The sequence below is a fragment of the Python bivittatus genome, unplaced genomic scaffold (assembly GCF_059951505.1).
Source record: "Python bivittatus isolate LINGU-HERP-01145 unplaced genomic scaffold, Pbiv_v1 ctg000480_np1212, whole genome shotgun sequence".
Classification (NCBI taxonomy): Eukaryota; Metazoa; Chordata; class Lepidosauria; order Squamata; family Pythonidae; genus Python; species Python bivittatus.
Genome location: NW_028277075.1, coordinates 25,887,992 through 26,125,989, shown reverse-complemented (window position 1 = coordinate 26,125,989; position 237,998 = coordinate 25,887,992). Strand labels below are relative to the sequence as shown.

At 38.8% G+C, this 237,998-nt stretch overlaps 4 protein-coding genes across 5 annotated transcripts; all 4 read left to right on the top strand.

Moving 5' to 3' along the window:
- Positions 1 to 14,331: 14,331 nt before the first annotated feature.
- On the top strand, positions 14,332 to 73,594 carry LOC103065591 (cytosolic phospholipase A2 epsilon). 2 transcript variants are annotated; one of them, XM_088145509.1, is made up of 19 exons: positions 14,332 to 14,404; positions 17,143 to 17,279; positions 38,512 to 38,553; positions 39,897 to 39,937; positions 41,216 to 41,258; positions 42,084 to 42,150; positions 43,693 to 43,844; positions 45,382 to 45,471; positions 50,239 to 50,276; positions 50,588 to 50,723; positions 51,322 to 51,458; positions 52,370 to 52,592; positions 55,066 to 55,180; positions 57,316 to 57,453; positions 62,449 to 62,559; positions 66,544 to 66,735; positions 68,578 to 68,744; positions 71,135 to 71,315; positions 73,386 to 73,594. In XM_088145509.1, the coding sequence occupies exons 1-19, from the start codon at positions 14,332 to 14,334 to the stop codon at positions 73,592 to 73,594; spliced, it is 2,292 nt and encodes a 763-aa protein (XP_088001635.1). The 2 variants fall into 2 exon arrangements, with proteins under 2 accessions (XP_088001635.1, XP_088001634.1); XM_088145508.1 differs by having other exon boundaries at positions 38,422 to 38,553.
- Positions 73,595 to 78,243: 4,649 nt separating this feature from the next.
- Positions 78,244 to 125,899, top strand: LOC103065340 (cytosolic phospholipase A2 epsilon-like). The gene is made up of 21 exons (XM_025172117.2): positions 78,244 to 78,327; positions 79,876 to 79,965; positions 86,202 to 86,277; positions 89,251 to 89,387; positions 91,309 to 91,440; positions 93,244 to 93,284; positions 94,429 to 94,471; positions 100,877 to 100,934; positions 102,459 to 102,628; positions 102,734 to 102,820; positions 107,629 to 107,666; positions 108,773 to 108,920; positions 109,542 to 109,678; positions 111,469 to 111,691; positions 112,091 to 112,205; positions 114,402 to 114,539; positions 116,286 to 116,393; positions 121,726 to 121,917; positions 122,380 to 122,546; positions 123,952 to 124,138; positions 125,685 to 125,899. The coding sequence occupies exons 1-21, from the start codon at positions 78,244 to 78,246 to the stop codon at positions 125,897 to 125,899; spliced, it is 2,586 nt and encodes an 861-aa protein (XP_025027885.2).
- An 8,707-nt stretch (positions 125,900 to 134,606) lies between these two features.
- LOC103065832 (cytosolic phospholipase A2 epsilon-like) lies at positions 134,607 to 173,625 on the top strand. The gene is made up of 19 exons (XM_088145503.1): positions 134,607 to 134,685; positions 136,518 to 136,654; positions 137,386 to 137,514; positions 138,624 to 138,664; positions 138,995 to 139,037; positions 140,504 to 140,561; positions 142,367 to 142,524; positions 142,680 to 142,766; positions 144,199 to 144,236; positions 144,727 to 144,862; positions 148,049 to 148,185; positions 148,772 to 148,994; positions 152,904 to 153,018; positions 154,123 to 154,260; positions 155,196 to 155,303; positions 155,804 to 155,995; positions 156,703 to 156,872; positions 171,277 to 171,460; positions 172,800 to 173,625. Exons 1-19 carry the CDS (start codon positions 134,607 to 134,609, stop codon positions 173,006 to 173,008), a joined length of 2,382 nt encoding a protein of 793 aa, XP_088001629.1. The 3' UTR covers positions 173,009 to 173,625.
- A 7,336-nt stretch (positions 173,626 to 180,961) lies between these two features.
- LOC103066713 (cytosolic phospholipase A2 epsilon-like) lies at positions 180,962 to 236,915 on the top strand. The gene is made up of 22 exons (XM_088145062.1): positions 180,962 to 181,043; positions 190,038 to 190,126; positions 190,621 to 190,695; positions 197,497 to 197,650; positions 207,329 to 207,465; positions 208,629 to 208,757; positions 209,682 to 209,722; positions 211,808 to 211,850; positions 213,371 to 213,443; positions 214,285 to 214,454; positions 214,570 to 214,665; positions 218,492 to 218,529; positions 221,719 to 221,854; positions 223,434 to 223,570; positions 224,331 to 224,556; positions 225,096 to 225,210; positions 226,068 to 226,205; positions 227,634 to 227,741; positions 228,972 to 229,157; positions 229,458 to 229,624; positions 231,289 to 231,475; positions 233,141 to 236,915. Exons 1-22 carry the CDS (start codon positions 180,962 to 180,964, stop codon positions 233,419 to 233,421), a joined length of 2,808 nt encoding a protein of 935 aa, XP_088001188.1. The 3' UTR covers positions 233,422 to 236,915.
- Positions 236,916 to 237,998: the final 1,083 nt, after the last annotated feature.

Sequence of the window (237,998 nt, the reverse complement as noted above, 5' to 3'; positions counted from 1 at the left end):
TGACTGTGCGACCAACCATAATAATATAAGCACATTGAAGTCAAGAAGAAGTTTAGTAGTGAATACATAATGAGAGTGAAGAAGATCTTAAAGTCCAAACTCAGTGGAGGAAATACCATCAAGGCAATTAACACCTGGGCAATTCCAGTCATTAGATACACACCTGGAATAGTAGACTGGACTCAAGCTGAACTAGAAGCCCTGGATAGGAAGACCAGAAAAATAATGACAATGACTCATGCCCTTCATTCATGCAGCAATGTTGACAGACTTCATTTACCAAGGAACATAGGTGAGTATGGAATGTTGCAAGTACACCAGACAGTTGAAGAAGAAAAAGGGGCATTAGAAGAATATCTGAAGGACATTGAAGAAGATGCACTGAAGCTAGTATACCATGAAGACTTACTGAATACTGAAGAAACCAAACTGGCCTACAAGAATGAGCAATGAAGAATAGAAAAGAGGCATGGCAAGATGAAGTATTACATGGCCAGTACACAAAAAACCTAGCAGGCAAAGCAGATAACAACAAGACCGTGCAGTGGCTAAGAGCAGGAAAGTTGAAGAAGGAGACAGAGGGGCTAATTCTGGCTGCATAAGACCCAGCCTTAAGAATAAATACATACAAAACCAGAATTAAGAGGACAGCAACAGATAGCAAATGCCACCTCTGCAAAGGAGCTGAAGAAACAGTGGACTACCTAGTTAGCTGCTGCAAGAAGATCGCACAGACTGACTACAAACAATGGCATGACAAAGTAGCAACAATGGTACATTGGAATATCTGCAAGAAATACTATTTGTCTGCAAGCAAGAACTGGTGGGACCACAAAACAGACAAAGTAATAGAAAATGAGGAAACTAAAGTGCTTTGGGACTTTAGAATTCAAACAGACATGCACCTGCCACATAACATCCCAGACTTAACAATTGTTGGTAAGAAAGGCAAAAAAGTCTTGGGGCTGTTCTTTAGCCTTGTGTCAGACCCATAGTTAGATATTTTTCTAGTTGAAAAGCCTTTTTGTTCTGGGCCAGCCATTTAAGAATTTGATGTTAGCAAGAGTCTCTATATCAACTTGAGTACTAATATCCAGGACCCTCTGTTTGAATATGTCTTTGGCTTGGTGGCTGGCTGAGTTTAAATATGGAAGTGAAAATCCATGGAGCAAGATGGACTTGGTAAATTGATTTAGCTATGTGACAGGGAGGGACATGCCAGACTGTTCAACGAGACACTAGTTTCAAATGAGCAGTACAGTCTCAGAGGAATTAAAAAACAAGCTGATATCCTCAGAGACTTAACTGAATTTGAAATGGATGCTTACCTCAGGCAGCACACCACAGATAACCTCAAGGAGCAACTGGAACAAATCATGACCCCAAAACACACGAAAGGGCTGACAACCACCATGAAGACTACATCTGTAAGACAAGCTGAAAAAAGGAAAACAAAACTCCAAACCAAACTGCTCAAGCTAAACCCCAGAAGCAAAAAGGTACCTGAACCCAAATGGGTAGTCAACAAGTCCAGCCACCCACTATCCACTACAGAACACAGTATACTCCAGAAAGGCCTCAACTATAACATCGACAATGTTAATCAGTTAGAATTCTTTAAATGCCTTATAAGCAGCATTTAAAATCACAGGACTTGCCACAGAGACCCAAGAAAACATAAGGCAGACAATCATACCACAGGCCAGAAGAACATGTAATCAGAACTAACTCAAAGCAGAGGACAAAGCAGCCCTCAGAAACCTAAAGGAGGACCAAACCATCACCATCCTCCCAGCAGACAAAGGGTAAACCATGGTTATCATGGACCGAACACAATACATACAAAAAGCCAAATACAGTAGAACCTCGGTTTACGAACTTAATTCGTTCCGTGACTCTGGTTGCAACCCGAATTGGTCGCAACCCGAAGGAAATTTCCCCATAAGGTTCAATGTAATTACTGTTAATCTGTTCTGGCGTGGAGGACAGGGAGGTGGCTATTGCTTGGAGGGAGAGTCCCCCTCCCTACGACCACGTGTCAGGGGTGGAAAATGGCCACGGACCATGTGTCAGGGGTGGAAAAATGGCCACGGACCACGTGTCAGGGGTGGAAAAATGGCCACGGACCACGTGTCAGGGGCGTAAAATGGCCGCGGACCATGTGTCAGGGGCGTAGAATGGCCGCGGACCATGTGTCAGGGGTGTAAAATGGCCGCGGACCACATGTCAGGGGCGTAAAAATGGCTGCGGACCACATGTCAGGGATGGAAAATGGCTGCAGACCACGTGTCAGGGGCATAAAAATGGCCGCAGACCACGTGTCAGGGGCGTAAAATGGCCGCGGACCACGTGTCAGGGGTGTAAAATGGCCGCGGACCACGTGTCAGGGGCGTAAAAATGGCCGTGGACCACGTGTCAGGGGCGTAAAATGGCCGCGGACCACATGTCAGGGGCGTAAAAATGGCTGCGGACCACATGTCAGGGATGGAAAATGGCTGCAGACCACGTGTCAGGGGCATAAAAATGGCCACGGACCACATGTCAGGGGCGTAAAATGGCCGCGGACCACATGTCAGGGGCGTAAAAATGGCCGCAGACCACATGTCAGGGGTGGAAAATGGCTGCGGACCACGTGTCAGGGGCGTAAAAATGGCCGTGGACCGTGTTCGTACCCCGAGGCAGAGTTCGCAAACCGAAGCAAAATTTTGTGGCTGGAGCTGGTCGTAACCTGAAAAGTTCGTTAACAGAAGCATTTGTAACCCGAGGTTCCACTGTAATTACTGGAGGACAAAGAAGGCTAACCCTAACCCTAACCCTAACCCTAACCCAGTAAACACCAACCCAATACAGTAACTAGACAACCTGATCAAGAGAACCCTCAATGACCTAATTAAGAAAGCTCAAATCACAAAAGAACAGTGGTAGATGAAAAGCAGTGGACCTATCCTCCCACGCTTCTATGGATGCCCAAAGATATACAACCCCAACATACCTGTTTATCCAATTGTATCGGTACCAGGAACCCCAACATACAACATAGCCAAAGAACTTACAAAAAAAGCTTGGACATCTCACAAAGGGAAGCAAATATTCTATCAATTCCCCACTAAAGTGCCTCCAGAATATCAAAGATCTAAAAATAGATGAAATTACAGTTTCATTTGATGTCACACCACACTTTACATTCATAGATCCAGAAGAAGTGAAAGAATCCATGGCAACAGTACTATAAAGATGCCCAACCTAGCAAAATACACTAAGATCGAAATACCCAGAATCGTGGACCTCATCAACCTCTGCTTCACTACCTGCTTTCAGTTTGATGGACAAATATACCAACAAATCAGAGGAACACCCATGAGATCACTACTTGCAGGACTCATAGCAGAGACCATAATGCAGCATCCAGAAACTATAGCACTCCCACACATACAACCAAAAATATGGATCCAGTATATAGATGACACCTTCATCATAATAAAAAAGGAACAACTAGAGAAGACACATGAAACAATCAACAACATCTTCAAAGGAATAAAATTCACAAGGGAAGAAGAAAATAACAACATACTCCCCTTTCTGGATATCCCCATCAGCAGAGGAAACATGGAAAGTTAGAATTGCAAGTCTATTGAAAAACAACCCACACTAACCAAGTGCTCCAATACCAAAATAACAACCCAATCTCCCACAAGATGAGCTGTGTAAGAACATTATTCAGATGATACAAACACACTGCAGCAACCCAGAACACCAGAAAAAGGAAACAGACCATCTATACAACATCTTCTAACAAAATCAAGAAGTGCCTGACCACTCAACACACTACAGCACAACCCACACAAGCTTTGAAGGATACATCAAAAACATCTCAGAAACAACCAGCAGACTATTGCAACCACGCGGCATCACCGTAGCACACAAATCAATTAAAGCCAAAACATCTTAAGTAAACCAAAAGACCCAGTAGCCCAAGAAGAAAAAACATGAGTCATCTACAACATACAGTGTAAGAACAGCCACTATGTAGGACAGACAGGCAGAAGACTAGCAGAGTGCATCCATGAACACCACCTAGTAGTCAGAAGACCCAGTGAAAACTCCTTAATCTCACAACACATGGACAGACTCAACCATAGTGTCAACTAGGAAACTGTGAGTATCCTGGACCAAGCTGAATCCAAAAATGCCAGGGAGTTCCTGGATGCCAGGATCTGCGCAAGCTAGCAATCAAAGCATAATTAAAATGTAGAATAGTGATGCATAGTTGACAGGGTTAAATGTTAGAGTGGTTAACTGTAGGCCCGCTTGCTTGTTCCTGCCATAAAAGTCAGGAGAGAAGAGGAATGAAAACATCCAGAGCCAGGTGCAACCGTTATCTTGGCAGAGGCGCCAACAAGGTCAAGCAGTCATGAGACTGGGAGAAAGGCGCAAAGAATTTCAAGTGGGAAAGTTGAGTAGAAGGGGGGGAAGGGGTTAAAAGGAAAGCTTTAGGCTGGGGAAAATTAGACTCAACAATCTATAGATGCTGTATGCTGCTTCTTAATAAAGAAATATTTGATGGAACCAAATAGAGTCCAGAGGATTTACTGAACTTGGGAAATAAGTGTGCAGACTCTGACATTGGAAGCTTGGCATTCAGATAAATCAGCCATCAATAGACACATAGAGATAAACCACATTTACACACCATTCAAAAGAGACAATAAGAAAGCTAAGAAGGAAACAAAAAGACCAGAATACATCTTCTCCAGTAGCCTACAGCCAGATAAGCAGGGGTTAACAACAGACAAATAATCAAGCAGAAAACAATGCCCTAATCAAGGAACCCTTCTCAGTTATTGCCCCCGCCCTATGGAACACTCTTTCCCCAGAGGTGAGGTGGACCCCCACTCTCCCAGCCTTCTGGAAAGGGCTGAAAACCTGGCTCTGCCAACTTGTGCAGGGCGAGAGGGATATAACCAACCCTGGGATGGCTAGTGTCTTGAAGACGCTCCCTGAATCTAAGATATTTATTATTTATATAGAAAATCTTCTTGTAATGTATTTTAATTAATATTTATTCTATTTTAACTAATATTTATTTATTTTTTATTGTAAACCGCCCAGAGTCGCTCTGCAGTGAGATGGGCAGTGACAAATTTGAAATATAAAATAAATAAATAAACTACCAAGGAAAAAACCGCACCCCCAGCAACACTGGCAGAGCAAGCTACTGTATAAAAACAGGGAGCAAACCCCTCACTCACTTGCACTGCTGATGTTACTGTGAGACTAGGCTGAAGCTGCCATAACTAAAAGATGAAGCAGGCATGTAAGCAGAGAGGACAAAAAACCAGGAAGCTTATCTACAGTAAAAGATCCCTTCAGGGAGGTACATAAGAAGGGAACAAGTCATTAAGGAAACAAAGGAAAAAATGTTACCTGAACCAGACAAAGGAAGTTGAGCCTCAGCACATGGAAACCTCTCCTCAATCCCATTAACAGCTACCAGACTTGTAAATTAACAAGGCAAGAGTATCTGCCTGTCTTGCGAATCAACAATGCAAGGACTTTGGGGGATAAAAGGGGTCCTGAAGCCTGCCCACTCCTTGAGTCATCTTTGGATCCAGACTTGGCAGCTTCTGTCCCTCCAGCTAGTGCCTGGCAGCCTAGCTGAGAAGGATGGGGGTAAGCATGGATGCACGTGTGAGAAAGAGCAAATGTACATTGTAACCAGTAAAGTTTTGCTGTTACTTTAAATTCACTGGGTCTCTGTGTATTCCAAAGAAGCTGTTGTGCCTCAGTGTTGGTTGAAAGTGATGTGTGTGTGTCCCTAATTACTTCCCTCCTATTGCCCAGGGCTGTGTGTCTTGTCTGCTCTCTGGAAAACCCAGGTAGAAAGCAAGGGAGGCTTACAAGAGCCACATGCCTCAACAGGCTGTGAGCGTGTGAGTGACCATAAGCCAAACCTGGGAGCCCCTGTAACATTGCCTAGTCCGGTAATGAAACATCTGCAGATAAACAACCAAGCTCAGGGAGCACCAAGGACCCCACAGTTCAACCCTGAGCTACACATATTCTCTCTTATTGGAACTTTTTTTTTTTTTAGAAGTATATCTCAATACAAGATTTCAAAAAAAGTTCCTGCCCCCTCAGATAGCTTACAAAATCATTTTAAAATTGTGATTCATTGACAAATTTCTTTGTAAGCAAGGAGGTTAGAGATTGAGATTGTTTATTTATTTATAAATGGTGCAATACAAATGACTACACTCCAACAGGGGAAAAATACAGTAGTGGCTATACAGTGAAAAAGGACCCAACATACGGTAATTAAAATAAAGAAAACATAACAAAAAGGAGAAGAAAGAAGAATAAACTTCTATTTAATGTCAGTATGGAGTTAATTCAGGTCTTAAGCTTGTCATTATATCTAGTCTATATAGAAACATATGATCCCAACTTCTCATTTTTAGAATATAAGGATTTTCAAAAATAGGTAACTTACTCATATCCTGAATCTATTTTTGTTATGTATGTATGTATGTGACACACACACACACATATTATATTTACATTATAAAATATAAATCTACTGACAAGCCCCAAGCTCAGTAGAGCCAAAGCTCTTTAGAAAATGACGAATTCCATATTTTAGCAATATAGTTTGACATCACATTTACACCTTTAACTATTATATTTATTTCCAAAGTTTTATTAACATATGCTACAATTTGAAACCAAAATAGGAATTGAGATATATACATAATCACAAGTATTTTTGTTCTATTTGATGTATTCACAATTAGGAAAATACTTAATTCTGGTGCCTTTTGTTTTCTAATAGAAATATTTTCTGCTAGAAACAATATGTATTTCTATTTAATTTCCTTATCTTTTTCCACTACTTGGCAGAAATTACCCCTAGCATGAGGACAGAATCAGGAGGACAAACTTTTTGTAGCCATAAACTCTTCTTTTTTTATTAATTATTTTGTATTTGAGAATTACCAAGGAGATGTGGGGACAGAGTGATGTCATCAGGGGAGGTGAGCCCAGAATGGAGGGTGGCAGATCGCCATTCTCAACCGGTGTATGAATTCATTTCTTGTTTGAATGTACCTCTTCGATCTTTCTATCAAAATTTAGTGAACATTTATCATTGCTATTTGCTGTTTTGTGCAATATTTTGATCACTGGGGGAGACTTCAGAGGTTGAACAAAGAAGATGCAGGGGTGCTTTTGATTTCAGGCCAAAGGTTCACCAAACTGGTATAGAAGAAGTGGCAGGAGCTAATACAGTTCATTCACGCTTGTGTTCTCAGCGTCAACATCTGCCCCTTTGTAGCTCTGCTGTACCAGTGAAGTCTGATAAACGCCTGTGAAATCAGATCAAAGCTAAGGCAGAAACTAGGTATATGACCCTGATCCTGTTGGCCTTTCAGAAGCTTATAAAAATATGGCTCTTCCCCCAGGGCTTTAGGATCAGGATGTTAGTGGAACCTGATTTCAGTGTTTTGTCCTGCATTGATTGACAAATTGAGTATTTTACTGGTGTCTTTGTTCTTAACTAGACTGAAATACAAATAATAATACAATAAATCTAAGGGAAATAAAATTCATTTTAGTTTTGTTGTGCCACTATGACAGACTTCTGTGATGCCTGGCATCCACCTCAAAAGACAAATGTCTTCCTGGGATAAATGGGCAAGGAGGATTAATAAAAATGGTCTCTGTTTTTTCTAACAATGGTAGCAGGTTACACGGCATTCTTCTTGGAGATATTTCTGCTTGTAAAATAAAAATGCTACACCCAACATACCTTCCTTTTAAAACATTTGCAAGCTTACGAAAGCAAACCAAATGTTAATATGGTTGTGTTGAAGAGAAATCACCTAATTCAAAAGTGTGCAAGATTTGAGATGATGCAGAATATGCAAATCAACAGACCTTTCCTGTTCTGTCTGCTTCAGGAAGGTGATGTCACAGTAAAAAAAGAAAAAGAGCGACAAGTGGAAGCTCTGCTACTAAATCAGGAATCACTCAACTGAGCACTGGACGTGGGCTAGGCTAATGAAGTAAGTACCAATGACTTGTTCCTTAGCATGACTGAAGCGGACTTTTAGGAAAGCTCCAAGCAGGAGGGGGAGAGACAATATGTCAAGTTATGTTCAACCTCCATAGCTGAGCTATGGAGGCATTTTGCAGGGAGGAAGCACAGTCTTTTCTCACATACCTCTAAATCTGAAATGAGAAAACTTGTCAGCTGCATTTTAAACAATAATGCAGAAGTGAAGAGAATGTTAGGAGGTAATGGGTGTCTTTGATAGTTTCACCTCCAGAATCCCATCTTTTTGCTTAAAAATCAAAGACAAGATGTAAGCGTGAAGAATATTGTGGGGTAGCTGAATACATGGAACGATCAAACTGACAAATCACATAGGCAGATCCTGGACCTACATTTTATTTGCAAATTGTACAATTTGGTATAAAGGTTGTCATCTGTAAGCACTGTAACAATTTACATACAGATGCCATCATTTACTGTTCTAAATATTCTCTCCTTTATTAATGATGCTGTTGAATATCTTACAATGTTATAAAATTATGTTACCATACCATAACTTTTCCTCTTACTGATAGCCTGTAATATATATTATATTATATTATATTATATTATATTATATTATATATATATATATATATATATATATATATATATATATATATATTCTGCAGCATTATGTTATGATTTCTGGCTCTGGGTTTGCTTATTCAAACAATTCTGTTCTATTTTCTTCATGTGAAACTGTTATAAGTTGGCTCCCAGAATACAAAGAATACTCATAAATAAAAAGATTCAACAACGAACCAACAAAGACAAAATCAGGAGACTAAAAAAGACTGAGAGAGAAGCTAGCCAAAACAGCAGGGGAAAAATCATTTTAGCATTCCAAACCCAAACATTCTTTAAAGAAGAATTTGCTTTGCTTGAGATGTAAAGCATCCCATTGTATGTAGAAAAAAGGGAGGGGCTCGGATCATGATGCTGTGCCTGCCAATTTGCAGGTTTTTAACTCTCAAAAATGCCACTTGTGATATACCAGTTTGGTCCAAACGTGCATTCCAAACTTGAATTTGCAGCTTGCTTTGATCTTTGACCAGCACCAGCACCACCATCACCTCCTATGTTCCTAGGCATTCAGGGTACAGCCTGCTATAGTTTCTGCCCTTGCTGCCAGGAAAAATCATAAATCCTAAAAGCTTTTCCCAATGCTAATCTTCTTTAGTTATAGGCTGTGATAACCTGACATTCCCAATCAATTGATCACCCAAAATCCACAGGATTCCAACATATAAAGCTCACAATCTCCAACTTGAAAAATTATAAGATATAAATCACTTCAACTGCAGGAAGTGTAGGAATTATTAACAGGAAGCATTTCGTATTAACAGGAAGCATTTTTAGTTTATAAATGTTTCCCACTTTTTCCTGAGGTTTTAAAAGTTCTCTCCTCCTCTTTATTCATAGCCTTGGAGCAACAAATACTGTATATTTTACTGTAATATTCACCTTGCCCCATTTAAGGCAGACCTGAAAACAAGCTTCAAGACTGGGGATGTTTGTGGCAAAGGGGTTGTGGGGTTCGAAAAAATCGAGATGGGAGCCACAACCAATGTGATAGAAGTCCTGCCCCCTTTTTTTGTGTGCCTTGCACAAACAACACACATAAAAGAGACAAGGTTTTCTTTGTATGGTGGCAGCCCCCATCTTGACTGTCCTGTCAAGGCCACAACTGCAACCAATGACTGGTGGCTGTTGAGATAAAACTTCCTAAAAACAAAATAGCCTTCACTAAGAGTATAACAAGACCCGTGTGGAGTAAAAAAAAAGGAAGTCAAATTGTGATCAATTTAAATATAAAAAGACTATTAAAGGGACCATGTAAAGATGCCCACCCAAATGTATTCAGTAAGTTCACATTAATATGTGAAGGAAGTTTACTTCTGGTTCATCCTGTCTTACGAGCATAATTTAGATATAACACCCTAGATGTATTCATGCATAATTTAGATAATTAAGCATAAATAGCCCAGGCTTTTCAGTAGATTCTTTTTGATCACACAGCAATTTAGTTAATGCCCTATATAGTAGCATCTGAAGGTGGGGGGGTGTCAAAACAGGCAAGATGATGGTTGTGACAGTGGGACTGAAGCCCTGCCCCTTTTGTGGTTTGACATTGCATAACTGTACAAAGGAGTGGGCTTTGATCACACTGTCATGATTGCTATCTTCCCTGTTTTGACACCTGTCAGTTTCTTTTAAGCCGTTAATTAAGAATTAAAGGCTTGGATTTAGTAAGTCTTCAGCCAGTTGAAAGATGCTTCTTTTAATTAATTTTACATCCCATCCAGACCTGGAAGTTTATTATTTTGGATTGAGTATTACATTTGGAAGAAATCTGAGTTTTTGTTCTACAGTTATAAATGATAAACTTCTGCAATGTCTAAGAAGGAGAGAAGGAGATGGTATTATACTTGTTTACCCATTTGCATTCAGTTTTGTTTTCTGTAGTTTTAAAATTATAATTCCCAGTAAATTTGATGTTCATTCATGTAATCAGATCTATTGGCTACCAGCAATGTATGATTTAATTAGCCTCGGTCTAGAAACTGGGAGACCATGAGTTCTAGTCTTGCCTTAGGCATGAAGCCAGCTGGCTGACTTTGGGCCAGTCCCTCTCTCTCAGCCTTAGGAAGAAGGCATAGGCAAAACACTTCTGAAAATCTTGCCAAGAAAACTGCAGGAACTAATCCAGGAAGTCGCCAGGAGTCAACACCAACTTGAAGGCAATAACAATAATAACAACAAGGAGAACAAGAACAACATCCTTGCAACATTAAGTATTTTCTAACAACAATATGAGAGCCAGTTTGGTGTAGTGGTTAAGGCATCAGCCTAGAAACCGGGGACCATGAGTTCTAGTTTCGCTTTAGATACAAAGCCAGCTGGGTGACTTGGGCCAGTCACTCTCGCTCAGCCCTAGGAAGGAGGCAATGGCAAACCCCTTCTGAAAACCTGAAAAACCTTGCCAAGAAAACTTCAGGGACTTGCCCAGGCCATCGCCAGGAGTCAACACTGACTCAAATGCACAAAAACAAAACAGAACACCAATATACATAGATATGCTTCTACAAAAATTAGATTTTTGCTTCGGATAAACTTCAAATATTTCAGTAAGCATGGGGACAAAGATCTTTGGAAAGTTCAGTTACATTAACTATATTGTAGCCATCGTGAAGCATTATCTTTTATATTTACTTAGTGGGCTTAGCCTTAAGGGAGTGTGTTTCTAGCAGTGTACTAGCCCAGCTCCTTTTAAAATTCCTTATTGTTCCAATACCTTTTGTTTTTTTTATTACTGTAAATTGGTTTGTTAATTTTTCTTCTCTCTCCTCAGACATGTTAGATAATGAAATTATTTGGAAAATATCCTTTGAGATCTCTCCAAATTCTGTATTGCTGCAGTGCTGGGCCTTTCCCACCATTACCCACCCCTTCTTTACAAGAGCTGCTGCAATATATTTTTCCCTCTTCCCAATTCTTGTAGATAAATTAGATTCAATAACAGTAAAAATCAATAAGGACCACATAATAAAGCAAAATGTAAAAAAACAAACCATAGTGCAAAATAACAACATAGATACACATAAGAGCTGGAAGAGGAAAAAACGTCACCCAGCAGGTCACCCACTCCTACACTCAATACTTGGGGGGGGGGCAGATCCTTAAGGGGAGGCAGATTCACTGACTCTTGGGGAGGGGGATGTTCCTCCAAAAGGCAGCAGCATTTGACATATTACCTTTAATTTATCCCTTTAATCCCTTTACATGATAGCCTAAATAGGGTTGACTTCTGAAAACATAAAGCTGACAAAGTTCAAGAGACAAAACCCTATAAAAATAAGAAAGGAGAGAGCAGGCAGCTACAAAAGCTAAATATGTTCAGGGATAAAAGTAAAAAATTAAACATCTGAGACCTCAAGTGAGATGCATCTAGGCCCATTTCTGACAACAATGCACTATATGATATTCTTCAGAAAAATTCCATGCTGCTGAAGGAAGGGGATAAATTTTACTCAATGTGGCCTCTTATTCAGGAAGAGGGAATGAACCTAATATAGCACTGTGATCCTATCAAAACATGATACTAATCACTGATATATTAAAGGACATTCTCTTTGGTGCAGAGAAATACCCCTGCAGCAAAATAGTCAATCCTCTGCATCTGGATCATCAGCAGGCTCTGCAGATGAGACTGCTCAGTTCAGCAAGAAGAGGAGATGCCTTAGTATAAATCAAGGGAAAGTTGAATTAAGATCCCCTGCAGAGTCCATAACTACAAATCATGGGGCAGGAGGATTGCCTGTAGAATCATCTGTGCAGGTCAGCTTAAGTCCAGACACCCTTTGTGATGAAGAAAGCTACATGTCTACCCTCAAAAGGGTCCCCATATCATACCATAACAAGCTTCAGATGGAAACTTACCAATATGCTCCTCAAAGATTACAAATAACTCCTCCCTTATTATCTAGATTTCATGCAGAATCACCATGATCCACCAGCCCTGTACTCAACAATCCTAAATGAAGCTGGCGAAATGCAAGAACTGTTGATAATGCCACTTCTGCTATCAGAAAGTTAGATTCCCAAGGGCAGCTACAGATCTATTTCAGGCAAAAATACTGCACAATCAGCTTGCTCAGTTACACAATGCCATTGTAGCCTACTTTGCAGGGAATTAAAAACAGCTTGAACAGACCCTTAAACTATTCCATGTCAAATTGGAAACACCTGGAGTGGATGCTCCTTCCTGGCTTGAAGATCAGTATCTGAACCAACCACAGAGATCCATTATTCAGCCCAGGATCGTCTATATCCAGTGAGAATCAAGAGGCTTTTCTATAAGAAGGACTGTTTGTAGCAATACCTGCAGAAACAGTTTTAATCCCCTCACCCCTGATAATGAATACTATAGGTAGTCCTTGCTTAATAACCCTAACTGGGATCAGAATTTCTGTCGCTAAGTGATGCAGTCATTAGGTGAAACATTGTGTGACTGCACCACTTAGTGACAGCAGTTTTAGCAGTCCCAGGCCAGGACTGTGCCATCATTAGACCAGGACCTCATGCTTCTCCTGCCCTGCCATGCTCACCTTTGCTTCAACTGCCTTCATGTCAGCCTTCCCAGATAGACCAGATGGGAAACACAACCAGATGAGCTTATTCTACTTTATTGTAAGGCTACATTAACAGAATCTTGCAAGTCTGAAATTACATATCTCCTGCTGTCTCTTTTTACAGCCTGATAAGTTAGGGAGGATCCTTTCAGAATTTCTTTCTCTGCCCATTATGCAGCTATGGGCTCCCATCCCTTATCTGATCATTTCCTAGGCAGCATTTCTTCACCCCATCTCCCAAGGTCATTCCTGCATACCATTACACCCCACCTGCCTATCTCCCCCCATCTCAGCCCTTTTGTCCACCCTGCCCCCTGCCACCCTGCCCTCCACTACCCCTGCTGCCCTGCCACCCTGCACTCTAACACCCCTGCCATCCCCTGCTGCCCCCAGCTGACTTCCTCCTGCTGCTGCTGACAAGGTGCACCCGACCTGGCCCTTTGTGAAGCAGCTGCTGTTTGCTGTTATTCTGCAGAGGGAGAAGTCACCTTGCCAAGTGCCCAAATTTTGATCACATGACTGTGGGGACACCACAATGGCTGTAACTTCGAGAAATGGTTGTAAATACCATTTGTTCAGCACTGTCGTAACTTTGAACAGTCACTGAACGAATGGTCATTAAGTGAAGACTACCTGTATAGTAATTTGGTAGAGTGGATAGATGTAAGCAAGGTTCTCCAAAGGCTGAACTGAGAAGTGACTTAACTTGCCTTAGTGGTATGTGAGCTTATTTCAGGGAGATGGCAAGGAAGCTCTGTGAGGTGAAATGGACTTTCCGAGGATCTGGCTGGCAATTTTAGACTTGGGAAACAGCAAGCAGGAATGTTCTTCACTACACAGACCCTCACCCAAAGTATTCATTCAGGTCTCATGAACAGATGAAAAAGAAGCTCATGTAATCCTACAGCTTCCCTGACTTCGTACATCCTTCCCTTCCCTTCCCTTCCCACATCATATGGCCTCATGACCTAGATGCTGTAGGCAGAATATTTCACCTGACCACCACCAGCTCTTTCTGCCTTAAAAGCCCCTTGGGAAGCTGTAGCAGTTGACCATGTGTTGATGGGCACGGGGCAATAAATACTTCTGTTTGCTGTTATTCTGCAGATGGAGAAGGCACCTTGCAGTCTGCTGTCTGTGAAAATCATTCAAATAACAAATTTACAAAGACCTGATTTATGTGAGTATTCTGCCATTTCTACAAATTCCATTTGAGACACTGGGCATCCACTATTAATTTGACATAGATATTCACACTGAATAATGTTATATAATTCAATGTAATACAGTTGCTGTTATACTGCAAAGGCATATACAATTTCAGAATAATTTTATTTTTGCTTATTTTATTTATACATTGCATTTTCTCCTTTAAAAAGAGTCTGTTTCAAACACATTGTAGAGACTTATTAAAATGGGGGGGGGGGGAGCCATCTTCCTCAAAGTTCTACATGGTACATTTCCAAAAGTTTTTTTTTTTTTTTTTGCATTGAGAGCTTTTATCTTTAACAAGGACTGAAAGGTTAATCCACTCTCTGGAGTTTTCCTTTATTTACCTCTGAAAGATAATGTTTAGGATAAGGGAAGAGTAAGTTTAAAAATACCCTATTATTTACATGTCCCATGAAAATTCCAACTACTTATTTGCTTAGATTGTAAAAAATTATTGTCAAACTTATTTTTTTCTGACCCATGTAGTCACTCTGCAACTTTAGCTCTACTCTGTAAACTCTCTGAATGTATCAAGCTATATAAATTTAGATGATACTTCCTGTATCTATTTCAACAGACAAGTAGCACTGGGAACTTGCTGAAAAGCCCTGCCTTTCTGTGAGGCATGTCTCTTCCAGTACAGGAGTGTGTGTGTCAAGGGGGCTGTTGTTGTTGTTCAGTCGTTAAGTTGTGTCCGACTCTTCGTGACCCCATGAACCACATCGCGCCAGGCCTTCCTGTCCTTCACTGCCTCCCTGAGTTTGCTCAGTTTCATGCTCATTGCTTCAGTGATGCTATCTAACCATCTCATCCTCTGCTGTCCTCTTCTCCTTTTGCCTTCAATCTTTCCCAGCATCAGGGTCTTTTCCAAAGAGTCCTCTCTTCGCATTAGGTGACCAAAGTGGTAGTGGTCAAAAAAGGCAAAATGGTGGTTTTGATCATGCAATGGAAGCTTTGCCTCTTTTTTACATGTACCACATGCACAAAGCATGTAAATAAAAGGGGATGGGGCTTCCATTGCATAGTTGAAGCCATCATCATGTGTCAGGCCCAGCCCAAGAACAACAGGGAAACAGTCCAGCCAAGTTCAGTTCTTTTACTGCTTATACCATATAGACAGAATCTTGCCTGACTAAATCTGTACGACTCTAACCTAGTGGGTACACTTGGGAGATTCTAGCAAGTGGCGATCCTAAATCTCTTCTTCTTCCTATGCTCCTGCTCCGGACTGTGCTGCCTCTTCTCTCCCCCCAGCCCCCCACTCCTGGAATGTGCTCCCTCCTTCCTAAGAACCTACTACACTATTGCAGTCCCTCACATCACTTTCCCCTTCATAGGCACATTCCATCATGTCATGACCTTTTTGATCCCCCTCACTATGGAAACCTCTGTACCAGTATGCAGGCACAGAGCCCTGCAGAGATTTCTTCAGTTCTAAGTACAATTATAATCTGTCCAAAATCTTAAAAAGTGATTTAATTCCTTGAATGCATACAGTAGAAAAGTTGATATTTGACCAGAGGATTTGCCTCCCTTTTGCATGTGATCAACAACTCTTTCAAATCCTACTGCAACTTCTACAAGCAACCTATGTTGTTGTTATTCTTATTTATTAGATTTATTGTGATTTTTCAAATCATAGGCTAGAATTCATCAGTTAAGCCAGCAAAAACAAAACAAAACAAAAAAAGCCATGATAGTCTGTAGGAATTCTGATGCAAGAAGCAGAATAGTAGCCAAAATATTACTAGGAAAGTAACATTTTACTTGTTAATTCATTTTAAAGCACCCTATCTCAAGAGGGGTAAGTGACTGAGCAGAAGTATTTTCTGCAGGCACTGTGAAAGGGAAGAGATCAGCTAGGAATTATTTTTTATCAAGCAATTACTGGGACAACAAAACCCTTTTTTGCTTCCTCACTTTTTACACTGAGATGCCAACGAAGCAAGGTAATTCTCTATACAGTACTATATTCAGAGCAGATGCAGTAGCTATATAGTCTAAAGGTAGGGATTATATTAGCTGGGTGTCATAGAAATGTCTATAACATTTGCATTGTCTGCATTGGTACATAAAATAGACTGAAAATGTCACTCTGTTGTAGCAATGATCATTTTTGCCACTCCTAGAGCTTCTTCTACTTCTAGGGGGAGAAATTGCATAAACTTGACCTTTGGCTAGAGTGGTATGTAATAGGGGATGGTGGTGGGGAGATGATTGAGAAACTAGAATGAAATTACACATACAGTTAAATAAAGGCATTTGATGTAGCCGTTACAAACAAGGACGTCTACAGACAACAGCAACTGATGCCATGTGCATTATATCATCACACAAATGCTGTGAATTAGGCTCAATTTATGTCATTTGTATGATGGAATCATGATGCATGTGACATCTTTGGGGCTTGTAATAGAAACCTATTATTAGAGACCATGCATCAGCCAAGTTCTACGCATTCATTGAGCGGACATAGTTAAAGCCACTAAGCACTTACGTAGCTCTGTAGTTTTATGATCTAAACTTTAACATCCATTCAATCATTGTGAACTCAGAAATCAGATCTAGTTAAGAAAACTCTTGGTTTCTTTGTATTCTATAGCTATGATCTTGACAGGGATTAAAATAAACTTTCATGATTCTATGTGTTCGAAGAATCTGCATTAACCCCCTCTTTTTTTAAAAATCAAAACCAAAACCCAGCAGTTAGCCATTCTGACTGCTATGTGAGCTTGTTCCTGCCATCAGCTTCTTTTGAAACGGCTCGGACGAAGACCATTAAGCACTGTGAAGATCCAGTATGGAATGAAACTTTCTTCTACAGGATCCAGAATCATGTCAAAGTAAGGCACACCATCTTTAACATTATTCTTTGAGCTCCTGAACTACATTCAGATTCATATTTTGTAACTCTTCAGCTGTGAAAAGGCATGAATCCAAAATAGTTTTTGTGAACAGATTTTATTTATTTCATTTCCTTTTTCAGTGCCAAATTGAAAAATTACTGGGCATATATTTACAGGACATTTCTTGAATGATCAAGGAACTGCTGATGGTTGTTATAACTTTTAACATGGTTTTTAATAAATAATAGCATTGTATTTATTAATATCAGAATTAAACTGCAGTGGTGTAACAACTGGATTATGATATAATGTGTAGCATTAGTAAAGGGGAACTTAATTTTGAGATTCAGCTGTATTTTCTTTAATCAGTTAATATATCCTTATATATAGTGCAAAGTAAAAGTGAAAATATTTACAATGGCAAAGATAAATAAGGCAGAAATTAACAATCTGAGAGGTGAATCAAAGCCAATTTTTCACCCATAGGTGGGATAGTCACTTTGTTTACTTGTTTATACAATTAACAAGCTAACTCAACCCCCACAGTAACTCTAAATGTAAACCAACAAAGCACGAATAATAATAATAACAACAACAGCAGCAGCAGCAGCCTTGGGTGCAATCCCAAAACATCTGGAGTACCATTTGAAGACCATCGGCATTGACAACAGCACCATCAGTCAATTGCAAAAGGCAGCTTTACTTGGAACAGCTTATATTTTGCGACGATACCTTTAACACCATCAAACAACAACATCTGCCTATCCCAGGTGTTTAGGAAGGATTCGATAGGTGGATAAAAATGTCAAATCCAGTCTAAACATCTGGCTGACCATGCAACCAACCATAATAATACGAGTGTTATGAACCCACATCAGGGAAACAACATAGCAATTACACTACCTACAAGCATTGGTCAATAGTAGAAGTTGGGTCACAAATCTTTGTGTCACAGAATTTATTGAAGGAGCCAGCTCTTCAAGGCTTTCATAAAGGGCAGTGGCATAACTTAATGGAATGATATCTGTTTCTCAGTGACTGTAATCATTCACAAATGAGATTAATATTTAAGAATCCTCTTAAAATAGTTGAGCCATCTGGCTTGTTATAGGCAATCTTTATTTAAATGTCTGCTAAAATGCCTTTCATGACAACAGGTAGAAAAGATGGGGTGATAGGTGTAGAGTATAAGAAACAGAGCATAACAAGAAATACATTCTTGTAGAACTGAGTTAAGAAAAACATTATAATGACACCCCTTAGCAATAAAAACCAATCTAAAATAGTTGGGTTAATAATAATGGATTTGTTTTGCAATTTTGTCCAGAAGTGAAATGGACTATGCCAATACCATGGTTCTATTGTAAAAGAGCAAACTTTTTATAGTTTTATACTATTCTAGGAAGCAAGAAAAAGACTGCAAATGTTTCACTGTGATTATGAGAAAACAGAACATGGAGTATCAGAAAACTTTTTATTAATGTCTGTGTTGGCACCTGTGGCCAGCCAATAGCCAACAAGTTAAGGGATTTAAAGACAATAGGTTAACTGCTAAAGAGATTTTATTGGGTATAGATTAAGAGAGTTACAGAAGAAAGAGAAAATATACTGGACTAGATCCCTTCAGCTCATCAAGAACTGCTGAAATGACAGTGGGTGGATCTGCTGGAGGCAGCTGGTTGCTGCATAGCACCTTCCCAGGCTTTCAGGTCTGTGCCAAGGTTCAAAATGTCTGGGGTCTCTTGACAGGGGAGTTAAATAGCACAACACTTGGAAATGTTGTGATTGGAGCACAACCCAGACAGCTGACCAACTGCCAAAGACATCCTAATTAAAACATTGTCTTTAATGTACTATGCTTATCTTCCCCTCTGCAGTTGTCAGACTAGGGAATCCATTACATGAAGTTCTCTCTTTATGTTGTTACAAGCTGCAGTACAGATAAGAGTAGAAGGTGAAAGTGCTTATATGCAATCTGCAAGGTTTGTTAAGTAACTCTTTCTAAACACTGGTATGGAGGATTTTATATGTGCAAAGAGAGAAAGCGGACCACCCCACTATCCTTCCTTGCCATTTCTTCTGTGGTGACACTACAATATTACAGATTCTTTGCTGCCTTAGTACCACTGTGTCTTGGCAGGACTAGCATAAGAATACTCAGCTGGGTGAAGTCTTGCTCACCAGCCCAGCAACACACATTTTTCTAAGCTCCTGCCCTTTTAATATTATATTATTTTAAAATAGTATATTTTAGCTATTTTTTTCTTTAGATAGTTCTAGTTAAAATAAGTATATTAGGTTATTGTAGATTTTAAATTAGATTCTTACTATTAGATTATTTTAAAGATATTCTAAAATTTTTATGATGAGATGATTGTGGAGTAAAAGTGTCCGAGTCAATTTGACCAATATGGGAAAAAGAAAGAAGCGACATGGAATTAGTCCAGGCTCTCTCTCCTCTTCAACATCTGCTAAACAACTGAAGACAGAAGAACTTTTTACACGAAATAAAACTGTAAGTAAAGCAAATCTTCCTTCCACGTCCAGCAAATTTGCAGTCCTTGAATCACTTGAATGGGACTTACAGACAGAACTGGAAAAACAACAGCTGTTAGAGCTTTCATTATCTGTCAGGGAAGAGCTAAATGAAAATTTGAACTCCCTTTTGGTCTCTCACTGTATGTCTCCAGTACAATTTGCTAGTTCACCTAATAACTTCAAGGGAAATAAAAATAAGTTTAAAAATAAGATACAAAATCAGAATTTGGAGAGGCTCTCATGGGGAAATACCACAGAGTGGATGGCAAGACAATGTCTTCTTATAGCTCAAACTGTTATTTCACTATCTGAGCAACTTTCAGCTATAAAATATGATTTAGATCTGCTGAAAAAAGACTTTGAGACTTTTGCTTGTAAGTATGCAACTGGACCTGCCACATCCATTAAAACTGATGCAGAAACTCCAACAAAACAAGACATTACTGACATGCGCTCTGATAAAGGGCGAGACAATAAAGTTAAAAAATCTGACAAAAGTGTGCAATGATTAAATGACTGTACTAATAAATCCTTACTCTCTGATAAGTTAAAGAGTGGTAGTGTGATGGAATGGAATTATGAAGGCCAGGCTCAGGAATATAAACATTTTCTTAGCTCGCCAGAGGAGCATGGGAGATACAAGAGGATGAGACTGGCACCTCCCTGAGGAATTCACACTGTTGTGGCTGGATGGCTTGGGAGCTGGAGTTTGAGTCTGGGAAGATTGATGTCAGGCCTAGCCCAAGGAACTCCAAGAGACAATGCAAATTCAGTTCATTATTTATTAGCTACAACCTCTAGCAAGAATCTTCCCAGACTGAAACTCCAGCTCCCAAGCCATCCAGCCACAACAGTGTGAATTCCTCAGGGAGGTGCCAGTCTCATCCTCTTGTATCTCCCATGCTCCTCTGGCGAGCTAAGAAAATGTTTATATCTCTGAGCCTGGCCTTCATAATTCCATTCCATCACAGGTAGTCTTATGCAGACTAATGTCTCTCTGGATACAAAAGAGGAAATCCCTCGCAAGCAAAACCGTTTACTTCAGACACAGCAGGTTGCTCTCTGTATCTCCCTGAATAGCCTCAATATTGGATGCTGGGATTCTAGGAGAGCAATTAAAACTTCTCTAGGGCAACTTCTGAACTGTCACTACAGTCAGATAGACCTACATGCCATTGAATGGCTCCCTACTGTACAAAACCGAAAATGGATTTTGCTATCTTTTAACCAGACTACTATTCCGTTAATGCTATTTAAGATGAGACCATACTTAGCATCATTTCATATTTTTCCTACCAGAGCTTTTCATGATGTAAAAATTAACTCTTTATTTGGCCATGCTTCATCTTGACTGCATACTCATTCTACAACTGTAACAGGGGCTACCAAGACCTCCTTCCCACATCCGACTTTGAAAAAGCAAGGCAGTGGGAGTCAGCCACTCACACAAAATGAAGATATGTCAGACTCACCTGAAGGCGATCTTATTCATGCTTTTGGGTGTCTGCCCAAGAAGGAACAAGATAATATAATACATAAGCTAGAAAATCTTATGGAAACTTTACTGCTCACCATTGCTACAGCAGAACCACTTATTGATCTTGTGTCTCCAAATACTGACACAAATTTGCCATTTTTCAATGGACAATCAAATGGATGGAAATTGCTACCCCAAAAAATAATTTTCCCAGCCTTCATGGAAGGAATGGGGAGCCTATTGGAGAGTACCAGCCCTTGCTAACTATCGAGGAGGAAGTGTTTCCCATATCACAGGCAGATGCTGAACAATGCTCTTTGGATCTGAGACCTTCCCCACAAAATGGCCTTTTATTACATCCCTTGGAACCTACTAGTCTCCTTCCCCAAAATTCAGATCTGGATATTGTTACCGGAAGTTCTAAAATCACCCAACCGGAAGCTATCCCCCAAACTCAGGTGGTGCTACAACAGGCAACACTAGATGAAACTTCAACTTTGGCCCCATTCCAGAAGAAAAGCTCTGTATGTATGGTTAACTCACTGATAGTACCCTCAGACTCTAAATGACTCTATCCTATAGAAGGGGGCATCTCTATCCTCTCCTGGAATGTTGCAGGCTGGAAAGCAAAAATGTTAGATGTTTCATTTATGGAATATATTTCTTCTTTCGATATTCTTTTGTTCCAAGAAACATGGACTAGGGAGGCTCTATTAATACCTGGATATCTTCCCTTTACTTTAAATGCAATTCCCAGTACAAAAAAGGGTAGACCATCAGGTGGCCTGAGTACTATGATTTCTGTTAAACTCAATGTCCCAGTATTTATGCTGGAGTCTTGTTCAAATATGGCTTTAGTCCTCCTACTCAGATTTAAATTTTACTCTGTATTACTTGTCAATGTATATTTGCCCCTAGTTCATGGGCACAGGGAAATAAATAATTTGTGGGATCGGTTTAATATCTACATAAATTTGCTATCATGTCAATACCCAGACTCCATCATATTAATAGCTGGTGATTTTGTCAGGTTCAGCCCAAGAACCACAGTGAGACAATCCAGGAACAGTTCAGTTACTCTATTAGCTTACACCTATTAGACATAATCTCGCCAGAGTAACTCTAAACCCCAACGACAGCAACTATAACCCTGAATCCCTTAGGGAGGGGTCAGTCTCCTTCTCTTCACTTTCACATGCTCTGGTTGGGGGCTGAGGAGATGCTTGGAATGTCTCTCCCCCTCCCTGTAACCTTGAAGCTCCATTCCAGGATCCTCCTCGCTCATGCCTTCCATCACAGATTTCAATGCACGCATGGGCCAATCTGATGCTTCTTTGCAAACTCATTTTAATTGGCAAATGCCCCCTAAAACTGATGTGGGATATTTCTTAGCCAGACAATCTAAAGATCAAAAATGTAATATTGCAGGATTTCGTTTGGCTCAGTTTGTGGATAGTTTAGGTCTAGTTATACTTAATGGCACTGTCAGGGGTGACCTAAAAGGGGAGTTTACATTCTGGTGCCCAAACGGGGCCAGTGTGGTGGACTATATTATGATTTCCCGGAATTTTATATGCCATATAGCTTATTTTTATATTGGAACTTACCCTGATAGTGACCACTTTCCATTAATTTGTTTCTTTGATTCTAAAACAAACCTCAAATCATTAGAAGTAGCCCACTGCCCCACTGACATTACAATGAAGGGACAAGTATAAAATAAATAGTCTCAAGATTTAGCTAAAATTATGACTGGAATTTTGACATCAGAGCCACTGCTTCAGATACATACCCAAATCTGATTCATATGAACAAGTAATATCCTTGTATCAATCAATTGTTGTTCATCTTCAGGCCCCCCCTGACAAGATGTACAACAGCTAAGTATGTTTATGCACATCAAAGAACTAAATCTTGGTATGATAATGACTGCATTAAAGCTAAAAAGGCTTTCTTAACTGCAATGATCTCCTTTTGCCAGGAAAATTCTTCAATTGCTTTAAAATTACTTAAGACCTTTTGAAGACAAAGAAACGGCAAGCTATAAGAGAGAACTGGAATAATTTAATTTTATCAGCAAAGCTCAAGCATTCCACTTGGTTCTGGTATTTAATAAATCAGTCTCTTACGGATAGACATTTGGCCCTATTACACAAATATCTGCAGATAAATGGTAGGATCATTTTAATAACATCTTTAAAAGGGAATCTGCTGAAATATCAGATGTGATTCTCCCTTGTAATGACCTCCCAGATTGGCTGCCGGCATTCATAGCTGAGGTTAAAGATCTTATTGTCCAATTAAAACCAGGTAAAGCACCTGGTGGTGATTTTATCCCCCCAGAATTAATAAAGGAAAATAAAGACTGGTGTGCCCCAGTTTTGGCTACCTTATTTACACATATTAATAACACAGGATAATTTCCATCTGACTGAAATCAGGCCATCATTGTACTGATATGCAAAAATAAAGGAAATAGTCTTGACCCTACAAATTATAAGCCTATCAGTTTACTAAACACAATAAACAATCTTTATGCCAGATTTTTATACTGAAAGTTGGTGGACTGGGTACAAAATGAGAAAATTATTGCTGAAGAACAGGCTGGATTTAGAGAGGAACGTTCAACACTAGATCATTGTTTAGTTCTTCACCATTTAGCAGAAAAATATTCTACTCCCCTTCGTGGTTCTTTTTTTGCAACTTTTGTTGATTTTAAGTCAGCTTTTGATTTAATACCAAGGGAGAGACTTTGGGATAGTCTGAGACATATCATGATTGACAAAAGGCTGCTAGTTCTTATGCAGTCACTTTACTGAAATACCTCCCTGAAAATTAGATGCACCCCTTGGGGACACTTATCTAGAGCAGTCTCAACTCATAGAGGTGTAAGACAAGGTTGCATATTAGCTCCATTACTTTTCAATTTGTATCTAAATCCAATAATTCAAGCGCTTGCTGCTTCAGCCCATCATCCACCTATTTTGGCTGATTGTGCAATTCCAGCACTACTATATGCCGATGACTTAGTCATTATGTCTACCTCACAAGTGGGAATGAGAAAAGCACTTAGGGCACTAGCTTTATTTTGCACAGATCAACAACTTTCAATAAATTATCAAAAAACTAAAGTCTTAGTTTTTGCCTCACACCATCATAAGAGTCACAAATGGCAAATAAATGGGACCCCAACTGAACAGGTGCACACCTATAAATACCCTGGAGTGCAGTTCCATGCTTCCTTATCCTGGAATGCTCATTTTCTTTACTGGGCAAGCGTGGCACAGCGTACCTCATCAGCTATTGTAAGATTTTACCATTCAAAAGAAGCCCATTATATCCCAGCAGCTTGCAAGGTTTTTCAAGCTAAGGTAATACCTGATCTCCTTTATGGTTCTCAAATTTGCTCCCTTGCAAAGCTTAATATAATTGAAACTATTCAGAATAAGTTTATTAGAGCCATTTTGATGGTACCAAAAAGTGTTAAAAATGCCATCTTAAGAGTAGAATTAGGTATAGTTTCATTGGATGCCAGAGCATGGTTTCTTCTTCTTACCTTCTGGCTAAAGTTACTATTGTCTCCTATAGGTTTAGGCCCTTTAGTATTTAGGGATCATTTCAATCATCATGGCAAAAACAAGCCTTAGATAGAATTCAATTGCTGGGCTTTTCTATGCAAACTCTGTGCTTATTAGGATTTGATAATGCTAGAACTGCCCCTAAACAACGTATCTGGAATATAGATTTACAAACAAATTTAAGTAAGGTGCTGCACCCCAATATTTGTCAGTTTCTACCACAAGGGTTCATTCCAGCTTCTTATTTAACATCTATTACAATTCTGAAATTTCGCAAAGCTTTCACCCTAGCTAGAATGGACGCATTGCCCTCAGCAGTCCTTTTTGGATTTTTTAAGGGCATTTCCATGCACCTTCAATTATGTCCATGTCAATAGAAACACTAAGCCATATGCTATTATACTGCTCCTTATATAAGGATTCTATATATATATATATATATGTCTGATATTGAAGAGATTTCCTGGCAGGGAGTGTGACCATCTAATGCTACTCCTTTCGGACAAAGACCCGGAAATATCCTCCCAGGTTGCCCGGTTTTGTGCTACCATCTGTACAATATGCTCCACCATTATTTAGAGTTAAAAGTCCACAACATAGTATCTTACTTTGAAATATTTTAGCACTGTTATTTTAAATACTAGATTAAATAATATTAATTGTTTTGTTTTATATATATACATAAATATAAGATGGTTACTATTATATATTTTGATTATATCTGGCCTTAGGGGTGTAATAAACGTGTGTGTGAATACTCAGTTCACTAAAAGTTAGGTTGTAGGACATGATCAGATAAGAAGATCCTTTGGGAACCATTGTTAGTGATGGCTCACCATATGCTTCTGGAATCCCAAAAGCAGGGCTTAAAAGTAACACATTCCCAATACTTTATTTTCAGGCTCTGAAATAAATTGCCATAGAACACAGATAATTTATTTGATAATGACTAATAGCTAAGAGTTCATATCACTTAAAGATTATACTAATGTTTTCATATCAGGTTAGTAGACCTTAGGTAATAACACTATGCCCTTCATTAACCTACCTGGCTGAGATCTGTCCTACACAAATAAATAGTTAAGATTTTAAAATTAATTATAAGATAATCACCTGGGTGCAGCATAAAAATTAGGTAATATTACAAAAACATCTAAGATGAAGCTGATCACCATTTTGAATTAAGAAAAAGCATTATAATGGTACCTCTTAGCAGTAAATACCAGTTAAAAATGCTTGGAAACAATGAGAAAAGCAACAGATATGACCACAGTTTATTGATATGAATGAATGAATGAATGAATGTTATCCACAACAACAACAGATGCAGAACTTGCTTAAGCTCAGAAGTTCCTAGAGGTTCAATTTATTTGCAGGCAGACATCAGTGAGAAGTTATTCTTATGATCAAATCCCAATTGGGAGCTTTCTAGAAGTGGCCACTGTGAATTAGACTAATGGACTATATGGACCTCACATATTTTATAAGGTTTTTAAGTTATTTTTTGATGTTCTTCCTTCAGAAAGTACCAATATGTATGAGCAGGATTCTGGATTCTGTAATCCTTTTGGTATCTTCCTATGTTTTTATATTCTTAACAAACGGAAAGCAAGAGATTTTGCATTTTGCAAAGCATTCTGTTGGGTCCATTGCTTGGCAAGGTTTATATCCTTGACCTAAAATAGATACTAGATCCTAGCTTTTAGAGCCTAGTGGAGATCAAACACTGTATCTGTGAAATATTTCATCTGGCAAAAAAAAAAAAAAAAAAGAAGTTAATTAAGGATATTAACAATATTCCATAAGGTAAAGATTATAATCATGAACCGACATTTCTGTGATGTAAGTCTCATTGATCACAGTGTCTGGGTCCATACATTGCACTAAATCATGATTGTGTAAAAAACCCCAATAGCTGGCTTCACATAGGTCACTAATTCATAAACTGAATTACAAACCACAATAGCTCAGTTCATGCAACTTTTTGCCAAACTTTTGCCAAGTTTTGCCAAATCAAACTTCAGCTCAAAATAAAATCAGAATCAAAACTGAACAAAATCAGTCAAATATAATGGTTTGCCATGCTATATGATCTCAGCCAATGGGTTTTTCTTCTGACTAAATGGGTATAGAATTACAGTGCAAAAACACCAGGGCTCAGCTGTCAGGGAAAATTCACACATGCTTATTCATTGCTTGATAGTTAGTTCATAATAATTATTCAGGCTAAAGATTTACACAATTTGAAGAGAAAACAATGAAAAGAAAACAAAGATAATAACAAGATATTTAACCTCTGAAGAAAAAAGATTTTGTTGTGAGATAACCAAAACAAAAAAACCTCAGTGAAGTATTTGGGACTGTAGGTAAGTAAGTAAATAAGTTTATTGTTGTAACCACAGATCATAACGTAGGAATGCCATAAAATACAATAAAGTAACAATAAAACAATAAAATAGTGAAATTATAAAATAGAGTAATAGAAGAAGTATTAGATGTAAAAAAGTTACAACAGAATAAAGCCAAAGCTACAACTAGGAACTTAAGTACTTCTTTCTAAGTTTAAATAACAGCAGAGCAAAAATAGTAACTTGGTTGCTGACAGTTGGAAATACATCTAAATGAAGATAGTTCAATTTTTCAAGGTCGGAGCCCTTGAGTTCATCTGCCATTAATAATTTGGCATTGATCTCATTGTAAATGGGGCAGTGGAGGACATAAAGGATAACGTTCTCCACTTGACCAACATGACAAGGACAGAGGCATTGTTCGACAGGGAGCTTACCGAATCTCCCTTCAAGATATGCAGAGGGCATGGTCTGCAGGCAAAGGGATGTTAAAACCCTTCTCAGTGAAGCACTGGTTGTGATAACCAGGTACTGGAAGAGGCTTCTATGTTTTTTATAATGATGATACCAAGATGAAAATTTAGATGATTGTACTACAGTGGCATCATTATTAACATCCCTTTCAAAAAGCCAATCTCTAATATGTCCCCTATTCCAAGTTCTAAGTTCTCCCAAAGGTGGTAGGGAATACATTTGTAGAATGGATGACAAAAGTTTAGTCCATTGATTCCCAGCTGGGTAATGGAGAAAACAGAGTTTGGCAAGATGGGATTCATGAAGGCTTTCTAGTTTCTTATAGTGCCCGAACAATGCAAGATGTATTCTAATGTCAATGGAGGTAGCCCTACCTCCATCCTTAAGTAGGCAGCAGGGGTGCCCTGGGGGAGGCCCAAGATCTTCCTTATGAAGTTGTTTTGGACTACTTCCAGTTGGGCAATGACCTTCTCATCCCACCCGCAGATCTCAGCCCCATACAGCATCTGGGCTATCACCTTGCCTTGGAATATTTTAAGTGCAAGAGCCATCGATTGCCCTCCTTTAGAATAAGAAAATGTCAAATAGCACCTTCTGTACACTGGGCAGTTGCCAAGACAGTAGATAATTGTGCTTTCCATAAAAAGGACTTATGAAAGGTGATGCCCAGGTGTTTCAAAGAGGGACATCACTCAATTTGTTGGGCATTAATTGTCCATCTGTGTTTACTTTTGCTAAAAACTACTACCTTTGTTTTATTATAATTTATCTTCAGTTTTTCCTTTTCACCATAAGCAGCTAGTCTGGCCAATAATCTTCTAAGGCCAATGTCAGTACAGGAAATAAGAGCCATGTCACTAGCATACATTAACACTGAAATTTTCTGTCCACTGTGCTACGTCCTTTTCAAAACCCTGCCTTTTCTGGATGAAAGTGTGAGAAGGCAGGGAGAAGTGAGGGCCTCAAACGAACCATGTTTGCTAGGGGAGAGCACTGTGCACCATGGGGCAGCCTTGGGGGGACAGCAGGAGGGAGGATGGGCAGAAGGCACACTCGCACCAGAGTGGAGAGGGATGGCAGGAGGGAGGAAAGACTGCAGGCAAGAGGCACGTTCGCTCCAGAGTGAAGAGAAACGGCAGGGGGCGGCTGTCGGGTCAAGTGGGGATTGGAATGTGTATTGCGCTGATTGGATTCGGAAAGTGGAATGTCTGCGGTTTTGCGGTTAATTAGCAGCGCTTCGGGGCGGTAAAAAGGTGAGATTGTGAGCCAAGCCCTCGTAGGAGGGGGAGGACAGATAGGGGGTATAAAAACCTGTCAGACCTTGCTTCGGGGTTCCTCCATTGCTGCGGGAGGGACCCACCTTTGCAAACGTGCCCAATAAAAACTTCTGTCTACTGGATAACCGAACCCGTGTCTGTCGTTTTCTGACAAAATTGGCGAGCCAGCCAGGAGTCCTCGACGTGGACCGGACTGTGGAGAACCGGTGAGTAATCGGCCGTAACACCCCGTTGAGGTGTCTCCCGTTTTCCCCGGAGTCGGGTCCAGGACGGGACTCCAATCGCCAGTCAGACAGAAGTAAAGAGGAAGTCGGCCGACGAGGGGACCTCCGGGAGGTCTGGTGAGTACAGCCTACCCATAATCTCGGGGAGATTAGCGTGGTTACGAGGCGTTGGACGCCGCAAGGGGACAGAAGAGTCCGGGACCTTCTGTAAGGTGGGAAACGTAGTCAGGAAGGATGGGTAAGGCGCAGAGTAAGAGTGTAAGGCCAGGGGCCAGTGGGAAAAACGCAGTAGGGGGAATCCCCATGGATTCTCCATTAGGACAATTGTTGCAACAATGGGAGACACCCTGGTTGTGTCCATTCACCAGGGGTCTGGAAAAACCAACCATGATAACTTTGTGCACTAAAGAATGGCCAAAATATCCACTAGTGGACCCCGAATTCCCCTACCATTGGGATACTCTTGGAATCCCCAGTAATTACTGGGTGACCCAACTAAAAAACTACATTGTGGAGCATAAAATGTTAACACAGGAACCCTATGTGGAAGTCTGGTTCCATGTTCATTGGGAGGGGCCTCGACCCAAGTTAGCCAAAATTTTTGTCCAAAAAGAACAGGAGGATGAGGAGGAGGACCTCTGGCTGACTAGACCTCAATGGGGGCCGCCACCTCCTCCTCCTCCTCCTCTTCCTACTGCTCCCCCTCCGGCGCCCCCACCCTATCCCGGGCTGCGGAAAGAGCTGGACCAGCTGAACCAAGACATTCAGAACTTGCCCTTTAGTCTAAGGTCGGCCAGTGCCTTCCCCGTCCGGGAAGTCCCGAACGGAACGAACGCACAGGGGGTGACCGTCACCAGTTACGTAACAGTTCCCATCAAACCCAGTGAGTTGAGGGAATTAAAAAAAAGACCCTCCCTCGTATGCAAGAGAATGCCCATACCGCCGCCGAACAATTGGAACTTTTTCTCGGCCCAGTGGAATACTCCTGGGGGGAACTGAATTACATTTTAGCCCACCTCTATACGCCAGAAGAGAGGGGCCAGATTCGGCGAGCTGCGCTCGGGGCTTGGGAGCGAAGGAATGCAAATGTCCCAAATGCCCCGGCCGCAGATACTAAATTCCCTCTGGCAGACCCAAATTGGGATCCCAATAATGCCGCACACCGGCAGAACATGAGAGACATGAAAGAGATGATTTTGGAGGGCATCCGAACAGCAGTGCCCCAGGGGAAGAATTTGACCAAGGCTTTTGAGGTAACCCAGGGGAAGGATGAATCGCCCGGAGATTTTTGTGAGAGGATCCGAGTTGGCCTGACCAAATTCTCGGGCGTGACTCCGGACACCCCAGCCTTTGAGACCTTGTTAAAAATGCAGTTCGTCACCAAAGCATGGCCAGACATTCAGAAGAAGATACAAAAACGGGAGGGTTGGACTGAACAGGGGATAGGGGAACTCCTAAGGATTGCTCAACAGACCTATGTGGGGAGGGAGGAGGCGAAGACCAGGCAGAAAACTCAAATGATGATGGCAGCCGTTCAGGCGGCGGCCAAGAATGAGACGAAGGGGAGGGACTGAGGGAGGCGCGACCTTCTCCCCATCTGGTCCGGGGACCTTGGCCCCGGAGAGGTGGCGTCGACCCCAGAAGGGAGAGGTGGACTGGGGATAGGCAAGGTTGTTTCCGCTGCGGGCGAGTAGGACACTTTGCTCGGGACTGCCAGGTGGATCGCCCCACGGGTGAGAGGAGTTTCCCCCTGTACAACTAGGGGGTCATGGTTCCCCAACCGGGACCCACGGGGAACCCTTGGTAAACATCACGGTGGGTCCCACCGGCGAGGAACGGCAGTTCCTCGTGGATACCGGAGCCTCTCGAACATCGTTGTGCCAACCGATCCCAGGGATTGCGAAATCCCGGGGCGCGTCGGTATCGGTGATGGGGGTGGGAGGTTCTCCGGTCAAGGCAGACGTACTGGAGGGAGTGAGACTGGAGTGGAATGGGAAGGAGGTAACTGCAGATGTGTTACTGATCCCACAGGCAGGGGTGAACTTGCTGGGAAGGGATCTAATGGGTAGTCTAGGAGTGGAGTTGTGGAATGTGGAACAGGCAGAAAGGATGTGTTTGTTGCGGGAGGCGGACGTGGAGGTTGTGAACCCTGAGGTATGGGCAGGAGAAGGGGGGGCGGGTCGGTTCTGCATTGCCCCAATTAGCATCCCCTTGAAACCGGGGGTGACTGGTTTGCGGCAAGCCCAATACCCGCTGTCCCGGGATGGGAGGCGTGGGCTGAAGCCCATCATAGATGGGCTGAGGCGGCAAGGGCTGTTGGAACCGGCTATGTCCCCCTTCAACTCCCCTATCTTAGCTGTGAAGAAGAAGGACAATAGTTACAGGCTGGTGCAGGATCTGAGGAGGGTCAACGATTTGGTCTTGGCCCGGACCCCGGTAGTGCCTGACCCCTACACTTTGATGGGGAAGATCCCTCCCGGGGATCGGTGGTTCACGGTGATAGACTTGAAGGATGCTTTTTGGTCATGCCCTCTGGCAGAAGAAAGTAGGGATCTGTTCGCTTTTGAGTGGGAAGATCCGGAGACTGGGAGGAAGCAACAACTGAGATGGACGGTGCTGCCCCAGGGGTACACCGAGAGCCCCCTCTTGTTTGGACAGGCATTGGAAGAGAAACTCCAGGGGTTCCGGGCCCCTGGGGGTTCTCGGGTGCTGCAGTATGTGGATGATTTGTTGGTGTCTGGAGAGAAGGAAGTAAAGGTGAGAGAAGACTCAGTGGCTTTATTGAACTGGTTGGCTGAAGAAGGATTGAAGGTGTCAAAAGGGAAGGTCCAATTTGTGGAAAGGGAGGTCAAGTATTTAGGACATGTACTCCGGAAGGGCGAGAAGTTGATTGATCCTTCTCGGATACAGGGGATAATGCAGTTGAAGCCCCTCATACTAAAACGGAGGTGCGGCGGTTTCTGGGTCTAGTAGGATATTGCAGGCTATGGATAGATGAGTACATGAGCAAGGCTCAGTTTCTGTATGAGAAGTTGAAAGGATCATCTGACAGGGTAGAATGGACAGACAGGGACACAGAGAAGTGGGGGGAATTACGAAGGAGCCTGGTGACGGCCCCGGCTCTGGCTCTACCGAACTTGGCCCTCCCCTTTCACCTATACGTTACAGCCCATGGGGGAACTGCCATTGGAGTACTGACTCAGAGACGGGCTGGGAAATATCAACCAGTGGCCTTCCTGAGCAAAGCCCTAGAACCAGTGGTGAGGGGATGGCCGACTTGTGTGCAGGCAGTGGCTGCCGCTGCTGTGCTAGTGACAGAAGGGAAAAACCTCACTTTTGGGAGCCCCGTGATTGTCCATTCACCCCATCAGATCTTAAGTGTGCTTAGTCAGCAGGCGGCTGCTTGGATGACAGAAGGGAGGATGTTGAAATATGAGACAGTTCTCCGGATAAGTCCTGATGTGGTGGTAGGAACAGACAGGAATTTGAACCCAGCGGAGTTTCTTGCGGGGGAGCGGAAAGAATGGGAGCCGGCGGAGCACGAGTGCTCCACCCTGTTGCAGCTGCAAACAAAGACCCGGGAGGACCTGCAGGAGGTCCCGCTGGAAGAGGGTGAGGTCTGGTTCGTGGATGGGTCTAGCCGAGTAGAGCAGGGACAAAGGAAGTCAGGGTACGCGATAGTGACTGCGGAGGGAGAGACAATAGAGAAGGGGGCACTACCAGCGGACTGGTCGGCTCAGCTGTGTGAAGTGCACGCTTTGAAACGGGCACTAGAGTTGGGAAAGGGAGTGTCCCTCACCGTCTACACAGACTCGCGATACGCCTGGGGAGTAGTGCACACTTTCGGGAAAATTTGGCTGGAACGGGGTTTACTCACAACTGCTGGGAAGGAGGTGAAAGCTCGGCAACTGATAGAGGGGATGATGGAAGCTCTTCAAGAACCCGACAGGATTGCAGTGGTGCATATAATGGGACATCAGAAGGGGGACTCGATGGAGGCAAGAGGGAACCGACTTGCTGATCGAGTAGCAAAGGAGGCAGCGGAGGGTGTCCCCATTGCCATCATGATTGCAATCCCCCAGATAGAAGAACCTCCGGCTTGGACGCCGGGGAAGTTGGATGAGGTGCTGCTGGAAAGGGAAGGTTGCAGGGAGGAAGCAGGTCGTTGGGTTACAATTGAGGGGGCCCCAGTAGTGAGCCGTGCTGACATGAGGGGGATGTTGGAGAAACTGCACGAAGGGTCTCACTGGGGGGTGCAGGCTTTGATAGATACTGTAAAGCCGTGGTACTGGAGCCTGGGGATGTGGACAGAGGCGCAGGCTGTGTGCTGGAAATGCCTGATTTGTCAGAAAACCAATCGCAAAGCCATGAGGAGAAGGGAGAGGGGAGGAAGGCCCTTGGCAATATGGCCCTTTCAGCGAGTCCAGGTGGACTTTACGGAACTCCCTCCTGTGGCTGGGTTGAAGTACCTGTTGGTACTCAAAGATCACCTCACTGGCTGGGTGGAAGCGGTGCCCAGCCGGAGGGCGACTGCACAGGTAGTAGCAAAAGTTCTCCTGGAACAGATCGTCCCCCGGTATGGGATAGTAGAGAGTCTGGATTCTGACAGGGGGACCCACTTCACCCACAAGGTGCTGCAGGAGGTCATGCAAAGCCTGGGGGTTCGATGGGAACTCCACACCCCTTGGCATCCTGAATCCAGTGGGAAAGTGGAAAGAGCTAACGGGGTATTGAAGCAACATCTCACCAAACTGGGATTGGAAACAGGGCTACCTTGGACAAAGACACTTCCGGTTGCCCTGCTTCGAATGCGGACAGCCCCTCGCAAGGATGTGGGGGTCTCCCCATTCGAGCTGATGATGGGAAGACCTTTCCTGGCTCCAATGGGAGAGCCTATCCCCGAGCTAAAAGATGCCTTCCTGAGAAAGTATCTCCTGGTACTGTCACAATCTCTCTTATCTTTAAGAAAACAGGGACTCCTCGCTCAGCGGCCCCCCTTGCTGGAAGACCAACACCCCCACAAGCCAGGGGATTGGGTCCTGATAAAGACGTGGAAGGATGAGAAACTGAAGCCGTCTTGGGAGGGACCATACCAAGTTCTCCTGACAACTGAATCGGCGGTTCGAACCCGACAGGGGGGTTGGACCCACTACCATCGGGTTAAGCGAGCTCCCGACCCCCGACCGTGGACTGCCCAACCAGGAGACGGACTCAAAGTAAAACTTAAAAGGAACTGAACTAAGGCAGGGGAGGAGATGAACAACATGAAGGCTTGCATCCAGGTTATTCTATTATGTCACTGCTTAGATGCTCTACAGCACAGCTCTAACAACAATTTTTTTGTAGAATTGGCACAGACAGCTTTGAACAGCACAACTTTTTGTGTCGGGCAACTCTTGACTGTGAAGGGTGTCACCTCCACCTGTTTCTTTGGAATGCCCATCAGCTTGGAAGCATTGAAGAATGTTACTCAGATAGCGAATATTGATATCACTGGGGATGATCCCCCGTGGGGGGGGATGTTCTATCATTTTGGGTCTTCTCCCACTCCAAGACCCTGGACTAATCAAAGGCAAATAGCTCTAAATCTCTTGGGGATAACCAATGCAACTCAATGTGTATATTTCAACAATACCCAGAACCGTACCCACCCACTGCCCTCAAAAGGTCCTGCTTTCACTTGTGGAGGGATCTATAATATCCCTTACGCCTCAACCCCTCTATACCTACCTAAAGGTTTCTTTTTGTTATGTGGACATGAAGCTTACACCTATGTTCCAGCCTATAGTTCAGGGGGCCCTTGTGCCATAGGGCGCCTGACCTCTCTATATGCCCTGCCTCCAATACAAGCGCACCCATCAAAAGAAAAAGGGAGCTGCCATCTGATTGTGAGAGTGATGTGACACTCTTGTCTGAAACAGAAGCCATGGCTCTGGCCCTCTCCTTAGTAGGGGTTCCTGCACTAAGTGGAAGGGCTTACCTGGACCTAAGGAAGGTGGCCTGCCTCCTGGCTAAAAGTGTCAACCTTACATCCTCTCTCATTGCAGCCCTCACTGAAGAAGTCACTGAGATCAGGAGGGCGGTCATTCAAAATCGGATAGCTATAGACTATCTCCTATTAAGGGCAGGACAAGGCTGTGAATCTTTTCAAGGTCTTTGTTGCTTTAACCTAACCAACAATAAGAATTATGTTGAAGCAAAACTAGCCAAGTTGAAGACCTTAGCCTCTCGCATATCCGAGGATCCAGAGGGATGGAATTGGTCGTGGCTCATTAGTTGGTTACCTAACTTTGCTTGGTTAAAACAACTTTCTGTGCTAGCTATTGGCTTCATTGCCTTACTGGTCCTAGTATGTTGCTTAATGCAATGTCTCCCTGCTTGTGGGAATTACCTGTCCCAGTGTGTGAAGCCCCGGGTCCGGGACGAGGGAGCAATCCTGTTAGCCAGGTTTGAGGCCCAACAGAGGCGTGAAAAGAAAAAGGGGGGATTGTGAGAAGGCAGGGAGAAGTGAGGGCCTCAAACGAACCATGTTTGCTAGGGGAGAGCGCTGTGCACCATGGGGCAGCCTTGGGGGGACGGCAGGAGGGAGGATGGGCAGAAGGCACACTCGCACCAGAGTGGAGAGGGACGGCAGGAGGGAGGAAAGACTGCAGGCAAGAGGCACGTTCGCTCCAGAGTGAAGAGAAACGGCAGGGGGCGGCTGTCGGGTCAAGTGGGGATTGGAATGTGTATTGCGCTGATTGGATTCGGAAAGTGGAATGTCTGCGGTTTTGCGGTTAATTAGCAGCGCTTCGGGGCGGTAAAAAAGGTGAGATTGTGAGCCAAGCCCTCGTAGGAGGGGGAGGACAGATAGGGGGTATAAAACCTGTCAGACCTTGCTTCGGGGTTCCTCCATTGCTGCGGGAGGGACCCACCTTTGCAAACGTGCCCAATAAAAACTTCTGTCTACTGGATAACCGAACCCGTGTCTGTCGTTTTCTGACAAAAGGGTTTTGTTTCTTCCTCCCAATCTTCTAATTTATTCAGAAGATGTCTTGCCATAGGCCTTAGAATAAATATCTAGCAGACTAATTGGGTGATAATTGGCAGGTTCCTGCTGGTTGCCCTTTTTAAAGATTCATCCAAATATTCAGCACATGTAAAATATAAAATCTGAACTGAAATCACAAATATTTTTGTAAGAAATAATTGCAGAAAACATAAATGAAAAGTATCACAATTTACCAAGATATATGTTGACAGCTGCAAGAACAAATTTGGAAAGTGAAACTTTGCCAACAATATAAGATTGGAAGACCAAAACAGGAGAAGCATATGTTCTCCAAAACTGGAGAAGTATATATTCATAACAGAAGCCTGACTAAATTCAAGCAGAAGTGGCTCCCTTACATACAGCACATTACACAGCAAGGTAAAGTCAGATATTTGTAATATGGTTTTTAGAAAAGAGTTAAGGGATCAATAAAGAAATAGATGAAGTGACTTAAACAGATACTAGAATAACCTCCAATGTTCAGAGTTCGAAGTTTAGTATAAATATTTAGGTAATGGTTAGCAACTTGGGAAATAAATGGAAGGAAAGGGGAGAATGTAATACCAAACTTTTTTTCATAATGTTTTTACTTATGTTTTATTAGTAGTTGTTTTGTCTTCTGCTTTGCTTTTTGATTCTTTATTTTTGGGTGATTCCTATTTTAATAACTGGCCAAAGTTTGAGCAATTAAAAACATGAGAAAAAAATCCTTATTTGATAAGAGTCCCTATATCACTTTTAGCACAGAGGGTTCTAGAGTGCTTCAATGTATTGCTTTTTCATAAGGATGGTTTGTATATTCAGAATTGTGAGTAACTGAGTAATAAAATATTGGAAATGTTACAGATAGGCAGGGTAGATGAGTTCAAGTAAGCAGCCTTCCCCAATCTCCTGTCTTCAAGATTTGTTGGACTGGAGCTCCCATTATGCTGCCCAAGGATAGTAAGTGAAGTTGAACCAAAGGGAAGGATTTTATGGCATGCAAAACACATTAATAAATCATTCCAGGATAATTGCTGAGCTACTAGGCTAAACACAGGTCACCAGGCCATATATTGGACCTGCCAAAGAATTGGTAATGCAGCTATATTTGCAATCCTATATAGGCAGCAAACCTATGCAATATTGGGCGTCCCAAAAGTCGGGCTCTATGGAGCAATCAAATATGTTTTATTAATTTTTTTTTCCAAAGCAAATGTTACCATACTTAGGAATGTTCTAAGGTCAGGCGTCAAATGAGTATGGAAGTCTTTAGAAGAAAATGGCAAATCTGAACATTTAATTTAATTTATATAATAAATTGTCTATGGGCCCTGATTTTTGATACACCCTGAATATAGAGCCTTTAATATAACAGAATAAGTTGCTGTTAAATTGTAAGTATCAACCAGTATGTAAGTAGGAGGGTATAATTATATTTGTGCCTGGAGAAAATATTTGTCACATATAGGTTGTATATCATAGCTAATTTTGTTTAATTGTTGTGGGGGAAGGAGGTTTTCAGTGTGTGTCTGCATTGCTGTCACAATTAGAAATGCTGTGGCAAGCTAACTATTTTCAGTGGGAAGAAAACTTGCAAAGGAGGAGCAGAAGATTATCTCTCTTCCTCTCTACCAAATTACTATAACTATCAAGTTCATCCTGCCCCCTTGCTTTTGTTAAACAGAGATTAAGTTATGCCAGATTGAACAATGTGATAATCATGTACTTTGGTTCTCTGCCTGTGCCAGTGTAAAAGTAGAGTGGGTATGTTGGACATCAATGGAATGTCCATATAATCTGAAGGACATTTATAAAACTCTTTTTCACAGAGGCCAATGATAATTTAAATTGCTGCAGTAGGATTACAAATGATAGGTAACATCAAGGAGTAAACTTAACCCATACGCTTTTGTGTAAGATACAACTATAGCTATGCTAGCGCATTAAAGGCTGAAACCAGTCTTCCCCAATCTGGTACTTTTTGGAGGAGTGAGACTACAATTCCCAGAATGCCTAGAAAGCTTAGCCAGGAATTTATACTCCCAATACATCTGGAAGGGGCACCAGGTTTGGTAAACCATAGCTGGAATTTTGTAATGAAAATGAAATTGCCTTCTTGATATATGACCACTGAATATTACTCTTTCTCTTTTTGGTTTTGTAGTCCAGATTCAAAAGCTGCTGATTTAAGTTTCCTTCTCTTCTCAGAATATTTTGGAGCTGATGGTTCATGATGAAAACAGCTGCCTTTTGGATGGTCGCCCCTTCACTGTTCTCTTTGATGTTGCTAAACTTCAGCTTGGAGAAACAATTTGCCTCATGTTTCCATTGGATCCAAAAGTAAGGAGGCAGAACTGCTGGTCAAAGGAAGGACATGATTAACAAACAACAAAACTGCTAATATTTACTGGGGGGAGGAGTGGGAAGAGATAAGCATACATGCAATGGGAACTTTCAGCATCAATCCATCATGCCCCTCAAGCACAACAGGCTAGGAAGGGCAGGATGGCTATTCTAGGAACCTCATTGGTGTTCAGAAATGGCTACAGTTTCCAAATTCTTTATCACAAAAATAATCGAGGGAGTAAAGGTAGTGGGAAAAGTTTTTAAATTTGTATTTAATTCACATGTCCAAAGCAGACATTCAGATGAAATCATCCGTCAAGAATCTTGGAAGAAAAATGTCATCATAGTTATTTTATTAGCAAGAGAGGACTTGCTAATAAAGTTTAATGGAGTCTTAGTTTAATGGAATCGGAAATGACATTCAAACATCAGCGAGCTGTTGCACTTGTAGTTGTGCTGGTGCTGGACTCAGGACAAGTGAGAGCAAGCCTGCTAATTATGTTGCAGACGTCCTGAGATATTTAAGTTCAGTTCTAGGAGATGTGGTAGCAGGAATCAGACAGGACCTCTTGCTAAAATGGGCACACACTCACATAATGAAATGAAGGCACAACACAGTAAAAGAAATATTAAGAGGGCCACAGCTTTATTTAACTTACCGTATTTTTCCAACTGTAAAACGATACTTTTTTCTAAAATCCTTACCCTAAAAATTGAAGGGCGTCTTATTCAAGGAAGTCAGCCGAGGAGAGAACCGCACGGTTGCAAAACTGCCCATACTTTGTTTCTGCAAAGAGGCTTCCTCCTATTGCTAGCCTCCAATCACGAGTGAAATAGCTTGTCTCCCAAACAGACTTCCTCCAATCACGAGCCTTATGTAACTGACGTCAGCTGATGCTGAACAAACCAGTTAGAGAAAGGCTGTTTGCAGAGACAAGCTATCTGCAGTTTCACTCGTGTTGAATCTAATAAGTTATGCAAAAGAGCCTGGAAATAGAGCTGCAGAGAGACGGTTTGGACCTCCTCCCACTAAGTGTATTAGGTAAATGTTAACTAATTACTAAATAAAAATGTGTTCTGCACTATCTTTAAAATATTGATTTCTTAATTTTGGGTTGGAAAAGTGGGAGTCATCTTGTACATGGGAGCGTCTTATTGACGGAAAAATACGGTAACCACTGGATACCATTAATACTTAAATCTGCAGTGGGTTAGCAGGAAAAGAAAAGATGTCCTGTTACAAGTAGTAAATATATCATTGTGTATTAAGGGAACTACATTTTCTGAAGATAACTCCATATATATCATAATGAAATAATATATTTGTCCTTTTATAGATTCAAGAAAACCTGAAGGTAGAATTTAGTCTGGAGAATATGTAAGTACCTCCTAGAATTTTAAGAACCTATAACATTAAAAAAAAATGCTTCCCTGTCTGCCATGGAAAGTATGGACAGGAGTGGCTTTGTTCAGGCACAAGATATAGGAATAGAACTTGTCTGACTTTGTGTGTCTCTGTCTGACATCCTGGCATGGAGTGGGTAGCCATCCTGGGATACATACCTTCCATCTCCTCCAGGCTTCCTTTTTTCTTGCAATATTCACCCATGCTCTCTTTCTGCAATGGTGGACCTGGACCTATCATTCTGTCATCATAGGGACTAAATGAGGTTCTAGTAGTAGTAATAGTAGTAGTAGTTATCTTCAAACAAATTGGAGGGTTTTTTTTTAAATGCGTATTCTACCAGATCTGGTCTACAAAAAATCCAGGTGACCCTCTGATGGCAGTAAAAAGTGGGAGTTTTTTCACTATTCATATGTGGTAGTCTTAGCCTATTCTACTTTGCTAAGTAGCTGTTGGGTTGAAACAGTATTTCCCAACCTTAGCAGTTCCTAGATATGTAGATGTTAACTCTGAGAACTGTGGCTGGGGAATTCTGGGATATGAAGTCTACACATCTGTAAATTATTGGCATCATTCCAATTTAGTATATATGCTGCCTACACAAGGACTTAAATTATTGGGATTTCTGCAGCCTGAAGGGCCAGATTTATCTTTATCCTTTGCCTACAAGTAAACTGAATTTCTAGGAAAATCAAAACTTAAGTAACTGAATTTCTAGGACAATAAAAACTTAGGTAAGTTCTGTGCCTGGTATTGTTGCAGACAATATTTATTCATTCATTTGTATATATTAACACATTATGTCCCTTTTCTTATTATTTCTCATGGAGAAAATCTATGTGGTTGCTAGGAGTCAAAAATGACTTGATCACATAATCAATCAATTAATCTCATTATTTCAATATGAAAATAAATGTATTTGAAAATAAATTGTCAAAATGGTGTTCAGCTTGATCTTAGTCTTAGGTGTTTCATAATCTTGCCTAATTCCTACACTGCTCACCTACAGGTGATAAATCTATAATCAGTTTTAAAAGCTTCGTCATATTGGATTGTGATATGATATGGGCAAATCTCTGCCAGCTACGTTAATACAGAGTCTAGTATCATTAAATTGGTTAAATAAATAGATAGATAGATAGATAGATAGATAGATAGATAGATAGATAGATAGATAGATAGATAGCAGATTTAACTAACCAAAAACCTGCTATGACACATCAATTGTTTTTATTTTTATTTTTTTTACAGCCCTGTTCCTCATGAGAATATTGTTACTAATGGTGTATTAGTGGTAATCTCTGTTTTTATTTGTTTTCTCTTTCTTTTTAAAAACTCATATTGTTGTGGGAATATGATTATTTAAGTTGACTTTATCTTGTGTGTGTGTGGGGGGGGGGAGGGAGTTAAAACTAGTTGAGGTAGATAGTACAATGTTTCACTGTAATGAAATGAGACATAAAAGAACCTTTTTAGCCATACACAGAGATTCTTTGTCCTTGTGGTATAACTAAGCAAATAAAACAGGAATTATTCCTTTAATTATATTTTTCTGCTACATCATAAGTTTAAGGGCTTCAGAACAAGCCAGTATTACCTTCTGGGACATAAATTGGGCAGCCTAATATAAGCACTATGAAGTAAAGCCCATTACAGTATATTTAATAGAGCTTCCTCTCACGTAAGCAGGCACAGGGTAACAGTCATGAGGTCTAAAACAGCAGTCCTAAATATGTTGGGAGGCAGAGGGGAAAAGCCATGGTGGGAGCGTAAGATGATAGTATTATCAGAGGTTTTGTGCAGGAGAACTTTTTACCTTCTCATTCCCCACCCCTCCAGGGCATACAAACAAACCAAAATATATTCACAAACACACAAGTACACACACAAACTGTAGGGTGGAGTGAATTATTTGGACCATTTGGGGTTGAGATTATTGAGGTTTCCAAGTGGGGTTGCTTAGGCAATTTAATTCTAGTTTGGTTATTTATTTAGGTATTTATTTAGGTATTCCAGGCTAATTTTCATCTGTAAAAAGTTCCCAGTGATGTCTTTTTTTTTTTTTTTTCAAAGCTGTTTTGCTTTGGCTGCTAAGATTTTCTTCTTCTTCTTTTGATAGTCCCGTGAAATTTCCTGCTTGGAGGTAGAAGTGAATAAGGGAAAGACACTGAAATATGATGCAAAAGGTTATTATTAACTGATGTGATACTTGGAAGTGTATTGCTTTATATTTATTTTTAATTTAAAAGCTTGTATCTACAATATATATTGTTTTAAGAATCATTGGCCAACGGTGTAAAATTAGATGAATCACATGAATTACATAAATGCATGTTGATCACTGAGTAAAAAAAAAAACAGTGTATGATACAAATTTAGTTAATTCCAATATTTATAGACCATTGACTCCAAATAGACTCAAGGCATTTTATGTGTGTGTGTGTGTGCATTCCCCTTCCAAACTACCAAGCAAACCCTGGCAAAAAAGGATTAATCTATTATTTAATCCTCAAATACCCTACAGAAGACCTCTGCCTTGAATACCCTCTGAAACAACATAAGGGAGGGCACCAACTAGAGGTCTGAAGGCAAGTTGTTCTGTAATAGTGGGCAGTAATGCTCTTGGTCCCCAGCCTCATGGTACAGGGAAATTCTCAGCTTGCCCCTCTGGATCAAACACACTGGATACATTGGTTCTCTGTGCAGCAAGTCATTTTGCAGATCACTATAAATTATGGCACTTATTAATTTATAAATATATTGAATATATGTCATCACATGTTATATAATACATTTTTGCACATTAACATGTGAGGATAAATTATATGTATTTTGTAGGGTCTTAATACCTTTTACATGGTGCTGCTATGGAAGATGGTATGAAGATTAGCATTCAGAATGTGGCTGCTAGAATACTGACTAATGTTTTGTTTAGAGGTGCTTGAAAAAAACAGTATTTACAAATGCAGATATAAAATTAATCCAGCCTGACTATCTTAGGCAAATGCATAGGTTTCCAAATATTACAGCAGCGTTACTTCAACATGTGTCTCAATATATGTTCAGAATATCAGTATCAGATAAATATAAATATATAAAAGTAAATATTTCTTTTCAAGTGAAATAGGTGGTTTGTGAAAATGGAATCCAGCTGGAATCACATTCAAAGTCCACTATCATCTATCTGAAACTATTGCTCATCCCAAAAGATAACAAAAAAAGTGTGTACCAATGGAGCTTTTGGGAATGGAGTAAAGTTACATAAGGCAAATGGCACTGGAAGTCTACAGAGTTCTGCGTATTATGAAAAATATGGATCTCTCTCCCAGTATTACAGCTCAGGGACATTTTACAGGGTTTTGAAAAAGGGCAAGAAAAATTAATGGAAGATCATGAAATAAACAAACAAACAAATAAGATATGTATTGTATATGCACCCAGGCACACAGTTTTCCATAATATATGCCTTTAACACACACACATACACACACACACACACACATCCCTACTTCTGTATGAAGTTTTCCTGAATATTTACTGTTTCATAACAAATCTTTTGAGCCAAGTTATATGCTAGTAGATATGTAATGGTGGAGTCTGCTTTAGAAAATTGTAATATTTTGTTTTAGAAGTTATGGGTTTGCTTTACATTTTTATGGGATGCAAGTTAAATTTGGCTTCATTAATGAGGGGGTTCCCTGTGTAATTGTATCTCTCCCTCTCCACAGATGAAATTGCTTTATTTACTGTGCAAGGATCTTATGAAGAATCCCAGAAACTTCCATTGACTTCTGCTGTTCCTCTTGAATTTCATTATGTCAAGTGTAAAGAATCTGCCCTGAAAGTTGAATTACCAAAGAAATTCTGTGGCACAAGTTCTGTATGTTTTTAAGGCATATTTGTAATTCAGAAAGCAAGGCAAAGCTGCTTTCATTACATCCCCTACAACATACATTTATTCTGGAGAAAAATACTGAGGCAGGGCCCCCACTAATGACTGATACGATCTTCTAGGGTTACCCAGCCATCACTGAAGCTAGTTAAGGCCTGTCCTCATTTTATCACATTGATGGACACACTTGTGATCTGTCTCATGATACAATATTTCCGTGTGTGTGTGTGTGTGTGTGTGTGTGTATATGTATATATGAATATGTGTGTGTGTGTGTGTATATATATGGAAGATGTGAGTAGAAAACCTATTTTCTCCTCTGTCAGACATAACAAAATAATATTATGGCATTTTCTAAGATCAATAACTTCCTTGGGCTTTCCATCTCATGAAAATGAATTATTCTTAGTTGGGTGATAGTTTAATCTGCTGATGTTGCTAAATCTATTCAGTCCACCTGACTTTAGCTGGAAGTGAATTACATAATGTTGATTAGTTCTAACTAATTTGGTTGTACCTGATAAGATATGCCCACATATTGCAGTTTAATGTGATGCTTTTGTGTATATACACACATACACACAAGCCATACAACCTATAATGTGTTTTCCAATGTAAATCTGCAACCAAATTGGGAGGGGGGTCTTTGGGAGAAACTTTGGGGATGAAATTGCAAATGGAATTCAGTCTTTCAGAATATGGGGGGAGGAGGTGAATACTAATAGAGGTATAACTCACTTGCACTCTTTTCAGTTGGCAGTAGCCATTCACCCCCCTCTTAATGCTCAGGAAAAATGCACTGTTGACAGTTACCACTTCCTCTTGTTCCAACGAGCTAGAATGTAGCCTACAGTACATTCTAGCTTGTTGGAACAAGAGGGAGTAGTAGCTGTCAACAAAGAAATAGCAGCAATGAGCATCACCTGCTCTTACTATGAATATTTCTAAAATGCTGCCCTTTGTTGTTATTGTTAATTGTTAATTATATAGAGGATAGTTTTGATCCAGCTACCTGATAAATATGTTAGATGGCTATCTCATGCATCTAACAACAGACCTCGTGAGCCAACAGAAGCTTGCTTATTTATTTATTTATCATTTACATTTATTATAGCTGCCTAACTCCAATGCACTCTGGGTGACATACAACCCCCTCCATCATAAAACAGATAAAACCTTATCTCTATATATTTATAACAGTTATGCTAATCAAATAATGCAATATACTGGATTCTGGGTTCATAGATGAACTTGCCTAACATACAGTAGTTCCTGATTTTTATTTTTTTTATTTTTTTTAAATCCAGGATTTGTGAATCAGGAGCACACTCAATGGAAACAGGTTCTGTAATAACCTGAAGATGCTCTAGATGTTTTAGTAGTTGATGTTATGAGTTAATGCAACAAATTAACACTTCAATCCTGTACATGCCTACACAGGATAAAGTTCCACTGAGTTCAAGGTTGCAGGTTTTAAACAGTTAAGAGTAGTGTGTGTTGTGTGTTAATCTGATCTATCTCTTAGTGTTTTTCAGGTAGAAACACAGATAAAAAAGTTTGCCTTACTTTACCTCTGGATTCAGTCTCTGTGGAAAAAGAAGTCATTATAGCCAAGGTAAATACTGTTTCATGGTGACATACAGGGAATCTTTAAAAAGATTAAAAACTTAATTTTATATTGCAAAAATGAGGGTGGTTCAATATGTTATTGATAATTACTTTTACCTGTAATTAACAATTACAGTAATTACAAAGTAATTAACAATAACAATTGTTAATAAGTAATTACAAAGTAATTAACAATAACATATTGAACCACCCTTTTAAGCTAACAAATGTAGAGGAATAATCTTATCAATGGTACTGTACATTTTGTGATTTACAGTGATCTCAGCCAATGGCCAGAATGGCCAATGAAAAGGGATATTTGAAATAGTTCAGCAATATCTAGGGAGGGCATACCTTCGCTCCACAATGAACAATGTGAGAACTGGTAAAAGGTCTCCAGGTTTTCAGAGAAAGATCTTCTAGAGGTACTAAGAAATCTTTGACACTGAAGGCATGTGCTTGATCATGACTTCCCATGTAGCAGATTTCTCAAGTAAAGTAAGGAAAATGTTATTATACAGACATGTAAAAGAAATATTACAAACAGGCAGGATAATATTGCTGTACTTTGGCATTTGAATGTATAAAATCTGAGTTATCAAAAATTCAAAAAATATAGGAAAATATGTGAAATGTCACCCAACATGAAGAAATTATGTGGGATGATCATACAGAAACCATGTCATTGGTTCCATTCAAAAAAGCTCTTCATTTGCATATCAGAGAAGTAGAAGAAGAAACTCTCTCTATATATATGTATGTGTGTGTGTGTGTATGTGTATACACACACACACACACACACACACACACATACATTCCTTGTAGCATTTGTGATTTGCCTGTCATGGAAGTCTATTATGTAACTTTTGTGATTTGCCTGTCATGGAAGTCTATTATGAAGTTTAGATTCAATGGATCATAGAATTCTAATACTTTCCAGAGTTGGGCAAACAAAAATTTCACTTAGAGAAACTATATTTGCTTGACTTGCCTGCTTTATGGAAGTGTCCTTCCTGGTGATGCTAGTTAAAACTGAATTCTACTAGAACTCACTGTTTCATGCCCATTCCTCTTTCTATAAGTTGCATGGGATGCTCTGAAAGTCTTTATTCTCCTTGTAAATATCCACAGACTTTTGAATAATTCTATTGTACCTTGAGCCTACAGATTTAGATCTGTGAGGCTAAAGCAGTATAGCAGCCTTGAATTGATACAACTCCTATGGATACTTACAGTAGACCTTTCAGTTATGCAATACAAACTCCAGAACCTACATACTTATATAAGATGGGGTGCAAGTATAGAAGGGTGGGATTTGCTTCACGATGTCACAGCTTGTGTATTGTCATTTTTCCATCATTATGGCTTGCTGCAGAACCATATAACTGGCTTTAGAGTGGCTGTAGGTCACTGGAATATAATACAGTGGTACCTCGGGATACGAACACCTCTACTAACGAACTTTTCGGGTTACGACCAGCTCCGGCTGCAAAAATTTACCTCGATGTGCGAACTCCACCTCGGGGTACGGTCATTTTTCCGCCCCTGACACGTGGTCCGTGGCCATTTTTCTGCCCCTGACACATGGTCTGCAGCCATTTTTCCGCCGCGCCACGTGGCGCCCGGCTGTTTTTGCGCTGCGCCGCACCGCGCCGGCCTGGCCGTTTTCGCGCCGCGTCACGCCACGCCCGGCCGTTTTTGCGCTGCGCCGCGCCCGGCCGTTTTCCCGCCCCTGACGCGTGGTCCACAGATGCCAGAACGGATTAACGGTAATTACATTGAACCTTATGGGAAAATTTGCTTCGGGGTGCGACCAAATTCGGAGGGTGGAACGGATTAACCAGATTTACATTGAACCCTATGGGGAAATTTCCTTCGGGTTATGACCAACTCGGGATACGCCCAGAGTCACGGAACGGATTAAGTTCGTATCCCGAGATACCACTGTAAATTGATAATCCTGAGCTATTCTGCTGGTCACCTTTTTAATTATTATTTGCTTCATCCCATAACTGTACTGTGTACCTTACAGAGTTTACAAACAGATTGGTGTTCCCAAAGAGATTAAAGTAAAACATAGATTCCAAAGAAGTAGAGTATAATGTTATGATTTCAGTCAATAAACCACATCTAAGGTAAGCACAAACAGTTGATACTGGCAAAGATATGGATGTAAGAATCAATAATATTGAACAAGAACCAATCAAGTGTAATGGTTGAGGTGCTGAACTAGCAGTGGGTAGAACCAAGTTCTAACCCTTAGAAATGGAAACTAGCTGGGTAACCTTGGGCCAGTCATGCTGTCCCTTGTCTTAAGCTCTGTGACAAACAAAAACCTCTTGTCACCTCATGCATTGATAGTTTCACTATGTAAAGTAGCCAAGCACGGTGCAAAAACAAGCAGACCCTGGAACCCATGTAAGACAAATGCTAAGAAGAACCACCACCACTGCCAGTAATGTAGTACATAAATACATCACAGCAATGAACAAAAATAACTTCTATTCTATCAGGCAGCCTTTGACAGATTGTTTCCTTATTCTAATAGCCACTGTGAGAAATTCAGTGTTAATAGAATCACCCTTGGATTTTATCTTCCAACAAATATTTAACTTAAGCTTGAGTGGATCTGCTGGCTGTGCAGTCAGCATAGGTTTCATAATACCTGGTAGGATCCAGTGTACCAGTGCAGAACAGAGCAAGATGCTACAGATTTGATATCCTGTTCATTATGTAGACAAACCGAGGTGAAGAATCCCAACATGTCTTCTAGACAGAATATTCCATCTTGTCCAAGAAAAAGCAGTTCTGTAGTTAGTTACCTGAAAGCTACTAAGATAAGCAGCTGGTTGAAAAGCTTTTTCAAATAAAATGCACCAATGGTTTGGTGAACAGGTTCAACAAACAATGAGAGAGAGATCCTAAAGGGAAATATCTCAAGAGTTGGATTCTTGATGTTCTCTGAGCTTAGTTTTCTTCTTATAAGAGAGCACATTATTAAACTAGGTAACATCATCAGTGCTCTGACATAGGGAAGTGAGGTTTGTCAGCTGTTTATAAAAAAATAAAAATTCCCCTCTCACCTCTATGGGTGGTATGTGTCTTCCTCAATCTCGGGTCCTCTACCAGAGGCCTGGGAGTTTGAGGGTTCTGTGCAGTATCTTAGCTGTTCCTAGCACTGCACTCTTCTGGACAGAGAGCTCTGATGTTGTTCCTGGGATCTGTTGGAGCCACTCTCCCAGCTTAGGAGTCACAGCCCTAAGTGCTCCTACCACCACTGGGGCCACTTTGGCCTTTACTTTACACATCCTCTCTAGTTCTTCCTTCAGGCCCTGATACTTCTCCAGCTTCTCATACTCCTTCTCCCTGATATTGCTGTCACTTGGCACCACTACATCTATCACCATTGCTGTCTTCTGGTCTTTGTCTACTACCACGATGTTTGGTCAATTGGCCTGTACCTGCCTGTCCGTCTGGATCTGGAAGTCCCACAGGATCTTAGCCCTGTTATTCTCCACGACCTTCTGTGGAATCTCCCATCTGGACCTGGGGGGGTCTAGCCCATATACTGTGCAGATGTTCCTGTACACAATGCCAGCTACTTGGTTGTGCCGTTCAGTGTATGCTGTTCCTGCCTGCATCTTACACCCACTATGCGTTGGACTGTCTCTGAGGCCTCTTTGCACAACCTGCACCTTGGGTCTATCTAGTATAGTAGACCCCTGCTTCTATGGATGTAGTGCTTAGTGCCTGTTCTTGTGCTGCTATGATCAGTGCCTCATTGCTGTCTTTTAGTCCAGCCCTTTCCAGCCACCAATAGGAATATGTGTGTGTGTGTGTATCAATTTATCCTGCCACCCTTGTCTGGGTTTGGGCAGGTTGTACTGATAGGTGGTATTGTTTCATCTCTGATTGGCATACTGTTGTCTAGGGCTTATGGTGTTGATTAGGTGCTGGTACCTGCTTATTTGAGTGCTAGTTAGTAGATGTGTGATAAAGGCAGATGTGTGCAGAACTGTTTGCCCCTTTCTTTGACTTTTGGTTGTTCCTTTTGAATAGTTCATAAATGAGGTTCATTTCTATATGTCTGTCGGTGGCTAATTTGCCAGAGTGCCAAGCTTCTGGGAATTCTTTTGAATTCTTAGACTTAGCCTCATCCAAAATGTCTGGAACTTCCCAGTTAAAATTATGGTTGAATTTGTTAATGTGATGTGGAATTAATTAACTTTCATCATGTCTTCTGACTGCCAACTGATGTTCATGGATATGTTTTGCCAGTCTTCTACCTTTTTGTCCTACAGAGTGGTTTTTCCAGTCCATACATTGTATTTTTGAGAGCCAGTTTGGTGTACTGGTTAAGGAATCAGGCTAGAAACCAGGAGAGTGTGAATTCTAATTCCACCTTAGGCACAAAGTTAGGTGACCTTGGGCCAGTCACTCTCTCTCAGTCCTAGAAAGGAGGCAATGACAAACCATTTCTGAAAAACCTCGCCCAGAAAACTTCAGACACATTTTTTAATGAAGTTGCGTGGGTATCCCACTGTGTTGGAAAATGTTATATAAATATCGGTTTCTGCTTTCTGGAGTTTTATGGTCAAAATATGTGGGGTGTGTGTGTGTGTATGTGTGAAGGAGGGAGGAAGGGAATATGTAGGTGGGTACAGAAATTGCTGATGTTTTCCACAAAGATTTCAGACAGTAATCTCAAAAATATCTTCCAAAGAAATGATATTTAATTTGAAAACAAGTTATTAACAATTTTTTTTATTTCTAGGACAAATCAATTGACGTATGTGTAAAGGTAAAAGAGTGGTAAGAGAACATCTTAATTTACTGATTATGTGTCATCAAGTTGACTCTTAGCTACCACATAGATAGATTTTCTCCATAATGATCTGCCTCTAACCTGGACTTTCGGGTCTTGCAATGATTTCTTTGCATGATGCAATAATCTCTGCTGCCTCCACCATCATCTGATGTGTTGCAGTCCTATGGCTGGGTTAAGCTGGAAGTATGATTTTGCTTGAGATTCTTTTCCATTGTAATGGATATTATTATAGCGCATTCTTGAGTAAATCATAACAATGATACTTTATTTCTTCTCATCATGGATTACATGTAAGGCCAAAAGAACTTGATGTACGTTTAGGGTATGAACTGTGTCTGGATGAACAAGTATTTGTACAGAAACGGAAGAAAATTGTAGCAGCTGCCCTGAAAAAGGTTCTTCACATGGAAAACGATCTGCAAGATCATGAGGTATGTAAAGCATAACCACGGCAAGCAATTCAGGATGGAAAAATTAAGACTTAGTTTTCCATTAATTATCTAGACCTTTGGCAAATCTAAGCATAGATGGGAGAGTTATGCAGGCTGATTTGGAAATGGGATGAAGAGTTATGAATGAATACATTCATAACTTATATAGGTTAGATACAGAGAGATTTTTGCACCACACTGTGGAATGCAAAGTTCCCATTCTAGGGTAACATTTTTACATTCTTCTATGAAAGTTATTCTCTGATTCCCCAACCCAGCAGGAAAACCTTAAGTGGACACTTCAGGTACCATGAATAAAAATGATGTGAGAGAAACCAGCAAGATGAGATTGTTTTAAAATCATCACTTTTTTTAAAAAATATTTGTTAAGCAGCTTTTAAAAGTTCAGTGTAACAAACTAGCATCTTTATGAATAGCAGCAAATGCTTCAGTTATTATTATTTATTTAGAGAAAATAGTCTGGGAGTATTTCTCCAATTTTGATTGGTGAAGTTTCTTGGCCATTCTTATTTGTCCTTTTTATCATTGATAAAATGAAGTTTTTTTTTCATTTTATTGGGCTTTATTTGTTGAACAGGTGCCTGTGGTGGCTGTCATGGCAACAGGAGGTGGGGCCCGGGCATTTACAGCTTTGCATGGTCATTTACTTGGTCTTCAGAAACTGAATCTCTTAGACTGCCTTACGTACATTTCTAGCTCTTCTGGCTCTTCTTGGTAAGAATGATATAGGGAAGGGTTTCCTTTTGATATTTCTAACCCCACTACCTATCAAGTACTCATACTGACTGTCCTTACAGTACTCTTGCTAATAAGCATTGTCTGTTAAATGTCATTGTAAGTTGATCAGGAAATGGGACTAATGGGCAGCATTCATGTATTTAGAATTTTAAAATACAATAAAATTAAAGAAAACATCTATTTGCTTCCTGTATACAGAATGATGATACTGAAACTCTGATTCAGAAAAAAGTGGTATTGCCTGAGCATACATATGGGGCAATTCTCATTCATTAAGTTCACCAGTTGGCTTTGAGCAGGGTTCTGTTTTAACAGATTGGATGGAGGTGTGATTTAATCTTTGGAAGAAAGGGCAGGGTTCCAGGATGAAATATCCAGATATAAATATGTAAGTTGCATGACCAGACTGAAAGGCTTCCGTTCTTAGTCTGACTTTAAATTAGAATGCCTTTCCTGCCTATGTGGTTGGTGTTGTCATACATATTTAAAAATCTTTGGCAGATTAGCAAGAATTTCCCAAGGTAGCTCAAGGACACAGGGTTGAAATTACATGCTTGAAAATCATTAAGAACTTTTGGCTGGCTTGGCCATAAATCAGTATCTGCATTTCTTGGAAAGGTTAAACCAGTTGTGGTTGGTTCTGCTTATTTTCACTAGTATTAAATATTTTTTCTAAGAGTTTAAAAATATTTTGGTAGAAAAATCCTAAAATTGTATCACAACTCTTCCAAACTATCTTCTTCTTTTTTTAAATACTTTTTATTATTAGTGTGATGGTTAACTGTTTAAATATCATTAATAATACTCAGGGAGTAAATTATATTAATAATCCTTAATAATATTTAGGAAGGTGTAACTCTTGTTTTCAAGCTGTGTCTTTTTTGTAGGACCCTCTCGAATCTGTATGAAGAACCTGGCTGGTCACAGCAGGACCTTTTAGGAGCAATAGCAGAGGCTCGCAAAAACATGAGCAAATGCAAGCTGAAGTACCTTACATTAGACCACTTTAGAGAATACTGTGATACTCTGAAGCAGCGGCAAAAGGATGGCTACAAAACTTGCATTACTGATCTCTGGGGACTTTTCATTGACAAAGCATTAGGCAATGGGGTAATAGATGTTTCTGATTTCTCAATTATTGGAAGGGAGCTGATAGAAGTCTAACCGGGCAAAAAAATATAGATGTGAAAGATCTAAGCAATGCAAGCAACACCACAGTCTTATTCAGACATTCAGTTTGAATGTGCAGAGTACAAAGCAGGTATGGGTTGAAGGTGCCTGGGCTGATCCCACCCTCAAAAGTCTACATTCACGTTATGCTGCCTCTACTTCTGTCCTCTTGGCATTCAATGCAAAGATTAGGAGGAGATTCTAAGTGTGTTCAATGGAATATACATAGAATGCTCCTTGCACTCATCATGTAATAGACAACAATGGAACAGGTGAAGATGTGATATTGGGTGGTGGGCCAGGTAGTGGGCTTTTACATAGTTTATGTGCTCAGTACATCCAGACCAAATAAGATGCTTCCTTAAGATGTTATTTCTCTTGAAAGGGAACTCCAAATTCACAGCATAATGTAAAAGTATTTTGTTAGGAACTCCCTTCTATACCAAGTGCAAAATCCTTATTTCAGGTCCAAAGTCTGTATCCTGACTTCCCTTGTTATTTCATTATAGCCAATCTCACAATAGATTAAAATTACTCTGGTAAATCTCTTTTTCCCATCTTTGTGTTCACGTCAGTTTTTTTAAAAAAAACATAAGGCTGTGCATCATTATGGAAGTATAACCTGCACTGCTTTTGACCTTCTGAGTGTATTTAAGATTTCAGTCTAAAGTTCCTGTAGTAACTTTTCTCTTATATAATCGTCAGGATCACATGTTTTTTATTTCTAAAACTCATCTAACCCTTTTAACAAGTACTGTGAATATCAATATGCATTCATCGATATGCTCACTTTTTGCCATTTTACCCCTTAAAATTTTCCTAAAACTCCAGTACCACAGAAAAGGGAGCACTGTAGATTGCTTATCCCAGTTTATAATTAATATATAGAAAAGGAAACAGAACTGGGAGGGAATACAAAAATTAGCAAATACTGGTGCGGACTTTTACATAATGAAGTTATTAAGTTATACAAGGACCGTATGGAATATTTAGGGAAAGCAGTTTAAGAATGGGAGAAGCTAACTTTTTTTAAAGGATTTATATAGCCACCTAAGTTGCAAAAATGTGATTCTGGGCAGTGTATGATTAAAAACAAAAATACAATAGACATCCCTGAAAACAACCAGAAATCACAGCAACGAGACACAGTCAAGGCACAGAAACATACATTGCAGGTTGAGTTTGTCTAACATCTTGGCCTCAATGCCCAAGACAATATCTACATCTTCAAACCTTCCTAAGAGCTAAGACAGGGCTAGTTGAATCTCAGGAGGGAGGTCATTCCACAGGATAGGTATCATAATAGCAAAGGTACAACTCTCAGATCCCATCAGATGTTTTAAGTTTTAAGGAAGTGACTGGAATACATCCACTCTGTTGGAGCATGTGGGGCAGGCAGAAACAACTGGAGACAGGCAATCTGGCAAATAAAATGGCAAATAATCCCAGTGAAATGGGCAAGGAGACCTCAGGTCTTTGCCTAGAATTGAGCAAATGTGGACTTCAGTTTTTTCCAGTCTCTTTGCTGATGATATAATTGGAAGAGGACATGTCACTAGAATTCTCCAACAGTAGGGAATTTAGGATAAAAATGGGGAGTTAAAAAATATTCTCAGAAAATTTATCTCTGAAATAATCTTTAGTTATGCTTAAATGAAACTTTTTAATACTATTAGTTCTAAGTAATGGGCTAAGAGAAAAGGGTAGGTAGGTAAAAGAGCCAAGCCTATTGCTTCCTTCAGCAATATGAATATGTTGGATGAAACTGGACCTACCATGTGTCATGTGGGAATGACCTTGGAAGACAGGAGAAAGAGCTGCAGACTAGACTACTATCATGTAAAAGATATCTCTGTCCACAGAAGTTGTGTGTGTGTGGGGGGGGGGGGGGTGTGACGGTGTGGGAAGAGTTTCAGAAAGGACCCTCCCTAGTTTTCTGGAGAGTAAAAGGAGAGAAGAGGAGAAATACTTTCAGTCCTGTAAGATTCTGTTAATGTAGCCTTACAATAAAGACAGAGTTAGTACTCATAGCTGTGCTTCTTGTCTGGACTACCTCGAAGGGCTAACACCATGCTATTCACAGGTGAATATGATATTCACATGAAATTTTACCAAATAAGTTCCAGGTGGTCTGAAATTTTCCCAACAATTTGGGTAGAGTTCCCAATAAATAAAATGTCAAAGAATTTCTTAAAATGATTTTCAGATACATTTTTGGTCAGTTCTGTTCTTTTCAATGAAGCCGGATGAGATGTGAAAGGGACAGAGATGGTGCGAAAATTTATTCCAGAAATGAGTCAGATGTATGAGATGAAATTAAGGTTAGGGTTCTTCCCATTCTTTCTAGTTCTCATAGGATTAAATCTCTGACATTTTTATGATTTGTTGTTGGTTCAAGCATTTATTTTTACAGAGATGTAGCAGCACACTTTCAGAGCAGAAGCATGCCCTGAATCATGGTCAGAATCCACTGCCCATATATTTGACCCTTAACGCCAGGGACAAATATAGCCTTCAAGAATTTAAAGGTAACATTACCCATACTGATTCTAACTTGCAAATAGTAAGGGGTCTTATCAATCCACCAGGAAAGGCAGACATTAATTGTGGTGTTATTATTGGTCCAGAGCCCAAAGAAGAGCTCCCAATTCCATGGCATACATGATTTTTTAAAAAAAAAAATAGTGAAGGTTCTGTCCTGTCCCACCCTCTCCCTCTCATGAGACCTGAAGAAATGAAGATGCAGTATGTGGCTGTATCTTTGACTTGCAAAGCCTTAAAGAAGCAAAAGATCTCATTATCACTGCCTGTTAAATTGGGGGAAGAGGAGTCAGGAAAATAAAAATGGAGTCAGAAAATGAGGGGAAAAAATATAAATATTCGAGAAGTACTGTGGAATGAGAGAAACTATGGAAGGACCATCCATATATATATATTTTTTTAGTCCTTAGAGGACACCTTTTTGCAGCTTTCTCAACCCTAACATGGTTGTATGCATGTTCTCAGAACATGTGATATTCTGAATATACTCTTGATTATTTTTCTCAGTTCCTTCCAGTCACTGGATCTTGGATAGAGTAAGGGAAATAATGGATTCCCCCAACCTGAAACCACTGCCCCGCTCATTATGAGGTCAAATGTAAGAAAATAAATGAAGTTAATCAGAAAAATAGAAGTATCTAAATATCTCCCTAACTAGCAATTCTTCATGGTATCAGGGATGCTGGATCACATGATAGAGTTTCTGATTTACACCTCCTGCTGGATGATATCTGTGTCTGTAAGGGGTGAATACAAGTATCATGGTTTTGCTGTATTAGATTTTTTTTACTACAAGGGGAAGGAGAGATTACAAAGCTGTCGCATTTCCTCCTGAAAGTCTTCTGTGCACTTTGGTTTGTCTCCCGAGCTTTTCAATTTCAACAAAACTGAAAAAAGATTCTATGGGATTTTTTTTTTTTCTGAACAAATCTTGAGTCCGTAAAATTTTCTCATTTGGAGTCAAAATGAATTCTAAAAAATCCAGTTAGATTTAGCTTTAGTTAAATACTATGTGTCATGGTAGAATTTTAGTATTTTCAGAATTCATAACCCCAGTTTTGTCTGCTCCTTTGGAAACAGTATCATCACCCATCAGCAGTTTGGAGGATGGATCAACTTCTGTCCTCTCGTGAATAATATCTAAAGTTCACTAGCAGCCATTATTATGATAAACTCAGGCAGCTGAGAAGCTGTCAAACTGGAGTCACTAAAGAAGGCCCTATTTAGGTTGCCTGATGATGAGGGTGTCCCTTTTATGTTGGAAGACCTGGCATCACTGCATCTACCAGAAAATTGCTGACAAGACTTCTGAGATGCTTAGAATATCTGAATAATTGGATCTGACACTAAGGCTCTAGGGTTTTAGACATTAAGAGGCAAACTGCTGTGAGCATGAAGGAACACTTGCCATTGTCACAGCAGGAGGAAATTATTCATTTTATCATTTCCTCTCTAAGCTTCCAATTATTGTAATGATAATGGACAATCGAAATATCTGCCACCAACAAAGAAGACTTTGTGGGTGGACAGCATCTGCAAATGTAAGTCTGAACAGCACAATATGAAATATTAATTCAAGAACCAACATACATATCATAGACATTCACAAAGACCAATAGGTAGGATTGCTCTTTTGTCACCTTCATTCCCCTGAGATTTTCAGTTACTGATGACCTGTGGGATTAGAAAGGGAGGAAGAACAGTGAGAAGATAAAAAGACAGCCATAAAAGTGATACTAGGCACTTAATCATTGCTTGGTCTTTTCAGTGCTAGCTTTTGAGAAGGCCTTCAAAGCAAATACTGTATTATCATTCAATTTCTTCAAGGGAGTTGTGTGATATAAAGCAGATTTTCTCATGTGACTGTTTCTTACACCTGCCTATTCTATTCAGCATTCCATTTCCTCCCCCCCCCCTCCCGCCTACCATATATTTTGTATATTTAGCTTGGTGGAAACATGGCCTAAAAAGCAACTAATAAATATTAAATTTATATATTAATAAATAATAAATAAAATATTAAATTTAAAAGGCTAATTTAGCTAAGCTCAACTATTGCAAAATCATATACTGCAAAACCAGTGTCTAATTTGAGCCTATAACTGATACGATTTTGTTGTAGAATGGATGGAATTTACTCCCTTTGAGGTTGGATTATTAAAATATGGTGCCTACATTCGTGCTGAAAACTTTGGAAGCAAATTCTTTATGGGTCGGATGATGAAGAAGGTTCCAGAATCGCAAATCTGCTTCATGAAAGGTGCCTTTCAAGATCTTTACCTGATTTATTTGGTTTTTTAAAGATATATACAATATTTTACAAAACAGTTTTCCCAGGGCAGTTTGCAGCTTTTTAAAATAACAATTTGACTAATTAAATATTAAAACTGTATTAGTATTGCTAAACCCCTCATATGTGTCAGGGGAAAAACCACGTTAAACACGGGAGGCAGACACACCATAAAACAAGTTACTTCAAAGTTCTAAAAGTTTTATTAAATGCTAGTTCAATAAGCAAGTAAAGTTCAACCAATAACATACAAGGTATGTACTTAGATTCACATTGCAATGCGATGACCATTTTAATCGAGCCGTCAGGTAAACACTTGACCAAAATGGTACCGACCCCCGCAGATGCAATCCTTTTTATCCTTTAAAACCACAAACCACAGACATGACTCCTAGGTTTAGCAACTGATTCGTAACGTCCTTGGTGCTAATTTTACCATACCTTCCTGTTCTATTCCCATCAGCAGTTTGCTTAGTCTTGCATTTGACTTTTCCTGTCATTGCCCTACAGGTCACAAGAAGCTAACTTGGCCTTATCAAATGCAATCAAAACTAACATTAAAACATATAGAAGGCTACTAAAATTTTCCTCCCACATATGCATTCCAAGAGACAATGGCATTTCTTTTCAGAAAGCTTTACTGCTCTCCTGAAACTCCATAAAGGACAAAATAAAGGTCACTCTTTATCTTTTAGTTAGAATAAATGGACTTGTATCTGACCCTGGAAAGGGATTAAAATATTCCACATAAAAGTCAATTTATATATTAGCTTGCAAACATTTCTTCTATCCCATCACTGACAAAATAACTGAAGGGATGTATTTTTTATCCTCTCTCCTCTTTCAAGTCCTCATAAAATAAATATAATATGGGGTGGTCATTCCTCTTATTCCACCAGCTTTTCACCAGGATCCAAAGGCTGCTACGTGTTGAAAGAAAGAGATAAGCAGATCCTTACACTAAGTTTAAGGTCCTAAACTATGAGCTAGGAGATCAATTTATCTTTGCTGAAGCATATTTCATGCTTCATATTTCCACTCTACTGGATTTAAGATTTAATGTTTAGACTATACTCTAAAGCAGTGATTCTCAACTGTGGACCATATGGATCCCTGGAGAAGCTAGGATATTTCAAGGGGCCACAGGTAAAAAAATGGAACAGATGGCACAGCACATGCTGAGGGGGCCACAGAAAAGCAAAATGTATTATATTGCAAATACTGTATTGTTGACACCAGAAAACACACTATACCATGTCCATATGTGGTAATAGGACCTGGATGGGGAGACACAGAAGAAAAACAAGGTTGGAATGGGGCCACAGGTGAAAAAAGGTTGAGGAACACTGTTTTAAAGCATTTTCGACTTCTTCCAATGTTGTACCATAGATTTGATACACTGGCACTGTTGCCTGTGATTATGAACTACAACAGATCAGACTCAATACTATAGTAGCCTATTGCTTAAGACAGTTCTGTGTGGGTGCATTCCTTTTGCTCTTCTAGTACACTTTTAAGGAGAAACATGAATGAACAGAAAATTCTTTCTTGTTGAGTCTGACAGTTTCAACAAGGATAAAGGTAAGGAAAGACTGTCCTCTTGTGGCAGTTAAGGTAGAATTTAAATTAGTCACAGGCTGATTCACATAAGCAGTTTGCACCACCTCAAGTATGGGCCCCTGACTATTTCTAGGGAAGGAGAACCCAGTATCATCCTCTACTTTTATCCAACCCACAGGAAGACAACTTCCATCCATCTTTTTTTCATTTGTGGCAGCTTATGCAGTGTTGTCCTGTTCACCCACAATCGCCTGTTCAAACACCTTCACTCTAATTGGCTATTGTGCTCTGTAGCAGGAATATCTCCTCCCCTCTGGACATTGGTCACTTTCCTCCATGGCCATTTTTAAAAAATTCATCAGTGAACAGTGAAAGCTGGACTTTTTCCTCTTCTTCTTCCCCTCCTCCCCCTGCTAGGTTCACTGATGGAACAATGAAAGTCCTCTTTTTAACCAGGTGAAATTGACAAAGGTTCTGCTACTTTCCTATTCTAGCCCAAGTGATTGGAAAAGTGATAAAACTGTGGAATTTTCTCTTTTTTCCCTCTCTTACTAGTTCAGGAGAAATAAGGAAACGGGAATCCACCAATCAGGGACTATGGAAAATGGAGGCGAATATGTGTAGCTCAGCGTTGAACTGTGGAGTCCTTGGGATTCTCTGAGCTTGGTTCTTTTCTTGCAAACGTTTCATTACCCAGCTAGGTAACATCTTTAGTGCTAAAATGGGATGAGGTTTGCTCTCTATTTATCTGCTGTGGCCTGCTTTGCCAGTGCTGGTAGGGGTGGGGGTTCTGTTTTGCTCATCTGGTAGCATCATTGATTAGCATCTGTTGATTGCTTGATTGTGTGCCTGGTGGTGACCTTTGCTTATCTGGGTGATGATTGCTGGAGATGATTGCCGGAGATTGAATGCTGGTGAGGCGATCTTCTGGTCTTTTTTCTCTTTTGAATATTATGTAGATGCTGTTAATCTCTATGTGTCTGTTAATTGCTGCCTTGCCTGAATACCAGGCTTCCAAGAATTCTCTCGCATATTTGGATTTGGCTTGGTCTAAAATGCTGACAGTTTCCCAGTTAAAACTGTGGTTGAGTCTGTCCATGTGTTGTGCAATTAAGGAATTTTCATCATGTCTTCTGACTGCTAGTTGGTGCTCATGGATGCATTCTGCTAGTCTTCTGCCTGTTTGTCCTACGTAGTGTTTGTTACAGTCCTTACACTGTATGTTGTAGATGACTCCTGTTTTTTCTTCTTGGGCAACTGGGTCTTTGGGTTTATTGGAAGGGAATCCAAATCCAAATATGCGAGAGAATTCTTGGAATTCAAAAGAGAAAAAAGACCAGAAGATCGCCTCACCAACATTCAATCACCAGCAATCATCTCCAGCAATCATCACCCAGATAAGCAAAGGTCACCACCAGGCACACAATCAAGCAATCAACAGATGCTAATCAATGAACTACCAGATGAGCAAAACAGAACCCCCACCCCCACCAGCACTGGCAAGGCAGGCCACAGCAGATAGAGAGCAAACCTCATCCCATTTTAGCACTGAAGATGTTACCTAGGCGGGTAATGAAACATTTGCAAGAAAAGAACCAAGCTCAGAGAACCCCAAGGACTCCACTATGGAAAATATGGTCCGGACAGAAGATCTGGCCTGGACTGTGACCAAAAATGAAGTAAGGGGTTGAAAACCAGAAAGAGATTTCTTAAGCCAGCTTCATTTCTGTCTGGTTTATGCCAGGGAGACAAGCTGCTAAAGGCTGCATTGTGAAAGCCCAGTCTATCATAGTTACAGTCAGAAACCATTTTATACAGTATGAAAACAAATAAAAGAAGAGCATTAGTACAGTGTTACAAACATAAACTTTATAAACATGTACTACTTAAAACTCATCCAATTATTTCTTTGTAATATCCCTTATCAAAGCATATATTTCCATTATTGTTGAGTAAATCTTCTTACATTATCTGTAATTAAATCCTTCTGATCAGATAGGAAAAATGGGGAGGAGGTTGTTCCTCTATCATTAGCAAATCTTTTCCTCAAAAATAGTGTATCTTTCTTGTACCAAGGGGCAGAGCCAGGAATACTCATTGGGCTGGGGTCTAAAAAGTCAAAATAATACAATTAAAGTCTCACAACTTTTTGTACATGCATGCGCATGTAGAAAGGGGTGGGACTTCAATCACATGGTAAAGCTTTCACCTTGACCTCCCCCCAATGCCATTTGAGGGGTACTTGTCCTGTTCCCCATGCCACATTGATAGAGGCTACTTTTAGCAGAGATACAGCCAAAAATGTCCTTTAATAATGCAGATGGGAAACCATTACCATAAGCTGAAGTGAGTGGATGGTTTTTCGAGGTCAGAATTATAGTTTTCAAGCTGGAATATAAGAATTCTTTGTGCCAAATAGTATAAAAATAATGGCACATAATTCAAACCTTTTGGAAGCTCTATGCTCATGACTTTTGGTTTTATAATCTCTTTAGCTCTGAGGCAAGAAACCACAATCATTAAAATATTGTATTTACATTCTTCTCTGAGAGTGAAAGAGGTAAGTTAGGGTTAGGGATGCTAACTGAGGAAAATATTAAATTATCCAATAATTAAGACATAATACTAAGTACTTATCTTAATTAAAGGCATACCATATTCTCCAAGAATTGGACATGATTGAACAGATTAAAAAAACAACAACTTTCAGTTCACCACTGCAAGTGGATGCACAATAGCCAGGCTGTTCTTGAAATCTACCAAGAGAAAAAGGCTGAGACATTTTTATTGGCTTCCAAATTTCTTGATATTATCTGAAGCCTTTTAAATCAGAATAACATATTACTAGCATCAAATGAAGCTTATACTCTATTTTATGAAAGCTTATGTCTTAATTGATATGAATATCTTCAAGATGCTACAAACCTCTGATTCTGGCTTCTTTTCTGGAATCTGCCGTGTAAGAGTACTAGCTCAGCTCAAAATTTTCAAAGAAATATGCTGTGAACTGGTGCTGGGACGTTCCCTCTCCAAAATCTATGTTTTATTGCTGAGCACTTTCCCATCCAATTTTTAAAACTTGGATGGCTTCTTATTCAACAGTCCAAATTGTTTCAGAGAGCTCCAACAGCTGAAGTCTAAATCCTTAAAAATCATTCAAAATGGACCAGGTTGGGTGCAATTCATGCAGATGTCCAGGGGATCACCAGTTCTGAGGCTGAAGTTTGCTTAGAGAGTGAGACCCAGAAAGACTCATGGCCAGTGGGACATCTTCTTGGGAACCACAGAACTGCAGTCTTAACATTCAATTAGAATTGGTAAATGTTTGGAAAACAGACCTTTTGATATATACAGTTTAGAACTATACCTGAATATCTTACTAGATCTTCTTTTATTTTTCTTTAGGTGTGTGGAGTAATATATTTTCCTTTAGCCTATTGGATTCATGGATTGCAACTGACAGTTCAGAAGAAAGTTTTTGGCACAGATGTACCAGGGATAGAGTAAAGCAAATAGGTTAGTAAAGTACAAGTCATTTTAAATTTGATCACGGATTTTAATTATTTGGTTTATGTAATACCTTTCTAGAGTATCAATTCCAGTTATAAAATCCTGGATGGTAGATTTCCATTAAGCTAAATCAAAGCAGCTATATTATTGCAAAGAGTTAATTCTAAAATGTTATGTAAAGGACCAGTTAATCCACTGCAGCAAATTACATATGAGAACATTACTGGTCTTTGCTATGTTTTCTTTAGTTGAGCTTCAGGTGTTTAACAGTTTGGGTTTACAACTAGTCCTTTTCACAAATGCTGTAAGTTGTTGACAGATATGGGCATAATTCAGTAGATACATCTCATTCCTATTTCAGAATGTCTCTAAATGAATGAAAAAGTTAATAGGTGCACCCTATAGAGAACAACAAAAAAATAATGGTCAGCATAACAGTACACTTAAGTAGTACAAAACTGATCTCATAAATGCATACTTAGAACAGTATGTACTTAGTTCCCCAGTGCTTCTGAGAAGCCGGCCAGGATATGAGTCACCATCCTTCCCTAAATCATGTTGAGCAGGTACTGCACTGACCTGTATGTGTTAATGTACCAAGAGTTAGATAGATAACATTTATTATGGTCAGTGGCCAGATAAAACAGACATATATGAACTAAATAAAGCAAAGAAAAAAACAAACCTTTAAACCATCCACATTGCCATGAGAAATTGAAAAGGTGAATATGTGTATGAATGTACCCTGAGTAATACTTTGGACTATTAGAACTCAGAGTTATTTGGACTATTTGCTCAAAGTAATTATTAAATAAGGTATTAATGTGAGTCAGTATTTCAATTCTATATAACAGAAGATATGTGAATCAGGTATGAGGATGTCAGTCGTGTGATAGTGAGTTGTTTGTGCACATTCACAGCAGCTATATAGAACTTTGTTACATTATAGGTAATAACACTTTTCTTGTCTGATAAGAGGAAATTGACATGAAATTCCTCATGATAATTTGATGCATATAACTAGAGAGGGAAGATAAGTCTTCTTTGGATATCACTGTAGAAGGAGCAGTGCAGCAGCACGTGGAGAATAGATTCAACTGAACCATCACCACAAGGGCAGGTTCACCTAATCATGGGAGGGTTTATTGAATCTCCCATATCAAAGCATTATAGGTAGACTATTATATCTGGCTCTGAAGAAGAATCTTTGTTGGGCTGGAGAGATGAGTGAGTTGATGTGGTTGGCTGGTTTCCACATAACATGGTTAAACCGAGTTTGGACAGAATTTGGGATGAGTCCTCTTTCATTCTGGGCTTCAATGTCTAAAAGTCTTTAATAATTCTCCTTGCCTGAGTGAAATCAAGAGAATATAGGGAAACAAGGGAGAGGCCTTATGATAGATGTTTTTTATGTATTGCTTGAGTCCAAGAAGTCTCAAATTCAGGGATGGAATCAACCCAGTTGGAAAATAATGGTGTTTAAGCCAGTAATTAAAGTAATTAAAGATTAATAACCATTCCAACCTCAATCCTCAGCTGACCAGATTCTATTCTCAAAATTACATTAGACACGCATTTTGGGGCTTGGAATACTGCTCTTATAAACTTAGTTTGTACAGTTTTTATCTGTGTGTAATCTAGAAAGGGGTCTAGCTGGGAGCCACAGAACAACTGAGTCAGTGATTTTGCTGTGAATAATTTGAGAGGTGTAGGGATATATTCTCCACCTTTTGTCCAGAAAAATCTTAGGATGGCTGAAGAGCTTTTTTGAGCCTGCGCAACTACCACATTGATGTCTGAGTTCCCTGTCCTTGAGTCTTGAAAGGCAACACCTAAATATTTGAAAACCCTCACCTGCTCAGTTTCCTGCCCTTCTATTGTCCAGTGAAGCTTCCTGAATTTTTTTTTAGCAAAGACTATTATTTTGGTCTTCTGGAAGTTTAGGACAAGGTGATTTTCATGGCAGTTGCACACTAGGCTTTTGAGTGTGCACCAAAAGCCAGGTGGGGTCCTTGAAATAATGGGTGCACCATCTGCATCAAGCAGAAGTAGAACATCCATATCTGGTATTCTGGGCAGACAGAAGTTTGCATCTGAGAGTTCTTTTGCTAATAAGTTGATAAGCTGAGCAGAGAAGAAGCTAAAATGCATCTGTGCTTGACTCCCCTGTCCATAAGGATTGGGTCTGAAATTAGACCCTTGTGGACTGAATCTTACTCTGATCCTAAACTCTTGATACAATTTCTGGATTAGGAACAATAGCCCCAGGTCAATGCCCAATCCCTTTAGTTTTTCCCATAGAAGGGGCCTTGAGTTTGAGTCAAATGCTGACTTGAAGTCAGCAAAAGCCATGTACAGAGAAACTTGAGAACTTCTATTGTGGTACCAATAGAAGCGAATATGTGTAGCTCAGGATTGAACTGTGGAGTCCTTGGGGTTCTCTGAGCTTCGCCATTTTCTTGCAAATGTTTCGTTACCCGGCTAGGTAACATCTTCAGTGCTGGAATGGAATAGGGTTTGCTCTCTGTTTATATACAGTGGCATGCCCTGCCAGTGTTGGTGGGGGTGGGGGTTTTGTTTTGTTTTATTTTTTTTCCTCTGGTAGTTCCTTGATTAAGGTATCCTTTACTGCTGATTGTATGTCTGGTGATAATCTTGGTGTTAATCTCTCCTTATCTGGGTGATGATTGCTGGTGAGGAGATGTTCTGGTCTTTTGTTTTCCTTTTTATTGTCTCTTTTGATTAGTTTGTAAATGTTGTTTATCTATATGTGCCTGTTGATGGCTGCCTTGTCTGAATACCAAGCTTCCAGGAATTCCCTCACATTTTTGGATTTAACTTGGTCTAAGATGCTGACAGTTTCCCAGTTGAAACTATGGTTAAGTCTGTCCATGTGTGGTGAGATTAAGGAGTTTTCATCGTGTCTTCTGATCGCTAGTTGGTGTTCATGGATGTGCTCTGCTAGCCTCCTGCCTGTCTGTCCTACATAGTGGTTGTTACAGTCCTTACACTGTATGTTGTAGATGACTCCTGTTTGTTCTTCCTGGGCTTTTGGTTTGCTTAAAATGTTTTGGAGGACTTTAGTCGGTTTGTGTGCTATGGAGATGCCATGTGGTTGTAATAGTCTGTTGACAGTTTCTGAAACATTTCTGATGTATGGCAGTGTTATCCTTTTCATAGCTTGTGTTGGTTGTGTTGTAGTAGGTTGAGTGGTCAGGCACTTTTTGATAAAGTTGTGTGGATATCCATTTTGCTGGAAGATGTATAGGTGCAAGAAAACAGCCAAGCTCAGAGAACCCCAAGGACTCCAAACTTCTAATGTATTTCTCCATTAGATGTCATTGTACAAGGATGTGGTCTAATGTCAAATGGCCAGGTCTATATCCTGCCTGTTCGTGGCCCAAAATAGCTTCATTCACCAGCCAAGTGGACAGCTGCGTGTGCAGAAGTGTGCAGGTATTTTATTCCACATGTACTCAGTGGCTAGACTACCTATTATATTAATTCTAGATTAATGAACATCAGAAAAGAGTATCTGTGTTGCATTTATTTATGTGTGTGTGTATGTATATTTGTATATGTACATGTGCATATATGCACACATATACATACATATGCACATGCAAACAATCTCTCTCTCTCTCTCTCTGTATATGTACAGGGTGTACCAAAAGTCAGACCTCATAGATCTATCACAATATGTTTTACTTTTTTTTCCACAGAAAATGTTTCTATACTAAGGTATGTTCAAAGGTCAGGTGTCAAAAGAGTAAGGAAGTGTTTAGAAGAAAAGAGCAACCAATTCAAACATTTAATGTACAGTAATGTATATCATAAATTTTCTATTGCGCCTGACTTTTGGTACACACTGAATATCCCCAAGTGATAATCAATGAGGAAAATATTGCAATATACTTTAGTTCATCTTATACTTCTCTTCTTAATGCCTGCTCCACTAAATTAACTTGTATAATTTCTTCTGTCCTTCAGAAGAAAAGCCACCTCTGCCACCAGTAGCAGAAGCAATGAATACTTCCCTAGTCATCCCTACTTGCAAAATCATGAAGATACTTCGTGAAGTCATAACAGAGCGTGTAACAACATCAGAGTTCTACAATTTCTTAAACGGATTCCAGTTAAACAATGGATATCTAGAGAATAAAAATTTTTATATATGGAAAGGTACATAGTCACTGCTAAGAAAATTTGCATCAATTTGTTTATTAAGATGATAGCTGTCCTGATTTAAAAAATGTAAGTTTCATTATAAAGTATAGTTACTAAGATGTCTAAAAGTAGACATATCTCTCCCTTGAAAATAACAATAGTCAAATAAACTGCAATGGCTGGACTCCCAAAACCAAACAAATCACATTAACGGCTTTGCACAATATGTGAACTTAGCCACTGAAATGTAGCACCGGCAGTCAGAAATAGCAAGGAGTGTCATGAGTTCACAATCTGGTTCAGGTGCATTATTGGAACATGTTTTGGATAATTCTAATTCTGAAATATTTTAAATGAACAATAAAACAATATTGCTAAGGGTATTTGCAAGAACTGTGGAATAAGAGTTGGAATATCCCATACCAGCGGGTAAGATTTTTAAAGAGTTTTAAATATAATTCTTACAAACTTGAGATTGAGACTAATTTAGCAAAATATTCTTGTTCACGTTTACTGGATACCACAGGGAATGTTTTTAAAAGTTGGCTGCTAACTTCCTTATGTTGAAAGTATAATGTGGGAGAAATTCTCAATATCACAGTATCTCATGTGATATTGGCTTGTTGTCCATTTTTGTTTAATATCCAAATAGACATGAATATGGGGTTACAAAGATCGATATGGTTTAAATATGCTAATGTTCTTCTGAATTATATATCCCAAACCTGGAATTTATCATCATATGAAGAATTATGGCTTTATCACGCATGGAGAACAATGAAAAAGATTACTGTTCAGCATTGGAAAGCCGGTGCTACCATACACTTACAATTTTGGATTCCTGAGATGTATTCACTTTCTGTCTACGTGTGAACAATCTCTCAACATTATGGAAATACTGGTCAATATCATTCCATGTGGTCAAGGTTTAATGATCAGTTTAAAAATTAGGCTGAATGAAACGTGTGTTTTGTTGTTTTCTTTATTTTCTCTGTTTCTGATTCTCCCTCCCCCTTTTCCTTCTCTCTTCTTTTTCTTTCTGTTTTCTTTTCTCATTTATTAAAGCAAATATATTGGTAGTGAATCAATGACTTCCTTGTTTCATGCTGATTAGATGCTCCTCAGCTGCTACCTCAATGTTATTCCAGTCTGACTCTTTTCAGTGCTACCTAATAGTATCTTCAAAAGAACATGTGGTCACAGAGAGACAGGATCCTACTGCATCAGATATAAATGAATAACAATCTTGGACTGTTTCAAGCAACATTCTGCACTTCATAAGCCATGGTTTATGAATCTGGAAATGAGTAGTCAGCCTACATGTTTTTCCCTTACTCCACTTTGTCTCCCCTCACCCACTTCTTTGATTGATCTTGCTTAATTTAAACAAGAGTTACTCAGAAAGGCCCAGAAAATCAGAAGTCTGGTAGCACCTTTTCTGCCTAACAAATTGTATTAAGCCTTTTAATACAATTTGATAGTTGGAAAAGATCCCACCAGACTCCTGATTTTTTTTTCCACCATAGACTAACACAGCTCTCCTCCTACAGTATTATAAGGGCCCAAGATTCATTCCTAATTTTATAAAACTTCCTAATTAGTAAAATGAAGAATGTTTTACCTGAACTTGCCTAAAGGATTCATATTGTATTGGGATGCCAGACAGAGAAGCCAGCAAACGACCTGGCTTTCACAATGCAAGATATAGATATAGTTATGGATGTGGTGAACATGAATGCATATATATGCACACACTTCTATCTATGCCCTAAAGAAAATTAGAAGGTTAATTAAATAAAGTGGAAGCAAACTACTTTTTGAAGTTATGAACTGCTAATGAAAATGCTTGTCTTTCAGATACTGAACTAGATACTTTTCCTAACAAGCTGATGACTCCATCGGAATATCTGTGCCTTATAGATACAGCTGTCTATATAGATGCCAGCTATGCATCACTTATGAAGCCAGAGAGAAAAGTGGATGTCATTATACATTTGAATTATAGTTCAGGATCACAAACGACAGTGAGATGACTTACAATTAAGTGTTGTTTTTGTATAATCGGTTTGTGTCTTACACTTACAGAACTCTACAGAAAAGAACTGTGAGAGCTCGTGTGGATGTCCATATACATGACTTTGTTTGCTTGGGCTGGGAGTCCTAGGATTAAACGGGCCTATAGCTTAAAACAGTGTTGTCCAAACTTGGCCACTTTAAGATGAGTAGACTTCAACTCCCAGAATTCCCCAGCCAGCCATGCTGGCTGGGGAATTCTGGGAGTTGAAGTCCACTCATCTTAAAGTGGCCAAGTTTGGACAACACTGGCTTAAAAGCATGGTGCCATTCCCACTGGGGACAAACATACACGATTGCATTTTCACTCATATATGCAGGAGTTTAAACACTGTAATTGTAGTACTGACAACAAGAAAGTCCTCCAATATATGTAGAGAATATATGTAGCTCAGGGTTGAACTGTGGAGTCCTTGGGGTTCCCTGAGCTTAGTTGTTTTCTTGCAGACATTTCATTTCCTGTCTAGGTCTTCAGTGGTAGAAGGGAGTGGGGTTTGCTCTCTATTTATGTACAGTAGCTTGCCCTGTCAATGTTGGTGGGGGACTTGTTTTTTCCTTGGTGTTCCTAGATTAGGCTGTTGTTTACTGCTTGATTGTTTGTCTGCGGTGGTAGTTCCTTGATTAGGGTATTGAGACAATAAAAGGACAATAAAAAGGAAACAAAAAGACCAGAACATCTCCTCACCAGCAATCAATGCCCAAATAAGCAGGGAGTAACACCAGGATTAACATCAGACAAACAATCAAGCAGTAAACATCAGCCTAATCTAAGAACTACCAAGGAAAAAACAACTCCCCCACCAACACTGACAGGACAAGCTACTGTATATAAACAGAGAGCAAACCCCACTCCATTCTAGCACTGAAGATGTTACCTAGACAGGTAATGAAATGTCTGTAAGAAAACAACCAAGCTCAGAGAACCCCAAGGACTCCGCAAGAAAGTCCTCTTTAAAGGTCTTGGAGATTACCTGTGGAGATCACAAAGTTGGGTAGGAGAGGATTTGCCCTTCCCTCCATATAATTATTTTCCCTCCCAAATTTGTCTAGCCAAAGATTTTGGTAAAGTGATTAACATTCTAGAGCTGAAATTAGCAGAGGCATTCACTGTTGAAGTCAATAGCAAGGTGCTAATCCCAGTGTAGTCCAAGTTCCAAATATACAGGTTCTTATTGATGGTCACATTTAAGTGAATGAGACAGAAGGTATTATCAAATCCAGTGAAATCCAGCTCTTGAGGAGCTGTTATTGCTTGAAGGCAATGCATGGAGCACACAAAGTTGGGAAATTATAGGAAGCTGTTCCAGTACCACCCTATACTTAAGTACAGCCTTAAATGCAAGAAATCCTGAGACTTCTTCTAAGCACAGCCAGTGCTGATCAGCTCTGATTACAAGATTCGGGCTGTTCAGGAGCAATAGTCTATTCCTGGGTAGACATCCTGCCTAAAAGCATCCCAAGCAAAGAAACACTCTTCCACTTCTGTCCTCTGGCTTTCTAAAGGAGCTGGTGAAGTTTCCCTGTATATCTTAGATAAAGTATGAAAAACACTTTGAACATTTTAAGGGCATAATCCAGAATCCAGTCTGAATCCAGACACAGACTATTTTCATGGAAGATCCTCACAGGCTGTAATGGTATATGGGAATAACCTTGGGAGACAGGGCAATAAGACGCAACCAAGGGAACAGTCAGATAAAAGGCTGCTTAGCCAGCAGCAGGAATGTGGGTGGGGCAAGAGGCTCAGAAGAGACTCTCCCTAGTTTTGGGGCTGGAAAGGGGATGGGGGGGAGAGAAGTTCTTTCAGACTTGCAAGATTCTGTTAACATAACCTTACAATAAAGTAAAATTGGCTCAGCTGGTCGTGTTTCCTGTCTGGTCTACCTTGTAAGGCTAACATCAGTTTTGCAAGTCTGAAAGTTTTTGTTTCCCCCATCCCCTTTCCAGCCCCAAAACTAGGGAGAGTCTCTTCTGAGCTTCTTGCCCCTCCCACATTCCTGCTGCAGGCTAAGCTGCCTTTTATCTGATTGTTCCCTTGGTTGTGTCCCATTGCCTTGTCTCCCAAGGTCATTCCCACATACCATTACCTAGGCTCAGTGGAACCATGTTCATTTACCCAAATACATTCTCAGTGCACAGATAAGTTGGATTGTGCCAAGGGAGGTTATCCTTGACTAATAGGTCCCTATAAAGCCTTCTCTTGGTGCCCTAGGTGGAATTGAATTGGAATAAAAGAGAAAGAAATAAGGTGCATTAATCAAGAAAAATATCTGTTATTACTATTACTATTACTTATTATTCTTATTCTTGCTATTATTTGCTTTGTCCTGTGATAATCTAGCCTTTAGATAAAGCCTCCAGATACTTTGCAAAACAAGAGATCCCTTTCCCTAAAATAGATATGAGTGGGGAAAAGTATCTGAAGGAGTGCTATGTATTTGAAGATTCTACAGACCCCAAAGCACCTATTGTGGTTTTTTTCCCACTAATAAATGACACCTTCCAGAAATACAAAGCACCAGGTAAGTTCCTTGTTTCCTTAACAGAACCAACCATTTTTTCACAGGTGAATACTCACCATTTGGTGAACTAAACCAACTACTACACTTATGCTATTACAAATCAGTAAATTGGGAAGGGTACAGAAGCCTGTCATCATTACTGATAATCTTCCTGCTAAGTTATCCTTCATTTTCTAAGTTTATATAACTCTCTTTTTCTTAAAAAAAATTAGTTGTACAACCTTGGAATAGGTAGGAAGATAATACTGTTTAAATTATAATAAGTCAGCGGTGTATAGTCTGAGATCCCAGGGACATATATGGACCTCCAACCCTGGGTCTGGCCCAAAAAAGCCTTGGGAAAGTTGTTCCCAATTTGCATTGCTCAACATAACAATGGGGAGAAATTGTTAAAAGGCAATGGGAGACATTCTATTTAATTAAATTAATTTTAGGATTTGTCTGCCCCCATATCTTTGTTCTTTGTCCTTGCCTACTTTTTGAGTGCAATCCCCAGCACGACATTCAAAGGCTGCCCCCCTTCTGGTAGTTGAGCTTTTTTATGTTAAATAGATATAATATTGTGAGCAATATCATGCATTTGAAGTGCATGTCTTTCCTCCATCTCTAATATTCATTGTGTCTTCTTTTAGAATCTCCAGCCTTAGCATCATAAGGATACTAGATGTCTGTTTGTACAATAATACTCCATCCCACAACAAACAGGAAGTTAGGAAGGAAATGCGGGGGGGGGGAAAAAGGAAGGTTAAGGGAATATATGCTTTGTGTCTTGACAGCTGAAGGGCTGTCCAGACTTCTGCCCAGCAAGCAAAGGCCTCAACATCACTGCCATTCTACTATAATTGATGGATAATGGAGCCAAAGTTATTCCTTTCCAGAGGAATGTAGGGGATGGCCATGAATCTGCTGGATGCATAATTTCCTTGGTTCACTAATGTGTCACCAGAAAGACTGAAAACATATATCAATGTTAAAGATACTTATATATTTTCTGTCTCTTTAATGCCATGAGGAAAACAAAGCAGAATGGAAGAGCACCAGAACACTCCCCCCAGATTGTGTTCTGGCTAGTGTAAGATAACAATTTATTTTTCCTGTCACAACTCTTTCCCTACCCCAGATTTGTTTGTAGGATCCTTAAGAAGACCTTTCCACTTACATACAGACTTCACATTCTAATTAATTTAATAGAGTTACTTCTGAGTAGATATTAATTGTATTATGCTGTAAGAAAGGAAAATCAGTCTACAACTTCATAATATAATTTTTGCTTCACTCAACTTACATTGTTTATAAAAGTCAAAGTAAAGTAGATGGAGAACATTACTGAAATTAAGATTATATGAACTAATCCAGCATCGGACTGGGGAACTGGTCACTCTGCTTTCTTAACCAAAGCAGAGCATCAATGCAATAAATATGTAATACTGAGTATTGCTGCATAAGTCAGTGGGAGGGAAAACTTGTGGCCCTTGAGATGCTTCCAAAATACAACTTCCAGCAACTCAGCTACAACTTCTATTTGGAATTGGTGTGTGTGTGTGTGTGTGTGTGTGTGTTTGTTTTATCATTTGCTTTAGTACGCAAGTGTGGCTAATGGTGAAGAATAGTGGAAGTTGTAATTCAGAAAGCCACAGATTCCCCATTCCTGATCTGATCAGCAGCAGAAGGTTTTGGAACAAAAACGCACCAGATCAACTCTTGTGATATACAATCATAAAATAATGTAACCACATGGGCATTGCTCCTTGTGAGAAACCATGTGGATACGTTAACAGTGCTAAAAAGGAAATTATAGTATTTTGTGCTGGTATGATTGACCACATTAATACTGGGAGCCTCTTCATGTAGCTTCTCATTTAACAAAAAAGGTTTTATTTCATGTGACCCTCTGTTCTGCAAAGACAGCATATTTATTTATAATATTTATAAATACTATTTATTTATTAGATTTCATTTGTGAAAATGGTATTGACTTGCTTTTACAATAGGGACGACAGCACTAATAAACAGATACATTTGTTGTGTGGATTTTGAGCAAATAATATATATTTAATGTTTGTTTTGCAGGTATAAAACGTAGTCCCGCTGAACTGGAGCAGGGTGAAGTTGACATGACTAGTCCTCTTTCTCCATATGGAATACAAAACTTTGAATACACTGAGGAGAATTTTGATAAATTAATAGAGCTAACTAGTTATAATATTCAGAATAACAAAAACTTAATCCTCCAAGCTTTACAAAGAGCAATAGAGAGAAAAAAGCATCAGAAGAAATAGACATCTTCTCAAATATGACTGAACTAGCTATTGCAATTTCTATAGATTAATTTATCATCAACGGCTATGTCAGTTTAAAATACAGTAAGATCATAATACATTTTGACTGTGAGGTTATATTAGTAGAACTTGGGAGCAGTCTGATCTGACAGTAGCATCTAAACTATAGAATGTTCTTCCTAGGACATTCCCAGGAATGTATATTGAACATTCATTTCTTGACCCTTCAGATATCAAATAAAAAGTGCCTGAAGTGATATGGTTCGCAACTGTAGTCTTTGCTTTTTTCCTGTGTATGTTAGACCTTTATTATTCTTGATATTATTATTTGGACTGTTATTGCTGTGGCTACAGGTTAATATATAATTTACTTATTACATGTTATATTATGTAATAAATGTAATAAGTAAATTATATATTTCTCATAGTCAAAATTCTCTGAGCAGGTTACAAATGTTTTTAAAAATCCCTGAAAAGATAAAAACAATATGTCTGCATTGCTCTTTTTTCTTTCTGCTCAATAAATAAACTAAACAGGAAACACGTTGCAAATGGGAGCTTCATTTTAAAAGGAAATTGGGCCTCCGAAGAAGTTGACATCATCTAAGGGACATAAGCAAAATAGGTTGGGGGCTTAATATACCGACTTTGCTTTATATCAGTGTAAAAAAAAAATAATTAAAACTTGCATGGCCAGAGGAGCAAGAATTGCCAGTTCTTGACATAGAAGAAGAAAAGCAACTTCATTTAATCTGAAATATTGGAATGAATAATTAAGATATTGTGTAAGAGGAAAAGATTCAGGGTAGGAAAGCATCATTCTGGAAATGTCAGATGAATTTAAATTGTGAGAGTTAGATGAGAGATACAGGGGGAAATCCTATAGTGGGGTGGGGTTAATTTTGGTTTGTTTGTTTTTTCCAACCCTTTTGTGAAAAACAGTTTTTGTTAACCTTGTCCTCCGGTGATATTAGATTACTCCCAGACTTAGTCTGATCAAGTATGCTTGGCCATCAACACAGTTCCAAGGAAAACAGCATTTTCATGTATTTGGGGGGGGGGGGGACAGCATAGGAAGAAGCCATATTATGAGTGTTAATTAAATAAAATTGATACGATTCAAGGGGCAAAGTGGCTACAGTATTTGATTTCTGGAATTTTTTTTCCCCCCCTTTCAAAATGCTTCTCACTATTTTCTTCACTGAAAATAGGGTGGAGAATTTTTAGATGCTAGTTTTGTTTAGCTCAGGTCATTTCACAGGAATTTGCCTTAATAGGCAGAATATAATTTTAAAATACACCATGTGCAGTCACTTTATTTTAATGTATGTATGTTTACTAGTTCTACTATGGTCAGTTGAGGTTGCGGAGGGCTCCAGTTACTGTGACTAATTACAGTTTCATTTTTTGAAAGTTTTTGTTTTAAAAATACTTCCGGTTAAAATGGGAAACACTGTAAGCAGTAATTAATGTATGTGTTTTGAATCTTGTCTAGTATCTCTAACCTCTCCCTTTGATAAACTGTTTTCACGTGGGTGCAGCCATTTCAGTCTTTCACAATTTAGTCCAGTGTTGCAATGTGAAGTTGGAGAATTATATGTGACACCAAAGAAGATAGGAAAGAAAGATAAACTTCCATTGTTTGGGAGTGCAAGCATTATAGTCCTATTAAAAAATGAAGTCTTTTCAAATCCAACACCCTGTTTTGCAGAATGGTCAGCCAAGGGCTTCTAGGAAACACATGTACAGGGATGGAGGGAAATAGTCCATTCCTGTTATTTTTCAGTATCTGCTATTCATAGGCACATTACTTCTGATTTGGGAGACAGAACATAGTCATCGCCAGTAGTTCCTGACATGTTTTTTTCCATATTCCCTTTGAGGCCATCTATACCCCCAGTGGTATCCTCTGGGAGGCTTCAAAACAGGCAAGACTTTAGGCACACATCTCACTCCAAGGCCCACCCATTTGTACATGCGTGTGACATTGTCCAAAGTAGAAATGGGTGGAGTTTGAATTGCAATGCTGTGTCTACCATCTTGCCCACTTTGACCCTCCCTTGCAGATACCACTGTAATTTTATTACTATTTTATTTTTTATGGAATTCATACTTTGCCAACACCAAGAAACAATTTATTCCATGGCTTTTCCATGGATACTGTGAAGAAGCATTTAATATTACCCATATCATCAAGCCTGTTTCTCATCTGGGGCAGTGAGAAAATGTCACAAAACAGCTTATTGGCTTTACTCTTTGTCCTGCAAAGCATTGCATTTCCCCTTTTCACGGTTCATCTCATATCTTCCTGCTTTTGCCTGTGACCAGATGGGATCCAGGCAAGATGAACTAAGTCAGCAGGTTTGCTTAGAGGTGAGTTATCTTTCCATAGCATAGTTTTTGTGCAGTTGACCTCATTATCACAGGTCAGTTGTTAGATGACTTCAATAGTACAGTTACTAACACTATTATTTTGAAGTTGGTAGACTATGGTCATTAATCTTTTCATACTGAAGTTCTATAATGCACATCATATGATTCAAACAAAAGGAATGCATAATATTAAAAATCAAGATAGCACACAAAGGTTTTACTCTGTGTAAATGTAACCCTAATCTGAAAGATAACCACCTGTTATGAGGTTCACATAGTCAACAAGTTTGTCAACAATTTTATTTTGCTTTTTAGAACATTCATACAACATTTCCAGGTTTCACCATTATTCACTAATAATAATGTTCATATTCTTATCTAGCTCAGTTTTAATTTCCACTTTCAAGTGCTAATGAGGAAGCATATGATTCCCAGGGAAGTAGCTTGCATTTTGTGACATGGTTTGACAGCAACCCAAATTTCTTTCAAATGAGATTTAGTAGAAAAATAATTTTTCTCAAATTACAGTTGGCAGTCATAAAGCATGTTGTGCTATAAGCACCTCTTCAATCACAGAGGCATATGTGACATGGGGTGAGGTACAAATGTAGAGGACAGAAAGAACTAAGTACAAATAAGGAAGTTGAGCAATTACTCAGAAATTAGATTTCCAGAAATCTAATGACAAAAGCATAAATGCAGGATGTGGTGGGGTTTTGGGGAGGAAGCATTAGAGAAGGTTATCAATGAGGAAAAACTTGGGAGAGATGAAAAATCTATTCCATTTGAATTTGTATAGGATTTATCCCAATCAACGCAAATGCACCTTTTTCAGAATGACTATATAAAAGAATTACACACAATATATATACAAAATATAAACTTGTTGACAATGAGAACCTCATAACAGGTGGTTATATATAATATTATATTACAGGAAAGTGGGATGAGTATTCATGCAATAGGTCTATAAGGGGATGGAAGAAGAGACAGAAATGTTCTAAAGGGGATTCCTTGGGTGGATTTGCTCCCCAAACCTGACAAACCTATTTCTGCTAAGAACTAGAATCCAGATGTAATCTCTTCTGGAGAAGAAAGAAAAAATGAACCTTATTTTGGGAGTGCTCATGGATTAAGAAAGGCTCTGATTCCTTGAGTAATACACAGTAAAGAATTAGGAGCTGGATTCTAACAACAGAGTACCTATACTGGATATAGCTTTTATTGTTTGTGCGTGAAGGCACTTTGCTCAGGCACACTAGATTGTTCAGGCTAAAGGTTGAAAAATACTTAGAATGGCAGCAACTGCCTGATGACAGTGGTGTTTCATATAAACACAAACACACAGACACACAATCTTCCTCCCAACTTGAGGGGGAGGTGGAACAGGCTTGTCTTTTGTGGAAAGAGAGACAAGGTTGATGTTATTCTCACAATGTTTTATCTGACCCTTTCCCTGGCTTCTCCTTCCAGTGACAGCAACTCCATTGTGCCTAAGCCAGATTGTAATATTTAATCTACTTCTGAACAAAGGTAAAGTGATGGAAAACCTATCCAGACAGTAACCACTTTCCATAGCTTTCTAGCCCACAACATCCCAATGTTTACAAAGTTCTCCATTTATTCCCCTCAACCCTTGTTTTCCCTCCACGAGCACTTTTAAGCATGCTGCAAGTTTCCCTACCAGTACTGCCAATACAGACTTTTATGAGGCACATTTATTATCTTAGATATTATTAATATTATAAACTAATATTTATCCCAGAAGAAGGCATTAACAAACCACTTCTGTACTGCTGCCAAGAACACTACATGGAGGTGTCAATGAAATCAGCAGGAGATGAATGCAGCTTGAAGGAGACTTGACTTTAAATGAACATTAATGTCGCAAATACCTTGAGTCAGAGCTCATATGCTGAAGTGAAATGGGTTACATTGTTCCAGGTTGTGGATAAATGTTTATCTCTCTCACACAATTTGTTTAAATTATAATTTATTTAACAAGCGTTCGTTCAAGCGTTTATTTAACAAGCGTTCGTTCAAGGTGCCTAAATATATTTCTCCATAATAGGAAAAGACAGACTGGGAATTATCTTTCACAACCTCATACCTCAAGGCAATGAGCCATCATTTAGCAGGTTTTCTATTGTACTGAAGTAGGAGAAAATGGGCTGGGATCTATATTTCCCTTCTGCAATCCAAATGGGCGGGCCTAATATTTAGTGTTAAGATACTGTACCTTCTTAGTGACTCCTGCCAGCATAACAACTGTAAGCATGTTTCAAGAGCACCAGCCCATTGAGTTAACTTTTGAAGCAATACCTGCCTTAAGTAAGATCACAGCAGGACCATGCTCTGAGGTAAGGAACCTTTTCTTCTGGAAAAGTACAGACTGTGTTTTTGTTATTTACTTGTGCTGAGATTTTGGGGTATTAAAAAAAAAAAAAAGAACAGAAAAGAGCAGAAAAGATGTTAGAAAATAAATGTGTAGAAACAATGGGTTACAGAAGGACTAAGTAGACACCTGTTTTTTGGATAACTAAACTATTTTTCTTTCACTTATTCCCCACTGTATACCTATAGAAACATCTGCAGTTAGTCCTAGGAGATACAAATGAAAAAGAGAGACAGCCAGGACAGTCATAGCAACATCAATTGACACCCAGAGTTTGGGGGACCCACAAATTAGGCAAGAAATCCTGCTGGAACCTTGCCTGGTTTCATTATTTGGAGGCTGTGCTCACAGCGCAGAAGGATGCAGTCTGCTGATATCTCTGCATTCATCCCTGTAAGATGACTAAATATGCCCTAGTGAAATGGGGAGAAGCCAACTTCATAGGAAATTCAATTACCACAGAGGTGGCTGGGAGACTGTCATTTCATTTTTAATTCCTCCCCCATGTAAAAAGTTTGCTCAGACTTGATCGGGGTTGGACAGAATTGGGGGAGATTCACCAAATCTCTCTTTTAAACCATCACCACCAGCCCAGTCTAGCTGCAGATGGACAATAAAAATTCAGAGATGCAGTTTCTAGAGAAGCCCTGTTGTTGCCAGCTTGCTCTACATGTGCATCTTTGTGCCTTTAGCTGGAAGAGAGGGTTAACCATCTATCACACAACATGGCTGGTTGGTTAGTTTCACCCCAGTCAATCCCAATGAACTGTTTGGAGTTAAACTAATTTTCTTTAACCCCAGAGCTCACTGGATATAACTTTTCACATGACACACTAACCTGGCCCATAAACTACTTAAGCAACCAGATTATTTGTTGTCAACTCTGAATGTTGTTGGACTTCAATTCCCATCATTCCTTACTGTTGTGCTATTAGATGCAATTGGAATTCAACACCATTTAATAGCCCATCCCTGACCTAAGTGGCAGTTTTATACAAACATATCTAGAAATAGGCTCCCCAGAAAGCAATTAACTGTCACTTTTATTTTAAGAACCACATTTTACGAAAAGGATAAATTTTACATTTGTTGTCCTTGTCTTATAATTAAACTTTCTCATTCAAGGATAATTGTCCTCTTGTAATTTTTAAAGTGCTGGCTTGTAATTCTTATATCAACATATTTTATCATCAAGTATCCTCTCAAAGGTGCCTGTTTCTAACCATGATGATGCCAAAATGTGCATCATGATGTCACAATGCAAGTTCCACTCTTTCATATTTGTCTTGCAAGGTTGCACACAGATACATAAAAAGCAGAAATTGCATTGCAGCACACATTTCATCACCTACCCACCCCCAGATATCCTACTTCAGGATTTCAATATTTTCTAAAACATTTATTATTTGATGTATTGTGTACATTATTAAAAAAAAAATCAAGTTCTTGACTTGTGTGTGTGTGTGTGTGTGTTATGTAACATATTCACATACACACTCCTGTTCCCTTCCAGGACTATTCTATAAAAGCATCTCCTGAAGCAAGCACAAGACTTGAACCTGTGCTCCAGGACAATGAAAAGCACTGTCAGTCTCGATGCAAGGTACTATGAACACTTAATATCAGGGAAAGGGTGAATTAAATACTCATTAAAAAGAAGTAAAACTAACTAAAGAACTAGTTGAGCAGGCTGATCATGGTAACCACATCTCCAACAGTTGTGATGAAATAAATACTATTTATTTATTACATAGCTGCTCTAGATGTTAATCACTGCTATAATTTTGCCACTTTCTTTGTTGTTCAGTCGTTGTGTCCAACTCTTTGTGACCCCATGAACCATATCGCACCAGGCCTTCTTCTCCTTCACTGCCTCCCTGAATTTGCTCAGTTTCATGCTCATTGCTTCAGTGATGCTATCTAACCATCTCATCCTCTGCAGTCCCCTTCTCCTTTTGCCTTCAGTCTTTCCCAGCATAATGGGTGTTATACCTCAATGGCTGGGTTGACACATTGTACTAAGCCAAAATGTGTTTGGTTTGGTTTCAGCTTAGTATAGTATGTTAACTCACCCAATTGTGGTTCACTCAAAAATCAAATCAACAACATATCTTTACAGCTTCTGATTAATAATTTGAAAAGTGGTAAATTAAATTATACATTAACTCCATTTATAGATTCTATAAACCAGCTTTTATAGTTGAAGTAGAGTTTTGGACATGAAGGTATCCAGGATCAGCCAATGAAACAGTCTGGCAGTCAATTCTGCTTGCCCATTCTTGGGCTGAAGAGTGGAGATGTGCCATGGCATTACAGCCAGGGGAGAGCAGAATCAGATACCTGCGGTCAGGCAACTGCTGATCCCCCTCAGACTCAAAGGCCTCAGGCCATTTATTCTTGGCCAAACAGCACCTGTACCTTTGCAAGGGGCTAACCTCACCATCACTGCCTCTAACACTGGAAGAAATCTTGGTGCAGTGAATAGCAAAGAACGGAAGAAGCAATATTTTCCCCGATCATGAAAAAGGAATGACTGAGGTTTTTTTCTGCAACAAAGCTGGATGTGGTATATACTATACTAGGAATGGGCAACCCAAAGAGTTCATGCGACCCTTTGCTGTTGTTTTGTGTCTCCCCCTAGAACCTGCCTACCCACCCCTGAGGATTGTGTGACTGCAATTGGCAGAAAAATGGCAACATTCAGCTGTGGGACTTCAGACCTAAAAAGAGAGCCCTTAGGCCCCTGGGAAACTTGATGCATATATTTTGTGTAAAAACAAAGATACACAGCTACCTCTTCTTCCCCACAAAATTAGGGAAGGATCAAAATTTCTACCCTTGCCACTCCAGTGATATTACTACTTCATTCTCCCAGCTCTTATGGGTTAGGGTTAGGGACTTGGAAATGGGGGGGGAAAGATTAAAAATAAAAGTACAGTCCCAGAAGGAAACTTAGGAGGAGATGCTCCTCATCCTTAGCGGGAAATTATTAAGCTGTACCAGACTGTAAATAATTAAGGACAGAATGTAGCACCAATAATCCACAATTTCAGAGTCATTTTAAATAAGAAAAATGTGATCAGACTAGATCTCATAGTTCAAGATGAGATATATATATATTGGTTAGCACATGTACCTCTATGCTTTTCCCCATAAGTTACATTTTTAAGACTGGTTACCACAATGAATAAAAAACCTAAAAATGGATGAAAGTAGGGGATTAGGGTGGAAAGCTTCCAGTAAAGGAAATATAATGGCCATCTAGGGGAAAGGAGAGGTTGGATCCAGCAATAAAGGTAGGCTGGAAAGAAGGAGCAGGGGAGATGGGAAAGCCAACTCAGGATGCATACTTGTTTTTCCAGGGTCATCCTCACAGAGGGTCAAAAAATTCAAGATGGCAGCTATATGGCATATGATTGATGCCATATTCCTTTGATAGTTGCAGCCAACATTTTGACTTTTTTTTACCCCACCCAAACCTAATACCCATCCATCATTCCTTCACCTTCAACAACTAAAGTCAAATTATTGCCTTTAACCATAATGGTCTGGTTTTGTTGGGAGTGTGAGAGATTGGAGGGAAGGGAAATTAAATAACAAAACAAAACAGAAATTCAATTAAGGTGAATTTTTCCAAATATCAGAAAAAAAAAATTCAGGTGTACTGCAATTAAAGTTCCTGAACTTTTGCCTATTGTTCACATATTTTTACATAGGACCCTTGACTATGGTACCTGGCATTAAAATCTTCTGGTACTAAATGCATTTCATAGCTCATAATTGATCTGTGATTTAACAAAACAATTGAACAAAATGGCACCTACCCCAATAAATAACTACAATGTTAAAGAGATGTTCAAATATAAATCAGTAGGAAAACGCAAAACAGAAATATTTGTATCTTCTATTTTTCATAAAAGATACTGTTAGAAAAATAAGAGGCAATACAAGAAGGGCCTAAAGAACATGACAAGACACTGATCACAATGAAGAAGGTTCTATCAGCAGTGTGGAAAGTGCTGTGCAAAAATAGCTGGGTACTTATTTTAGTGTTATACATTAACTTTGAAAAGGACACATTACAGGAGCACTGTTGAAATACACTAAGGGTTAGAAATCTTAATCTCTTCTACATACTACCTTGCTAACACAATGTCACTGAATAGTAGAATAACTCAAGCATGGATTTCTTTGCTTTTTAGAATTCTAATGTGCTTTCAGGCCTCTAATAAGCACTTTTATTCTTTAATCTTAGTTGATTTACACTTTTCCTTTACTAGGAAATTAGACGAAACCAAGGGATACCATAGGTTTTCCATTTTTAAGCACAATGCAACTGAGCCTTGCCCAGCAATCCCAACCCCTTATAATGCTTCAGAAGCGTCTGACTTGTCTGACTGAACACAACTTCAATGAATTTTTCAAAAGAAAGAATGCCTTGTTGGCTGGAAATATTTGAATTTATTGGATTCAAGCTTTTTTCTGTTAAATAGCACTCTTTGTTTCAACAACTCTGTCCTTTTAGCGGCAAAGAAATAATGATGGACAGGGAAATGGTCATGAAGTTGGAAAGTTTGTGCCAAATACCTATTGAGCCAAGGATAAAAAAGAGTCACTAATTCTCTCTTTCAGTTCCTCATATGTAGTAGGACATTAAAGGTTTATTATGAGGATAAGCCAAATGAAAACCATACGGTATTTTCATCTGTTTACAGTTTGATATCAATGATAAATAACAATTAAGTTAATAGGAAGTTACCCACTGAGTTCTGAACACCAAAAATTCCACCTACAGGAAGGAAAGGTTGGGAGAAGTGGGTGTAAGTTATCTGTTCTCATAATAATCATTGTGATCAAATGCCTTGATTACAGGAAATGATAAACACCAAGCATAGCATTTCTTCAACATGACTAAATTTCAGCAACATTAAAAACAAAAAAAACAAAAACAAAGTTGACAAGAAACATTTTTTATCCAGTTTTTTACAATGTCATTAGTTCCATAGCTGAGCTGCATGTGACTAGGAAAGATGAAGATTGATCTCCTCATTCTCCATATAGTGCTCTGTGATATTTACAGGGATGACTAAACAGTATTAGCAAAATCAGGCAAACTCATGGAAGTCATCTGTTGCTGTTAGCTGCAGATGGCAGCCTAATCCAGGAGGAGAGCCTTCTCTGCCATTGCCCCCGCCCTTTGCAATAGTCTCTCTCTAGAAGTGCGGCAGGCCCCTTCCCTCCCGGCTTTCTGGAAAGGATTGAAGATCTGGCTCTGCCAGCTTGTGTGGAGTGACAAGAACCTTACCCAATCCTGGGGGTGGCTGGAGCCTTGATGACGCTCCCTGAGTTATTGCCAATTTTAACAGCTATGCTTGGATTATATTTATTTTCTATTTATTTAGGATGATTTTATACTGTAATTTCGATTTTAACTGCTTCGTAAACCACCCAGAGTCTTTTTTTAATGAGATGGGCAGTGACAAATTAAATAAATAAATAAATAAATAAATAAATAAATAAATAAATAAAGCCTATTAGACATAAGCAGCCTTTCTCAACCAGGGTTCCATGGGAGATCATGATTGAAAAAAAATATCATTTTTTGAACTCTTCACATTGTATAATGCTAGCACACATAATGGTGGGAATTTTTACATACTGTGACTCAGCTGTCATGCTTTCCTGACTCCAGAAAATTATTGCAAGGGTTCCTCTGTGGTAAAAAGGTTGAGAAAGGCTGTCCTAAAATGTTCAATGCAGGGAAGAGAGAACAAATGACATTAACTGTCAATTTTCAACAACTGCCCCATCCCCCCAAATCATTATGATAAGTGCTATTGAAAAGAAAGTCAATTTTGGAACATTAAACATTGGACAACATTCCTCAAAACGAAATATAGGAAAAATACCCCAAATACTGAATCTAATCCTGTCTGTTTATAGGTTGCAATACATTTGCTTTAGATTTTTATAATCGCTTAGACCAAACCTGTGCACACAGCTGACACAGTATCATCTAAAAAGGATTTTTATCAATTCAGTCTTCCCTCTGCAATCCTTTGGCTTTTCCTTAGAGCCTGGGGACTTTGGGAATGATCATTTGTGTTCAATGGGGAAATGGCAAAATAATTTTCATCCCCTTTATACAAACAAGGACAACCTCTTTTATTGAGGGGTCAAGTTATTCCATTTATGGAAGGTAAAACCTGGACCCTCATCAGTGGTAGCAGGTTGACCAGATATATTTTACTTTTTCATAATTCAAGTATGCAGTGACAATCAGGCTTATATTCTATTCAGAGCTGCCTTTATTTGCTACTGAGAAAGCAGGTCTTTGGAAATCCAAGCAAACCAAAGATAATGGCTTCTTTATCCATTTTTTATCCCACCACAATCAAATTATTATTGGTGGCTTACATAGAATAGAAAACAGGTTAAACCATTCACATTCTGATTAAAATACCAACAGGGACTATCCAAAATGATATAAACAAGAGATAACAGTTTATTTACTTACTTACTTACTTACTTACTTATTATTAAATTTGTATGCCGCCCATCTCCCCCCAACGGTGACTCTAGGCAAAACATAAGAACAAAAGACAGAGCAAGAGAACAAAAGGATAGCATCATGAATAAGCTTAAGAGAAAGCCCTCTGAAATAGTTTGGTTTCCAACAATTTCTCAAAAACCAGCAAGGAGGGGTCTAGCCTGTTCTGCACTGAGAGGCTGTTCCAGAACACTAGCACTGCCACAGAAAAGCAACCCTTTCTAGCTTCCACCCCCCAAATGTTCAGAATTGTGGAACTACAATTAGCTTCTCCCTGAATGTTCTAGTAGGTTTTATCAGTGCTGATTGGGGTAGGCAGTCCTTTAAGTACCCAGCTGCCAACCATAAAAGACTTTTAGGTCAAAACCATCACCTTAAATTGCACCAAAAAAACAATTGGCAACCAATGTAGGCTCTACAATGTTGGTGTTATATGCTCCCAGTTCCAGGAGTCAGTTAAGATGTTGTGTACTGGATAATTGTAGTTTCCTGGTAGTCTTTAAGGGCAGCCCCATGTAAAGCATATTATAGTAGTCTAACTGGGTGGTAATGAGAACATGAGTTACTGTTGCCAGCTGCTCCTGCAACAGATAAGGCCACAGCTGACATACCACCTGACTGAAATTAGTGTTCAATCAGAAGCTGTGGGTCAAGAAGGACCCCCAAGTCACAACCCTGCTTCTTCATGGTTGTTCAGGGACAACACTGGTGACAACAGAGAACCCCACTGTATCCATCTTACTTGGGTTCAACAGCCTGTTCTCTCCCATCTAGACCTTTACAGCCTTCAGGCACTGGGGAAAGATATTGACAGCATCTCCCTTGCCACCCAGGGTAGTGATGTACAACTGGGTATTATCAGTGCACTAATGATACTGTACCTGGATGATCACACCCAGTGGCTTCATGTAGATGTTAAAGAGTAGGGGAGAGAGGACCCACCCATCAGGTTGATTTCTCACCCACAACACAGACTGAAACCACCCACTGAGGAAGGAAGGGATCTACTTTAAAACAATCCAATATGTATTTCATTTTCATTTTTAGTGTAAACACTTGAATGTTGTTTTGCTGAACCAACAATCATGCTTCAGCTTGCTTCTCTGAGAAGTACTTGTGTAGTCCTCTGAATGCAACTTAATATTCATATACAAACAAGGACAATCTCTTTTATTGAGGAGTCATGTTATTCCATTTATGGAAGGTGAAACCTGGATCCTCATCAGTGGTAGCAGGTTGACCAGATAGATGTTACTTTTCCATAATACTTTTCTTCTATTGCTTTTCAGCAAATGGAAACATTTCCTTGCAGCTTGCTTACTGTTCGTGTAATACGACTAAGGAATCTCCAACAGGCTGATGTCTGTGAGTGACCTGTTTCATTACAGTTTCAGACTTGAACTGTTTTCATTTTTAATTTAAATGTATTAGCCATGGTTATTTAGGCATCTGTAGATTAAAAACAGCTCCAGAATTTCATTCGTGATGAATTTATTGCATAAGGAACTGCATTTATGTCTGCATCCCAGTAGGCTTTACAACTTAATGATTAATGAATTCTGAAGTTGAATGAAAGAAATATTTGGAATCTGTGTGGGTAGGAAGACTAATCTTGAGACTGATATCCTATGAAAGATCAGGAAAAAATGTGGAGCAGAATAAAAACCAAGAAGAATATGTTAGTTCTTGAAATCACAAATAGATTGGCTATGTTGAGGCATAAGATATTTGAGCAGCCAAACCCATTCATTTTGTCACATAAAATTGATTTACAAGTTTATAACTTTAATGTGTGGGCCATCTCCCTTTGGGAAACATAGGAAACCAATGTCTTTGTTAACATAGCTTGCCTAAACTGGTCTCTCAAATTGCTTTGGGCTGCAACTCCTATCATTCCAGATTATTGGATGTTTCAACTGGACCGTATAATAATTACAGCCTACAACTTCTGAGGGATATTGTTGGTGGGTTGATCTCTCTGGCATAGGGATAGGGAATCAGATAGTTTCCAGATGTTTTGGCCTTCAACTTCCATTACCTCTAACCAGCATGGTCAATGAGAAGGTCCTGAGAGCACTAAAGTTCAAAACTTTTAGAAGGTATACAGTAGTGAGTAGCTTGTATTAGATTATTGAACAATGCATGCAGAAATTAGCAATGATGTTCAATACCTATATATCTGCCAATTGGTCAAATATATGTTTCAGTGAATCTCTAAGCAAACAGAAGCTGACATAACTCTACACAGTAAAAGTTAATCACAACATCCTTATATACATTTGAATATATTAGTTACGTGGAATTGTTTGCAATTCAGACTAAGAAAACAGGTGCAGAAGATGGGAAACCCTTGCAATCAGTTCTTTTAACACCTCCTTTGTCAGGTGTTAACACATTTCATGTGGCCACTATGAATCTATTCTTGTTCTTTGAATGTTTTCTCACTCTTTACAGAACTCTTCCAGGTCAGAAATCTTTTTAGATATTCTTGCATACATTGCATGTTTGTGATCTCCTCACAGATTTTCAATAATATTCAAGTCTGGGAAATGTGAAGGCCATTCCAAAGCCTTTATCTTTCTTTCCTGTAAATACTTTACAGTTGATTTGGAAGTATGTTTTTTATGGTTGTCTTGCTGAAATATCTGACTTCTTTTCAGCTTCAATTTCTTAAGTGAATGTGGGACATCGGCTTGTAGAATATGTTGATATTTAGTTGAATCCATTCTTCCTTCTTCTTTCCCCTGGTGCGATATTTCCTTTGTCAATGGCTGCCATATTACCATAAAGCATAATAAAGCCACCCCTATGCTTGATGTTTGCCAAAAGGTTATTTTCTTCAAATACTTCACTGTTTTTTTCACCCCAATATATCTTATATGCTTGAAGTTGAACAATTCCATTTTTGTTTGTTCACTCCAAAGTACTTTGTTTCAAAATATTTTAAGCTTCTCAAGATTTTCTTTTCTGTGCTTTAGATGATGACTTTTCTGATGAGGCCAAATTTGCAGAAAGGTGTATGCTTAACTTTATAACATGTAGATGCTGTGTCAGCTTCTCTTCATTTAGGAATATATAGAAACATAGAATTTGATCAGGGTGCCTAAACTTGTTCGTGTCATTGCATATTTGCAAGGTAAGCAGACTTGCCTAAAACCATCCCTCTACCACTCTAGGGCTTGTTCCTCCCTATACCCATTGAGCAAAGAATTTCATTGTCATGAGGAAAATGTATAAAATCAGTTCCTAAACTAACCTCTTGGTTCATTTGAATACATTTCCGTTCCTTTAATACAGTTTCTCCAACTTACGTGATATCAGAGAGATGTACTGAGTGTTAAGCCACTGTATTGTACATATGATTGTTTTGAAGCCTCTTCTTGGATTATGTTTCACTGGTAAAACATCAAGGGTTTTTTTTGCATAATACTATTATCATTATTTAAAAAAACCCAAGACCTTTAATACATCCAAGTACAGCTGCTGTTTGCATTTCTCAAATGTAATTCTGATGTTGTCATATGTATATTATAGCTAGAATGTTGTCTTTCTCCTGCTATGCATGGAATGTCTATCAATATACATAAGCATTTGTGAAGGGGAGAGGGACAGGTGATGAAATGTGTATTATGATGTCGCTGTGTAAATTCCATTTTTTGAATTTTGTTTCAAATTTTGAAATTTAAAATTTTGAAATTTGAATCCATGTGAGTCTCAGTACAAGTAAAAAGGAGTAGAATTTGCATTGTGATATCACAATGCACATTTTATCATATTGGCTTCTTTGTGGTTAGGAATGGATGCTTATGGTGCACAGATGCATCATATGTGTAGGGAGGAATGGGCAGATGTGAACCATAAGAACTATACTTTGCAGGAAACTGCATATCTACAGTGTTGTACAAAATCTGGGGGGAAAAAAGGCTGAGGGTTTCTAATTCATTAATTCTCCTTGGTGGTGATGGGGACCCTAACGCAAGTTATTTGAAATTCTTAAAAATAGTTGGGGAAAAATTGGACACTTCCCCTTAAATGACCAGTGTGATGAAAGATAATAGATATGTACATCTGTCTCTGATATATTAAAACAGGCCATATGATATAAGAATTGCAGAACTCGTTGATTTATTAGCATACCTTTTGTTTTGAGGTATCCCAAGGTAAATGCTTTGTGATTATTGTTTAAGAGCTTTGCAATAAATTAGGGTGGGCCCAATGATATAATGATAGATTCTTGCATGACAGAGCCTCAGCCATCTTTGTGATTTACACTGTCTTGAGTATGGGAGGCAGCTGGCTTAGAAACTGGCAACATGATCTTTTTTTTCTCTTATGCAGTAAGCCACTCTGATTGTTATGTGACCCTAAACCTACCAACCGCTACAAGTGAGAAGCTGAGGACCAAAACTGTAAATAATTGCAAGAACCCTGTTTGGAATGAAACCTTTTACTACAGAATTCAAAGACAGGTCAAGGTGAGAAACTTTTCTCTCTTTTTCAGCTGCTGAACAGGTCCTAAAATATATTCCACTTTATCCACATTTGCATGCATTGCCTGATGTCAAGATATCTGCAGGTTTTGGGGTGGGGTTCTGTTTGCCTTTCACCAACATGCTTATTTGGGTTATTTTTTAAAAAGCATAGATAACTGAGAGAGGATATGATAGCATTTGCTTCTCTACTCTGAGTAGGTATTTATACACACCTAACTTGTCTAGTATGGGTAGAATATTTCTCATTTTTACTCCTCCAGAAAATTATGAAAAGTAAAGTACTATAACTCTAGAATGAAGCAAACAATTATAACTTGAAAGGTTGCTTGTAACTAATGAAACACCTCTCTGCTTCATTAAAGTAGCTTTTCTTTTTTCAGGAAGCCTGAAAAAAATTGCAGCTGCTTTAACATCACATTAACTTTAATGAATCAACTCCTTAATGCAGCCACAACTTTTGTTCATGTTGAAGCCTGGAGAAAGATTGGCAACTTTAATGAATGGCAGAGATGTGCTGTGCTCATGGTCATATGAGTTCTGAAGATCTTCTTCCAATTCATTTTTAAATCATGCATAACCCTACTTGCCAGTGAATATTGAAAGCATTGAAGTGTGCAAGGCTTTATGACAAAATCATACAATAACTTCTAACTTCTACATTTTCAACATCATTTTAAATATAGTAACACTTCAGGGAAGAGAATAAATAGAATCTGATAACTACAGTCTGCAACAATAAATATCACAAATCTTGAAGCAACTTATGGACATGTATTGTGGTGTGAGTTTTCATCAATAAAATCTGAGTCCTTCTGATCTACTTGACATAGATTCTTGTTTATAAAAGATGATTCCATAACTAATGTGTTCTCTTTTGTATGCCAGAGTCAGGTTAGAGTTGGGTGGGTTATAAATTTAATAAATAAATACCACAAGACTCTTCTTTGTGTTTGCTACTACAGACTAAGAGTTGCAAAGCATTCTGTACTGTGGATTAAATTTCAAGGAAGAGGAGAACATTCCACCTTTCTTACAGACCATGCAGATATGTCCTCTCCAGAAGTGCTCCAGCAGTTTTTTGGAAGTAAATCTTCCAAAACTGGAAGACTACTTAGACCATCTATTTTAGGCATTGCACTGTAAGAGAGATATAAAACAAACAAGAACAAACTTAGGGAAAGACAACTAGGATGATCAGGGACTAGAATCAGAATCCTATAAAGAGAGACTGCTGGAACTAAATATGTTTAACCTTGAGAAGTTTGAGGGCTCATCCTCATATCCCATTAAATATGGCATGAAGATGCTTTGCTAACCAATTTTAGAGGACATGCCCTCATTTTGTTGCCTCCAACCCATCCTTAGCCCACCATGAAGGTATCCTAAAGTCATATTTAGCTGTCCCAGTTTCAAAATCAATATTTTCCCTCTTCTTCCAATAGGAATCATGCTATATAAGCAATCAAATGCCTCATTGATTATGTTGGTGATGATGCAATCAGAGGCTGGAATCTGCTGAATGCTTATTGCTTTCTTTAGGTAGCAGATGTGGCCCAGTCATTTGGCACTATCCTCCATGGCCATTTTGACTTGGGCTACCAGAGAAATTAGACATCTGCCTCCCACAGATGCATCTGCCTGCATAATGTCTTCATTGTTGTGGCTGCTATTTGTGTCCTTTATTGTAAAATGGCAATAAAGCAGAGATTCCAAGCATTTTCTTGTGTTAAGGAAGGATAAGTACATATAGCCATCCAGATGTTGCTAAGCCATAAACCCCAGCAACCCAAACATCATGATCAGTGCTGCGAGAATTACAGAATCTGTATTTCAGCCACATCTGCCCTAATTTCTGTTTTATAGATAAATACCTGCAATATAATATACTTCTTGTTCCTCACAGAACCTGCTAGAGTTTTCTCTGTATGACTCAGATGTTGTTACTCCAGATGATCACCTTTTCACTATAAGCTTTGATGTAGCTCGTCTGCCAGATAATGAGAAAGTTCTTATGTGTTTTAAATGTGATCCACAGGTAAGAAATATTATACCATAAGAGCAAGTATACTTTAAATGCCTACATAGTTTATGACCCATCAAACTAGTTCACTAGTGATCAGCAGCTTGATAAGCCTTTTTCTTGGCTGCCTGCCTGGTTACCCATCACTGTAACTACAAAATGTGGCTATTGGGCTACCATAGCTTCACTGAATCTCAAACAAACAAACAAAAAACCTCCAAGATTTTTCTCCATAATTGATTCATCAGCTATATCTGCAAAAAACGCTGATAGTAAATGATAAGTCATTGGGAGTTGGGTGGCATATAAATTTCCATCATATTATGATATGATGATTTGATACATCTTATGAAAAAGAACCTCAGAATTTGGCTAATGTTGAGCACCAGAAAAGTGGGAGTAGGTAACCTGCATTTCTGTGTTGGCAAGAACATTATGCCACATTATAAATTTTTCAAATACATCATATTTGTCACATTATATGCCACATTAATACTGTCTGATTTTTTAAAGAAAACTACTTTTTGATGGAGTTCACTTTAGAAAACTCCTTTGAGTTTTTTTTTTTTAATGGAGTTCACTTTTGCCTAATGTTTAGCATTGCAGCCTTATTTTAATTTAATTTCTGGTTGATTATTCAGTTATGTATAATTTCCATGAGGGGCAAGCACAAGAAGGAAAACCTGGGTGGAGAATTGCCCTGTCTGAGACTGTCTAGGTATTGAGTAAGTTTCACATTGGTTCAGTGAAGAACTAATGACTTCCACTTAAATATAAAGTAAAAAAATGAAAATATAAAGATGGAAAAAAGTTCTGGTCCAGTGATGTTTTCCATTAACTTGGAAACAGCTGATAGTTGTCTACATTTGATGCTACCTAATGTGACTATCTAACTGCAGGCTAGAGTTCCCAAGTTGTCTTTTTGACTTTAACATAGGAGTAGGCAATCTGGTGCCATTGAAACACTTGGGACTTCCATTCTGTCTATTCTAGAAATCATGATTATTGCCAAGATAGAAGAAAAAATATAATTTGGACAGCACAAGGTTGCTTACTCTTGTTTTACTACAGTGAAATTTCAATTTGCTAGTCCTTGATACAACATCCAAATGCAATGGACCAAATTCCATAGTGATTTGTATTATTTGCATTATTTGTGTGATGTCATCACTCAGTTGATGTAAAATCACAGCAATGCTGTACTCTCTGATTTAAAGGACATTCATCAGCCACAGATACATCATCTCCCCAACTGGTGCATTAAAAGGAAGTTTTACTATACGCCATAGTTTGTATCTTGAGTTGTCTTTCTATGAAAGAAAAAGATTCACATTTGTTTGGGTTCTTTGTCAATTATCACTTCATCCTACATACATAACCAACAAGAGCCATGCTATTTTGAAGGATCCACTAATCCTCCACAACAAATTGGGAGTGGGGGGGATGTATAGGTGCTGCAAAGGAAACTGGCAAAATCCCATTCTCTTGTACCAGCAGAAAAATCCCACTCACCTACAAGCTCACATATATCTATTATGAAATTAGTTTCATTGAGGCAGGATATTAATCAAATACATGAATAAATAAAAACTTCCATATATTTGCTTAGTATTGATGACAACGATAGACGTGTTTGATAGGAAAGTGAATTGTTTACTGACAAATGTCCAGTTTTCATGCTTACATCATGTTTTAATATGTCATTTGCCAATTTTTAATGTGAAGTGAATGTTTATGCATATACTTAAAAATGATGTTAAAGGAAAGATTATGCACCCATTTCAATTTCAGTTTTACTAACTATTTTCTTCCTGGCAGGCACAAGAAGAGCTGGAAGTTGAATTTATAGTGGAACCTGCGTAAGCATTTTCCATTCTTTATCTTTCTACATTGCTATGACATAGTACAGAAAGTAGAGACAAGCAATAGGTACAAGAATTTCAATTTTCAGTAGGAATAAGTAGGCTTGAGTACTGTTTTTCATCGAATATTAATAAAATGCAGTCATGCATATATTAATTTGTTATGCCTATCTACTGCCACAATAAGGAAACAGCAGTATAAAGCTGCTTCCTTAAATCTGTTTCACACTGTTCCAATAATATAGGAAAGTGGAACAATATAAAGGTTGTGGTAGAAAAACTCACGAGATAAACACCAACATCTGGACAGGGTCCAAACAATTGTTTCAGTAAAGCTAGCAAGTTACAGTGAATTACAGGTCCCTTGTACCCAAATGAGCCATAAGCAAGAGCCACTAGGCTACATAAATGTTATACATCATGTTGATCAAAAACAGCTTGAACATGCATACATGTTAAAAAGAGATCCCAATAGAAATAATTGCTTTATAATTTATAAGGAAACAAGGTAACTACAAGGAAAGACATAGGCATCCTTTATGGTATAAAAGCATGACAGACACATTCCTTGAAAGGCAGCATAGTAGCTGTAATAGATGACTTACAACAAGGTTCTAACTGTTATTCTAACAAGCAGTCCTAGTACTATACTGAGAAAGGAGGGGGAGAGAGAGATAAGACACAGCAGTACTGATTCTTCAATTTATGCTCTCTTTAAGGTATGAAATCTATAATCAGTTAGAAACCATCAGCACATGCTGGTACAGCAAGAAACTCCATTTGTAAAGGTGCTACATGAGTACCTATACAAAGACATGTATAAATACTATATTGGTATAAGAAAGCACATGATTATGTAATTAATTCAACTCTTCACAGGGCTAAATCAAATATCAGAAGTCTGGTTCAGAAGAAGCACTAACACAAGTGGTCTTTACATTGTTTTCTATATTACTACATGGAACTATGACAAACCATCAAAATAAGAACTTGCTCACAATTTGGGGCTACTAAAGGAATTTTAAAACCTCAGTATATGGATCATATACTAAACATGCATTTTCAGTTTCTATTTGGATGAGAAGGAAACAATATTTGCTGGAATACTGGAATTATCTATCTCTTTACATTTGTTTTCTAGGTCAGGTCCTCCGGAAACACTAATTACAAATGGAGTTCTAGTGGTAAATTTTAAATTTTATTTTTCATGACACTTTTTGCAGTTTATCACTGTTAATAATACTGTTGTGATCTAGGTGAATGTGAGATATGAGTAGCCAACTCACATTTCTGCTGAGAATACTCTGCTACTTCATTCTGAAGCACATGTACTTTAAATTCACGATGATTGAATTCCAAATCAATTTGGCCATATAATTTAACCCTTATTTAAGCATAGAATAAGAACTGGATTTTCTTATGAGGATTGTAAAATACATACCATATTCATCTAAAAGGAAGACAACCTCTAAATTGAGTAATACAGGTTTAAGGTATCTCTTCCACCTTCCCCAACTTTGCCATGGATTCCCAGGGTAAAAGATTAATCCCTTGGTTTGTCCTCTTTCTTTACCACTGGTAAAAAGAGTTGTGGAATTAGAAGCCAGCCATTAATTGTGTGTACATGATACCCAGCTTTGTATGTTTTAAAAGACATTGAGAAGAACTCAAATACCAGCCAGGAAACACACTGCCAGATTCAGAAATATGTTTTTTTGTGGATCTCTTAAAACATTTCCCACTTTGAATAAAGAAGACAGAAATTGTTTTGCTTTTCAAGAGATAAACCAAAGTGCCTCAAGAGCTGACTATTGTCAGGATCTTCATGTGGAGATCATCCTGGCTTGGCTAGAATAGATCATCTCCTACCTTCAGTTGACTACTTGGTACCAAGATAGCCCTCCATATTAGCAATACTACGGATGAGATTTCATACAGCTGGGTCCAATGGATTTCACACACTCATTGGTCAGGAAAGCAAATTTCTTCTGAAACTACCTCATTGATTATTGTATTTCTATTACTGGGGTTAAAAGATACCTAGCTGAGTCTGGAGGAGATAACAAGAATTATTTTGTCAATTACTAAGTTGTCTTGCAAATTTATATTTAATTTTGTTATTAGCAAATATTGTTAAATTGTTAATTCTAATTAAAAGTGTATTTATTTCCTTCTTTTAATTTTGAATCATTGATCACTCATTACATGTTTCTTTTAAATTGTCTAGCTGGATTAATTTATCATCCACCTAGTATAAATTGTGACTTTTCTGAAGACTTATCTTTTTGGTTCTTATTCAAGAGTTGTCTGTTGTGGTTTAGAGAGATTTTAAATATCCCAGACAGTTTTAATACATTTGGATGTGGGTTTTTCTCTTTTAGCTTCTTATAATATGATCCTCCTTAAAACCAACTGATTCATGAACAGGTCATATCCTAGATCTTGTTTGGTCTTATGATATGGCCTGACATTTAGAATGTTGTCATCTGATGACATATTGTTCCATTTTCTTGCTAGGGGTTATCTGCACACTTCTGGTGCTTTATACAGTGACTCCAATTTTTCTCACATTCTTTGCACAACTTATTGACAGGGACACTAGAATCAGCAGAGGTTTAATAATTTCCTTTAATATTGCCACTAAGTTAGCTGTTCGTTTCTGTCTCTTGCCATGGTTAAACTAGCACGTGCTAAGAATCTTTGTCTCTCCTTGACTAACTATGGCATGTAATGAGTGTTCGAATCAGGTGTTTAGAATTGAAGTTTTATGAGTCCCACTAAATTAAATACAAATATGTTCTCATCTGCCCTCGCTTGATTTTTTTAACCTACCTGCTCAAGCAAAATAATATTTCCAGTCTGTTATCTTCCACCAAGCTAAATTACATCACCAGCTTTTTGCTACCTAACAAATTCTTCTGATCCCATTACTCTCAGCAATGACATTGAGATTTCTTCCTCTCTTAGTGTAGATCAGTGACATCCATACATCTTAAAGTTGCCAAGGTTGAGAAACTGTAGATTATGTTGGCCATTATTTTACATCTAAGATTGGAGCCAGGTGTTATCTTGGTTCATTTGACCTGGCTCATATTCGCTCTCCCCTTTTTTTTCCATGCAGTGTCTGAAGAAGTGGTCTTGAAAGCAATATTGTCAACCTTATCTATTTTCTATATTTTAAACAATTTCAGAGCCAGTCTTAACTATCTGTCATCTATATTTGTTCTTTTGGCTCCTTTTGGCAGCTTTTTTATATCTCAGAGAACCAATTTTAGTTATTCCACTGGAGTTCCCATGGTATCACCAACATAGCAGTTTTCTGGTTTCACTCTTATATTTGTCAGGGAAGGGAATGGTCTTGTTCTTTTCCATTAGTGTGGTGTTCCTCTAGGTTCAGTCCTATTTCTCCTTTTGTTTACTCTTTATATCCCACCCTAGGAACTTTCTTTTTATCTTTTCAGCTTCAATAATACATTTTTCCACTAAAACCCTGTTTGCACCCTGTCCCTCTTTTATACTGTTCATTTTAAAACAAAAAAAAGTCCCTTCTAACCCTTATGAGTGGTATGCATCTTCCTCAATCTCAGCTCCTCTACCTGAGGCTTGGGAATTTGAGGGTTCTGCACAGTCTCTTAGCTGTTCCTAGCATTGCACTCTTCTGGATAGACTGAGCTCTGATGTTGTTCCTGGGATCTGTTGGAGCCACCCTCCCAGCTTAGGAGTCACAGCCCCGAGTGCTCCTACCACCACTGGGACCACTTTGGCCTATTCTTTCCACATCCTCTCTAGTTCCTCCTTCAGGCCCTAGTACTTCTTCAGCTTCTCATATTCCTTCTTTCTGATGTTCCTGTCACTCAGCACTGCTACATCTATCACCACCACTGTCTTCTGGTCCTTGTCTACTACCTTGATGTCTGGTCAATTGGCTAGTAGCTGTCTGTCCATCTGGATCTCAAAGACCCACAGGATCTTAGCCCTGTTATTCTCCACAAACTTCTGTGGAATCTTCCATCTGGACTTGGAAGGGACTAGCCCATACACTGTGCAGATGTTCCTGTGTAGAGTGCCAGCTATTTGGTTGTGCCGTTCAGTGTATGCTGTCCTGCCTGCATCTTACACCCTGCCAGTATGCGTTGGATTGTCTCTGAGGTCTCTCTGCACGGTCTGCACCTTGGGTCCTGTCTAGTGTGGCAGACCACTGCTTTTATAAATCTGGTGCTCCTGGTTCTTGTGCTGCCATGGTCAGCGCCTCAGCGCTTTTAGTCCAGTCCTTTCCAGCCACTGGTAGATTTCCCAAGGTCAGCCACCTCAGCTATCTGTTGATGGTACAGATACATTCAGAATATTCCAGGGTTGTCAGCTGTCCACATCTCTTATGGTGGCAATATGCTCACTATGAAGCTATTCATCCATACTTTTCAGTCTAAAAACATTTTTTTTAATGCAAAGCAATTGATTCATGTAGCAGCCTGTTGGCTGGCCTTCCTACCTATATTCTTCACCTTCTTATTCAAAGCAAAAACAACTTTTTGTTGATGGGTTCTCTCCACTGGCTTCCTATCCAGTCATATTATCAGTGTAGACTCCTTGGTGTACTATGGCAGCAGTTCTCAAACATTTTGGTCTCAGAACCCCTTTATATTCTTAAAAATTATTGAGGATCCCAAAGAGCTTTGTTTTATATGGATTATATCCATCGATACTTACTATATTAGAAATTAAAACTGAGATATTTAAAAATATTTATTTATTTCACTTTATAGACCCCTGAAATGTTCCCAGAGACCCCCAGGGGTCCCCAGACCACACTTTGAGAACTGCTGGCTTATGGAAATAGGCTTCTTGTTATGTAGCTGTATTAAGGAATAATTTAATTTTTACTGAACATTGTCTTTTATTTTGGATGATAGTTGCAATGTGTACTGAATATATTCTAACAGGCATAGCTATCAGTTATCAGATGAAGCTACTACTACTACATAGCTATCAGTAGCTATCAGATAAAGCTACTACTCCCATTATGACTATTGAGAGTTAGGCAAAGCATTCAGAAGGAGACCTTTGCAAAGCGCAGGGGCCCAAGCAAAGCACCTCTCTTTAAAATATTGGAGTTCCACACCCTCAATAAGAATCAGTGCAGCTGCTCCAAAGACTTTCCCTAGCTGTTTGTGCAAGGGTGCATGTGTTTTCGTGTGTATGTGTAGACACAGCTGTTCCATTTCACTGGCCAACAGGGAAAGCCTTTGATGCAGCCACATTGACCCTTCCAATATGAAAAATATGGGGAGGTGTTACACTTGTTCCAATGTGTTTTGAAAAGATATATATATATATATATATATATATATATATATATATATTCTTTTTATAAAGTTTTGCTCAGCTCTACTACTATCCTTTCAAGAAGGGATGATTAGAGAGAAAAATGGTTATAATGCCATGCAGAAATTCAATCCTAGATATGTTTCCCCCAACAAATGTTGCATGTGACATACTTGTATTTCTGTGTGCTTATATGAATGCGTATGCATATATGTATCTGTATGTATGTGTATGTATTAGGTATAATATGATAGCCAGTTTGGTGTAGTGGTTAAAGGCACCAGACCAGAAACTGGGAGACTGTGAGTTCTAGTCCTGCCTTAGGTATGAAGCCAGCTGGGTGACCTTGGGCCACTCACTTTCTCTCAGCCCTAGGGAAGGAGGCTCTGGCAAACCACTTCTGAAATCTTGCCAAGAAAATTACATAAACTTGTCCAGGAGACAAGACTGACTCAAAGGTACACAGATACACACAAACACAAAGTATATATATGTATACACACACAAACACACATACACTGCCCAGTAGCCACATTCCAGAAAAGGGTAGGACTAGATGATGATGATGATGATGATGATGATAATAATAATAGGTGGATAAAAATGCCAAATACAGTCTAAACATCTGGATGACTGTGCAACCAACAATAATAAAAGAAAAGAAAGCAAAGATAGTACCAATAGTTATAGGTGACTTAGGTGCAATCCCAAAGCATCTGGAGCACCACTTGAAGACCGCTTGACTATCAGTCAATTGCAAAAGGCAGCTTTACTTGGAACAGCTTATATCCTGCAACAATACTTTTAACACCATCAAACAACAACATCTGCCTATCCCAGGTCTTTGGGATGGACTCAATAGGTAGATAAAAATGCCAAATCCAGTCTAAATATCTGGCTGACTGTGCGACCAACCATCATCATAATAATTATAATATAATATAATAATAATAATAATAATAATTATAATAATAATAATAATAATTGAATAAGCTAAAGTGCTCTGGGACTTTAGAATTCAAACAGACAACACCTGCCACATAATACCTCAGTCTTAACAATTGTTGATAAGAAAGACAAAAAAGTCTGGATGGTAGACATTGCAATACCTGGAGATAGCAGGATAGAAGAGAAAGAACTGGAGAAAATCACAAAATACAAAGACCTGCACATAGAAATAGAATGACTGTGGTAAAAGAAAACAAAGATAGTACCAATAGTAATAGGCGCCATGGGTGCAATCCCAAAACATCTAGAGTACCATTTGAAGACCATCGGCATCGACAAAATCACCATCGGTCACCATCAGCAAAGGCAGATTTACTTGGAACAGCTTACATCCTGCAACAATCCCTTTAACACCATCAAACAATAACATCTGCCTATCCCAGGTCCTTGGGAAGGACTTGATAGGTGGATAAAAATGCCAAATCCAGTCTAAACATCTGGCTGACTGTGTGACCACCACCATCACCACCAATAATAACAATAAAATTGACAATTGCTGGTTAAAATTGACTTTTAAAAATGGCTTCTAAATTAATTGTTCCACCATTTGTAGTAAATGTGCAAACCATTCTTTCAGAAACTATCAACTTACACACCATTATGCAAGTGAATACACAAAAACACAGAGAAAATATTTATAGAAAACTAGGCTCAGTCAGTGCAAACTTAAATCTGACTTAAAAGAAATAAACTGATTTGCTAAGGGGCTGGCTGTACTCAGTTAATATTCTATTAAGTTTGCCACAAAACTAAATTTTGATTTCCAATTTGAGTCATGACTGAGATATGTTGATGTCCTGATTATTTCTGTAGGAATGTTTACTACATCCTTAATCTTCTGGACCTGAAATTACTGGGTTTTCAAGAACCTAACTCTAACTGAACCATTCAATGGACGTGACACATTTATTTAGTTCTAAAGTATATATTTTGGTTAAAACTTTTTTTCTAGCCATATAGATGGCAGAAGGCCTGACATTTTGTTTACTGAGCTATGACCTTTCCCTCTATGTCTGTTTCCTGAATCAGCAAGGAAACCAATGGAAGTCCCATTACATGGGATTGGAACCCTTGGAGATGCTTATTATTCTCTTGTCCAAAAGCTGAGTTTATATTAATATATCTTCAAGTTATTCTTTCCCTAGCTATTGGGTCTTCTCCAGCTGTACTGGTGCTGGTTCAAAGTTATCTTACAAAACAGTTTTAAATCTAGAAGTGATCATTTATGTTGCTTTTGTTGTTATTTCTGTTTATTACAGTGTCGTGAAATTTGTACACTTGAAGCTGAGGTGGATCAGGGCAAGCGACATAAATCACGTGAGTTTATATGAAATCATTAAATATTCATAACTGGCTGTTTTCATTAGTGTGCTAAACAACACAACTGCCAAACAGAACTCAGGAAGTCATTCATAATTCATGAGGTCTCTTCCCATAATTCCAGTGATGATCTCATTATTACTTGCCATTACTTGGCACACTGATTATGGTTTCTTTCTCTTCAGAGATGGAGTTACTAATGATGAGCAAGAATAACTTGCATGAGGTCACCCAGACAGTGCATGACCAAGCTAAGGGAAATTAGGTGGTCAGGATTTTGTCAGTGAAGCAGGAAAGTGGTAGGAACCCAGTTGGCCTTCTTTCTGGTACCACTCCCCCACTATTGACCAGACAAGCTACTTGAATTCTGTCTATTCACACTAAAGAAAATTATTGATCATTTAGAGTATTTCTGTACTACCTTTCTAAAAACCACAAAAGAATTGAGATTGCAACAGTATAATATTACAAGATGCTAAAACAATATTAAAACATAAAAACATACAACATTCAAGGTAGCCAAGATATCTACAGGTACATTTTGTTTTACCTTCATATATCAGTCAAACATTCATGATTAATGTCCGCGAAGATGTAGTGTTTCCTTCAAGACCTCTCAGTTATTTGATTTACTTAAAATATGTTTTATCTGAGAACATTTGTAAGACACTTTTACAAATAAGGGTTCCCCCCACCATCCCCATGGCTGCAAATGTTCATTATTGTGAACATTTTTATGTTCACAACATGCTCCAGGTTTCACTGGTGAAGCAGTGTCACTTGATGGGCCTTAGGAGGTGTGCCTTCTCTATCATGCCACCTGCCTTGTAGAACAGTCTCCACCTGGGATATGAACTGCCCCAACCTGTTGGCCTTCTGGAAGTCCATGAATACCTAGTTTTTCCCCAGACCCTGGGGCCAGAATGTTAATGGAGCTCTGGAATGGACATGTGTATACATGATATGTTAGCAATGAGGGTTTTTTTAAGGCCTTGACTTAGCTTTTTCTTTAACTGATTTGCAAATTTGCATGATTTTTTTGTTTTTGTTTTTGAAAAAGAGCCAGTTTGGTGTACTGCCCTAGTACTGCCATATGTTCTAGTACTGCTCTGGGCACAAAGCCAGCTGGGTTACCTTGGACCAGTCACTCTCTCTCAGCCCTACAAAGGAGGCATGGAAAATCACTTCTGAAATCATGCCAAGAAAACTGCAGGGAGGAGTGGGGGAGGGAGGGAAAATGAATGAATGAATGAATGAATGAATGAATGAATGAATGAATGAATGAATGAATGAATGAATTTTAATTCTGGTTGCCACCCAGGTTTGGTTTGGTGAATGGATGACTATATAAGCTTGTTTAAAAGACATTTTCCAGAATAGGTAAGATTATCTTGACATACCAAATAATTTAGTAACTTGCCTTTATATTATTCATACTGAAATGTTTCATTGTATTTTTTGCTTGTTATAAAAACCTCTAATATAATGATGTTTTCTCATATTCTTTTTCTTTGTTTTTAGAGAAAGATCTTTCACTTTCTATAAAAGGATCATATGAAGGCACTCAAACTTTTAAGTTGGGTTCAGATGCAATTGTCACACCTCCATGTCCCACTACATTCCATTATATGAAGTATAAGGATCCATCATTGAATGTTAAACTACCAGAGACAAAACCACATTATAATCCTGTAAGTCAGTCTAATTCATTAATCGCAATAATTACAAATGTCCCTTCATTAATTTACCAGGACAAGCCTTTTCTGTCAAAAAATATAATTTCTTCTTTTCTTTAGTGTACCTGTTCATATACCACCAAGAAAGATGTTCCAACTGTGATGCTGAATTCTCTGCCTGTGGGAGAGAAAGTGCCAATAGTAGAAGTGAGTGCCTTCTTTAAGTACTAGAAATAATATATATTTATTTAGGAATTTATAAACCACTTCAGTTAAAATGTACACAAATGTACAAAAACAACAGATGCAGCCAATGCAACAAGAATAAAATAAAATAATGTAATTTTAAAAAAAATACAATTATATCATTATACTTTTGAAAATACCATTAATATAAGTTTCCTAGTATAACTGGGAACTCTACAGCACACATCTGAAAAGTCTTCCAGAACAGCCAACTTTTCACAAGCTTTGGAAAGCCATGAGAATGGCAGCTATCCTTGCCTCAAGAGGCAAGCTGTTACAGAGGCTCCATCAAGAATGCCCACTTTCGCCCCCCTCTTCCATTGCATCTATTGGTGGGGACTTTTGGCAGTATCTATGCCCCTGGATTGGGCAGGCAGAATCTATATGGGATAGGTGGTCTTGAAGATATCTAGGATCTGAGTTACATGGGGCTTTATTGGTGATAACCAGCTACTTGAATTGCATTTGGAAGTATATACGTAGCCATTGCAGCTGCTGCAATAATCATGTTACATGGCAGTAACTATAGAGGCCACAGGAGTATCAAGGGGGTTTTCAAGGGCTGCCCCATGTAAAGTGAATTATAGTAATCCATATGGAAGATTACAAGGGCATAAGTGACAATATTGTTCTGGATAAGGCTACAATATTGACCTAACCTGCAATGCTGACCTAAGCTAGACAAAGGCCCTCCTGCCCATAGCCCCTTCCTGTGATTGTTCCAGTGTGAGCTGTGAGTCCAGGAAGAACCCTATATTCTGCCATCAGTGGTGGAGAAGTACTCCATCAAGAATCAAAGATGGTACAATCCCAGAACCAGTGGGCTTCTGAATAAGTAGCCACTCTGTCTTGCTTGGATTGTGTCTGTACCTCTTCCTCTCCATCCAGCTCCTGAAAACCTCTGAAGGGTCTCATCTACTTGGAGGTAAAAGCTAGGTCCAATATGCAATCAGCTCCATAAGTTGGGCTAATGATGACCTGGGACAAACTCATGCTTGTCATGATGACCATGAATTCTCAAGCCACCCCCAACTCCAGAGAGGGAAGGTTAAAATTATCCGGGACTAACACCCTGGGTAAATTCATAATGAGATCATATAGCTCAAGTAGGAATGCTACCATGGAGCTGAGAGAAAATAGCAGTATTCCAGCTTGTCCCTTGGGCCCAATCTCACAAATACAGTCTCACACATGGCTACCTGCAGAACCTCCTTGTAACTGCCACTTTACCTTCCTCGCCTTGGGGTTGTGACTGAAGTTCTAACTGAGACCCAGATGGACAGTTCTCAATGACAGGCACCAACCCTCTTCATCCAGCCAGATTTCAACAGTACGTGCCAAGTCTACCCTCTCATCCACAATTTTATCATGGTTAAGTTGGATCTATTACAAGCAGAACTGGCATTCAAAAGCACCAGCTTGTTAGTCCTACAAAATAAACCAGACTAAGAACCCAATGCCATGTAGGTCAGTTCTACTTCTATTGCAATGGCTATAGTAACAGAATCTTATAAGTCTGAATATGCTTCCCTTCTCCCTCACTTTAGCTTCATGTAAATTAGGGAGGGGCTTGTCTGTAACATTTTCTCAAGTTACAGTATTGTTTTTGGCCAGGACTCAGGCCCCTTTTATCTAACTGTTGCCTTGGTAGTAGCTCTTTTACCTGCCCTTCAAGGCCATTCCTTCCACTCTCTATACAGCCTGATTTTTGGATGCCTGGCTCATGAGATGAGATCAGGGGTTGGGGTGGAGCTGAAAGTAGAAATTTGCATCAGTATTTTCACCTCTCTTTCCCGGAATGGATCACTTCCATGTCCCTGCCTATCACTACTGTTATCCTCCCTTCCATCTCTCTTTGCCTATGCTAATTAAGCTCCCCCTCATAATCCCTACCCATTTGGGGACCTAAGGCAAGGGTAAATTCCCTCTCCTTGTTTTCTTATCACCTCTCATTTAGGGAGTAAGATGATTCACATCTCTTCTTCTTTTTATGTGGTTGGTGGCTCATTGTTCCCTCAATTCAGTCACAATTCCACATTGGGCAATACAGCTGGTATTCCTCCTTCAGTTGTGTTTACTCATCCTCCTCCATAGCCTGCATGACTGGCAATTCTATCTGGCACAGTTTCCAACTCTTCTACCCTATTTTGCTCCACACCATCCAATTGTCTCTTTCCTCGTTTCTTCCTTCATTTTAAAGTTTTCTCTTCTCTCATTTTTTTGTACTTTTGGATCCAAACGCTGTGATAGCCACTCTAACTCTGCAGTCATCTCTGCTGCATATACTCTACTCAGTATCATCAGAGGGCACCACAGGCAACAGCCTCTCACTGCCAAGCAAACCATCAATGCCAGAAGCCTCCCAAATCTCCTGAGCACCAGTCCTTGATCCCAGTCAAGTCTCCAAACTGGAGCACCAGTCCTTCTGATGAAACATAGGCTTCATAGAACTGACTATGGCCTTACAGTGTAAGATCTCAAGCTTTCTTTGTTCTGTTCTTTTTAATGGTTTTAACAATTTCTCAGACTGCTGTTTTCTTAGTCTAATTTCTTTCCTTCCAACTTTCTTCCCCCTTCTTCTTTTAAAATATTAATTGATTGATTATGCACCATCAAGTTAGTGTTGACTATTATCAATTATATAAACTTTCTCCAGGATAATCTGTCCCCAACTTTCATTTCCATAAAGCATTACAGGAAAAATCACTGCTTCTTACAGTTCAATGGTTTAATATCCAAGACAGGACCTGGTAACAGATCCAGCATCTCAGTTGCCATCTTCTTTAATAATATTGAAATTATTAAATAATTTAGGATGGATATTAGACAAGAAAACATGGCAACTTTATGATAGCAGCATAGAAGTGACCCATAGATCCTAAGAGGATTTTGTTTAGCTACCAAGACTCTGAGAAGTATGAACAACATTAATTTAATGCCATGGAATCAACTTCTTGGAGCAACTATCTCTACTTCTAGCATGGATAACTATCTTCTATCTAACCTAAAATTTAGATTGCTTCACGCAAAAGAATGAAATCCTTCATTGTGCACCCACAGCCCTCTTTTGCAAAACATAACTTGCTTTTTCTGTGCAAATCTGAGATGTGTATCTCCTCAGTGTTGTAGGTCTTGGGAAGATCTTCTCCAGCTAAATTGGTTTTCTTCCCACTCAGCTGCTGCTTCAGAGGAAATAGCACGCTGGGAAGTTTCTAATAAAACTTCACCTCATCTCATCCCATTTCCTGGATCTTTTTCTTTCCATCGAAACAAGTCATAATTGCATTTTGTAATCTTTTCCCCATCCTTCCTGGGTAGATTCAAGGAGTTGCTTTGCTATTCCAATGCATTTCTCCCCCTTCTGCTTGCTACAAAATAAAAGCAGCACACCAATAACAAAAACGGAGAGTGAGGTATTGAATGGAGCAATTATTTTTTGAACATGACTAATCAGCCAAAGATAATTAGAAAGAGTGCTGGTTAAACTCCTGGCAATAATGGTAGAGCAGCATCAGCAAGACTCTGAAAATAAACCCTGGTTATTAGGAAGTAACCAGTGATATAGATAGAGCTAGAGACAGAGTTACAGATACAGATATCCTTCCAAACTTAAGAAGTTTGCCATTCTGAATAGTTCATGATTAGTTTCTTTTAATTATTAGTTTCCTTTAACAGGCAGAAGCAGAAGCTGAAGAAGATGGACCTAGTTAAAGAACAAAGGCTGCTAGACAGAAAGCAGATGGTTTGTGCATTGGATTTAGAACCAGAGGGAGGTAGCTCAGGTAGCCTATGTAGGTAGATATAGGACTCTTCGCATTTCCTGGAGGTTAGAGGTGTTTGTTTCATGCATCCAGCCTTATGTATCCTGCTATCTTTGCTATTGCTAGCCCGTCTCCAGTACTGGATTAAGATTGAACTGCCAGTCCAGTTGGGTTATTTCTGTTTGGAAATTACAAACTAATTAGGCCCTGAAAGCTAGACATACTTTACAATTCTGAGTACACAATCATAAGGAGAGGCTCCCATTTCCTATTTTCTTCATTTTCTGCAGCCACCTATACTACATCTACACCAAATTTCTGGTCTGAGTAGTCACTGAGAAATATTTCCATTGGATTATGACAGCAGAAAATGCAGAATTGTATATTGCAGCTGTTCTTTAGAACTGAAATCTTCAGAGCACAAACCAAAATATTTTAGACGCTCCGGAAACTTTTTCAAATACTAGTCTAGAAATATAAAATTAAAGAGTAGAAGTGGGGAGTTTATATATCAGTGTTTCTTAACCTTTGGATCTTTAAGATGTGTGGACTTCAACTCCCAGAATTCCCCAGCCAGCATCTTAAATTTCCAAAGGTTGAGAAACACTGTTATATATTATGGTCATCATGTAAATTGGCTTACCACATAGTTAGGATAATTTCCTCTAGTCTTGTGCAAACATTCCAAAAAAGAAAGGTCCCCTCATGAACTAAGAACATTATTCCATTAGTGGCTTACTACTCATAGCAGCTACAATGCTGGAATTTAAAGTGACTTTCAGCCTCAGGACCTCATTTTTCCCCTAAACCACTCCTTGCTCCTTTACAAAGGAACTAAGTTATTCAAATTATTTCTGGGACATAGTCTGACTCACTGTGTTTTGAAGGAAAGTAACCTGCAAAATCATTTTACCAGCAGTTTAAAGAGTGCAGCTGATGATTTTTAAATTTAAAGTGAAAATATGTTTGCTCTCTATAATTTTTACATGTTTACATTCTGTTTTTCAGGAAAAAAAGTACAATATGCACATAAAAGTGAATGATTGGTAAGAAGCACTAACAATTAATATTGTTATTTTCATATCTGGGCTGCAGATAGCCCTGTAGAGTTGAGAATCACATATCACATTAAATTTATTGCACAAGTCAAAACTGCGGTTAATAGTAATTGAACAGAAATTTCTAGGAAACCAGACCATAAAATAAGATACAATAAAATACAACACAGTCAGATTACTTCCAATGAGCTAAATGACAGGAAAGCAATTATGAACTACAGGAATAGAGACACAAGAGCTAAAATACTAGCAGAGTAGTTAACAATACAACCAGTCTTGAAAGTTATTCCACATGCTTACTCAAAAACAAGTCTCACTAAGCAGAGTGTTTGTAGGAATGACATTTGAATATTTTATTTTGAGCCCAAAAATATTTATGTTTTTATTTAAGAGAAGACTCATGACATAAATTCTGTTAGCACTGTATAGAAGAATTAAAACAGTCCACATTATGAAAAAGGTTCATATACCATTAAAGCAAGATTTTAAAAAATCAGACTTTTGAGATATGCAATATATTGTGTGGAATACTTGAACAGATAATGGCTATTTTATGTGATGGTAGTCCTCGCTTAATGACCACAATAGGGACTGGAAAATTGGTCGTTAAGCGGGGTGGTCATTCAGGTGTCACCAGATTTTACAACCAGACCCGATTTTACTACCGTTTTTATGATGGTCATTAAGTGAATCACTGCAGTCATTAAGCAAATCCAGCTTCCCCAATGGACATTTTTTCTGGAATTTGCTTAATGACCACATGATTTGCTTAATGATTGTAGTGATTCGCTTAATAACTATGGTGATTCGCTTAATGACTGTTGTAAAAAAGGTTGCAAACCACAATCATGTGACTGTGGGGGGTGGTGCAATGGTCTGTGACAATCATAAGCGCGAGTACAGGTCATAAAGCACTTTTTCTGAGGCTGTTGTAACTTTGAACTATTGCTAAACGAATGGTCATTGTGAGGACTTCCTGTATTATGACACTGATTGGTCACTTTTAAGCATCTCTCTTATTTTATTACATTTCTATATGATCATAGGTATCTTGTATATTGAGATGAAGTCTCTAATCTATGTGTATGTCTTAGTCCTTGTTCCTGCCCAGGAGACCTAGATATGCGCTTGGGATATGATCTCTGCCCACAGGAGCAAGAGTTCTTGTGTAAGCGAAAGAAAATTGTTGCTCAAGCTTTGAAGCAGGTTCTCCAGCTAGATTATGACTTGCAAGATCATGAGGTATGTGGGTTGCTGACAGATGTTTTTTAACATAAAAAAAAAATTATTTATTCTATTACTGATAAGCTTTCCCTAGCCATTAACTATTTGCTTATCAGTTCTGGATTGTTTTCATTGTGTTTTTATCCTGCCTCTATAGTATTTTTTGACAACTACTATAAACCGCTTTGGGATTTTTAAATAAGAAATAGGATATAGATATATATATCTTTCTAAACAATACACTTTCTCTGAATGCCTCTTTATTGTTATTTGAAGGAACAAGTTCTCTAGAACTGACATGGTGATATCCTTTAGTGTTATTAAAAAGCTGAGTTACTTTTTTCAAGTGACCAAATGCCAAGAGTAGCCAATGATACATAGGTCTTCTTTAGATATTCAGTTACAACAGTGTTTCTCACATTTGGCAACTTCTGGACTTGACATGTGGACTTCAACTCCCAGAATTCCCCAGCCAGCATGTCTTAAAGTTACCAAGTGTGAGAAACACTGAGTTAGAACATATGAAGGAGGACTCAGGTAAGTGTAAGGCTAACCCCTTGTCCTTCAAACACCACACATTTATTATCCACATTTCCCAGGTTCTATTTTGTATTTATTTTTGCTCCATGACTTACCCAGATACCTGTGGTGGCAATTATGACAACTGGAGGTGGAACAAGGTCATTCACAACAACATACGGCTCTATGAGAGGACTCAAAAAACTGAATATTATGGATTGTGTAACATACATATCTGGCTTGTCTGGCACTTCATGGTAAGTGAAAATTCATGTGAAGATTCTTGGGATAATTTAATGCAAGAGAAGTGATATACGGGTAATACTTCTAACATTGCAGTGCCTTTACACAAGTCTATAGCAATACTATGTAGAGATTCATATATTCTTATCTTCTTAGCAATTATCAATCATCACACCTTTCTTTTTCTCCCATGCTTTTATTATACAACAACTACAACACCAATTCTACAACAACTTCCATCTCTTTGGCACCTTTATTTCTATAAGGGCATCCAAAGCATTTATAAATGCACTAAACAGTACCATCTGCATATTTCAAAGATATGTGACTATTCCTACAAATGCTAGTGTGCTAACATTTGTTTTAGCTCCATGTTGTGTATCTTCATACAGTGGCAAATGCACATTACCCTCTGTGTAATCATGGTAAAAGATCCCATTTGGTTTCAGAAGCACTCTTCTACATAATGCATACATTGAAACGTAATTTAGATAAAATGGCGATGCTTGGTGTTGTTCCTCAGTCCAACATTTCCATATCTGAGAAAGTGGTAGTAACTAAGGAAACTTTGTGTTAGCTTCTGCTGGCTAGTCAGCAATAGCCTGGGACCGGTCATTAATGGATTTGACATTTCTAGAATAGACTACTGAAATGCTGTGGGTTGTTTAAAAAATGACTTGGAAATGATGGTCCAAAATATGATGATCAGTCTGGTATAAGGTACCCTCATAATCTGGCACCAGATTGTCTTAAAATCTATGAATTCCCTCATTAATCCATCTAACAACTGTTTACATTTAGAAGCATTGTTCTTTACTCCATCGATACCTGTGATGAGATGGGACTTTTTCAGTGATCATACAAAAACTGTGGCATCCTTGACTATTGGTTTGGCTTCTTTTTTTAGGCAGTTTTAAAGATCTCTGTGTTTAATCATCTTGAATGCTTTTAGTATTTATGTATAGGGTTTGTTTCTTACAGTTGATTTTTAATGGATTAATTAATTTTAATTATTTATGGGGTATTTTTAATTGTTTATGGGTTTTTGATTTTAATTGTGAGCTGCCCAGAGTCACCTGTTGGGGGAGATGGGTGGCATACAAATTTAATAATAAATAAATAAATAAATAAATATAAAATAAAATAATCAAATGTGGATATATTTGTGTTTATGCATGTTTAAAACCAAATCTGTGTTTTTATACTGGTAATTTTCAACTTACTAGGTATATATGCCACTATGTAATCTTGTAGATGTTCTCAAATACCCTTTATCATTTGTCTTTGTTTATATGTTTGTAAACCATTTAAGTATTCCTAAAAGCATCAGCAGCATCATAGAGAACAATTTTGTAAGTCTGAAACATGTGTTACTGTATTTTATGGCTGGCTCATTCAGAACTATTGAAGTTTATATGGAGCTGTGGTAGGCCAGTCATCCAGTTGAAAGGGGACATTTAGTGTAGGAAACCATATTAAAAACTTCAATCAGACTCTCACTGAATATATCCAGTGAAGAGAACTCATCACTGGTAATTGGTTCTTCTGGTGAGTTGCTCTTACAGATGGAAAGTTGTTTTCCTAACATTCAGCCACATCTATAAAAACAGTATGGAGTTGGCATAAATCTAATGAGAATTTAACTGAGGAAACACTGTAGAGAAAATAGGAATGTATTGCTATTTTGCTCGTCTCAGAGTAGTGTTTTATACAGTATTACTGGCTTGCTTCTCATTACTCATTACTCATTACTCATTACAGTATTACTGGCTTGCTTCTCATTGGTTGTATTGTGTCTCTTCAGGGCCTTGGCACACCTATATAGGGATTCTTACTGGTCCCAGAAAGATCTAGCTGAAAAAATACATGAGGCTAAGAAACAAGTGACCAAAAGCAAGATGGAAATGTTTACTATGAACCGTATGAAATACTACTATCAGCAGTTGAATCAAAGGAAACAGGAGGGCTACAAGACAACTTTTATAGATCTCTGGGGACTCGTCATAGAGTATTTGTTAAATGATGGGGTATAGTTTAAAATACTATTTTTCTTTTCCTAAGAATTACGGATACCTGCTATAAAGATTAATCTTGTGATAATACAGTCATTAGAATTCCAGTGCTAATATAGATCTACCAATATTTGGTAAACTTTGGAAATAAATGTTCTATTGCATTAATACTAAATCAATTAATTTGGGTTGCAGGAACCCAAGATTATATCAAGCAACTATGTCATTGCTTATCATACTGAGGAAAATCCTTTGCTCATTTCAGCTTCTGTTTTATTCACTCATGTTCAGTTGTTATACTTAGGTTTATCTTATGATGAGTTTTGATTTAAACATTAAGATGATTTTCCAGTTGTTACTTTATGTATCTATTCCATGGCTTTCCAGTTAATACTTTTTCTCCTTCACCATTAGAAAGATAACCACAGGCTCTCAGATCAGAAAGAAGCTTTGGTAGATGGTCAAAACCCCCTGCCCATCTATGTAACTATCAACATCAAGGAAAATTACAGCACTCAAGACTTCAAAGGTGACTAGAAAGACTAAAGAGACAGAATGTTTTTTATTGGTAACAATATGAGCTTTGCATTTAAATCTATTTGGAACCATAAAATATGAATGATAGGATCACATCTCCTGGTTATCAGTATAGATGGCAGCATCTAACCAACCTTGGATGATCTCCAAGTAGCTAAGCCGAATAAAACCTGGTCAATACTTGAATGGGAGGGCATCAGGAGATCCCAGAATTGTAGACTAGGCTGCAAAATAAACTAAATCCTAGAAGAAAGCAATGGCAAACCACTTCAGTTTTGTTGCCAATAAAGTTACACAGATAATCCATGAAATCATCAGGAGTCAAGTCTGACTTTCAGAGAATAGTTATATGAGGGTAGACTTTGTTTATTAAAATCTACTCTCTATAGAAATCTAGCATTGTATCTGGCTGCCATAGCATTGCCAATATTAACATCTATGGAATCAAATTTTTAAAAAATTAAATATTAAAATTTTAAATAAAAATCCCCAAAATCTTTAAATCTGATTATTACTGATTATATATATATTGTATTTTTGCTTTGTGAAATATAAATCATCCTAACTCCCTTATGCATTTGTAACGAAGCTTATTTGATAGGATGAACTGCTGTTTTCTTTGCTGAAGTTTTAGACAAGTGATCTAAAAATAAAGGCTGGAAATCCAAATTTTGCACAATTAGTTCCACATATGTGAAGGCTTTTGCAGATGCATTCTACTGATATATATTTAGAAGCTGAATTCAGTATAATGGGGGGGGGGGTTGTTTATGTTTTGTACTTTTGAGTCAGACTTCACTTGCTTCCTGAGCAAGTCCTTGCAGTTTTCCTGGCAATATTTTCAGAAGTAATTTGCCATTACCTTCTTCTGAGGGCTGAGAGAGAGTGACTAGCCCAAGGTCACCCAGCTGGTTTTGTGCCTAAGGCAGAACTAGAACTCATGGTCTCCAGGTTTCTAGCCTGATGCCTTAACCACTACACTAAATTGGCTTTCTCAACATGGTTTACTCTCAAGTAATTGTTTATAAGATTTTGTTTATCTCTGGCTGCAATCCTTTGTGACAGAGCATTAAAACAGCAAATATTTTCAAATATACTTTTGCATATTTGTATTTCAGAAAGGTATGGTTCCACTGATTAAAGAGGAAACAAACAAAAAATCCCATGATCATATTTCAGCCTTTCCTTTCCTAAGTAAACTGAGTAAATAAATATAACTTATATTCTCATATAAGCTCATCCATTTAACTGTGCATGTGTACATGCGTGCATGAAAGAAAAGAAAGAGCCCTTTCATTTGAAATTTGGGTTTAAAAAATGTTCAATGAGAAATTCTATTTTGTTACTAAGAACCAAGAACAAATTCAAAACCCAAGTTGGTTTACTTTTCATTGTTTTGTTTGTAAGCTTTATATCCCACTTATTTTTAAAATTTTTATTTGTTTAATTTATAAGCTCCTTCCATGACCCAAGTGACTATAGACAACAAACAACAAAGCAATGCACTTTAATTTTATTTAAAATTTAAATAAACTTAAATACATTTAAGTATTTGAGTATTCCATAGCTCAAGGCAGCTTATCTTCTCTCTAATTATGTCTATAATAATTCTGTAAAGTAGGTTGGTTGACAGAGGATGACTGGCCCAAATTAACCAACCAAGCTTCAGTCGTTTAGTGTGATGTTTAACCAAAGTATTCCAGTTCCATTTTGTTGGTTTGTGTGTGTGTTCAATATATAATTTTTGTGATTTCCCACAGGACTTGACAGAATATAGTTTATCCTCTCCCATAACTCCTTGGATGCAGTCAATGCAACAAGATGATTCGGGGACTTAATTTTATTCTAGATTTATATCCTGATGTTCCACCAATAGACAGTGATCAAGGTCTGATTAAAAAATTAAAACATTGATGTCATTAAAATGCATCCAGAAATAATAGGAACCAGAACACTCGACATGCTCTAGTTTCACCAGCAAAACTGTTTACACATCAAAGTCCTGTCTCAATGAAAATTTTTCTGCCTGCCGGTAGAAGGATAAAGTAGAGAGAAGCAATTTAAGCTTTCTATACCCAAATGTTCTCCCTCTTTGCATGATGAAAATTACTTTTGTTTTGCAGGTTTGTTTACACTTGTTTACAATTAGGAGTGCTCTGGTAATCTTTTTTCCTTACTCTTTTCCTAGAATGGCTAGAGTTCACTCCCTATGAGGTGGGATTTCTGAAGTATGGAGCATTTGTGCATCCTGAGGACTTTGGAAGTGAATTTTTTATGGGCCACCTGATAAAGAAGCTTCCAGAAACCCGGATGTGCTACCTTCATGGTGATGTAATCAATTATCTCATAGAAATGTCAAAGTATTATTATTAGCTCCTAATGCAGAGACTTTCTAGTCTGTTTCCTGAGCTCAAGGACAGCCAACATCAGGTCCTCCAGATGTTGTAGAACTCCAACACCCATCAGACCTAGCCAGTATGATCAGTGGTAAGGGATGAGGAGAGTTGTGACACAACAATATTTGGAGGACCATATATTGCTACCTTTGGCTATTCCAAGATAATTGACTAGAACCTACCAATCTTTTAGTTCAGAGCTTGGACAAAACTAATTAATTCTGAGGGTAATTACATATGAATTATTGTTGTTGTTATATTATTTTGTGTGAGAGTCTTCTGGCTTTATTTTGAAGCCAGGTTCAACCAAATAACATGAAGTTTCAACAGAAGATGCATGCTGAGAGCAAAGATCCCCATAGGTAACCATGATGATGAAGAAATGACGACATTATTTTATTTATTTGGGATAATATGAGTATGAATGTCCCAGCTTTGTGCATGTTGTCACAGGTGTTTTTTGTAACTATATCCAATTTGATTGGCTCAGATTCAAAAGATCCACCAAAAACACTGGACCCTAGACATTTGGATTTTTATATCTCCCTATAAAAGGTGGGGAAACATTTTATTTTGAAAAGCACTATCCAAGATACAAAAGTGAAATATACAAACATATATGTGTAAGTTCTTTCTATGGCTATTATTTTATCCTCCACTATTTCTATTACTAATGATACAATTTTCTCTAATCTATATTCTACTACAATACTATTAGTACTCTGTACTATTACTTCTACACTATATTATACTATTACTAGTATACTATTACTATTATACTACTACTATTACTGGTATGCAACAGTATTTTATTCTTACAGACTCCAGTCTGTCTTTAAATCCTCCCTCTCTATGGGATTTCTTCTATTATTTTTTCTTCTTTATTAATGGGATGTATGTAAAGCACTTGCACCTTCCCAACATTGGGCTTGGCTTAGTTGTGCTTCTTCTTTTCCCTCTGAACCCTTCAGTCTCTGTGAAGAAAAACACCATCTTTTATTTGGCTGCAGAGCTTCCAAAACATGCACATCTCCTCCCCGACCTGTTTCAAGGTTGCAGCTTTTATAAGCAACTCTGTCATGCTGATGAGAAGGCTCATACAGGAAGGGAGGGAGGCAGCATGGGTATCTGCAATTATTCCTCAACAGCCTGCTCTTCCACACATGTGTATATGGATACCCAAACCTAGTATGTCAAACATTCATTATAGACTTAGTATGAGTGTCCTTCTACTTCCATTCAGAGTGTAGTAAGAAGTTCTCATTCAGATATTTGCAGTAGCCTCTAGCTTGATTCATTCGCTCTGTTTACATTCGTTTAAATACCCAATATCCATACAGGCATTCCAAACAGAGATTTAGACAACCTCTCTATACTCTCTGTTATGGAGAAGTCAGGAATGAGAAACTAGGGAGGACCCAAGTTCAAGTCCAGCCTCAGTCATGAAAGACCACTTAGTAGCTTTGGGCCCATCACTATGTCTCCAGGATTGTTGCTATGGGTGAAAAAATGCAGGAGAGATGGCTATATATAATGCTTTGAGCTCCTAGAGGAAAAGTAATGTAACTAAAACTAACACATGAGGGGAGATCATCTGGCTCAGGTGAATGGCAGGACAATTCTCAACTGATTTGCTTTTAGGTTGCCTCTAAAAATATCACTGTCTTCCCCCTTAGGTATTTGGAGTAGCATATTTTCAGTCAATTTGTTGTATATTTGGAATAGAGTTAACAGTTCAGAAGAATTCTGGCACCAATGGACTCAAGACAAATTAATAGATATTGGTGAGTATATATCTTGCTTCTGCTTTGTCTGTATTTCCACTGTTAAACCAATATAGGTAGGGATAGTTTGGAAAGACCAACAAGATGTTATAGCTGAGTTCACACACTTCATGTAGGTTTTGTTTGGTTTGGGCTGTATAAACTAAGCCATTGTTATCTGTAAAATATGGTTTAGTGTATTGCAGGAATCAAGCCAACTGTGGTTTTGTTCAGTAAATCTTAGCTATACAAATCACAGCTTAGCAGGATGTGTGAAGCCAATCTATATTCAGTCCATGAATGGCTTGTTTGAGGATGTTTTCCTTTAAATGCTTTCAATAACCACAAGCCTGCCTATCTTAGCAAAAGGTACTATGGCACTGTGTAGTCTTAAAGGAGAAATGAGAAAGATAATGCTATATCAGGACTGCCTACCTGCTATTACTCTTTAGCTAGGAATGTAAAATTAAAGGTGGACCAGAAATGATGGCTGCATGCTTGCTAATGAAATTCATAGATAATACCTATCAATCCTAAAGAGCAAATCTCATTGATTCAATGGGACCTAATTTCAATAAATATTCATAGCAGTTATAAAGTTATGTTATGCTTACTTTGTGATAGGCATTATTCATTTAACTAATAGTTTCAACTCTTGCAAGGGCCATACTTTGTTGAATAAAGTTTGCGCAAAGAATTGTAAGCTTAAAATAGCTGTTTCAACTGCTTAATTTGGAACAAACCTGGCACATTTGAGTGTCATTGTTTGGGAAGTAATGGGCTATTCCAAACATTTGTTCTGAGGCTCACAATTAGGTTTTTCAAAAAGTCTAACTTAGCCAGGACAGCTGCAAAGACTGCTGGTCTTGGCTTAAATTAGACAAACTGGTTAGGACATAGAGTGCTGGGGTATGTGGAGGGTTGTCGTGTAGCATGGCCTGTATGTGGAAGAAGCATGAGGAAGGGCACAAAAATACAAGGAGCAAGCAAAGCAAAGCTACCTGAAGATCCTGGAGGAAGAGGAGACAAATAACAGAAACCAGATTGTTGTTTTTCTTTTGATGTGAAGGGAAGCAGTATATGGGCACAATAAATGCCATTGCTTATGATGCATGATATCTGAAATTCAGGTGGGTTAGAGACCCATTTATAGACAAAAATGCAGAGGTGCTAGGATAGTCATGGCAAGGTCATCCTATAGCATTATCAGATGTTACATTCTGCCTGTAAAGGTCACCGAATTACTGACATTGCTTTCTTTATCATTCCTATGTAACCTTTCTGGAGGTATCTAACCCACAATTTTGCTGAGTTGGGAGCTCTTTTGCATTCTTTTGGCCAGGAGCCCAGTGATCACTATAGTTGTGCATGCCAATAAAGGATATTTTGTTGCATCTATCTATAAACACTTTGGTTCTGTGTTTAAGTGAGCTTTTTTTCTCACAACAGGTAAAGCAGCAGTTACTTAAGTACATAATTCTTCTGCTGGATAGAGAAGCCCAGGATCAGCCACATCCTCAGGAGGCATCAAACTGGGCAAGATGGTGGACACAGCATTGGAGTCCAAGCCCCACACATTCTGTATGTGCATACAATTTCAATGCATGTAGAAAAGGACTGGGGCTTGGATCATGAGACCACATCTGCCATCTTGCCCATTTTGAGCCCCCACCACAGATGTTGCTGCCCAGGATTGCTTGGCATTGCCATAATCAACTGTTGATACTGCTGAGATTGCAAGTGATAAATGTAAATAATGCCATGTAAGGATGGTCTGGGTGGTTTGTTGAGTCTTGGTACCTATATTCCTAGACTAGTGTTTTCAAAACACTATTGGGGAGGATATATATATATATGTACACACACACACACACAAAACAATAATTTTCAATAATTTTCAAAGGAAACATTGAAAACAATTGTTTGGTTGGGAGACATTTTATATTTTCATATATTCATTCATTCATTCATTCATTCATTCATTCAGCTAAGTTTTCTGTAGGATGGAATGTAGCAGTCAACATGGAATATCATCCGATATATTTTTGTGACTCTAAGGTGAATACAGGAGAGAGGGAGGGATCCCAAGTGTCAGTGAAAAAAAGGTTTTATTTGGCTTATGATCATGGACATTACAAAAATGCCCTTGAAAAAGGAATTCATTTACCAAAATGCAAATAAATGCCCTAGAATGAATAATAAGAAAAGAACAGGTGTGTTCCAACTTTAAATTTACTTCTATGGCCAGAACACTGGGGCTGCTTTGTTCTGAAACTGAAATGAAACTTTACCTACTTTGTATATATTCCTAGTCTAATTAAAAAAAAAAACATTTTATTAAGGTGTTTTACAATACTAAAAGATAATACAAACTGAAATTATAAAAAAAAGACAAAAGAGAAAAAAAATGAAATATAAAGGGCCAAAAAGAAAAAGAAAAAAGAGATAGAAAAGAGATAGAAAAAAAGAATATTTAAAGAAGCGGCTCCTGATCTTCCTTGCAACAAGCACATGCAATGTAATTGTTCCCCACCCCCAATGAGATTACATACTATACAGGGTTCACTGCTTCCCATACCTCACCTATCCATTCACAGATACAAAAATAATTGCCATTTCTGTCCAAATGTTGGCAAAAAGTCCATAGAGGATTTCTAGAATTTTATAAAAATATTCCATATTTTAACCCTGATCAAACAAACTAACTTTAAATTCCTTTCTTTTGCTTCTAACAATCTTAATCTTTAGTTCATCAAATTGTTGTCATAGGATTGAATCTCCATGCAGACTTTCTTTCCCCAATCTCAAATATTTTTTCAAACCTTCTTGTTGTTGTTCAGTCGTTAAGTCGTGTCCGACTCTTCGTGACCCCATGAACCATATTGCGCCAGGCCTTCCTGTCCTTCACTGCCTCCCTGAGTTTGCTCAGTTTCATGCTCATTGCTTCAGTGATGCTATCTAACTATCTCATCCTCTGCCGTCCTCTTCTCCTTTTGCCTTCAATCTTTCCCAGCATCTTTCCAAAGAGTCCTCTCTTTGCATTAGGTGACCAAAGTATCTGAACTTGAGCTTCAGTATCAATCCTTCCAATGAGCAATCAGGGTTGATTTCCTTTAAGATTGACTGGTTTGACCTCCTAGCAGTCCAGGGGACTCTTAAGAGTCTTCTCCAGCACCACAGTTCAAAGGCATCAATTCTTTGGCACTCAGCCTTCTTTATGGTCCAGTTCTCACAGCCATACATTATTACTGGAAAAACCATAGCTTTGACTATGCGGATCTTTGTTGGCAAGGTGATGTCTCTGCTTTTTAATATGCTATCTAGGTTTGCCATAGCTTTCCTCCCAAGGAGCAAGTGTCTTTTAATTTCATGGCTGCAGTCTCCGTCTGCGGTGATCTTGGAGCCCAAATAAATGAAGTCTGTTACTGCTTCCATTTCTACCCCTTCTGTTTGCCAGGAATTGATGGGTCCAGATGCCATGATCTTAGTTTTTTTAATGTTGAGTTTCAAGCCAGCTTTTGCACTCTCCTCTTTCACCCTCATCAAGAGGCTCTTTAGTTCTTCTTCACTTTCTGCCATTAGGGTGGTATCGTCTGCATATCTGAGGTTATTGATGATTCTCCCTGCAATCTTAATTCCGGCTTGTGATTCTTCCAGCCTGGCATTTCTCATGATGTACTCTGCATATAGGTTAAATAAGCAGGGTGACAGTATACAGCCTTGTCGTACACCTTTCCCTATTTTGAACCAATCGGTTGTTCCATGACCGATTCTAACTGTTGCTTCTTGGCCCGCATACAGATTTCTCAGGAGACAGGTAAGGTGGTCTGGTACCCCCATCTCTTTAAGAATTTGCCACAGTTTGTTGTGATCCACACAATCAAAGGCTTTTGCATAGTCAATGAAGCAGAAGTAGATATTTTTCTGGAACTCTCGTGCTTTCTCCATGATCCAGCGAATGTTGGCGATTTGATCTCTAGTTCCTCTGCCTCTTCAAAACCCAGCTTGTACATCTGGTAGTTCTCAGTTCACGTACTGCTGAAGCCTAGCTTGTAGGATTTTGAGCATAACCTTGCTAGCATGTGAAATGAGTGCAATTGTGCGATAGTTTGAGCATTCTTTGGCATTGCCCTTCTTTGGAATTGGAACATAAACTGACCTTTTCCAATCCTGTGGCCACTGTTGCATTTTCCAAACTTGCTGGCATATTGAGTGCAGCACTTTAACAGCATCATCTTTTAGTATTTTAAATAACCAAACCTTCTTATGTAAATCCAAAAATAAGTCCTTACCCAGGTCTCTTTTCATCTCTTGGTTTGTCTCTTCATCTCTTTTTCATCTCTTGATTTGTCATGTGTTTCTGCTCTGTCATCTCTGTTTTATAATCCTCCATTTCTTTATTTTCCAATATTTCTCCATCAGCTAGGATTTCTATCTCCTATTCATCCTGTCCATCCATAAATTCTTCCATATTTTTGTTTGTCACATCTTCTTTATATTCTTCTTCAAAAAATACATTTACAAATGCAGAGATTTGTCAGTTTGCAGATTTCACTTTTCTTTTCCTGCCTGGAAATTTAGTCCCCTCTAGTGGCCCATTTCTATATTTATGAATTCTCATGTTTCATTATTACCTTACTTTGTTTTCAACTTTCAGCCGATAAACTCTTTCCTGGTAGACTAAACAATTTGCATTCCCATGGGGACATTGTTTTGTTTACTCAATTTTTCAAAAATCTTAGCAAAAGTCCTAATATTCCAAATTCATCTGGTTCCTTAATCTATTTAAAACATTCTTAAACTAAATTGTTGTTCAGCTTTTTGCCATTTGTTTTATATTCTTTAAGTTCTTTACTAATTAGCTTTTCTTCTATTTTGGGAAGAAGTTTTATTCACCAGGTAGTTTTTCAAACTTGTTGTTTGGAAGATCTCTTTTAGCTGTAAAATAATTGTAAATCCAAAGATGATTAGAAAATGAGGTGGACAAACCCAATGTCCTTAAAGGCTCCGCATAGTTGAGAGCTTGGTAGTTTCCCGTCTTCTGTTGCTCAGACCCATGGGATGACTGCTATCCTGTGGTCTCCTCACAAGCAGCAGCCATCCGGAGCACAAGTAGGTGCTCTCTGGTCCTCTCCTTTATTTAGAGGGGTTCTGTTGGACTGAGCTTGATGCCAGTCCATCAGTTGTCACCACATTGCTGTCTCCACTCTTTCAGAGATGTCCAGTTCATTGTTTTTCTCATCTGGAAGTCCATTCCTAGTCTAAATTTAGCCAACAACAGAATTAGTGAAAAGTTAGTACATGTCTTGAACCAAGAAATAATGCCTTTCTCAACCTTTGTGCCTTATTGCAGATGAAGAACCACATTTACCTACAAAGCCCTATGAGCTAAAAAGCCGGATGTTTGTCCCACCTGGAAATCTAGCCACAACACTTCGAGCTGTTTTGACAGATCGCCTATCTGTTGCAGAGTATCACAATTTTCTGAAGGGTTTTCAGCTACATGACAGTTATATGGAGAATACAAATTTTCAGAGATGGAAAGGTGAACAGCACATGTATTTTCTAAATATAGTTCTAAATATAGTTAACATAGTGTTAGGACTAGACCATTAAAACGTATGAGTGCATTTGGGATTAAAATCTTAGGCTGGAGATATACATTGTTCAATTTAGGTCTGAATTTGGGTTCAAAATGGATGCCAAGGGCCCTGCCTTCCCAAATTAAAAACAGTTAATATGATTATTCTCCATATATTGAATAATATCTCCCACTGCATTAAGCATTGCTGCTGAGTAGCAAATTTTAGAAAGACATAATTCCAGAATTATTTAATAGGAATACTTAAGCATACTTTGGGGGAAGTAGCACATTCAACACTCGGCAAATCATAAGCTATGATTGGTGCATCCAAAAGGTTGAGTAAAAATCCTCTAAGAATTTAATGCAATTCAATAGTAAAAAATAGCATTGTTTCCAGATGACAAAAAATGTGTTTCCTTCCAGCTACTATATTGGATTGTTGTCCCAATCAACTAACAGGATATGATGACCACTTAGGCCTAGTGGATGCTGGATTTTTCATCAATACAAGTTGCCCACCACTCTTAAGACTAGAGAGAAAAGTGGATCTCATTGTGCATTTGAGCTACAGTGCAGGTTCACAAACACTGGTAATAAATTTTATTTTCTTGCTTGCTTATGTCCAATATATACGGTAGAAGTTATACTATGCCTTTCATGGAGACAACAAAATTCAGCAAAATCTCGGTGGAATTTGCCCACAGGTTATTTTTAATAGTAAAAGAAAAGATTGAGAACATACAGAAAAGCATACCATATTTATGTAATTGTATACTTGTCTATTCTGAAAGAATTATCATGAAGCTCAATGGGTCTGACTTCCAAATGAGAGTAGGATTACTCTTTTAAAAGATAAAAACAGAAAAAAGTAAATTTTAGCCCTTTCAGTCAGTGGTGTCACAGGGAGAGGGAAGTGGCCACAATGAAAGCCCTGCTCCTTTTTACACATATTACATGTGTGACACACATAAACAAGGAGAAAGGAGAGGGACTTTGATTGCATAGTCATGGCTGTCAACTTGGACACCCTCACTTCCAATCATGAGAAAGCAATACAAATTCTCCTTGAATGAACCAGTTGTTTCTCTCTGCTTCAAGTACTGTATTGTTTAGTAATTTATGCCATTTCTCAAATTATAATTCCTCCCGAGGTGAGGTTGGCCCCAACCTTTCTGGCCTTCTGAAAGGCCCTTAAAACATGGTTTTATAGATAGATAGAGTGGACCCTACCAGATGACTCTATGACAGTTAGTGGAATGTACTATGTGTGTTTTGCCACCATTTTGTTTTTTTATTTGTTTTTATCTTGTTTTTATTTTTAATTCAAATTGGTTGTTTTAATGGTTTTTATATACTTTTGATTATTATTATTATGCACACCACCCAGAGTCACTATGTGAGATGGGTAGCTGTACAAATGTGATTAAATAAATAATACGGAAGTTATATATTTTAGGTAACATATTTCAGCCTTATTTTAGGCAACTGCCTGAGGTGCCCCAATTCCCAAAGCCCTGATCTCAGGAGAGTGGGAAGAAATTGGATGATGCCTTTAAAACCTCTAAAGCCTAATCAGGATCATAAACACCATGTTAGAAACTAAGTCCAGGGTTGAAGACAGGCTATTTCTTACCAATTTGTTAGTTGCATATGAATGTAAGGCAATACAGTCTGTGTAAATCATGAAGTCCTAAGTTCAGACATTGTTAATTCTTGTGGTAGTATTATATTATTCTTTTTACTAGCTGTCAATCCTAATACTTAGGTTATAAGAAGCAAGGTGACCATTTAAGAAGTTCACCATAAACGTATTCCGTTCAATAGTCTCAAAGTCTAATTTCTACTAATTCTTGGGTCTGTAAACCCAAACTTTCCTGTTGACTTGGTACTATATGATTGGTGTTTTACTGTAGTGCAATATGAACAACTGGGCTTCAAAATGGCTTGCTCTCATTTCTCATGAAATCTCTTTCTTTGATTTTCATATGAGTATAGCCTCTAGAAGAAGCTTGCAAGTACTACACAGAGCAAGGGATCCCATTTCCAAATGTTGTCCTAACAGATGAAGATAGGAAACACCTGAAAGAATGCTACTACTTCAATCAGTCAGAGACCCCTGGTTGCCCCATCTTGGTATTCTTTCCACTAGTGAATGATACTTTCCAACATTATAGTGCGCCTGGTAAGTTATTGGTAGTAATCAAGCAACTGGTTATGGTTTAAATGGAGCTTACAACTTTGCTTATTATTAGAGAAAGTGTTGTGTGCTTAAGCTTTGCTGATGGAACTCACATAATCCTTGATTAGGAAAAGCTGATTTTTGCAAAGATGCATCAGGGCTTCCAGATTGCTATGACCCCTTATGTTTACTTCTTTGTCCATTATGAAGATAAAAGCAAACATGCCATGATTAACAACAATTCATAGTATGTCTTAAAAGATAGCAATGAGGAACAAAAGAATTATTAATATTGTGTCTTTGCAATACTGTAAACTAGGCAATCATGCTTATAAATCAGTTCTCTTTTCTTAACTAAATGCTCAAGATAATACATCAGTGTAGAACAGGAATGATCAACTCCTGTTCTATGGTCTCCCCAGGATCCCACTTGTGGTGTTCTGGCATATCCAAAAGCTGCCTTGATTTTTTGAAAAATTGTTAAAGATTTTAAAAATCTAGGAGACAAGCCACTCCAATTTTTACCCTTCTCCCTCTACCCCATATACAGAAATTGCACTGCTGAAATTCAGCTATTTTGCCATCAGATGTTCATAGTAAGTGGAAAGTTTGCCTTTCAGAGATTCACTTTCCCATTTCTGCCCTTAAACCCCCCAAAAGGATCAGCCTGTAGAGAGCCATGGAGATGGCCTTGAAGAGAATATTCAGAAGCCTTTACAGAAACAAGGGCAGAAAAATACCTTGAGCTCTGGGAAAGGAAATGGTGTTAGGAAGTGATTCAAGCTGGCTCCTCCTTGAATCAGTTGGGTATAAGAGGAAGGGAAGGTAAAATACAAGCAGACCTGCAAGACCGTATCTCAGTAAAGCCTATCTCAATAAAGTATAATCCCAGCCTTCCTTTGGAGTCAGTTTCCTGATCTGGTCTACCTCATAGGACTGACACAGCCCCACCCTTTCTTGTTAATAATGCCCACCTTCCATCATTGTCATCATCATTATCAATCACCTTCCAGATAGTCAGGAAACAAGCTACCACTCCTAACTTTGGGAAATTTGTCCTTGACTGTTTTAGGGGCATTGTGAAATGTGGGGAGGGGGGACCCATTTTCTGACGCTTTTATTCTCATATCTTTTCATCCACCCTGACTGATACCTACCAATCTCTCTGTACCTTCCTGGCACTGAGTTTCTAAGTGTAAGGACCAGCCAAACTCAGAAGCCAATGGTGGTGATATAGGGAGGAATGCATTGTTGTAGTTTCTTGTCTGAACTTGAAGCCCTCTCTCTGACCTCAAAAGGAGAAATCTGAAGAACCTGAATTCTCTTAGAATGCTCTCCTGGAGGCTATAGGACTGCAGCCTTTATTTGGCCAAAATAAGATTATGCCAATAGGTACAAGATAAAATGAGTGCATTTATATTATGCTAGATTAGATTTAAAAAATAAAGTCCAGATGCTAAAAACTTTTCATTAAATAAATATTCATGGTTTTTTCTCCTGAAATAAGCCAATAATAAAATAACCCTCAATTTTTTGTTATTTATCCTAGGTGAGAAACGCTGCGAAGCCAATATGGCTGCAGGCAACATTGACGTTTCTACTTGCCAAACCCCATATTCCACTTACTGTCTGAGATACTCTGATGATGATTTTGACAAGCTTGTGAACCTAAGTGAATACAACATCTTGAATAACCAGGACATAATTTTTCAGGCTTTGCATGCAGCTGTAGAACGGAAAAGGCAGCACTGCTGCAAGAATTAACCTCCTTTCTGTGCATCATAATAAATTGATTGTGGTTGCCTTTCTTTCTGTCAGATTACTTTATACAATAACAAAGCACTATTGCACCTTAAAGACAAACAAGTGTGTCATAGAATGACATAGCATCATCCCAGCCCTGAAGGAGTTCATGTCAATGTGTCAGTATTGTGGGCATGCCTCTTTAGATATTAAACAATAATTATGTTCATAAGTGCTAAATTCATTGTAGATTTTGTCCTGACATTCACCCTCTATGCCATCTGAAGGTTTGATATATACGTCTGAAAAAATGGACAAATATAGCTGGAACAAGAGTAACAGTAGAATGGGTGGTCAGCAGTTTCTGTCCCACTCTATGGACATGCAGAATGGAAGACGTTATGAACCTTGTTACAGAGCAATTCTAATACTTCCTCTGAAATTTTACCCATTAAAAAGTGCAGTTCCTTTTTTTTTTTTTTTTAGCAACATGAGCCCCCATCTCCCAGTGATCAGATTGGAAGCTTGGAGTTATAGGGTAAAGCTTTCAGTTATAATAAATTCTTTCTTCATTCTTTCTGTGAAAAGGAAACATTTTCAGGTTAGCAATTGCTACTCCAGAATTGAGAATGTAGTTTGCCTTGCTTGCAAAGACTCACCTGTTGCTTCTTGTCCTGCCTTCCAACTGTTCTTCTTTCATTCTGGCTTGATAAAGGAACCAAAATGCACAAATCCTGGCTTAGCAGTATTTTAAGGGAGCAAAGTGTGACACTATGCCAGCATAGAAACTCTCCTTTATTTCCACAAACATTTTTTTTTTTTTACTTTGGAGAAAGGGTGAGGGTGAGGGAAGCTGCAGAGATAGGACAAGTCAGTCAGTTACTGGCTTGGCAACAGAACAGACATAAAGGGCAACTATTGACCAGATGGTCTTTCCCAAGGCTTGCAAGTATTTAAACAGGCCTAGCTCTAAAGTAAACATATCTATCTATCTATCTATCTATCTATCTATCTATCTATCTATCTATCTATCTAGTTGCTAAGAGTTGAAAATGACTTGATGACATATAATCATCTCCATAGTATAGTATTCCTGAAGATCTATGCATAGTCAAAAGAATCAGTTCAATCTCAGATGAATTCTAAGATGGACTTGGAAACCTTGGGCTGGTTGCCTGAAGTCACTTGAAGGTTCCAACAAACAAACAAAAAGCCAGTTTAGTCTAGCGGTTAAGGCACCAGGCTAGACAGTAGGAGACTGTGAATTCTAGTCCTGCCCTAGGTACAAAGCCAGCTGGGTGACCTTAGGCCACTCTCTCTCTCTCAGTCCTAGAGAAGGAGGCTCTGTCAAACCAGTTCTGAAATCTTGCCAAGAAAACTGCTTAGACTTGTCCAGGAGACCTCACAGGGTTCTTGTGGGGAAAATAGGAGGAAGGAGTATTAGGTATGTTCACCACCTTGAGTTATTTATAAAAATAATAAAGGCAGGATAAAAAAAAAAACTAAAAAAAAACAACCTCCAAGCCCTGCCAGTTGCGGGCCAGCAGTGTGGAAATAAGGATAGACAGATATTTGCATTTGGTGGTTCAGTTCAGTTGGTTATTATATCTGGAATAGAGAGGAATGTTTGGAAAGGAGGGGAAAATGTATTTTGCCCCTCGCAACACAATGTCTTATGATTATTCAGTCTTGACACTATTTCACTCAAATGGCATTTTTTTTCATCCCTAAATTGCTTACATCTCTTGAGTACTATGATTTGCATGTTCATTCATAACCTTAAAATGAACTTTGGTATGTGTGTGTGTGTGCGTGCGTGTGTTTTGCTGGAGTAACTTTAGCATCATGTGGTTGTGCATTCTGTAATAATAGATATAGTTATTCATCTTGCCAAAGACTTTCATCCAGAAATTATGTGTGATACCTCACACTCAGCACAGGACTGGTTTGACAACCTTTCCCGAAACTCTGATTCTTATATTGCTTTATGAGAAACTGCCTAGGGTAATACAGTCACCAAAGCAAATGAAGCACATTCTAAAAATATTATAAATGCAATAAAAATCCATTTCCAAATCTCTCTAATGATAGACAAATATGCAGTTAGGAGTAGCGTGGCTTACACCATGTTCTATGGTCCGGAATGAGAAAATAATACCAGTTTATACACCACTTTCATAAGCAGTTTCCACTTCTGGCTTGCAGAAGCCAATACTTCTAAGAAACCTGAGAGGAGAAATTGCATACGGGAAAAGGGGAAGTTTTGTGTATGCATTAACTGTGTTCATTTTTGCATATTGTATCACAGAAATGTCTTATATCAAACTCTGTTTCTTTTCCAGAATTAATTTCCTGGTATGCTGGTTTTTGATAATGGTCCTGAAGTTCACTTGATTATGTAATCCTTTCCTGTCTATGCTGCAGTTGCAGTACTATGATCTCTGTATTGGCATATAAATTCTGTAATCACAATCACTGTTAGATTAAGGGATGGATAAAACATGCTTCGTACAGATACAAAACTGACCCAGATGTTCCTAGTATACCTACTCTGTGACAACATCCTGCATATGTTCCCAAAATTCTAAATGTAGCTATTAGCCCCCACAAAACTCTCTCTCTGCTTTACATAATAAAATGAAGATAGGCCTTTCTCTCATGGAGAGGGTTTTTTTATTTTATTTTAATTTCTATATCACATCCGATTAGAACTGAGAATAATATTAATTAGCAAAAGGAGAAGGAAAACACAATAAGGGTAGAATGTAAGCATACATTATTCTGTATTTAGACTTCATTTTAACTGCAGATGAGAGTAAAAACGTGACAAAAGCTTCATATGAACTCCACAAATGCATCAATGTGGTATGAAAAATGCTTATCGTTGGACCCAGTGAGAAACCTTTTATAAGTTTAACTGAGTCAGGCATATGTAGACTAACAATACCTCTCTGATTAAGCAATTAGATTTATAAACAAGCTCTCTTTGGAAAAACGTATTTCAAGTCTAACTGAAACCCACAGTAGTGATGGGAGGGTTTTTTTTTCAAGGGCTGTTGCAAATGAACGGGAACAAGAAAGGAAAACAATCTGCAAGCAGACAAGGGAAACCCTGCTGGCACCATTATCTGTCTGTTTTCAGCAAAAACACAGCTTATTCTGTGCTGAGGGCAGCAGTTTAGTTTTAATAGGAGCACTAGACAACCAGTGACCCACTGGTCATCATTTCAGAGATATTTCCTTAACTAAACAGAGAAACAGAATGATCAAGGGCAAAAAAGCAGTGGGAGTGGGAGTGATTTGCAACTTGCTGCTGGCTTCCCCACTGACTTTGCTAGTGGGAAGCTGGCGTTGCCTTTAAAACTCAGGCACCCCGAGTAGCATGGAGATGAAGACCTGTTCCCTGAATTTGGGAGAGAAAACCATTTTACCTTTGCAAAGGTGGCTTCTTAGCCTACCTGAAAAAATGAACCATCCAGTAATTCAGGCAAAGCAAAAAGCATTTATTACGGGGAATCAAGTCTTTTTATAGGGCACAGAAATAAATGATACATACATTCGGTATATGTGATACATCAGAAAGCAAGTAATCAAACAGTAAAAGACATTAATTACACTTGATTGAACAATAGAAAACATAGATTCCAGATAACATTTCACAAGTGGCAAATTTATGGGTTCTGTCATTCCCTTTCCCAGCCAGGTTTGTATCTTTAAAACTGGCAAGTAAATTCAAGGACGTTCGGAATACGCTCTCTATTGTTTGGCTGCTGAAAAGGCAAGTTCTCAAATATACGAAAAGAAATGGCCTTGGCCCAGAAGAAAAACATGCTTTCCTAAAGTTAGAAAAGAGGCCTAGATTGCCATGTTAAAAAATGCTAATATCACCTTTTTAAAATGCTAATAATGAAGCCTAAAATTCCAGGTAACACTGGCAGAAGTCTTCCTCCCTCCCTCCCTCCCTCCCTCCCTTCATTTCCATAGCTAATAACAAATTTATTTATTATTCATCTCTCCTGGATGTATTTATTTATTATCCATCTCTCCTGGATATAGGCTTATGCCATTTACCCTCCCCTCACTACTCTCAGCTTAGCCCCAGTGAAGCTGCCTCCTCCCCCTCCTCCCCTCCTTCTCCTTGGTCTGCCGCTTTGCTGGGGGGAGGTGAAACCAAGGGAGCTGCGGTCTGTGAGGAAAATTGCACCCCCACGCCATATTGCGGCATGTCCTCAAGGGCCCCTTCCCTCGAGGGAGGAAAAGGGCTCACCCATTAACCATCGGCACCCCCCACCTAGCCCTACCTTGCCAACAGGCATCCAAGTCGCTCCCTTGTCCTTCCCTCACCACCAACTGCCATTAAGAGATTTCAGATTTCTGCCTCAGTTCCAAAGCAGCCAATCACCGCTCACCTGTCAGGCCTTGCCAGAAGCAGATTGGGCACAGGGGATAGAGGGAGGTGGGAAAGAGGTCAGGAATATGGCCATGACAATTACGTGACCTGGGCTGACTGCTGCAGTGCAGTGCTGAAACAGCCACAAATTTCCCAAATTTCAATCCCACGCGAGTCATGGGTCCTTACATTCTGTAAGTTAGCCCATGTGAGGTACCATTGTTGGGAAATTGTCGCCCTCCCACCACCATTTCACCCAGTTAAAGGTTACAGACAGGAGAGTTTTAGAAGTATATAGATGCTGAAAAAGCAGCTGATGCCAGGGGGAGCTAAACTTGACGTGATTTCCTTGAATTAGAATGACATTAATTAAATATAGTTAAAATCACCCCTCAGTCATATTCTTAACATTACAGTCTGTGGCAACTTCTAGAGAGCATTTATGGTCCTCACTCAATGTTTTCAGGTTCATGTGTAATCCTAGAACTTCAGTAGTACACATCTGATTTAGAGATTTAAAAATAGGCTTAATTTACACATAAAGCCAGCAGTCACTTAAAACAACAGCCAAGAGATAAAGATTAACTTTGATTCTATGACAAACAGGAATACCGTGGTATGCCTGCTGAAACTAATTAGGATAGGATCGAGAAAAATGAAATGATTTGTTTACAAGGATTTATGGTTTAGGATTAGCCTATATTGCACTACTGCCCACCAATACTTTATCAAGAGTATCACTGCAAACACATACATTAAAACATATCCTTGAAAGGCAGTAGTAACCCTCTTGATTAGGATGAAACCCTCCATAAACAGCCACAAAACAGCTATTCTCAAAAAAAAAGCTTCGTATGCAGATATATTTATAATTATTTATGTATTATTTAGTAGATTTATATGGCTGCCCATCTCAGATACATGACTCTGGGCAGCTTACAATATTGAAAATGATAAAAAGTATATACAAAAGTATAAAGCACACAGCAGCCAGGAAAAAACTATAAAGCCGCAATCAAACATTCAACATAATCAAGAAATGGGTTCTGTCCCACACTCAGGACCCCAATCTTGAGCACAGATATTAAATAGAACAGCTCCTTCCTTCTCTAATCAATGCCTAAAATGATCCTATCATTCTTATGAATCAAAAAAACATTCTTGTATGCAGTTCCTTTAAATTAGCCTTTTAAATTAAAGCATAAATGGCAATCTTCTGCGTATCTGGGGAACTTCTTATTCAAATTCCATCCCTAGATTTTTAACCAAGGTCAGAAAAGGAAATTAAGTGATTTCTAACCCAGGTTAGAAAAGCAAGTTTTGAGATTCGTAAGACTTGTTCTACAAGTAAAATTTGTCTTAAGAAGATGATTAAGTAATCAGAAGTCATATCCTGTCATTATTTCTCACAGACTCAGACTTATGAGTTACCTAGGGCTACCAATCTTGCCTGCCATTCGAGGACAGCAAAAAGTCTAGGTTTTCTGCACCTTTTTACTACATTCTGGTGGTATCCAGATTTTTACTACCTGTATCTGGTAGTAAAACTGTATCCTAGTTTTTTATCAAGCATCAGATGAATGAACAAAACTAACAAAAGCAGCAGATTCATGTAGCCTTTGTCACCCGTCCTTCTGAAATAACCTACTGATTTCTGACTTATTTCCAGAAGATTCTAGCCAGCCAGATGTAAGTATATTTTATTTAACTACACTCATTCTCTCTAAAAGACCTGCATATTACATTCTTGATATATGTCTGCATAAAGGACCAAGTCAAAACAAAATAGTTAAAATTCTAGTTGCTAGTTTTAGAAGCTTTCCTTCCATTTTTTTTAAAAAAACAAACATAGTTTTAAATAATGAAGAGTTTTTTTCTAGATATCAGCCTAAATGTCTCAGGGTTTTTATTATTTTATTAATACCTTACAAGAAAAGGTGGCTACTTGGAAATATTCTTTTCCTTCCATAATGCCCTAGAACATTTTTGTGAGGGTTGCAAAATCATGCCAACAACATCCACAATATTGACAACAACAACAACAACAACAATAATAAATGCTCCAGCTGAGAAATTATTGGGCAGAATTTTGAGAATCCATTGCTTGTTGCTGCTGCTTTTTCAAAACCTGGTCCCAATCCAGCACTGTAGAAGAGGAGACACATACAATATCCAGCCAGATACTATTTTCATTTTTTCCACTAATGTGTTCTAATTACTAAGAAAAGTAATTCTAGAGTCAATATAATCAAGTTGGGAAGGAAAGACATATCGGTCTGTTCATGCTATCAGCAATGGCTTCTTCAAAGTAATTTCATCTCTTGGCATCCTGTCTAAATAGTGATGTAACAAAAGGAAGACGGGGTTTTTTTTTTTGTTCCAGTAGGACAGAAGGTGTGGCTCTGAATCATTTTTGAAAAAACTATTTATGTACCTCTGCTGGTTCAAAGGCTGTAAACCTACGTGAACACTCACCATATTGTCCTCAACTGCTGTCAAGAACATTCAGCCTACACGTTTTTGCCAAGATCGCAACATGGAAGGGTATGGAGATTTACCTTATCTGGTAAGCGTCAGGCTCATTTCCACATGTATTCTCATATGTGGAGTAAAAGCAATGTTGGGTGTCCTTTTCTTATGTTCTATATAACATCAGCATGTTCATAGCCAATTGAAAATATGTATCTTAGCAGTTATGGCTTCCTCATTCCCACTCACCTCTTGTGGAAATTATTACAGAATGTGGGAAGGACCCAAAATGGGATTCATCAAATGGGAGCAGAGTAAAGATATCAAATGGTATTAGTTAGGATGGATCGTGCCTTTGAATATTAGTTTTATTTATTTGTTTATTTATTTAAATTTATTGGCCGCCCAGCACCAGTGGACTCCAGTGGACTCTAGTTACTGGGTTCAGAACAGTATTGTGTATTATTGAGTTGGTTGACCTTAGTAATCTAAATAATATATATGACTGTGGTGGGTCACTATGGAAGTTCAGATGCTGGATTAAGTAGGTTTTTTGCATTATCCCATAGGGCTAGCAATGGCTTCTCCATGCTCTGCTTATAGTTCCTACAATTTGTATCCTTGTGGGAATCAGGAAATTGTTATATAACTAGTTTGTAATTATATTAACTACCTGGTAGCCTATGAATAATCACCCTTTGGATATTGCTCTCTTAACTAAAGTATGTGTTAGGGCTGTGCAAACTGTTCAAAGTCTCAAGAGGGTAGCTCTCTTTAAGAGTTGGTATGGCTACTTCAAGTTTATTTTCGGGTTAGGCATAGCTATGTTTCAGCAATAGTTTGGGTGGATGGGTTTTTTGTGCATACACACATGTACCTACAAGAGTAGAAAAGGTCCTCAAAGGAGCTCTGCAAAGTCTTCAAGAGTTATAGCTATCACAGTGCTTCAAGCAATCATTTGGAAAGTACCTTTCCTTGCTTCACAAAGCATCCCTGCAAGCGGTTTGTGCAGCTCTGATATTCATCTTTCTTGATTGTGAGAATTAATGTCTTGATAAACTTGATTTTGATAATTTTTCCAGAATGCCACTGCCACCTTGATATTCTGCAATGATAGTTTGGTTTTATTGCATAAGTAGTTTGGAGGTACAAAATTTACTTACACACTGTCAACAGCAACACAGAAAATTTACAAATATAATGGGGTCACAAGACAGGTCATTTTAGCCTTTTGTAAACATGATAAGTGCAGGCCTTCCCTGATGACTGTCTTGAATTATTTAAGTTTGATCATTTTTTTTTCCTCTGGGCTCTGTGAAGGGCTAGGCTCTAATTGCGTAGAATGGTGCATGAGGAATGTTGTCTTCAAGCAACATTCTGATCATGTTCCACTCCTTTTCTTTAATTCACTAATGCAAAAAATAGATATATGTGTGTTACCTTGATGTCAATTGCTACAGACTAGAATTAATGAGCAGCAATTACACCAAAGGCATTTCAGTTAAATATGAGGAAAACCCTTCTAATGGTCAGCATTGTTCAACAGCAAAGAAGAGGAGATGAGTTTTCTTTCACTAGAAATACTTCAGCAGATGCTGGATGGCACCTAACAGGGGACTCAAGTAGATAATCCTGCAATGGAGGATAAGACTAAACTGTTCCCAGATGTTTACAAGCCAGTTTGCATCTCCTCTTTATATTACTGCCTAACCCTTTTAACATTTGCTAGAGAAAATATTCAAGTTTGTTCTGAGTTTTTGAGATCTGCTATATGACATTTTCCTGCTCAGCACTTCTCTCTTCCAGCCATTCCAACTTCTAACATGCAATTTATACCTTAATGTTGTTTTTTTACATACATCATTTATTATGCAGGGAGAGGTATCACCTTGTTATTTGCTTAGCGTAAGAGTGATCAGAGCAAGGAATCTCCGGAAAGCAGATATGTGTGAGTAGCCCTCATATTATTTTTTTTCTTCAGAGTAGTGGTAGACTGGTATTTGGGCTATGTTGCTTAAGGAGATTCATTGAGAAATGTTCTGCACCACTTCCTGATCTAAACAAAGGAAAACGAAGGTGTTGAGCCTTAGCCACTCAGCCTATTCTTCCTTTAGGACAAGCTGTTAATATGTAAGCTTCCTGAATTTTAAAATTGTGATTATACAGAGAAGAGTTGAGTTCAGAAAATGCATCCCAGAAGGCATGTTTCTCTATTTCATTTTTTCTCCTAATAGTCTTTTAAATTGCAAGGAATGGCAGTCTAATTTACAGTTTAAAGCACATATAGGACCTGCAGCCTGCAGTTGCTGCTGAAGCTCCAACTAACAAGGTCAGTGATGATACAAGAAGCTATAGTTGAAGGGCCCTACTTCAAATTAAGGCCCCTGGCTTGAAGAAACTTGGACAGGGGATTCCAAACCCAGTTGAATATGTTCTCCAGGCAGTTGTCTTTCCTTTTCAGGCTCTAAACTGAAGTACCAATAGAAGCGAATAAACTGAAGATAATTCCATGGCCAATTGAAAATTCATGGATGATGCCATAGACAATGTTCCTGGTGCCACTGGGAATGTGGAATTCCTGGGCCCCTTCTGTTTGGGGCACTTTGACAGCAGAGGGTCAATTCAACCCCTGCTGTTTCTGAGGTCTACCACTGCCAGAAACTGGCTAACACTCTGCTATCCATTGTATTTGCTACTCCATCCATAAACCCTGACCTGCTCAGCTGACATAGATAGTAAGAAACATATCCATGGCCACCTGTCATATTCTGCCTCTCCCAGAGGACAAGAATGCAGCTTCTGCTGTCCAGATAGTAGTTAATTTTATCGAACTACAAGGCGCCTTTGAAGCACTTCCCTGTGCTTCAGTAATTATTAAACTCTGTACATGAGCAAACAAAAAATATTTCAAGGGAATTGCTACTCTGCTGACAGAAATCAACCTGATGTATATCTACAAAATTCAGTGTTTTGGCCTTGTTTCATTCCAATCAACCTTCATTGGGATGTCTTTAGATTGGAAGTCATTGAATCCTTCACCTTGATTTGGATACAAAGAGGGAGAAGAAACATCCTAACTTCAGGCAAGACTAGAGATTGGTATTATCATGCTAAAAAAAAATAAGCCTTGTGGCATATAGATATGAAATCTGCCTCCCACTTTAACTCAGTGAGAAAAGAAATAATTGTAATTGGAAAATACTGCCCTAGATTAAATATCTGCTATGTACATTTTTCTTCTCTATTAGTGTTGCTTAAAACTGTAGGTTTGGAGGCATTATAAATTAGGGCTGCTACATTTGGGCTGTCAAAATCTGGACAAACCTGAAGTGGCAGCAAAGGAAGTTTTATATATCTATTTTATGCCACTAGTTGCTGTGCAGATTTTTGTAACCCAGACATGCTTGCCCTATCATAAACAAGTATTGGGATTTTTCCTGTGTTTCTTTTTTAAATTTGTAATGAATTACTAAAAATAAGCAAATAAATAAAGACCAGCTTCTTCAATGGGATGCGCCAAATTTTGATTAAAGAAATTCTTCTGCTTTTTATCTCCTTACATTATATATTAGTCTGTTGTGCCCTGTAATGTTAGATTGCAAATATAGGCCAGATCAAGGGAAGGAGGGTTAAGGCATATTATGTACACAGAAAAGTGTACATGGTATATCAATCTTGCCTCTATTATCTATTATAATGTATAGCTTGTCTCTATTATCTTTGTAATGTATAGCTATAAGCCTGCCACATAATTATTTGTACTGTGGTCTTTTACAACAGTAAGCCCTTCTGATTGCTACTTGATGCTATGTCTGCCAACTGCTTCTTCTGCACAGCTGCGAACAAAGACCATTCACAATTCCAAAGACCCAGTCTGGAATGAAACCTTTCATTTCATGGTGCAGCCCAAAGTAAAGGTAAGAAACTCCTTGTTCATTTTATCTCAGTGGCTGTATGGTAATGGCAGAGCAGGAGAGGTGAATGTTTAGGAAAACTATGGCCAGTCAAAAGGTAGTATGTTCTGAGACTCATGTGCCAACCTCTTTCCATTCCTTCATAGATTTGCAAGCAATTTTCATTTATTTTTCAAATGCTGTGTCTTGAGTTTATGAATTCTATATAGTAGGTGAATTGTGTGCATGCACTGACAAAGAGTATGCTCAGTGGCGCAAAGGGGGACAATAATGGAAGCAGCATTATGGTAGGGCAATACAAGCCCCATTCCTTTTCAATATGCAGCATGAGACTGTACTCATGTACAAAAGGGGCAGAGCTTGCAGCATGAGGTCAAATGCTGCCTTCATTTCTCTGATAAAAGCACCAGCCTTCTGTGGCTGCCCATGGTCAATATATTTGTAGCCTCCACTTCCATAACCTGACATTTAGAGCAGCTGTTAGATCAGCCATGCAACAAGTATCTATTTCCACAGTCCTACGGAACTGCTCTCTTATCAGGTCAGCCAGATCCCTATTTTTTAATAACAGCAAAGAATAAAATGCACATTATATCTCATCATACACTCTCTTCTAGGTAAACTAAAGACCCCTCATTCTTTCAACCCCTCCTTGCCCAAAGCTATCCCTATCTAAAGGTGTATTCTACCCTTTATGACATATCTATTTAACATTCTTTCATTTCTTTTACCAGAATGTGTTGAAGCTGAGTGTCCATGATGATGATTTCTATCAAGATGACCAACTTTTCACTGTACACTTTGATATAGCTAGACTCCCACTGAATGAAAAAGTGTTCATGTGTTTTAACTCCAGCCAAGAGGTCTGTGTAACCCTAATTAACATTTTTAACAGAGCAACTTTGCGTATTTACTCAAAAGTAATAAATGATTTTGCATGCATATGCACACACCAAACCGATATAATCCTTTTACACTCTGAATATACAAACCAGAATGCAGCTATCCTTTTATTTTCACACTTTACTAAACATTATAGTGAAGATCTGTAATTTTAAAAACGCACATGAAAAAAATATTTTATGGAAAGATTTATGTTGGGGAAAATGCCTTGCAAAAAATTATGTTAGGGAAAATTAGTATGGATTTTTGAGCATGGGAAAAAATATAATTTATTTGATTTGCAAACATTTGTGTTTAGAATCCAAACTTACGTAGTAACTAGACAGAACAAGCATTTGCTTGCAGAAATCTGTTTCTATCTTATTTTTATTTTGTTTTTACTGTGTTTTATTCTAGAATCCTTTTGCCTTCATTGAAAACCGTTTTATAAGGTGTCTATAAGGAAAACCGGCATATACTTTTAAAAATAAATATAAATATATTTTGAAGTACAGGAGCTCAGTATGATAACCTCTAAAATAAAACTCCTCCAGAAAGAATTGTAGCATTTATTAAGGTTCAGCTGAAAGTTATAGACCAGAGAGCTAGACAAAGATGTATGACCTTGAGTCAATCCTTTCTTGAGACTGACCCATCTTTTATGGAGATAATGAGAGTAGAGTGGGAGTTAGTAGAAAGTTAACTCATGGCCTTGTATACCATCCTCAGGGCAATGGAGGTAGGGTGATATACAAATGTGAACCACGCAAACCTGCCACATAGTGCCTAACCTATCATTTTACATGCTGGTGATATTAAGTCTGAGCTGTCTGCAAGAGATTTGAAACAATTTTTTTCAGGCTATTCTGTTCTTAGCTCCATTTGATATGCCAGTTCACCCATTAAACTCATAACTAGTGTTATGAGTTTATTCCACCAACTATGGTTAAAATCCAGATACTTTCCAGTTGTGGTGGTTCCCCAGTCAGATGCTTTCCAGTTGTAGCAGGACTACAACCCTCAGAATTCCTACAAAACTCCTAGAAAGGTTTTGGTAGGAAACTTTACACTTATTTTCCTCTAATTTCAGGATCATGAGGATCTGGAATTAGAATTTGAGTTACAGAATGGGTGAGTAAAATCAGAATCTAAAGAATCTCTACAGAATCTACAATAGATCCTCTTCTCATCTGTATGAAATCTTGGGGGATATTTTCTTCCACTGATAATAAGACTTAGCAATACTCCACTATTTAGCAGATCTGCTCTACATTTTGCCAAAACCTCATAAGAAAGTGTGTCTTTTAAATATCCTGAGCTGCTCCTGGTTTTCACTGTTGTTCTCAACATTCCTAGGAATTGCTTAGGACTATTTTTAACAGTAACTGTAAAAACCATGCCTTACTGTATCACTTAATGTATAACAAAATAAATAAAATAATTATAATGCATTTTTTTAAGATCAAGAACTTCTGAAACAATCATTACAAATGGAGTTCTTCTTGTAAGTATTTTATCTACTTTCTTTCCTCTGCTATTTTTTCTGAAAAGGGAATGGAATGGAATGAATATGATTTCCTGCTGAGTCATCTGATACCTTCTCTTTTACCCAGTATCTGTCTGAAACTTTCATTTAAGTAATCATGATTTCTTCAACTATCTCATTCTTAAACCTTATGATGTTCACAGCTGAACATCTACCCTACTTGTCAAAGTGAATAATGTCCTAGGATTATGGCACTATTTCAATTTCCTGGAAATATAATTACATCAATTATATATAATTGTATATAATTGTATGTACAGTTATGCACAGGATATACACAGGATATACAGGGACAACCCCCCCCCCCCAGACCTTAAGGGAAGGTGGACTGTTTATACCATTGTGAGAGATTACAGTTACATGAAAGAACCAATGATGAAATTAAGAGAGCTAAGGTTGTCCATGACACTGTCTTCTTCACTAAGAATAATTGAGACATAATTTTCATAACCAAACACGACACCTTTTTTTGTTGAATTGATTGTGGTTTTGCAAAAAAAATGCTTCTGCCATAACTTGTTGTCTCAGCCTTGTAACATTTATTTACCAATTTATTCCATTTTTACCTGACCTTTTTAGTCAAGCTAGAAGTCAGAGTGGCTGAAATTCCAGTGCCATTTGCTCTCCACACCAAAAGAAAACACACACAAACAGAATATTAAAGAAAAAAAAAACTTTTCCAGTTGCAATCCTATTTGTTCTCCCACTATAGAGTTATCAGTATATAGATCACCTCATGAATATTCCATCCCTTTCTCATAATAAATATGTGTAAAAATAAAAACTGCTTATTTTTTACTCTTTCTATGGCTATTTTCTATAGGGAAAACAATATATAAAATAAGAATATTTACAGGTATTAATATATTTACATTTATAAAATATATTATGAATATATATTAACATTAATAATAATAAATAAAATATTTTTATATTTATTAAACTATTCCACTGATCTATGGAATCTATCCCTTGTATAGATGAGTGAAATAAGTAATATTGTAATATTATGAATATTTATTTGGCAGTAAGTGTCATTCCAAGCTTATATAGGATCAGACTGTGGCTCTAGCAAAAATGTGTATTTTCGAGTCCTTTGTTTTTCATTCTTAAATATGGCTAAGGTGGTAATATTCTCTCAGAGAGCGCATTGATAACTCAGTTACAAGAAGAGAATGTGTTTATATAATTTGTCACTTGCCTTTTAAAAGGTTTATAGAAGAGTTATATTTCAGTATTTGGAGATGGCAAGAAAATAGTTGCTCTCAGCCATATCATTTTTATAGGAAATGGGTATTATTGCCCCACCCCAAACAATGCTGGTTGTTGTACTATCCTTTCATTGAGATGGGAAAACAATAGCAGGAATTTTACATTTTAATTTTGAATTTAGCATCCTCTTATATTTCTTTGTATTTCTATAGTCTCGACAAGTTTGCTGTTTGGAAATTGAGGTGGAGAAAAAAAAGACACAAACCTCAAGTGAGTTACTATTTCTGTAATCTTACAGAAGGTGTGGCATCTGTAAGCGTGCAAGGAATGGCTCTCACCCTGATGGTGTTCCAGAAATCTTTAAAAAACTGGCTGTTCTCCCAGACCTTGGAGTAGGTGGCTGCTGAGCTCCTGATGGGTATATATGGAGTTTGCCTTGTACAGACATACATGATGTATTCTGTTATTGTTTATCTACTCCAGTGTGTCTTAAAGTGTGGTCCTAGGACCCCTGGAGGTCCCTCATGATCCTCTCAGAGGTCCTCAAAATCAAAATTCTTTGCCAGCCTAAACAATATTAAAACCCATCAAACAATCATGAGAAGCAGCAGCAGCAGCAAATGCATCAGTTTTAATTATTAATATGGTAAATATTGATAAATAAAAGCCATACAAACAAAAGCTCTCTGGAGTCCTCCATCATTTTTAAAAGTGGGAAGGGGTCCTGAGAGAAAAAAGTTTAAGAAACACATCTACTCTTTTAAAATGTAAGCTGCCCTGAGTTGCTCTGGAGTCAGGTGGCCTGCAAATCTAATAAATAAATACAATTCATCAAGAATGGTCTCTTCAACCTATTTCAGTTCTACTCAAACTCTATGAAAAAGATATTTTTAATAAAGAAATATCATCATTTGAAATGAGTTAGGTACCAAGTAACATGTTATATTGTATTTACTCTACAAGAATATGGAGCTGGATTTTTCCTTCTAAATCACTACTTGTGAATTGGGACTGGTGGTGGTCTTACATCCACCGAGAAGAAAAGACCTGGTTGAGAATAAATGGATGAGCAGGAGTTTCCAAGAGTTGTAGAGTTCTCTGCTAAAACGTGTAGATGCCTTTGAAAATTAGCTTGGGAGGGTGGCTTGCTTGGTGAATCCTAACTTTTTGGGGAAGTCTAAACAGGGCTTCTCTTTTTCCTGTCAGTCATTAGCCAGTTAGCAACTCCCTTTGGCATGTCTCAAGCCGGTTTTCTTCTCTCCTATCTGTGTCCTTCCCTGCCCAGCCCTGCTAACACTTTTATTTCTTCTTTTTTTTTCTTTGCTGTTTCTGCAGGAAGTAGGGAAGGGTGTATGTTATTTCTATGTTTCCATGTGAGAGAATGGTTGGTATATGAAGATGGGGATAAATTGATTTTATAAATGGGATATTTTATTTTATAGGCAACTGAAATTAATCATTGTTCATTCAATTAATTTTGTGGTGGTGTTCTTGCCTTGAACCTTTCAGAGTGTGGTTTCTGACAGGTGTAGATAGATAGATAGATAGATAGATAGATAGATAGATAGATAGATAGATAGATAGATAGATAGATATATGCATATGTACAGTACCTATCCAAGTGTACCTCATTCACACACTTTGGGTGGAGAAGTTAATGTCCAGAATTAGTTTCACCTAAAGGCAGCAATCTTAGATTAACCAGATGGGAAACTTGCACTTCACAGAACCTTCCTTCCTTCCTTCCTTCCTTCCTTCCTTCCTTCCTTCCTTCCTTCCTTCCTTCCTTCCTTCCTTCCTTCCTTCCTTCCTTCCTTCTGTTGGTGAGAGGATCAGCTTAAATTAAAGATAATCTTCCTTTAATGTGGCATAATCATATTTAGAATATGATTGTCTTAAATTAGACATTTTATCACCATCTACTGATCCATTCAGTGGCATCTTCTGATTGGATTACTGCAATGCATTCTAGAGGGAGCTGTCATTGCAGACTGATTTTTGTTTTTTAAAAAGTAGCATTTAAAAAAGACATATGCAATTGCTTTTGTGAACACTCTTTTCCTTTTCTCTTTTAGAAGAAAGACTATCTGTTATTGCAGAAGGATCTCATGAAGGACACAAGGAATTTAGTTTGGATTCTGACTTCTGTATGAAATCTACATTTCACTATATTAAATATAAACATCCAACACTGGATATTAGATTACCAAACAAGGATCTAGATTATATATTTGTGAGTTTATTATCAAATGTCATTTTCTTCTTAAATGCTGTGTTTGTTGTTCTTATTGTATCAGTTTTGAAAACATTTATACTGAAGAGTGGTGCAACTTGCATATTCATGCAACTTCTACTCTTTTTGGTACAGAAATGTATTTATCTTTCCAGGGGCCATGTTCTTATAATAAAGAAGAAAAATCTGTAAAAGTGGAAGTAAATTCAATTCCTCAGAGCCAGAAAATAGTATTAGCTGAGGTAAGAGTAGTATTTTGCTGAATATTGATTTAATCTGCTTCCATTTTTTTTAATTGTCTTCTCTTACAATTTGGGGGGGAGGAAGGTGGGGAGTAATTTATTTCTGCCATAGAACTTGTTCTAACTGCACTATAGTTATGATGGTGTGTACCTGCATGAAAAAGATCTCAAATGTGTACCAAAATAGTCTAGAATCTGAAGTCTGTACCAATTCCTATCAATTATTTATTTTATCTGCTTTTGCAAAATAAAGGTTCCAGAAAGAACAAAGCATGCATGTATTTTTTTCACAGATATTTGATATGTTCAATAAATGGCATGTTCAGAATCATGTATTAATATATTGCTTAAGTAAAGGAACAGAATACAGAACCATAGAATTTAATCAAAATGAATGGACTGTATTTCTATCTGCATAGAAAGGGATAACAGCTGCAATCCTCTGTACTTCTTTGTTTCTTCTGTTGAACCCTACAGACCTCAGAAGTAGCTGTGGAAAGATGAATGTGTGATGCAGTAGTTGGGGGGAGGGAAGAACCACCTCAGTAGCATTTTGAACCTGAATTCCAGGTTCTTTGCAGCCAACAATTTTTTACTGATTTATCTCAGAAAGCAAAATTCAAGTGAGAAACATCACTGCATTATTTAATTACCAAATATGATTAAAAAATAATAAACAGGGATTGTTATCATTAACCTATGCTTCAAAATTAAAATTAAACTTAACATAATTGCATTCTTCTTCAAGATTTTGAAAAAAGCAGTTGTACTGGCAGGTTGTAATATGCAGATGTATGTAAATGCAATTAATACATTCATTAAAAACTATATTGTTGATTGACTTTGTGTGTGTGTGGGTGTGTATGTGTGTGTGCACCTTCAAGTCAGTGTTGACTCCTGGCAACTGCCTGGACAAGTCTCTGTAGTTTTCTTGGTAAGATTTCAGAAGTGGTTTGCCATTACCTTTTTCCTAGGGCTGAGAGAGAGTGACTGGCCCAAGTCACCCAGCCAGCTTTCATGCCTAAGGCAGGACTAGAACTCACAGTCTCCTGGTTTCTAGCCTGGTGCCTTAACCCCTACACCAAACTGGCTCTCAATTGACTAACTACAAATTTTATTTGGTTGACACCCTATAGCCTGCTGGAAAATGTGCTGACTACTTAAAATATCTATTAAATATCCTAACACCTCTCATGGTCTCAGAAATGAGCTCTTAAATCACAAATATAAGTACTCATCATGTGATCAGGTGCTCATCCCACTCAAAGTAATATAGACTATCAAGTATCTGGTTTATGCCTGGGGTTCTGGCCCAGCAAGTGAAATGCATATATCCACTTTTTTACATGTGTGCCAGAAGTTATAGATGATTCCTGGAAATGAAACATATTAATAATGCCAAGAAACATATATTTGTATTCTGGATTTTCAGAGTAAGAAAGTTGCTTTGCATGTGAAGACAGAAGACTGGTAAGACATCCATCCTGTCTTGGATGGTAATGGCTACAATTTTACCTATACTAAATATTTCTGTCCTTCTTTGGGGACATAGTCCTAAAGGAATTAGCAGTGTTTGTATCCATTTAAGGCCGAATATTTTTCATTTCTGTTGAAAATGGAAATAATATGTATATAGGGGTGTGGCATGAATTTTAAAGTCACTTTTAATAGCAAAAGAGATGATGTAAGTAGTGACATTCTGTTTTGTACAGACTATAATCAAAATAAATGTTATGAAAAAACATTGTATAAATATTGTCATTTGCCATTTAAAAACAAATTACTTTATAAACTCTTCCTCTCATGTCATATTTATTAAGTAGTCACTATAGGATTATTGAAAAACATGGTGCCACTCAAGACTTCCTTGATCATTAGTATTTTCAAGTAATGAAGAAGATTCCAAATATGAAGCTGAAACAGGTATGCTTATATTTATTTCTTTGTGTATATATTCCAGTCAGACTGGTCTTGACCTCCGCTTGGGATATGACCTTTGTTCACAAGAGCAAGATTTCTTACAGAAAAGAAAGAACATTGTCGCTGGTGCCTTGAAGAAGGTTCTCAGTCTAGAAAAGGACTTGGAAGACCATGAGGTGTGTATAATTCAGAATTGTCAGATATTCCTGAAGTATTCCAATTTACCACATATAGAAATCATGATGGGGATTAACCTAGTCTCTCGTTGTCTTGTGTATTTCCATTTCTTCAGCTGCTCATGCAGTACAAGAATAACCATCTGTGGGCTAGCACTTACCAAATACCTGAAAGGATGTTAGAAACAATATTCCTTAATTCCAGAATGTGAAACATTCCGGTTGAGCATTAGGAAAAGATGCCAAATAGCAAGACCTATTCAGTGCAAGAACCAGTTACCGAGTGAGGTGGCAGACTCCCTCTCATTGGATGCTTAACTGATGACTACTTCCCTTTGTGGGGAATTCATTAATTTGGATTCCTGCACTAAACAAGGGGTCAAACTTAAGGGCAGAAGTGGTTGCCTCGAATTCTATGATTCTAGAATTGAAGGCAGCCAATTCTAGCTTTTGTCACCATGTTGGATTAATCAAAACCGAGGTTCATCTTAATCAAATCTGTTGTGATTAATTTGATTAAGCAAAGCACAGTGAATCTTACCTGAAGTTTATTTAAATAAATAAACCACATTGTGTTTTATAAAGAAAACATTTTTAACAAACCAAAGTTAAGATTGACAATAATTTAAGGTTTGGGAAGTAACTCTAAAATTTGCTTAACTGAAAAGCTCCCAGATTCCTCCTTCACCTCTTTCAATCTGTCTTAATTCTAATTTCAAGTTTGGCAAGTTTCTAATATCTAATCATTACTATAATAATGTCATACTACTTATCAGACTTTTAAACCAAATAACTAGTTAAGGTTGAAGGGTTCTGTATTTGCAGGTGAGGATTCCTGAGTGTGGGAATCTACCCGTACAAGGATGAATGAAGCAGATTTTTATCACTATAGCAAAAAGGAGATTTATTTACAGAAAATACATTATAGGGATAAACAAAAACTACCATCTAGCCTGCTAATTCTACTAGGAATAGAGTCAAAGGAACATGTGTTTTAGGTGCACCTGAGAAGAAAGGCAGATGGAAGTGACCACAAATTAGCATTCTGTTGCACAAACAGAAGGCAGAGTGATACACAAGGAGGAGACACAGAGTACATCCTTAACTCTTTGTCTACATCTTACTGACCTCTTGAGCTCAGGAAATAATAAAGTGCTGAAAACTCATTACCATTGGAGTTGGACTTCCAATAGACTGCAATGAGATAACAGTTGATAAACTAATTGTTTAAGCAAGCTTCCCAAGAGGCTTACTAACTCAAAGAGGCTTACTAAAAATGATGGGTCCAAAAGCTTAAATCCATAATTACGTAAAGTTTTCATTAACATTTCATACAGACCAGTATCAGTCTATGTGGGAAGCTCCATTTTTAATAACTAGGATTGAATTTAAGGCCATAAATTCAGGGTGTTTTTGTTAGGATATGTTAGTTCTTTGGATATGCTGAATTTGCTTCTGCTTTCTAAAAATGAGAAGCAACTTTTACATATTAAACTATAAATTACTGACATCCTTTGGCATCTCTGAACCTTAATGCATTTGTGATAACCAAATATCTTTATGCTGAATGTATTAATCAGCCAGCTAATTCTACAAACTTTTTAGATGGTTGATAGCCCAAATTTTAAAAGCTTCATTTTGGTTGTATTGTGGTCACAAACATGCCCTGCATAATAGTTTTGACTTGTCCAACTATTATACATTGTCTCCTCTGGTTTTGATATATTAATAATGCAAACATTTCCGATGTGCAACTAAAACTCAGGAGGACACTCATACACACATCATAACATAATATACTGTATGTCATGAGTTAATAGCATGTTTAATCCAACATGGTGACAAAACATTTGTACGTGTTTCACACATCTTCACATCCAGCAGTTAAAACAATAGAATCACGTTTTACTATAGCTGTTGAGAGTCAGCATAAAATGTGGCAGAATATTAATGTGATATATGAATAAATTAAAGAAATAAATATTACTATATTATATTGTTATAGTGAAGTGTATACTATATAATGTAATATAAATTATAATATATATAATTTATAAAGATATAATTATAACATAATAAACTATAATTATATTATAATACAATAGTATATAATACTGTATTAGTATAGCTATGAATATGTCACAAACAACACTGTAAAAGGGACATTGTAGAGGAGAGGCTTTTTGTTATATAAGCAAATATCTTTGACCACAACAAATATGAAAGGGAGCTGCCATGACTTTGGGATCAAGAGAGAGAGGGGTGGGGTGGGGAAACAGTGAGACTGCTTATGCAGCTCGTATTTCAATAATCCAGTAAACGAATGTTCCAGAAATATGTATGATATCTGGATCTAATCAGTTATTAAGCAATTGCTGACTAGTACCATATTTTCCGAAAAGGAAGAGGACTGTGATTTTAAGACAATTGCCTCCATAAAAAAGATTAAAGAGAAAAAAAAAATAATTTGCCTTCATGATTATATTGTTACCAATAGAAGAGAATATGTGTAGCTCACGGTTGAACTGTGGAGTCCTTGGGGTTTTCTGAGCTTGGTTGTTTTCTTGCAAATGTTTCATTACCCGGCTAGATAGCATCTTCGGTGCACTGAAGATGTTACCTAGCCAGGTAATGAAACGTTTGATTATATTGTTTCCCAGTAAATCTAAGGAACCCTCCTATTTTAAGGTCCTTTGAAAAAACTTGTCCTTCCCACTGGTAAATTCAGTACCTGACAGAGTTCTCTCTCTTCTTGGTATGTGCTGAATGATGCAAAGGATATGTAATTCAGTTGCTGCTCTCTGTAATTCATTTTTCTTTCATGCTAGTGGTTTCTCAGTATGTTTCTTCCAGGGTGCAAGTCCCTTTTAACCCCCCAAATGGATTAATGGAAGGTTTATTTGGCCAAATCCCATTGTAGAGCAAAAACACAGTGTGACCCTTCATGAGATCATAGATTTCATAAATGGCAAAATGACGCCCATATGGAGTCCCCGGCAGTGTCTTATTTAATGGACACTATGTCCTCCCACCCCACCTCCAGGCAGCAGCAGGAGCGAGGGACATTTATAAAGAGAAACAAGGGTAGGGACAGAAGAATCCTAACTATACATCCTGAATTTCATCCTCTCCTTCCAAAACTGAGTCTCATTCCTCTTTGAGTTACTTGCTTGTTTGTTCTTTGAGGTCCCAGTATTTGCAATCATGACAACAGGGGGCAGTATGAGATCATTGACTGCATGTTACGGGAGTCTTCGTGGTCTTCAGAAGCTAAATCTCATAGACTGTGCTACATACATGACCGGATTGTCTGGCACAACCTGGTAAGGACATGGGCATTAAGGCATATTTGATGCTACAAAAATATTATTTGCTCAGTCTCTGTGTTGTTTAGTTGCTTGGCTGGATAGGACATTAAATCACTGACCTACTTGAGAAACAAGTCTGAGACTTGCTGCTTTTTTAAATGAACCTGCTCCCATTTTAATTTTATTTGAATTAAGAAGACAGATCCACTTGAACCCTGGGAATGTAAATGTGCCTAAGACATTTGGGCTGAAAAGTGTATCAAGAAAAATCCTTTTTGATATAATTACCTGTCACTATTAGCTTTAAGAATTAAATAGAAATTCCGTATTGATAAATAGCATATGATAAGTAAGGATGTATGATGAAGCAGATAATATTGGACTACAACTCCCATAATTCCTGACTACACTGGCTATGCTGGCTAAATCTAACATGGATTCCACTCTCTTTGTTAATTCTTTGGAATATAATTCTAGTATGTATAATAGAGCTGTTGCTTTAATGGGGCATCTTGAAGGAATCTTCTAGGATATTTGACTAGATTAAATTTCAGATTAATCCAACAGAATTTTGTTTATTTTCTTGTATTGTTTTTCCTAGGACCATGGTAAGGTTGTACAAAGATGCATATTGGTCAAGAAAGAATCTGGATGAGCAAATCAATGAGGCTAAAAGACACATAACTAAAAGCAAACAGAATTGTTTTTCCATGGAGTGTTTGAAATATTACAACAGGCACCTGCGACAGCGGAAACAAGAAGGACAAAAAACATCCTGCATAGACCTGTGGGGTCTCCTTCTTGAATATATGTTGAATGATGGGGTATAGTACTCTTTTTCATTGTATGATTTGAAACCACTGGTTCTTAGGTAAATTCTGGGTGACCTGAGTCCCAGGGAGCCTTGCCCATTATTTTTCTATGGCAAGCAGATCAACATTCAGCTGAATTGTATGGATAATGTCTGCTGCTCCTAGAATCATAGAATATAAGGACTAGGAGATACCTTGGAGATTATCTAGTCCAACCCCTGCCCAGTGCAGAAATCTACTCCTACAGCACCCCTGACAAATGGACATCCAGCCTCTCTTTAAACACCTCCAGGAACAGAAAGTCCACCAGGCAGTCTGCCCCATTGTTGAACAGTTCTTGGCATTAGTAGTTTCCCCAATGCCCAAGTGAAATCTACTTCATTGTAATTTTAACCAATTATTTCCTGTCCTGTCTTTTGGAACAACTCTGAACAATTCTGCTCTATTTGCTACATGTCAGCCCTTCTATACTTGAAAACAGCTATCACATCTTTCCACAATCTTCTCTTCTCCAGACTAACTATATCCAGTGCCTCCAACCATTCCTCTTAAGTTTTTCCTTCCAAGCCCCTTATTATCTTGGGTCCTTTACACTGGACAAGCTCCAGTGTATCAGTATTATTCCAAAAATGTGGTGTCCAGATATTCTAGGTGCAGTCTGACCAATGCAGGAATGATGACTTGTCTTGTTTTTGACGCTATATTTCTGTTGATGCAGTCTAGGATTGCATTTGCATTACCCTGCTAGCTCATGTTCACCTTGCAATCCACCAAGACATACATATCCTTTTTGCATGTACAGGTAGTCCTCATTTTGTGCTGGAGAAATGGTCATTAAGTGGCATAATCGCTAAGCAAACCATGCGACAGAGAGAGAGATGCTGCAAAGAGGTGGTTGCTGCTGTCTCATTCAGATAAAGTTCTCTCATACAGTGTCTTGTGCTGCTGCTGCTGCTGCTGCCGCCCCCGCCGCCTCTTCTTCTTCTTCTTCTTCTTCTTCTTCTTCTTCTTCTTCTTCTTCTTCTTCTTCTTCTTCTTCTTCTTCTTCTTCTTCTTCTTCTTCTTCTTCTTCTTCTTCTTCTCCCCCCCCCCTTGCAGGGCAGGGAGATTGCTTAAATAACTAATATCTTCCTCAGCTGCTTTTCTCTGCTGCAGAGTGCTTCCTAAAATTGCTAACCAACAAGCTCTGTTCTGTGACCTTAATTAGTTGATTAGAACCCTCCTGCCTAAAAACTGCTGCCTGAAACTGACCAGAGCTTAATCAGTTTCACAATGGAGGCTTTTGTTGATGTAAACAGCTGCATTAGTCAGAAAATGAATTTTTTATTACTGTTTATTACTATTGTATTTGTGAATGGGGCAATTGCTTAACCAGGACTACCTATACTGTTGCTCAATGTTGCCTTTCTGATTTTCCTATTCAAATATAGGACTTTGCATTTGTCCCTGTTGAAATTAATCTTTCTGGCTTTTGCCCACTGTTTCGCCTTGTTAATATCTTCTTGAAACTTGATACCATCCTCTATGGCCTTTTCTATACCCCCTGCATTTTTGTGTTGTCTGCAAATTTGATAATCCTGTTCTCTAATCTCTCATCCAAGTAATTTATAAATATGTTGAACAGCATAGAAGTTATAAAGTCAAATATTACCTTTAAATGTTTTGTTTCTTATGAAGGCCAGCTGTGCTTAAAGTGGGCTGCTGAGGGCGGGACAGATGACCTTTCTTAGGTTTTTTACACTTCCTCAAAAGGCAGTTGGTACTGATGACCTTTATGAAAAAGGAAAAGGCACTCAGCAAGAAGAGATGGCAGTTGCCCATTGTCTTTAGTTTCTCCTTTGGCTAGATGTCCCAGAGAAGGATCATGTTGCTCAACAGCACTACTTTCCCAGACTTGCTTCCCATTCTATGCCTTTTTAAAAAAAACTTTTTGTTAAAGAGTTTAACAATGCTAAAGATAATACAAACTAAAATCAGAGAAAGAAAATAGAAAGAAAGAAAAATACAAAGTGCAAAAAAAAGAAAGAAAAGAAAAAAAGAAAGAGAAAAGAAATAAAAATAGAAAAAAGAATATTTAAAGAAGTAACTCCTGATCTTCCTTGCAACAAGTACAGGCAAATTTAATATTTCCCCATCCCCTAAAAGATTACATAAAGGATTTCCAGAATTTTATAGAAATATTTCTTATTGTAACCCTCATCAAACAAGTCAATTCTTTCTCTCTCTCTCTCTCTCTCTCTCTCTCTCTCTTTCTTTCTTTCTTTCTTTCTTTCTTTCTTTCTTTCTTTCTTTCTTTCTTTCTTTCATCAATAATCTTGATCTTTAATTCATTAAGTTGTTGTTGTAGGATTTAATTTCCATTCAAACTTTCCTTCTCCCATCTCAAAGATTTCTTCAAGACTTTGGAAACCCTCTTCTGTAAATCTAGTAATAAATCCTTGTCCAGGTCATTTTTCTTTTCTTTTTTTTAATTACAACTTTTATTAAGATATATAAAAAGTACAGTTAAAATACAAATCAGAAAATATAGAAAAGAAAGAAGATAGAACTAAAAGAAAAAGACAAAAACTAAAATAGTGAGATCGAGTAGAAAGATGAAATGGAAAGTGACTCCCAACTATCTCCAATACAGATATGAGTACAAATTTTTAAAAAGTTAATCTCTTACCACTAATTAATCCAAATTCGCATTATTTCTATCAACACAAACCATCTAATCATTAAATCCCACAATCAAAGCTTCATTTTTTCCCAACCCAAGCACGTAATCTAGGAAGGGTTGCTACGAGGAGACAAATTTAGAAACAGTATTGTCTCTTATTAAAGCTGTTAGCTTCACCATTTGAGCTAAGTCCATTAGTTTGATAATCCATTCTTCCACTGTAGGTATTTGTGAGTTTTTCATTTCTTGGCTTATCATTTGTATTTCCACTCTGTCATCTCTGTTTTATAATCCACAATTTCTTTATTTTCCAATGTTTCTATATCAGCTAGAGTTTGTTTCACCACTTCAACCCATCGGTCTATAAGTTCTTCCAAATTATTCTCTTTCACATCTCTTTTCTTCTCTAGAGTCTTCTTCAAAAATGCATTTGCAGATGCAGAGATTATTGTTGCCAGTTTAGCTGTAAGTTTCTCCCCCAGTTCTTCAAAAATCCTTTGAAATGTCTCAAGTGTCATACCTTTGTCTGTCATTTTATAAATTTCACTGCTCTTCTTTCAGTTCAAAAATTAAGGACAGGTTCCCCCCCCTTTTTTTTCCCTTTTCCTGCCTGGAACTTTAATGCCCTCTAGTGTCCTTTTTCTATCATCACAAAGTCTCAGGTTTCTTTGTTTCTTTATTTTCAAATTCATCTCTTTCCCGATAGATTAAACAATTTATGTTCCCACAAATATAATAATTTGTTTACTTACTTATTTCAAAAGTCTTAGCAAAAGTCCTAATATTCCAAATTCATCTGGTCCCTTAATTCATTTATAACTTTCTTGAATTAAATTCTTTAAGCTAGTAGTTAGTTTTTCCTCTATTTTGGATGAAAATTTACTTGCCAGGTAGTTTTTCAGACTTGTTGCTTGAAGACTTCTTTTTACTTTAAAATAATTATAAATCCAAAAATGAATAGAAAGTGAGGTTGGACAAACCCATTAAGGTCTCTGCCCTGGCTGAGAGCTTGTTGGATTCCCTCATCTCCCAGTGCTCACACCCACAGGGGACTACTGTCCTGTAGTCTCCTCACAAGGAGCAGCTGTCTGGAGCACAAGTGGGTAATCTTTCACCCTCTCCTTATTTGGAGAAGCTCCATTGGACCAAGTTTGCCACCAGTCTGTCAGTCTTAGCCACGTTGTCATTATCTCCATATTCCACAAAAAGTATCTTGTTTTCTATCATTAATTGATTTTACATTTCCTTTTAAAATACAGAAAGACAACCATAAACTTTCTGATCAACAGCAAGCAGTGAATGAGGGGCAGAATCCTTTCCCTATTTACACTGCCATCAATGTAAAGGAGAAGTACAGCACTATGGATTTCAAAGGTAGTGGCAATACCAAGAGATCTTTGGTTGGCTAGATACTAGTCTCTTGATGCTTTTATGAAACAGGTAGAGAAAATAAAATACAGATTAGTAATCTCTGATTTAGAAAGCCACCTAGTGGCCCTTAGATGCAAATATAATATAGTATATCAAATCCAAAGACAGTGTGCCCACAAGCATTTAAATGTTTCATTTTAACATTTTATTGCTCGTTCATTGTTTTCCTGTTTTATTGTTATACTGTGGACCCTTTCATTTTTGTTTATAAGCCACCATGACTCTGAATGGAGTTGACGATACATAAACCCAAAAAATAATAAATGATGGCATACTCATACACTGCCAATGAAATATGGATCTGGGTTTTATAATAATATATAAGATTATTCTAGTAGTCTGAAATCTTCGGCTAGAATCTATTTGTTTAGGCTGCAAATCCTGTGAGAAACTCTAGGCTGAGAAACAGCAACTGATGCAAGATTACTCAGTAAATTGTCACTGATGAGACTGCTTTTGTACTTGGGGCATCCCAGTTTAAGGACCAAATAAGACATGATGTTATCATGTTATTAACCCTTACATTTTTAATTAAATAAATAGCAGCTGCAAAAATAATAAATAGCAAGCTATTTATAGCAGGGTCCATGCTCCCAAATGGACATTAAGAGCACAAAATAATTCATGTTATTAAGGTCAGCTCTGTCTTATGTCCCTATCCTGATGACTGTATGTACACACCCATGTTGTTTTCTTGGCAACAATAAAACATTGGTTTGTCACTGACTTTGGGTATGTTTTTTCAGGTTCCCTGCCTAACCTATGGTCCTGAGTTTTCTTTTCTTACTTTTTTAGATTGAACTTTTGAACCAATTCAAGTAACAGCAATTAAGAACAAAGCTAGTACATATCACATCATTTAAGCTTTTGTCAAAAAAGCTATAATTAAAAAAGAATAAACAATACAAACAAAAAAGGGAAGGAAGAAAATGGGGGAAAATACAGAAAAAAGTCCTGTTGTAAGTGCAGATGTCTACTTGCCTGATAATGGAGGTAATGCACTTGGGGGTCTTGGTTTCATTTGTGTGGGTGTGATTCTTTCTATAGAATGGATGGAATTCACACCTTACGAAGTGGGATTACTAAAATATGGAGCTTTTGTTCGGGCTGAAGATTTTGGTAGTGAATTCTTTATGGGACATCTAATGAAAAAGCTACCAGAGACTCGGATCTCTTATATGCAAGGTAATAAATGATAACAGTGTACTTAATATTGAACTGACAAATTTAATTAAAAAAAAATGACAGCTGGAAATCTGAATGTACTATAATTTCATCCAAATACACTCTACTCAAATAGTGCACTTGTTCTCTTAATACAAAAAAAAAAAAAGATTGTTGAATGTAAAGTTAATAGTAATCATTACAGGTAGTCCTTATTTAACAACCATTCGTTTAACAATGGTTCAAAGTGATGATGACCTTGGAAAAAGTGGTTTATGACCTGTACTCACATTTACAATCATTGCAAACCATTGCATCACCCCCATGGTCACGTGATCATGATTTGCAACCTTTATTACAATAGTCATTAAGCAAATCACATGGTCACTGAGCAAATTCCAGAGAAAAACGTCCATTAGGGAAGGTGGATTTGTTTAACAACCATGTGATTCCCTTAATGACTACTGTGATTTGCTTGACAACTGTCATAAAAATGGTTGTAAAATTGGGTCCGGTTGCATGGTGATTTGCTTAATGACCACTCTGCTTCACGACCAATTTTCTGGTCCCTATTGTGGTTGCTAAGTGAGGACTAACTGTATACAACTGTTCAACTGAGTCTTAAAATAAAGCAGGTGTCCACAGGAATTATTTCACATTCACATTAAAAAGACATCTTAATGAGTGGCTCAAAGTCGCAAAATAGGATGTGAGCTTTTCAGTTCTCCAGAACTCTTCCTCAAGCAAGAAAACATCAGCAACAACAGTGGTTATAGTGGCAACTGATGTTAGCTACTAAGAAAATATGAGGATAGACTACAGATAGAATTAAAGGGAGAAAATAATTGGATCCTACCAGTTGCTGAGATGATTTTCTACTGCCTCCAGGGCTTGTTTAATGATTACTGAGATGGAAAAGGAGACAAAGATATATTTATATACATTCTTCTGTGTAGGCATGTGGAGCAGCATATTTTCCTTGAATCTGCTGTACTTCTGGAATGCAAGTCAGAGTTCTGAGGAATTCTGGCACAAGTGGACTCAAGACCAAATTGTCAATATTGGTAAGTTGTTCTTATGCCAATCCTGTCTCTTATTACTAAGGTTTTCAAATCGTATGTAAACAATGCAGAAAAAGAAAAACAGAAAAACTGTAAAACAATGCACCTATAAAGGAATTTTCACCTTCTGTGAAATATGATTTACCAAATATTAGATAAATGAAATAGTCAGTAGTTGAACAATGTTCTTTTTAAAATGTGGGGCTACCATAATGTTGAAAGAGATTTCTCTTTTTGGTGATTAAATGAATATTTACACACATTATACATAATGCTTTGTGTGCTTTTATAGTTTTTTATTTGTAATTGTTTTTATGTACTTATTCTTTTTAATTGTTGTACACTGCCCAGAGTCACTCTGTGTGAGATGGGCAGCTATATAAATATAATAAATAAATAAATAAACAAACAAACAAACAAACTTTATTTTTGTGAAGGACTACAAATCTAAGCCAAATCTAGGTAAACAACATGTTTCATTCATTGTTACTTCTCCTCTATAGATGAAGAGCCTCATTTAACTACTAGACCACATGAGCAGAAGACACACCTCTACACCCCTTCTGGACCGCTATCCAGTGCTTTCAGAGATGTGCTTACAAATCGCTTATCAGTTGCCCAATACCACAATTTCATCAAAGGTCTCCAGCTAGACAACAGATACCTTCAGAATGAAAACTTCTGTAGATGGAAAGGTAATTCCACTGGTTTCTTAAATGAGTATTTTAATACACAAATGGATTCAGGTAACATACATTCCAACTCCAAACCAACAAATTCACAGATAATTGAGGCTTTCAGTTATGTAAATTAACTGACCTTGCCTGGTCTCTAAAATTAAGCAAGGCCAGGCCCAGTTAGTACTTAAATGGGAAACCTCTTAAAAAAAACAACAGGCTAATTGGAAAGGTTCAAAAAGAAGGCAATAGCAAACCACTTCTGCATTAAGCCACAGTAGTTATACTGTAGATAAAATGAGCTATAGCATGATTGTGCTTTTAATCAATATCAACATATATTTTCAGTTCACTCTACTTCTTATTTTTTCAACTTTAAGATGTTTTTTTGTTTTAGTTTGTACCCCCTCCCCCCCACCACTTGCACATACATGGTGAGACTCGTGAACCACAGGGTATAAAATCCAAATTATTATTCAAACAACTGCATGTCTCTTCAGTTTCAAGCAGCAGATTCCAGCAGTTCAGTTCATGATGGCTGCTTGAAAATCTAATTAATACCAACTTTTCATTTGTGGCAAGTTGCTTGCATGGCTTTTGTATAACTTTGTATGTTTTGGGGGTGGGGGGATTTGTTTCGATGTATATTAGAAGGAGCTGTACTGAATAAGAGCAATTTCAAACCATCACACATTATAAGAACTTGGGCTTCCTCTTACTTTTAGACACTGTACTGGACTCTTCTTCACCTAATCAGTTAACCCAAACAGAAGAATACTTGTCTCTAGAAGATACTGGATTCTTCATCAATACTAGCTGTGCTCCTTTGCTGAGACCAGAAAGAAAGGTGGATGTTATCCTACATTTAAATTACAGTGCAGGACCACAGTCATTGGTGAGATTGCTTTCATGCTCTTATTTTTCATCCTATTTTTCAGTATGGATTCTCTTTTGACTGACTTACTGATTTTTTTTCTTTTCAATATAATTTTTATTGAAGAATTTTTTAACAAGATAAAAACAATACAAATACTAGAACATAAGCAAAGAAAATAAGGAAGAATGGTGAATAAGTAAGAAAGAAAATAGAAAAAGAAAAAAAAAGAAAAGATTATAAAGAAGCAGCTTCTGATCTTTTTGACAGCAGTTATAAATGCATTTATATTTTACCCCTTGTCTCTCTAAGGTTGCATCATAATTTCCTTCTTTCTAATCTTCAAACCCATAAATCATAAGTTCATTTTTCTCTTTTTTGAGCAAAAAGTCCATAAGGGGTTTCCAGTCATCATCGTCATTTATTTATTACAGTCATAGACCAGTACAATTTAAAATGCACAAAACTTGTATAATTAAAAATTCTTAGCTATAAAAATAGCAAATATAATCCATATCATAATTATAATTTAGTAGCCTGCCTATCGTTTATACATGAGGTCAAGTGGTACTTCTTAAAATATAACATCCTATAATTATTAGTTAGCTACTAAAATTACAGCGAAGTGATAATATCTAAAATTGAAGTGTGTTGGTTATGTAAAATTATTTACAATAAATTATTCATCAGATTCTGATGAATCTTTAGTGCTGCTGAGCAGAATCTGGCTACCTGTGCTGTGACTATAATCCATTCGGCTTTAAGCAGAAACTGTAGGTAGTCGGTATCAGAGGCACCTGGGAGCCTATTAATCATCGGATAAATAAATTTTGTTCGGATGTCTCTATAGAATGAGCATTGAAGAAGAATGTGTCCAGTGGTTTCTACCTCTCCAGAATCACAGGGACAGAGCCTTTCAGTCAATAGTATCTCTTTATATTTGCCATCCAGAACAGCTGAGGGGAGCGCATGGCATCGTGCAAGCGAGAAAGCTTTCCGATGATTCACTGACTCTAACTGGCTAAGATATCTGGCAGGGGTGACAATATATCTGGTAAAATCTGGAGACAGGAACAATGGAATTTTCTCTAAGTCTGCTTGTCTCTCAATGTCCTCTACCCTTTGTCTCAGATTTTGTTTTGCCCAGTCATAACCCAATTCAAGTATAGAGGAAGGAGAAAAACCTAGTTTTGCAAGATTGGACTCAACAGCCTTGGTCCATGAAGAGGAGAATTTATCTTGGAGGATTAATGGTGCAAGGCCTTGAAGAAAAAAATTAAGCTTTAGCCAAAGGTTTAAGGAAACTATACAGATTCTTGATTCAACTTTTGTCAACCCAGTCTCCAGACGTAGGTGTGCATTTGAAACACAATGAGGCATCTGGAGGATTGCTCTGATAAATTTTGATTGAACTCTTTCCAGAGGTGTAAAACAAGAAGCTGGGGGTCCAAGCTGGGTCCCATAAAGAGGCTGTGCTAGCAACGTGGCCTGAAAGAGCCTAATTGTGGCAGGAACATAATATCCTTCCTGTGAACAGAAAAAATTAAGGATGGTGTTGGCTGATCTTTGACCAGTAGCAGCTGCATATTCACAATGCACTTTCCTTGAGTCGGTGGCATGTATGACCACACCTAGATACTTAAAGGTGGTCACTTGTTCAATATTGTGACCATTAAGATACCATGAGTGAAGTCTTGTCCTTTTAGCAAAAGCCATGACCTTGGTTTTCTGGTAATTTATCTCCAGTTTATCGTTATTGCAGTATTGAACCAGGGCTCGCAAGGCTCTTTTTAGGCCTACTGGTGTCCTAGAAAGTATTACTGCATCATCTGCATAAAGTAGTAGGGCAATGCTGCAATCTCCTATTTTTGGGGGGTGATGATTTGGTTTATTTATCCATTTTACCATGTCATTGATGTAGAAATTAAAAAGCAAGGGGGTCAGAATGCACGCTTGTTTAACCCCCTTTTGAACTTGGACCGGCATCAAGAGAGACCCTTACATGTTACACCTAACCTTGAGAGTCGTGTTGGTATGTAAGGCACATAATAACTGGAGAAGTCTACGATCAATTGAAGCAGCTTCAAGCTTCTCCCATAGCTTGGTCCTGGTAACAGAGTCAAAAGCTGCCTTAAGATCTATGAAGGCAGCATATAATGATACTGATCTATTCATCACATATTTTTCAATCAAATCCTGCAGGACCAAACACTGATCAATGGTGCCTCTCCCTTCTCTAAACCCTGCTTGTTCTTCTGCTATCAAGTTCTCACAATCTAGCCAATCCTTGAGTTTATCATGTAGGTGTTTAGCATAAAGTTTGCTAATTATATTTAGCAGACTTATTGGTCTATAGTTTGCAGGGTCATCTCTGTTTCCCTTCTTAAGGTTTGGGACAACAATTGCCAGCCCCCAGTCATCTGGGACATGTTCCGTATTGTCAATATAAGTAAATAGCGATGCCAGGAAGGGTTTCCAGTCACTGATAAATGTAGTTGTTGATCTTTCTCTAATCAAACAGGTTAATTTTGCCATCTCTGCTAGTTCTGTCATCTTCACCAATCATTCCTCCATTGTGGGTATTTTAGAGTCTTTCCATTTTTGTTCATATAATAGTCTCGCAACAGTAATCATATATAAACATAATCTTCCATGGCTCTTTTCTAATTGACTGTCCATTAATCCCAGCAAGAAAAGATCTGGTTTCAGTTGAATGTTAATCTTTAAAATTCTTTGTATCATTATATGTATTTGAACCCAGAAATTTCTAGCTTTTTTACAAGTCCACCAGGCATGATAAAATGACCCTTCATGTTGTCCACATTTCCAACATAAATTTGAAGTACCTTTATGCATTCTAGACGATTTTTCTGAGGTCATATACCAATGGTACATCATTTTATAAAAATTCTCTTTTAGGTTATAACATTTAACCACATATTTTCCCACTGTCCCATCAGTATATTGTGTCCAAAACTCTTAGCCCATTTTATCATACAATCTTGCACTTGTTCTTCTTCTGTTTCAAGTTTCAATAACAGTATATATGTTTTATGAATTATATGTTCATCAAATTCTGTCTTCTGCTGCTCAATTCCAAATGCCCTATTATCTACCTTAAATCTTTCTTTTAACTGTGCATATGAAAACCACTGAAAACTAAATCCCTCTGCAGCCAATTGCTCTTTTGATTTCATCTTATATTCCCCATGTCCCTGTTGTAACAACTCTCATAAGTTAACCATTTTTCTTTATCTACTGTTTCTTTCCTGTAAAATGCTTCTTGTACTGAGATCCATAAAGGCATTTCCAGGCAAAGTCTGGGTTTATATCTGTTCCATATTCTCAATATGGCACTTCTAATATAATGATTCTTAAAATCGACATTAACCTTAACTATCATTCCACAGAAAACCATGCCATCCAAACCTCAGATCATCCTCTTCTAATTCTAAAATTCTCTTATTTCTTAGCAAAACCCTCTCTTTCATCCAGACTAAGCAGCAGACTGCAAAATGCAATTTCAAATCAGGCAGACCCAATCCTACTCATTCCTTTGCATCTTGAAGTATTTTACATTTAACTCTTGGTCTTTTTTCCTTGCCATACAGACTTAGATATATTTCTGTCATTGTTTAAATGGTACATCAGTTGTCATGATATTGTTTGAAACAAAAACATCATTATTGACAAAACATTCATTTTTATCACAGAAATACTCCCCAACAATGACAATTGTAATTTTTCCATCTTAACATGTCCTTTTTTATTTCATTCCATGTCTTAACATAATTATTCTGGTATAACATACAATTCATGTCAGTCATAATGATACCCAAGTATTTCACTTTTTTCTCAATCTTAAAATCAGTTTTTTCCATCAATTCCATTTGTTTTTCCATTTTCATATCCTTTGTTAACATCTTCAGCTTTTGTTTATCTCATGTCTGTAACCTTCAGCAGGGTGAAATAGTGCATCATAGGGCAACAATTTTTGAACCAAGGTACCTCAAATGAGCTAACTTACAGAATGTGTCCAGTACCCCTGACATGGGATTGAAATCTGGGAAATTTGTGGCTGCTTCAGCACTGTTGTGCTGCTGCATTGCCATGGTCAGCCCAGGACATGTGATCATCATGGGCATATCCCTGACCTCTTTCCTGCCTCCCTTTGTCCCCTGCGCCTAATTGGCTGGTGGCAAGGCCCAATGGGCAAGTGGTGATTGGCTGCTTTGGAAATGAGACAAAAAATTGAAATCTCTTGGGCACTGAGGGAAGGATGAGGGAGCAACTTGGATGCCTGCTGGTGAGGTAGGGCTGGCTGGGGGGCACCTAGGGTGCAGTTTTCCTCATGGTCCATGGCTCTCTTTGTTCCACCTCCCCCCAGCAAAGTGGCAGGCAGTTCCACTGGTCACCTGAGGAAAAGGAGGAGGAGGAGGTTTCACTGGGGCTCTCCTGAAGGTCGTGAGGGGAGGGCAAATGGGGCAAGCCTATCTTGCATGTGCAAATGGAGGGAGGGAGGGAGGAAGGGAGATTTCTGATGCTCCCTGCCAGCTTCCCACAAGCAAATTCAATAGGGAAGCCAGCAGTAAGTTGCAAGTCGCTCATACTCCCTTTGCTTTTTGCCCTTGGTCATTCTGTTTATCTGTTTAGGTAAAGAAACATCTCTGAAACAATGACCCAATGGATCAGAGGTTGTCTAGTTAATTTTAAAACCAGCTAAGACCCCAAAATCCTTTAGTTTTTCAACTGATATTTCTATTCCTTACAGAGGATCTTCCAAAATTATCACCAGGTCATCATCTTTTTTTTTTTTTTGTCTGCGCTCAGTCATTGCTGACCCTGCAGTGACTGCTTGGACGAGTCCTTGCAGTTTTCAAGGCAACTGTTTTTCGGAAGTGGTTTGCCAGAGCCTCCTTCCTAGGGCAGAGCCCAGCTGGTGAGCGCAGGAGGCGGGGTTTCCATTGCTTCGCGCCCTTTTTCGGGCACGCACGGTTTTTCGCACTTACCGGCAACTGCTCCCAACTCCTTTTTTGCAAGGCGCCGCCAGCATTTTTCCTCCCGCTGGAGTGAGAGTCCCCATTTATCTACTCACGTAAGTTTTTGAACCGTAATTTATGTTTCTCTTTAATATCCCCTCCAACAATCCTCTCATCTCGTCTTATATTTCTGTTCAATACTTCCAAAGCTAAAATAAGTAGCAATGGTGACAAGAGGCATCCTTGTTTAGTCCCTTTCTGTAACTCACAGGGTTTTGTTAATTCCCCATTCACAATTATCTGTGCCTTTTGTGAGGCATAAATCGATTTTACCCATTTGATAAAATTCCCACCAAAGTCCATACCTTCCAAAAATTTAAACAAAAAAGTCCAGTTCAAAGTGTCAAAGACTTTTTTTGCATCAAGGAAAATCAGTGCTGTTTGCTTTTCATTATATTGTTTTAAGTATTCCAAAATATCCATTACATTTCTAAATTTGTCTTTCAGCTATCTTCTAGGTAAAAACTCACACTGATCTTCATGAATAAAGTCCTATAAAGCCATCTTCATTCTCTCAAATAAAATTATTGTGAATAATTTATAATCATTATTCAATAATGATATTGGGCAATAATTTTTTGGTGAAGTCAAGTACTGACCTTCTTTAGGTATTAATGCTATATTAGCCTCCTTCCAACTATCTGGTATCTTTCCAGTCTGTAAAATAGAATTCATTATGTTTTGCAACAGTTGTAATAATTCATCTTCAAAATGGTTATAATAAGAGGCTGGTAAACCGTCTTGTCTAGGTGCTTTCCCTATTTTGACCTTTCTTATAGCTTCACAAACTTCCCTTATTGTAATGGTTCCATTCATTAATTGTTTCTGTTTTTCTGTGATCTTTGGTAAATTTTGTTTCTTTAAATATTCATCAACTTTTGCCAGGGGAATTTTTTCTCCTGTATATAATTTAGAGTAACATTTATGATTTTTTTTCTGGCATCTTTAGATTATCTGTTATTATAATATTTCCATCTTGTAATTTTAATATCATTTTTTCTCTTTTTCTTTCCTCAATTTATATGCCAACCATTTCCCTGGCTTATTTGAAAATTCAAAATTCTTTTGTTTTGCATAATTCATTTTTTACTTCCATTTCTATTACTGTTAACAAAGACAGCTACTGTTATAAAAGTTTAATTTGTTGTGAAATAATGTTCATTTCTGGGAATTTCTTTCATTCTTTCATTTTCATCTGATCTAAAATTGCCTGAGTTTTCTTGTCTTTTTTTTTAGTTTACTATTATGCTGTATAAAATATCCCCTCATAAAGCTTACTTGGGCCCCAAGCTATTTTTATGTCTGTACCTTTATTAAGACTATTATAAAACATTCTTTTAACTTGTTTTTACAATCTTCCATTACTGTTTCTTTCTGCTACAAAGTTTCATTTAACCTCCATCTGAGGGAATTGGTTTTCCTTTTAAACCCTAAAGTCACTGGATTGTGATCTGAAAAAGCCTTTAGTAGTATCTCCACTTTATGAACACTAGTAGCCAAATTCTTAGATATCCAAAATGTACCAATTCTTGAAAAAGGATTTTGCATCACCATTTTTGTATCTATAAGCTCTAGGTTGTCCTAGAGCATCTATAAGCTCTAGGTTGTCCATTTTGTAAAAAAAAAGAAAAAAACTTTTGGTAATTTACCTTGTGTTGTTTTAAAATCATTCTCAAAGGTTCTGTCCTTTTTTGGACAAATTAATCCATTCTAATCTTAATAATATTGACTTACTGATTATGTGCCATCTAGTCACTGTTGACTCTTAGTGACCACAAAGACAGATTTTCTCCATGACAATCTGTCCCTAACTTGGTCGTTCAGGTCTTCCAAGTCTCCCAACAGAGCACCCATTACCACTGTAACTGAGTCTATCCAATGTATTGTTGAATACATTGAGTCTATCCACCTTGCTGGTGGTCATTTTCTTCTCCTTCCTTCCACCTTTCCCAGCATTAGACCTTTCCCAGAGAGCTAGGTCTTTATATAATGTGTCCTAAGTAGGATAATTTGAGTCTGGAAATTTGTGCCTCGAGTGAGAACTCTGGGTTGACTTATTCAATGATCCATTTGTTTGTTTTCTCAGCTGTCCATGGTATTCTCACGAGTCTTCTCCAATACCAGTGTTCAAAAGTGTCAATGCTTTTTCTATCCTGCTTCTTCAAAGACCAAATGTCAGAGTCTGCACACTCAATCCCAAAGTTCAGTAAATCCTCTGGAGTCCAAAGAGTTCCATCAAAGATTTCTTTATTCAGGAGAAGCGTACAGCATCATAGTTTGTTGAGTCTAATTCTACAAAGCAAACCCTTGTCCTTTTAAGCCCAAATTCCCCCCCCCCCCCAGCTTTTCTTTCCCGCTTGAAACTCTTCGCACCTTGCCCCGGTTCTCACACCTCTTGGCCTTGGTTGCTTGTTTCAAGATAAAGATAACGCCACCTGGCTTCCTCTCCCCACTTTTTATGGCAGGTCAAGCAAGAGGTTTAAAATAACATTCCCACCATTCCACTATTCACCCATTGATATATACTTAACAATAAAAGTAAAAGCAATAAAAAAAACAATTGAAGGTTCTGGCTTGCGTAGATCCTGACATGCCACTCTCCAACAGAACGAATGTTCTTACATTCGAAAGAGAATCTGGAAAAAAAAATACATACATTATAATAATCAGTAAATTGGTTATTTAGGTTTGTCAGGGTATTTTGAGTGAAACCAGGCAATTAGTTTAGGGGCTTTGACATTAACACTGTCCACCCATTCGTGGTGCGTTTTAGGAAAATGTTTCCATTGAATTAAATATTGGAGTTTGCCTTTATATTTTCTAGAGTCCAAAATGTCTTTCACTTCGAAATGGCTTTGTCCTTCAATCATGATGAGTGTTGGTGGTGTTACTTTTGGATGCCAAGTATCAGATTGCTTGAATGGTTTTAATAAATTCGCGTGGAAAACAGGATGAATGTTTCTATAATGTTTTGGCAAAGTCAGTTTAAATGCCACAGGATTTATAATCTTTTCAATTGGAAAAGGCCCCACATATTTTGGGGCGAGTTTTTTAGACGGTTGGGAGGATTTTAAATTCTTTGTAGAAAGCCACATCAGGTCGCCTGCCTTCCAAGAAGGGTTTGCAGTGCGTTTCCTATCAGTGAATTTTTTGTGTTGGCTTTTTGCTTTTTCTAAAGATTTTACAATTAGTGGCCAAAGGTTTGTAATGTTTTTTATCCATTGGTAAGCTGAAAGTTCAGGAAGGTTTTTTAGTGGTAACTCTGGAAAAGGCGGGAAGTCTTGACCAGAAGCTATTTTATAAGGTGTGAACCCAGTACTTTGGTGCACTGTGTTGTTATAAGCCACCTCAGCGAAAGGGAGAAGTTCAACCCAATCATCTTGTTGATGATTAGTGAAAAATCTTAAATATTGTTCCAATAAAGAGTTAATTTTCTCTGTAGATCCGTCCGTTTCCAGATGAAAACTGGAACTCAAAGCTTGAGTTGATCCAATTAATGTAAGAAATTTCCTCCAAAATTTGGAGGTGAACTGTGGGCCGCGATCTGAAATCACCCTCTTGGGGGCGCCATGGAGGCGGTAGATATGTGTTATAAAGAATTTTGCTAACTTTTTGGCATTTGGGATTGATGTACAAGGAATAAAATGCACTTGTTTAGAAAATAGATCAGTTACAACCCAAATTACTGTGTTGCGATTGCTCTCAGGTAAATCAACAATAAAGTCCATAGAAACTTCTTCCCAAGGTTTTTTTGGAGATGCCACTGATTGTAGAAGGCCCAAAGGTTTTCCTCCTCTTTTCTTTGACTTTGCACATACAGGACATGTAGAAACATATTCAGAAATGTCCTTTCTCATGGTTGGCCACAAAAATTGTCTACGTAATAAATGTAAGGTTTTTATAAATCCAAAATGCCCAGAGGTTTTATCATCGTGGCCCTTTTCTAGGATTTGCTTATGAAGTGAAACTGGAACATACAATTTGTCTGCCATCCACCAAGCTTGGTGTTCATGGGTTAGTGTATTTTTATTATTTTGGAACCATTCATCAGAATCTAAGGCAGCATTTAGTTTTTGGAGCAGTTCATTAGTAGGTTTTTGTCTTTGTAGTTTTGCCTGGGTTCTGGTCAGGGCTACTGAGCCAGGTTCTGCTTGAGGTGGTGCCTTAGGAATTACTGGAGCAACCACCTGTTCTTTTTGGCTGTTATGCTGAGGTAGTCTTGATAATGCATCGGCTAAAAAATTTTTTCCTCCAGGGAGGAATTTTAAAGTGAACTTGAAACGGCTGAAAAATTGGGCCCAACGTACTTGTTTGGGAGATAGCTTTCTCAGAGTTGCAAGGGCCTCTAAATTCTTGTGGTCCATCCACATCTCAAATGGATGTGATGACCCTTCAAGGAGGTGTCTCCATGTCATCAAGGCCCAATGTACCGCAAAAGCCTCCTTTTCCCAAATGAGCCACCTTCTTTCTGTTTCAGTAAATTTGCGGGAAATGTAAGCAAAGGGCTTGAGTAACCCCCCTTCATCCTTTTGGAGTAAAACAGCTCCAATTGCTACATCAGAGGCATCGGCTTGAATTACAAAGGGTTTGTCAGGTTCTGGGTGTTTTAAAATAGGGTCTGCCATAAACAAGGTTTTTAAAGCCTCAAAGGCTTTTTGGCACTCTTCTGTCCATACTAACGGGGCCCCAGGCTTTTGAGCTTTTGCTGTGTCTTTGCCTCTTGTTTTTAGTAAGTCAGTTAACTGCAAAGCAACTTGTGCAAAGTTTGGAATAAATTGGCGATAGAAATTAGCAAAGCCTAAAAAGCTTTGTAATTGCCTCCTGGTTTTGGGTGGTTCCCAACTTAAAACATCCTTCACTTTTGCAGGATCCATTTCAATCCCTGAATTGGAGATACAATACCCCAAATAGTCCGCTTGTTCTTTATGAAATTCACATTTTGACAATTTGGCATACAACTGAGCCTTCAGTAATTTTTTTAAAACAGCACGCACCAACTTTACATGGTCTTTTAAGTTATCGGAGTAAATAAGGATGTCATCTAAATAAACCAATACTCCTCGATGTAAATGTTCATGTAACACTTCATTAATTAGTTGCATAAATACCCCAGGGGCCCCCGAAAGCCCGAATGGGAGGACCTTGTACTCATAGCAAGCGAAAGGGGTCGAAAATGCTGTCATCCACTCGTCTCCTTCACGAATCCTTACACGGAAATATGCATCCCTTAAATCCAGTTTGGTAAATATTTTTCCCTTTGACAATTGAGCTAGCAGGTCCTTCATTATGGGGAGGGGGTACTTATTTTCTTTACAGATGGCATTGAGGCCCCTATAGTCAGTACAGTCTCAAGCTTCCATCTTTCTTTTCCCGAAATAAAACGGGTGCTGCTATGTGCAATTTAGCCGGCTGTATAAATCCTCTCGCCAGATTGGTGTCTATGAATTCCCTTAGAGCGGCAAGCTCTTTCTGGGTCATAGAGTAAGTTTTCTTCTTTGGGAATTTAGCCCCTGGCTCAATTTCAATAGCACAGTCAGTGTCTCTATGGGGAGGCAGTGTATCTGCTTCCTTCTTGCTGAACACAGCTTGTAAATCCCTGTAGGGCTTAGGAATGTTCTTAAGGGACTCTGGGTCCAAATCTAGAGATTGACTTATGCTGCTAGCGGTTGCAGCCGTTGCGGTTTTTATTTTTTCTGTCTCCTCAGCCCCCAAAGAAATTCCATCTGCGAATTGCATTTGTCCCGTCTTCCAAAAAACTCAGGGGTCCCACCTTTTCACCCAGTTTGCTCCAAGGATTAGGGCGTAATTTCCCAAAGGAGCCACTAAGCATTTAAGAGTCTTTCGGTGGGTCCCTACTTGTAGCTCAAAAGGCTCAGTGCGATACAGCACAGCCCCTCTCCCTGCTTTGGACCCATCCAGGGTGAAAACTATGGGAGTCTTTATTTTTTTCACCCTTAGCTCCAGCGCGTTAACCAGTATGGGACTGATCAAACAGCGCGAGCAGCTGGTATCCATTAGCGCAGTTAGCGTGGCTTTACGCTCTGTTCTGGGTGCCGAGATAGTCACTTTAAGGGTGGTAACACTCACCGCCTCATCTTCATCCGAGTCGTCCTCCTCATCATCCGTTTCAGCCTTGGTTTGGCGAGCGGTTTTGTTGGAATACACAGTTGCCTCCTGTTCCTTTCCGACCAATCCGTCTTCGTAAATGACGAGGTCTGGGAACAGCGATTCCATTCCTGCCACCGCAGTTCCTCTTTTGCCTTTTGTGCCGGGTTTTTGTGGTGCTCCAGTGAGCTTTTTCGGCGCCCCCACCCGTGCGGTCGGTGGTTTAGGACAGGAGGGCGCAAAATGACTGGGCTCCCCGCAGCGTTTGACCGCTCTAGGAAATCTCTCGTCTCCTCCTCTTGATGGTGACTTCCGGGACGCCGGTGCCAGGGTACCGGGTTTCTGCTCAAAGTCCGGGTCTACTCTTTTCCACTGGGCTTCGACGTTACCCATGTGTTGGATCCATCCATCTAGGGAATTCGGGTCTCCTCGGGCAAACGCTAACTTCCACAGGTCGCGGCGCATCCCTTGCTGGAAGCAGTCGATTTTGAACTGCTCTGGCCAATCTGGAAGCAGTACCGCAATGCCCCAGAATTCTAAGGCGTACTCGCCGAGGCTACGGGTTCCCTGCCGCATCTTGCCTAGTTGCACCCGGGCTCTGGTGACTACTCCAGGGTCCTCAAATCTTCTATGAAGAGCGGTTAAAAATCCACCCAGGTGGTTCAGTTCAGGCGCTTGTGCTGCTCGGAGTTGGATCAGCCACTCCCCCGCTTTGCCGGTAAACGCTCTGCAAATGTAGAGTACGCGCTCCCGGTCGGATGCGAATAAATGCCCCGTCTGCTCCATGCATGTGGTGATTTGAGCCATGAAATTAGGTACTTCAGTTGGGTCCCCGCTGAATTTCTCGGTCAATCCCCAGCGCTTTAAGAGGGCATCTTGCTGGGCTTGGATTGGGGCGGCCCTCCGCTGAACCCCCGGGACGGGTGCAGGTGGAGCAACTGGGGCGGCCAGAGGCCCCTGTGCCACTGGAGCTACGGGGGTTGCCATTGCGGGCGTGGTTGGGGGGGCTAATAGCAATTCCTCCAGGCATTCTTCTTCGCCCTCCCCCTCTATTCCTGGGCTCTGGTACAGACCTGAACAATGAACAATTTCGCTCATCCTCATCAGCTCTCTCTTTATTAAGGTGTTTTCCGATTGCAGGAGATGTATGCAATCCTCTAGGGTGTCCCTCCACGTGGATTCGACTCTCCCTATTGCCAGGGCCCAGCGCTTCTCGGGGGCCATGTCCAGGAATGACATTCCCCCAGCCAGCTCTTCCATGCTCCACAACTTCGTCAGGCGCCGGTCGGGTTTCCGCAGCGGCGGGAGGGTAGGGTAGGTACCTGTTAGGGTCTCTTCCTCCTCGATCCCCCCTACGGCCCCGGCCACGGGGCACTCTTCCTCCATCTCCGCAGCTGCGGTAGGTTTTTTGAGGGGGTTTTCCACGGTGGTTGGTTCCCCGGGTAAATCCCTCGTGAAATGATGAGACTCAACAAAATGTCAGAGTCTGCACACTCAGTCCCAAAGTTCAGTAAATCCTCTGGAGTCCAAAGAGTTCCATCAAAGATTTCTTTATTCAGGAGAAGCGTACAGCATCATAGTTTGTTGAGTCTAATTCTACAAAGCAAACCCTTGTCCTTTTAAGCCCAAATTCCCCCCCCCCCCAGCTTTTCTTGCCCGCTTGAAACTCTTCACGCCTTGCCCCGGTTCTCACACCTCTTGGCCTTGGTTGCTTGTTTCAAGATAAAGATAACGCCACCTGGCCTCCTCTCCTCCCTTTTTATGGCAGGTCAAGCAAGCAGTTTAAAATAACATTCCCACCATTCCACTGTTCACCCATTGATATATACTTAGCAATAAAAGTAAAAGCAATAAAAAAAACAATTGAAGGTTCTGGCTTGCATAGATCCTGACACCAACTTTCGCTTCCACAGAGTATCACAGGGAATGCCACTGCTTGCATGATTCTGATTTTTGTAGATATAGGTAATCCTTGCTTAACGACCATTCATTTAGCGACCAAAGTTACAATGGCACTGAAGAAAGCTACTTATGACCAGTCCTCACACTTATGACTGTCGCAGTGCACTCAAGTTCACGTGATTGTGAATCAGGTGCTTGGCAACCAGCTCATACTTACAATGGTTGCAGCATCCCAGGGTCATGTGATTGCCATTTGCAACCTTCCCAGCCAGCTTCTGGGAAGCCAAATCAATGGGGAACCATGTGATTTGCTTAATGACCACATGATTCATGTAACAACCACCACAAAAATGTTGTGAAATCAGGTGTGGTCACATGATGCATTGCTTAATGACTGCCCACTTAATGACAAATTTTCCAGTCCCTATTGTGGTTGTTAAGCCAGGACTACCTGTATAGACACATCATAGCATTTGAATATCTTTTCCAAGATCTTCATGGATGCTCTATCTAGTACTAGCCTATGGCATATTTCTTTACTGCTTGTTCCTTTACTGTTGATGGTTGATCTACTACTTTGATATCTTCATTGTCAGTTCTAAGGCAGGTTGTTCTACCTGTTGTCATTAGTTTGGTCTTCTTTATATTTAATTTTAGTCCCATTTTTTCACTGCGCTCCTTGACATTTATTACTAGAGCTTGCAGATTCTTTGAATTTTCATCTATAAGAGAGGTATCATCAGCATAACACAGGCTATTGATGTTTCTTCCTCCAATTTAAAACCACATTCATCGTCTTCTAATCCATCTTCCCTTAATATATATTCAGCATATAGATTGAATAAATAAGGAGAGAGTATACAGCCTTGTCACACTCCTTTGCCAACCTGGAGCCAGTCTGTTTCACCATGTTCTGTCCATACTATGGCTACCTGACTTCTATATAAGTTTCTCATGAGGACAATGAGATGCTCTGGGATTCCCATTGTTCTAAGCACTTTCCACAACTTGACACGATTGACAGAATCAAAGGCATTTCTATAATCAGTGAAGCACATACTGACTTCTTATGCGTATTCTTTGACTTTCTCAATTATCCAGTGTACATCACCAATAATGTCTCATGTTCCTCACCCTTTTCTAAAGCCACCTTGAACATCTAGCATCTCTTTTTCCATGTACAGCTCTAATTTGCATGGAATGATACTAAGCATTATTTTGCTAGCATGTGAAAGTTAGAATATTCAATACAATCTCTGTTTTACTTTTCTGTTTTTAAAATAATCAAGCTATCCTATTATGCACCTCAGTACTATTAGACATGATAATCTCATCCACACACTAACCATTATATTTACTTTTTTTCTTTTTTGATCTAGCCCCTGAAGCAATCAATCAAGTACTGCACAGAACAAGGCATCCCATTTCCCAAAGCTGTGCTGAACGATGATGAGCAACATCTGAAGGAATGCTATTTATTTGAAGATGCAGAGAATCCAGCAACACCGATATTATTGTTCTTTCCACAAGTGAATGATACTTTTCACTATTACAAAGCACCTGGTATGTCAATGTTAAAATTATTTATGTCCACATGATTATTAATAATCATGATTATGATTAATGTAGCACAGTGAGAGTACACAATGATTTACAGAGTGAATAACAAAAAGAATGTACCACAAAAAAGGGCTTTTGCAACATAGTGTCCCCAGATGTGTGGGCCATGTTGACTTGGACCAGTAATCCAACCCTCCAAGAGGGCACTATCCTAAGACTAGTCTGAATATGAATAGAACTGAAGGGGACACCAAGAGGAAGGTGGGGAAAGAAAGGCACACAGAACCTCCCTTTTAGATTGTGTTCTTTTCTTTTGCAAAAGGTCTTCTAAAAACCTCATAACTATCCTTCCCATAAAACAATTACCAATTTCTGTTTTTTTTAATTCATTTGCTTTATTAAAATATGCACATCCTGCTTTTCCATCTAAAAGACTCCCCAAAGCAGTTAACAATAATTTAGAAACAGATGACCACTTCTGAAAATCTTGCCAAGAAGACTGCAGGGACTCATCCAGGCAGTTGCCAGGAGTCAACACTGACAAGGGAAGGAGGGAGGATTGCTTCTGTGAAGTGCAAGTTTCCCCATCTGGCTATTCTGAGATTGCCACCTCTAGCTGAAACTAATTCTGGAAATTCACCCCTCCACCCAATGTGTGTGAATGAGGCACACTTGTATTGGTACTGTATGTGCAAATGCATATCTAAGTAATAAGTATACAACAGCTCTAAATAACAATCAGTTTCTAATCCAAAAGTTTTCTGAAACTTCCAGATGTAACTGCACAGTGGAAGGCATTTATTTATTTATTTGTTTATTTGTTTACAAATAACTTGTAACGTCCATAAATTATGTTTTCAAAACACTATTTTGAAAAAGATAATTCTCACATGTATTCACAATAATCAAAGGTCTAAAATAGAATAGCCTTGAATTTCAGATACAAGTAGATACAGTATATTGTGTACATCCCTAGTAGACACTGATGATAATCTGATTTAAATAAAATCCATTAAGGTTTTTTTTTCCCACCTGTTTGCAATTTTAGCAGGAAACAAAATTGAAAGATCTTTTTGTGTATAGCTATGAAAGCCTAACTTAAAACAAATAACAGCCAATGAGTTTTTGCCTAAAATCTTACTAACATTGGCTAAACTAGATTGCCATCTGAAATTAATACAATCATAATGGGACATCAAGAATACAGGGTGTATTGTCATTGTGTACAGACCCCTCTACTCAGTTTCAAGAGTGCTTGTGCACTCAAATGAACTTCCAAGTTGTGTTTAAAATAAGTTTTAGTTTGGGCAATTTATATTTCAACCCCCCCTCTTTTTTTTAGGTGTCAAACGCTCTGAGTCAGAAATGAAATATGGAAAGGTTGATGTCTCCAGTAATCGCACTCCATATTCAACATACTCAATGACATTCAGTGAGGAAGAATATGATCAGCTGATAGAACTGAGTGAATACAATATTCTGAATAACCAACATCTGATCCTGCAAGCACTGTATACAGCAGTGGAACGAAAAAAAATCCTTAAGAAATAATCAACTTCTCTGTGTCCCTGTGTATACAGAATGTGAGGCTAGAATGTAGACCTACATATGTTGAGCACTCAGGAATCTAACTGAACTCCATTTTGACTCCAACAAGAAACTGCCTGAGGTCCTCTTTTCCTAGCGTTTCTAGTACTTTGGGGAACAGCTAGTGCTGCAAGTCAATGTATCAGACTTCTACAAATGAGATACCATCTGACCAGTTTCCCCATGATGAGAGACCAATAGTACAGCACTAAGCTCCTTATGATGTAGATACAAATTCTGGGTTTGTTGCTATCATGGGATATATTGGAAGCTGCCTTCAATAATCTCTCATCATGCTTACAACACATTACTCAGATATAAGTTACCCCTCAGATGAAATGGAACTACAGGAGAAGTTATTTACACCATCAAGTTTCAAAGGCTAAGGATATCCAATTAACAGCGTGCTATACAAATGTTATCCATCCTATGTGATACACAATCACTAGAAAGGCAGGATATTAATGTTTATATAAATAGAAAAAATGTTTTGAGTCTCAATGTTATTTCACCAAATAATCCTCTATTTGCTTAAAAGATGTGGCATGGAACTCTTGTAGTCTTAAACCAGGAATTCCCAAACTTCATAATACTGTGGTCCCCTACAATGATAAAATGAATTTGAACAAAATTATTAATTTTCTTGGGGTTACAGCTGGATAAGAAAAAAAATACCACTTTTAATCATTAAAATTTAACCTCTGTATCAAATAAACAATGATAGAAATGTACAACTTTGATTTTAAAAAATATTAGAAATAAAAAAAAGAAAAAAGAAAAGAAAACCACATTTTTAATGGGATGGAGGAACTTGCATAGTTTTGCATAATTCCTGAAATCTGGATTTCATTTTGAAGACACTCTCATTCATAAAAGTCAGGAAAAAAAGGAAAAGGGTATTTCCTTGGCTGAAATCAGTTTCTCTTCTCTTTAAATGCTGTAGTTTGCAAAACTTGCACAGGCTGTGAGTTGCTTTTGGTGCTCTCAGCTGTACAATCACAACACACTTTCCCTTTCAGCTTGGTGCTTCTAAATTTTGCTCCCAACTCCTGTAGTTTCTTCCTCACTGCACCTTGTAACTCCTCCTCCTCCCTTTCCCTGAATTGTAATGCTCTCTATAGGGTGAGCTTGAGATGGTTGGAGCTTTGTACAGAAGCCTTAAGCTCTTCAGGTATGATTTCTCCTCCTTTGAAGGACAAACATGGTGTGTTAAAAATGCCAAAAGAACACTACAGGACTTTGAACTGCCTTACATTCAATTCATGTACATTGGTAAGCCTATTCCAAAAGGACTTGTGAGGAAGGCACTCTCGTGCACCTCAACAGCCTCCTGGGAATTGTGGCCACCCTTTAAGAAACAGTGGCCTAAAGAGTGTGAAGTGTTGCTGGTAACCTTAATTGTTGTGCATGTTATGGGAGTAATGTTACATTATGTTGTTCTAATCATTTATCTTAGTTATGACCCGTAAAATCTCTTAGCAAATGCATTTATGTTCTACTTTTTCTCTGGGAGATAAAGACAAGCTAGGGTTCTTCTCTCATTTTATCCCATAACAATCCTGTGAGGTAACTTAGGCTGAGAAGTATAACCCCTGTCACCAGCTGAACTCCATGGCTTTGTGTGAACTTGCTCCTGGTGATCCCTGTCTAGTATTATGCAAGAAAGCTTTGTGCACATATATAACTTGCCTCTCTGCCTTTTCTTTCTTTTCTTGCCAATTCCTACCACCTGAATCATTACCATGACTAAGTCACCTTTTTCTGAATAATTATGAGTAATCAATAAGAAGTAAGGGGTCTGTGTCATAAGACCCATGGTGCAAGAGCTTTGTCAGTGCTGGGCTTGCCTCCACCCCTCACCACCTACCTCCCAGCTGCACGGGTCATGCAGAGCTCACAAGTTGCGGTCATGTAAGGTACTCGCCTAGCGACCGCAACTGGGACTGCCAGAACTGCCTCTGCTAAATGGCACAGTCATGTGATGTTTCACTTAACCACCACTTTGCTTAGTGATGGGAATTCCGGTCCCAATTAGAGTCATAATCCGAAGACTACCTGTACAGAAAACTCTTTGCTGCCATCTAATGGTCATCCATATTTGCACAAGACAGATACTGTAGTCCTAGCTAATGTCATGCATGATGACTTTTTCTTTGTAACCACAATAAGGCAGTACCAAACTATTTAAAAAGATGCTTCAGCACCTCTCTTAATCCATTCTCAGAGTCCTGAGGTGCCATGTTATCTTGAAGGCTCAGCAGGCCACTTCCAGGGCCTCTCCACATCATCAGAGAATACATGAACGTGCACCAACATTCCAGCTAGATGTTGCTTCTTTGAACTGCTCCCACAGGAAAGACAGATTAAAATAATTGGAGCCTTTCATATACCTCACGATGTGTCTCTCTTCTTCAGGAAAGCAATAACCCATGCTATGACTTATTTATCTTAGTAGGAGCAACTCTTGCTCACAAGAAAGAAGAATGAGCTCCTCTATTGTAGGGCAGCTAAACTTCCTTTGTGGATGGGAGCAAAGAAGATTGAAATATTGCTAGACAGGAAATAGTAATGGTGCCGATAACTGAGTCTTCCACCTTTCTTTTTGACAAGATGCTAACCCTGCCAAAAGTGAACATGAAATCATTAGCATAACAGAGATGCAAATGAAGGTAGTTTTCCATTTTGCTGTTCAGTCATTAAGTCGTGTCCGACTCTTTGTGACCCCATGAACCATATTGCGCCAGAGCTTCCTGTCCTTCACTGCCTCCCTGAGTTTGCTCAGTTTCATGCTCATTGCTTCAGTGATGCTATCTAACCATCTCATCCTCTGCCGTCCCCTTCTCCTTTTGCCTTCAATCTTTCCCAGCATCAGGGTCTTTTCCAAAGACTCCTCTCTTCGCATTAGGTGACCAAAGTATCTGAGCTTGAGCTTCATTATCAAAGTTTTCTATACCAGTGCCAAAATGTCAAACAGATTTCCTCATTGCTGTATAACAACTCCACTTGTCAAATTGTGTATTTTTAAGCAATTATTAAAATTGGAAGGATGTGGCTGGAGGCGGAATTTCTCCTTTTGGGGATGTCAGAGAAAGGGAATTTTTCAGAAACTCAAGAAGTAGCCTTTGAGAGATCATTTTTGTGGTTCTACAAACCACATAATCAATATGCAGTATTAGTAAGATAAAGTACCGTATTTTTCCGACTATAAGACGATACTTTTTTCTAAAATCCTTACCCTAAAAACTGAAGGGCATCTTATTCAAGGAAGTCAGCCGAGGAGAGAACCGTATGGTTGCAAAACTGCCCATACTTTGTTTCTGCAGAGAGGTTTCTTCCTATTGCTAGCCTCCAATCACGAGTGAAATAGCTTGTCTCCCAAACAGACTTCCTCCAATCACGAGCCTGATGTAACTGACGTCAGCTGATGCTGAACAAACCAATAAGAGGAAGGCTGATTGCAGAGACAAGCTATCTGCAGTTTCACTCGTGCTTGAATGTAATCAGTTATCCAAAAGAGCCTGGAAATAGAGCTGCAGAGAGACGGTTTCGACCTCCTCCCACCGAGTGTATCAGGTAAATGTTAACTAATTACTAAATAAAAATGTGTTCTGCGCTATCTTTAAAATATTGATTTTTTAATTTTGGGTTGGAAAAGTGGGGGTCGTCTTGTACATGGAGGCGTCTTATTGTCAGAAAAATACGGTAATTCCCAATGTTTAGGTCATGATCAGATAATATGCTAAGTCACCCTGTTTGGTTAATACAAATATTAATATTTATTTATTTATTCATTTATTCGGCTTGTATGCCCCCCATCTCCCCCACGGGTGACTCTGGGCGGCTCACAATAAAAAAGAAGAAATACAATTCTCTCCAAGATGGCTAAAAACTATAAATAATTTAAAAACATATTAAAAATACCCTAAAAAACCACCTCTAATTTTGGCCCTATAAAAATCTGTAAGATGCTGGGGGGGGGCAACCCATCATCCCACCAGCCATCTTCACAGGTGCGGGCCCCCCTCTAGCCCCCAGGCCTTCTGACAAAGCCAGGATTTAATACCTTTCCTGAAGGCCATGAGGGAGGGGGCATACCGGACCTCAGGAGGCAGGATGTTCCATAGGGCGGGCGCTGCAGCAGAAAAGGCTCTCTGCCTAGACCCCACCAATCGAAATTCCCTGACTGGTGGGGTCTGCAACCTGCTCCTTCTGCTGGACCAAGTGGGACAGGCTGAAGTGACCAGGGCGAGGCGGTTTCTCAGATAACCTGGTCCCGTGCCATGAAGGGCTTTAAAGGTGATGACCAACACCTTGAATTGGACCCAGAAACAAACTGGTAACCAATGCAGCTCGCACAACAGCGGTGTTATATGTGCCCTCCTAGGGGCATTAAGAACTGTCCGCGCTACCGCATTCTGCACCAGCTGTAGCTTCCGGATACTCTTCAAGGGTAGCCCCATGTAGAGCGCATTACAGTAGTCCAACCCAGAGGTGACCAGGGCATGAGTGACTGTGCGGAGGTCCCCCTGATCCAGGAAGGGATGTAACTGCCGCACGACACAAAGTTGTGCAAAGGCCCTCCTGGCCACGACTGCCACCTGCTCTTTGAGCAGGAGTCGTGAGTCCAGGAGAACCCCCAAATTACTCACCGGCTCTGTCTGGGGTAGTGCAACCCCGTCAAGAACCAAAGATGACAAAGTCCTAGATCTTGAGGCTCCCCGTATCCACAGCCACTCCATCTTACCAGGGTTCAGCTGAAGCCGGTTGTCCCCCATCCAGGCCCCCACAGCCTCCAGGCACCGCGAAAGGGTAGTCACAGTATCACTTAAGGCACCTGGGATGGAGATGTATAGTTGGGTATCATCAGCATACTGATGATACCTCACTCCCTGGCGCTGGATGATCTCACCCAGCGGCTTCATGTAGATATTAAATAGGAGTGGTGAAAGCACTGACCCCTGTGGCACCCCACACAGTAGGGGCCAGGGGCTGGACCTCTCGCTCCCTATCAACACCGATTGGGTTCAGCCTTGGAGAAAGGAGCTGAACCAGCATAGCATTGTGCCACCCAACCCCAACTCCTGCAGCCGACCCAAAAGGATACCATGGACGATGGTATCGAAAGCCGCCAAGAGGTCAAGAAGAGCAAGGATGGATGCACTACCCCCATCCCGCTCTCGCCAGAGATCATCTAAAAGTGCGACCAATGCTGTTTCTGTCCCATAACCAGGCCTGAATCCTGACTGATAGGGGTCCAGATAATCCATTTCCTCCAGGATCCTCTGAAGCTACCGCACAACCACCTTTTCTACCACCTTCCCTAAAAAGGGGAGGTGGGAGACTGGACGAAAATTGTCCAGGAGGGTGGGGTCTAGCGACGGTTTCTTGAGGAGAGGGCGGACCAAAGCCTCTTTGAAAGGCTTCGGGAACACCCCCTCCTGCAAGGATGAATTAACCACCGCCAGGACCCACCCTAGGGTCACCTCCTTGGTGGATCTAACTAACCAGGAGGGACATGGATCTAAATCACAGGTGGTCGCACTGACAGCCCCGAGGACCCTGTCCACTTCCTCAGGGACAACAGGATCAAACCGCTCCCAGATAACTGGGCAAGAACGCTCCCTGGGCAACTCTTCTGGACCTACTTCATGCTTGGCTTCCAACTGAGAAAAGATCTGAGCAATTTTATCCATCAGGTGTTAAGCAAATTCCTCTGCATGACCCTGCAAGTAGTCCTCCGCCCCCCCTTTTCCCAGGAGGGCCCGGGTGACCCTAAACAGGGCTGCAGGGCGACACTCTGAGGATGCAATAAGAGTGGAGAAATATTGACATTTCGCCGCCCTTACCGCCACTAGGTAGGCCTTAATAGCCTCTCTAACCTGTGTTCGGTCTGATTTGTCCCGAGTTTTCTGCCAGCGGCACTCTAGCCGTCTCTTAGCCCTTTTCAGCTCCCTCAACTCCTCCGTGAACCACGGGGAGTGCCGAGAGTGATGGGCCAAGAGAGGACGCACAGGCGCGAACCTGTCCAAGGCCCCAGCCGCCTCCTTATTCCAAGCTGCGGCCAGAGCCTCCGCTGGGCCATGCAGCAAGGCCTTAGGAACAACCCCCAGCTCCCTTTGGAACCCATGCGGGTCCATCAATCGCCCGGGGTGGGCCGTTCAAATAGGTCCCGCCTCCCTGCGGAGGGGGGCAGCATAGGAGAATCCTGCTGCCACCAGGGAGTGATCTGACCATGACAGGGGGGATAATGTAAAATCCCCCACCAGATCACACTGCCACTGCTCCGACAAGAAAACCATGTCTGGAGTATGACCACTGTCCCGGGTCGGCCCATCGATGACCTGGGATAGGCCCATGGCTGCCATGGTAGCCATGAACTCCCGAGCCGCCTCTGAGGCCAACCCCAGGGATGGCAGATTAAAGTCCCCCAAGACCATAAGTCTGGAGAACTCCACTGCCAACCCCGAGATGGCCTCCAGCAGTTCAGGCAGGGAGGCTGCTATGCAGCAGGGAGGCTGGTACACCAGCAGCACTCCCAACTGATCCCATGTACCCAACCTCAGGAACAGGGTCTCACATCCAGCAACTTGTGGAGCAGGGCCCCTGAAGGCCAATAGAGATTCCCTGATGACTACTGCCACTCCCCCTCCCTGCCCTGGGGTCTCGGCTGGTGCCACACCCTAAACCCGGCTGGACACAATCCCGAGAGGGCTACTCCCCCCTCCGGTGCCAGCCAGGTCTCGGTGATACACGCCAGGTCAGCCTGCTCCTCCCCAATAAGGTCGTAAATAAGGGGGGCCTTATTATTGACTGACCTGGCATTCAGCAGCAACAGACGAAAACCTGGGCCACTGTAGGCCTGCTGATCAGGGTCTGGGCTTGAGCTATGAGGGCCGGAACACACCACCGGTATAATGCATCGGGGGTGTCTTCCCCTGAAATGGCCTGCCCTCTGGCTCCCGCCATACCGCCCCTTGCCCGTCACCACCTGAATGCCCGCCCTAAACTGCCTGAGGCCCCCCTCCCCCCCTCCAGGCCTTCCACTTAAGGGGCCCACCATACCCCCCACCACACAAGGGAGAGGAGACAAAAAAAGGGGTGGGGCCACACACCCCTGTGGCACTTCAGCTGACCGCTCTCAGCGCCAACAGGGGGTCACCACTCCCAATCCTCTAACAAACACTCACCCTCTCTCCACTGGCTTCTCTCACTGGCCAGGGAGAGAGGGACCCCATTCACTCCTGCCCTCTGCCCGTCTCCCACCCAGGCAGAGAGCAGCACATTCACCTTCTCCAATCACAGCCTCCACTCACATACGCCCACCCGCTCAAGTCCCCCTGCATCTTCTCTAGGAGAGGGGGCACCCCTTGCCACATAGAGGCTCATCTCCCAACCCCCAAGGTCTCAAAGTCACTGTGGCCGCCGGGCTCTGGCCTCCAATCTCCTTCAGCCTTGCCGCCAGCGTCCCGCCATCAGCGCCGGCACTCTCACCGCAGGCATTCCCACCGCCGAGGCCAGTCGCACCAGGCCTGGGCCCCCGCTCCGCTGGCACTCCCGGCCCCACAGGGCCCGCCTTCAACTCCGGTGTCGCTCCCCTCAAGCCCAGGCGCCGTTCTCGGCTCCACTGGCTCCACTGGCGACGCTGCCGCAGCCACCAACGCTCTCCCATCGCCGCCTCCGTGGGCCCTCTGGGACTGAGCGTTGCCCGCTGCCGCGCCTGCCCACGTCCTCTCCTCTCCGTCCTTGCTCCAGCCTCCACCGCCGCCGCCACTGCCGCCGTCGCAACTCCTCTCCCCACGGCCGCGGCCGCGGCCCGCCTCGGACGGAGGTAACACCGGGGGTTCTCTTCATTCACCCCCCATTCGTACAAAAATCCCACGCCTCCAACTCTCCTCACCCGCATAGTTGGTTATGGTTATGGTAGAGGCCAAAAAGGAGGTTATGGCTGGGAGCTCCACACTAGGCATCCGCCCCCTGCCGCCATCTTGGAAGAATTTTGGTAATGAAACATAGGCAGAGCTCAGAGAACATACCAGTCATGAACCACACATGCCATACTCTCTACTACTGTAACACAAATGCACATACACTTTTATATTATCTCTTTCACCAACCTCTGTGGCATTGTAGCAAAAAAGCTGTGGCTTGCCCAAGGCTAAGCATGTTGTCCAAATCTGGAATGATTGCTATTTCTGGCATAAACTAGAATATGAAACCTACACCTAACTGTACTTAGTTTGAACATACTAAGTCTCTGAATCTTCAAACTGATACAGGCTACAAGCTTGGAATGGAATGGAATGGAATGGAACAGAATACAGTATAATACCCAGAGACAGGGGGTTTGCAGAGCTGAGGTATGCTATGCTATGCTATGCTATGCTATGCTATGCTATGCTATGCTATGCTATGCTATGCTATGCTATGCTAATATAATATAATATAATATAATATAATATAATATAATATAATATAATATAATATAATATAATATAATATAATATATTTAAATTTGTTATAGCCACCCTCTCTGGCAGACAGGGTGGCCTACAAAAACAAAAAAAAGTTTTTAAAAATATAACTACACAGATATTCCAGACTAAAACAACCATCATAATAACAGAATCACAACAGAGGGTCCCCATAACACATTAACTCAAGGGCTGAAACCATAGCCAGGTATTGGGGGCTTTTCGGAATCCCAGGAGAGATACGCTGTCCCTGCCTTGGGGGGAAGGGATGCTATTCCAGAGGGCAGAGGCCATGACAGAGAAGGCACGCTACCTTGGTCCTGTAAGATGACAACATTTAATAGAGGGGATCTCTTGCTGGCCTTCCGGAAGGCCCTGAAGACCTGGCTTTGCTATCTGGCCTGGGGATTAGAAAGTGGTGCAGAGCCCACTGTTCTTGAATGCCTGTGCTTGCCCAATGATTGTATTGTGTGTTTTTAATTGTTTAATTGTTTTTCATGTTTGTATTGTTCATATGGCTGTTTTATTTTCTGATTTTTTTGGTACTGTTTATGTTTTAATTGTAAGCTGCCCAGAGTCACAAATGTGAGATGGGCGGCTATATAAATTGAATAAATAAATAAAGTTTGGACAATCACTAGATGGCAGCAACTGTCTCTTTCCTGCCCTTTGGAGGTCTTCTGTTTTTGCACCCCAGATAGGGTTGTCTAGGGGGGACACGGTGGCACAGCGGCTTAATGACGCTGAAAGTGGCGGCCAGAAATGGTCGACACTTCAGTGGTTCGAGCCCAGCTCCACGCAGCAGAGCGAGCTCCTGCTTCCTCCCCAGCTCCTGCCAACCCAGCAGCTCGAAAACATACGTGAATAGATAAATGGGCACTCTCACCCCGGTGGGAGGAAAATGCTGGCGGCGCTTGCACGGGAGACAGGAGCAGTTGCCGGTAATGCGGAAGCTGCCCATGCCTGAAAAAGGCGCGAAGCAATGGAAACCTCGCCTCCTGCACTCGCCAGCTGGGCTCTGCTCTAGGAAGGAGGCACTGGCAAACCACTTCCAAAACACCTTGCCTTGAAAACTGCAGGGACTCGCCCAGGCAGTCGCTGCAGAATCGGTAACGATTGAGTGCAGATAAAAAAAAAATAGAGTTGTCTTACTCTGGGATGCGGATTTCCCAGGTGCCGTGCAAGCCAGCCAGTAATGACTTTTTTGAAGCTGTTCCACATTCACTCTTATCTTTCCATCAACATTAAATACTCACTGAGCATGTTCTATATTAATTTGGCTCTAAGCATTTTTTTTCTTTCTAAAAATAAGGGTAAAGCTGCCCATTTTTAATTCCTCTAGACTTACTGGCACTTTCTAATTGTGGATAATATTTTGGGTAGGTATGGGTTGCCACACTTATTCAGGGGTGTCCACAGAGGAGGGGTCAAAAAATCAAGATGGCAGTCACAACCACAAGCCCTGCCCTTTAATGCACATTTAAAATGGTTCGTGGCCACCATATTGACTTTTTTGACTCCATCCTTGCAGACATCTCTGATATTAAAAGCTTTCCTTTGACTTATGAATCAGTCAGTTTTTATACATAACCACAAATTAAAATAGAATTTCTTTTTATTTATAGTAACTTTATTGAACATTACAGTTAAAAAGATACAAACTAGTACAAACTAGAAAGAAAGAAAGAAAGAAAGAAAGAAAGAAAGAAAGAAAGAAAGAATAGATACTGCAGAAAAGAAAAAAATAGAAAGACAAGTAGAAAAGAATGAAAAGAAAAAGAATATAGTAAAGAAAAAGAAAAGAAACAGATAAAGAAATGACTTCCTCTTTCATCACAAGTATAAACAATTTTAGTAACTTATTACCTTCTCTTAAAATACAATAAATGATCTCTTCTTCCCATATCCCATCTCTTATCTATAAACAAATCCTTAAAGCCTTGTGATTTAAGTCCTGGTCAGCAAAAGTCCATTAAGGGTTACCAGAGATAACAACATATCTATTTTAACCTTGATCAAATAAACCAACTTTATATTGCTTCCTTTTAACAATCTTGATCCTTAATCCCCTCAAATAATGTCCTAGAACTTGATTTCTCCTCATTTTTTCTTTGTCCCTTCTCACAAGAATTCTTCAGAACTTTAACAGGTCTCTTTTGTAAATCCAATATAAGAAAGTTATCCAGGTCATTCTTTTGGTTTGTTAAGACATCAGCTAGTTTCATTTGCATATCCAGTGTAACATCTCCTTCCACATCATTCCTGTAGCCTGTTATTTTTAAATCCACTTTCAAATCAGTCTCAGTTCCATCCAGTGAAGCTTGTTCTTCTTCCATATCATCTTCCAAATACAGTCTATCTATGTGGTAGACATTCTTATAATTAACTTCCGGGTCCATTGTTCACAAATATCCTTCAATATGTCCAATGTTAAAGCATTTTGCTCCATATTAGTGAGTCAAATTTAAGTGTTCTTCTTCTTTAATTGTAACCTTCAGTTCCTTCTAGTTCCCTCTAGTGTCCTACCTTTAAAATCCCATCTTATCACTCATACACACACACACACACACACACACTATATATATATATATATATATATATATATATATACACACACACATACATACATACATACATACATACATACATACATACATACAGTATGTATGTGTATGTGTATTTAAAAACAACAGCATTTTCCCACAGGAAGGATTCTTCTAATTAGTTGGGAACTTCTGGGGAAGAAATGGGGAACTGAAGACAGCTCTGCATAGAGCGGAGCCAACGACCATGACAGAATTAAGAGCCAGTGAAGGGACTGGCTCTTCGGGATTTCTCTCGGGACCAGGACAGGACTAAGGATTACCCACAAGTGGTCCAGGCAGTTGCTCCTTGCGAGGAGACAATAAGACAGGGGTCTCTGGCAGGTTTAGAGCTCTGGGAGATGAGGGATCACCATCTTTGTGCAAACTGCAATCAGCACCTTTAAGGACACAGGGTTCACATAGTTCCTTTCTTAATCACCTTTGGAAATTGCTTGTTAACTGCTTTTCAGCTATTAGGAACCTTCATAACAGCAAGTTTTACTACACCAGATGAGTTTCCTTCAATCCTTAGTGAAAGAAGTTTTATACAAGTTTAAGAACTTAAAAAATTCTCTTTCTTTGGAACAAATGGCAAAAGAGTGACTAGAATGTTAATTTTGGAAAGTTACAAATGGACTAAGGGTCCAGATGGATTTGAAATAAGATTTTAAAATGGAATTTCTAAGTAAACAAGCTCAGAACTAAAAGAATAGTTGGATAATTTCTGTAACTGAATCTTCTCCTTTAGTTAACGCTTAATTATGGTGATACAAAATAAACATTCATTTTCAGAGTTGTCTTTTCTTTACTACAAGCAAGCACGAACATTATTATAAGGAACTACATAATTAAAGTAATTAGTTTCCTGAAACAACTTGTTCAATGGAATATTTTTCTAGAACTCATGGCTTAAGTTGGTTGTTAAAAGTAAATGACAGGAAGGAAACAATTCTAAATAGTAACGCATTCAAGAAAACTTGTAGTCCACTGAATTTCCTATGAATTAACAGGGACTTTATTAAATTCCAGTCAACTGATCTTGAAATGATAGCTGGTTTTAAATAACAAAATGGAATAAATATATTGGGAATTGCTGTCAATTTTTTTCAAAAAGTGACCTTTGCTTTCACAGTTAAAATTCTTTTAAATGAGTATGCTGCATTGCATCCAAAACAGCTAACAGTAAAGATAATTAAGGGTTTTAGTACAACTACCATTTGCTTACAACTCAACGCAGCATTTTCATTCAAAAAGATCGCTCTAATAGAAGAGAATATATGTAGCTCAGGGTTGAACTCTGGAGTTCTTGGTGTTCTCTGAGCTTGTTTGTTTGCTTGCAGACATTTCATTACCTGACTAGGTAACATCAATGTGAGTGAGTGTGGGGTTTGCTCCCTATTTATATACAATAACTTGCCCTGCCAGTGTTGGTGGAGGTGTGGTTTTCTCCCTGGTAGATCCTTGATTGGGGTATTGTTTTCTGCTTGATTGTTTGTCTGGTGTTCATTCCTGCTTATCAGGGTGTGGGTTGCTGGAGAGGATGTGTTCTGGTCTTTTTGTTTCCTTCTTAGCTTTCTTATTGTCTCTTTTGAATGGTGTGTAAATGTGGTTTATCTCTATGTGTCTATTGATGGCTGATTTGTCTGAATGCAAAGCTTCCAGGAGTTCCCTCACATTTTTGGATTTAGCTTGGTCTAAGATGCTGACAGTTTCCCAGTTGAAACTATGGTTGAGTCTGTCCATGTGTTGTGAGATTAAGGAGTTTTCATCGTGTCTTCTGACTGCTGGTTGGTGCTCGTGGATGCGCTCTGCTAGTCTTCTGCCTGCCTGCCCTTCATAGTGGCTGTTACAGTCCTTGCACTGTATGTTGTAGATGACTCCTGTTTTTTCTTCTTGGGCTACTGGGTCTTTTGGTTTACTTAAAATGTTGGGGGGGGGGGCTTTTGGTTGGTTTGTGTGCTACGGTGATGCCTATGTGCCATCAATAGACACATAGAGTTAAATTACTAACGTTATTTTCTTTGACCTGTTTCTTCTAATTGGTCAATGTGTCTGTAAATACATGCATGCATCCATACATGCATACATACATACATACATATATACATACATACAGCATTGGACTTAACAATAGAATTTTCTGGCTTTTCCATTGTAAAATCTTGAAATACCATGATGCTATCAGGCCAGAAGTATAGCTCCTTGAAAGAAACAGTAACATAGAAACTTTGTTCTGAATATACTGGTGACTGTGACAAGTTCAGTTGTTAACCTTTAAAGACTGTTTTCATCCTTTGTAGTAAACCTTGGATTCACACATTGTGCTGAGCACAACAATTCATATTGTTTTTTATCGTGAGCATTATAACAACCAGTTACATGTCTCCTAAGTCAGCCATTTTTCAAGAGCACGCACATCATGTTCTCAAACATTTTTAATGTGTCCTCTAGTCCAAAATGTTTAAGGGCCCCTATCTTAATACAATGTTTAATCCAATCAATACATGGAGTGGTTAGGGCTGCTTTTTGTTACAGATTCTGACTAGAAAGAGTTGTGAAGTTTTTAGTTTTCTATTAATGTAATGGGGAGCATATATATTTTTTAAAAAAGCAATAACAGTTTGCTTGGATTTGAAAGTCACTTACTCCAGATACATAGTAGTAGTATAGGACAAGCATCTTGGTATACATAGGAGGGGGGCTGTTCTCCTTCCTTTTATCCCCCCAAGAACAGCTTTGTGAAATAATCACCTAGTGGGCTCCATAGCTGAGCTGGGATTTGAACATGGGTCTCCCTTGTACTTTTTTTCTTCCCACTGCAATACTTCCTACTCTTAAACAACACCAAATTTGGTTGATTATCTAATTCCTCTTTTGGCACACCTGCCTTCAAATAAATTGCTGGCTGGGGAATTCTGAGAGTTGAAGTCCACACATCTTAAAGTTGCCAAAGTTGAAAAACATTGATCCTGCTTTCTAAGTTACCCTCCCTAGTTGGCACTTCTTCCAACTCAGCCTTTTACACCCACATCTTCTTTGCACCAGACTCACATACTGTAGTTTACCCTTCCATTTTTCTGAATCCTAGCCGACATCAACTGTTACTGACTTCATTTGCAACAGTGCATGAAATCCTCCTCACAACACCAGCTCTAACAAGCCTGGGAAAAGAAGCCCTCTTAAGATGGCACAGCACTCAATGGGAATAAGTTGTCAACTACATAGAATGTGCCCTAAATGGCTCTCTCACTCGCTATTGCACATTGAAGAAAGAGGAAAGAGTTTAGAATCAATGTGTTGATTGCTTTTTCATCCACTCCATATTTGCATATATTTGCATGTATATTGCATATATTAAATATTTGCATAACTTCTGTTCCTCATGGTTCGATAGCATCTCCTGACCTAGGGAACCAAGGGAGTACATTACTCAGTTATCTAATTGCAGTCTGCTAAGGCACCCACCACCATTCATTCCCTTTGCTTTTCAGTAAGACCTATTAGGTAAGCTGGATGTAGGTGGGAGTTCATGGCAGTTAGCCCTGGTCAGCAGCAGGAAATAGTTGCAAGGTATATGCACACATCCAGATGCACACTGATCAGAGACACAAGGCAAGAGTTGGCATTCTTAACCCACTTCCTGACCCTATGTTCTGCACTTTCACTTACACTTCCCTCTGCAATGGTCAATGGGGAAGGTCATGCACATCTCAATAGGAGCCAGGAATGCTGGCACAAGTACTTTCTAGACACCAGCCTGAGCTCTCAGACTTGCAACATTTGCAGAGTCTCCACAATCAGCAGGCCTCACCACACACACAAAATGCTCAATACACAAAAGCAGAACTTCACCACTTGCTCCCGCAGAGCTTGCCAGTCACTCAAAACAGAAGGAAAAAAAGTCTCTAATTAGGAATTCAAAGAAGAAAGCCCCAGATTAAGTTGAGCTACCCTTGGGGCCCTATCCCTAATACTACAGGACATGCCTTCCCTAAAGCAGTCATCCAATATCAGGTGCTTCCTGTTTGCGATGCCAAGAATGTGATGGAAAACGCACTCCAAAAGCACCAACAACTGGAGAGGATCTTGTTTTCTAAAGCCAGCAGTTTACAGTGAGTTGCTGGTCTCTTGCACCCAGACAATCCAAGAGCAAGAGCCACAAGATTATATACTGTAGGTCTTCTACTGAATAAGTTCAAGCATGTGAATGTACCAGCAGAAATTCCCAAATACAGAAAAAGTGGCTTTACTACTGATAAGGAAACAAGATATTAACTACAAAGGGAGACATGGGTATCCTTCTCAACCTTGTGGCTAAAATCAAGTCTAGGCCCACAATATTATTCTAATACACTGACCCTGCATTTACAGGGGGAAAGGGAAGGGATAAGGAGGCACAGCAGCAAATAACCTTGAAAGGAATCATGCTTCCTTTCACGGTGTAAACTCTATAATCAATTAGTCACTACCAGACACAGATTGATGCAATAATAAAAATTCCATTCTTGGGATGCTACATGAGAAATACAACTAAGGATATCTATAGATAAAGAAATATACATATAATGCTATATTTACCTATGGAAGCATAAGCATGGTTCTACAGTTAATTCAAGTTCTCTCTGGTTCATGTCCAATCTACATCCCTATCATTCTAGCTTACCCAGAATGAATTACCAGGTTTACAAATGAAGCTAAGATGTAATGTTTTGGCTCACCAGGTTGTATGCACTTAGCCATTGTGGTCTATAGATCACTATTTACAGCATAGCATTATCAAGAGAAATGTAGCTCAATCAGCAAACCATGAGTTATGGAATCTATGATTCCACTAATAAGATGATCAACAATCTTAGATGAGAATCCTCCTTTCTCTCCATCTTCCTCTCCTGTTTCTAGGCTTGACAAGAGAGAGAGTGAACAGAAAGCAATGGGCTGGAATTTACATAGTGTGCTCAGCATGGTCTGACTTTCCTCCGGAACTGCTCAGCCAAACACCTACTGCTTCTCTGTTGGGGGAAGAACCTCTCTTAGGATTTCTGCCCAGTCCTTCCTCAAAGACCAAGGCTTCTCCACCAACAGCTGATCCCCTTCTTCCCTTCTAGGGTCTTGGGTGAAGACACCACCTGCAGCCAGCCAGGTCCCTTCTTCCTGTTCTTGGGTCTTGGGTGGAGCTCTTGGGTGAAGACCCTCTGGGTCTTCACTTCCCTTCTTCTAGGGAAGCCACCTCTGGACCTTTCTTCTCCTTTCCCAACCAGGAACTGACAACTGCTCTGCACACTTAACTTCTCTCTCCAACCTTTCTCTCCAGCCACTCTGTTCATTCCATGTACAGTCTTTTTCTCTCCTCTCCTCCTCTCTTTCTCCTTCTCCTTCTCTCGCTTTCCAATTTTTATATTAGACTGGCAGCATGTCCCCCAGCAACTGAGGAGGTGGGTATCCAGATCAACTCATCAAGCCTTGTGACAGCGCAGCTGCCCTTCAAAGCCAGAAGTGAGCTTCTTTTCTCCTTTTCCTTACTCCAATGGCTGGCTCATGCCAGCAGAACAGCAGCCAGGGCAGGTCACTCAAACCCATATGTCACATACACATATTATCATATCATGGCCCTGATATAATAGAGAAGGATGAAATTGTAACAGTTGAGTGTTAAGGTCCTGTTAAGCTTGTTATGATAACAGGAAGCTAATGAAATGTTTTACTACTTTTAAGGGTGAATTCTGAAGTTACGTGCACCTGAAAGCCTAGTGACCTTTTGCTGTTGAATATGCATTGCTGTGGTTTCACTTCTACAGTGGGAGAGATGCAGTCCCATTTTTGTCACACGCCTAGGGATTCTTTCAGCTTCTGAAATTGCAAGAGGTGGGGCTCTGACTCAGTGCTTGTAACACCTACTGAGCAACTTTTACCACTTCAAAGCTTGTAAATATCTTTTAGGAGCCATTGTTCTTTTAGAGGTGCTCTTCATCGCATATGACTGGAACTTGATGGCTTCTAGAATGGGATCACTTACTACCTTCCTGCAGGTAAGAACTATACAACTGGAAGGACTTAGGGTTTCTGGATAGACTGTCCATATTGGTGTGCATGCACTTCTCTTTATCTTATCTAGAAAGATGAAGAAACCAGTTAGGTGATAACAAAAGCTCTAAGAAGCCAATGCTGTATCCTACAATGCATGGCTTTTAAAATCCCATAATCTCACAGAGTAGGTTTTTTTTTTAAATCCAAATATGAAAACTGCTCCTGGGAGATATGAATAAGTGGGATTTGGAAGAAGCCAGTGAGAAAATATGTCTGACTTTTTGGGGGGGGGGGATTTTTAACAAAGACCAGCCCATATTCTGATGAATTGATGAGCAAAGCAGCTATTTGTGTTGGTTAAGGGCCATTTGTAAATGTCTCTATAGAATGGGAATTAGAAGAAATAGCTGTAACTATTAAAATGTACTACAAAAAACAACAACAAAAGTTCTCCCTCTTGCAGTATTGAATTTTATAAATTTGTTTTGTTTAGCAGGTTCCAAACAGCGAAACAAAATTAATGGGAAATCAAGAGAGTCAACATACTGTTCAAGCACACGTGGGATGTAAGGTACTGTACATAAGACAGAAAATTAGAAATGAATGATTTAACTGGGCATTAGTTTTTATTTAGAGGACAGGATAAATAGGCATTTGGTTATTAACTAAAAAGAGTTAATGTCTTTCTTGAGCAGCAAGAACAATTTTTACAAGGAAATTTTCTAAGAATTCAGTTTATCTTCTTTTTTATTACTGCAATCCTCAGTCAACTAAACATTAGTTTAGAAAAGGGTATCATTGATATAAAGAAGAGTTATTGCAGGAAATGAACTCTTGAGTTCTTCCTCTCACATACCACCAAGTGTTAATTTCAGTATGACTTGAGGTTGTGGGAACTTGCTCATCTCTATGGAAGCTAGGCATATGTAAAGATTAAAATTTCATGAATACAATAAAAAATCAGCAGTATAGACCTACAAAATTGGGTAAGCTTTACGAAATTCAATAGGAATGGCTTCTAAATGGAGATGCAGAGCAATTAGTAATCTAAAACGAGAGACAGAGTTTTAGTAAAAGGGGGAAATACTTTTTTTTTTTTTTGCTGAATAGTGGCTTAATTATATATTATATTAGGAGTTGCCTAAATTTTACTAAATATCAGTTTATACACAAAATTTAAAATTATTTTCAGGAAAATAGCAGATCTAAACCTTTTGAAACTACAATGAGACATAAGTATATATTCTAGAGTAATGTTGTTGCATTGAGTGAGCTGTAGTACCCTGAATATTGTGCTAAAGAAAGATGTACTTATTGTAGAAGGAGGTGTTTATCATTTTGCTACTGTGTTATTATGATATGTTATTGTTACTATGTATATATACTGACCTGCAAGACATATAGAGTTGGCCAGATTGAAGCAACCTATCCACATAGATAGATAAATATATTCTTAATTTTTACTTAACTGCAACCAACAACCCTAGTCCAAAGATAGTGTTTGAATAAAATACATAACTGTATAACAAATAATCAGTGCCATAGACTGGAGTAGGTAATGGATCCCAATTCTGCAACAATTAAGAATTGTTATTTAGCACCTTGTTCCTCCTTCCTTCTTCACTTTTTTTTTTTAGATTTTTTACCCCACCTTTATTATTTTTATAAATAACTCAAGGTGGCAAACATACTAAATATTCTTTCCTCCTCCTCTTCTCCCCACAACAACAACCCTGTGAGGTAAGTTGGGCTGATTGGCCCAAAGCCACCCAGCCAGCTTTCATGTCTAAGGAGGGACTAGAACACACAGTGTCCTGGTTTCTAGCCTGGAGCCTTAACCACTAGATCAAACTGGCTCTCTTTACTAGGTCTTTCAAATGCAACAGTGTCAGCAATTGGTTTATTACTCTGAGCATGATTCAATAAAAAATATGCTTTAAGGGGAAAAAAGCACATGACTTCAAATGCTGAATGCATCCATTAATTTATTTGTATGCCACTTTTTCACAATAAACTGTATCCAAAGTGGTTCATGACAATATTAACACAGTTGAAACAGATGTCATTTGAAAACAGCAAGTATGCAAATTCAAATCAAAATCAACAATAAATTTGAAGTCAAAAAGTTTATTTTTCATATTCTTTTTCTTTTTGCATGTTCATACCTATGAACTGCTGAGAGTCATTGGGAGTTCGGCAGTATACAAATTTAATTAATAATAATAATAATAATAATAATAATAATAATAATAATAATTGCATAACAAGTACCATGAAAAATGTAGTTAGTTGCTTGACTTGAATTTTTTAATAGTAATTTTATTAAAAATTACAATTAAAATGATAAAAACTAATACAAACTAAAAAAAAGAAAAGAAAAATAAAAAATAGAAAGTGCAGAAAAGAAAAAATAGAAAAGAAATAGAAAGGAAAGGAAAAAAAGAATATAGTAAAGAAAAAGCAAAGGAATAGATAAAGAAATGACTTCCCCCCTCATCATAAGTATAAACAATTTTAGTAACTTATCACCTTCTCTTCAAATACAATAAATGATCTCTTCTTCCCATATCCCATCTCTTATCTATAAACAAATCGTTAAAGCCTTGTTGCTTTAGTCCTGGTCAGCAGAAGTCCATTAAAGTTTCCCAGAGATAACAACATATCTATTTTAACCTTGATCAAATAAACCAGCATTATATTCCTTCCTTTTACTTTTAACCATCTTGATCTTTAGTCCCTTCAAATAATGTCCTGGAACTTGATTTCTTTTCATTTTTTTCTTTGTCCCTTCTCACAAAATTCTTCAAAGCTTTAACAAGCCTCTTTTGTAAATCTAATATAAAAAAGTAATCCAGGACACTCTTTTGGTTTGTTATTTGTATATCCCTTTTAATTATTAAGACATCAGTAGGCTTCTTTTGCATGTCCAGTGTAGCATCTTTTTCCATATCATTCTTGTAGCCTGTCATTTTTAAATCCACTTTCAGTTCAGTCTCAATCTTGGCAGATATAACTTGTTCCTCTTTCATAACATCTCTTAAACACAATCTATTTATAGAGGCAGACACTCTTAAAATTAACTTCTGAGTCCACTGTTCAAAAATATCCTTCAGTATGTCCAATGTTAAAATATCTTGCTTCATTCTGTATTGAGTCAAATTTAAATGTTGTTCTCCTTTAATTGTAATTTCTAGTTCCTTCTAGTTCCCTCTAGTGTCCAACCTTCAACGTCTCATCCTATCATGTTTTTTTAAAAAAAACAGAATTCAAAACAACACATTTTCCCACAGGAAGAATTCTTATAATTAATTCTAAAATCTTATTTCAGATCCATCTGGACCCTTAGTCCATTTGTAACTTTCCAGAATCAAAGTTCTAATCACCCTTTTGCTGCTTATTCCAAAATATATATTTTTTAAGTCCTTAATCTTGTATTTAAAACTTTTTTTGCTAAGAAGCGGAAACTCACTTGATGCTGTAAAACTTGTCAGTCCAAAGGTTCCTAATAGCTGAAAAGCAGTTAACAAGCAATATCCAAAAGAAAAGTAAGTATGCAAACCCAGTGTCCTTTTTGAAGGCACTGACCATGGTTTCCGCAAAATGGTTATTCCCTTGTCTCCCAGAGCTCTAAACCAGCCAGAGACTGCTGTCTTGTGGTCTCCTTATGAGGAGCAACTGTCTGGAGTGCTTGTAGGTGATTTGAAGTCCTCTTCATGACTGAAGAGGTCTACTCTCTGGCTCTTCATTCCACATGGTCCTCAGCTCCGTTTCCAGTTCGCCTTTCTTCCCTGGAAGTCCTGCTTGTACTAAATTTTAATAGGAAGTTGAGCTAGTATTCCAGAGTCTTCAAATTATCTATGCACCCCTCTATAAGGTGGTGCTGATCCAAGTTTCAGTTACCTTATATGAAATTTACTAGATGACATTTCTGTGATGTAAGGTGTCTAAATTAACTCTCAGTAACATTTGCACACTCTCCATCACATGCCCTAGAATTTAAAGCAAACAGCATTTAGTTCTTTGGTTCCTTTTCAAACCCAAGATCTTGCTAGTCTTGGATATGAACTGCAGTGGCTGGATTCACAGAATACAATAAATGAAAACAAAACAAAACACTTAAAGATTTAATGTTTCAGCTAGGTCACAGATACTTCATTCTCGTCTTAATGAATTGGATGGGAAGAAAGGTGAATAATCTCTGCCTATTGCCTATCCTTTCTTGGTATTCTCTGACAGCTTTTTCTACAGAAATAATCAAGATTAAGAATCAGAGCTGGGAGGAGATCTTGTGGGTTTTCACTGTAAGCATATTCTCAGGATGGCAATTGGGCCTGTAAAGGTGGAGGATAATCACAGGGAACCAATTTTTTGCATGGAAAAGGAGAAACACAATTTTGAGTAGCACAGAAACTAAAAATGTAGAAGCCATTCCCATCAAAATTTGCACAGATACACAGACAGGAAAAGGAGAGGAAAGAAATCAAGCCCTTGCTGATACTATTTAGAATTCCAAAACTGTTTTACACCCGAAGACTTACTCCATATTTTCTGGCAGTCTAATTTTACTATGTGAAAGCTACTTCAATTTCTGATCATTCTTATTTTCCATGATCTTTATTTTTTATAATTTTTATTTAATACATTCTTAACAAAGTAAAAACCATAAGAGAAAATAAAGATAATAAAGAATAGTAAATAGAGAAGAAGGAAGGAAGGAAGGAAGGAAGGAAGGAAGGAAGGAAGGAAGGAAGGAAGGAAGGAAGGAAGGAAGGAAGGAAGGAAGGAAAAGGAAGATTATAAAGAAGCAGCTTCCAATCTTCTTGACAGTGGTTGTAGATACATTTTTACTTTGCCCTCTCTCTCTAAGCTTACATCATAATTTCCTTCTTTCCATAAGCTATCCTTTCTAATCTTCAGATCCATAAATTACAAGTTCATTTTTCTTTTTTCAGCAAAAAGTCCATAAGGGGTTTCCAGTCATTGATAATTGTAGTTGTTGATCTTTTTCTAATCAAACAGGTTAATTTTGCCATCTCTGCTAGTTCTGTCATCTTTACCAATCATTCCTCCACTGTGGGTATTTCAGAATCTTTCCCTTTTTGTGCATATAATAGTCTCGCAACAGTAATCATATATAAAAATAATCTTTCATGACTTTCCTAACTGACTGTCCATTAATCCCAGCAAGAAATATTCTGGTTTCAGTTGAATGTTGATCTTTAAAATTCTTTGTATCATTAATATCATGTAAATTTGAACCCAGAAATTTCTGGCTTTTTTACAAGTCCATCAGGCATGGAAAAATGAACATAAATTTGAAGTACCTTTTTTTTTTATAAGGGTCATATACCAACAGTACATAATTTTATAAAAATTCTTTTAAGTTACAATGTAAATTTAAATCCTTTTAACCACATATTTTTCCACTGTTCCATTAGTATGTTGTGTCCAAAGTTTTGAGCCCATTTTATCATACAGTCTTTTGCTTTTTCTTCTATTTCAAATTTCAGTAAAAGTTTATACATTTTAGCAATTACATTTTCATCATTTGTACAAAGTTCAAGTTCAAATTCTGTCTTCTGCTGCTCTGTTCCAAATGTCCTATTACTACCTTAAACCTTTCTCTTAACTGTGTATACAAAACTTATTCTCCATGATCAAAGACTTTCTTGCTCTTGACAATTTAATGTTTCCAGTATCTCTTACTCTGAAGTAATTTTTGAAGTTGTCTTAATATTCCTGCCTATATTTTGTCCCTTATTCCTATCAGTGTCACTTATGCTATTCAAACAGTGCTTGCTTGCTTGCATGCTTGATTATGTGCCATCAACTTGGTGTCAACTCTTAGCAAACACTGAGATAGATTTTCTCTAGGAGGATCTTTCCCCAATCTGGACCTTTAGGTGTTCCAACAGCACACTCATTGCCGCTGTAAGTGAGTCCATCCACCTTGCTGCTAGTGATCCTCTTCTTATTTCCTTCCACCTTTTCCAACATTATACATTTTTGATGATGATGATGATGATGATGATATACAAAGACCTCAAATAGAAATCGAATGACTGTGGCATAAGAAAGCAAAGATAATACCAATAGAAATAGGCCCCAAAACATCTGGAGTACCACTTAACATCTTATATCCTGCGATGATACCTTTAACACCATCAAACAACAACATCTGCCTATCCCAGGTCCTTGGGAAGGACTCGATAGGTGGATAAAAATGCCAAATCCAGTCTAAACATCTGGCTGACTGTGCGACCAACAATAATATATTAAATTTATATGCCGTCCAACTCCCAACAACTCTGGGTGGTTAACAATTGTTGAAAACATTTAAAAACAAAGAATATAAAAACACAAAAACATCAAAAGATAAAGGAACAAAGATGGCAAAGAAAACAAACCTGAAAGGGAACAAGGAAAAGGAAGAAAGGGACATCAGTTGTCCTCGCCAAAGGCCTGGGTGAAGAGCCACGTCTTCAGGGCCCTTCGAAATACTAGTAGGGTAGGGACCATTTGAATCTTGGGAGGAATCTCATTCCAGAGGAACCTCTTTTCCAGAGAGTTAGGTCTTTGCATAATGTGTCCAGAGTAGGATCATTTGAGCCTGGTCCTTTGTGTCTCCAATGAGAACTCTGGGTTGCTTTGTTCTATGATCCATTTGTTTGTTTCTTGGTTATCCACAGTTAGTGCTTGTGATACATTAAATTATATCCCATATAATATTCAGCAACAATAATGCATGTATTAAGTGACAGGAAAATTACATTTCTGAAGCAGCTAAATGCTAACTAACATGTATAATCTTCAGTGTAACACATTCATTTTCATTCTTAAAATCCTATTCAATCTCACACACACACATCAATTTGTTAACCCCAGTAATACCACTTCATTCCTAAGGTCCTTTCTTCTCTGTTGAGCTGAAGGTTATTCACCCATCCTTGAGTCAGCAGAAACTATACTGATTTGAAATTTGCTTTCCCTGTTGCCAATCCCTATCCTGCCTATGTTTCAAATTATTGCCAATCACTTCCCTTTAAGGTAATAAGCCATCTTAAACAGGTTTTACATACTTGGAGGTTACATCCTTGGACAGTTTCAGAACAATACTTACTTTAACCCCAGTACAGCTAAGAGTGACTTAAGACTGTGTCATCCATGGGCTGAAGGCAAGGTAACATCATGTGGACACAGCAGAAAAAGATGTTGCCAGGACACGTTTGTGCAAGTGAGGAAAGCTCTAAAACAAGTCTGCCTGGAGTCTTCAAAAGCATAAATACTTTGGGGTAATACAGCTTCCAGACCAAAATAATTGATTTCCCCAAGCCAAGGCCCAGATAGTTTCACCAACATTCCTAATTATAAGTCAGAAAAATTACATTTGTCAGTTGAAGAGTCCATCCGTGTATCCTTCCTTCCTTCCTTCCTTTTTTGCACTGTTTTGCAGACTGTGGAGTCACCATGCTACATCTTAACTGTAAGAATTATTCGGTTGCGGAATCTCCGTCAAGAAGATTGGTGTGAGTATTTTCATTCTTGATCGTGGTTTCATGATATACTGAGAGTATGGAATATGTCTGAACATTAATATTAGCCCCCAAAAGTCTATCTTGCTAAAGATACAGGAAGCCATTTTTAAAGCATGTATCAACATATACAAAACAGGTAAAGAGCTCCAAGGTTCATTCAAATGTTACCATTTTATAATTGCAGCAGCTTTTCAGGTCACTTTTAATTCATATGCAGTAAGATCTGTGTTCATAGGCGGCAGTTTGCCAGGCTTTTTGATAAGAATCTTTCCTGGCCATATCCAAAGATGCCAGGGAAAGCTCATGTATGCAAAGCAAGAGCTTCAACTCAAGCATGCTACTGTCATGGATGCACTTAGACATGCTTCATTGATCATTCTGTAATCAGGATCAGCGCAGCACTACTGGCAGTTTTAGGCTGTGGCAGTCACACTCCCTCCCCTCCAGTTCCTGAGCACTGTCCTCTAGTGCCATTCTGCTTTGTGCAGTAGAACATTTTGGTTCTTTCAAACTGGACTGTCCTCTTATACCCACCAGGTCTCCAAGTGACCTGGATCAGTAAGATCAGGTTAACCAGTGCAGGTGTCTGCATGGTGGAACAGGAGAGACGGAACCATTTAGCTGCATCATGCCTGCATAGGAATCACTAGTGGGAACAGCATTTTTTATGCCAGCATAGTTTTCTGCTGGCTCAGGGATTAATGGATAGCATTTGGTTTAGCCCTGAGAAAAAGCCCTGAGATTGACTTAGCCTAAACTAAGAGACTTCCCCATGTGCATGATATTCCACTAATTCACATCCAGCCTGTTTGTTAGTCATCATTCCTACCAGGTAGTATCTCAACCAATCTGGCAGTTCATGGCCAGTCAACACTTTACATCCACCCCCTCATGTTTAGATAAATTATATGGGAATTTGATCAGGATCAGATCCATCACATATAGGATATGGGAAAGCCGCATGTTCCTATCCTCTCACTGCCCCATTTCTTTCCCCACATACCTGTTGAGATTAAATTATAGAGATGAAAGCAGTAGAGATACTGGGCTCATTTTGAGGTCACTCCTACCTCCTTCTCTATGGAAGCCAGAAAGATAAACAACCTAAAACAAAAACAAACACACAAATGGGTACAAGCTGTACTTAAGGCACTTTATCTTACCTCCAATTCAACCTATGGTCTGAATATGAGTGTAATATTAAGCTTATCCAGACTATGAATTTAGGATCTTTCCAGATATTATTTGCAATGTCCCAAAGGATTTCAGTCAGCTGTCACAGCAATAGTGATGGGGGAAGCTTCTTTACTCACCCAATATTTCCCAACTAATATTTCAAGCTTGATTCAGACATTGGCCAAGTTAATTGCTTTTCATTTGGATTTCCTTGAGCTAAGCTCCAGTCATGCTCCAGACAATGGTAGCAATAATATGACGGAGTTCCCAGTCTTCTAAAACTTACCTACTATATGCATTTCCTCATCATGTCAAGTTATGGTATTCTTAACCATTGTTGTCAAATAAGCCATAATTATTAGTGAAATGACTTCATTAATGCTGGGTGAGGCAATGAATATGGATGCCTTGAAAACCTGGCTGTTCTCCCACTTCTTGGGGCAGGGTGGTTGTTGAGTCCCTACAGTTGTCCTTTTGTTGTTATGCATGGGTTTTTTCTTCTGGACATGCATGATCTGTTTCTTCAATTTTTATTATTTCTCATTTTAAAAATGTAACCCACTCAGAATCCTTTGGAGTTGGTTGGCCTCTAAATTATATAAATAAATAAACTCATAAGGGTATGGAGGGGGGGAGTAAAGTGATAAAATATCCATTATGACGTTACAATGCAAGTTCTGTGATTTACATACTTGTATTGGATAGGAGTGCACAAGGTCAAAAGGATAGGGTTTGCTCTGTGACATCATGTGGACAATTTGCTGCTTGCCCCCCTTGCAGGTGGCTATATACGTGCTGATGTTTTTGCCTTGTCTCCCAGAACATTACCTAGAAGTCATTTCACCAACAAATAGCCATTGTGAAAACCTATGCTCTATATAAAAACGACCATTAATTGGGTTTACACTAAGCCAAAAATCCTTACTGAATATTGATATTGCAAACATGTTAGTTTTCTATATCTCCTTGCTGCAATCTCAAGGCCATCCTGATTTTGTCAATCCAAATAGGCTAGTCCTATCCTGACATCTCACAGTATATCAGTAACAATACAAACAGAAATCCAGTTTCATAAATACGTATGTTTATGACATTCAGCTATTTATTTTTGTTTCATATTATTTGGAGAACTATGGAAAGGTTGAATTTTCAAATTAGTGATGGATTGCATAAAGATTAAAAACAAAACAAAACTGAAAATAAACCTGGAAGGTCAGAAGCATGGTCGGTCAGAAAATGTATGATATCCAGACACAGGATATCAATCTGACTTGAAAAGGTCTGAATCCTCCTAGATCCAGCTAGACCCAGCTTTTCTGCTAGATGATTGGATAGTTCAGTTAGTATTTTGCCCCAGTTGTGTCCATTTCTCACGCAATCAGTTGTGGCAGTAGTGATGTATATATTACCTGTATCTTAATTATTACTTTGTATCTTAATTACTACTTTGATGTATGTAAGCTTAAATTGGCCAAGTGGTATCGATCTTTTAAAGATGGACAAGGAATGTCATATTTATTACAGTTTCTTCCATCCCATTCCCTGAGACAAGCTTTCACAGAACTTCATTTTCAAACAACACCAACAGCCTATTTGGATTGAAGATATAAAGGATTACCAACTACACATGTGTAATAATTCACAGGTGGAAGATCTGATCCATTACTTATTCCATTGCAAATTATATCAGGAACCTAGAGCTTTTTTTATGCTTTTCTAATCCAACTGAATCAGTCTAGCTTAGAAGAAAAAATCTATTTTCTACTCACTGATGTAGATGAACATGTAACTAAACAAGCTGCATTGTTTGCAATGGCCACAATGAAGATACAAAAGCAGATGTTGACAATAGGTGCTGCTAATATTAGAGGGGATGTATTGAACTGATATGGATTGTTGTAATTTTATATGAATTTTGCTAAAATCTATGGTTGCAAATAATGTAGTATATACATACTTTGATATTTCAGCTGGTACAGGAAATTGCCTCTAAAGATGCTGTAGGTATACTATGCTGTTTAAAGCAGTGTGTCTCAACTTTGTTTAAAGCAGTGTGTCTCAACTTTGGCAACTTGAAGATGTGGGGACTATATCTATGGTTTTATTTATGTACTGTAAGTGCTTATAATCTATAAAGTAGGCAGAGTACAAGTGCACGCACTCAATACATACATGAATAGAGAAAACCTTAGAACAACTTGTCATTGAGCAACATCAATGGCTGGGGAATTCTGTGAGTTGAAGTCCCCACATCTTCAAGTTGCCAAAGTTGAGACACACTGCTTTAAACAGCATAGTATACCTACAGCATCTTTTCAGGGAGACTTTTTCCTTCTGGACTGACCATGTGACTATGCAAGCATGCTGGGCTTTCTTAAAAGTTAAAGAAAACTAGAACAAACCACTTGCCTATTTCATACGTCACATTTTCACTGAAACAGCCTGCTGTAATATTGTGTTGGGATGTGGGCCTCTAGGCCTTCAAATCAGGAACTGCTCTCCATATACAGACAAACTACTACTGAAATTATTAATGGAGCAGCAACCCAACCACTGCATCCTGGCTGCTTAATTCTGTCACAGCTGCGGACCAGAAATCTCAAGTACAGGAAGAGGCTGCAGCTCATTTCTTAAAGGAGGGAGGAGGTTCAAAAGCAAACCTTCTTGATGGCAGCCCTTTCGTTCAGGAACAGCTTGCCCCCCCCCCCCCCCCCGGCATTTAGGATTGGCACCTTCCATGCTAACTTTTTGGAAGGCAGAGAATACTGCTATCAGTTTAGGAGGTGTTTATTTATTTATTTATTTATTGGATTTCTCCCCCGCCCATCTCCTCCACAATAGGGGACTCTGGGAGACTTACAGAAAACATTAAAACTATAAATATATCTAAAACACATAAAACATCCAAAATTTAAAACAATACTAAAAAAAGGAAGATCCAAGAAAATGGAAAATCAGGCTGCGGAGAGCTGGCCACTATGGGGCTAGCCATCCCCCTGCCTGAAGTATTCCCTCCTCACCCCAGGCCAAGTGGCAGAACCAGGTCTTCAAGGCCCTTCGGAAGGCCAGGAGTGAGGGGGCCTCCAGTGTTCCTAAACTGGAGACATCCAGTGTATTGGAAGAGAGCGGTATGATGTTTGATCTATTTTTGATATATCTATGGTTTTATTTATGTACTGTAAGTGCTTATAATCTATAAAGTAGGCAGAGTACAAGTGCACGCACTCAATACATACATGAATAGAGAAAACCTTAGAACAACTTGTCATTGAGCAACATCAGTCAGTTGCAGTAATGTAGGAGGTTTGTGTTGGAATCCAGGTCATCTGCTCTTTTCTGAGAATTGGCACTGCTGTCTGTGGACTCTCAGATGCATGTTCAACCTCTCTGGCTGGTCTCTTCTCAAATATCTTCTGTTTCTTGCAAGGTGAGTTGCACTTGGGGTTAAGCTTCATGTGACGACCATGAACCTTTGTTGTGCTGTGACAACCAGTCCGGGGAAGATTCTGTGATCTGCTCTCCCTCTCCATAAAAGGAGAAAGTGCCACTGCCTGGTTGCCATAATACAAGGAACCTTTGCAACTGCTTGTGTACTCTACGTGTTTCTGAATACTGCTTGTCTATTTTTCCATATACTACCATAAGCCTCAGGCCTGGCGACTATTTCTAGCTGGTGATGGGTATCTTCTGCAAAGACAGAAATGCTCAGCAGGGGTTCATAGGTAAACATGGCATCATTTAATTAAACAAAGCAGCAACCAAACAACAGTAACCTGGCTTTTAACTCTGAGTCACAATGATAACCCAGGAAGCCTTAAATATAGGAAGTGATTGCAGCCTTAAAGGTGCACTAGCAGACATCCCAAGATATTTTTAAAGGATGTTTTGTTTTCTTGAGTGATAGTATGGTTCAGAAAACTATCTTGCCATAGCAAGCAGTAGAACGAAGTAATTTCTAAAGATTCCTACATGGGATTGTTTAAACCATAGGGTTGTTACTAGACTATGAAGAAAAAGAAAGCCAGAAAATCAGTATTTTGAGGAGCGGGGAGGGAGTATAAAGAGGTAGCAAGCATTGCAACTTTCCTGGATGAGAAATAGAATGAACCAAACCTGAGGTATGCTGGCACAGCCAGTACTGTACATATGCATAAATGCTATTGGCATTTGTATTAGTCCTGAACAAATGTCCTACTTGGACATTGCAACTGGATAAAGACTTTTCAGTACTTCAGTCTCACTTCCGCAGATAATGTTTGCAGGAGCACCTACCTTCTCTCCATGCAGTAGATGGTTTCAAACATTGTGCTAAACTACAACATGGTTTATTGGGGTGCAGTGGGGTGGGGGAAGGATAGCTCTATTTATGAAACTTGCCACTATGGTTTATTCAAGAAACCAGCCTAGCCGTTCCATAAAACTCACCCCTTAATGATCACATTGGTATAATATGAGTAGAAAGTTGAAAGGATTATTTTAATGGAATACTCAGAAGCTTGAAGATGATGGTAGGGCAGTAAGCCACTAAAAGGGGAGGGTGGAGAGGATATTTATTCACAGTGGGATCTAACCTGACTTTTGAACAATGCAAATGCACATTCAGATTTGTTGCAATAGCCCCTGGTGCTTTAAACCTGAGCTAATAACAGGGCAATCAGAGCAGTGCCTGTTTCTGTGTGTGTTTTCCCAGTTGCTTTGTTGCCAGATTGAATGTGTCAATCCATACCAATAACAGCACCCTACATGACTTGGTTTTTTAAAATATATGTAGGGCATAAGCAAGCTCCTAATTACTATGCTAAGATTTGCCAGGTTAATGCTTGCTTCCTTCCCCTAGGCATCCTGCATGCATAATTACCTTCTTGCATGCTGTTATCTTGTGCAATGTTAGTGCCTCATTTCTTAGGTGAAAGAGAGTTCATTATTGTTATCCTTCCTGGATTCACCTTCCAGTTTGGTTTCAGCAGAAACCAACACCTTCTCCATAGCTCCTTTTTCTCTCCCTTTAAATCAAGCATAGCAAATACAACTCTGTAACCAACATCCCAGTTTATCTTGATACAATTTGTTTTTCCTTGTTTATAACTCTGATTTTTTTTTTTTTGACGGGCATCTTGGGGACCATAAGACTTGGTAGATCTACAAATGGGGATTTGCAGGCAGAAATAGAGCTCTGCACTCCCATGTCTCCTTGTTCTTGATGTAGAGCCCCCTCCTGCCTTTATAACAGGAAGAGAGCATTTTGTGGCAGATTCCCCCAGTACAGCATTTCTCAACCTTGGCAGCTTGAAGATGTGTGGATGTCTGCTCCCAGAAATTCTAGGAGCTGAAGTCCATGCATCTTCTAGCTGCCAAGGTAGAAACAAGAAACATTCTTCCAGCATGTGGCCGGAATTAAGAGGAAAATCCCCAACTCTAGAAGTAGAATTAGCATTTTCCCTCCAAATGCACTCCTTCCAAACTTCCATTCTGCTTGTGAGATGGGTGGCTATATAAATTTGATAAATAAGTAAATAAAATATTTATAGATTGCTTATTACAATGTGTATGGTACAAAATAGAATATAAGTATAGACCTGATAAACCCTGAGCGCAGTTTCTTCACTCATAATTTACAATCCTCACCAGAATAGCCTGATGACTCTAGTTTTGCCCCAGTTCAGATGATGCTGGTCTTGTTTACAGTAATCCCCAGGCCATGATTCATTCAACTTTATCCCTCTGTTTTCTGTACTGCAAAACACTGCAGCTGTCAAACACAGAAGAAAGGGAAGAAGTTCGGGGCAAGGTATATGCCAGCAGTGGCTTCTAGATTCCATTAAGGACTACTCTTACATTATTCTTACCAAACTGGTGTGCATTCATAGGTTCATGCTGAGTCACCCTCCTTTTACCTTAAAAAAATAGGAGTAACATAACTTACCTCTGATTCAGATATGGATATGAATCATGGTTTCTTCCCACATTGTTAATTATGATAATGATTTAACATTCTGCACCTATTAATAAAAATATTGAAAGATGGTATTCTAGTGCATGCTTTGCTATCCTGGCACTGTACTTTTTAGTACAACACTCTGAATTCCCAGTCATAATTCTGGGAGTCATAGTCCTATATATCTAGCTGGAATCAGGTTGGAAAATCTTCTCAAGGAACTTTTTAAAGAAGGTCTATTTTAAGCATGAGTGAGCAATATCAGGCATCTCTTTCCATGACATTGCTGAAATCACAGCATCTATCGATTTAACTTTTCATCTTTTGAAGAAATTGATATATTGCTGACTAGCTTCCACAAGTATGACACTATGATTCTGTGGAAAGGAGAAATCAAACAAAACATAGTACAATGAAATCTTGATTTAGGAGATCTCATACACTCGGCTTTATATACAATGTAATGAGTTTCCACTTTACAAGATTTATGTATAATGACATAATTACAAACTAATCAGATGTATCATTTGCATAAGGATATCATTACCCAGTGATGCAGTTTTTTCATAATGATGTAATCAGGCAAATGACATAAATCACAATGACTTTATTTAATGGATATTTGTGAATAATGGACACCCCCTCCCCCAAACAGTCCATTTAAACAAAGTTCACTCTAATCCCTCTTTTGACTCTTAACACAAAACCTGAAGAGAAATTACTGTCTTTCTTCCCTCTTTCCTCAGAATCATTCCTGAAGACTAAAAAAAAAATAAATAAAAATCTGTCTCTTCCCTGGATTACTTCATGGTAATTTGCACCTGGAATATATTCATGCCTGGTCTGATTAATATTAATCCACTGTTTTTGGATTGGATTATTTTCCTATTGAAATCCTTGATTTTCACAAGAAAACTCACCACTTTAGAGTAACACTGAAGTGTTATATAGCATAGTGATATTTTTTTATGATCATCCATATAAACGCTCACCCACAGTCATCAAGAACAGAAATAGGATTAGTAATAGTCCATTGACGACAAGAGAAGTGAGCCTTTTGTGCTAGTTTTCACATACACATATCCAACTTTATTTTCAATATTTCCAAGAGGCTTCTCTAGAATTCTTCCTAATTACACTTTTATCTCTATGAATCATTTGCCCAAGCATATGTGCCAATACTAGCATTTTTCTACTGAAAACAGAAGCAGCCTCTGATGACTCAGTCCTGTTTTTTTCCCCCCCTATTTTCCATAAGTCAGCACCAGACTGCTGACAGAAAGCAGCAGAACTGTTAGCTAGTACCTAGGAGAGTCTCCAAAATGGGGAAGATGGCTTTGTTTCAAACCCAGAACAAATTACTGTGATCTGAAAGTTTTCTCAAACCATTTTGGATCAACCACAATTTAGCAGAAATGAAACCAGTGAATTTTGGTTGTTCTGGGTTTGGATGGAACCAGATCTAGACAGGTAGGAAGTGCAAGGTTACTGCACATTGACCCTCTCTCTCTTCCACCCCACAATAGCTGCCAGTGTGGTATATTCCACCATCCAAATTGTACCTAATCTTCCCAGTAAATGTCATCTGGAGCTATTGACAGTATCCGAGAGGGAGGGAGAGCAATGTAATATGCTGCATTGGGAGTTGCTGAGGAGAGAGAAAGGGTAGCATGCACCAGCCTTGCACTTGCCCCCTTCCCTCCACTACCACCACCACCACCAATGTTGTTGGCTTTTTTCCCTCTCTTCCTCCCACCTGAACCACATCTGCCTGGAATAGCCCTGTTTCAGACAACACATGAACCCAAACAACCATATTTTGTTCCATGCACAGACCAAAACGTGCAAGCTTGGGTTCAGACATTTTCCACACGAAGGCAACTGATCTGTACAAAGGATGGTTTATGTGCAGAACATTTTGCACATCCTTGGTGATATACCTAGAGTATCACCTACCTATATGAACTGACTTTAGATCAAGTAATTAAATAATATATAAAATAAATCAGTCATTCAGTTAGGCCAGCTAGTTAATATAGCTCAGAAAAGGCAATCACACAATGGCTCAGGATGAGAAGGTGATGACAAGTGGAGCCACTTAGAGCAAATGGTAAAGGATTTCTCCACCCTAAAGAACCTTCACATGCACTCCAAGATGATGATATTAGAGCAACCAAAGGTGGCTTGATCTCTAGAATGACAGAAAACTTGTTAATTGATATTAAATATATTCTTCCTCACCATAGCATTTTACATAAAAATAAAATAAAATGCAGCATCCTGAAGCTCCTGAAAATCAAATTTCAACCATAACTCGACTGAATCAGAATACAGTAGGGTTGGACCTATCCACTCCAGCCTGGGAATTGAAAATGCAGTCTAAACTACTTCAGGATCCAAGTTCTGGTGGAATGTGAAATACAGTCCTAGTAGAATCCCTGAAGATTTTGAATCTGCTCTTTGACATTTATCTCAATTCAAGATTAAGATAAATGTTCTGTCTATGCTGGAATGATGATCATGTCTGACCATAACTTATTCTTTATTCTTACCTATAGTAAATGAATCCGATTGTTATGTGACCTTGTGGCTTCCTACTGCCTCACCAGAAAAGGTTCGGACGAAAACAGTTGCAAACTGCAAAGATCCAATATGGAATGAAATCTTCTATTTCAGGATCCAGAGTCAAGTCAAGGTAAGATGAAAGATGCCGAGTCTATATTTCTGCCCTTTTAAGTGAGTCAGGAAAACAGTCTTTGTGTATTTGTTGTTGTTCTGCATTTTCATTATTTAGCATCCATTCCTTTTCTTCTCAGTCTCATTCACTTTAAATTGCACACTGAGCAGTCAATTTCTAGATAATCCTTCCAATGCAATGACCTTTTACAAAGAAAGTTGCTTCCACCGTGCAGCAGGCTTGTTCTTTGTTTATATATATTGTATTGTGGTTCTCACTTCTCTGAATGAGTCTACGATTTGGGCTCAGAGTATTTACCCTGCACTAGTTTCCTTTGGAAGGAAATTGCTAGAGGATGGCATTTTCTTATCATTTTTCCCACCCGTCTCTTCACTTTTGCCATTTGTCCACCCATTTCCATCAGTCAGCCTTTGCTACACTGGTTAAAGAATATGGGACAGACCAACAAAACTTGGAGAAAGTAGGTTGGGGAAGGTTGGTTTTGCAAATATATAGATTGGATCTCGGAACAAACAAAGCTCCCATATCTTATTTCAGATTTCTAGGTAAACAACCAATACTTAAAGATGCTTCCAGGGTTTAAAACGTGGTGTTCTCTTTTCCCAAAGTGCAATTTTTGTAAAAACAAGCAAACCACAAAGATGGCTGGTGTGGGTCTTCCAGGCTGTGTGGCTGTGTTCAGGAAGTTTTGTTTCCTAATGTTTCCCCAGCATGCTGGCGAAATGTTAGGAAACAAAACTTCCAGAACACAGCCACACAGCCCGGAAGACCCACACCAGCCATCGTATTCCGGCCGTGAAAGCCTTTGACAATACAAACCACAAAGACTTAGACTAGGACAGGGGGCTCTGGGGAGGAGAGGAAAAGGGAGGAATGCCTCCTTCCCTGATCTTTAAAACAAAAACAAAAACAGGACATCCCAGTTGTAGTTGTAGTAGTAGCGGTAGTAATTTTTCAGCCATGGGATCTTGATGCTAAGAAAGTAGTTCTATGACTAAGTTCAGGTGAGAATGTCTTTACATAAGCACATTGTGTCATCCTGTTGGGAGGGAACATGTATTTTGCTTTTGTCACCTAAGGCTGAACAAGATAAACACTTGCTTTCCCCCCATTCTGTGATGCTGTGCTTCAGTCATAATGAAATTCATTTCTGTCTCCAGAATGTCTTGGAACTGACAGTATGTGATGAAGATTTCTTTCGAGATGATGACAACCGTGTAATTTTCTTCGATATAGCTACAATCCCATTTGGAAAATCAATAATGGTGAAATTTGAATTGGATCGCGTGGTGAGTGTGAATAAATACAGACCCTTCCTGTTGTCTGGGAATGATGGGAAATCAAGTCCAATAAATCTGAAGGGTATCGAGATGTGGAAGATTGATCTAGACCAGAGATAGTAAACACATATTGTCTCTTTTGAGAGGCGCTATTGAAGGACCAACATGGTTTTGTCACAAGGACCACAATAGAAGAAAGCAGTCATTTTATGGAAAGTCCAAAGAGAGATTCAGTGTTGATCCTTAGAATACTTCTGCCTTTTCAAGGCTAAAGTAGGTACAATGATAACAATGCAGGCTGTCCATTGCAATGCAAAATGAGGCAAAATGAGGCAAAAAAAGACCCTCAAAAAGTGAGTCTATCAGGGAGGGAGATAGACAGAAGGCAAACTAAACACCTAGATCGTCTGACATAATTCCAGATGTCTGGCCACCCTATGTGGGAAATTGAATGCTGGACTATATAGGATTTTGGACTGATCCAGAAGGACTCTTCCACTTTGAATCAATCTGCCAAAAGCACAATGTCTACTTTGACTTTAAGTTTCAAAAGAGTTTTTCTTTTCTATAAAAACCACAACAGCAACCAAACTTTCTATCACATTTTGATTGAAATGGACAGGCTGGACCAGATTCTGTTGTTTTAAGAACTGGATTTCAAGCTATTGGATTACAGCAAATATTTGGTCTGAATGCTGAATTTTACAAAGCAGTTGATCTAATTGTTAGTAGTCCATTAACTATGCAGATGAGGGGAAACGATGATGCTGTTTTAAGGAAAGTATCGAATGCCCTTTCATGTCTCTTTTTTCAGTGAGCATGTTTTTTCACTGAAAGAAGATGAGACTTGAGAAAAATTCTTATGTGATAGGTAAAAGGAGGTCCCTGGTTACTTGCAGAGGTCTGTCATATGTGTTGTATTTTAATTTTCAGAAAAATGAAGAATTGGAAGTTGAATTTACATTGGAGAATATGTGAGTAATCCAAATAACATAGAAATAAATTATTGGAGAGTTCATAACAATACAAATGCAATATAAATAGCAGAGCATCTCATTTTGTTCATTTGCTTTCCATAAAAATCAAAAACATGTCATTCAAATAATAACACAGAATGTGTTGGTACAGAAAGTGAAGAAATGAAAACATTTGTAATGGGTGAAGTTATCGTTTCTTGCACAACAGATGCATGAGTCTCAATTCAAGTCCAGTTTTCAGAAATTAACTTTCTCTATTATGGTTTCTGCAAATTGGGGAGGAAATCAGAAAACTTCCATACAGTCTTGTTAATGTTTGCTTGCTTGCTTGCTTGCAACTCCAATCCCTCCAAATAGTTTACAGTCTACTCCAATACAAAGGTAAAACCATATAGCTTAGAAGCCATAAAGACTTTAAGGAGCAGCAATCGTGCAACAGCATGCAGCTCTCCTTGGATCACAAGGTTGGATCCATGTCCTACGATAGTTAATATCCCATCTCACAAATGCCTCTGGAAAAGCCAGGTCCTCAAGGGTATTCTAAAACTTAGTAGGGGAGGGACAATCCTTACATCTGGAGTCAAGAAAGGGACCATCACCAAGAAGGTTTGAGCACAGGATCCCTGAAGATGGCAATCCTTTGGCAGAGGAATCCTTAGCGAGCCTTCTTGCCCTGATCTCATTGGATGGGTAGATTCCATCCAGAGCAGGTGGTGTCGGAGTTACCCAATCCTAAGTCATATAGGATTTTAAAGGAGATAACCAGCACCTTGAATTGCATCTGGAAGCTAACTGGCAGTTACTACAGCTCCTGCTGGAAATATGCACAAGGACAAACCTCAGCACACCCATAACTACCCAGGCTGTCACACCCTGAACCAGCTGCAGCTTCATGTACAGAGAATTACATTAATTCAGATGGAAAATGATAAAAGCAAGAACTGTCAGCAATTTTTTTCTGTTGCAGCTAGTGCACCAGATATAATTATGTTAAAACCCTCTTGGCCACCACCTCCACCTACTGTTCTCATCAAAGAGGACTCCCAGATCATGAACCATGTCCATTCAGAGGAGTATCACCTATTCAGAGCTAAAGATGGAGTCAGCTGGCTTTCAAACCCACATCCATTCCAACTTGCTGAGATTAAGCTTTGATTGTTTTCCCCTAACAGCCTCCAGATACCAAGACAGGATCTCAGTACCAGGCGTTCACAGGATTGGCTTTGAATACTTGCTTTTCCCCTTGAGCTGAACCTGCTAGTACATTTTTTTTAATTATTCATCATCATCATCATCATATTTATAAAGCTGCCCATCTCACACAAGGTGACTCTGGGTGGCATAGAACAATTAAAAAGAATAAATACATAAAAACAATTACACATAAAAACTGTAAAAACACGCAAAATAGGAGGGTATAAAATTAATATGGGAGTCATCGCAAAGTCTCCCTGGTCCCCTGGGAGCCCCAGGCCTGATCACATAGCCAGGTCTTGAAGGACTTGCGGAATGCCAAGAGGGATAGGGCTAACCTCATTTCTGGGGAGAGAAGGTTCCACAAGGCGGGCGCCACGGCAGAGAATGCCCACCTCCTGGGACCTGGCAAATGTAATTCTCTAGCAGATGGGATCTGCAGCATGCCTTCTCTGCCAGACCTGATGGGATGGACAGATGTAATCGGGGAGAGGTGGTCCCTCAGGTAACCCAGCCCCATGCTATGAAGGGCTTTAAAGGTCAAATCCAGCACCTTGAATTGGGCCCAGAAGCAAACTGGCAACCAGTGCAGCTCGAAGCTTTTGCCCTTGAGCTGAACCTGCTAGTGCATTTTAATTAGTAGAAGTCAGAATGTTCTCCATCAGAACATAGAGTGACTAATTTATTTAATTGATGCCTGGCTTATAGCTGCTTGGCATACTGGCATGTGTATTGGTGTGAATTTGGAAGGCATTGACATCAGGAAATAAATACAATTTTTCCTGAAATGTATGGGCTAACCCTAGCTGCAACTGCTAAGCTGTAGCTCATGTCAAATCATTGTGTCTTTTAAAATTGTAATGCTATATCTGTATTTCTGTTTTCTAGAGAGGGTCCACTTGAAAAAATAGCTACAAATGGAGCAGTGGTGGTAATTCTTATTTATGCATTTGTTTATTTAATCCTTTATTTTACAATTAGAGAAATATGAACCTGCTCCATCTAGAGCAGGATTGTGCAATCTTTTTGGGGCCATTGGTTATTGAAAAACATGCCTTGTCCGTTCTCCAAGAAAGGAGGCAGAGTCTAGAAAGGAAGTAAGTGAAGTCAGGATAAAAATGAAATTTAATTTAATTTAATTTAATTACAAGAAAGCTAATTACACCAATTGATGTGATTATTTCCCATATATTTTATAATTTACCTTTTCTGTTGCATTAAAATTGCAATTTGTGGAACTTTTGAAGGCACTCCAGTGACTATGGTTAAACCTAGAATGGCTGCATGAGAATTTGGTTTGCCACATGAATTGATTCAATCCTATGTTAAAATGCCCACGTCACTTTATATATTAATGAACAAATTGTTGGAATTGCCTGTTCACATGGATACAGATTAAAACAGAAGAGGTTCAAATCTGTTATATATTAGGGCTATGGAGATATTTGAAGCACCGCTTAGATTTGATGAAGGGTGGAGCAAAGCACTTCTTCAAAGCTGCTTCGTGAAAAAGCTGCCCTTCTCACAGCAACTGTATTGTTTTACTTCATCTTCTTCTGGACCCTCTGCCTTCTCTTCTACAACCAGATGTTTGTTAGCTTTCACTTCTACATATGTATTTGTCATTTCATCCAGACTGCTGTTCTAATTAGTGTTTCCTGAATAAATATTCAGTGAAAGTAGGACCAACAGCTCAGAAATGCTTTCTGGTACCCATGTATGGTTTAACCCAGCCTCCTCTGGCATAAGTCCCTCCAGAGGTTTTTGACCATGACTTCCTAAAGCCCCACCAGCACAGCTAATGCTTGTCCAAGCATGAACATCCTGTGTGTGTTTTTTTGTACTAGCTTTTTAAACTCTGCCCTTTGAAAATATCCAACTGGCACTCCTAATTCACAAACCAATTTGATTCTTAGTAATACTAATTTCAGAACCTGTTCATGGGTGTTTATGTGTGTTATGTGTGTTATTTAGTAGAGTCAATTAAAAGCTTACTGATTCTAATGAATCAGGCTGTTAATCTATGTAAATATGTAACAATCTTTGGCCTGTGTTTCCATGCAGTGCAGATGCACGGGAAACCACAGTTCTGCCTATGATGGCTACTTTAGAAAATAAAATCTCACTGTAACTAAATAATGGTTAAAAGTGGGGTTTTGAGGAAGATGCTGATCACTAAATAGATAAAATCAAGCCTAGGGCTTTACAAAGCAGGCTCTCTACCAGAAATATCTAATTTTAAAATGTTTCTTCAGTTTACGTATGTCACAATTGCTTGCTAATTCATTTATGAACTTGATATGACTGTCCAGAATTATGTAGTATCATTCAGTTAGTTAAAAGCATTATATCAGGACAGAATTTATAGCAATTAGCCTAGAAAATAAAGTTCACTGCTTGCACAACTTTCTCAGCGATGGAAAACTTGTGGGGGGATTCCTTTTGTTGCAGTGTCGTGAATTCTGCTGTTTGGAGCTCCAGATAGACAGAAAGAAGCGGAAGAGAAAGAAAAAGCATTCTAAACGTGAGGTTATATTACAGTACAACTTTCATAAACAAATGATTAAATGATTAAATGATTAAACAAATGATTAAATGATTAAACAAAACTTCCAGAACATGGCCAAACAGCCCGGAAAACCCACACCAGCCATCGTATGCCGGCCGTGAAAGCCTTCGACAATAAAATGATTAAAGGTTCAGGTATCAAGTCCCAAAGGCTTTATCTATAGTTGCTGGAGTACCTACTCAGGCATTTGTTGATGCAGATTTCACTGCTGTTTTCAGAGCACTATGACACACTCTGAATATCTGAAATGCCCAGATTGAAAGGACACTAAACTTGGGTTTGGTCAAGTTCAGTGTCATCAGAAGTTATATCCAGCCAAGGAAATTATGTTTCTTTTACATTCATTTTTAGAAACACTGATAATCTTACTTTTACTACAGTTTCTCAAAATGGCGCAGAGTCAAAATAATAAAATAGTCAGGAATAAGAATTTGCATTTCTAGAATGCACATTGCTCAAGATCAGCATAAAGCCAATCATGCTTTGGGAAGAAACATGGCCATGAAAGAGTTTCAAGGCATTCTCAGTTTATTTAGTTCAGAAATAAGTTTAACTTCTATGGATGTCTCTCTGGGAGAAAGCCACACTGATCCAAGTCAGGCTGTGCATAAATATTTATATCATTGAATTGTCATTTATTCATACATATCCAGACCATGTTTTCAGCAATGTTCAAGGCAGTTTACATATTTAAAAAAAAATAGTAAGACAATATGAATTGTAATCCATGTCTATAGATGGCATTGATATTTATTTGTATGGTACTACTTTGTTTTTCTTTGCACTCTCCTTTTAGAACAAGATGTTAAATGTACATTAAAAGGATCCTTTGAAGAAACCCAAAACATTTCATTAAGCTCTGCCTATGGGCTGCAATGCACTGAACCTTTCCTTTTCCACTATGCCAAGTACAACCAAGCAAAGCTGGACATTCTTCTTCCAGGAAAGAGATCATTTCTCTCTTTTGTATGTCATAGCTGAGCATGATAGTAATCTGGATAATTTTGGGAAGTCATTTTATTGGGAGAGGTATTTAAAAAGTAATCATCTTTTGTTTAAAAAAAAGCATCTTTATTTCCAGTGCTCTTGTATGTCATGTGGAACTGATGCTGCCAAAGCCAGAACATTGATCTTGCCTGTAAATTCATTTCCCATTGATGAGGAAATAATCAAAGAGGTGAGTACATGCCTAATTTTCAGAAATTTTCTTTATTTAAGGGCCCTTCAATAAATTTCCCAGGGGGCAAATAAAATGGTATGCAACTGAATCACTCTCTGGTATATTAAAGGTAGCAAACCTCAAATTACTTTGAATTAACTTCCAGTAATTTCCATAGTCTACGTAGTTTGGTAGTTTGGTATTTCCCGCTTATATTTACCCCTGCAGTTATTTTACCTGGCATCAAAATAGCACGATGCCAAAACAGCTCTTCCTGGATTATATCACAATGAATGTAAATGGGGTTTCATCAAGCATTCAAGATACTCTTCTATGGGGAAAAATCAAACATTCCCACTCTAACTCCGCCCCCCCAGAAACAAACAGTAAGGAGAACACTAGATGATACAGAAAAAAGGTACTAGCCTGGTTGATACAGTGCAGTAAGCAGTAAGATGGTATTAATGCAGGAATCACCAACTTTGGAGGGCATATTTGGAATTTTGAGAGCAGGTTATGGCACTTTCACATAATGCCAGAATGGATCTGGCCAATCACAAAGCATGCATATGTTGGCAAAACAGACAAAGGTCTGAGTGGCAGACACTCACTGTTTCATTTTCTAAGTATTCCATCTTGCTGAAGCATTGTTACAATATCAACAGCAAGTGGATATACAAATAACAAACCTGCCCAATGCCATGGTACAACTAACACAACATATGGGACAAAGGTTGCCTAGGCCAAGAGCAGTTCAACAGCCTGCAACCCAACCAATATTTCTTTGCTGTCATGGGAGTTTACCAGAGAAATTTGAAGGAGCCCAGGATCAATTTCTGACTTTCACAAATCAGTGTGAATTGTTTATGGTGGGTCAGCCAGCAGAATTTCCTATAGATTGCTCCAGAGTGATTTTTGTTCTGAGACTGCTGAAAGAAGGAAGTGACCCATTGTGTCTTCTGACTGCTAGCTGGTGTTCATGGATGCGCCCTGCTGGTCTTCTGCCTGTCTGTCCTATATAGTGGCTGTTACAGTCCTTACACTGTATATTGTAAATGACTCCTGTTTTTTCTTCTTGGGTTACTGGGTCTTTTGGTTTGCTTAAGATGTTTTGGAGGGCTTTAGTTGGTTTGTGTGCTACAATGATGCCATGTGGTTGTTAATAGTCTGTTGGTGGTTTCTGAGACGTTTCTGATGTATGGCAGTGTGATCTTTTTCATAGCTTATGCAGGTTGTGTTGTAGTAGGTTGAGTGGTCAGGCACTTTTTGATAAAGTTGTGTGGATATCTATTTTGCTGGAAGATGTTGTATAGGCAGTCTGTTTCCTTTTTCTGTTGAGTCCTCAGACTCCTTTCCGTCTGACAAAAAATCAGAAGAGGTCTGGTAGCACCCTTTCCAACTAACATATTTTATTAAAAGGCATAATAAGCTTTTGTGAGCTGTAGCTCGCTTCATCAGATACATAGAGTGGTTACAGTGATGTAGTATTATTATGCTACATCAAGTATGCTATTCCTTTCAGGGAAAGGAACAAATAAGGAGTAGGAAATGCAAAGTCAATGGAATTAAAGGCATGAGATTAAAAAAAATGTTAAGGAAATATAGTAAAATCTAATCCTAAAAGTTGGTTTACACAGCTGCTTTTTATTGATGAAATGACTACTGCATGATGCCATGGAAGACAGTGAAAATGTGCTGATGCACTGCGTTCAAGAGAAGTGTGTAGAATTACACCAATAAGAAGTATGAAAAAAATGCTTAGTGAAATAATGAAGTGAAAGAGGGTGGGGATGAGTAAAATGCATATAAGAAGATGATTGCTGAGGATGAAGGTAAGATTTTGTATAATATGTATACAGAGAAAAAGTTAGTTGCAAAGAATGTAGTTGAAGAGAGCAAGGAACAGTTAGGATAAAAAGAGGGAGAGAAAATGCAGAGTGAGTTTGATGGAAATTTTAAAAAATTGTGGAGTCCTTGGTGCTCTCTGAGCTTGGTTGTTTGCTTGCAGACATTTCGTTACCCAATTAGGTAACATCATCAGTGCTAGTGAGTGTGGGGTTTGCTCCCTGTTTATATACTGGCTTGCCCTGTCAGTGTTGGTGGAGGTGTGGTTTTCTCCTTGGTAGTTCCTTAATTAGGATATTGTTTCTGCTTGATAGTTTGTTTGGTGTTCATCCCTGCCTATCTGGTGTTAGTTGCTGGAGAGGATGTGTTCAGGTCTTTTTGCTTCCTTCTTAGCTTTCTTATTGTCTCTTTTGAATGGTGTGTAAATGTGTCTATTGATGGCTGATTTGTCTGAAAGCCAAGCTGCCAATGAGGAGGACTCAACAGAGTTAAGAAAGGTCAGGTAAAAAGCTATATCAGTAGAAACCATATGACCTCAGAGACCAGGCCATGGAAAAGCATCGTGCTAGCTTTCTCAGCACAGTGGGAGGGGTACAGAACCAGGGGAATCCACCAATTAGGGGCATAGTAGGTACAGTCCAGTCAGAACACCAGGCTATCACTATGGCCAAAGTAGAGGAAACTTGTGAAAACCACTGGTCCCAGCTGGTCTAGGCACCCCTGGATTAACCATTAAGCAAATTAAGCACATGCTTAGGGCACCAAAGGGAGGGGGCACCACAGAGGTTTTTCCTCTAGCTATCATGCCCTTAACTCTTTCACTGCCATGCTCGATTTTAGTTTTCAACATTTACTGAGTCTTAATATCTTGTCAGTTAAGCAGTGGAAGGGCTGAGGGGCTCCTTTGTACTGTAGGGCTATGCATAGAGCATCAGTTGGCCTTAATCAGGCCCTGGGTCTAGGCACTAAGGTAGAAAAAGCAGACTGACTGCAGGATGCTTCTTAATTGATACCAACAGGAACTATAAGCATAATATGTGCCACAAATGGGAGGTTTGTATGAATTGTTAGTGCCAAAGCATATATAGTCTCCAGAGCTTTAATTTTTCACATTTGAGAAAAGCCATGGTGGACGTGGAGCTTTGCCTTTCAGTTGAAAGTACAGTCCCATGAAAATAACGCCATCATCACAAGTGAGTCACTTGTTTAATGCCATGTGTTTCTCAGTTTAATTGTTTATAACAGCCTTTCAGTAAAACTAGGCACTGCACCTAAGATCCTCTCCTGGGTGGGTAACGTTTAGGCATGTTTCCCAGGGGTTGAAATGTCTTCTTGTGTGGTTTGCCCATCCTCTGAGTGGTAGCTATTATGGAAAAAAGTATATGATAATATCACAAAACAGCTGTAGCATGTTAATCTTAAGGGCAAAGTAGTGCTATTTACTGTATGCATCAAACATTACAGGGATAAGCTTAGTTCACACATAATATTAAGCCATAAATGTGGTTGGTTAGTTTTTGGCTTTGCCAGCCATTATGACCTCATGTTATCTATGAACCAGGCCACCATGACTTATTCAAGAAACCATGGGTGGAAAAAAAATCTGACTTTGCCAGGATTCTGTGTTAACTCAGCAACAGTGAAATAGAGAGGAGTGTTGAAGCTCCTTTGGAATAATGCCCATCTGAAACACAAGGAGAAAGGGCTGCCCCCATTTTTCCTCAATAACAATCCTCCATGGCATTTCACATAAATCTGTGAGATTACTAAGATCCAAGATGCAGGTAGAATCACATACATGGTGTTGTGGATTCCAATTATTAGGGAGTGTTGACATTTACCAGAACATTTGCATAGTTTTAATTCATTATCTTTAACAGTAGTAGCATATACAAGCCTGATCTACAACACGTATTCTTTTTTCTCATCTTTCTAAGAAATGTAGGGAGATTTCAATAAAGATAGTATTAATCAAGCAATATGCATTCTTGATTTTCAGGATAAAGAATTTAATTTACACTTCACAGCAAAGAACCGGTAAGATCTTTTATATATTTATCTACTGATTTCCAGCTGTTTTAAAATAAAGAAAATCTCCTGTGAATCAACCTGGTGACTACATGAACATACCCATGTTGTTTTCTTGGCAGCCATGCAGAAATAATTTGCCATCTGCTTCTGCGACATTTGTTTGACTTTCCAGTGCTGATATCTCTTGGGTTGTCTCCCATCCAAGTAATTACCAGATCTGACCTTGCTTAGCTCTTTTGAGATTGGCCCAAGTTGGCTAGGTGCTCTCATCTGCTAGACAGTTTAAAAATATATTTCCTTTTTTAATATAACTTTATTAAATTTTTAAGCAAGAAAGATACAAACTAACAGAAACTCAAACTAAATTTGAGATAAAGGAAAGAGGAGGGGGGGAGAGAAGGAAGGAAGGAAGGAAGGAAGGAAGGAAGGAAGGAAGGAAGGAAGGAAGGAAGGAAGGAAGGAAGGAAGGAAGGAAGGAAGGAGGGAGGGAGGGAGGGAAGGAGGGAAGGAGGGAAGGAGGGAAGGAGGGAAGGAAAGCAAGCAAGCCAAAAGTGCAGAAAAAAAGAAAGAAAAAAGAAATATAAAGAGATGACTTCCAATTTTCTTTTACAACAGTTATAGGTATAAATTTAAATTAAACTCTTACTGTAAGGTTACAATATAACTTTCATTTTTTTCTATCATCAACTATTTTTTCTAATCATCAAACCCATATATCATTTTTTTCTGTTTCATGCAAAAAGTCCAAAAGAGGTTTCCAATCAGCATTAAACTTAATCAGTGTCTTTTCTGTAATCAGGGCTGTCAATTTAGCCATCTCAACAAGCTCCAACATCTTCACCATCCACTCTTTCATTATGGGTAATGTCAAATCTTTCCACCATTGTGCATATAAGTCTTGCTGCTGTTATCATATATAAAAACAAAGTTCCATGAATATTTCCAAATTTTTGTCAGTCCGAAAAGAAACATCTCTGGCGTCAGTTGTGTATTAATCTTTAAAATCTTCTGAATTAATTCATGCATTTGGATCCAAATTTTTTTAGCTTTTTTACATGTCTGCCAGGTGTGATAAAAAGTCCCCTCTTGTTTATATTTCCAGCATAAATTTGAGATACCTTTATACACTTTAGACAATTTTTCTGGTGACAAATACCAACGATACATCATTTTATAAAAATTCTCTTTAAGTTTATAACATAATTATGTAAATTTCAGTCCTTTCATCCACATATTCTCTCATTGTTCCATTTGTATGTTATAACCAAAATTTTTATCCCATTTTATCATACATTCTTTCACTTGTTCTTCTTCTGTTTCAAATTTCAATAAAAGTATATACATTTTACTGACAACAATGATCATCATCTGTAAATAATTCTGTTTCAAATTTAGTCTTACAATATTAAAAACCAAAAGTACTTTTATCTACTTTAAATCTTTCTAATAATTGTACATAGAAAAACCATTGACACATGTATCCTTCTAATGTCAAATCTTCTCTTGATTTTATTTTGAATTCTCCCTGGGAAAATTCTAATATCTCACCATAAGTTAATCATTTATGTTTAGTTATCATTTCTCTTCTATAATATGCTTCTTGTGGTGAAACCCACAAAGGTATTTTTGGACACAACCTGAATTTATATCTATTCCATATCCTCAATATAGCACGTCTGAGAAAATGATTTTTAAAATCTACATTAAATTTAGCTTTATCATACCATAAATAGCCATGCCACCCAAACCTCAAATCATGTCCTTCTAAGTCGAATAATCTCCTATTTCCCAGCATCACCCACTCTTCCATCCAAACTAAACAAGAAGCTGCAAAGTATAATTTCAAATCAGGTAAACCCAAACCTCCTCTTTCTTTAGCATCTTGTAGCACCTTATATTTGATTCATGTTTTTTCCCCTGCCACACAAATGTGGGTATGTCTTTCAGCCATTGTTTAATTGGTACATCAGTTGTCAAAACAGGTATTGTCTGAAACAAAAATAATTCTAGGCAAAAGATTCATCTTAATCAAAGAAATTCTCCCCAACAATGACAACTGTAATTTCCCCCATCTTAACATATCTTTTTAAAGTTCATTCCATGTCTTAACCTAATTATTTTGAAATAACATACAATTCATGTTAGAATAATACTGATAAAAAGTTTTTTGTATAGCCACATTCCCCTGATTTATTCGCAAGTTCAAAATTCTTTTGCTTTGCATAGTTCATCTTTATTTCCATTTCTTTTACTGTTAACATAGATAACTGTTGCTGTAAAAGTTTGATTTGATATGAAATGCTTATCTTTTCTGGCAGTTCTTCCTCTTTTCTTTTTATCTTATCCAAAATAGACTGTATTTTCTCTTGAGTCTTCTTTTTAAGTTTAGTATTATGTTGTATGAAATAACCTCGGGTGAAAGCCTTACCTGTATCCCAAACCATTCTTAAATCAGTACCCTTATTTGTTTTTAAAAAATTCTATTAATTTCTTTTTGAAAACCTCCACTATTGACTCTTTCTGTAATAACATTTCATTTAATCTTCATCTAAAAGAGGTAGGTTTCCTTTCAAAAACCAAACTCACAAGATTATGATCAGAAAAAGTCTTCTTTTGTATTTCCAAAGATATGTTTATGATTGACAGCATGACCCCAAATTAGCAGTTTGTCAGTTTGTCACTGCAGTTTGCTAATAAAAAGTATTTAGTTTTATTGAATTTGTTCCTAAAGTTTAGAATTATAAGTCTCTGCCAAGATTGTGCTATACTACCTGTGTGCAGGTAGAAGGAAGTCTTTTTGCTAGTGAACCTAGTTTTCTGGATTTAGGATTGAATAGGACTGGAGTTTCCATCTTCTGAGGGTGTGAGTATGATCTAGCTACATAAACATGTTGGCTTCATCTGTTGTAACCAAAGTCCAGTATCACTCCATTACATCAGGCAAGGGAGTATACATTTTTGAGGAGCAATACTAGTGGATTAAGTGCAGATCTACCTACTTCTACATGAAATCCCAGCATGATTCATTGTCACAATGCTGCAGTACAAGTAAGAGTTTGCACAAGAAGAGATCTGGGCTGGGCTGTAGCTTTTGCAGAGCAGTGTTGTATATATGCTTGTGTAGCTTGAGTCTATTTATGGAGTATGCACCATTCCAACATAAGTTATGACCCAGGATAAATATTTGTGTTACAGCACATCAGATCTAGATGTACGCTTAGGGTTTGATCTCTGTCCAGAAGAACAGGCTTTCCTGCAAAAACGGAAGAAAGTGACTGCTGCTGCTTTCAAAAAGATTCTCCAGCTTGAAGATGATCTGCAGGAAGATGAGGTTAAGAATTCAGTTTTATATAGATGGAAATTCTTCTGTGAGCAGTTTAGTTATTAGGAGACAAACAAGTTATTGTGTTTAATGCTTACATCTTTCAAGCTTCATGTTTTCTTTAAATGCACTGAAGTTCTCACGCACAGCTTCATGTCCCTGCCTAACTTACTTGTTGGGTTGAAAGTCCAGAATATAGACTACTGCAATGCGCTCTACATAGGGCTACCCTTAAAGAGTATCCGGAAGCTACAGCTGGTCCAGAATGCAGCCACACAGGCTATTTTGGGAGCCCCAAGAAGGGCCCACATAACGCCGTTGCTCTGCGAGCTGCATTGGGTACCAGTTTGCTTCTGGGTCCAATTCAAGGCGTTCGTTATCACCTTTAAAGCCCTACATGGCATGGGACCAGGTTACCTAACGGACCGTCTCTTTCCCATGACTTAAACCCATCCCACCCAATCACACAGAGAGGGCATGCTTCGGACCCCCTTGGTAAAAGAACTCCAATTAGTGGGGTCCAGAAGGCGGGCCTTCTCTGCTGTAGCCCCCGCTCTTTAGAATATTCTGCCTCCGGAGGTGAGATTGGTCCCCTCACTCCTAGCCTTCTGGAGGGCTTTGAAGACCTGGTTCTGCTACTTGGCCTGGGGTGGGGAGGGAATACATCAAGCGTGGGGATGGCTAACCCCATAGAGGCCTGCTGTCTTCAGCCCCAAATCCATCATCTTCTTGGACTTTCTCCTTTTTTAGTAATGTTTTGTTTAAATTTCTATGTTTTATGTATTTATACATATTATGGTTTTAATGTTTTGTGTGAGCCACCCAGAGTCCCCCATTGGGGGGAGATGGGCAGGGAGAAATTTAATAATAAATAAAAATAAATATACTTTTGTGTTAATATTCCTACTCTCATCCTATACAACTTCATAATCAGCCTAACTTTATTAGTCTCATGACAACCAGAGACATATAACCCCATTCCTTCTCTTCTAGTTCCTGCCCAAATTGCATGTCATAGTACAGGATGCTCCAAAACAGGAATGTACAGCCTCCATTAGCTCAAGGGCAGCACTAAGCTTTGCCCAGCATGTCAAGAGTTAGAATCCAAAAGTGGGAGCTGGCAGGATCCATCAGGGACAGAGGCAGGAATGAAAGAGTTGCAGTAGCCATTTTATTCTGTAACTTCCTACATCCAAAAAAAATAATAATTTTTTTTTAAGTGAAATGTTTGAGTCCACTCCATCTGGGGAAGCACTGAGGCCACAGCAGGAATGCTAGCAAGCTGTATGATGCCCATAAGCCACACATTTGGCACCCCTGCTCTACGTCTTTACTTTATAGGCTTATTAGCATAGCAGTAAAATGCTATACCAACTTCTCCCATTAACTGAGTTGTTTTCATCTCTGAGTCCCTAGACAGCTTGCTTTTGAATACGGGTTCTGCCAGGTTCCCTAAGCATGTCAGGTCTCTGAGTATGGGAATCTCTATTTAAAGTATTGTGATGATGATTATTATTTAGGTATTTCAAGTGATTATATATTAACTATTCTGGCGAACTTTGTGTTTTCCCTGTGTTCAATTAAACAGGTGCCAGTGGTGGCAATTATGACAACAGGTGGTGGATTCAGAGCACTTACAGCGATGTATGCCCACCTACTGACTATGCAGAAATTAGGTATTTTGGACTGTGCGTCCTATCTCACTGGACTTTCTGGCACAACATGGTAAGCCTCATGTAATCCAGTGGTTTGTTCCTGAAACAATAAAAGGAAGTAATTATAATGAGATGTTTCTTGGGCATGTTTGGCATAAGAGAGACTGCAGTGGCAATTATTAATTGAAATGCAGTTGCTGCTCCGTAGACAGATAGAATGAATATAAAACAACCTATAGCATAGTTAAAATCAGGAGATACAAACCCACAGCATATTACTGTACAATCAGTATAATTTGCAAGGAAGGTTACAAGGAACTAAGTTCAGGCTACATGCCAGGAGAAATTACTGTTTGCATGAGCTGTCGGGCCACATGCAGAAACAAGCAGCCACATGAAATGATGATTTCTCCTTCACTGGAGGCCTTTAAACTGACATAATCAGAGTAGGTTAATGGAGCAAAGTACTTGCTGTCAAAGATGCTCTAGTGCACTGGTTCTCAAAGTGTGGTCTGGGGACCCCTGCGAGACCCTTTCAGGGAATCCACAAAATCAAATAAATATTTTAAAATTTCTCACTTTTAGTTTCGAATGCAGTAAATTTCAATAGATATAACCCATATAAACCAAAGTTTTTTGGAGTCTTGAATCATTTTTAAGAATGCAAAGGGATCCTGAGACCAAAATGTTTGAGAACTGCTGCTCTAGTGGATGCACTGACCAAGAGGGTGGATCAGATGACATTGAAGATCCAACCCTCTGAGTTTGATACATTTGATAGGCTTGTTACTTCTTTTCAGATCCTAAACTTTGCCTATGTTTCTTTCCAGGACGATGTCACACTTGTATGAGGATCCCAACTGGTCCCAAAATGATTTAGAAAGACCACTCAGGAGTATGCAAAAACATGTGGAAAAAAACAAGTTCTTTGCTAGTTTTGCTGCAGAAAAGCTGAAATACTATGCAAAGGAATTGTGGAAACGTCATCAAGAAGGGCATTGTGTATCTTTTACAGATCTATGGGGATTGATCATTGAAGCTATGCTACGTAATGAGGTATCATACTATTTTTTTTTCATTTTTGCTTTTTAAAAATTGATGCCTAATTCATGTTAAACTTGACTCATCAACAGTTGGACCAACAGATTATATTTATACTGTTGATTATGTAGAACCTCTTTATGTGGAATATTCATGAACAGGGCTTACAAATCTGCTGTAATTACTTCTATCAAACTGCTGTTTCAAGCTTCTAAAAAAAAATGTTTTGTTTGAACAGAAAATATTAATAATATAACTACAACTGTGTACATTTTAAAGGGTAAATATTTACTAGTATTTTTTTTTCTATTCAGGAAACCTACCAGGTCCTTAAGTTATATTCACTTTAAATTAAATGTGCCTGCATTTCAGTATATTTAATACAATTTTTGCACAAAGAAACAAATAATAAATTGTTTTAAATATTCTAATTTAACATAGTAAGTTTGGTGGGCTTCTGTTCAGAAAAGAACCTTGTTAGTTTCAAATGCTAGGTGAGCTTTTAATGTCTTTTGCAGCTACAATAACTATGTTCTTGTTACTTTCACACACAGGAAAACCATCACAAGCTTTCAGATCAGCAGCGGGCACTAATTCATGGACAGAACCCTCTGCCTATATATCTTTGTCTCAATGTGAAAAAGAAACTAAGTAATCAAGGTTTCAGAGGTAATTTTTATATTGTAACTTGTACTTGCATTTGGGTATAACTGAGAGCTGCAAATACCTGATTCAGAAATAATCAGAACTTGGGCCAGTCACTCTCTCTCAGCCCTAGGAAGAAGGCAACAGCAGACCACTTCTGAAAAAATCTTGCCCAGAAAACTGCAGGGACTTGCCCAGGCAGTCGCCAGAAGTCAATGCTGACATGTAGGCACCAAAACACACACACACACACACACACGAGTCAATAAATTTAAAAGCAGATTTACACATTTTAAAAAGCAGTCTAGACCAGCTGGTTGGAGCAGGTTTGGATGGTGCAGAAATTCCCTGAAAGAAAAAAAAGTTCCACTTGTAAGGGAGGACAACCCCTATAGAGCATTGGCCAACCACTGGTGTGACTGCTTCTCAAAACAGAATGTTCCAGGAATGGCTATGACACACATACAGAGGACCTAGGTTACTTGACTTGCCTCGGTTTGTTTCAACCGAAATGTATGGAGTTAAACCACACAGTTCCTTCAGGGTTTTTTCCAGGACCGCACCTCCCAGCCCACGAACACATCTCCAGCCCTGATCAGCATGCTCTAGCAAAGCTTGAAAATGGTGAATTATCTACTACTTTACTCCTTACCACTATTTAGGGTTGCTCCTCTCCTTCCAGATGTTCCCTGATGTAATGCACTTGTTAGAGATAACTATTATTAAATTTATATATTGAATACAGTTACAGAATTACATCATGATGGACAGCTATATAAATTGATTGAATAAATAAATAATTAAAACATTTAACCTCATATGAGGTTAATATGAGGTCAAATCATTGTTGGGATATTATTCTCTTATGTCTTCCTTTTTAGAATGGTTGGAATTCACACCATATGAAGTTGGATTCCAAAAATATGGTGCCTACATTCGTGCTGAGCATTTTGGTAGCAAATTCTTCATGGGTCGTTTAATGACGGAAATCCCAGAATCACGGCTCTGCTTTTTAGAAGGTAACTGAATGGCTAATTAAAGTACAGATGCACTAGTCTCATATTGAAATTAACAATATAGTAACATTAATCCCAAAATTCAAAGGTACAAGGATATTAGGAATGCACATAGCCTCCAAATAACAGGCTATATGCATGATTTTCTGATTTGTAAACAATACATTGTGCACATAATATCTGTAACAGCAGCATTATATTTCCTTAATTTTGTGGTACTTTAAGATATACAGTGCTCAAAGGCTTTAAATAGAATCCATCCATTGTTAAGCACATTTCAATTGCATTATGCTACATTTATCCATTCTGCTGTGTCTTCAGTGTTTTGGGTGTTTGGAATAAGCACCATCCTGTATCCTTGGTTGCAGCAAAAATACATTGTAATTGAAAATAGTTTTCATTTCTCATGAAAAAGCAATGAAATCTCCCAAAAATTAGCTAGGCACCATTTGTAAATGATGGTTACAAACCATATTATCTGATCTGTTCTGATTTACTAGCAGGGGGTAGTATGTGTATAAGCAAAAATACTGCCCATCAAATTCAAGGAGTCATTTACTGAATATACAGTATTCCAGGAAGTAAAAGCCTTCCTAAGGCCCAGTTCACAGCTGAAATGTGATTTGAACACATTCAAATTTGAATTTTAAAATGATTTGAAAACATTCTGGGCTATTAATCCTTAGAACAACAGGGTAGTATACATAAGCATGGCCAAAATTATTCACTAATATAAAATATAACAACAATTATATTATGCTTTTCAGATATGTATTTGGGGAGGGGGGGATTAGATGAAGCAATAAAGCAGAAAAGGAAAAGAATCACTTCACCCAAATTGTTTCTAGGAACTCACAAAAACACTCCTATCTTCTGTTGTCCACAAATTGTGGTTTCAGCCCAGTCCTTTAACCCAATGAAAGTCTGGACTCAAGAAACTCAGTTACTCATTTATTAAGGCACCTTAGTAACTGAGGACTCCTTCCCAAGAAGAGAGCCCTGAAAATAGAAAATATGAATCTTTTATATCTTTTGAAAAACAGCATCATTATCAAAGATTACATGATTGGTTACATAGTTGAGCATGCGCACTTAATAATTAACATCCCATAATAACATTACACATTTTCAACCCATAGGTGTGACGGTGTCCATGACAACTTGTGGTTTTCTGCATCTCGGACACCTGGTAGCCTTGGAACATTTGTTGTTTTAAGTCTTGTCTGGTTTTATATCTGTCTTTTCCTGTTTTAAACACTCTGCATGCTTAATCACAGAGCTTGTTGACATGTTCTACGGAGGAACGCAAGTCTGATAGTTTATTGCTGACATGTTTAGGTGAGGAGTGAGAGCCTGATAGTTTATGACCCCAGTTTGACTCCCATTTTATTAATTAACTCCACTTTTGCTGATATCACTTCCCTCTTGCAGGGATCTGGAGTAGTGTGTTTTCTGTGAACATTATGGATGGCTGGTTTCTGGCTACTAATTCAGAAGATTTTTGGCAGATCTGGACACGAGACAGAATAACTGATTTTGGTAAGTTGCTTTTACATCTTCTCCTGCTTTGTTCAGTTATATGGACGGAGGATATTTATACCCTTCTCGTATTTTTATGAGGTAGACATTTTACAGTTTAAGATACTGCTACAAAATACCCAGAATTAATAATAATAATTGCAAGAAATCCGTATTAGTCTGGTATCAGGACTGAAACTGCCTTGACTTTTGGTGGGAAACAGAGAAGGCAAGGTTTGATCCAGTTCTGTTGGCCTTTTGATTGGCTTTCAAGACCACCAATCAGGTTATCTGTTTGGAGGGGTCCCGGGAAGTCACTGTTCTATGATGCTGTGCTCCTGTTCTCAAAGTAGTAGCAGTGCCTGTTCTCTACAGTTTCTTTTTATAAAATATATTACAAGGGGCTGTAACTGAGTAGGAAAACAAATGTTTTACTTGGAGAAGGTCCCCACTTCAACCCCTGAGGCCTTCAGTACAGCTGAAAAAACTTAAGTAAGTTGGTGTCAGTTGTCAAAAATATTGGGTTAGGTGGCACATTCCGTATGAGGCTCCTTTCTATGTTCATTTCACACCTACTGTATACGTCAGACAGGTTTTTTTGTTGTCCCAGTGATAGGAACGATTCAATAAATCCTGTACCTGCATTGCATATCTTCAGTGATGCAGGTGGTATAGAACAGAACCTTTTTTGCAGACACACACACCCCATAGCTCATCAAGATCCCATTGCTGAAATTCAACAGCAAATTGCTAAATTATGGCTGTACAGTATTCTGCTTTTTAGAATAGTAAAATGGATGTGTCAAGCCTGAAAAAAATTTAATGTACCTATTCAATTTTAAAAAACACAGAACCAAACAAGGGGCAACATTTGGATCCTGCATTGCAATCGTGCCCTCCCATGGTCCAGCAGTGTTTTTAAAAACTGGAGGCACAAAAAGTTGCCTACACCTGTTCAACTTGATCCAGAAAAATTGTATGTTATACATAATGGTCACAGTAGAATAAAGAAACCATAAAGTAGAATTTATTTACAGCTTCTTTCGTGCAATGAAGCCCTTGTGTAAATTACCTTTGATTATTTAAAATTCACCCAGACAAGAGAGAAAAGTGAACTAGTACAAAGTCTAGATGAAATAAGAAAAAGTAAGTCAAGTGTGACACATTTCAAGTGTCCCATAACAAATGGTTATTATAGTTATGGCCATGAAAAAACCTGCATGCATTTAACATGTATTATTTTGTCTGCAGAAGAGCCTATTTGCTATTCAAACACATATAAGCTACCTGTTCGAGCCCAGAGTCCTCCGGGAAGTCTTGCCAGTATTTTGCAAGACGTTATTATGTGGCGACCTGCTGTGTCATTGGTCCCAAATTTTCTGAGAGGCTGCCCAATGCACAACAAGTATTTAGAGAGTGGATTTGCAAATTGGAAAGGTACAGTTTCCTTTTAATTAAATATCCTTTTGAAGAGCTTGTATTCCAGTAATAATCTTAATAAGTTCTGGAGAATTTGCTGCTTGTTTTCAGAAGCTAGATTGATAGATGAAACTGATTCCTTTACCAAATTACTGAAAAACAGATATTTGGAAGAGAGAAACCTAGTTGTCAGCTGCATGGAAGGAAAGTTGCATTACTGTCTCTCCTGAGCGGCAATTACATGTTTTTGTCTGTTTTTTAAACTTTTCTTAGAGTGGTGCTATTGCCTGCTTTTAACCATAAATGTATTTCATTTAGACTGTGATCTTGACAGTTTTCCTAACCAGCTAATTGGAGCTGAAGATTATTTGCATTTGGTGGATAATGCATTTGCCCTTGATACCAGCTATCCTCCACTTATGAGGCCTGAAAGAAAAGTGGATGTCATCATACACTTAAATTATAGCTCAGGATCACAGTTACGGGTGAGAAACATGACACTCCATTCCCAGCAATGTTTGTGCTTATAACTCCTGTTGCTTTCTGATGCAAAGAGGAAGTTGACTGTCAGAACTCAGTTTTCCCTTCTACAGGAATCTTATTCTTGCAGCTGCTTCCTCTTCTGCCAAATGATGTTTTGAGAGCCATGAAAGGGAGAAACTGATTAAAACAAAAACAAAAACCTCTTAGCCCTGTTGGCAAGAACAGTATCAATTGGGTCAACTAACCTACAGAAACCTTTACTTCCCATCTTTTCTTTAATGAATACGAAGTTTTACCTCTGTTACTAAAGTTATAGGATCACAGATTAAGCTCTCTTAAGTTTCTTGACTTCTAGTGCCCTCTTTTGTCCTCTGGTTTACACAACACACAAATAAAATTCTGGGATTCAAGAAAGGTTGAACGAAGTTGATATCCAAAGAATCCTAACTGGCCCAGTAAGGTGATTGACTGTTAAATCAGGACATCTTTCCCCACAATTATTCTACTGATATTCCACCTGTTCTCCAGGAGTGCTTACCCAGGGATATCTCTTCATCCCCATAACAACCCTATGAGGCAGGCTGGTCTGAAGAGAGGGACTGGCCCAAAGTTGTCTCATGGGTTTCCATGGCTGAAGGTGGATTTGAACTAGCCCTAGTCCAATAACTGAACCACTTAACACGTCTAGCCCTTTCCTAGATCGGATGACCCTTCAGTCACTCATACTTGGTCACCTCACAGCTTGCAATGTGCTTTACATGGGGCTGTGCTTGAAGACCACTCAGAAACCTCAACTGGTTCAGAATGCAACAGCATGCCTCAGTATGTCCAGCTTCACGAGCTAAACTGGTTGTCAGTTTGCTTCAAGGTGCTGATCATTACCTATAAATCCCTACATGGCATTGGGCCTGGTTACTTGAGAGACCACCTATCTCCCATAATATCTGCCTAGCTCATTTGATTCAACAGGGTTGGCATGCTCTGGATTCCTTCGATTAAACAGTGCCATCTATTGGGACCCTGGAAGCACACCTTCTCTGTTGCAGTGCCTGCCCTGTAGAATGAGGTTCTCCCTGAGATCTGGATAGCTCCCACCCTACTGGCATTTCAGAGGGCCTTCAATATAGACTGAATAATGGGTGTAGAATTCAGTTACATTTCAATCTATCTGGTAAAGCAGACATACACAATTCACCTCTGTTCTAAGGTCACATCACATTGTACACAGTGTGTTGACAGCTACACTCTAAATGGGCAGGATCAGGACCCCAAATCAGTAGGGTTTTGTCTTTTCTTCTTTTTAATGGAAGAACCCTATTTCAGAGAGACATTACTAGAGTACACAAAGCAAAATATCCAATCTGTTGAGTCTTTTTCACATTTGGGGGACAGGATTAAAGAGCAAAATGGATGCCTCAGCCTTGTGGAGGTTTAGGCATCCATTTTGCTTCTTTAAAAAGAAACAAGCAGCATCTTTTGTGGTCTTTCAGATCTTGGTTGTTTGTTTCTTAGCCTTTGGAGATTGCAAAAGGGAGCTACTAGGCCTCATGTAGCTTATAAGCAACCCTTATGAGAGATCTATGGTAAGTTTTTAACACCTTTTTTTAAAAAAAATACTTATAAAATTTTGTATGCCTATCCCCACCCCACACCCCCATCTATACAGCCGCTGCAAAAGGCCTCAAATTATTTCTCAGAACAAGGAATTCCTTTTCCCAGAACTATCCCACAGGAAAAAGAAGAAAAAGTTTTAAAGGAGTGCTATTTCATAGGAGAACAAGAAGGTCCAGATACTCCATTAATTCTCCTTTTTCCCCTGGTTTGTAATACCTTCCAAAATTATAAAGAACCTGGTAAGTCTATATGAAAGTTTTTTGCTTTTTTCCTTTAATTATGACTGGTTTTGTGCTTTAACCAAATGTGAGGTCCAAAAAGACTCATGGAAAACAAAAGAGAAAAAGAACTTGGACAATATTAAAGGGGCTGGGGCTGAAGGTAGAGGCCCAAGGCCTTCAGCAGTCTCAGCCAGCTGCCACCGCCCCCAGGCCTCAATTTCAACCCCAGCACCACCACTGCCACTGAGAAATGCCACCTCAAGCCCCACACTGCTGGCCTCCACCATCTTGCACCATTTCCCAAGCCGCACCTCTTGTTCCTTCCCTAAAGCCGTTGTCTGTTCCTTCCCGAAGCCGTGCGTCTCATACCTTCTGCAAGCCAGCATCCCATTCCTTCCCCAAGCTGCGCCTCTCGTTGCTGCCCTAAAGCCGGCGTCCCATTCTCACAAGATCTGGGGAAGACCAGGTTTCCAATGGGACACGGGCTTGCAGAAGGCATGGGACACGCAACTTGGGAAGGAACGGGATGATGGCTTTAGGGAAGGAATAAGAAGTACAGCTTGGGGAAAGGCGCAAGGCGGCAAAGGCCAGTGGTGTGGGGTTTGAGGCGGCATTTCTCAGTGGCAGCGGCGGCCCTGGGGCTGAAATCAAGGCCTGGGGGTGGTGGCAGCTGGCTGAAACTGCGGAAGGCCTCGGGCCTCTACTTCAGCCCCAGCCCCAGCCCCAGCACTGCCGCCAGTGAGTGCCTCTGTGCAGGGCAGCCAAAAGGACATAGATGGGGGGAAATAGGCAGGTGGGGGGAGTTGTAGTTGTAAGTGCTGCTGGGTTTGGCTGGGGCATCTGAAGCTTCCAGGGGCAGCTGCAGCTTTGTGCTGCACTGTGGCAACCCCCCAACTCACACATGGCCTGTGCCAGGCCTCCCCCATCCCCCTGAGGCGCCCCCACGCTCCTTACCTGGGACTCGGCTTAACAACCCACAATTCTTGCTTACCAATGCCAGCCAGGAATGCCGGGATTGCAAAGCAAATTGGCCACATGATAATTCGCTTAACAACCGCATCACTTAGTGATCTAAATTTTGGTGCCAGTTGTGGTCATTAAGTGAGGACTACCTGTATGCTCAAAACAGTTACAGTAACCAGTAGGCCTGGCTAGAGAATAGGAAGTAGAGAATTCCAAGGAAGGAAGAAGATAATAATATTTGTGGCTGGGAGAAGCCAGACCAAGAAAACAAGTAAATTATCTGTGTTGTTTTCCCAGTTCTCAAGGACCAGTTTGAGGTGTCCTGAGTCTCTTGTTCACCTGCAATGTAATTCTCCCCCTCCATGGATGGAATCTAGAGGAAGCAGTTTTAAATCCATCTCTGTGATAATATTCTCACAGATTAGCCTTGAGCATTATTTGATATAAGTTTCAGTAGTCTCTCAAATGAAAAAGCTAAATATTGTTTTTCTTTATTAGAATTAGTCCATAAGTCCTTCTTTTTCCCCAGCTAAGAAAATCTTTTTTCCTGCTAGATTAGTTTGCTATATCCATATATACCTGCAATCAGAGTGTAGCAATTCATGCATGCGATGCAGTTTAAATCAGGGAAACATATGCTAAAATATATCAGCTAATCACCATGTTTTTGCTGCATATGACTAATCTGTTCTTTTTTCCTTTTATTTTTAAAAATCATAGGTGTGAAGCGTAGCCCTGAAGAGATGAATGATGGTGAGATTGATTTGACCAGTACCTTTGGTCCTTATAACATCAATGCTTTGCAATATTCAGAGGAGAATTTTGAGAAACTGGTAAAACTGAGCCAGTACAACATCCAAAATAACAAAAATACTCTGATTGATGCTTTACAGTTAGCTGTGGAACGGAAAAAGCAGCGTAAGAAGGACCTTAGTTTACTAACATCTGAATCTTTTGTGGGACAGAGCACCTCAGCTTTTCCTGCACTAGCAAAACAATAAAAGCATTTCATTCCAGAAGAAAAGTAAGATAAAATAATCAAAAGAATATCTAAGACTCTGGCCATGGAGGAAAAAAAGCTGCCTTTATGAAAATGAATCAGTTATAAAGCCTGAAATGCTCTTTTAATGAATTCTATTTGTCTTTTGGCAATGGAGGCACAGTGACTGAGTAAAATATGTTATAGAACTTTCTACGCTCACACTTTCTGAAGCTCCTCTGAACAAATTATATAAAAAATGTGCTGTGAAAAAAGTTGTTTGTGCCTTGTAATGTTATTTATGTTTTATGCAAAAAGGTGTTTTTTTTCTCTGAAACATCTCTACTTCTAATGCTATGTGTACTTTTTCTTTGTTTCCATACCAAGTACATATGAGAATGATTGTCATAAAAGTTGTTCTGGTCTGATGCAATATGAATGGTGAGAAACAATTTTTTTAGAATCTAAAACCAGTTCCTGATAAATGAACAATGATGTCAGTTTAAAAAAGCATGCATATGCAGGAGAAAACTGCAAACATGCTACTTGTAACCATTTGGTCCTATTGGTAGGAATTATTTTCTAGGTATATGAGAATTGTTAGAATTTGGGTTCTGTCCTTCCCTACCAGCATGCAGGTGATCAAAACCATCAAACATCAGCCAATCATACAGAGGGAAAGATCTTTGCATACCAACAATGATGTTCATATATTGCATTAAACCAGGACTTGTTTAATCATGGTCAGTTGACTAAATAATTCATAAACCTTGCTTTACAAATCACAAAAACTATGTTCACATATACCCCAATAAGCCAAAACTGACAAACCATGGTATATTGCATGTACTAGGCCTATCTTTGAGTATGTGAATTGGGGAAAAAATCCCTAGGCCTTGAATATATACGTTTCCTCACTAAAGAGAGATAAACCAAATATAAGACTATTATCCACATAGGAATCACCCTTTCCTGTATTAATTTAAAAAAATATAGAAAAACAAGTGAAAAGTTTCCTGTATAGAACAATCCAGCATTGAGATTTATCCAGATTCCATAGCCAGAATTTTAGCATTTTCAGAATGTTCTACCAAGAGGTACTAGCACATTCCCTCACTTCAGAATTCATTAATGTAACCATAATCTAGCAGGTAGGCACACTGTAATAGTTTTCAGAAAGAACATATCAAAACCAAGAAAAACAAAATTCTGCAAGAGGTGTCTACTTCTAATCTCTGTTGACAAAGAAGTTTAAAGACAGATTTTCACTTCCACTGGCCTGTATTATCTCTAACTTCCACTGGCTTGTATGATCATCAATTGTTGGAACCATCTACCTTGCAAAAATTTTTCTTTGCATCTTTTTTCTGTTCTACTTCCAATAGTGCTGTCTTCTTGTTCTCTATTGCTTAGCTCCTTGTCAATTTCAGCAACTATCAAAATAATGGAAATGAATTGGACTGAATTATATCCAGTGTAAAAGGGAAACACAGAGACTTTATGAAACTAAAAGCAATTTTGTTGTGTTTCTGCTGCTAATGGCAGCTGGAACATAGAAGCTTCCCCTTCTCTTCACTGGAACTTCCTTGTTCTGATCAGAGAAGGAACTGAAAAGTGCTTTGCTTCTGGTGATCATGCAGTGATTTATCTCACTTCCTTTTATGACATGGGAGGGGTGGTTTTGTAAATCTTACAAGCAGCCCCCCTCTTTCCAAAAGTTCCACAGTGAAAGATAATTATGATAGGCTGCTACCATTCAGGCTGAACCCATTGACACTCCCTGAGTTGTTCTGAGGTTACTAGAAGTATTCAAATAGGCTGAGCAGAGGCTTTTTCAGAACTTAGGTTTCAAGATTCCCCAATACAGCCTTGAGAGAAGTGAGTAGGGTGATGTATCCAAAGTGAGCTGAATAATGTATCTAAACTGAGCGGAATAATGTATCCAAACTAACTGTAGATAGGAACCAGCTTAGAGCAGTTCTTATCAGTGTAACTCTAGTTAGCTGAAATCATGAGCTCAAAGTCAGAAATGCGCATGGGTAATGAACTAATGAATAGTAGCTAACACATCCCGCATAATTAATAAGCTAATTATAATGAACATGCAATGTATGGTTATGCATGTAATAGGAGGAACCAAGAGACTTCAAAAAGGGTCCGGAAGAATGTGACCTTGAAGTACCTCAGCCAATGGGGGAACGAGGAGAGAATGGTGGACGGGCTAGTTAGAAACAAAAAGTAAGGTGAAGAGCCTGGTTCCTCGGAGATTCAATCTGATTGTGTGGATTTTCTCCCCGTCTATTGCAATAAACGAACTAAACCATCACCTTGTGTTTAGAGGGTTTGTCTCTTGGAGTTTTTCCGCCCTTGCAAGAAGGAAAGTGTTAAAGGGGAGCATATCACAGCCTTTAACCCCCTTTCCCTTCCTGTCCCATGTTGGTGCCATTTATCCTAAAGAGGATTTATGTTATTTATGCTTAACTTACCGTGATGTACTAGAATTCTCTCAAGAGGATTGTAAAATGAAATCAAGAGAAGATCTGACAACAGAAGGATATACTTATCAATGGTTTTCTTAAGTACAATTATCAGAAAGGTTTAAAGTGGATAAAAGATTTTATGGTTTTGAACAAAGTAAGACTGGGTTTGAAATAGAATTATGTATTAATGATGAACATGTTATTGCTAAAATGTATAAACTGAAATATGAGACAGAAGAATGAGTGAAAGAACGTATGATAAAATCAACTAAAATTTTTGATTATAATATACAAAACGGATCAATGGGAAAAATGTGGTTGAAAGGATTGAGATTTACATTATGTTCTAGCCTTAAGGAGAATTTTTATAAAATGATATCGTTGGTATTTATCACCAGGGAAATTGTCTAGAATGTATAAAGGTACTTCGAATCTTTGCTGGAAATGTGAACAACATGAAGTGACATTTTATCATGTTTGGTGGACATGTAAAAAAGCCCCCCAAAAAACCCCTTGGATATAAATACATAAATTAATTCAGAAGATTTTAAAGGTTAGAGTACAACTGAAACCAGAGACTTTTCTTTTGGGACTAATGAACAGGCAACTAGAAAAAAGTCATGGAACTTTGCTTTTATATATGACAACTGCAGCGAAACTGTTACATGCTCAAAATTGGAACGGTTCAACACTATGCACAATGGAAGAATTTGATGGATGATGGAATTTGTAGAGATGGCTAAATAAACATCCTTGATAAGAGAAAAGACAATATCTACATTTATGGCTGACTGGAAACCCCTTATACACTTTTTGCATGAAATGGGGGGAAAAACGCACTTATGACTTGTGGTTTTAATGATTAGGAAAAAAAATGGATAACAGAAAAAAATGAGGGTTTTGGTTTTTTTGGTAATCTTAGAGTAAGAGATAAATTTGTAATCATGTTTGCAGCAGAGGAAATTGGAAGCTTCTATTTCTTTTTATTCTTTGTCACTGCACTTACGTTTTTTCTTCCTTCGCTGTCTTTTTTTTTCTTTGTTCTCTCCATTTTGTATTAGTTTGTGTTAGTTTTATGTTCTTTAAAAACTTTTAATAACATTTATTTAAAAAAAAATAATTTAGGTTTCAAGATCCCTTAATATAGCCTTTAAAACCCTTTCCCCTCCTGTCCTCTGTTGGTGCCATTTATTCTAAATAGGATTTATGTTATGCACATGGCCAGATAGCCAGGTCCTTGGGGTCTGGTTTACTTAGCCCTTTCTGGCCCTTTAAGTTCTCCAGTGCTAACACAGGACCCAATTCTTACTTTCTGACTGGCTTATTTACCCACTTTGGAATTTCACAGAGTCTACCTTCAAACTATAAAGTTGGGTTGCTACCAAGTTTCAAACAGCTCTAAATAGGATGGCTGCTAAATGTCAAGTTGAGGTCCTAACAAGGTTTAAAGCAGCTTAGTGTGTCACTTGTTTAGGTCCTAGAAAGCCTTGCTATCTTGAGGCAGTAGTAGCTATTGCTGTTAAAACTGTTCCATTTTTTAGTTCATTATGTTTGTTCTTCTCCTAGGTCCCTGCACACAAACCCCCTCAGGTAGCTCTCTCCTTTTATCTAAGGCCTATCCTAGACACATCCTTGAAGAGGCCAGGGTGTAACTAAACTAACCTGCTATAGATGCAGTTGCATCCCTCCAAAGCCTGGGTATAGCCAACGGTCAGCTAGAAACATCAACATGGATGCTAGTGCAGTAGGACTGGGTTGGTGAATCTGTTCCATGACAGCCAACATAATTCCTGGCAGGGCCAGATGGTCATGTTGTTCAAGCCCCATTTGTGGGAAGAGGGGGTAAAGCCAGCTGTGCCGGATGGTTTTCTCCAGTGTGACTTTAGGAAAAATGGGAGAGGAGGGGGGCACTTTTCTGGCCATTCCTGCTAGGCTGTCCAGCTTGTGCCTAGGCAAAGCTGGTTGGTTCTGATGTTTATTCTAGGGATGATGGGAAATTAGGCAGGGCTTACCAGTCACTGTAACATTGACTTTTTGGAGCAAGGGGAACTATTTGGGCCAGTAGCAGCTGTGCTGGTCAGGCTCTTTTAGCACAGCCTTTTTGAAGTGCAGAGATGCT

Bases quoted from the DNA above. Each gene is read 5' to 3' on its own strand.
- LOC103065340 (XM_025172117.2), top strand. From the start codon at position 78,244: ATGTTTCAAGAGCACCAGCCCATTGAGTTAACTTTTGAAGCAATACCT. The intron at 94,472-100,876 runs GTAAATTTTAAA...TGTTTATTACAG, and splicing joins TTACAAATGGAGTTCTAGTG to TGTCGTGAAATTTGTACACT. The intron at 121,918-122,379 runs GTGAACAGCACA...GTTTCCTTCCAG, and splicing joins AAATTTTCAGAGATGGAAAG to CTACTATATTGGATTGTTGT.
- LOC103065591 (XM_088145508.1), top strand. From the start codon at position 14,332: ATGGAGAAGGCACCTTGCAGTCTGCTGTCTGTGAAAATCATTCAAATA. The intron at 50,277-50,587 runs GTAAGAGAACAT...ATTACATGTAAG, and splicing joins TGTGTAAAGGTAAAAGAGTG to GCCAAAAGAACTTGATGTAC. The intron at 68,745-71,134 runs GTGAGATGACTT...GTGATAATCTAG, and splicing joins GTTCAGGATCACAAACGACA to CCTTTAGATAAAGCCTCCAG.
- LOC103065832 (XM_088145503.1), top strand. From the start codon at position 134,607: ATGCAGGGAGAGGTATCACCTTGTTATTTGCTTAGCGTAAGAGTGATC. The intron at 137,515-138,623 runs GTCTGTGTAACC...CTCTAATTTCAG, and splicing joins GTTTTAACTCCAGCCAAGAG to GATCATGAGGATCTGGAATT. The intron at 155,304-155,803 runs GTAAGTTGTTCT...TCTCCTCTATAG, and splicing joins AGACCAAATTGTCAATATTG to ATGAAGAGCCTCATTTAACT.
- LOC103066713 (XM_088145062.1), top strand. From the start codon at position 180,962: ATGGTAGAGGCCAAAAAGGAGGTTATGGCTGGGAGCTCCACACTAGGC. The intron at 214,666-218,491 runs GTGAGTACATGC...CTTGATTTTCAG, and splicing joins ATGAGGAAATAATCAAAGAG to GATAAAGAATTTAATTTACA. The intron at 225,211-226,067 runs GTAATTTTTATA...CTTCCTTTTTAG, and splicing joins AAGTAATCAAGGTTTCAGAG to AATGGTTGGAATTCACACCA.